The following is a 288,358-nucleotide window of genomic DNA, read 5'->3' on the forward strand; positions in this document are numbered from 1 at the left end:
TTCATCAGAGACTGAATTATATAGAGGCATAATAATTGAAATTGATTCCTGATTCTGTGAGCTGAAATTATTTGAAGCAGATTGTCCATTGAAACTCCCATCTCCATCTTTGTCTATTGAATATCTCAAGCTCTTGTTTCTCAATAAGTCTGAGCATTATATTGACCTCAGAGCTCACTGTTTTAATATCACAAGTGGCTACCCAGAGTGTACATTTCCCCTCAGAAAATAGAAAGGAATCAATGTACAATTTTGTGTTGTCATGGCTCAATAGCAAACTTAGAAGCACCATTACTTGAGAAGATCGATATTTTCTTTGGGTATATGTGATATTTATCTTCAGATTAGGAGGCTCTACCAGTTTCTTCTCTTCAAGTTGTGATCCTAGGTCTAAAGCTTCACCAATAGCACTAATAGCTAAAGACCTTGACATAGGACATAAACCTCTTGTGACAGATCCTTGAAGATTTTTTGATGCTGTAAGAGTAACACTGATTGCATGACATTGACTTATGAGTGACTGTAACAATGATAGCAATGAGCATCATATTGATTGGTTGTATATCAGTGAGAAAATAACTTGTAATTAGATATGCCAATCAAGAACAAAGAACTGGCTAAAGGTTGAACACTTTCCCTGAGTGTGGACAACCAAAGAAGAACCTCGTGAGTAAGCCCCAACTGAATCATGGAATTCGAAAATGATGAATAAAAAATAGCTGCCAGTTTTCCTCTTCTACCAAATCCCCCGTTCTTATTATAGATGTCTCCACAACTCCAATTTTTGGCAGGACTTTGCAATTTCTTGAACTTACAACAAGTCTTGAGTTAGAGTGGTGGGTTAGCAGCAACAAACCAAATTCTTCCATCAACTGGGAACCATCTCTCCAAACTTCATCCAGAAATAAAGCAAACCTTTGAGTTTGCAATCTCTGACTCAACCACATCTTTGCATATTCATCACCATCATTTCTATCTAATTCTATATTTGTAAGTGTGGCTATTTGCATACACAGTTCATTTCTAAGATTGTAAAAGATGGATTATTGGAAACAATGAGCCAAACAAATAAGTCATCTTTGAAGAGATTTCTCACCTTTGGACTGTGGAAGATTGATATGTTTGTTGAGGGTTCTTGTGGAAGAGTATTGAAATTACTTACGGTTATATGAATCTTTTGGTAGATCTGACGAGAAGACAAGGGTTTCTGGTATTTTTGGTTTCTTCATAAAGGGTGTCATTGGGTTTCAATTTGCAAGATTATTTTCCCTGGAAAAATGCTGGTAGCATGGATCTGTAGTTATTCTCCATATTACTCAATTATCGCGATGATTTTCCTCTGAAATACTCTTTGGTGAATTTGAATTTTCAGTGTTAGATTTTGCTGGTGATAAATCTAACAACACTGATGGTTATAGGTGTTTGATTTGTCATTTCTGAAATCTAATCATCTTTGCCAAAATCTGAGGAACGAGATTTTTTTCATGTTCCTTCTACCACGAATCCTTCATCAAATAATGAATTATATAGATGGATAATAATTGAAATCGATTCCTGATTCCGTCTGCTGAAATTGTTTGAAACAGATTGTCCATTGAAACTCCCATCTCTATCTTTGTCTATTGAATATCTCCAGCTCTTGTTTCTCAATAAGTCTGAGCATTGTATTGACCTCAGAGCTCACTGTTTTAATATCACAAGTGGCTACTCAGAGTGTACATTGCCCCTCAGAAAATAGAAAGGAAGCAATGTACAATTTTGTGTTGTCATGCCTCAGTAGCAAACTTAGAAGCGCCATTACTTGAGAAGACCGAGCTTTTCTTTGGGTATCTGTAATATTTATCTTCAGATTAGGAGGCTCTACCAGTTTCCTCTCTTCAAGTTGTGATCCTAGGTCTGAAGCTTCATGAATAGCACTAATAGCTAAAGTCCTTGACACAGGACAGAAACCTTGTGTGATAGATCCTTGACGATTTGTTGATGTTGTAAGAGTAACACTAATTACATGACATTGACTTATGCATGACTGTAACAATGATAGAAATGAGCATCCTATTGATTGGTTGTATATCAGTGAGAAAATAACTTGTAATCAGATATGCCAATTAAGAACAAAGAACTGGCTGAAGGTTGAACACTTTCCCTGATTGTGGACAACCAAAGAAGAACCTCGTGAGTAAGCCCCAACTGAATCACGGAATTCGAAAGGGATGAATAAAAAATAGCTGCCATTTTTCCTCTTCTACCAAATCCCCCATTCTTATTATAGATATCCTCGCAACTCCAATTTCTGACAAGACTTTGCGATTTCTTGAACTTACAACAAGTCTCGAGTTGGAGTGGTGGGTTAGCACCAACAAACCAAATTCTTCCATCAACTAAGAACCATCTCTCCAAACTTCATCCAGAAATAAAGCAAACCTCTGAGTCTGCTATCTCTGACTCAACCACATCTTTGCATATTCATCACCGTCATTTTTATCTAATTCTATCTTTGTAAGCGTGGTTATTTTCATACACAGTTCATTTCTAAGATTGTAAAAGATGGATTATTGGAAACAGTAAGCCAAAGAAATAAGTCATCTCTGAAGAGATTTCTCACCTTTGGACTGTGGAAGACTGATATGTTTGTTGAGGGTTCTTGTGGAAGAGTATTGAAATTACTTACGGTTATATGAATCTTTTGGTAGATCTGACGAGAAGACAAGGGTTTCTAGTATTTTTGGTTTCTGCATAAAGCGTATCGTTGGGTTTCAATTTGCAAAATTATTTTCCCTGGAAAAATGATGGTAGCACAGATCTGTAGTTTTTCTCCATATTACTCAATTATCACAATGATTTTCCTCTAAAATACTCTTTGGTGAATTTGAATTTTCAGTGTTAGATTTTGCTGGTGATAAATCTAACAACACTGATGGTCACAGGTGTTTGATTTGTCATTTCTAAAATCTAATCATCTTTGCCAAAGTCTGAGGAACGAGGTTTTTTTCAAGGTCCTTCTACCACGAATCCTTCATCATAGAATGAATTATATAGAGGCATAATAATTGAAATCGATTCCTGATTTCGTCAGCTGAAATCGTTTGAAGCAGATTGTCCATTGAAACTCCCATCTCCATCTTTGTCTATTGAATATCTCTAGCTCTTGTTTCTCAGAAATTCTGAGCATTATATTGACCTCAGAGCTCACTCTTTTAATATCACAAGTGGCTACTCAGAGTGTATATTTCCCCTCAGAAAATAGAAAGGAAGCAATGTACAATTTTGTGTTGTCATGCCTCAGTAGCAAACTTAGAAGCACCATTACTTGAGAAGACTAAGATTTTCTTTGGGTATCTATGATATTTATCTTCAGATTAGGAGGCTCTAGCAGTTTCTTCTCTTCAATTTGTGATCCTAGGTCTAAAACTTCACCAATAGCACTAATAGCTAAAGACCTTGACACAGGACAGAAACCTTGTGTGACAGAGCCTTGACGATTTGTTGATGTTGTAAGAGTAACACTGATTGCGTGACATTGACTTATGCGTGACTATAACAATGATAGAAATGAGTATCCTATTGATTGGTTGTATATTGCATATTCATCACCCTCATTTCTATCTAATTCTATCTTTGTGAGCATGGCTATTTGCATACACAGTTCATTTCTAAGATTGTGAAAGATGGATTATTGGAAACAGTGAGCCAAAGCAATAAGTCATCTCTGAAGATATTTCTCACCTTTGGACTGTTGAAGACTGATATTTTTGCTGAGGATTCTTGTGGAAGAGTATTGAAATTACTTATGGTTATATGAATCTTTTGGTAGATCTGATGAGAAGACAAGGGTTTTTGGTATTTTTGGTTTCTTCATAGAGGGTGTCATTGGGTTTCAATTTGCAAGGTTATTTTCCCTGGAAAAATGCTAGTAGCACGGATCTATAGTTGTTCTCCATATTACTCAATTATCATAATGATTTTCCTCAGAAATACTCTTTGGTGAATTTGAATTTTCAGTGTTAGATTTTGCTGGTGATAAATCTAACAACACTGATGGTTACAGGTGTTTGATTTGTCATTTCTGAAATCTAATCATCTTTGCCAAAATCTGAGGAACGAGGTTTTTTTCAAGGTCCTTCTACCACGAATCCTTCATCAGAGAATGAATTATATAGAGGCATAATAATTGAAATCGATTCCTGATTCTGTGAGTTGAAATTGTTTGAAGCAGATTGTCCATTGAAACTCCCATCTCCATCTTTTTCTATTGAATATCTCCAGCTCTTGTTTCTCAATAAGTCTGAGCATTATATTGACCTCAGAGATCACTGTTTTAATATCACAAGTGGCTACTCAGAGTGTACATTTCCCCTCAGAAAATAGAAAGGAAGCAGTGTGCAATTTTGTGTTGAATATTTCGTAGTTAATATTTTTGCACAGATTTTGGATTTGAAACATACGTAATATCTCTATAAAACCGATGAAGAAACATATGTAATATCTCTATAAAATAGATGAAAAAGAGAACAAAGGGTTCGGTTTCAGAGAGAAGAAATTACTGTGTAAATTTGAGATTAATTAAATCTGATTGGACCAAAAATTCCTGATTTTGTGGTCCAAAGATTCTTGAGATGCTACTTTCCTATCTGTTTCTTTATGTTGAATTTTTTTCTTTCTAGGTGATTTTATTTTATATTTAATCTTCAATCTTTTATTGAAAGTAAATATTTTGAAATTTATCATTGATGTCTTATTTTCCTACAATCAAATACTTTCATTTCTGGAAAGTAAATATTTTAGAATTTCTCATTGATGCTTTATTTTCTTACAATCAAATACTTTCATTTCCTTCTAAAGCTACTTTAGAATCCATCCTCGTTGGATGCTCTACTATAGTGGACTATCATCCCCATTAAACTTTCAACTACACCGATAATCTAAGAAAGTTTCATCTATCCTGCTTTTAATATCTATAGCTAGGTAATGGAGGATCTATCAGATTTCTTGCTAATTATCATGACACCATGCTCAATGGATATTTCACTCTGTCCTACAACATTTTAACCCTTAATATCCCTAATATCCATACCGAGGTAATGGAGGATCCATCAGATTTCAGGCTAATTATCATGACTCCATGCCTAATGGATATTTCACTCTATCCTACAACATTTTGAATGGATCCATCAGATTTCTTGCTAATTATCATAACTCCATGTCCAATGGATATTTCACTTTGTCTTACAACATTTTAAATCTTATCATACATAATATCTAGCCATTATACTGATTAAATAACGAGTTATTGAGGTGACACAGGGTGACTGAGTTATGAGAGATAACTCTCTCTAAGCTGGAAAGGTCCACTTCCAATCTAAAAACTAATTCAATGTTACCTTGGGATTTTCCTTTACACAGCCCGGTAAGATTCCCAGTGATAACATGTACTTTAAACCATTAATAATAAATTCTACTAATTACCACAATTAAAATGATGTACTTTAAACCATTAATGTAAATGTAAGTACAAATTCTATTAATTACCACCATTAAAATGACCTAATAATAGATAGTGGGAATATTGGGTGGAACCCACTTGTTATAATTCTATTAACTCCACCCATTTAAAAATTCAATCACCATTATTGATATTCATTGTTAGATTCACTGGAATGTAACTTATGGTTAAAAACTCTGCAAGTTACAACCTAATATGAATATTCACCATCAATCTCAACTCACTCTAACCCTTCAATATATAAAAAGTGTAAGTTGACTTTAAGTTCTATGTATGTTACGATATGGTATGAATATAGACCTTCAATCATGGATCATGAGAGCTGTAAGATCCAGTGAAAGTGTAACTTGCTTTTAAACTTTACTTAATTTCTGATGTCTTGTGGAATTTGGATATTTCTTCACCTTTCACCATTGGATTATTAGATCAAGAGCTTTGGTTTAATGTGCTCACATCTTCTATTCCAATATGGAATAAAAACCATCAAATTTATTTCAATTTTCACTATTTCATCCATTAGATCAGCAATTCATTGTTATGAAGCATTTAGTATAACTTTCGATATGATATTATGGAAATTGATCGCAACTTTGTCATCGCTATTGGAACTATTAGATTGACTGGTTTGTCATAAAATAACCTCTATTTTACATTATAATATATGATTTTAGTTATATACATAGTTCATTTCTAAGATTGTAAAAGATGGATTATTGGAAACAGTGAGCCAAAGCAATAAGTCATATCTGAAGAGATTTCTCACCTTTGGACTGTTGAAGACTGATATTTTTGATAAGGGTTCTTATGGAAGAGTATTGAAATTACTTACGGTTATATGAATCTTTTGGTAGATCTGACGAGAAGACAAGGGTTTCTGGTATTTTTTGTTTCTTCATAAAGGGTGTCATTGGGTTTCAATTTGCAAGATTATTTTCCCTAGAAAAATGATGGTAGCACGGATCTGTAGTTGTTCTCCATATTACTGAATTATCACGATGATTTTCCTCTGAAATACTCTTTGGTGAATTTGAATTTTCAGTGTTAGATTTTGCTGGTGATAAATCTAACAACACTGATGGTTACAGGTGTTTGATTTGTCATTTCTGAAATCTAATCATCTTTGCCAAAATCTGAGGAACGAGGTTTTTTTCAAGTTCCTTCTACCACAAATCCTTCATCAAAGAATGAATTATATAGAGGCATAATAATTGAAATCGATTCCTGATTCCGTCAGCTGAAATTGTTTGAAGTAGATTGTCCATTGAAACTCCCATCTCCATCTTTTTCTATTGAATATCTCCAGCTCTTGTTTCTCAATAAGTCTGAGCATTATAGTGACCTCAGTGCTCACTGTTTTAATATCACAAGTGGCTACTCAGAGTGTACATTGCCCCTCAGAAAATAGAAAGGAAGCAATGTACAATTTTATGTTGTCATGCCTCAGTAGAAAACTTAGAAGCACCATTACTTGAGAAGACCGAGCTTTTCTTTGGGTATCTGTGATATTTATCTTCAGATTATGAGGCTCTACCAGTTTCTTCTCTTCAAGTTGTGATCCTAGGTCTAAAGCTTCACCAATAGCACTAATAGCTAAAGACCTTGACACAGGACAGAAACCTTGTGTGACAAATCCTTGATGATTTGTTGATGTTGTAAGAGTAACACTGATTGCATGACATTGACTTATGCGTGACTGTAACAATGATAGCAATGAGCATCCTATTGATTGCTTGTATATTACATATTCATCACCCTCATTTCTATCTAATTCTATCTTTGTAAGCATGGCTATTTGCATACACAGTTCATTTCTAAGATTGTGAAAGATGGATTATTGGAAACAGTGAGTCAAAGCAATAAGTCATCTTTGAAGAGATGTCTCACCTTTGGACTATTGAAGACTGATATGTTTGCTGAGGATTCTTGTGGAAGAGTATTGAAATTACTTACGGTTATATGAATATTTTGGTAGATCTGACGAGAAGACAAGGGCTTCTGGTATTTTTGGTTTCTTCATAGAGGGTGTCGTTGGGTTTCAATTTGCAAGGTTATTTTCCCTGGAAAAATGTTGGTAGCACGGATCTGTAGTTGTTCTCCATATTACTCAATTATCACAATGGTTTTACTCTGAAATACTCTTTGGTGAATTTGAATTTTCAGTGTTAGATTTTGCTGGTGATAAATCTAACAACACTGATGGTTACAGGTATTTGATTTGTCATTTCTGAAATCTAATCATCTTTGCCAAAATCTGAGGAACGAGGTTTTTTTCAAGGTCCTTCTACCACGAATCCTTCATCAGAGAATATATTGGTAAGTCTCAAAGATGCCGACTTGAACAACGTTTCATGAAGTACAACATAAAACCAATATCCCAACTCATTCATTCCATTATCCCCACTGTTTCATCACATGATAAAATGAGAAAATCTTAACATCTTTTAACAAATATAACACCTCAATTGGAAGACTATATCCAGGAATACTCCAGGAATACTGAAACCATGATCAAAGACACAAAAGAATGATCAAACAGAACACATGCCAACTTATAAGACAAAACACATCATAGACTCTCTAGCTCATGATGTTGAAGGCAGATGGAAATCAGTGCAGAAGGCCACCCCAAATGGTCATGATTGAAGCCAAGAAGTAGAAAAACCCATTCATAGATACAATGATAACATGCACGCCAGGAGCTATGACAGTCCAATGATCTGACAGGTTTAAAGCATGGGAAAATCAACCCTAAGGAAGCCACAAATAACTTTGCAATAAAATATAAAATATAAAAGCCTGCATGCCGCCTTCTTCATTACCAAGAATTGACCAGCGTACATCGATAATCAACAAATTACAAGGACTCACCATGCAATGTAAAATAGTCCACAACTAAAGGATCAGCGGAAACAAATTAGCTACATGTATGCCTTTCATCAAGTTTCCTTCAACAGGAATCATTCCAGGCAGAGATGTTCCAGGCCAAGTAGCCGCTGCTGGTCCAAAATACCTGCTGAACAAATCCTTGTTTCAGCTCAGAAAATGATTGCTTATTACAAGCAACAACAAAACAACATGATCAACATAACAGGGTAGAGAGATGTTCATACCCAAGAGCAGATAAGGCTCCAGGCCACCTTGCTACAGCCATAGATATGGGTGAAGGTCTAGCAGCTCCATTGGTTGAGCAACTAATAGCACATGAAGCTGAAATGGTGAGAGATGGAACATCTGATGGAGCCCGGCAATTATAAATATGATGATGTACATTAGTATGAAAACGTGACCATGACTAATGGAAGAGGTTTTTTAGATGGAAAACAAGCAAGAAAACAAAATCCATAAATTGAATTTTCAGATTAATCTCTTGTCACTAAAAGAGCAAGTTCACTAACTAGGTTTCTCTTGTTTCTGCATTCTTGAATCAGTGTTGGTGATTACCTCCTGCTTCTGTGGCAATAATTTGCTTGAATCATTATCGTTTCCTTGCATACTGTCTACCTGACTTTCTTCCTTAATGTTTTCCACCTTTATATGTCTTTCAACACTTCCCTCTATGAGGTCTCCCTTACAAGAGCTCTTCTCCCCATCTTTGTACTCTGAACTATCTTCCCTTTTCTCCTGATCTCTTACTTTATCTACTGATATAGATTTGCCTTCAAATGCACTGCTGACTCCCATCTATTACAATCAAAAAGTAGAATTTACACGAAATACTTCAGCAATGACATGCATTCTTACCTAAGTGTCTGCAATAAACTTTTATACACTAACATACTTCATCCTTGTTATAGGCAATTTATCCCATATTTCAAAAACTACTACACAACATGGGATGCAGAAAGTGAAGCACTCTTATAGTTCCTTCTGCTGCCAATTCAGTAGTGGCTTTGTCTGCCACAACAACGATATTGTCAATCTCTGAAATGTTAGCTTCTTTCTCTAGAGGTACCTGAACCAAAACCCATAATATAGTTATTTAGACCACCTCCCTATCTATCGGGAAAATCATAAATTAAAAGTTGATTGAATTGACAAAAAAACATACCATCAGGTCTATCTCCATTTTCTCTAAAGAAGTAGTCTTAGCATCCACAATTGAAGGAGAGCTGTCCAGAAAGAAATCCAAAAAAGTAGCTTAAGGAACTGGAGGAAAAAAAAAAAATCCTAACTATAGGAAATTGCATGCATGTGCATCTATGTTCTGAAATACTTACATCACTGGATATTCAAATTTTCCTAATGAATTTTCAGATGACAATACATCAGTCTGCCTATCAATCTTCTCTGCTTCTATATGTTTTCTTTCAAATTCAGAAACGTCTTCCACCTTTACAGGAATATCCGCCTTTTTTGCCTCTGGTAGGGGGGCAACAACATCTGAATCCTCAAAATTAACACTAATCTTTTCGCTTACTGTAATTGTTTCCCTAGTTAGCTCTCCATATCTCTGACCAAAGGATGAAGATGTAGTATGATTCCGAGTTGCAGAAGTTGTAGGAGGAAACACATTTGTAATTTCATTAGTAAACCCACCAACACCATCTGCATTGTCAGAAGAACCAATCTCCATCCCTGTGGATTGACAATAAGCGAGTGCCGTTGCAGGAGTAGTAGGGGATCCAATTTCATCAATCTTAGTGGGGCGAGGCGTTTTCTTCTTGGGACCTGCAAAGATATTTCAGTACATTTCAATTAAAAAATTCAATGAGGAAAAAATAAGATCAAGCATGAGACTACAGCCAATCAAAAGAAAGGAAAATATACCCTTGGTTGGTTGAGCCAATCGAGACGGAGAAGCAGAAATGGGAGATGATACATGCATAGGAGATTAAACATTTGGAGGCAAAGAAGGAGAAGATGACGAGTCCGCCTTCAAATCATTTAAATTTTCTTCTGCACTAGTAATTTGGCTTGCAAATCCAAACAACACCCCCGCAACTTCGACCTCTTACTCTGAAAATGCTGCCAACACCTGCATAATTTAAATCCCAACAAATTATCAATCAAACAGAATACATTTTTTGGGTGGCTTGCAAATCCAAACAACACCTTTGCAACTTCGACCTCTTGCTCTGAAAATGTTGCCGACACCTGCATAATTTAAATCCCAAAAAATTATCAATCAAATAGAATCCATTTTTTGGGTATCTGTAGAATTTTGAAAAACCCAGTGGCTTATAATAAATCTCCTTTGGAAATAGACACAATAGAATAAGCCACAATAGTTGGCTGATACTATTGATATATCTTTAGAAATTTTGCAGGATGGGGTTTCATTCCAATGGGTTTTTGCAATAAATCCAAACATGGTCAAGCAAAAAAAAAAATACCAACTCCCCAAAAAACTCTGAATCCCAACTCAAAGAAACCAAGTAGATTCACAAATAAAAGAAACAGACCATTCTTTTGGCTGATTTAGCCGCCGATGGGGAGGGTGAAATGCTTCGAATCCTTCCATTACAATTAGAAGGAGATGACACCTTTGCTCTAGAAAAGAAATGCAGAGCTGTGGCGGTAGCATCTGGAATGGGCGGCACTGACGATGTCCCTTCATGAGCTCTCTTCACATATGTTGTATGTATAAGACAAGTCAATAAAGAAAAGAAAAAACAATTCCAACGAATTTGTAACTATTTTGATCGACGGTTCAAGTCTTTGTAATCATCTAACATGTAATCGTACGGTGTCCAAGGATGACAGGTAGGCAAAAAGGGGGATGGATTTCAGAGGGAAACAGTTAGGATATTCCGACACATAGGAAATAGTTAAGTACAACTTGGTCTAGTATAGAGTTAGGTATAGAGTTAGGTAAAGTGTGTTTCTTTACCTTGTACATTTTGTAACTTACAATCCGACGGTCACGATATGTAGTGATCCGACGGTTCATTCTCTCCTCGGTATTACCGACACTTGATCCGTGGCTTGACACCCGATTGGTCCATGATTTCTATTTAAAGCGCATGGAGGGTCATTTGTAGGGTAATCCGTCTATGAGAGAAGCTTATGTAAATTTTCATTCTTTTATTAATAAATTGCCTGAAGTGGCCGCGTTGGCTCAGGCCGTGGACTGTTTCCCTCTTTGAGGGTTTTAACCACGTCAAAAATACTGGTGTATTGATCAGCGATCTAGTTGTGAGTGGTGTCCTTTGGTGTTCTGTCTGAGGAACTTACCTTGTAAATTCCTACATGGTATCAGAGCTATTTGAGGGCCGCATCCATTGGTGATCCAAATCTGAAGCCGGTAGAACTGCATCCGACTGCCGTTTCCTAGATCTACTGTTTCTGACTACTTTCGAGCCGACAGGACTGCTCTGTTGTGTTGGGATCATCTGTTTCAGTGAGGAACCCCTTTCGTTTCACGCGAAAAGGTTTCCGGTAGCCCTAGCTACGTCATTTTTAAGATCTGGAGGTATACAGTGTTCATTTGCAATTTATAGTTATTTTCTCTCTGTTTATTTCGGTTTCGGTTTATTTAGCCTTTTTTATTACCGGATCTATACCTTTCATTTCTGCGTATGCTCTTTTCCCTGCGACTCTGTGCGATCTGGGCAAATCAGAAACAGAAAGGAAGGATTTTTCTCATGCGTATGCTCTTTTCCGCTGCGCCTTAGTGTGATCTCGGAAAATCAGAAACATTGAGAAAAATATTTAGTTTCCGGCTAAAGATAACTTTGAGCCACAAGGTTCATTTTTGAAAATATTTAGTTTTTCGGCTAAATCTAACTTCGAGCCGTAAGGTTCGTTTTCTTTGCATGTCCGTGTTGGGTTTTGTGTTTTTTGTTTTGTAGGGAAAAAGAGCTTTCTCAAAGCAAGCACGCAACCCAAAGCACCCCCCCCCCCCCCCCCCTCTCTCTCTCTCAAATTTTTTGTATAGCTCAATTGGTTCAAAGATATTTTAAGAGAGTAGAGGTCTTGGGTTCAAGTCTCCATTCTGTGGGGGCGGACTTTTTCATTTCCGCACATTCCCGCACTTCGTCGGCAACTTCATCAACTTTTTTTTCAAAAAGCCATAACTTCTTCATCCGGAAGCCGTTTTCAGAGCCGTTTTTTTTTAAACCAGCCTATTTTTTCGAGATATATCCATTGGAACACTTAGTTTCAGCATCTTTAGCTTTAGTTTCCATTGAAATGGAAAGTCAATACCAAGTTACCCTTGACAGCACCAACTACTTCCAATGGTTGTCCTACATTGAGGATTTACTTAGAAGTAAAGGTCTCTACAGAATAGCCTTAGGCCAAGAAAAGAAACCGAAGGATGAAGATAATGCTACCAAATTGGAAAATAGGCAAGATCAGGCACGTGGATTGATAGGGATGTATATTTCTCCAGATCTTAGATTCCATATTGCAGAACTTGATACTCCTGATGAAGCAATGAAACAAATCAATAAAGTTTTTGGGATTAAAAATGAACTAAGAGCCCATCAACTTGAAAATGAGTTGCTTACATTAGACCCTAATAATTTTTCTTGCATTGAAGATTTCTTGTCCAAGTTCAAGACCCTCAGATATCTCTTGGAAGGTGTTAAAGTCAAGAAAGAAGATAGTAACCTTATCTATTCCATTCTTACTAAGTTGGGACCAGCCTACTCTGTGTTTGTTTCCACCTTCCATTCTACGAGAGAAGCCTTCATTTCTCAAGGAATAGACTACAAGTCCCCTTCCTTTGACTCTTTTTGTGATTCTTTAATAAGAGAACAAGAAAAACTCTTACACCTTGGTCTTCTTAATCTTGGAAACTCTTCCAAGAAAGCGTTAGCCGCCCAGCAGCAACCAAATTCAAAGAATCCTAAGAAGTCATATCCTAAAAACAATGGTCCTAATGATCCAGATTTAAACAGGAACGCAACAAATTACAGAGATAACCATATACACAAAGATGCAGCGGAAATAATACTTCATTTCATTAATGGAAAATACTGAAATATGCTTACAACCAGAAATGGAAATAAACCAGCTAGGGCGATGGTAGCTTATCTCTGAGAACAGATGTGATGGCTACATGCCTCTAAACTGTGTTACAATGAGGCTCGAAGGCCTATTTATTGTTGAGAAACAATGAAAAACCCTTAACATTCCAAAACCTAACCCTAGGAGATGAAACGCCAAACTGTGGGCCCCGTTTGGGGTAAATTGGTACATCAACTTCCTGGGGTCGTAACTTTGGCATATGATCTCCGTTTGACGCATACAATAGCTCGTTAGAAAGATCTATCCGAGCACTACCATTGTTGGAACAAGCAACATCGGTCCATTCCATGGACCCATGTTGCCCCCGGATTCCCCAAAAAAACGTCGTTTAGGGCCTCAAAACGGCTCCGTAAGTTCAGGACCCGAAAAACTGCCAAAAATAGTAAGTTGTGCTACAATTAAGGAAACTGAAAATGCTGAGAAGGACAATGGTGGGTGTCCAGGTGGACTTGGCAGGTGGCCACCAATATCCACCTGGATCATTCCCCCCCCCTTAGGAAGCAATGGTTCCCATTGCGTTGAGCTCCTCCATGAGATGAGGAAACTTTTGCTGAACTTGTTCCCTGGTGAGCCATTTGCCCTGCTGAAGGAGTTGGCCTGCTTTGACAGCTCGATACAGTTGGATATTCTGTTGGCGAGTGTTCTTGATCTGTGTGTCCATGATTCGATCAGTTGCAGCTTGTTCCATGCAATCTGGATTTAATTCTGTGGGTTTGAGTTGTTCTGCAATGTCAGATGTGTCTAGCAATGGTGGAAAGTATGGCCGAAGGCGGTCCACATTGAACACTGGGTGCAGGCCAAGGAATGGGGGAATGCTGAGCTCAAAAGCATTGTCTCCCATAACCTTAGTAATGGTGTAAGGACCATATCGGAGTGGTCTCAATTTCCGATAGGCTCCAGTAAGGCGTTCCTTTTGCAAATGCAACCAGACTTTGTCGCCCACCTGAAACTTGTGTGGCACCCGATGTTGATCATGTCGCTGCTTGTACTTGGCATTTGATTTCTCAAGAATGTCATGGACCTACTGGCGAATATGTTGGATGCACTCAATGAAGCGGTGGCCTTATCTGTTTCGGACTGGACATGAGCTGAATTCATGTGAGTAGCTGCAAGTGGCATGGCCACATCAATGGGGCATAGTGGCTGGAATCCCAAACCCACCTGAAAAGGGCTATGGCCAGTGGAGCTGTGAAGAGCTCATTTGTAGCTGTGCTGAACATAGGGAAGGCTCTCGTCCCATGTGCATGGATGCTTTGAGTTATACATGCGCAGAATGTGCACGATCATCCTATTGACAACCTCTGTCTGGCCATCAGTTTGAGGATGGAAAGCTGTGGACTTCGTGAGTTTGGTGTCCAGCATTGACTAGAGACTGGACCAAAATGTGCTGAGAAACTGACTGTCCCGATTTGAGATGATAGACTGTGGGATCCCAAAGTGCACCCACACTCGTTCAAAGAAGAGTTTAGCAGTGGCTTCTGCTGTAATATTCTTCTTGCAGGCCATCATAATGGCCATCTTCGAGAACCTGTTGACGACCACAAAAACACAGTCATTTCCATGCTTGGTGGAAGGAAGGCCTGACATGTAATTCATGGAGATGGATTCCCAAGGTCGACTAGGGGTAGGCAACGGGGTATAGAGGCCGTGCTTCTTAATGGTCGGTTTGGCAATGGCACAGGCAGTACATGATCTGATGTACTTCCCAACATCCTGTCGAAGATTCGGCCAATAGAAATAATTTTGCAGTACTGCCATTGTTTTCTTCTTTCCTTGAGGGCGTATCATCAGGAAAACAAATTTCCTGGTTTTGGAAATGATCTTACTGCATTGTTTTGCAGTAATCAAAGAGATGGCGGTAGGTGGTGCTACCTCTGGTATCCTGAACAACTTATTTCCCAATGTAATAATAACAGCACGGGGTCTTGATTCATACACAGCATGTCGCTTCCACAAGTATGGTTGTCCTAGTAATACATCACAAACTTCAAGGGGAGCAATGTCATACAATACCTCATCCATGAAGGGCTTGATGTTGTATGGAAGGCGACACTGCTGGCTCACGCGAAGATCTCGTCCTTGGTGCAGCCACCCAATGGTGTATGGTTGTGGATGTGCTGTGGTCGGTAAGCCTAACCGCTTCACAACCTCTGCCGAAATGAGGTTCTTTTGACTCCCGCTATCAACAATGAACTGTATCGGGGAGCCCTTTACCCACATCTGAGAGTGGAAGAGACGCTCCTCCTCCTCTGGATCTTCGGGTTCATTTTTCTGGATCTTTGCGGTAGCAACAGTGGCGCTGGGATCCGCATCAATGATCTGCTTCCCTTTTTCATACCCCTTATCGGGTTCTGACTCAAAGTCGGAACATGCATCTGATTCTGAAACCTTTAGCTCAGCCACCAGTGACTGCTTGGCCCAACACTCACTTGCGTTGTGAGTGGAGCTCTTATGGAACTCGCACCATTTTCCAGTGTCCTTTCTCGGCTTCGCGGCGCTGTTCTTTGCTTGCAGCTTTGGCTGGTTGTCTTGGGCTGTCCCGCCTTGGCTTTGTCCTTTGTTCTGTGGTTTCGGGGCACCTTTCCCCTGCTTTGGATTCGCAGATCCAAAATCTCGCTTATTTTGTTTCAACTTCTGCTCGACCTTGACGGCATATCGGTATGTTGCGCCGAGCGAGGGGATGTTTAGGAATTGTATTTCTTCCTAGATGTACTTGTGCAAGCAGCCATGGTATTTGAGTATCAAATGTTGCTCCGAATCCTTGATACCCAACTTTGTGCGAAGGGTATGGAAAAGATTGGTGAACTCCGGCACGTCTTGGTCCCTTCCCTGCTGCAGCGTGGTCCACTTTATGTATTCGTCCCCATAGCTTCCAACAGGGTAGTACTGCTCCTTGACGGCATCCCGGAATAAATCCCAGGTGGGTGCGGCTGAAAATAGTGAGCCAGTACTCTCATCCTTCTGCTCGCAGTAGGTTTCCCACTAGTCCTTGACGTGGGGGGCTGCTTTGAGAAGAGCAAAAACAATCTTTTCCCGACTCGAAAAATCATGAACAAAAAAATAACCCTCTAGCAGATTTAACCATTTATCTATGGCATCTGCGTCTATCTGACCCTCGAATATGGGGATTTCAAAATTAACTTGTACCTTAAAGGGTGTGGTGTTTCCAGAGTAGCTGCTGGAAGCCGATGCGTCGCTTCTGGGTAGCCGCTGAAGGATCTGGGCAAAGCTGTCCATCATCGCGTTCTGTTGTCGCTCGAGGGCTTCTTCGAGCAAGATTTTGATGGGATCTCCTGTCCCCTCGTCTTTCTTCTCGTCTGCCATGGGAGGCCGTCAGGATTTGCGAGGTTGGTCTTGCAAAGGTTTAACCAGTTCAAGCCCTAACTCCTTATATCCCGACCTTCTTGGGGACATGCAAAGAAAAACAGAGAAAAAGCAGACCGCTCTGATACCACTGATCCGGATTTAAACAGTAACGCAACAAATTACAGAGATAACCATATACACAAAGATGCAGCGGAAATAATACTTCATTTCATTAATGGAAAATACTGAAATATGCTTACAACCAGAAATGGAAATAAACCAGCTAGGGCGATGGTAGCTTATCTCTGAGAAGAGATGTGATGGCTACATGCCTCTGAACTGTGTTACAATGAGGCTCGAAGGCCTATTTATTGTTGAGAAACAATGAAAAACCCTTAACATTCCAAAACCTAACCCTAGGAGATGAAACGCCAAACTGTGGGCCCCGTTTGGGGTAAATTGGTACATCAACTTCCTGGGGTCGTAACTTTGGCATATGATCTCTATTTGACGCATACAATAGCTCGTTAGAAAGATCTATCCGAGCACTACCATTGTTGGAATGGGCAACATCGGTCCATTCCATGGACCCAAGTTGCCCCCGGATTCCCCAAAAAAATGTCGTTTAGGGCCTCAAAACGGCTCCGGAAGTTCAAGACCCGAAAAACTGCTAAAATAGTAAGTTGTGCTACAATTAAGGAAACTAAAAATGCTGAGAAGGACAATGGTGGGGGTCCAGGTGGACTTGGCAGGTGGCCACCAATATCCACCTGGATCACCTAAACCAAACAAGAGTCCTAAGCAATCTCAACCTCAAAATGAAAAATCATTTCAACAAAATGATAAGACAAATAAAAACAAATGGAAGAAGACTGATAGACATTGCAACTTTTGTAATCGAGATGGCCACTTAGAATCCAAATGCTTTAAGAAGATGGAAGCCTTGGAAGTAGCGATGAAGAAACATAACATCCATTTGGAGCAATCTTCAACTTCAACTTCATCTTCAGGAATGGCACTTTCTGCATGTGGTTGTCAAGCATCTCGGTCTGGCTATGCACTAAATGTATCTTCTTCTTCTCATTCTCATGAGTGGCTCATTGATTCTGGAGCTTCTTATCACATGGCCAAAAACAAAGCCATGTTTTCTTCTTTAAATGATTGTAACACCAAAAATATATATGTTGGTGATGATAGATCTCTTAGTGTTGTAGGGACTGGAACTGTTCATCTAGACAATGGTCAGTTTAATGATGTATTATGTGTTCCAACCTTATCCTGCAACCTTCTATTTGTATATCAGATAACTCATTCAGGTGAAGGTAAAATTGTTGAATTTTCACCTCATGATGTTGTAATCAAGGACCTAAGAGATCCTAAAAAGATTTTAGCTACTCGCATTGCTGATGATTCTACAAGGTTGTATAAGTTTCACAACTTTGGGTCATCAAATCTTCCCTCAGTATTTGTTGCTCATAACGATGAAGTGAGCAAACTTTGGCATGAGCGATTTGGTCACTTAAACTATCGCTCCCTTCAGCACCTATGTAAAGAAAATATGGTGACAGGTCTTCCTATGGTATCTTGCAGAGATGGTGTTTGTTCCGAATGTGTACTCGGAAAACATCATCGGGACAGTTTTGAAAAACGTGCCTCTTGGCACGCCTCAGCCCCTTTACAGCTTGTGCATAGTGATTTATGTGGTCCACTTCCAGTTGTGTCATTCTCTGGCTGCAAGTATTTCTTAACTTTCATTGATGATTTCTCCAGATGCACTTGGGTATACTTCTTAAAACTCAAGAGTGAAGTATTTAACACATTTTTGGCCTTCAAGGCCTTTGTTGAAAAACAATCTGGACATCAAATTCTTAAGCTAAGATCTAATAATGGCGGAGAATATGTTAAAAACACATTCATCAACTTTTGCACTGAGAATGGAATTCAAATGCAACATATTGTTCCATATACTCCACAACAAAATGGTGTAGCTGAAAGGAAGAATTGCACCTTAAAGGAAATGGCTAATTGTATGCTACAATCTAAAGGACTTGGTCTTAGTTTTTGGGCAGAAGCAATTAACTGTGCAAATTACATAATAAATCGCACTCCTACTAAGGCTTCAAAGAATATCACTCCAGAAGAAGCATGGAGCTCAATCAAACCAGATGTAAGTCACTTTCGTGTTTTTGTAAGTGAAGCGTGGGCCCATATTCCAGATGAAAAGCATAAAGCTTTAGAACCTAAGAGTGAAAAATGTACTTTTTTTAGATATTCTGAAGATGTCAAAGGCTATAGACTTATTCCATTTAAGTCCAAAAATGTTATCATTAGAAGAGATGTAAAATTTGATGAAAATATATCGGCCTGTGAGCCTAGTCCGGCGGATGTGCCACCTCTCCCTATCTCTTCTACTTTTGAAAACATTTCTTCTTCAGATGATGAAAGTGAGGATGACAATCCTCCCCCACCATCTCAGGATCCTCCTTCAGCTCCTCAACTTCCAAAATGGGTTCGTGCTACTTGAGATGCAGCAAGTGATCTTGCCGGTGATCCTACAGATTAGCAATGCACATGTTCTCAGTTTGACAGAGCCTCTTCTTTACTGGCTCAAGCTCCAGTAAATTATGATCTTGACACCTTTGCAGAAGCTTCAGGCCATCCAGATTGGGAAGCAGCTATGAATGAAGAATATCATTCATTATTGGCAAATGATACATGGGATCTTGTTCCTCTACCAAAGGGATGAAAACTTGTTAGATGCAAATGGGTTTACAGAACCAAGTATGGACCAGATGGGAAAGTTGATAAACATAAAGCTCGTCTTGCTGCTAAAGGTTTTTCACAGGTTGAAGGCATTGACTACACTGAAACCTTCTCCCCTGTTGCCAAAATGAACTCTATCCGCCTTGTTCTTTCCCTTGCTGCCTCGTTCAAATGGGAAGTCCATCAGATGGATGTTAAATCCGCCTTCTTGCATGGGGACTTGCATGAAGAAATCTACATGGAACAACCCATTGGCTTCATAAAAACAGACTCCAGCCTTATATGTCGGCTTAAGAAATCCCTTTATGGTCTCAAGCAAGCTCCTCGAGCTTGGTATGCCAAAATGGATAGCTTTCTTTTAGAATCTGGCTTTTCTAGGTGTCATTCTGAAAATACTGTCTACACCAAGAAAGTGGGCAAGTCTCTTATCATTCGTTTTCTTTATGTTGATGACCTTATCCTTACCGGTAGTGATCCCAACCTTATAAACAATGTGAAGTCCAGCCTTAAAAAGAAATTTGAAATGACAGACTTAGGACACTTACATTATTTTCTCGGTCTTCAAGTCTTGCAATCCAAGGAGGGTATTTCCCTTTCCCAGTCCAAGTATGCCTGTGATATTCTACACCATTTTCACATGGAAGACTGTAAGCCAGCCCCTTCTCCCTTCCAGTCTGGAGTCAAACTTTCAGTCACTTGTACTTCTCCTGAAGTTGATGCTACCTTATACCGTCAACTTGTAGGAAAACTTCCGTATCTAACCCATACTCGACCTGACCTTTCCTTTGCCATTGGCCTTGTTGCTCGGTTTATGCAAAACCCACGTGAAAGTCACTGGAAAGAAGCTAGAAGAATACTTCGTTATGTTCGAGGTATAGTTCAGTTTGGGATTCATTACAGTGCCGAAGCATCTCCTCTATTGGTTGGTTTCACTGATTCCGATTGGGCTGGTGACCCTGATGATCGGAAGTCTACTGCCGGTTATGTGTTCACTCTTGGTTTAGGACCTATTACATGGGCTTGCAAGAAACAAGGTGCCATTTCTCTTTCATCAGTAGAAGCAAAGTATCGTGGTGCCGTAGAAGCTAGTAAGGAAGCCTTGTGGCTTCGTCAGATCCTGTCAGAGTTTGGCTTTCAGCAGCAGCATCCAACTACACTTTGGTGTGATAATCAAAGTGCCATTCAACTATGCAAAGATCCAGTCCAACATCAATGCAACAAACACATTGAACTTCACATGCACTTCATCAGAAAGCTCATTCACGACCATGTTCTTGAAGTGCAATATTGTTCAACAGATGATCAAGTTGCAGACATCTTCACAAAGGCTCTCACAGAGGCAAAGTTCACTAAACTTCGATTTATGGTTGGAGTTCAGGAAGTTGTCACTAAGGGGCGATAGGCTCTAGTGCCTCCTTCCTTCTCCTATTATGTCATATTTGTAAATCCTTCAATCCTATCCCAAGTTGTTCTTAAGGGGGGATGTTAGGATATTCCGACACATAGGAAATAGTTAAGTACAACTTGGTCTAGTATAGAGTTAGGTAAAGTGTGTTTCTTTACCTTGTACATTTTGTAACTTACAATCCGACGGTCACGATATGTAGTGATCCGACGGTTCATTCTCTCCTCGGTATTACCGACACTTGATTCGTGGCTTGACACCCGATTGGTCCATGATTTCTATTTAAAGCGCATGGAGGGTCATTTGTAGGGTAATCCGTCTATGAGAGAAGCTTATGTAAATTTTCATTCTTTTATTAATAAATTTCCTAAAGTGGCCGCGTTGGCTCAGGCCGTGGACTGTTTCCCTCTTTGAGGGTTTTAACCACGTCAAAAATACTGGTGTATTGATCTGCGATCTGGTTGTGAGCGGTGTCCTTTGGTGTTCTGTCTGAGGAACTTACCCTGTAAATTCCTACAGTATGTATAAGACCAGTCAATAAAGAAAAGAAAAAACAATTCCAACGAATTTGTAACTATTTTGATCGACGGTTCAAGTCTTTGTAATCATCTAACATCTAACCGTACGGTGTCCAAGGATGATAGGTAGGCAAAAAGGGGGATGGATTTCAGAGGGAAACACCTTATGGTGTAATTATGATATGTTTATAAATGATATTAATAATTATGAGATGTTCAAAAGATATTACTTTTTTTTGTTTTTTTTTAATAATCAGTAAAAAAAAAATAAACAAAAACTATGGGGAAAAAATCTTTTAAAAGTGAATATCATTTTTTTTAGTTAAATGTAAACCTGAAAAATAATAAGATAAAAAAAATTCTTAAATAAAAAAATATTAGGTGTGGATTGCAGTAAATCCTGAGAGAGTGGTGTCTCAGTTTAGGGCCTAATGATCCGATGTGGATTGCGGTAAATCTTGAGAGACAAGGAGATGAAAAATTCGTCAAGGATAGTGATGAAGTACAGAGGCATTCCAAGTTCGGTTTGGTTTTGTGATCTCAGTGCCAGTTTTGGTGAAATTATGGTTTGGTGAGGGTGGAGGTAGTTTAACCTATGGATTCCCTTGGTTGTTTTTGGATTGGTTTCTCTATGAGATACCACATTCAATGCTCAGAATATGGCATGGGGGTGACTGGCTGAAAGAAAGAATTGGTTCAACTATGTCTACGGTCAGGTGGTATGTGGAAGTCCTGAACCTGGTCGGCTTTGCCTATGTTTACTAAAAGTTAAGTTCTCTTGCTTTGGTACTTGTTATTATGTGGCTTTAATGGTTGTTATCTCATTGTTATTTACATGGTTTAATTTTGGTTATAATCATGTTTATATGTTATGTTCATGGTTATTTCATGTATTTACTTATAACTGAAAGGATAATGGATGCATGACCTAATTAATTTCAAAACAATTAAGGAAATAGGTTGTTGACCCTTCTTGTCAAGTCCTATATGAGTTATCAGTCATTTATGCTCTATCTTTTATTCATTTCCTATAGATTGCATTGATGTCAAGTGTTTGATAGAATGTTAGTCCCAGTTGGGGATGGTCAGGCATAGTCCTAGATTCAGTTTTTGATTTGTAAGTCTTGTCATTATTTAATTTATGGATTTTGAAAGCTACAGGGGTTTCTGGGAAGTGACCTAGATTCTAGTCTTGAAAAGTGGCACAAATCCTGGAGTTGTAGGCACAGGACTGAGGAGAAAAGTCCCTGGACACATGCATACCCATGTTGTGTGTGTGTCCAAAGCTTCTCAGATACACCATTGTCCACACCAAGGGAGCCTCTAGGGGTGTGGTGGTCTAAAAGCTCAGTGGAACCTAGGGGATGGTCAGGGGAATGACTGGGATGCATTCTAGGATTCCTGTAGTAGGTGCAGAAGGTTTGTGTTGTGAGTTTCTGTCGATTCCACTTCCTTAACTGACACATCTCGAATCATGTCATAGTAAATTCTCATCGCATGTTTACCCTGGTTGGTTGGTTACTTGGGTAGATGTGGGAGGTCAGTGTTATAGTGTAATTTAGCAGGTTTCAGTATGATGAATTTCCCTATTTTCTTCATCAAAGTATGCTAAAAATGTCCAACAAAGATAGAACTAGACCTGAGTAGTTACCTCATGAAATATGTCATCATGGCATGATAAAGATATTGTATACTCATGATTTGAACAAGAAAGTGGAACAACTGAGACAAATAAATATGAGAAACCTTGCACCCAGAAGGCAAAGGATAGGCCAAACTAAAATTCCTGTCAAAACTCTAGCTCAGGAGGCAGAGGATGAGTCTAGTCATATCCCTATTGAAGAAAATATTAAAACCTTATAAAATAAATAGAGGTTAGGGTCTATGAGAGGAGAACAATAAGACATCAAAAGAAAATGTTAGAAGAAGAGGAGGCAAAATAGAAAAAAACAAAATTTGAAAAATGGAAACAAAGCACGGAAATAAGGGATGAAGAAATAGAAGCAAAGCCTAGGGTTTATTATAGAAAACCCCATACTCATATTTCAATAAGCTAAGACTTATTTTGAAGGAAAATATCACCCCTAAGCTAAATGATGTTGATTGTTGATGAAGAATAAGAAATTGTGAAGGTTTCAAAGAGAAAAAAGAAGGCCAACAAACAGAGGAAAATAAAATATGCAAACAGAAAAGCGAAAGAAACCCTGAAAGCTATTAAAACCATATAGAAAGGTACCAAAAGGATGAAAATAATCCAAGACAAGTTAAACCTCTTTTCTCAAGATGCAGAAGCTATGTAAGAGTGATTAGTTTACCTCATTGGCAGAGAAATATACAAAACCCTAATTTTGTTGAAAATACCCTAATTTTATCTCAACATTTTGACATGCTCCATTTCAATCTTTTTTATAGTCAATTTATTTTCGATATGTTAGGGTACTATGTCACAAATGTTTTGGATCTAAGGGAGGGTAGAAAATACTATTCAACATAAGAAAAAAGAGCCTTCAAAGAAGTAAATAGTTACATAGGACAGTTGCAAAATTTCAGCAAATTTTATAGGTTCATGTATCAATTCTTTTACCAAAGAGGAATGCGAGTCACAATTCCAGATATGAAGCCTACAAGGGTGTGAACAATTTCATTCCTACACCTTCACTATGACTCATCCTTTTCCCAAAATAATAACAGAGGAGGATGCATACAATAGTTTTTAGATGCTTTGAACAATGTTTAAATGGAAAATAGAGATCCAAATAGCTAGAAAGATAGGATTTTAATTATGTTTTGTAAATTAAACTCTCAGATATTGTAAATATTTTATATTTATGCTACCATACTTCGTGGATATGAAAAATTATGTACTTTTCCTATATAATACATCAGAAATGAGGAAAAAGGTTGGATTTTCAAGTTTTGGAGAAGAAACTATCACTTTGTTTTGCAATATTTTCTTAGTATTAATTATAAGAAGTGAATAAGTATAGAATGCTTTCATACCAGATATTCATGATGATGATGTTTCAAAGTTTGTCTCCTTTCTCATGTGTATGTGATTCCCTTCTTAGTTGTTCATTTATGGGTAAATCTTCTAAGTATTTAAACTGAAAGTAAATGTTGTGGAACTCATCCTTTGTTAGATGCTCCATTTCATAAAGTTAAATACTCACAATTTTCCTCTAAAGTTACATTTGAAATTCATCCATTGTTAGATGCTTCAATGTGATAGACCATTAATCCCTTTTTCCACTTTCATATTGCAACGATAATATTCATAGATAGACATCATTTACCTTCCCTCTGTTTTGTGGAGAGTTTTATCATTCACTGATAATATTTATAAACCCTTAGATTTGACTCCATTTCCCAATAGTTGATATTTCTTCAACCCTACCCAACCACCACATTCAAAATCCAAACACCCTACTGAAGATCTAGCCATTTTTTAAAGATACATCCAGTGGCTCAGCTTAGTGATTAGGCTATCAGAGAGGGGCCTCTTTGGATTGAAGGGGCTAGCCTTCAATCTAGAAGCTTGGTTTGAAAGAGTTACCTTAGGAACTTCTCTTTTATAGCTAAGAGGACGTTTTGATGTAACACCCTCCTCCCATATCTACCCAAGTAACTGACCAACCAAGATAAACATGTGACGAAGAGTTACTATGATATGATTCAACTCCCTATGTGTCATTTAAGGAAGTGGAACTGATGGAACACAACAACACAGACCTTCCATACCTACTATATAACCCCCAGGAGCCATCCAAACCTTCCAAGTGACTAGCCCCTGAGATAAAATTACCTTTTACTGCATTAATTCCCTAGTCTCTCCCATGACATGGGCATGCATGTGACTAGGACCCTCCATTCGCTCCCAGTGTATTGGTATGCATGTGGTTGGGGACTTTCCCAAGCATTTTTGTGCCTATGACTCCAAATTTTGTGCCACTTTTTCAGGCCCAGGGCTTAGGTCACTACCGAGAACTCCATGACACTTCTAGAAATGAAAGATAATAATGGAATAATGATACAAATGTAATTACTTGAATAAGGACTTGACTAGACCCCTACCAACCATGACAAACATTTCATTAAACATGTCACAAATATGCATTCTACAGGTTTAAACAACATATCTGAACATAGGGGTCTCATACTTATTTGAGAATCACATAGACACATTGATGCCTCATCGAAATAAATACATTGTCCTCTTCATTCATAACCATCATATAACCAACAGTAATATCAGGGATATAATAGCCATATAACCCATATCTACACAATTATATTTACCCATAAAATACCAAATAGAAAGAGAGCTCTTATTGATTATTGTATAAGTCGACCAGGTATGGGACTTCTACGAACCATCCGACTGTAGACTAGGCTGAACCAAATATTTCTTTCAGGCAGTCACCCTCATGCCATATTCTAAGCATGAATATAGGATCTCATAAAAAAGTCAATCAAAACCATCTAGGGATTCCATAGGCCAAACCACCTCAACCCTCAACCAATGATTCCACCTCACGGTCGTCCACCACTAACCATCACCAGATTGGTCTCTACCCAAGTCATCTAGGGCTCTAGAGCGTTTGTTCCAACCAGGCCTTCCAGGACTAGCAAGTCGACCAGGTATGGGAATTCTATGAACTGCCCGACCATAGACTAGGTTGAACCAAATCTATCTTTCAGGCAGTCACCCTCATGCCATATTCTAAGCATGAATAAATGATCTCATAAAAAATCAATCAAAACCATCTAGGGATTCCATAGGCCAAACCACCTCAACCCTTAACCAGTGATTCCACCTCACAGTCGTCCACCACTAATCATCAGCAGATTGGTCTCTACCCAAGTTATCTAGGGCTCTAGAGTATTTATTCCAACTAGGGCTTCCAGGACTAGTAACTCAACCCACAGTTGTTGTCAGACTTCCAAAGTATTTGTCCAACTAGGGCTTCTAGGACTAGTACTCAACCCACCAAGGCCTTCTAGAGCATTTGTCCAACCAAGGCTACCAGGAATTATTTTCATAAATGAAATGCCAATTAATGCCACTTTTCCTTTCCAATGCCCGTTCCATTTCCTTTCTCAATTTCCATAGCCATAGTAAATCAAATGAACACCCACACTAGGATGTTTTCCCCACCATTCATCTTGAAATGTGTGTCCTGTGACCAAGGTCTTATTTTACCTTTATTAATTTTTACATGGAATTTAGACCAGGGCTGTTACAAAACCCTTCCCCTTGAGGGAACACTGTCCACATCCTCGATGTTCAACGACACCTACAACCACAAAATTGTTGTGAACAAAGCATGTTGCCCATGGAGTTTATAACTTAGCTCATTGCAGTCTTTACAATAATCAACCTACTGAGAAGAAACCAACATGAAAACATGAAAAATATAACATCATAATGACATGATAGCCATACCGCTTATTGGAACTTTATAACACATCTTGTGGAAATATTTACATCCATATACATATGTACATATACCAAAACATATACCAAAGACACATACCAAAAACATTTTCTCAACCAGCGAATAGAGAAGGATACATAGCTCGCATCTAAGCCACCATCTCCCATGTAGCTTCATCGGCACCAAAGTGCATCCACTGCAATTTAACTTGCCCAATTGCTTGGTTCCAAAGCATGAGAATCTTTCTCTGTGAACTTCACTGAGGTTCCGACTAGAATTCCTCTTCTGGCTTAACCTGCAATACAGACCAATCAATCATGTGATCAACATATTTAACATATTTTTTAATAAATGACACATGGAAAACATCATGGACATTCACTGTCAGAGGTAGTGTAAGTCGATAGGCTACTGGCACAATCCTCTCAAGAATCCTGAAAGGTCCACAAAACCGAGGTGCCAGCTTGGCACATGATCCAATCCTCAGGGAGCTCTTCTTCTATTTGATGCACAAGTAAACCTACTCCCCAACTTGAAACTCCTTAAACAACCTGTTCTAATTTTCATATCTCTTCTTCCTATCTTGCTTTCATATTCTTCTTGATTGCCTGCATTTCCTGTTCCATTTCTACTACCATGCCCAGTCCAATCAACACATGGTTCACTGTATCACTCCAACTGACGGGAGTATTGTAACTCCAACCATACAATGCCTCAAATGAACTCATCCTCAAAGATTCCTGATACCCATTATTGTCAGCAAACTCTACCAGTGGAAAATACTCTTCCCACTTTTGTTGTTAGTGCATCACATACATCCTCAACATGTCCTTTAATATCCTATTGACCCTCTTTGTCTGTCCATATGTTTGTAGATGATAAGCCATATTGTAGGCCAACTTTCTACCTAAACCTGCAAACAACTCCTTTCAAAACTTGGAAGTGAACTCTGCATCCATGTCTGACACAATATTTTTTGGAACACCATGCAATCTAACCACATCTATGATGATGAACTATGCTATATCATTCGGTGAGTATGTAGACTTCACTAGAATGAAGTGCACAACCTTTGTAAACTTGCCCACCATAACCATGATGGAATCATGCTACCTATATTTCCTTGGAAAACTTGTGATAAATTCTATGGAAATGACCTCCCATTTCTATGCTGGGATCAAAATTGGCTATAGCAGTCCACCTGGATTCTTACACTTTGTTTTTACCTCTTGAAAATGCAAGCACCTAGCCACAAACTTTGCTATGTCTTTCTTCAAATTCGACCAATAGTAAAACTTCTTCACTGTTATCAGTGTCTTTTGATAGCCTGGGTGACCTGAATATGGTTATGCATGAAACATCCTTAAGATCACCTTCTTGATCTCATTGTTTAACTGGCACATATATCATATTTCTAAACCTGAGCAATCCATCTATCGTGAGACAATAGTCCACATCTTGTGCACCTATACATGCACCTGTACCACTACTTGTACTTGTACCTATACTCTACTGCAATTTGTGCCTAATCTCCATATACATGACATCCCGTTGACCTACCTGCAAGATCCTATCCTATAGATCTGTCCCATGGGAACTCATAGTTGTTATATGATTCAGCTGTATTCGCCTGCTAAGAGAATATGCAACCATGTTCTCTTTACCTTTAATATACCTAATCTCAAAATCGAACTCACTAATCATGACCAACCATCTAGCTTGCCTAGCATTCAGATTTGGTTGGTCAAATAGACACTAGAATCCACTGTGATCACTCATCAATAAAAATCGTCTACCAATAATATAATTCCTCCACATACTCAATGCATAGTGCCTCCACATATTCAATGCATGAATGATCACTACCAACTCAATAATATATGTCAAATAGTTCTTCTCGTGCTCATTTAGTTTACATGACTCATAACATAATACCTATCATTTCTGCATAAGCACTCCACCCAATCCTCTCTTGCAAGCATCTCTACATACCAAAAACTCCTTGTCCAGATCTGTTATCTTTAACACTGGAGCATTTTTCAACAATAGTTTCAACTGTGCAAATCTTGTTGTACATTATTATGTCCATTCAAACATCTTACCTTTTAGTTGTAATGACGTAAAAGGATATGCAATGCGAGAGAAGTTCCTGATGAACCTCATGTAGTAACTGGATAACCCCATAAATTATCTTACCTCATCCACATTCCTAGGAGATTCCAATTCCATGATAGCCCTTATCATTTTTGGATCTACTGTTATGCCTTCCTTAGAAACAACATGTCCCAAGTAATGTACCTCAATATGAAAGAAACTGCACTTGCTAAGCTTAGCATACAACTGATGCTCTCTCAACAATCTTAGTATTGTTGCTAAGTGTTTGACATGCTCTTGTTAATTTTTAGAATATACCAATATATCATCAATGACCATAATTAAAATCTTGTCCAAATAAGGGTACAACACACTATTCATCAAGCACATAAAAGTAGCTGGAATATTAGTTAAACCAAATGAAACTAAAACAAAATCATAATGTTTGTACCTAGTTTGGAAAGTTGTCTTGTGAATGTCATCTTCTTTAATGCATACCTAATGATATCTAGATCTCAAGTCAATCTTTGAGAACATCTCCACTCCCTTCAGCTGATCAAACAAATCATCAATCCTCGACAACATATACCTATTCTTGATGGTCACTTTGTTCAACTGTTTGTAATCAATGCACAACCTGAGAGTACCATCCTTCGTCTTCACAAATATAACTGATGTGCCCCATGCTCATACACTTGGCCTAATTTATCCCTTGCCAATAATTTCCTTCAACTGCAACTTCAACTCTACCAGCTCTCATGTGCTCATCCTGTAAGGTGCCTTAGATGTTAGTGTTGCCCCGAATACCAACTCAACAGAAAAGTTCGCTTCCCTGTGAGCTAGAAACTCTGAAATATCTATGGGAAATACATCCTGAAACTGTTGTGGAACTAAGTACCTTCTTAAAACATCTGCATCATCAACTTCCTTACCTTTTTCACTAGAAATAAACACTTCAAATAACATACACCCTTTCCTATGACTACGCTTTGCCTGCATAGTTTTCCATCTTAACTGATGTTTCTTTGTTCTTACCCTGCAAGATTCTCTATTCTCCATTATCATCCAAACACTCAATAGATTTTTCATAACAGTCCACCTGAGTCCTATGAAGATACAACCAGTCCATGCCCAACAACATATTGTATGATCCCAATAGTAATACATTCGAATGTGTTGATGTTGGCATACCATTCAACTCAAATGCACAAGCTCTTACCCAATTATGAACTCGATTTTTTGTGCTCATAGCCAACTACACTAACCAAGACTCTTCACGTACTTATTTATTCAAACCACACATAGCCACCATGTTAGGATTAACATAACAATAATTAGATCTAGGGTCAATCAAAACAAAAACAACTTTATCACAAAGCTTACCATCCATGTCGATAATAGACGCCTGGTGATTTTCCTGCTCGTTATCCAGCACTTCATAGATCCTAAGAATAATCTGTCCAACATCCCCAAATGTCTGTGCCTCCTAGACACTGTAAATATGCGGTCTACTACCCTGATGTTGTGGACAATCTCTCCTGAGATTCTCTCTTCCACAAGTCCAACACTGCAAAGGCTTCCAACCTTCATCCTTATTTTTCTCCTCAGATAGAAGTCCCTCTTCTCTATCAAATGCTTTGAACTTCTTAGATGGTGTTGCATTCTCTTTATTATACCCTGAGGTCTTGCTTTCTTTTTCCCATTTTCCTTTTTTCTTTGCATTACCTTTCTAGTCTGGCTTAGCCTCATATCTGTGCTTTGATTTCTCATAATATTTCTTTAGCTTCCGAATGGCCTCCTCCAATGATCTAGGCTCGTCAAACTCAATCTTATCTTTGAATGCTATCAGAAACCCACTGATGAATATCTGAATCTTGGCCTTCTCCTTCTTAAGGTAAGGAACATACCTCAACAACTCCAGAAATCTACTAATGTACTCCTCATCACTCATAGATCCAATCTTCACCTCATAAAATTCCTTTTCCATGTCATCATAATATCTCTTTGATAGATACTTCTTTTAAAATATCCTCTAGAACTCACTCCAAGTGAAATCCTCCTCATAAATATCTCTGGCGTTCTTCACATCTTCCCACCAAATATTTTCTTTACCTTTAAGATTGAATGTAGCTATTTTGGCCTTCATTTTCTCTGAATAATCATGCAATATGAAGAACTTATTCATTCCTAGAAACCATGATTCTACATCATGTGACTTCTTTATCTCTCCATCAAATGTAGGTGGCTTTTCTTTCTTAAGCTCATCTAGAAAATATCCCCTATCACTCTTCCAGTAAGGATGATAATGATGATTATCATGGTGCCTATTAGAGCCAAAACTAGAATAGTACTTGTGTTTATCACCTCTCCTATCTGGAATGTTCAAGAACCTGCCATCTCTAATCATGTCATCTCTATCTGACTTGTACCCACCATGAGACCTACTACCATATGACCCATTATTTATGTCCTCCTATCCATGACTGATCTGAAGTGATCCCTGTCACTACAATTTTGAAAAAATATAAAGGATTACTGCATTAACCTTTACTTTTTTCTCCTGTTTCTGTATTATTTTGTCATTATCTGCATTGCAACTCCTTATTTTTGCCTCCAAAATTCTCCACACACACTACTCATCTAATCCATGAGGAGAATCTCGTGAACTGTAATCTACCATCTTGCTAGTCATCTTGATATCTTTCTTTCAAGGCATCTTATATCAGCTAAACCAAACCATAAATAAACCAACATATCTTCACATCATTCAGGGAGGATATCTCATCTGTAAGATCAATTGATCAGCGTAATACATGTATAAACATAATTAGAACACCATGTAAATATGTAGAATATAGATAAAACAACATGTAAACATCATTCCAACTATAGTCTAGTCATCAATTGATCTAGACTTAAACAGGAACGCAACAAATTATAGAGATAACCATAAACACATATATGCAATGGAAATAATACTTCATTTCATTAATTTAAAATACTAAAATATGCTTACAAACAGTAATGGAAATACACTAGCTAGGGCGATGGTAGCTTATCTCTGAGAAGAGATGTGTGGTGGCTACATGCCTCTGAACTGTGTTACAATGAGGCTTGAAGGCCTATTTATTGTTGAGAAACAATGGAAAACCCTTAACATTCCAAAACCTAACCCTAGAAGATGAAACGCCAAACTGTGGGCCCCGTTTGGGTAAATTGGTACATCAACTTCCCAGGGTTGTAACTTTGGCATATGATCTCGTTTGACACTTACAATAGCTCGTTAGAAAGATCTATTCGAGCACTACCACTTTGGGAAGGGAGACATTGGTCCTTTCCCAAAAAACATCATTTAGGGCCTCAAAATGGCTCCGGAAGTTCAAGACCCGAAAACTGCTAAAAATAGTAAGTTGTGCTACAATTAAGGAAACTGAAATGCTGAGAGAAACAATGGTGGGGGTTCAGGTGGACTTGGCAGGTGGCCACCAATATCCACTTGGACCATTCCTCCCCCCTTAGGAAGCAATGGTCCCCATTGCATTGAGTTCCTCCATGAGATGAGGAAACTTTTGCCGAACTTGGTCCCTCGTGAGCCACTTGCCCTAGTGAAGGAGTTGGCCTGCTTTGACAACTCTATACAGTTGGATATTCTGTGGGCAAGTGTTCTTGATCTATGTGTCCATGATCCAATCAGTTGCAGCTTGTTCCATTCAATCTGGATTTAATTCTGTGGGTGTGAGCTGTTTTGCAATGTCGGATGTGTCTAGCAATGGTGCAAAGTATGGCCGAAGGCAGTCCACATTGAACACTAGGTGCAGGCCAACGAATGGAGGAATGCTGAGCTCAAATGCATTGTCTCCCACAGCCTTAGTAATGGTGTAAGGACCATAGCGGATTAGTCTCAGTTTCTGATAGGTTCCAGTAAGGCGTTCCTTTTGCAAATGCAACCAGACTTTGTCGCCCACCTGAAACTTGTGTGGCACCTGATGTTGATCATGTCGCTGCTTGTACTTGGCATTTGATTTCTCCAAAATTTCATCGACCTACTAGCGAATATGTTGGATGTGCTTAATGAAGCTGGTTGCCTTGTCTGTTTCAGATTGGACATGAGCCGAATCTGTGTGAGTAGTTGCAAGTGGCATGGCCACATCAATGGGGCATAGTGGCTGGAATCCCAAGCCCACCTGAAAAGGGCTGTGGCCAGTCAAGCTGTGAAGAGCTCGGTTGTAGTTGTGCTGAACATAGGGGAGGCTCTCGTCCCATGTGCGTGGATGCTTTGAGTTGTACATGCGCAGAATGTGTACAATCATCCTATTGACAACCTCTATCTGGCCATTAGTTTGAGGATGGAAGGCTGTGGACTTAGTGAGTTTGGTGTCCATCATTGACCAGAGACTAGACCAAAATGTACTGAGGAACCGACTATCCCAATCTGAGATGATAGACTGTGGGATCCCAAAGTGCACCCACACTCGTTCAAAGAAGAGTTTAGCAGTGGCCTCTACTGTGATATTCTTCTTGCAGGCCGCCATAATGGCCATCTTTGAGAACCTGTCGAAGACCACAAAAACACAGTCATTTTCATGCTTAGTGGGGTATAGAGGCCTTGCTTCTTGATGGTCATTTTGGCAATGGCACAGGCAGTACATGATATAATGTACTTCCCAACATCCTATTGAAGATTCGGCCAATAGAAATACTTTTACAGTACTGCCACCTTTTTCTCGACCCCGAAATGCCCAGCAGACCCACTGTAGTGTGCTTCCCAAATCATCCTGGCATGCTCGCTTGAAGGAACATAAAGTTGACCCAGGGGCATAACAGGGCATCTTGGAGATGAAAATCTAGAACATGCCGACCCTCCAAGAGTGTTTGGTATGTGTGGCTGAATTATGGGTCGCTTTTGTAGAGAAGTGGCCAATCAGAAGTCTCGTGCCCACAAGAGTTGAGCACAGTGGTTAATGCCATGATCGGTGGTCGACTGAGGCAATCTACAACATTATTGGTGCTTCCCTTCTTATACTTGATATTCAAATGGAACTGTTGCAGGTATGTAGACCACTTCTGATGGCGATCATTCTGCAATTTCCTTAGGGTCTGTATGAACTACAGGGGTCAGTGGTCTGTGTGGATGACCATTTCCTTCCCCAAAATGTAATGCTTCCATTGTTGGCAAGCCTGCACAATGGAATACATCTCTTTATCATAAGTGGGATACTTCTAGACTGTGTCTGAAAGTGTTTCACTGTGATATGCCACTGGATGCCCATGTTGAGTAAGGACTGCCCCAATAGCATAGTCAGAGGCATATGTCTCGACCTCAAATGGTTTTTGTAAATCTGGTAAGACGAGAACTGGTGCCGTGCAGAGGCGACCTTTCAACTCTATGAATGCCTTCTGTTTAGATTTAGACCAAAAGAATTTTGCTTTCGCTCCTCCCTTGGTGACTTGACTCAAGGGCCAAGTGATATGAGAAAACCCCAACACGAACTTGTGGTAGAAGTTGGTAAGACCTAGAAATTTGCAGAGCTCTGTTAGAGTGGTTGGAGATGGCCAATCTTGAATGACTTAGATCTTGGCTGGATCCACATGCACCCCCTGTTCATCAATAATGTATCCCAGATACTGAACCTGGGTCATGCCAAAAGTGCATTTCTCCAAATTGGCACATAGCTTGTGTTGCCGTAGTGTTTGGAGAACCTGTCGGATGTGGTGGAGGTGCTCTTCCCAACTCTGGCTGAAGATCAGAATGTCATCCAAGTATACCACTACAAATGAGTTGGTGAATGGCCGCAAGATTTCATCCATTAGCCTCATGAAGGTGGCAGGAGCATTCGTCAATCTGAAAGGCATAACCAACCATTCGACAAGGCCCTCCTTGGCTTTGAAGGCAGTCTTCCACACATCAGAGGGTTCGATTGGTACCTGGTGATATCCTGACTTCAGATCGATCTTGCTGAAATATTTTCCCCCCTTTAGTTGGTCCAGGAGGTCATCAATCCGCGGGATCGGGTACCTATTACGGACAGTGATCTTGTTCAATGCCCGATAGTCAATACAGAGTCTCCAAGTCCCATCCTTCTTCTTTACCAACACGATCGGGCTCCCACAAGGTGATGAACTTGGACGGATGTGACCTTTCTGCAGCAGCTCCTGAATCTGCCTCTTGATTTCATCGTTCTCCAGAACGGAGCACCGATAAATTGGTCCATTGGGTAGTGGCACACCTGGGGTCAGATCGATGGAGTGCTTGACCTGACAGTGCAGAGGAAACCCTGCGGGGGAGGTGAAGATGTCCTCGTACTCCTCCACGACCTTGTCCATCTGTAGTTGTCGTGCAGAGGAGCCCTGTCTAGAGGTTGTGGCCACTGTCTTCTTCTTTCCTTGAGGGCGTATCATCAAGAAAACAAATTTCCCGATTTTGGAAATGAGCTTATTGCATTGTTTTGCAGTAATCAAAGAGATGGTGGTAGGCGGTGCTACCTCTGGTATCTTGTACAACTTATTTCCCAATGTAATAAGAACAGCACGGGGCCTTGATTCATACACAGCATGTCACTTCCACAAGTATGGTTGTCCTAATAATACATCACAAACTTCAAGGGGAGCAATGTCACACAATACCTCATCCTTGAAGGGCTTGACATTGTATGGAAGGTGACACTACTGGCTCACACAAAGATCCCGTCCTTGGTGAAGCCACCTGATGGTGTATGGTTGTGGATGTGCTGGGGTCGGTAAGCCCAACCGCTTCACGACCTTTGCCGAAATGAGGTTCTTTTGGCTCCCGCTATCGACAATGAACTATAGTGGGGAGCCCTTTACCCATGTCTAGGAGTGGAAGAGATGCTCCTCCTCCTCTGGATCTTCGGGTTCATTTTTCTGGATCTTCGCAGTAGCAACAGTGGTGTTGGGATCCGCATCAATGATCTGCTTCCCTTTGTCATTCCCCTTGTCGAGTTCTAACTCAGAGTCAGAACATGCATCTAATTCTAAAACCTTTAGCTCAACCACCAGTGACTGCTTGGCCCGACACTCACTTATGTTGTGAGTGGAGCTCTTATGGAACTCACACCATTTTCCCGTGTCCTTTTTCGGCTTCATGGCGCTGTTCTTTGCTTGCATCTTTGGCGGGTTGTCTTGGGCTGCCCCGCCTTAGATTTGTCCTTTATTCTGTGGTTTAGGGGCACCTTTCCCTTGCTTCAGATTCACAGATCCAAAGTCTTGCTTCTTTTGTTTAAACTTCTGCTTGACCTTGACGGCATATCGATATGCTGTGCCGAGCGAGGAGATGTACAGGAATTCTATTTCTTCCTGGATATACTTGTGCAGGCAGCCATGGTACTTGAGTATCAAATGCTATTCTGAATCCTTGATACCCAACTTTGTGCGAAGGGTATGGAAAAGATTGGTGAACTCCAGCATGTCTTGGTCCCTTCCCTGCCGCAACGTGGTCCATTTTATGTATTCATCCTCATAGCTTCCGACAGGGTAGTACTACTCCTTGATGGCATCTCGAAATGAATTCCAGGTGGGTGCGACTGAAAATAGTGAGCCGGTAATTTCATCCTTCTACTCGCAGTAGGTTTCCCACCAGTCCTTGACGTGGGGGGTTGCTTTGAGAAGAGGGAAAACAATCTTTTCCCAACTCGAAAATTCATGAATAGAAAAATAACCCTCTAGCAGATTTAACCATTTATCTACGGCATCTGCGTCTATCTGACCCTCGAATAAGGAGATTTCAAAATTAACTAGGACCTTAAAGGGTGTGGCGTTTCCAGAGTAGCTGTTGGAAGCCGATGTGTCACTTCTGGGTAGCCGCTGAAGGATCTGGGGAAAGCTGTCCATCATCATGTTCCGTTGTCACTCGAGGGCTTCTTCGAGCAAGATTTTGATAGGATCTCCTACCCCCTTGTCTTTCTTCTCATCTGCCATGGGAGGTCGTCAAGATTTGCGAGGCTAGTCTTGCAAAGGTTCGACTAGTTCAAGCCCTAACTCCTTATATCCTGACCTCGTTGGGGACATGCAAAGAAAAACAAAGAAAAAGCAGACCGCTCTGATACCACTAATCTGGAATTAAACAGGAATGCAACAAATTACAGAGATAACCATAAACACATATATGCAATGGAAATAATACTTCATTTCATTAATGTAAAATACTAAAATATGCTTACAAATAGTAATGGAAATACACCAGCTAGGGCGATGGTAGCTTATCTCTGAGAAGAGATGTGTGGTGGCTACATGCCTCTTAACTATGTTACAATGAGGCTCGAAGGCCTATTTATTGTTGAGAAACAATGGAAAACCCATAACATTCCAAAACCTGACCCTAGAAGATGAAACGCCAAACTGTGGGCCCCGTTTGGGTAAATTAGTACATCAACTTCCCGGGGTCGTAACTTTGGCATATGATCTTCGTTTGACGCGTAAAATAGCACGTTAGAAAGATCTATCCAAGCACTATCACTTTGGAAAGGGCAACATCAGTCCATCGACCCATGTTGCCCCCATATTTCCGAAAAAAACGTCATTTAGGGCCTCAAAACGGCTCCAGAAGTTCAGGACCCGAAAACTGCTAAAAATAGTAAGTTGTGCTACAATTAAGGAAACTAAAAATGCTGAGAGAAACAATGGTGGGGGTCTAGGTGGACTTGGCAGGTGGCCACCAATATCCACCTAGATCATCAATGCACGACCATATCAATCACATACCATGACCTCATGCATGACAACAACAACCATAACAATGTACACTTGACAACACGTAAGCACTTGACATGCATAAACAATTCATACCTGATCGTACACATGATGAAACATTCCACAAAAACACCATCAGCATTCACATGGTGACATCACTACAACCATGATCAACACCATGAATATGCAACAAGCACATTGACCACACGTATGAATATCACATAAGCAACTGACATGAATGCATCACCAACACACCACCCATTCAGTCTGAGTGGTGAACCATGCTCTAATACCACTCTGCAACACCCCCCTCCCACATCTACCCAAGTAATAAGCCAACCGGGGTTAACATGTGATGAAGAGTTACTACGATATGATTCAACTCCCTATGTGTCATTTAAGGAAGTGGAACGGGCGGAACACAACAACACATACCTTCTAGACCTACTGCAGAACCCCCAAGAGCCATCCAAACCTTCCAGGTGACTAGTCCTTGAGACAAAATAACCTTTTACTGCATTAATTCGCCAGTCACTCCCATTTCATGGGTATTAGTGTGACTCGGATATTCCAGTTGCTCCCATGGCATGGGTATGCCCATGACTGGGGACTTTACCAAGTAGTTATGTGCCTACGACTCTGAATTTTGTGCCACTTTTTCAGGACAAGGGCTCACATCACTACCCAAAACTTCATGACACTTACATAAATGAAAGCTAACAATGGAAGAATGATACAAATGGAATTACTTGAACAAGGAATTGACTGGACCCCTACTAGCCATGTCAGGAATTTCGTCAAACATGTCACAAATATGCATTCTATAGGTTTAAACAATAAATATGAGCATAGGGATCTCATACTTATCTGAGAATCACTAAGAAGCATTGATGCCTCATCACAATAACTGCATTTCGATCTCTTAAGTCACATATTCATTGTACATTCAGTGATTAACCAAAACATGATGAGAACCATACCTTTTCACTGTCAAAATCTCATTCATAACTAGCATATAACCAACAGTGATATCAAGGATATAACAGCCATATAAGCCACATACAAACAGGTATATTTACCCATAAAATATGAAGGAGAAAGAGAGCTCTTATTGATGATTACATAAGCTGACTAGGTATGGGACTTCCACGAACCACTCAATCATAGACTAGATTGAACCAAATATTTCTTTCAGCAAGTCACCCCTGTGCCATATTCCAAGCATGAATGTGGGATCTCATAAAACAAATAAATCAAAACCATCCAGGGATTTCAGAGGCCAAACCACCTTAACCCTCAACCATTAATTCCACGTCACAGTCAAACATCATTATCCATTGCCAGATTGGTCTCTACCTAAGCTTTCTAGGGCTCTAGAGTGTTTGTCCCAACCAAGGCTTCTAGGACTAGTAACTCAACCCACAGCTAATGTAGGGATTCCAGAGTTTTGTCCAACCAGTTCTTCTTGGGCTAGTAACTAAATCCATCAAGGGCTTCTGGAGAATTTTTCCAACCAAGGCTTCCAGGACTAGTAACTCAACCCAATTTCTTACAAGGCTTCTAGACCATTCTTTCAACCAAGGCTTCTTGGAACTAGTAACTCAACCCACGGCCAAAGGAACAAGAAAACCAACCAGAAAACAAAAGTAAACCCACAACGCCATGGCTATCTAGGAAATGGAAAGGCTAGGCAAATCCACTATCAATCTAGGCAATCCTCCATGTCAATTACAGATCATAATCAAGAAACCACATGCATATTCCATACATACCAAAACTAGTGAGGAAAACATACATGCAACTTAGTTTCTGCAAACAAAACCCAATGTAGTTGATGATCCCAATCTCCTCTTGCACTTTCCTACTCTTCCTTTTCCTTCTTTCTCTAAAACTCCAAATATGCCACACTCCTCCAAGAGTTCTCCAAGAAAACTCTTAGTCTCCAAGAGCATGAGAGGGAGAGAATAGAGAGAGAGCTCCAACGCTTAACTCGCAAAAAACCATGAACTGATCCTTAGAAGCCTTTTTATTAATGAGGCCTCTATTTTCTTCAATTTTCCATTAATTTCCTTCATTTTCCTCCTCACATGTAACTTGTGACCTTTCACCTTCCTTTTCTCCTAATTTCCATAATTTTCATAAATAAAATGTGAATTAATTCCACTTTGCCTTGCCAATTCCTTTGTCATTGCCTTTGCCAATTTCCATAGCCATAATAAAAGAAATGAACACCCAAACTAGGATGTTTTTCCCACTATTCAACTTGGAATAGGTGTGCCATGACCAAGGTCTTATTTTACCTTTATTAATTTTTACATGGAATTTTGACCAGGTTTGTTGCATCTGAGTGCTAATAGATATTATGCCAAACAAATCAGGCTCTCTAAACATAGTGGATTAAATCAGAAAGGGAGACGGTCACATTCTTCTAGGCAAAGGAAAGACAATGTGAAATGCTTATGGTTCGAACCTCCCCGGGGAAGGATTTCAGATTTGTAAGAGAAATGGTCTTCCAGGAAAGAAAAATGGATGAAGAACCAGTTCAATCATGTGCCTATATTCCATAGGCCTAGCCTACAATTGTTCCAAGTAAAATTCCATTTCAAAGGATCAATATTAGTTAAATCTAGTTGGAGATAAAATATTGCATTTTCTCATGAAATAGATATCTAACTAGGCTTCCTCCTTTATTTTCCCGTTAGTGAAGAGTGGAATTGAAATCCCTCATAAAAATACCATTTGTGCTTAGATCCAATTCTTGAATACTATTCATTGAATTCTAACAAAATATCTTTTCATGGTAACTAAGGGAATATAAACATTAATAAGATGATAAATCTTAGCAAAAGGGATAGGGAAAAAACTAGTAGCCATCCAATGCTAAGTGTTGTGAAATTGATTCAAGGAAAAGATGAAAGGTGACCACCAAAAGCACCTCTAGAGATAATAGCCTTGGATTCACATTTTTTCCACATAACCTTGCTTCTTCGGAGGACTTCTCGTTCCTCCAATTTTGTCTCCTAGAATAGATGAATATGGGGTTTCTTTGAATTAATCAATTCTTACATAGTGGAGGTTCTCCCTTCACTACCTAGACTCTATAATTCTAAGAGATCACCTTTGTTACTTACTTGTATATTTTGAGGTGCCCCCCTTGGAGGGAGCATGAGCAACATGAGTCTTGGTAGTTTGAGTGCCCTAAATGTACATGCTTCGATCATCTATTGGGTGCCCAAATCCTTATCCTTATCTGCTTACTCTTCTCGTTGTTCCTTGTTAGATCTTTTGTCAAGCTTCTTAGGAAGCCTACTTGCCAGATCTCACTCTATCTCCCTTTCTAAGTGTCATCCATAGAGGAAATGTAATAGCCCTAGTGAAAAGTTCATGTAATAAAAGTTAATAAAGGAAAAATAAGATCACGGTTAAGGGACACTTATTCCAAGCTGAATGTTGGGCAAAGATATCCTAGTGGGCATCACTGGATGTGTTTATGGTTGAAGAAAATTGGCAAAGGCAAAGGAAATTAAAAAAGAAAAAAGGCATTTATGACACACTTATTTATGAAAATAAAAGAAAATAGGAGAAAAGGGAGGTGAAAGGTCACGGTTGTATGTGAGGAGGAAAATAAAGGAAAATAATGGAAGTTGAAGAAAATAGAGGCCTCATTGATAAAAAGGCTTCTAAGGATCAGTTGGCAGGCTTGGTAAGTTTAGTTTTGGAGCTTTCTCATTATTCTCTCTCTGTCTCTTACTCACTCTTGGACACTTAGAGTTTTCTTGGAGCACTCTAGCTTTGGAGCAAGGAAGGAAAAGCAAGCAAAAGGGAAGGAAGGAAAGCAAACAAAAGGGAAGGAATGAAAGCAAGGAAGACTAGGATCAAGCAGCTTCAACAGGAATACTTGCAGGTAACATATTGCATTTGTGATTTCCTAGCTGATTTTGACATGCATGGATTTTCATGTTGATGTATGGTTCTCTTGCTATTCGTGGCATGGTTTGGTTGGGTTATGACAGTGGTTTTCAGCCTAGCCTTTCCTTTTTCCGGATGCCATGGTGTGTTGGGATGTTGATCTTGGTTTTGAGCTTTAGAATTGTTGGATGGATTTTGAAATCCAGGGTGGAGGTGGTCTTAAGGTTCATTCCCAAAGGCATAGGAATCCCTTGACCGATTTTGGCGGGATACATGGTAAAGCCTGAGGGAGGTGTCCCAGTTTAGGTCCTAGTAATCCGGGATTGGATTGTGGTAAATCCTAAGAGATAATGAGACAGAAAATTCCTCAAGGATAGTGATGGATTCTGGATGGCATTCCAAGTTCAGTTTGGTTTTGTGATTGGAGCACCGGTTTTGGTGTGATCACGATTTGGTGAGGGTGGAGGTGGTTTAACCTCTGTATTCCCTTGGTTGTTTTTGGATTGGTTTATCCATGAGATCCCACATTCATGCTTGGAATATGGCATGGGGGTGACTGGATGAAAGAAAGATTTGGTTTAGCCATGTCTACAGTCAAGTGGTACGTGGAAGTTCCAAACTTGATAGGATTTTCCTATGTTTAATAAAAGCTAAGTTCTCTTGCTTTTGTACTTGCTTATATGTGGATTTAGTGGATGATATATCACTATTATTTTCATGGTTTAATGTTGGTTATATGACTGGTTATTGTCATGATTATTTCTTGTATTTACTTGTAACTGAAAGGATAATGGATGCAAGACCTAATTGATGTCATAATAGTTCAATGGAGAAGGTGGTGATCCTTCTTGTCATGTCTCGTAAGAGTTTTCAGTCATTCATGCTCTATCTTGTATCCTAGACCTGTATATTGTGTTGATGCCAAGTGTTTGACAAAATGTCAGTCCCGATTGGGGATGGTTAGGCCTAGTCTTGGAGTTAGTTTTGGTTTATTAGTCTTGTCATCATGTGTTTAAAGGATTCCAGAAGTTACAACAAGTTCTTGGTAGTGGCTAAATTATGGGCTTGAAAAGTACCTTAAACCCCACAAACTCTGGCACAGGTCTACTGGAAATAGTAGGCACAAGCATGTAGGCTTGTGGGAGCATGTAGAGCTCACTGGACACTGACATGCCCATAGCATGGGAGCATCCATAGGTTTAATAGTTTAAATCCTTAGTGGGACCCAGGGGCATGATACCTATGTGGTTTGGGATGGCTCCTCGGAGTCTTGTTGCTGATGTCGAAGGTATGTTTGATGGGTTTCTATTGATACCTAGGAAGTTGAATCATATGATAGTAGCCTCTCATCACATGTTTACCCCAGTTGACTGGTTACCTGGGTAGATATGGGAGGAGGGCGTTACAGGAAAGGGTGAAAAAGGGGAGACCAAGAGGGATGTTTCCATGAGTGGGGGAGTGGTATACCTCTTCTTATAGATTTAGATCCATTAGGGCTTGTTGGTGGTTAAAGCATCATGTATCAGGGGCATTTCCTCATATTAACTCCTTCAACCATATGCTTACTATTAACCAAAGGATTTTCTATATTTTCTATATAAGAGAGAATGGTGTACTTATTTCTTGATATGGTTTTCTCTTATGCTTTAGTACTTGTTTGAGAAGGATTCTAAAGGGATGCTTGCAAGAGGAAGGGCATTGAGGAGTAAAGGAACTAGGGTTAGGGATACAAGGATTAGGGCCTTGGTGAGCTAGGGTTTTTCTCCTATTTGATTGTTTCTATTTCTCACCTTGATATACCTAGTGGGAAACTACTTTAGCTTTGGGGCAATTCTTGGCAAAGTAACCATACACATGACAAAGTTTTCCCTTGAAAGAGAGCTAATTATCATAGTCCACTAGCTAAATGAAATTCCAACTTTCTAAGGTGAACTCAATCCCTTCCAATAACCTCTTTTCCAACTCTACCTCTACACACATCTGGGCATAAGATAACATACCTCTAGATATACTCTACCTTTTACTTTTACACCCTTATCATCTTGCAAGTATTTTTTTTTGTTAATTTATTCTGTTCAAAGATTATTTAATTTTTCATTTAAAATAATCAATAATTATGATATGTTAATAATTATGAGAGGTTAAGAAGATATTAATTTTTTTTTTAATTTATAATAATCCGTAAACAAAAAAAGTTGAATTATAAGATGAATTTTATTTTTCAAAAAACTATAAAAATATGGGGAAAAAAACTTTTAAAAGTGACCTGAAAAATAATAAGATAAAAATCATCTTTAAACCATATTTTATTCAATTTTATTAAACAATGTTTTGTTCAATTTTAATGATAGAATTTTTATATAGATTTTTGTGCAATTTTAATGACAGCATCTTAATAGATGCCGTATTAGGACTCAACGTAATTAAGAAAAAGATTAACTCAAGCAAACGTAATTAGGGAATAAAAATAATTAGTAACGATAAACATTTTAGCCAAGAGCACAGTTTAACTGAGAAGGTATCCGAGAATCTTCCGTCATGTAATAAAGAAATAGGAGCGGAGAGCGGAGACGCCATTTGCATGTAATGATGATGGAAGAATGCCAACAGTCACCCAATTACTATCCTCACTACTTATGCATTCTGTAGCGCCTGCATTCGGAATTCTCTCCGTCCTCAATTCTATTTCATGCGCCCACTCAGCAGTCCGAAATAGCTATACCATACCTCCACTTCCAGGTCTGTAACGATTCTCCGGCACCTAAATGCATGCATGAATACATTTTCTTTCTTTAATTTCTTGAAAATCTGATTACAAATAATGCCTGTGATATAGCAATTTTCCATTCCGATTAGCAGAGAAAATGCCACCAAAGAAGAGGAAAGAAGCAGCAGCAGCAGGAGGAAAGAGGACAGCCAAGAAATCACCGCAGGCGTCAATGCAAAAGGAGGCCACTGTTGAAGAAGCTCCTGAAAATGACGAGCAATCAGTTGCAGGAAAAGAAGATACAGCGGACGCCCAACCAGTACAAGATCAAGATCAAGAACAAGAAGATAATAAAGAAAATGAAGTGCTCGCAAAGGTTCCATCGATATCTGGTAATAAGAGAAAGAGCAGGGGCAAGGGCAAGGGCAAGGGCAAGGGCAAGAATCCCCTGCCATTGCAAGAGGTATTAACGGGCGGCTCGCCTTCTGATACTAATAAGAAGAAGCGGAAGAGGAAAAGGGGGAAAAAGAGTGCGGATTCTTACAAGGTTTATATATACAGAGTACTGAAACAAATCCATCCCACTACTGGCATTTCTTCGAAAGCAATGGGGATCATGAACAATTTCATACACGATATCTTTGAGCGCCTGGCTCAAGAGTCCGGTAACCTGTCGAACTACAGTAAGAAGCACACCATTTCGTCTCGCGAAATTCAGAATGCTGTAAAATTGGTTCTTCCGGGGGAGTTGGCCAGGCATGCAATGTCTGAAGGAACCAAAGCTGTTACAATGTTCATGCAGGCAGTACAGGAACAGGGATAGACTTAATTTTGCAACTAGCCATGATCAGAATTGCTTTACTGAACGAGAAAAAACTGGCCATGGATTTTCTCGTCTCTTTTTCCCCATTTTACTAAACGGTATTGTTTTCTTTTAGTTTTGTTTCCCTGTCATATTTCTAAGTATTGCTACTTTCTCGGCTTATAATAAGGATTGTAACCAGGGATGGGATAATCCATTTTACTCTCCCATCCATGGAACATGCTTCTCTGTTCTACGTATTGCTACTTTCTCGGCTTATAATAAGGATTGTAACCAGGGATGGGATAATCCATTTTACTCTCTCATCCATGGAACATGCTTCTCTGGCAATCCTGTTAGTTTCCTAATTTAATATCACTGCTTCTTATGAATTCAGAAAGTGACAGTATGTGCCATACGAGCCCTACTTTAATATGATGTATATTCATCAGATTCCAGTTTCAAGTTTTAAAAGTTTTTATTAGCATTAAAATCATATTTATTTAATTAAGTATGTTTTTCGTATTAATCACATTAATTTTATTGATAAGTTTATAGCCCGTTAATATATTTTATTTTAAAATCTAAAACCATATTTATTATTAAAAATATTCATTTCATTTATTTTTATTAATATAAATTCTTAATCCATTATGAAATGGTTTTATATTTCTTAATTTTAATATATAATCTATATCCGATTAAATGTAATAAAAAAATTATAATTACATCTCAGATGGGATTTTTTAATCCTAGATATTTATGATTATATTTATGGATTGTTAATCATCATGTTTGATGTTTTTGGATGCAAGGCTGCTTATGACACTGCAATGCAATTAAAAGTGTGAGATGTCACAGTACATGTGATATATTAGCAAAATTTTTATTTCTATTAACTAATTTAAAATTTAGGTTTTATGTGATGGATGATGGGTTTTTTAGTGTTATTTAGTTTTTAATTGTTATCTTATTTTATGTGATGGATGATGGGTTTTTCTAAGTGTTATTGGGTTGGGTGTTTTAGTTTTAATTAAATGTTTTTGGTTGAATACTTAGATTTAGATGAGATGTTTCATTTTTGGATAATTTTTTTGTTTTTCCAATGTGAATATGATATTAGAGTTTATGTTTTTAACATTATCGATTATGGTTATTATGGTCATTTTAGAGATGATGCATATTTAAGTGTTATTTATTTTGAATGTTTATGTCATTTTTATTTGATATGTTGAATTTTAAATTTCAATTATTTGTTTTAATTAGGCATTTGATTGGGTGATCAACTTTGGAGACAAGTTTTATTTTTTATTGTGAATATGAAGCAATATTTTATCTTTCAACAAGATTAATTATGGTTATATATGTGCAATGCTCCTTTTACTATTTTGAACCTCGTGTTTAGTTTCTCTAATATAGGTTATCTCCCAAGAACATGAGATAGAGCAAACTCCTTTTTCTTAACATCAAACAAATACCTCAATATCTGTGGTGAATCCAACATACCTTTGAAGGTGTTGTAAGGGGGAAAATGAACCTCTATATTCTTCTTCCTTAGGATATTAGAAGGTTTTTAAGTAATTCCCTTAATATAAGGAAAAATGACTATTGGGCCAATTGTATAATGTCATTGGAAACCTTAATACCTTGAGTTGCAAAAGTATTAGTGATGCCAATATTTTATGGATAATGATGGTGAGAGTTAGCATGTAGATATATATTAATATGTTAATTTTACTAGTAGACCCGATGGGATACAAAGCCACCATTTTTCTTAGAAACCAACACATCTAAAAAGGTAGTCAGCCATTCTCTTCTCTTTCCTTATGAAATTTGATATGTTAGAATTAATTGTTGAGATGGTTTAGGAATTCATAAAACTTATCTCTTCTATGTCGCAAAATTATGTTAGCATCATCAACATATCTCTTCCAAATAGTTTCAAGGGAGAAGTGTTTATACTAAGTCTTTCAAAAAAAAATCATGTGTAAGTTAGCAACAATAGGGAATGAGGATGATCCCATGGACACACCTTTGACTTGCTCACATATATTTTAAACATATTCATACCAAGCTTGTTTCCTGGAGATTACTAATGTTTTTCACAAATTGAATAACTTCATCCAATATGAACTTAGTGAGCATAAACACTACATCAAAACTCACCAGGAATTCATGCTCTTCTAACTTTATATCGTTGATGTAAGTAATAAAATATGCCAAGTCCTTAATGAATGAAAAGGTATGTCTAGCCAAAGGAGTAACAGTTGTGACGTGTTTTGTAAGAGTGTAATTAATGAGCCAATGATGTTCAAAATAGGTTCTAGTAGGGCTCCTTCATTATGGATCTTAAGCATACCAAAAATTTGAGGCATGGTGAATCTGCTAGATATTAGCTTATTTTTCCACTAGTCATCCAAAGATAAGACATTAATTACATTTTCTACTTCCTTCAAGATTTATTATTGGGATCCTTTACAATTTTTTTTAGCTACCACTAGTTGTAATATATTTCCTCATGTTCATATGGTATTTCATTGCATTTAAAATTATTGTTTTAGTATCCTTTACCTACTTTAGGATTGTATTATCCCTATGTGTTTGAGAATTTTCAATACTTTTATTTCTTCATGATCGATGTTACTTCTTGGATGTTTGTCCTTCCTTAAAGAAAGATAGTTTTTTTCTCTTATTTCCTCAATGTTGTTGAAGGAGAGAGTTCTAATTGAGACCTTTACATAGCATATAATATCCTTGTTTCGAATATGTTTTGAACAAAATTATTTCCCTTTTCCAGTTGATCTAGATGATCATCATATCAATTTTCATCTATCTTGATACTTTCTTGGAGAAAAAATTATAGGAATTAGCATGTGGGACCATTTAGTAATAGGTTCTAGTTTGGAAACTTGGTGGTGAAAATTACATGAAATATTTTGGGTCTATTTTGAGGCATAAAATGAAACTTTTTGTTCCAATCCAATTATAATACCAAAACAGGATATTCCACAAACCAAGGCCTTTACAACAGTACAAGATTCTCCTTAATCAAAGATCATATGAAAAAGTTATGTCCCTTGCAAATTGGCCTACTTGGTTGATCACCATGGTATAAATGGATGGAATGTCATCCCCCTACTACTAATGCATGTGGGGCTAGCCTCATGTGGACTTTCAAAGATACTAGAAGGTCCAAAAGCTTATCACAATCAAGGTTTTAGGAAGTCAAAAGCACTACTGCTAGATGGATATCAAGCTATGATAAATATCAAGAAGCTGGGAGGAGAGGGCATTCCATTCTTTAGCATTGTATCATATACCATACCTGAGAAAACTTTGAGAGTGCTTTTTTCCTAAGCATTGTAGAGGAGGATTTTGTAGCAACCATTCATGCTATAGATTCAAGAGGTAACTCCATAGTAAGTGTCCATTCCTTTGTGTGTGCATTTTGATAATTGAAACAAAGAGAGAAAACTACAAGCCTCACCTTCTGGTTTGGTTTTCTACCATCATGAGTTTCCCAAAATAAATCTTGTGTCCATTTGTTTGGATGGTGTGTATTTGATGCACGTTCTTTCATTTTTCACATTTTAGTTAGGATGGTGTTTATTTTTTGCATGTTCCTTAGTTTTCATATTTCAATTATTTCTTAAATTTAATATTACACATAACAAATTTTAGATTTAAGAAAATAAACCGTCATAATCTAAGTTTTTCATAATATTATAATATTTGTTACGATGAATTGTTCTAGTGGAATGTACACAACAGTTTAAAGATCACCAATACTCTAATGGAATTGTTATCCAATGTGTTCCTCAATAAATTAACTACGCTTATTCCTTTTGTATTACCATAATCTTTTGGTTATCAACACTTCCATATTCCCACCTACTAGCTTTGTCTCCTTTTTAGCTCCATGTATTTTTTGATATGTTTCTTCATAGATTTTCTAAGAGCCTTTTCCTCCTTGATGGAAATGATAGCTTTAGATCTCATACATAGTTGAGTGTCTAACATTATAGAGAGATTTAGATATTTGAGTAGAAATATAGTCTAAAATTGATCAATTCTTATTGATCTCAATTTTAACCAATTCCATACTAAAGTTCTTGAATATTGTTGAATTTCTTTAATTATTCTAGTGTTGTTTTATCCATGTGAATTTAGGAATAATATTATTTTCAAACCATCACTTAGTAAAGGTCTAGTCCACCCTTCTTCAATTCAATCCCTTCTCAGTCCTAGTTATAAGTGAGACCCCATTAACATTTACCTTCCACTGAGCAAATTAATAGTGTTATTAATTTTGTTTACAAGAAGGTATTAAAGGAGTTTCAAAAAGGCTATAACTTTATTGTCTTGACTTTGATGCATGTCCCATCATTAGAACTCACCAAACAACTAATATGTTTTAGGAGGTTGGATATGAGAAAACGAACCATGTGATATATATATATATATATATATATATATATATATATATATATATATATATATATATATATATATATTGTTGATAAATGTTGATGTGCATCAAATTGTAAGGTAAAACACTTACCTTATCATATATCTCACATTGCCAAAATTAAAAAAATTAGAAAAATAACTAAATTATAACCTTACTATTATTATTATCTAAAACAATTACTATATTACTTAACCAAATATTCATTTAAAAAACATGTAGCAAAAAAAATAAATTATATCCATATAAATTAAATTGTTGATAAATGTTGATGTGCATTAAATTGTAAGGTAAGACACTTACCTTATTATATATATCACATTGCCAAAATATTAATATTAATATTAATATTAATATTAATATTAATATTAATATTAATATTAATATTAATATTAATATTAATATTAATATTATTAATATTATGAATAATATTAATGATAATAACAACTTAAATTAATTTTAGAAATTAATAATAGCACATATAAGCAACTATTATAAAAAAATAATTGAACACAATTTAGTAAAACAAAGCATGAAATTAAATAAAACATATTAATAGAAATTAACAACCTAAATATATAACATTATTTATGATAGAAAATTATGATAAAATAAACAATCAAATTAGCAGTGGAATGTTAATAATAAAATTTAATAACTCAAATAGAAATAGAAAACCATATCATTAACCAATGTGAAAAGTTGTTAAAATAATGTTGGTAATTAGAAATATGAAATAATGTTGTTAATTAAAAATCTAAAATAATGTACACTATTAATAATAATACCATTTCTTAAAACGAAAATTATTATTATTTAGAATACTATTAATATAATAAATGATAAAACAAGATAAATAAAATTAATATAATGAATGATAAAACAATATAAATTAAAAAAATAAAAGTTTAATATAATTACACGAAAATAATCTTAGAAAATATATATATATATATATATATATATATATATATATATATATATATATATATATATATATATATATACATATACATATATACATATACATATACATATACATATACATATACATATACATATATATATATATATACATATACATATATACCAACACTGAGAGTAAGCATAAGCATAGGAAAAAGTAAATGCATTGAAGAAAACATAAATTTCCACATCAACAACAACTGTTGTGAATCATTAATAAGCATTGACGATAGTTAAGAAAGGACGATTCTGACAATCTCGGTCGCAATGCGACAAAAACATGAGATGAAATTTTAAACATTACAGGACCAATGACAACAATGCAAATTTTAGTAACATTGAAAGAAATAACAATAACAATAATAACACATTCCACAACAAAATTCAAGTCTCAACACTCGACTAGAACATAATTATTTGATAGCAGCCTCTTCCAAACACACACCCAGAGCGGTGACAAAATCAACACCAATTCAAATCCAAAGGATAATGATCACAATACTTCACTCTTTCAAGCTAGTCCCTTCCCTTCTTCCTCCGTGATTCTCTTTGGTGCAAAAGATATAAAGTTTGAGCAACTGATTTCATTCCACTCAAAACACGGATATGCTCAACAACAAAATCAAGATGGAAGATATGTTTTCTACCAAACCTTGCACAACTAAAGGTAACAAAATTAATGGTTTTCATAATAGAATTAATCACTTTGATGTAATAATTACCATCATTGTTCTCCATATCTGTGAATCATTGACAAAAAAATACAATTAAAATCAGTACATTGAACGAAAACAAATTAACAGAAACAAAACTATCGATTTATGATTTTTGTTATTTCATATTCAAACATAAAAATAAAAGGATTCAAAATAACGAGAGAAAAAAACACAAACAGCTACAATTCAAGCAATCAAACGACAACTACTCTGAAATAGTTAATTTAATTACTTCAGTAATTAATAATTCTATTGAAATCAACAAAAATGAAACCAAAGAAGTTATGAAGGTGGATACAAATAATTGCAAAAAAATAACAACAACTAAAGAGAAGTAATCTTTCCCTTGATCCAGGTGTGACGGGAGGAGAGACCTGCACGAGGATCGAAATAATGATTAAACGGTTGTGGGCAGGGCATGTGGACAGCCAACCCAGCACCTCCACATGCTCAAGGAATTAAAGGACCTGATGACTCGTAACCAAGTGGCGGATCAAACCTTGGGCGCAGTAACATTGGTTTTACAAGTGGTAAGTCTAGATTTTTGCATGCAAACGTTATTGTGGTTTCACCTCTGGAGTTGTTGCATGTTGGTAAAGGTTTCTCACTGGATTGGAGACCTGCGATATAGTTTGAGCACCCAAGGCGACTTCAATGACGTGACAACAAGGCAGGGATACTAGTATGTATCTCAAGCCTTCTTAGTTCATGAAATGGCAGTCTTGTTGCAAGGAATGAAGCCACAATGGCAGGGTTTGGTGATGTTATTGCATAGGTTAATTGGGATTAAGTTAAGTCTATCACTGTTAGCATTTGGTATGCCGATTTTAGTCTTTTATGGAAATCTGCTAGCCCAGATGGGCATGTATGGGGAGTCGGGATTTGTATCTAGTACTCTGCCTATAAATTTTGTTAGTGAATCATTTAACTCTAGGCATCTGAGCCCTGGATGGGTCTGGGGTCAGTTAGAGAGTCTGATGTTTTCTGGAAATCATCTGGCCCAAAGGGGCATATATGGGGAGTTGGGGTCAACAACTAGTGTCCTGTCTATTAATTTTATAAATGCTTCATTTAATTCTTGGAATCTGAGGCTTGGATGGGCCTGGGGTCAGTTAGAGAGTTTGGGTGGCATAATGTATCCATGCCATTTGAATGATATAGTGAAAGTTGGCTCTTCAGCCATCCCAAAGGAAAAGGCCAAGGGTGTCGGGGTTCTCTATGTTTTCATTCCTCAGAACAGGAAATGTGGAACCAAAATTTTCACCCACAGAAAAGAGATGGATGGTAAAGTCTGAATTTGGCTAAAATATTTTAATCAACCATCTGTGTGCACCACCCTTTCACGTCTTCCTAAACTTCAAACTCCTACAGCTCCTACACTATTGGTTCTCGCTACAGTTGGGCTCACAGGAGGTATTGTAGTCGTTGGGAGACCCAGTCTATGACAACATGGTGAACGCAGAGGTTAGCGCAGGCGAGTGTGGGCATTGTCGCGACAACAATCAGAACAATGAGAAAGTGTAAGGTCCCACCTTACAAACCATCAATAATATAGAGAAGTAGAAGTCACATTAATCACTAATACTCTTTTTTTTGTTTGTAACATTACTAACTTAGTTATCATGTAATCATGTTCCTTCACCTATTTCAATATAACAATATCACATAAGAAGCCGGGAATAACTTTCCCTTAAAATCAATTCCAAACACATTTCTCCTCTAGTTTAAAAGAAGCACGTGCTCTTTTCATACTTATATGTGAGCTCTAAGTAAGACTAGAAATAAATTCCATCGTAATGTCATGTGCGAGCATTAATCTATATCAACCTATTTGATCTCCTAGATAATGCTAAATAAGTTCTACTTATTCGCTCTTGACATCATAACCATAAAAGTATTCCACAATAGCCTAAAATACCATGCTTCTATCACATATAAAGGTATGAATATAAACCTACTTGTAAAAAGATACCTAAATGAGGAATATGTCTCTCTTCATCAGTAAATATAATAAATATGATATGTTTATTGATCCATCAATTAAAAACTCCCAATAGCATTGCTTCATTAATGAGACTCATATAATGAATGTTGCACCAAGAGAAACCATTCTTACAAGTTAATAAGAATATTATTCTTCAAAAGTTTCAAATAAAACAATGGACTTGCCAAAATCAGGCACACTAGTTTTTTGCTACAGCCTTTAAAACATAAGGTTGCACCCATGAATACATGCAAGTCATATGAAACTTATTATGCTTATTTGCACAAAATCCCACAGAATTAGTCACTGTAAAATTGTTTCGAACAACAACCTTTTTTATAAATGAAAGCTTTAGATAATAAAAGTAAAAAATATCACATTCTCTATTCACACTCCAAAAAATTATTAAATTCATTTTCACATTCATACAAAAACTTGCAGAAAAAGGAAGCTACATCCATTAAATAATCTATTCATAGATTTTCTAGTATATAAAAGCTACAGCAAGTAGGCAATTTACTCTAACAATTATATGCACAAAAACTACATCCATTGAAGTTTTAAAAAACACTTTGCAAGGATGCAATCTACAACCATTGAGGCATTTTGTCAAACAGTTGGAAGCCATAATCTCTTAAGGTAATTTGACATGAATCTAAGATTCTTCCTCAACCTATTTAGCTCATAAAATTGATAAATTAATTCTTCAAATAACAAAATATTAAAACAGGGGCTAGATCACCCAAAACTTGACAAAAGACGCACATAGTTGGTAGCAACAATCTGCAAAGTCACCTAGATTTACGATCTGGGTTTGAAAAAGTATTTTTTTGGAATAAAGTCAGGGGTTACGAGTTCTAATGGTACAAATTCATCCTAATGTTGTATTGAATCATTTTGAAAATTCCCATGGATGCAATTGTTTAAACTAGAAAATCTTCTAATTCCTAGAATCTCATTTACATATTTTGTCAAACAGACGGCATGCAAATTTGAATCTACAGCCATGAATAAAAAATAGTAACACTAATTAAGTTATAATTACTTATTTATTTCCCAAATACTTTTCTAAATCATTTCATCCACTGTAAGTGAGTTGAATGGTCTTGAAATTCATCAAGCATTATTTTCATTCAACCATTCCATTAAACACATGACAAACATCCTCAGTTGTTAAGAATCACTCCAAAATAAGAGTTAACCAGTGATGATTATTTTAATGCATTATGTATCATTACTTGTAATCTACATTTGCATGGATTGTAAGCACATAATGATAGGAAATTACCTCAATTACTTTCCTTGAAACTCTTGGCTGTCATTATTTTACATTTTTGTTCTAAGGGTTGATCTAGTGATTCCTCCAGGTATATGTCAGGTATATGTCACTTTCCTTAATTCAACTGTAGGCTACAAGTTAGAACTTATTCATGCATAATCATTTGCATATATAATAAAAATAACAGAATTTCCCATTTACATTTTTTTCTAAACACTTTGCAACATATCTTGAAACCATTTCTAAAACATGTATCTAGTTACCTATCTTAATTAAAATGAAACAAAACCATAATTCATGAAACTCTTACCCAAGTACTTTTTAAATTATTTATAGGGAATTACCTTAAAAAATATTTGGGTTTCCTTTCTCAAATTCTACAATACCAAGGTTAGTACCATAAACTACAATAATATTCCAAATGACACAAGCTTAAACCAAATTAGATGCTTACAACACTAAAAATTCAAGACAATTAAATTTATACCTGATCAAATGTGCAACTACAATCACCGAGAATATGATCCATCTCTGATTCCTTAACCAGCTCATATCAACCATCCAATTTTCCACCCAACCATATCCAGGGAGTACTTCTCCCCCTAGAACCCTCAAGTTGTAAGAGCTCACAAGCAATACCAAAATATAGCAATAGAGAGATATACAAGGCATGTTGAGGAAGATAATATTTACTTCCTCTCAATACCACTCATTTTCAACTCCATTAGGTAGATATACTTAGTAATTTATATTAGCATTTTGCTACTCTCCAAATCTCTCCCTCTCACAAACTTCTTCAAAACTTTCAAACTCTTTGTGTCACCATGCACCTCCCCCAAGTGAGGATACATGAGACACATATATAGGAGCATCAACAAATTATTTCCATAAAATATGAGTAATATGCATGCCTTGTATGCCATTTAGAGGATTTTAACTCATGCCATTAAGGAGAGGTGTGCATGCCTTAGTTAAGGAGAGTGGAACATATGCATTAAAGAGAGTGTCAGAGGAATCTTTTATGACATGTGTTTAATGACTGTAAGAGGAATATGACATTCTTTTATGAGTGCATAAAAGAGAGTGTAATGTATTATTAAATAGAAAAAAGAGATTCACATAGAGCCATGAGTGTCATCAAGGAAAGAGGTGTGAAGTGATTAAGAAGATGAAGGTGACTTGTAATTCCCTTTTAATAAAAATATCATAGTCTCATAAAATATAATAATATTAATATTAATATTAATAATATTGAGGATTAAGTCGAGATTGAACTATTAGGCTTGAGTAATGATAAGCAAAGTGAGTTTCCTTCAACTATACTTGATTACCCATTGATTGAAGATGACTTACTATATTTGGAAAGTCATATTTGAGATGCTAGACATGACTTTCTATTTTTAGAAAGTCACCCTAGAATTGTCAGAAATGAGATTTGATTAAAGAAATTCATCCCTAAGCTTCCCATAAGTGGTATTTTTCTTCCGAAGAATACAGATTTTGCATCCCTATTGCATACATCTTCGTACCTTAGTAGATTGAGCACTTAGCACCCTGATCTACTCCAAGGATCCAAGATTCCACACCTTGATCTTTTAAATATCTAGGACTTCGTGTCCCAATACTTTTATTATAGATCCAAGACTTCACATCTTTATATTTCATGGATTTAGGACTCTGCACCCTAATCCTTTTATTATAGGTCCAAGACTCCATGTCTTTATCTTTCATGGATTTAGGACTCCACACCCTAATTTCCATGGATTATCATCTACTCTACTTTGAAACTTCGTGTATCACCTTAAAGTACTGATTGTGAGGTCATAACCATCTGATGGTTCATTGGTAAGGCCTTGTTCCAAGACCTACACACATCAAAATCTCATAGATCAAAGGAATCAAATGAATTTCATAATTAATTTATTCAAATTTTACTAAAGATTATGGATTAATTTCACAATCATTTTGGTTCTAGAGAAATTACTTCCACAACCATTTATAATATTAACATCCTTGTTTTCAAACAATCACGTCCCCTGTCATTTCCTACTCAATATGAGATTAAGCATATATAATCATAAAAATCATGTATCTTGTCTTCCACAATAATTTATAATTTGAGCATCCTTGTTTGCAAATAACCATGTCCCTTGCCACATCTTGCTCAATACAATATTAAGCATATATAATCATACAAATCATGTATCATGACTTCCACGATCATTTATAATGTGAGCATCCTAGTTTACAAATAGCCAGGCCCCTTGCCACATCATGTTTAGTACAAGATTATTCATATATAATCATACAAATCATATGTCATCCATTAATAATAATTAACCATATGTTCCACATAACCATGATCATTCATGGATCTATGTGTATAAATCTTATATCACCATCCATGTCATACACATATGTCCAAACTAGGATACCAAAAGAGAAAACATCGATAATATGCTCTTAACCAAAATCAGTTCTTATACACAAAACCATAGATATTATCATAAGAAAATAGCAACCTGGTGACCCAAACTAGGTCTATAGCATATAAAAATGTACATAAGTATTTCATGCATAATATTATATCATTACATCAAAAGCACCCTCTCTAATTGTCAGAAAAATAACCTTGCCAAGGTGGAACGCTACATACTCCCCCTCTTGGGCTAAACTTGGCCCAAAGTTCTTCCAACAGTCATAAGATACTTAGTAACTCTTTTCAATTCTCCTATCAATAAGGTTTTAACCTTATGTATATTTATTTGATTTATTTTCCTTCATGCCAATCCATATTTTAATGTTTGCTAAATTAGAAGAAACTCCATGAAAACCAAAACATACCATTCTTAATTAGGTAGAGAATATATCCATGCCATATTAGGCATGTTTTGATATAAAATGCCAAATATTTCTATATCAAAACCAGCCATACAATTTATAATACCATATCAAAATACTATTTTATGTAATCTATTTAATTTATCTATAATAATTTGATATTCTACATGTTTTTCTTTCTCATAGTCTGCATGAATCTTACATGTGTCATTTCTTGGTTCTATAGTATGTTGAACTTGACAAGCTATAAATAGTTCACACGTTGGTTGTATAAACAACAGTTATGGTTCATCCCATCTCACAATCAAATTTACATACAAGAAGCATAAAATCATCCACATACAATTGCCAATGAAACTACACAACAAAACCCGATGTCATATATAAAACCCACTCTTACATCCCACTTGATTTATGTCTTCTCAATCGATGTTTCCCCTTCTAATTCCATAAGACATCTTTGCAATCAAAATATTTAGGATCTACCTATAGTTTTTACTAAATGTTTACTCTTTAGGAAAAATCACAATTTTAGATTGAAGGCACCATTTTTTTTTAACTAACAAGCTAAGGTTCAATACAATCCTCATTGACCCACTTATGTATTATAGACCATTCCTTTGTTCCCATAATATTCATTATTATTGAGAATCAACTATGAATGACTCTGTTAGAATATCTTCATTCTGAAAGGAAATTAATGATATATTTTCAAAACCAGATTTTACTAATCTACAACTCTCATAATTATGCAATTACAATATCTATATTATTGAATCTACCCTGATAACTATAAGTCAATTTGTTTTCCAACTATAAAATTTCTCATGATTTCTATTCAGTAATTAATCAATTCATTTGGCTTCAGGTCTTATTCCTTAGTATTAATACATATGCAAAACAAGCTATGAAAACCATACATTTCTCAAAATATGAAGGATCTTGTTGTATTTAAATAAGATTTAGATTATCAAAAGGGATTTTTTGTTGGGTTGTGTTATAATCTTTCCATGACTACCACACGCATGGGGTGGGGTGGTGGTAGCTCCCCTTGTATGTTGTGCAGGGCTCTGCTGGGGGGTGGCTACCCTCCCTATCAGGGGGAATAGAGGGGGGTGGTAGCCCCCCTGCATGGGTCTGGGGCAGTGCCCTGAGAAAAAAAATAAATTAACCCTATATTAGGTGGGCGAACCTACCTACAGTTTTGTGCATGGATTTCGTACATGATTTTGGGCATGATGGTTTTCTGTTCATGGTATTTTGTAGATCTGGTCAAGGGAACTATGATTATGTTATAATCCAGGGTTAATGGATTGGGTTTTATGGATGCTTCGGCATGTATATATATGTATTGTAACATTGAAAAGAATATAATGAAAAATCCATCTGGTAGTCCTAGTTTTGGTATCCAGGGGAAAATCTCTGTGTATATTTGTTTTATGTCTTATGCTCTCGCCATTTTTTATTTCCTTGTTTCTAGAATTTGTATGCAAGTAATTTTTGTACAGGGTTAAAACCTACAATTTCTAGCCTAAAGCTAAGCCCTTTTTCTTTTAAGTAGAATTACCACCCTCTCAAAATATTACAACCTTTTGTAGGACTAATAACTACTCATACAACTATACATCCAAGCACAAATTACTAATTCCAACAATCTCTTCCATTCCACATACAATACAATCATCGTAGGCTTCTAAATCATGCAAGAATTCTAATTCATCAAAATTTGATCTTACTCTCCTTCAAAAACATATCACAAGCACATATTCTTGTAAAAAAGAACTCTAATAAGTTTTTCTTTAATCACATGCCTTTTCAAATAAAACAAAGTTCTCACCATAGAAAATGTTTATCTTCTAGACATGTTATTCTCTTAACAATTTACACGTTAATCAAATTCCAAGAAAGAAGTTCATTGAGTCGACAAACAATATGAATTTTGACTCGATCGTCTAACTAACAATAGTTTAGAGTAGTTCATGAGTTCAATCCTCATAATTTCTCTAATTAATTTAGCTCAATATAATTCTACCAATAATAATGCAATTGATAAATCATTAAGGAGACTATTATGGCATTTCTTAGACCTAATTTTCCTTAAGCCAATAGAAAAGATATTTCATCAACTTATCACAATAATATTTTTCTACATTTCAAGAATTTGAAAATCAATTTAATTCTACCTAAATCCAACATATACAAAAGAATTACAATATGAGAGGATAGATACCTAGTTCACACATGACTCCATATATGAAAATCAGTTATTCCAAACATTCTAAACCACATAATGGTGTTCATTATACCAATATTAGTATCTTCATTTGTAATAAAATGCAAATAATGGATTTAAATCTCAAGCAAATTCATGTTACAAACCTCTATCCATTTAACTTTAAATACACATAATTAATCCTCCTTAATCATGTCTATGAGATTTCATCAAAATAATTTGTTCATTCTAACCAAAATAACTACTTATCTCATAGATATATGTTAGTATGGATTCCACACCCATCCCTTACCTGATAGTTATATGCTAGTATGGATTTCTCACCCATACATTAGCTCATAGATATATGCTAGTATGGGTTCCACACCCATACATAACTTGAGGAAAACATAATCTTCAAGTGTTCCTTGAAATGGCTTCCACAACCATTCATGCACAAGTAATTTAAGCCTCTTGTTTATTAGGAAGGTCATGCCATAAACTGGTATCTGAGTAATTTCAAGTTATATAAATTTCAACCCAAACTACACAAAATCATGTCAAAGAAATCATAGGAATTTCATTCTTACTCATTAAGAATGTATTCCCAAATCATATTTTAGCACATCAAGTTAATTCACATACATTACTCGTGAATCTACATTCACAGTTAAAAGTGACATCCTTCAAGTTAGCATATATTAAGTTTCCATTAGTGTAGATAAGAAAAGAGTCAAAATTAACATGATGAACTCAATCATCATGTTAATTGAATCTTAGTCTTACACTTGTTACAAATTCCCAAAGCATACACACCAAGGTCGTCATACTATAGTCCAAATTAAGCCAATACTTTTCTTCGTAGATACGATTTAAGCTAGTAAAGATGGCTACTATTGATAATGATGCATTAAACATATATACAACCATGCATGCACTCCACATCTCTCACTCACCCATTGATAATAAATCCATTCACGTGCTTGGGTTTAAACCCAAATTTCCCAAGCACGTCCTTTCTGAGCATGTATTTACGTCTTTTAAAATATTTCTAATAGTTTGTCTTAACAAAAATATAAAGGAATATAAGAAAACATTATTTTTCTTTCATGAGTTTCTAAATGACATAATAACAATAATACCCCCATACAACCAATATGCTTTCAAGTCAACATACACAACAATTGAATATGCATGCAAAATCAACATTTGTACATCATCAACCTATAAGAAAGCATGTTGCCCCATTAGGCCCTAGTGTTGTAGCTAACTCTGATACCATATGTAAGGTCCCACCTTACCAATTATCAATAATATAGAGAAGTAGAGGTCACATTAATCGCTAATACTCAATTTTTTTTGTAACATTACTAACTTAGTTATCATGTAATCATGTTCCTTCATCTATTTCAATATAACAGTATCACATAAGAAGTTGGGGATAACTTTCCCTTAAAACCAATTCCAAAACACATTTCTCCTCAAGTTTAAAAGAAGCATGTTCTCTTTTCATACTTATATGTGAGCTCTAAGTAAGACTAGAAATAAATTCCACCATAATGCCATGTGCAAGCATTAAGCTAGATCAACCTATTTGATCTCCTAGGTTATGCTAAATAAGTTCTACTTATTGACTCTTGAAATCATAAACCTAAAAGTATGCCACAAGAACCTAAAATATTATGCTTATATCACATATAAGGGTGTGAATATTAACCTACTTGTAACAAGATACCTAAAGTAGGAATACATTTCTCTTCATCGGTAAATCTAATAAATATGATATGTTTATTGATTCATCAATTAAAAACTCCCAATAGCACTGCTTCATTAATGAGACTCGTATAATGAATGTTGCAACAAGAGCAACCATTATTACAAATTCATAGCTTATTATTCGTCAAAAGTGCCAAATAAAACAATGGACTTGCCAAAATCGGACACACTAGTTGTTTTCTACAACCATTAAAACTTAATATTGCACCCATGAATACATGTAGCTCAGACGAAACTTATTATGCTTATTTGCACAAAATCCTACAGAATTAGTCACTGTAAAATTGTTTCCAACAATAACCCTTTTTTTAAATGAAACCTTTAGATAATACAAGTAACAACTATCATATTCTCTATTCACACTCCAAAAAATTATTAAAATCATTTTCACATTCATACAAAAACTTGCAGACATAGGAAGCTACATCTATTAAATAATCTATTTATAGATTTTCTAGTACATAAAATCTACAATAAGTAGGGCATTTACTCTAACAATTATATGCAGAAAAACTACATCCATTGAAGTTTGAAAAACACTTTGCAAGCATGCAATCTAAAAACTACAACCATTGAGGCCTTTTGGCGAACACTTGGAAGCATGCAATCTATAGCCATTGAGGCATTTTGTCAAACAGTTGGAAGCCATAATCTCTTAAGGCAATTTGACATCAATCTAAGATTCTTCCTCAACCTATTTAGCTCATAAAATTTATAAATTAATTCTTCAAATGAAATAATATTAAAATGGGGACTAGATCATCTTATTCTTTCAACCAAAACTTGACAATAGGCACACATAGTTGGTAGCAGCAATCTGTAAAATAACCCAGATTTACGATCTGGGTTTGGAAAAGTATTTTTTTGGAATCAAGTCGGGGTTTACAGGTTTTAATGGTATGGATACCCCCTGCTATTGTCCTGAATCAAATCAAAAACTCCCATGGATTCAATTGTTTAAACTAGAAAATATTCTAACTCCTAGAATCTCATTTACAAATTTTGTCAACTGATGGCATGCAAATTTGAATCTACAGACATGAAAAAACAGTACCACAAAATTAAGTTATAATTACTTATTTATTTCCCAAATACTTTTCTAAATATTTTCATCTACTGTAAGTTAGTTGAAGGGTTTTGAGATTCATCAAGCATTATTTTCATTCAACCATTCCATCAAACACATGACAAGCATCCTCAATTGTTAAGAATCACTGAAAAATAAGAGTTAACCAGTGATGATTATTTTAATGCATTATGTATCCTTACTTTCCACCTAAATTTGCAAGGATTGTAAGCACATAATGACAAGAAATTACCTCAATTACTTTTCTTGAAACTCTTGGCTGTCATTATTTTACATTTTTATTCTAAGAATTGATCTAGTGATTCCTCCAAGTATATGTTGGATATGTGTCACTTTCTTTACTTCTCCCTTAGGCTGCAAGTTACCACTTATTCATACATAATAATTTTCATATATAATAAAAATAATATCATTTCCCATTTATGGATTTTTCCAAACACTTTGCAACATATCTTGAAACCATTTCTAAAACATGTATCTAGTTACCTATTTTAATTAAAATGAAACAAAACCATAACTCATGAAACTCTTACCCAAATACTTTGTAAATTCTTGATTGGAATTACCTTCAACAATATTTGGATTTCCTTTCTCAAATGCTATAATACCAAGGTTAGTACCATAAACTACACCAATAATATTCTAAATAACATAATATTAAACCAAATTAGATGCTTACAACACTAAAATTTCAGGACAATTAAATGTATACCTGATTAGATGTGCAACTCCCATTGTTGAGAATATGATCCATCTTTGATTCCTTAACCAACTCATTTGAACCATCTGGTTTTCCACCCAACCATATCCAGGGAGAAATTCTCCGCCTAGCACCCCCGAGTTGTAAGAGCTCACAAGCAGTACCAAAATATATCAGTAAAGAGATATACAAGGCAAGTTGACGAAGATAACATTTACTTCCTCTCAATACCACTCATTTTCAACTCCACTGGGCAGAGATACTTAGTAATTTAGATTAGAATTTGGCTACTCTCCAAATCTCCCCCTCTCACAAACTTCTTCAAAACTCTCAAACTCTTCGTATCACCATGCACCTCCCCAAGTGAGAATACATGAGACACATATATAGGAGGAGCAACAAATTATTTTCATAAAGGATGAGTAATATGCATGCCTTGTATTCCATTTAGAGGAGTGTAACTCATGCCAGCAAGGAGAGGTATGTATTACTTAGTTAAGGAGAGTGTAACATATGCATTAAAGAGAGCATAAGAGGAATCTTTTATGACATGTCTTTAATGTGTAAGAGGAATATGGCATTCTTTGATGAGTGCATAAAAGAGAGTGTAATGCATTATTAAAAAAATATGATTTACATAGAGCCATGCGAGTCATCAAGGAGAGAGGAGTGAAGTGATTGAGGAGATGAAGGTGACTTGTAATTCCCTTTTAATAATAATATCATAGGCTCATAGAAGATAATAATATCAATATTAACATTAATAATATCGAGGATTAAGTCGAGATTTAACTATTAGGATTGAGTAATGACTAAGTTAAGTGATTTTCATTCATCTATACTTGATTACCCATTGATTGAAGGTGATTTACTATTTTTGGAAAGTTGTACTTGAGATGCTAGAGATGACTTTCTATTTTTAGAAAGTCACTCAAGAATTGTCAAAAATGAGATTTTATTAAGGAAATTCATCCCTGAGCTACCCATGACTGGTATTTTTCTTCTGCGGAATAGGGATTCTACATCCCTATTGCATACATCTTCGTGCCTTAGTAGATTGAGGACTTTGTGACCTGATATACTCCAAGGATCCAAGATTCCACACCTTGATCTTTTAATATTTAGGACTTCACATCCCAATCCTTTTATTATAGATCCAGGATTCCAGGTCTTTATATTTCATGGATTTAGGACTTCGCACCCTAATCCTTTTATTAGAGATCCAAGAATCCACGTCTTTATCTTACATGGATTTAGTACTCTGCTCCCTAATTTCCATGGCTTATCATCTACTCTACTTTGAAACTCCACGCTTCACCTTAAGGTACTGATTGTGAGCTCATACCCATCTAATGGTTCGTTAGTAAGGCCTTGTTCCAAGACCTGCAAACATCAAAATCTCATAGATCAAAGGAATCAAATGAATTTCATAATTAACTTATTCACATTTTACGAAAGATTGTGCATGAATTCCACAATCATTTTGGTTCTGGAGAAATGAATTCCATAACCATTTATAATTTCAAGATCCTTGTTTACAAACAACTGTGTCCCTTGTCATGTCCTGTTCAATACAATATTAATCATATATAATCATAAAAATCATGTATCATGAATTCCACAATCATTTATAATTTGAGCATCCTCGTTTGCAAATAACCATGTCCCCTGCCACATCTTTCTCAATACAATAATAAGCATATATAATCATACAAATCATGTATCATGACTTCCACAATCATTTATAATGTGAGCATCCTGGTTTACAAATAACCTGATCCCCTGCCACATCATGCTTAGTACAAGATTATTCATATATAATCATACAAATCATATGTCATCCATTAATAATAATTAACCATATGTTCCACATAACCATGGTCATTCATTGATCTATGGGTATCAATCTTCGATCACCATCCATGTCATGCACATATGTCCAAACTAGGATACCAAAAGAGAAAACATTGATAATATGCTCTTAACTAAAATCAGTTCTTATACACACAACCATAGATATTATCATAAGCACATAGCAACGAGGTGGCCCAAACTAGTTCTATAGTATATAGGCATGCACATAAGTATTTCATGCATAATATTATATCATTACATCAAAATCACCCCCTCTTAGTGTCACAAAACTAACCTTGTCAAGGTGGGACACTACAGAAGGGGAAAGCATCATTGGCTTCATCAGGTAAGCCCCAACATAGAAGAGGCAGGAAAACAGGGGAGGAGAACATGCAAAATATCTTGCATGGTTACAGCATTTGATCGCTGGCACAAGTGAATCTTGAAATTTCGAAATGGGAGACAGAATTGAATTCTAAGGTGGCAGTAGAACTGATTCCAACAAAGGACTAGGCACCTTTGGTAATGGACCCTAGACACGCCTGCAAAAGGCTAACTCTGCTAAAATAGTCAGTCCAACTATTTTAGGTAATGAATAGCTTACTTGCGAGAGTCATGTTGGAAACCCAGAACTTGGAAGCCCCCCAGCAAACCAAACAAGTTGAGTCGAGTCTCAAGGACATTCAACGGTAAATACGGTTAGCACAGGTCTAGTTGTACCATCAGAATGTCCACCTTATCCGTATGGAAAAACAACTATAAAGTCTACAACAAAATGAAACACCAGGGTTGAGTGCAAAGGACCCTGCCCCGGTAGCATCGTCTGATGATTGACTACTGTGAAGTCATGATATTTTTGAAAGTTTATGATGTTTTTTTCTTTTATTATTTGGTCAAATAGCATTTACATTGTTAGTCGTAAATATAGATGGGTGATAGATATGCTAGCCTATAAATCTTGGATGGACATACTCAAACTGTTTATGTTTTGGATGGCTTATGATCTTGATCGGTGGCCAACGGACCTGGTTTCCTTTAGGCAGGTTGAGGCCATTAGACATATATTCTATAAACTTCTTTACATATGATTAATAGAAAGGTAATGCCAAGCTTACAAAAGAGAGAGAGAGAGAGAAGTAGTGTTCTTTTTTCTTAAACACATGGATACGAATAATTGGAACCAAGAAGAAAAAATACAAAATAGGAATTTATGAATAGTAAATTGTATTCAAGATGAATACCCCAAAAATGATATTGACTTTAATCACTCCTCCTCTTTCTTTCTAAGTGTAACATATGCACTATCTTTCATTTTTGCATAACATTGAAAAGAAAAAGGCAGTGAAATCCGCAAACCATATATTGATTTCACTCTTGATATAGCTGTAAATGTCAGACCTTACCTCTCTCTATCTCCAATATCTACAGTGGCTCGTTGCAAAGTCATCCCATGTGATTTGTGTATTTTCAATGCCCATGCCATTTTCAAAGGCATTTGCCTCATATTCCCCCTAAGAACAGGTAGAATTGATACAAGAATTGGAGAATCCTTATCAAATGGAACACCACAATACTTTTCAAACATAACTGTAAAAAATTGTGGAAGTTGTGGCAACTTTGAACGAGGCGAAAAGAAAATATTTTCAATATATCCAAGTGCGCCGTTAACCAAAACAACTTCAACCCACAAATTACACATTAACCTCATGCACTCTCCATGATATAACAATACTTCACACTCCAATATATCATCATCACTATCACTTATTTTTGTTCTTCTACTACTTTCTGCAACACATCTCGCAATAGGAGAATTTAATGCTTTAAGCATTTTTTGATTGTGCAAATTGATGATATTATTCGTCGCAAATAAGTGAACAAAAGAATCAAACAAAATCATTACCTTTTGATCCAAGAAACTATTAACACGGGTCATAAGAAAATGCCAATCAACGAGATAAGGCTCTACATTTCTAATATTGGTTAAAATATTGCGAAAATATGCTTGTCTCAGATCATCTCCTTACTGCCTATAAATTTTGTCCAGAGCCACTACAATGTTGAATCTTTCCCACAAAACTTTCCCAGTTTTTCTACCTACATACAAGGGTTTATCCTTAATAGGAGGCAACTGGGCAAGGTTACCCACAAGAATGATGGAACTATCACCAAAAGGACATTCCATGTTTTCAAGAAAGGCTTCTTGTAAATGAGAATATATTTGTATGAATAGCCTTGGACCTATAATTCTCATCTCATCAATCAATATATATTGTATGTGCCTCATTTATTCTTGGAACAATGTGAAAGCCTACCAACACAGTGGCTTCATATCTTTTATAGGAATTTTTAAAGAAGAATGTATTGTTTTCCCACGTATGTTTAAAGAAGCAATACCAGTTGGAGCAAGCAATAACAAAGGACTTTTTCCATTCGTTTTTTTCACTAGAAAGAGAATGAGAAATACACCCAATGAGAGAAGACATTCTTGTTCTAACATTACCTAGAATAATCATTTTTCAAAGCACGATCATTTTCACCATTAGCAAAGTGTTGAAAAATAATTTCAAAAGCAACAAGTTTTTCTGATAGAGAGGAAGGGAACAATTATGTGTCCCTAAGGAACCCACGATTTAAAACACCTGCAAACTGCGCATATTTTACAAAATTGACCCCTTCTTCTAAAAAATCATTTGATACCATCATTTCTTGCCAATTATAATCAACATCAAAGTCCCTTCTACAAAAATTATCAAGGTCTGAAATGTTTATATAGCTTGGAGGAACTAACCACAAAAGAACCTACCACTCTTCAAATTTCGATCAACATTTTCTTCATGTATAAGTGGTTCCACACCCTCTTCATCACCTTCATTTGGAAAAGGGCCTCTATCAACATGTCACGCATGATATCTCCAATTCCTCCAACTCTCAACAATACTTTCAGTATAAAACCTAATATCTGAAATAACGTCATGAAACAACTTGTATAAAAGAAACTCACTCCAATAAAACATTTCAAACTCTTCTGACCCCTCATCAGGAAAAACATAAAACTGTGGCCAAACATGAATGATAGTATTATTATCACATGGCCTCCATTTATCTTGCCTATGCTTCTCCTCAAAACTCCATGATCTTGTTATTTCTATCAAGCATAAATGTTCCAAAAAAATAGGTCACCTTTGATAAACCTAAATGAAATTGTTTCCACACAAAACTTCATCATAATGCAGTGAAACATTTTGGTACACTTTCTTGCCAAAATTCAACGAGAATAATTTCTTACTATAGACAACAAGAGGTATCTTTAGCAACAAATGACACGTCTCTTGAGCTCCAATGTCATTCTCAACAAGCATCTCAGCAAGGAACCTTCTATATGCAGATAATACAGGAGCCTCAGACACACTCCCACCAACAACTTTGGTCAACATTTGGTGATAACTTTCAGATCTTCTCTCCGCCTTTGAAGCATATTTTGCAATATACTTCAAAACCTGATGCTGAGAAAGAATTGACTGACAATCAAAATTTTCTCGCCACATTGTTAAAACATCAACATTGTGAATAATTAAACGGTCATCATTTTATGTTGGTTCATACCTTTTTCTCCCTTTTTCATCTATAAACAATGTTGACTCCACATGAACCTCCCATGCAACATGATAGATACATGAAAGAAAATACCCCTTTTATGTAAACAATAATAAACACTGCATTTTATATGCCCTTGCACATGGTTAACTAAATGCTCATAATCTTCTTTGGGATTGCAAGAAAAAAAAATTTCAGCATTCAAAAGACACGGATCATCATGTAAAGTTCAAGGGATCATGAAATTTCAATGATGTAAGTCATGTGGATTCCATGCTATAACATATTTGTCAATGTATCTCTTTTCTACACCAACAACAGTCGCATTGGACCAATCCAATGTTTCTATGTTTGGTGCTTTAGGCAAGCACAAAAAAATGTGGATGTGGGCAGAACCTCTATGTTGCCACTCGTACGTAAAAATATTCAAAACATGAAGTTAACATATAATAAGAAATCATAACAACATAAATTTTTCTTCAAATAATTATAAAATTGTCGAAAGGAACAACAACAAACCTATACCAAAAGTCGCTAGCACAAAAATATCTCTGCAAGACTATGTCAAGGAAGATATTGAATCTTTGGTGCATGTACATAACAACTATATGCATGTATTGAATTACATTTTTAATCTTTTGGAATTCTTAATTTGTCGATGAAAATCTCTGGTTGAAGACATAACACTATGCAAATTAGGCCACTTTGTTTCAGCCACACTCAATGTAAAAAATAATGTAGGGCATCCCAACTAGTTGATCATATCAGTTAATTTAGAATGACACTTTGTCTAATAATCTCTCATACCCCTAAGACAATATCCAAAATACATTAATTTCTCATTCAACTTATTATTGGAAAATCATAAAGTTGTTGACGCAACTCTTGAACCGTTGCAGGAACATTTTCATGAATATTTTTCTTCAAAAAAAAAGAATTTGTTCCTTTACTATGATGCTACATAATCATATTCAACAAGAAATATTGAAACCGAGGATGGCTTCCAAATATTTGATCATAAAATTTCAATAGATGCATACCATATTCATGCATTTGAACATTTCAAATTCGAGGATGCAACCAATCAAAATCACCTATAGGAAATAAAGTGGGGAACTCCATATCTAGCAGTCCTTTAGTATTATATTCATTAATGGGAGATGTACCGATATCTAGCCAATCTATTAGTTCAACGGATGTGTTATTTTCATTCTCAATAAATCTTCTCATTCGATAAACTTCCTGGGATTCATTAGGCAAGCGAGAAATAAAGGATGATGGGTGACAGTAAAAACGATTAGCCCTATTTGTTTCAATCTCTACATCCATCCTAGGTATATCATCAACATGACTATCAGCATATTATAAACTACTAGAAACATCAGTAGGTCTTTCCGGGAAAGAAATAAATCCATGTCAATTTCCACATCCATGTAGTACTTGTTCATTTCAATTTTATAACGCAATACATTCATCACATAGCATTCATAGTATTTATATTGAACACGTCACCTTCTTACAATAAAAGAATCAAGTTCTTCAACTCGCTGTGGAATATCTTTTTGAATTGAAGAAATATCTTGTGGGAAACATATCGTGTGGATGCTATATTTACATTGACCACCATGAGCATGTGTCACTTGCAATATTGGATTTACTTGTGCTATTAGAATCTCTTCAACTTGTGTCAAAACTCTTAAAACCTTGGGTTTCTCACCTGGATCCATGTTGTTAAAGTGAGAAAAGTGACGAACACCTTTCTTAGACTTACATCTTTTGCAAATCGGCGCCTCTTGAAATCTCACAACTTGTATACTAGGATAAAATTCATTACATACATGGCACATATGCACAACAAATAAACTATCAATCCTCAAACGAAATTTTTTATGCACATAAACCATTTGTTCGCTAAAATGATAGGGAACACTTTCATTTTCTCTAAGAAACACCACTCTAACTTGGCAATGATGTGAAACAACTCATGTAACTAGAGTATTGGTTTTATCATTTCTTTCCATAACAAAATGGGAAACCATTCTTCTACATTCAGTACACCTGACCAAATTATGCTTGGAAGAAAGAAAATAACCTTTGTAAGAACGAAATATCTACAAAACAAATCAAATTTGTTAATGCAACCAAAAACAATTTACATTTTCTTCATTGTTGCATCATCCATGTGCAAGTCGTGGAACTAATATTTCTTGTGTTTCTTGAAAATTTGTTTCTCGACTACTATTGACTTCAATAGAATTATGTGAAAAAAAATCAAGAAAGAAATCCGTAAAACAATATAAATTTAACATTGACAACCACTAAACCTTTCAAAATAAATATGCATTAAGCTCATGTGCTCCAAGAGGAAAATTATTCTCACATTCTTTAGCTTCAATAATATTCTTTGTAGAGCTACATCGACAAATATTAGTTCCAACAACCCAACCAAATCATCAACCATTCTAGCAAGCATATTACTATCACCAAAAAGATTGTGCGCAATAACTTCTTCCCTAGAATCAGATACCCTATCTTCCCTTATAACATCTCTTGCACCATTTCCACAGCCCGCAAGGTTATCATCTCTATCAAGGGTCCCTATGTAAACAAAATATTCCAAATCATACAACATCTCATAAGATATATGGAATAACACCAAAATTTGGAGAGAATCAACAACAAAGCAAACAAACATGCAAACAAAATGTTCTCCTACATACAGACGAAAGTTTCTAAACTTACAATTAGTCAAACCATATGTTTCATCATTTTGTGAAGTTTGACAAGTTGGTCATCGACCCTCACATTTAGGAAGAAATAAAGGTTTGATTGCTTCTAAATCTATTTGGAACTTAGTAATCATTTTGATATTGTTCTGAAAAAAACAATACGGGAAAAAATAGAATAGTAAAAAGTTCAGATGGACAAGAAAAAAAATAGAAAATAATAAAAAAGTGAACTCCCTACATTGTTGCAATGAACACATTACATACAGATTTAGCAGGGGTAGCTATATTAACAATATAGTTTCTACCAAGAAACGCCTGACCCTCTTCTCCAACACAGTCTCCCAAATTTTCAACCATTTGAGGAAATTCTTCATTCCTATAGTTCTCATCAACTCCAAAAACTACATTTCTTTCCTTTTTTTCATAGAAAATACCATTGTTGTTCATATGAAGATTCTCTTTCAAAACACAATATTCCAAAAAAAGACAAAAGTTAGTAAACCTTCAAAAAATATAAGTTCTTTTAGATGATAAACATCCAACGAAACAACCATCAAAATAAAATTTTCACTACAGAAAAGCACTGCTCTTTTCATACTTACGATTTATCGCTCCTACTTCTTCATCATTTTCTAAACCTCTTTTCTTTCTTTTATACGCAACTCTTCTCCATTCTCTAATGACTTCCTTATTCTATTGATACCACTATTCTTGGTATTCATTTGATCGTTGTCATGTACTAGCAGAGCAAGGTCATTTTGCACCACTCTTGCTTCTTATTTCACTAAACATCTTTATGATAAAGTTAAATTTAGTTCAAAAGTCATTTCACAATTTTTTTTTACACTAATACATACTCTTCAATCTTGAAATAACTAAAAACTAACAAAAGTGCACAAAAGAAATATTTGAGAAATTATGTTTCCCACGACAAACTTGGAACACATGGAAAAATGTTCCCCTTACACATAATCGATACAACAACAAGTTCCAGAAATTAAAAACAAAGAAATATGAACCACATTCCAAATTTACCATACATATGTCATCAATATAACTTCAAAATGTGAATTACAATGATGTTAAAAAAATATTTAAAAACATACACAAGGTCTTCTACATTACAAAAAAAAAAATGTTCAAGCCTGAAACGCTAATTCAATACATCCACATGTAGTGCATCTATGTGAAGAATACAATCTACATTTTGAATAACCAAAAATACATTTCCATTTTGAATGACATCATCAAAATCCTCAACCATTTGTAGATAGAAGCATGAGGCTATGTCCTTAATATAACTTCAAAATGTGAATTACAATGATGTTCAAAAAAATATTTAAAAACATTAAACATACATATGGTCTTCAATAATATACATAAAAAGCATGTTCAGGCCTCAAATTCTAATTGAATACATCCACAGGTAATGGAGGTATCTCAACAATAGAATCTGAATTAGGAATCAAGGAAAAAATATTTCCATTTTCAGTCACATCATCAAAATCTTCAACTATTTGTGGATAGAATGTTATGAAACCAGCTCACAAAAAGATAGAAAAGATAGATCAATGCCTTATAATTCAGCCTCTTCGAGGGGGCAACCTCCTTTGCATTACACAAATGAACAATTCTTGGAGGATTCAAATGAAAAAACCTCCCTTCTATATTTAGGAGTCTAAGGGGTCACAATATAACCAAGCCAACCTAACAATAATCATTAAAGGCACAAAAATAACAATAGAGGGATTCTATGGGGCACAATAATAACAATACGGGGACAATAGGGGCACAACAATATTAATAATGGATATAATGACAATAGTAATGGGGGAATCACTAGTATTATAGGGACCTAACATAGAAGCATGACGCTTCAAGCACAAACAATCCATCAACAATTGTTGTTTTGCACAATCCACTCAATAAATCATATAACTTTAACTACACTCCAGACCAATCAATCATAAGGACTTTTTCTCCAACTATGTGCAAAGGTAGGTAACTTGCACATTTACTATTTATATCCAAAGAGATAGATTCAAGCAATGACCATCTATGTCACTAATCATCTTCAAAATATTCCAAACTTTTCTCTTTCGACATTTGAACAAATTGAAAATTCTCTATCTCTTCAAGTGACCAAACAGACGTGCAACCATTACTAAACAAAAACAAGTTGATTCTTGTATAACCCTAAAGACATACATTGTATGTAAACAATAGGAATAGATGAATAACCCCAATTGTTTCTGCTCAATTCCAATGAGTAGATAGTGTAACCATAAGTAGGGTAATCTTCATAATCTCTCTCTAGATATACCCAATAAACCTTTTCTTTAAAGTAGATAGCCTCCTTTGGTGGAGTTACAACAATGTATGGAAGCTCTGTCCTCTTCCAAACATTGTCAATTCTACTGCAAATGAGAAAATGTGAGTCCATGTTTTTAAAAACATGTTTCAAAAACACCCATTCATAATTTCCTGCAATGCATTTTTGAAATGAAGAGAAGAATCCTCTCTCCGCAACACTAAGAACTCATTTCTAAATGTCTTCATGAAAGGATTGACAATGAAATAATTTTTTGTATGCAAATAACTTCCAAGTGTGTTAAACAGAATCATTGATCCCACTGTACATTCAATTATGTATGCAGAATGAAGAAAAGGAAACACCATAGTAGACAAGCGACCACTATTGTTAAGGTATGATGCTAGGAAGAAATCATTTGGAAAACAAGTGGAGAAAGAAATAAATCCTAACTCTTTCTCACGATAGTGACCAAAAGTCACAAGGAAAAGAAGGTTTTCCAAAACAAGACACCATTGTCTACAAACCAACTTAAATTTCATCAAGACCAACAAAGGAAGCTAATGAAACATAAACTCAATAATCTCAGAGGGGAGAAATTCCCAAATATCAGGATCCATACCAAAAGTGACAACCTTTTCTGGCAACAAAGGAAAACTTCCCTCGTGTACTACAAAGAAAAAGAGAAAAACCTCTCAATCACATTAACAACAATATTCATTTCCTCAAAGATGGGCAAGTTAAAAGTTTTCAAAATTAGAGAAATTTCATCCCCTATACACTTAATAAATATATTTGTTAAATAAATTCAAACTTATATTCAATAGATACAAAATTAAGATAGCTATATACATATAGTTCCTCATAAATTACTAACCAATTATTTTATATGTTTTTTTTAATAATAATAAAATGTTAATTCACGTTAACGGATAAAAAACAATAATCACTCTCTTTATTATTCATTAAAAAATAAATTATGATATTATTTTTCACCTTCCAAATATATGATAATTACCTTCATTGTTAATTCAATTATTATGATAGGTTCCTCTGAACAAAAACAATTATATAAAGAAATTTCATAGATATGGAGTGATTCTATATTTCTAAAAAGTTATCTTTTGATTTGGTGTAGAGTGGTTCACCTCCTCTAATTACACATGATTATCCTCCTCTATCAACAAGAAATTTTAACTTTACAAAAAAATTATTAGAGAAAGGTATGAACATGGTTTTTCATTAAAGGCATGTATCCTTAGATCAACATAGAACACAATGGATTAGCGAGATAGGCCTTTGGTGGTGTATGTAAATGAATAATTAGTGACCCATACACTGCATTTATTCCATAATATTGCATATCACTTGGCTTAAAATTTTTGTTGAATTGACATTGATCCATGTAATATGTCCTATCAAATCCAATTTCCACATTAATAAACTTTTGGCTAAAAGCAATTTCTTTTTATTATCCTTTCCCAAACAGATACATCAGGTTTGACTTGAAAATTTACAAATAAATTTAATGTTGTGGAGATACCATTCCATGTTAATATATTACCGATATTTTAAATGATGGGAAGGCTTGTGATTTGAAGGGGAACCGTGAAAACCAATAGACCTTAACTTTCTTGAAATTCAACTTGTACTTTCACCCTCTATTTTCCATGTTACAATGGAATTGTTTAAAATACGAAAAGTGAACAAAATAGAAATTTTATTTCCTTAAATTCAACATGTACTTTCAACTATTATTTTCATGTTATAATGGAATTTTTTAAATATAAAAAGAGAAAAAAATAAATATTTCATTGCAACCAATAGTAATCTATTAAAAAAGAATATCTGCTAAAAAATGAATATTTCAAAATAATAGGTATAAAATGATAATACACATGGCAATATAAATAAAAATAATATTATTCCGTCAATATTTTATCATATAAATAATGGCTCTTTTCAATACAAGATATCATATAAATAATGGCTCTTTTCAATACAAGATATAATATAAATAATGGTTTATTCGCATACAAGATACATAAGCATGCATGTTTCAGATATTTTTGAATTTAATAAACCACATCCAAAATTTCATTCACCACTTTATTCATTTATTTTAATTTATAATTCCTCATTGTTTAATTTGTTTATTTACAATGACATTTTATCAAATTTATGATATTTAATTATATTAACGTAAAACAATAAATGATATTTAATGTCGATATCATGGTTATTTGGAATTGACTTAAGGCAGTGGGTAAGTTTATGAAGGCTCAACATTGTCAACATTTAGATTTAAATGTCCTCCTCGTGCCTTAACTTACCATAAACAGTAAACCTGCACCCTATGTTCACTGAACATTCTCGAATCGAAATTTTCACCTACGAGATGTTGGTTTCTTGGTTGAGGGTCAACATTCACCATTGTGTCGTAGGGCGAGGCATCGCACGGTCACGGTTCGCTTGAGGGTTTATTAAGGTAATGAAAGCCTACCCCCTCCACACTCCTGGCAGTTCACTCCACACTCCCAGAAGCTCATTTCCTCCAGCTTCTCGCAGTGTCGAGCTCTACAATTTTAGAAAACTTCGCTCGCTAGTTCCTTCGGCCATGGATAAGCCTCTGCTACAACTTACCATAGACAGTAAACCCGCACCCTATGTTCATGGAACATTCTCTAATAGAAATTTTCAACTACTAGATGTCAGTTTCTTGGTTGAGGGTTAACATTCACCATTGGATTGCAGGGTTGGGCATTGCATGATAAAGATTCACCCAGGTTTTGTTAGGGTAATGAAACCCTACCCCCTCCACACTCCCAACAACTTACTCCATACACCTGGCAGATCATTTTCTCTAGCTTCCTGTAGTGCAGAGCTCTGTAGTTTTAGCAAACTTCACTCGCTAGCACCTTTGACCATGGATAAGCCCTTTTTGTAGGTAAGCTTAACTCTCACAAATTATGGCATCATTCATTTTTTTTGTTGTTGTATAGATTTATAGTTTTCTTACCTAGGATAACAATTTGTAATGCAACCCACGTTGAGGTTCAACATTTATCTCTTGCTGGAGAGCTCACCTGCTTGGTACCCCTCGCAGTTTGAAGTAATGGTTTACTGTGTTCTTGATTCTCTCATTCAAAGTTAACGAGGTCGAGCACCTCCCATTTTGCAAAGTCTCACATCGGGTATTGTCTCTAATATGTTTTGAAATGTAACTTGGTATAGTTTCACAGATATTTTACCTATCACATCTAGTTTCTTATCATCTTATAGAGGTTTTCCTTTTTGCATTCAATATCTTAACATTTTATAGAGGTTTTCCCTTTCACATTCAATTTCTTAACATTTTATAGTGTCGTTCTATTTGTAATTGATGGTAGGGATGACAGTAACTCAACTAGGGAAAGTAATTAGATAACATTCCTTCCATTCTAAAAGCTCCTGAGTGAAACCTCTTTGTCAGGTTACTTCTAGTCATTGTCCCAACAAGCCTTTGGTTACAATTTTGGCATTTCCAGGGTAATAATTGATACTCACACTATGTTTAGATTTGACACTGTATTAAATTTTAGGTTGGTTACTACCAAGCTTAGGGTTCAACTCTCCTAGTTGATAATGTTATTTTTCTTATACACCATGTCCACAAATGGATGGACTTCCTCCCTACAGGGCCTAACTTGTTGATTTTGTTTGTAATTTATGTTTCTAGGTTGCTACACCGCAAACCCTTATATGGTTTTGAATCTACTACAGTTCTTGTGTCTGCAAGAATTTCGTTGATATTAAAATTTAGTTATGTATCTCCTTAGGAACTAATACATATGGAAATACCTGTATTCAGAGGTTTCTTCTTAATTTCAACACATTGTCTTTGGAAAAATATTGTATGTTTCTGTTTATGAAATGTTCTACTCGTACAACTTGGATTGCAATCTATCTGTTTACCTATGGAAATATCACCTCATAGTTAATACTATCATTTGGATTTAGTTTACTGTTATTATTTACAGTACTTGTTATAATGAGTATCGTCTTGATTTTTCTTGTATTCAATTCAGAATTACAGTAACAATATTATGGCCAGGTTCTAGTACTCATTCTGCTAGAAAATGAATATTTCTAAACAATAGGTATAAAATGGTAATACACATGGAAATATAAATATAAATTATATTATTCTATCAATATTTTATCATATAAATGGCTCTTCTACATACAAGATATCATATAAATAATGTTTCTTTCACATACAATATACATACACATGCATGTTTCAGATATTTTTGAATTTAATAAATCACATCCAAAAATTCATGCAGCGCTTTATTAATTTATTTTAATTTATAACTCCTCATTGTTTAATTTTTTTATTTAAAATGACATTTCATCAAATGTATGATATCTTAGACTAATATTAGATCTTAGACTAATATTAAGGTATTACAGACTCATGTGTAGGATTTGCCAATATTACTTAGTGCAATGAATCGAAAATATTGCGAATAATATAGGCAATGAAGCAGTTAAAGAAACATAATAGAAAAAAACACATAACACAAAATATAATCAAGGAGTTCACCCAAAACTCTTGGGCTACATCTCTTGGTACAGCTTTCAGTGGTGACCTCTCTATTATGTCATCAAGAGTAGATTTTTTACAAATGTGAGCTCAAATTGGGTCTCAACACAATAGGAATAAAACAACAGGGCTTTACTTGGGTCCCCCAAGACTTTTTGAGTACACAGACTCTCCCTCTCGCTCTCTGTATCTGTTTTCTCTTATCTCCCAGCACTGCCTGCTCTTGTCTCTGTCATTCAGTGGCTTTAAAGCCAATCAGCGTTTTTCTGTTCATTTTCCCCTTTGGGCTCTCTGGCTCCTGGCCTCTGTCTGCTCAAATCCCCTCGGAGCATTAAACAATCATTGTTAAACATCTTGAGGGATGGTGGCCACTTGTTTTGTAATGGAAGGGGCCATCGGCGCATTAGAAATCCAAAAACAATCGTTCTCTGTTTACACAGAGAAATACACAGCAACACTATAAAAATCTACCAAAACACCTTTTTCCGGACTTAAAATATTATTAACTCTATCCTAAACTCCATCGGGTCTGCCTTTAGATCACTATCGCAGTCGCTTAGTCACAGGTTCCTTTGTATTTGGGTTTATTATGAAAAATCCCAAATACAAAGGAAAACCCGTAAAATGGTCATTTATCGGACTTGAAATATTATCACATCTACCCTATAACTTCATTGGGTCCGCTTTTATATCACTATTGCATATCATTCTGGACCTCCGATCGCCGATTGTGCCGATCAACCTTATCGGCTATCAGTGCATCGCATGGTCGATGGCCTCCTTAGCATCACCCCTTATGTAGTTGTGATGCGATATTGCAATATCGCAATCACATATACCTGATCCTCTAGGCCGCCGGTTAAGTCCCTTTGTACATGCATATGAGCGATGCGATATAGCATGGGTAGATCTAGACTGCCAGATCTGCACACTTGATCGACGGTCCTTGTCTAATTGCACTTGATCACCGTCGTGATTTCCATAAGGCCGCACCTGATTAACTCTACCTACCACCGCCAATTGTGATATGCCGATCACATCTGGACCATTGATCGGCCAGATCCGATGGCTCCTGTACATTGTTTTTTTGGCCTCCGATAGGCTCTGCCTTCACCATTTCCACATGTTTTTTTCTTATCCGATAGTGTAATCTGCCTTTTGTAAAGGTTTTTCTCATGCAATATTTTTTTATTTTTGAAGACTAAGAGGGTTTCTAGGATCCATTTTGGATCACGCCTTCCCACTAAAAAGCTTTTGGACCACCAAAAGTTGGTTTTTAAGCATTGATCAAGTGAGGATACAACTTCCTCACTTGTCCAATCTCTATCCATCATGCACTACTTGGTTTTGAACCTTTGTTATGAAACCAGCTCACAAAAAGATAGAAAAGATAGATCAACACCTTATAATTCAGCCTCTTCGAAGGGGAAATATCCTTTACATTACACAAATGAATGATTCTTTTATGATTCAAATGAAAAAACCTCCTTTCTATATATAGGAGTCTAAGGAGTTACAATATAACCCAACCAACCTAACAATAATAATATGAAGGCACAAAAATAACAATAGAGGGACTCTATGGGGCACAGTAATAACAATATGGGGACAATAGGGGCACAACAATATTAATAAGGGATACACCTACAATAGTAATGGAGTAAGCACTAGTATTATAGGGACCTAACATGCCCCTCTCCTTCAAAAAGGTGTTGTCCTCAATGCTTGAGTAGTTTTGGATGTTTAAGCATAAAATTCTCATCCTCCTATGTGGAATCTTCAGTGGATAAGTTCTTCCACTTGATGAGATATTCCAAAATTGATTGATTTCGTAGCTGTCAAGTTCTTGTTTTTGTGACTGCTTCTGGTTCCAATATAATTTTTCCTTCCTCATCAAGTTCTGGAAATATTGTTTGAACTGGGAGCTTGTCGCCTATAACCTTCTTTAAACATGAAACATGGAAAACTGAGTGCACTCGAGAAGCTGCAGGAAGCTCCAATTTGTATGCCATAGTACCAATCTTTTGCAACACCTTGTATAGACCATAATACTTTGGTGATAATTTATTATCCTTCTTAGCCTGCTTGAGGGACATTTTTTTATATGGTTGTAGCCATAGGAATACCTAATCACCTACATCAAAACTTCTTTTGCTGCGATGTTGATCTGTCTGTTGTTTCATTCTATTCTGCGCCAACACGAGGTTATCCTTTAAGAGTTGGAGGACTTGTTCTTGCTGCTCAATGTGATCTTCCACTTCTTGAACCTTAGAATTTTCTCTTAAATATGATGTGATGGATGGTGGCTGATAAGTCATTTTTGTTTCTGTATGGAATGAAGTGTTATACCACCATTCAGCCAGAGGCAAACATTTGACCCATTGTGTTTGTTTATCAGATACAAAGAAACGAAGATATCCTTCCAAACATTTGTTTAATATCTTAGTTTTCCCATCAGATTGAGGATGATAAGATGAGCTATGAGCTAACTAAGTACCGAGACAAGAAAATAATTATGTCCAAAAATTTCCAGTGAAAATGGGATCCCTGTCACTTACAATAATCTTTGGGTTTCCATGTAGCTTTTGAATTGTTTTCTTAAATGCAGTAGACACTGTACTGGCTTTAAATGGATGTGATAATGCTCAAAAGCATGCATACTTGGTAAGTTTATCAACTACCACCATGATGACACTCTTTCCCTTAGAGTTGGGTAAACCTGTGATAAAATCCATTGAAACCTCCTCCCAATGTTGGTTTGGAATGGATAAAGGTTGTAATAGATCCGGGGTATTAATTGTTTCAACTTTATTTTGTTGGAAAACCAAACTTTTTGCCATAATTCTCCCATAATTCTCCCATAATTCTTAACAAACTTAGCTTCCACACCATTCATCTTAGCTTCCATGCCCTTTATCTTAGATTCCACGCCATCTATCTTAACTTCTGTTAGCTTTTTTGATGGTGAAATTTGTTGCACTTGGTCTTGTAATTTTGATATATCATGTAGCATTTCTTCCTCTTCTTCATGAGTCATTCTAGAGCTTTCAGGTTCCTTACTAGGTGTTTGCATTTTCTTTCCTCGGGGCATCAGTTACCGATAATAATTCTCTACTATGCCCTTTGAATTCCTTCAAAATAATTTTTCAAACCAAGCTTAAGAAAAAATTAAAAAAAAATCTACACACCTTTTTTGACTTTGTAGGAGCTCGATATTGCCTCTGATGTATCTCTGTAATTTCAGATCATCTAGTTCTGAAATTGCGTTCTACAGTAGCCCTCTATGTCCTCTTTCCACTTCCACCAGTCTGATCCCAATTGGATTCTCCAAGGAAGAGTTATGCCAAATCTCCCACAGTGACCTGATTATACACTAGTTCAGTAGATCGAACTTGTACAATGTGCCACATGTCCCTGCTTCAACCTTTGGCTTTGAAAAATATATACAAGTTTTGTTCTCTTTCTGCACCTTCTTACAAAATTTCAATCTGATGCTCAGAGAGAAAGTTATGACGATTTTCCCAAGGTCACCTGTTTGGAATGTAATTCAGGAGTCTGTAAAAAGACCAACTTCCTCAAATCATATCTCCGCAACTATAGCACAAAAAGCTCTGAAATTCGGATTCAAGCTTCAGTGCGATTTCATCTCAAATGGTTTTTTTTTCACTTCTGAAACGTCGCAGAAAAAATTCATAGTGAAAATGCCACGATGACCTATTTGGAGCAGCGAAACCCTAGAATCCAAACCTCTGATACCAAATTTTATGAAACCAGCTCATAAAAAGATAGAAAAGATAGATCAAGGCCTTATAATTCAGCCTCTTCGAGGGGGAAACCTCCTTTACATTACACAAATGAATGATTCTTTTATGATTCAAATGAAAAAACCTCCTTTATATATATAGGAGTCTAAGGAGTCACAATATAACCTAGCTAACCTAACAATAATAATATAAAGGCACAAAAATAGCAATAGAGGGATTCTATGGGGCCTAGTAATAACAATATGGGGACAATAGGGGCACAACAATATTAATAAGGGATACAACTACAATAGTAATGGGGTAAGCACTAGTATTATAGGGACCTAACAACCTTTGAGTCTGATTCTGAGGTACTCAACATCCCCTCTGTGCGTAGTTCTCACCTTTCTGTCCAGAACAGTGTCTTCCTGCAACTCATTGAGATATTTAGGCCACATATCATCAATAGAAGGCAACTGACTTTGCTATTCGGGATCTTCAATGAATGAAGGTTCAAACAATCTCAAGTTCTCTGCATTAACGACTGAATAAATGTGCATATAAGCTGGAAAATCAGGGTGAAAATCATTTTCACCAATTTTCTCAAGTATCTTGAAAGGCCCATACCTTATTGATTTCAGCTTCTTACCTTCACCTTTCATTTTGTCTTTATTGATGTACAGCCATACTTGATCACCAACTTGGAAGCTATGCTAAATTCAATGCTTGTCATGCCTTGCCTTGTACTTGGCCTAGCTTCTTTCTAGTTGTTCCTGCACTGCCTGGTGAATTTCTTAGATCTGTTCAATGAACTTGGTTGATTTGTCCACATCACTATGTCCATGAAATATTGTCTTTACCAAAGACAAAATCCAAGGGAGAATTTGGTGTAAAACCAAAACAAGTCTCAAAAGGAGATATTTGAGTAGAAGAGTGCTTGGCACGGTTGTAAGCATGTTGAACATAACACAAATGTTCATCTCAAAGCTTGGGATGCTTGCTATAATAGCCCTTGAGCAACTGGATCATTGTCCTGTTGACCACCTCTATTTGGCCATCTGTTTGTGGATGAAATGTTGTGCTCTTCTTCAATCTGGTGTCCATCAATTCCCATAGACTTGACCAAAACTTCCCAACAAATCAAGAATCTTGATCATATACAATGGAAGTAGGTAACCCAAAATTAACCCGTACATGCTGAAAGAACAACTTCGTTGTTTGTTCAGCTGTAATCTACTTGTTACAACGTATTAAAATACACATTTTACTAAACCTATCCACAATAGCATATAAATAATCATGACCTTTTCTAGATTTTGGCAATCCTCCAACAAAGTCCATGGAAACACTTTCCCAAGGACTAGAAGGAACTGGAAGTGGAGTGTACAAGCCTATTTTCTATTACTTGGCTTGCTTTTAGCACACATAGTACAACCTTTAATATATCTAGAAACTGTTTCATGCATTCTTGGCCAATAACAGAACCTTTGCAGCTATGCAACTATTTTACTTACACTAAAATGACCTGATATAAGAGAAGTATGTACTTCTCAGATTATGTTAACTCTTTCAGTTTGTGGGATGCATAACTTTCCCAAATGATACAAGAGTTGGTCCTTAACATAATAATCCAATTCTTCTACTTGTTTTCCATGATTTAAAGTTGCATAAACATCTTTAAAATCTATATCTTGAGCATATTGTTCAATGTTACTTTCATGCATTACTGAGTTATGCTTAAGTATAGTAGATGCATTTATGATTGGTCTGGATAACATATCTGCAACCTTATTGTGTATGCCTTTCTTATATCTGAAACAAGCTGAAATTGTTGTAGGAAACCCATCCACCTATAATGTCTTGATTGTTGCAATTTAGTTTGTGAGTGCAAATATTGAAGTGGTTGATGATTTGTATGGATAATTGTTTCTTTACCCATTAGGTAATGTTTCCACTTTTTCACACTCTGTACTAATGCATACAATTCTTTATCATATGTGGGATAATTAACTACTGCAGAATTAAATGTCTCAGAATGATAACATATGGGTTTATCGTGTTGCATCAACAATGCTCCCATGGCATAGTCACTGGCATTTATTTCAATCTCAAATGGACATTGAAGATCTGGCAATCCAAGTACTGGTGTTGTACTAATTTTTTCTTTCAAGGTGTCGAAGGCTTTTTGCTATTTGCCTCCCCACTAAAACACCTTGTTCAATACTCTTAAAGCATGTAAGGGAGCTGCAATCAAGGAAAAGTTAGCAATAAACTTTCTCCAATATTGTGCTACCCCTAGGAAACTCCTAACTTCTGTAGCAGATTTGGGTTTTGGCTAGTTCACAATGATGTCAACCTTAGAGGGATCTATCTTCAATTCACCACCCCCTACAATATGACCCAAAATATTTAAAGATGTTTTGCCAAATTCACATTTTGATAACTTAACATAGATATTTTCTCTTTTCAAAACATCTAAAGTCTGCTTTACATGCCTCAAATGTTCTTCCCATATTTTACTGAAAACAAGAATGTCATTTAAATATACAACTACAAAATCATCACTAAAAGGTCTGAGTACATCATTCATAACTCTCATGAAAGTGGTAGGAGCATTAGTTAAGCCAAAAGGCATAACCAACCATTCATACAACCCTTGCTTTGTTTTGAAATCAATCTTCCATGCATCTTGTTCTGCTACTCTCACTTGATGATAGCCACTACACAAGTCTAACTTGGAGAAGTAAACTACTCCTTTTAGCTAATCTAATAGATCATCAATGCGAGGAAGAGGATAATGATTCTTGATCATTATTTTATTCAGTTCTCTATAATCAATGCACATCCTCCATGAACCATCTTTCTTTCTCACCAGTACAATTGGAGATCCACATGGTGATGTGCTTGGTCTTATGAACCCTTTATCGAGTAGCTCCTATACCTGCTTCTTGATCTCTACATTCTCTAAAGTGGATAACCTTTTATACCTATGGCTGTGACTATTGTTTCATCACCTGAGTATGACCCTAAGTCTTTCTGAATAGCAGTAGAAATCTTCTTCTTCTTACCACCGAACTTCTTAGGTTTCAGCTCCGGATGTAAAGACCAGCAGTGTTCATCATTGTGTCCATCCTTCTTGCAGTGAGTGCATGAAGGTTTTTCCTTCTGTACAACGTTTGTCTTCCTCTCCTTCCATTTCAACTTCTTCTTTTCCTTATTCTTGCTTGCAGAGGATTTTGATGATCCCCTAATCTCTGGGTTCACATTCTTACCTCTAGCTTCTAGATGTGTAGCCTGAACTGATACATCATCTAGGCTAGTGGGATTAAACATGAAAATGGTGTGCTTCAAATAGCTATGCAGACCACCTATGAAAATGGTGTGCTTCAAATAGCTATGAAAATGGTGTGCTTCAAATAGCTATGATAAATATCAAGAAGCTAGGAGGAGAGGGCATTCCATTCTTTAGCATTGTATCATATACCATACCTGAGAAAACTTTGAGAGTGCTTTTTTCCTAAGCATTGTAGAGGAGGATTTTGTAGCAACCATTCATGCTATAGATTCAAGAGGTAACTCCATAGTAAGTGTCCATTCCTTTGTGTGTGCATTTTGATAATTGAAACAAAGAGAGAAAACTACAAGCCTCACCTTCTGGTTTGGTTTTCTACCATCATGAGTTTCCCAAAATAAATCTTGTGTCCATTTGTTTGGATGGTGTGTATTTGATGCACGTTCTTTCATTTTTCACATTTTAGTTAGGATGGTGTTTATTTTTTGCATGTTCCTTAGTTTTCATATTTCAATTATTTCTTAAATTTAATATTACACATAACAAATTTTAGATTTAAGAAAATAAACCATCATAATCTAAGTTTTTCATAATATTATAATATTTGTTACGATGAATTGTTCTAGTGGAATGTACACAACAGTTTAAAGATCACCAATACTCTAATGGAATTGTTATCCAATGTGTTCCTCAATAAATTAACTACGCTTATTCCTTTTGTATTACCATAATCTTTTGGTTATCAACACTTCCATATTCCCACCTACTAGCTTTGTCTCCTTTTTAGCTCCATGTATTTTTTGATATGTTTCTTCATAGATTTTCTAAGAGCCTTTTCCTCCTTGATGGAAATGATAGCTTTAGATCTCATACATAGTTGAGTGTCTAACATTATAGAGAGATTTAGATATTTGAGTAGAAATATAGTCTAAAATTGATCAATTCTTATTGATCTCAATTTTAACCAATTCCATACTAAAGTTCTTGAATATTGTTGAATTTCTTTAATTATTCTAGTGTTGTTTTATCCATGTGAATTTAGGAATAATATTATTTTCAAACCATCACTTAGTAAAGGTCTAGTCCACCCTTCTTCAATTCAATCCCTTCTCAGTCCTAGTTATTTAAACAAGTGAGACCCCATTAACATTTACCTTCCACTGAGCAAATTAATAGTGTTATTAATTTTGTTTACAAGAAGGTATTAAAGGAGTTTCAAAAAGGCTATAACTTTATTGTCTTGACTTTGATGCATGTCCCATCATTAGAACTCACCAAACAACTAATATGTTTTAGGAGGTTGGATATGAGAAAACGAACCATGTGATATATATATATATATATATATATATATATATATATATATATATATATATATATATATATATATATATATATATATATATATATATATATATATATAAATTGTTGATAAATGTTGATGTGCATCAAATTGTAAGGTAAAACACTTACCTTATCATATATCTCACATTGCCAAAATTAAAAAAATTAGAAAAATAACTAAATTATAACCTTATTATTATTATTATCTAAAACAATTACTATATTACTTAAACAAATATTCATTTAAAAAACATGTAGCAAAAAAAATAAATTATATCCATATAAATTAAATTGTTGATAAATGTTGATGTGCATTAAATTGTAAGGTAAGACACTTACCTTATTATATATATCACATTGCAAAAATATTAATATTAATATTAATATTAATATTAATATTATTAATATTATGAATAATATTAATAATAATAACAACTTAAATTAATTTTTGAAATTAATAATAGCACATATAAGAAACTATTATAAAAAAATAATTGAACACAATTTAATAAAACAAAGCATGAAATTAAATAAAACATATTAATAAAAATTAATAACCTAAATATATAACATTATTTATGATAGAAAATTATGATAAAATAAACAATCAAATTCACAGTGGAATGTTAATAATAAAATTTAGTAACTCAAATAGAAATAGAAAACCATATCATTAACCAATGTTAAAAGTTGTTAAAATAATGTTGGTAATTAGAAATATGAAATAATGTTGTTAATTAAAAATCTAAAATAATGTACACTATTAATAATAATACCATTTCTTAAAAGGAAAAATATTATTATTTAGAATACTATTAATATAATAAATGATAAAACAAGATAAATAAAATTAATATAATGAATGATAAAACAATATAAATTAAAAAAATAAAAGTTTAATATAATTACACGAAAATAATCTTATATAGATATATAGATAGATACACCAACACTGAGAGTAAGCATAAGCATAGGAAAAAGTAAATGCATTGAAGAAAACATAAATTTCCACATCAACAACAATTGTTGTGAATCATTAACAAGCGTTGACGATAGTTAAGGAAGGACGATTCTGACAATCTCGGTCACAATGCGACAAAAACATGAGATGAAATTTTAAACATTACAGGACCAATGACAACAATGCAAATTTTAGTAACATTGAAAGAAATAACAATAACAATAATAACACATTCCACAACAAAATTCAAGTCTCAACACTCGACTAGAACATAATTATTTGATAGCAGCCTCTTCCAAACACACACCCAAAGCGGTGACAAAATCAACACCAATTCAAATCCAAAGGATAATGATCACAATACTTCACGCTTTCAAGCCAGTCCCTTCCCTTCTTCCTCCATGATTCTCTTTGGTGCAAAAGATATAAAGTTTGAGCAACTAATTTCATTCCATTCAAAACACGGATATGCTCAACAACAAAATCAAGATGGAAGATATGTTTTCTACCAAACCTTGCACAACTAAAGGTAACAAAATTAATGGTTTTCATAATAGAATTCATCACTCTGATGTAATAATTACCATCATTGTTCTCCATATCAATTAAAATCAGTACATTGTACGAAAACAAATTAACAAAAACAAAACTATCGATTTATGTTTTTTGTTATTTCATATTCAAACATAAAAATAAAAGGATTCAAAATAATGAGAGAAAAAACACAAACAGCTACAATTCAAGCAATCAAATGACAACTGCTCTGAAATAGTCAATTTACTTACTTCAGTAATCAATAATTCTATTGAAATCAACAAAAATGCAACCAAAGAACTTATGAAGGTGCATACAAATAATTGCAAAAAATGACAACAACTAAAGAGAAGTAATCTTTCCCCTGATCTAGGTGTGACGGGAGGGGAGACCTGCGCGAGGATCAAAGTAACGATTGAACGATTGTGGGTAGGGCATGTGGGTGGCCAACCCAACACCTCCACATGCTCAAGGAATTAAAGGACCTGATGACTCGTAACCAAGTGGCAGATCAAACCTTGGGCACAGTAACATTGGTTTTACAAGTGGTAAGTCTGGATTTTTGCATGCAAACATTATTGTGGTTTCACCTCTGGAGTTGTTGCATGGTGGTAAAGGTTGCTCGCTGGATTGGAGACCTGTGATACAGGTTGCACCCAAGGCAACTTCAATGACACGACAACAAGGCAGGGATACTAGTATGTATCTCAAGCCTTCTTAGTTCATGAAATGGCAGTCTTGTTGCAAGGAATGAAGCCAGAATGGCAGGGTTTGGTGATGTTATTGCATACGTTAATTGGGATTATGTTAAGTCTATCACTGTTAGCATTTGGTATGCCGATTTTAGTCTTTTATGGAAATCTACTAGCCCAGATGGGCATCTATGGGGAGTCGGGATTTGTATCTAGTACTCTGCCTGTAAATTTTGTTAGTGAACCATTTAACTCTAGGCATCTGAGCCCTGGATGGGTCTGGGGTCAATTAGAGAGTCTGATGTTTTCTGGAAATCATCTGGCCCAAAGGGGAATGTATGGGGAGTTGGGGTCAGCAACTAGTGTCCGGTCTATTAATTTTATAAATGATTCATTTAATTCTTGGAATCTGAGGCTTGGATGGGCCTGGGTCAGTTAGAGAGTTTGGGTGGCATAATGTATCCATGCCATTTGAATGATATAATGAAAGTTGGCTCTTCAGCCATCCCAAAGGAAAAGGCCAAGGGTGTCGGGGTTCTCTGTGTTTTCATTCCTCAGAACAGGAAATATGGAACCAAAATTTTCACCCATAGAAAAGAGATGGATGGTAAAGTCTAAATTTGGCTAAAATATTTTAATCAACCATCTGTGTGCACCACCCTTTCACGTCTTCCTAAACTTCAAACTCCTCCGGCTCCTACACTATTAGTTCTCACTACAGTTGGGATCACAGGAGGTATTGTAGTCGTTGGGAGACCCAGTCTATTACAACATGGTGAACGCAGAGGTTAGCGTAGGGAAGTGTGGGCATTGTCGCGACAAAAATCAGAACAGTGGGAAAGTGTAAGGTCCCACCTTACCAACCATCAATAATATAGAGAAGTATAAGTCACATTAATCACTAATATTCTTTTTTTTTTATTTGTAAAATTACTAACTTAGTTATCATGTAATCATTTTCCTTCACCTATTTCAATATAACAATATCATATAAGAAGTCGGGGATAATTTTCCCTTAAAATCAATTCCAAAGACATTTCTCCTCAAGTTTGAAAGAAGCACATGCTCTTCATATACTTATATGTGAGCTCTAAGTAAGACTAGAAATAAATTCCATCGTAATGTCATGTGAGAGCATTAATCTATATCAACCTATTTGATCTCCTAGATAATGCTAAATAAGTTCTACTTATTCACTCTTGACATCATAACCATAAAAGTATTCCATAATAGCCTAAAATACCATGCTTCTATCACATATAAAGGTATGAATATAAACCTACTTGTAAAAAGATACCTAAATGAGGAATATGTCTCTCTTCAACAGTAAATATAATAAATATGATATGTTTATTGATCCATCAATTAAAAACTCCCAATAGCATTGCTTCATTAATGAGACTCATATAATGAATGTTGCACCAAGAGAAACCATTCTTACAAATTAATAAGAATATTATTCTTCAAAAGTTCCAAATAAAACAATGGACTTGCCAAAATCAGGCACACTAGTTTTTTGCTACATCCTTTAAAACATAAGGTTGCACCCATGAATACATGCAAGTCAGATGAAACGTATTATGCTTATTTGCACAAAATCCCACAGAATTAGTCACTGTAAAAATGTTTCCAACAACAACCTTTTTTATAAATGAAAGTTTTGTATAATAAAAGTAAAAAATATCACATTCTCTATTCACACACCAAAAAATTATTAAATTCATTTTCACATTCATACAAAAACTTTCAGGAAAAGGAAGCTACATCCATTAAATAATCTATTCATTGATTTTCTAGTATATAAAAGCTACAGTAAGTAGGGCATTTACTCTAACAATTATATGCACAAAAACTACATCCATTGAAGTTTTGAAAAACACTTTACAAGGATGCAATCTACAACCATTGAGGCATTTTGTCAAACAGTTGGAAGCCATAATCTCTTAAGGTAATTTGACATGAATCTAAGATTCTTCCTCAACCTATTTAGCTCATAAAATTGATAAATTAATTCTTCAAATGACAAAATATTAAAACAGGGGCTAAATCATCTTACTCTTTCACCCAAAACTTGGCAATAGACACACATAGTTGGTAGCAACAATCTGCAAAGTCACCTAGATTTATGATCTGGGTTTGGAAAAGTATTTTTTTGGAATCAAGTCAGGGGTTATGGTTTCTAATGGTAAAAATTCATCCTAATGTTGTATTGAATCATTATGAAAATTCCCATGGATGCAATTGTTTAAACTAGAAAATCTTCTAACTCATAGAATCTCATTTACATATTTTGTCAAACAGACGGCATGCAAATTTGAATCTACAACCACGAATAAAAAATAGTAACACTGAATTAAGTTATAATTACTTATTTATTACCCAAATACTTTTCTAAATCATTTCATCCAATGTAAGTGAGTTGAATGGTATTGAAATTTATCAAGCATTATTTTCATTCGACCATTCCATTAAACACATGACAAGCATCCTCAGTTGTTAAGAATCACTCCAAAATAGTTAACCAGTGATGATTATTTTAACGCATTATGTATCATTACTTGTAATCTACATTTGCATGGATTGTAAGCACATAATGATAGGAAATTACCTCAATTGCTTTCCTTGAAACTCTTGGCTGTTATTATTTTACATTTTTGTTCTAAGAGTTGATCTAGTGATTCCTCCAGGTATATGTCGGGTATATGTCACTTTCCTTAATTCAACTGTAGGCTACAAGTTAGAACTTATTCATGCATAATCATTTTCATATATAATAAAAATAATAGAATTTCCCATTTACAATTTTTTCTAAACACTTTGCAACATATCTTGAAACCATTTCTAAAACATGTATCTAGTTACCTATTTTAATTAAAATGAAACAAAACCATAACTTATGAAACTCTTACCCAAGTACTTTTTAAATTCTTTATTGGAATTACCTTAAAAAATATTTGGCTTTCCTTTCTCAAATTCTACAATACCAAGGTTAGTACCATAAACTACACCAATAATATTCCAAATAACACAAGATTAAACCAAATTAGATGCTTACAACACTAAAAATTCAAGACAATTAATTTTATACCTGATCAAATGTGCAACTACAATCATCGAGAATATGATCCATCTCTGATTCCTTAACCAGCTCATATCAACCATCCAGTTTTCCACCCAACCATATCCAGGGAGTACTTCTCCCCCTAGAACCCTCAGGTTGTAAGAGCTCACAAGCAATACCAAAATATAGCAATAGAGAGATATACAAGGCAAGTTGAGGAAGATAATATTCACTTCCTCTCAATACTACTCATTTTCAACTCCATTGGGTAGATATACTTAGTAATTTATATTAGCATTTGGATACTCTCCAATCCCTCCCTCTCACAAACTTCTTCAAAACTTTCAAACTCTTTGTGTCACCATGCACCTTCCCCAAGTGAGGATACATGAGACACATATATAGGAGCATCAACAAATTAATGCCATAAAATATTAGTAATATGCATGCCTTGTATTCCATTTAGAGGATTTTAACTCATGCCATTAAGGATAGGTGTGCATGCCTTAGTTAAGGAGAGGGGAACATATGCATTAAAGAGACTGTCAGAGGAATCTTTTATGACATGTCTTTAATGACTGTAAGAGGAATATGACATTATTTTATGAGTGCATAAAAGAGAGTGTAATGTATTATTAAACAAAAAAAAAGAGATTCACATAGAGCCATGAGTGTCATCAAGGAAAGAGGTGTGAAGTGATTAACAAGATGAAGGTGACTTGTAATTCCTTTTTAATAATAATATCATAGTCTCATAAAATATAATAATATTAATAATATTGAGAATTAAGTCGAGATTGAACTATTAGGCTTGAGTAATGATAATTTAAGTGAGTTTCCTTCATCTATACTTGATTACCCATTGATTGAAGATGACTTACTATATTTGGAAAGTCATATTTGAGATGCTAGACATGACTTTTTATTTTTAGAAAGTCACTCTATAATTGTCAGAAATGAGATTTTATTAAGGAAACTCATCCCTAAGCTTCCCATGATTGATATTTTTCTTCCGAAGAATAAAGATTTTGCATCCCTATTGCATACATCTTCGTACCTTAGTAGATTGAGCACTTAGCACCCTGATCTACTCCAAGGATCCAAGATTCCACACCTTGATCTTTTACATATCTAGGACTTCGTGTACCAATCCTTTTATTATAGATCAAAGAATCCACATCTTTATATTTCATGGATTTAGGACTCTGCGCCCTAATCCTTTTATTATAGGTCCAAGACTCCATGTCTTTATCTTTGATGGATTTAGGACTCTGCACCCTAATTTCCATGGATTATCATCTACTCTACTTTGAAACTTCGTGCATCACCTTAAAGTACTGATTGTGAGGTCATACCCCATCTGATGGTTCATTGGTAAGGCCTTGTTCCAAGACCTACACACATCAAAATCTCATAGATCAAAGGAATCAAATGAATTTCATAATTAATTTATTCAAATTTTACTAAAGATTATGGATTAATTCCACAATCATTTTGGTTCTAGAGAAATTACTTCCACAACCATTTATAATATGAACATCCTTGTTTGCAAAAAATCACGTCCCCCGTCATTTCCTACTCAATATGAGCTTAAGCATATATAATCATAAAAATCATATATCGTGACTTCCACGGTAATTTATAATTTGAGCATCCTTGTTTGCAAATAACCATGTCCCTTGCCACATCTTTCTCAATACAATATTAAGCATATATAATCATACAAATCATGTATCATGACTTCCACAATAATTTATAATGTGAGCATCCTAGTTTACAAATAGCCAGGTCCCTTGCCACATCATGTTCAGTACAAGATTACTCATATATAATCATACAAATCATATGTCATCCATTAATAATAATTAAGCATATGTTCCACATAACCATGATCATTCATGGATCTATGTGTATAAATCTTAGATCACCATCCACGTCATACACATATGTCCAAACTAGGATACCAAAAGAGAAAACATTGATAATACGCTCTTAACCAAAATCATTTCTTATACACAAAACCATAGATATTATCATAAGAAAATAGCAACCTGGTGACCCAAACTAGGTCTATAGCATATAAAAATGTACATAAGTATTTCATGCATAATATTATATCATTACATCAAAAGCACCCTCTCTAAGTGTCACAAAACTAACCTTGCCAAGGTGGAACACTACATACTCCCCCTCTTGGGCTAAACTTGGCCCAAAGTTTTTCCTATAGTCATAAGATACTTAGTAACTCTTTTCAATTCTCCTATCAATAAGGTTTTAACCTTATGTATATTTATTTGATTTATTTTCCTTCATGCCAATCCATATTTTAATGTTTGCTAAATTGGAAGGAACTCCATGAAAGCCAAAACATACCATTCTTAATTAGGTAGAGAATATATCCATGCCATATTAGGCATGTTTTGATATAAAATGCCAAATATTTCTATATCAAAACCAACCATACTATTTATAATACCATATCAAAATACTATTTTATGTAATCTATTTAATTTATCTATAATAATTTGATATTCTACATGTTTTTCTTTCTCATAGTCTGCATGAATCAAGTACATGTGTCATTTCTTGGTTCTATAGTATGTTGAACTTCACAAGCTATAAATAGTTCACACATTGGTTGTATAAACAACAGTTATGGTTCATCCCATCTCACAATCAAATTTACATACAAGAAGCATAAAATCATCCACATACAATTGCCAATGAAACTACACAACAAAACCTGATGTCATATATAAAACCCACTCTTACATCCCACTTGATTTATGTCTTCTCAATCGATGTTTCCCCTTCTAATTCCATAAGACATCTTTGAAATCAAAATATTTAGGATCTACCTATAGCTTTTACTAAATGTTTACTCTTTAGGAAAAATCACAATTTTAGATTGAAGGCATCATTTTTTTTAACTAACAAGCTAAGGTTCAACACAATCCTCATTGACCCATTTATGTATTATAGACCATTCCTTTGTTCCAATAATGTCCATTATTATTGAGAATCAACTGTGAATGACTCTGTTAGAATATCTTCATTCTGAAAGGAAATTAATGATATATTTTCAAAAGAAGATTTTAATAATCTACAACTCTCATAATTATGCAATTACAATATCTATATTATTGAATCTACCCTGATAACTATAAGTCAATTTGTTTTCCAAATATAAAATTTCTCATGATTTCTATTCAGTAATTAATCAATTCATTTGGCTTCAGGTCTTATTGCTTAGTATTAATACATATGCAAACAAGCTATGAAAACCATACATTTCTCAAAATATGAAGGATATTGTTGAATTTAAATAATATTTAGACTATCAAAAGGGATTTTTTGTTGGGTTGTGTTATAATCTTTCCATGACTACCACACGCACGGGGTGGGGTGGTGGTAGCTCCCCTTGTATGTTGTGTAGGGCTCTGCTAGGGGGTGGCTACCCTCCCTATCAGGGGGAATAGAGGGGGATGGTAGCCCCCCTGCACGGGTCCGGGGCAGTGCCCGGAGAAAAAAAAGAAATTAACCCTATATTAGGTGGGCGAACCTACCTACGGTTTTGTGCATGGATTTTGTACATGATTTTGGGCATGATGGTTTTCTATTTATGTTATTTTGTAGATCTAGTCGAGGGAACTACGATTATGTTATAATCTAGGGTTAATGGATTAGGGTTTATTGATGCTTCAACATGTATATATATGTATTGTAACATTAAAAGGAATGTAATGAAAAATCCATCTGGTAGTCCTAGTTTTGGGATCCAAGGGAAAATCTCTGTGTATATTTGTTTTATGTCTTATGCTCTCACCATTTTTTATTTCCATGTTTCTAGAATTTTTATGCAAGTAATTTTTGTACAGGGTTAAAACCTACAATTTCTAGCCTAAAGCTAAGAGCTTTTTCTTTTAAGTAGAATTACCACCCTCTCAAAAGATTACAACCTTTTGTAGGACTAATAACTACTCATACAACTATACATCCAAGCATAAATTACTAATTCCAACAATCTCTTCCATTCCACATATAATACAATCATCGTAGGCTTCTAAATCATGCAAGAATTCTAATTCATCAAAATTTGATCTCACTCTCCTTCAAAAACATATCACAAGCACATATTCTTGTAAAAAAGAACTCTAATAAGTTTTTCTTTAATCACATGCCTTTTCAAATAAAACAAAGTTCTCACCATAGAAAATGTTTATCTTCTAGACATGTTATTCTCTTAACAATTTACACGTTAATCAAATTCCAAGAAAGAAGTTCATTAAGTCGACAAACAATATGAATTTTGACTCGATCGTCTAACTAACAATAGTTTAGAGTAGTTCATGAGTTCAATCCTCATAATTTCTATAATTAATTTAGTTCAATATAATTCTACCAATAATAATGCAATTGATAAATCATTAAGGACACTATTATGGAATTTCTTAGACCTAATTTTCCTTAAGCCAATAGAAAAGATATTTCATCAACTTATCACAATAATATTTTTCTACATTTCAAGAATTCGAAAATCAATTTAATTCTACCTAAATCCAACTTATACAAAAGAATTACAATACGAGAGGATAGATACCTAGTTCACACATGACTCCATATATCAAAATCAGTTATTCCAAAAATTCTAAACCACCTAATGGTGTTCAGTATACCAATCTTAGTATCTTCATTTGTAATAAAATGCAAATAATGGATTTAAATCTCAAGCAAATTCATGTTACAAACCTCTATCCATTTAACTTTAAATACACATAATTAATCCTCCTTAATCATGTCTATGAAATTTCATCAAAATAATTTTTTCATTCTAACCAAAATAACTACTTATCTCATAGATATATGTTAGTATGGATTCCACACCCATCCCTTACCTGATAGTTATATGCTAGTATGGATTTCGCACCCATACATTAGCTCATAGATATATGCTAGTATGGGTTCCACACCCATACATAACTTGAGGAAAACATAATCTTCAAGTGTTCCTTGAAATGGCTTCCACAACCATTCATGCACAAGTAATTTAAGCCTCTTGTTTATTAGGAAGGTCATACCATAACCTGGTATCTGAGTAATTTCAAGTTATATAATTTCAACCCAAAATACACAAAATCATGTCAAATAAATCATAGGAATTTCATTCTTACTCATTAAGAATGTATTCCCAAATCATATTTTAACACATCAAGTTAATTCACATGCATTACTCATGAATCTACATTCATAGTTAAAAGTGACATCCTTCAAGTTAGCATATATTAAGTTTCCATTAGTGTAGATAAGAAAAGAGTCAAAATTAACATGATGAACTCAATCATCATGTTGATTGAATCTTAGTCTTACACTTGTTACAAATTCCCAAAGCATACACACCAAGGTCGTCATACTATAGTCCAAATTAAGCCAATATTTTTCTTCGTAGATACGATTTAAGCTAGTAGAGATGGCTACTATTGATAATGATGCATTAAACATATATACAACCATGCATGCACTCCACATCTCTCACTCACCCATTGACAATAAAGCCATTCACGTGCTTGGGTTTAAACCCAAATTTCCCAAGCACGTCCTTTCTGAGCATGTATTTACGTCTTTTAAAATATTTCTAATAGTTTGTCTTAACAAAAATATAAAGGAATATAAGAAAACATTATTTTTCTTTCATGAGTTTCTAAATGACATAATAATAATACCCCCATACAACCAATATGCTTTCAAGTCAGCATACAAAACAATTCAATAGGCCCTAGTGTTGTAGCTGATTCTGATACCATATGTAAGGTCCCACCTTACCAATTATCAATAATATAGAGAAGTAGAGGTCACATTAATCGCTAATACTCAATTCTTTTTGTAACATTAGTAACTTAGTTACATGTAATCATGTTCGTTCATCTATTTCAATATAATAGTATCACATAAGAAGTTGGGGATAACTTTCCCTTAAAACCAATTCCAAAACACATTTCTCCTCAAGTTTAAAAGAAACATGTTCTCTTTTCATACTTATATGTGAGCTCTAAGTAAGACTGGAAATAAATTCCACCATAATGCCATGTGAAAGCATTAAGCTAGATCAACCTATTTGATCTCATAGATTATGCTAAATAAGTTCTACTTATTGACTCTTGAAATCATAAACCTAAAAGTATGCCACAAGAACCTAAAATATTATGCTTATATCACATATAAGGGTGTGAATATCAACCTACTTGTAACAAGATACCTAAAGCAGGAGTATGTTTCTCTTCATCAGTAAATCTAATAAATATGATATGTTTATTGATTCATCAATTAAAAACTCCCAATAGCATCGCTTCATTAATGAGACTCATATAATGAATGTTGCAACAAGAGCAACCATTATTACAAATTCATAAGCATATTATTCGTCAAAAGTGCCAAATAAAACAATGGACTTGCCAAAATCGGACACACTAGTTGTTTTCTACAACCATTAAAACATAATATTGCACCCATGAATACATGTAGCTCAGACGAAACTTATTATGCTTATTTGCACAAAATCCTACAAACTTAGTCAATGTAAAATTGCTTCCAACAACAACCCTTTTTTCTAAATGAAACCTTTAGATAATACAAGTAACAACTATCATATTCTCTATTCACACTCCAAAAAATTATTAAAATCATTTTCACATTCATACAAAAACTTGCAGAAATAGGAAGCTACATCTATTAAATAATCTATTTATAGATTTTCTAGTACATAAAATCTACAATAAGTAGGGCATTTACTCTAACAATTATATGCAGAAAAACTACATCCATTGAAGTTTTGAAAAACACTTTGCAAGCATGCAATCTACAAACTACAACCATTGAGGCCTTTTGGCAAGCACTTGCAAGCATGCAATCTATAGCCATTGAGGCATTTTTTCAAACAGTTGGAAGCCATAATCTCCTAAGGCAATTTGACATCAATCTAAGATTCTTCCTCAACCTATTTAGCTCATAAAATTTATAAATTAATTCTTCAAATGAAATAATATTAAAATGGGGACTAGATCATCTTATTATTTCAACCAAAACTTGACAATAGGCACACATAGTTGGTAGCAGCAATCTGTAAAATAAACCAGATTTACGATTTGGGTTTGGAAAAGTATTTTTTTGGAATCAAGTCGGGGTTTACATGTTTTAATGGTATGGATACCCCCTGCTATTGTCCTGAATCAATACAAAAACTCCCATGGATTCAATTGTTTAAACTAGAAAATATTCTAACTCCTAGAATCTCATTTACAAATTTTGTCAAACTGATGGCATGCAAATTTGAATCTACAGCCATGAAAAAAAGTAACACAAAATTAAGTTATAATTACTTATTTATTTCCCAATTACTTTTCTAAATATTTTCATCTACTGTAAGTTAGTTGAAGGGTTTTGAGATTCATCAAGAATTATTTTCATTCAACCATTCCATCAAACACATGACAAGAATCATCAATTGTTAAGAATCACTGAAAAATAAGAGTTAACCAGTGATGATTATTTTAATGCATTATGTATCCTTAATTTCCACCTAAATTTGCAAGGATTGTAAGCACATAATGACAAGAAATTACCTCAATTACTTTCCTTGAAACTCTTGGCTGTTATTATTTTACATTTTTATTCTAAGAATTGATCTAGTGATTCCTCCAGGTATATGTTGGATATGTGTCACTTTCTTTACTTCTCCCTTAGGCTGCAAGTTACCACTTATTCATACATAATCATTTTCATATATAATAAAAATAATAGCATTTCCAATTTATGGATTTTTCCAAACACTTTGCAACATATCTTGAAACCATTTCTAAAACATGTATCTAGTTACCTATTCTAATTAAAATGAAACAAAACCATAAATCATGAAACTCTTACCCAAATACTTTTTAAATTCTTGATTGGAATTACCTTCAACAATATTTGGCTTTCCTTTCTCAAATGCTACAATACCAAGGTTAGTACCATAAACTACACCAATAATATTCTAAATAACATAATATTAAACCAAATTAGATGCTTACAACACTAAAATTTCAAGACAATTAAATGTATACCTGATTAGATGTGCAACTCCAATTGTTGAGAATATGATCCTTCTTTGATTCCTTAACCAACTCATTTGAACCATCTGGTTTTCCACCCAACCATATCCAGGGAGAAATTCTCCTCCTAGCACCCCCGAGTTGTAAGAGCTCACAAGCAGTACCAAAATATATCAGTAAAGAGATATGCAAGGCAAGTTGAGGAAGATAACATTTACTTCCTCTCAATACCACTCATTTTCAACTCCACTGGGCAGAGATACTTAGTAATTTAGATTAGAATTTGGCTACTCTCCAAATCTCCCCCTCTCACAAACTTCTTCAAAACTCTCAAACTCTTCGTGTTACCATGCACCTCCCCCGAGTGAGAATACATGAGACATATATATACGAGGAGCAACAAATTATTTTCATAAAAGGTGAGTAATATACATTCCTTGTATTCCATGTAGAGGAGTGTAACTCATGCCATCAAGGAGAGGTATGTATTACTTAGTTAAGGAGAGTGTAAGATATGCATTAAAGAGAGCATAAGAGGAATATTTTATGACATGTCTTTAATGTGTAAGAGGAATATGGCATTCTTTGATGAGTGCATAAAAGAGAGTGTAATGCATTATTAAAAAAAATATGATTTACATAGAGCCATGCGAGTCATCAAGGATAGAGGAGTGAAGTGATTGAGGAGATGAAGGTGACTTGTAATTCCCTTTTAATAATAATATCATAGGCCCATAGAAGATAATAATATCAATATTAACATTAAGAATATTGAGGATTAAGTCGAGATTGAACTATTAGGATTGAGTAATGACTAAGTTAAGTGATTTTCCTTCATCTATACTTGATTACCCATTGATTGAAGGTGACTTACTATTTTTGGAAAGTTGTACTTGAGATGCTAGAGATGACTTTCTATTTTTAGAAAGTCACTCAAGAATTGTCAAAAATGAGATTTTATTAAGGAAATTCATCCCTGAGCTAACCATGAGTGGTATTTTTCTTCTGCGGAAAAGGGATTCTGCATCCCTATTGCATACATCTTCGTGCCTTAGTAGATTGAGGACTTTGTGACCTGATCTACTCCAAGGATCCAAGATTCCACACCTTGATATTTTAATATTTAGGACTTCACATCCCAATCCTTTTATTATAGATCTAGGACTCCAGGTCTTTATATTTCATGGATTTAGGACTTCACGCCCTAATCCTTTTATTAGAGATCCAAGAATCCGCGTCTTTATCTTTCATGGATTTAGTACTCTGCTCCCTAATTTCCATGGCTTATCATCTACTCTACTTTGAAACTCCACGCTTCACGTTAAGGTACTGATTGTGAGCTCATACCCATCTAATGGTTCATTAGTAAGGCCTTGTTCCAAGACCTGCAAACATTAAAATCTCATAGATCAAAGGAATCAAATGAATTTCATAATTAACTTATTCACATTTTACCAAAGATTGTGCATGAATTCCACAATCATTTTGGTTCTGGAGAAATGAATTCCATAACCATTTATAATTTCAACATCCTTGTTTACAAAAAACTGTGTCCCTTGTCATGTCCTGTTCAATACAAGATTAATCATATATAATCATAAAAATCATGTAGCATGACTTCCACAATCATTTATAATTTGAGCATCCTTGTTTGCAAATAACCATGTCCCCTGCCACATCTTTCTCAATACAATAATAAGCATATATAATCATACAAACCATGTATCATGACTTCCACAGTCATTTATAATGTGAGCATCCTAGTTTACAAATAACCTGATCCTCTGCCACATCATTCTTAGTACAAGATTATTCATATATAATCATACAAATCATATGTCATCCATTAATAATAATTAACCATATGTTCCACATAACCATGGTCATTCATTGATCTATTGGTATCAATCTTCGATCACCATCCATGTCATGCACATATGTCCAAACTAGGATACCAAAAGAGAAAACATTGATAATATACTCTTAACTAAAATAAGTTCTTATACACACAACCATAGATATGATCATAAGCACATAGCAACCAGGTGGCCCAAACTAGTTCTATAGTATATAGGCATGCACATAAGTATTTCATGCATAATATTATATCATTACATCAAAATCACCCCCTCTAAGTGTCACAAAACTAACCTTGTCAAGGTGGGACACTACAGAAGGGGAAAGCATCATTGGCTTCATCAGGTAAGCCCCAACATAGAAGAGGTGGGAAAACAGGGAGGAGAACATGCAAAATATCTTGCATGGTTACAGTATTTGATCGCTGGCACAAGTGAATCTTGAATTTCGAAATGGTAGGCAGAATTGAATTCTAAGGTGGCAGTAGAACTGATTCCAACAAAGGACTGGGAACCTTTGGTAATGGACCCTAGACACACCTGCGAAAGGCTAACTATGTTAAAATAGTCAGTCCAACTATTTTAGGTAATGAATAGCTTACTGGCGAGAGTCATGTTGGAAACCCAGAACTTGGAAGCCCCCCAGCAAACCAAACAAGTTGAGTCGAGTCTCAAGGACATTCAATGAGAAATACGGTCAGCACAAGTCTAGTTGTACCATCAGAATGTCCACCTTATCCGTATGGAAAAACAACTATAAAGTCTACAACAAAATGAAACACCAGGGTTGAGTGCAAAGGACCCTGCCCCGGTAGCATTGTCTGATGATTGACTACTGCGAAGTCATGATATTTTTGAAAGTTTATGATGTTTTTTTTCTTTTATTATTTGGCTGAATAGCATTTACATTGTTAGTCGTAAATATAGATGGGTGATAGATATGCTATCATATAAATCTTGGATGGACATACTCAAACTTTTTATGTTTTGGATGGCTTATGATGTTGATCGGTGGCCAACGGAGCTGGTTTCCTTTAGGCAGGTTGAGGCCATCAGACATATATTCTATAAACTTCTTTACATATGATTAATAGAAAGGTAATGCCAAGCTTACAAAAGAGAGAGAGAGAGAGAGAGAGAGAGAGAGAGAAGTAGTGTTATTTTTTCTTAAACACATGCATACAAATAATTGGAACCAAGAAGAAAAAATACAAAATAGGAATTTATGAATAGTAAACTGTATTCAAGATAAATACCCCAAAAATGATATTGACTTTAATCACTCCTCCTCTTTCTTTCTAAGTGTAGCATATGCACTATCTTTCATTTTTGCATAACATTGAGAAGAAAAAGGCAGTGAAATCTGCAAACCATATATTGATTTCACTCTCGATATAGCTATAAATGTGAGATATTTCCTCTCTCTATCTCCAATATCTACAGTGGCTCGTTGCAAAGTCATCCCATGTGATTTGTGTATTTTCAATGCCCATGCCATTTTCAAAGGCATTTGCCTCATATTACCCCTAAGAAAGATAAAATTGATACAATAATTGGAGAATACTTATCAAATGGAACATCCACAATACTTTTCAAACATAATTGTAAAAATTGTGGAAGTTGTGGCAACTTTGAACGAGGTGAAAAGAAAATATTTTCAATATATCCAAGTGCACCGTTAACGAAAACAACTTCAACCCACAAATTACACATTAACATCATGCACTCTCCATGATATAACAATACTTCGCACTCCAATGGATCATCATCACTATCAATTAATTTTGTTCTTCTACTACTTTCTGCAAAACATCTCGCAATAGGAGAATTTAATGCTTTAAGCATTTTTTTATTGTTCAAATTGATGATATTATTCATCACAAATAAGTGTAAAAAAGAATTAAAAAAAATCATTTCCTTTCGATCCAAGAAACTATCAACACGGGTCATAAGAAAATGCCAATCAACAAGAGAAGGCTCTACATTTCTAATATTGGTACAAATATTGTGAAAATATGCTTGTCTCGGATCATCTCCTTACTGCCTATAAATTTTGTCCAGAGCCACTAGAATGTTGAATCTTTCCCACAAAACTTTCCCAGTTTTTCTACCTACATACAAGGGTTTATCCTTAATAGGAGGCAACTCGACAAGGTTACCCACAAGAATGATGGACCTATCACCGAAAGGACATTCCATGTTTTCAAGAAAGGCTTCTTGTAAATAAGAATATATTTGTATGAATAGCCTTGGACCTATAATGCTCATCTCATCAATCAATATATATTGCATGTGCCTCATTTATTCTTGGAACAATGTGAAAGCCTACCAACACAGTGGCGTCATATCTTTTATAGGAGTTTTTAAAGAAGAATTCATTGTTTTCCCACGTATGTTTAAAGAAGCAATACCAGTTGGAGCAAGCAATAACAAAGGACTTTTTCCATTCGTTTTTTTCACTAGAAAGAGCATGAGAAATGCACCCAATGAGAGAAGACTTTCTTGTTCTAACATTACCTAGAATAATCATTTTTCAAAGCACCATCATTTTCACCATTAGCAAAGTGTTGAAAAATAATTTCAAAAGCAACAATTTTTTCTAATAGAGAGGAAGGGAACAATTATGTGTCCCTAAGGAACCCACGATTCAAAACACCTACAAACTGCGCATATTTTACAAAATTGACCCCTTCTTCTAAAAATCCATTTGATACCATCATTTCCTGCCAATTATAATCAACATCAAAGTCCCTTCTACCAAAATTATCAAGGTCTGAAATGTTTACATAGCTTGGAGGAACTAACCACAAAAAAACCTACCACTCTTCAAATTTCGATCAACATTTTCTTCATGTATAAGTGGCTCCACACCCTCTTCATCACCTTGATTTGGAAAAGGGCCTCGATCAACATGTCACGCATGATATCTCCAATTCCTCCAACTCTCAACAATACTTTCAGTATAAAACCTAATATCTGAACTAACGTCATGAAACAGCTTGTATAAAAGAAACTCACTCCAACGAAACAATTCAAACTCTTCTGACCCCTCATCAGGAAAAACATAAAACTGTGGCCAAACATGAATGATAGTATTATTATCACATGGTCTCCATTTCTCCTGCCTACGCTTCTCCTCAAAACTCCATGATCTTGTTAGTTCTATCAAGCATAAATGTTCCAAAAAAATAGGTCACCTTTGATAAACCTAAATGAGATTGTTTCCCCACAAAACTTCATCATAATGCAGTGAAATATTTTGGTACACTTTCTTGCCAACATTCAAGGAGAATAATTTCTTACTATAGACAACCAGAGGTATCTTTAGCAACAAATGGCACGTCTCTTGAGCTCTAGTGTCATTCTCAACAAGCATCTCAGCAAGGAACCTTCTATATTCAGATAATACCGGAGCCTCAGACACACTCCCACCAATAACTTTGGTCAACATTTAGTGATAAGTTTCAGATCTTCTCTCCGCCTTTGAAGCATATTTTGCAATATACTTCAAAACCTGATGCTGAGAAAGAATTGGCTGACAATCAAAATTTTCTCGCCACATTGTTAAAACATCAACATTGTGAATAATTAAACGATCATCATTTTATGTTGGTTCATACCTTTTTCTCCCTTTTTCATCTATAAACAATGTTGACTCCACATGAACCTCCCATGTAGCATGATAGAGACATGAAAGAAAATACCCTTTTTATGTAAACAATAATAAACACTGCATTTTATATGCCCTTGCACATGGTTAACTAAATGCTCATAATCTTCTTTGGGTTTACAAGAAAAAAAATTGTTCAGCATTCAAAAGACACGGATCATCACTTAAAGTTCAAGGGATCATGAAATTTCAATGATGTAAGTCATGTGGATTCCATGCTATAACATATTTGCCAATGTATCTCTTTTCTACACCAACAACAGTCGCATTGGACCAATCCAATGTTTCTATGTTTGGTGCTTCAGGCAAGCACAAAAAAATGTGGATGTGGGCAGAACCTCTTTGCTACCACTCGTACCTAAAAATATTCAAAACATGTAGTTAAATTATAATAAGCAATCATAAAAACATAAATTTTTCTTCAAATAATTATAAAATTGTCGAAAGGAACAACAACAAACCTATACCAAAAGTCGCTAGCACAAAAATATCTCTACAAGACTATGTCAAGGAAGATATTGAATCTTTGGTGCATGTACACAACAACTATATGCAGGTATCGAATTACATTTTTAATCTTTTGGCATTCTCAATTTGTCGATGACAATCTCTGGTTGAAGACATAACATTATGCAAATTAGGCCACTTTGTGTCAGCCGCACTCAATGTAAAAAATAATGTAGGGCATCCCAACTAGTTGATCATATCAGTTAATTTAGAATGACACTTTGTCCAATAAGCTCTCATACCCCTAAGATAATATCCAAAATACATTAATTTCTCATTCAACTTATTATTGGAAAATCATAAAGTTGTTGACGCAACTCTTGAAAAGTTGCAAGCACGTTTTCATGAATATTTTTCTTCACAAAAAAAATTTGTTCCTTGACTATGATGCTACAAAATCATATTCAACAAGAAATATTGAAACCGAGGATGGCTTCGAAATATTTGATCATAAAATTTCAATAGATGCAAACCATATTCATGCATTTAAACATTGCAAATTCGAGGATGCAACCAATCAGCATCACCTATAGGAAATAAAGTGGCGAACTCCATATCTAGTAGTCCTTTAGTATTATATTCATTAATGGGAGATGTACCGATATCTAGCTGATCTATTAGTTCAACGGATATGTTATTTTCATTCTCAATAAATCTTCTGATTCGATAAACTTCCTGGGATTTATTAGGCAAGTGAGAAATAAAGGATGATGGGTGACAGTGAAAACGATTAGCCCTGTTTGTTTCAATCTCTACATCCATCCTAGGTATATCATCAACATGACTATCAACGTATTAAAAACTACTAGAAACATCAGTAGGTCTTTCCGGGAAAGAACTAAATCCCTGTCAATTTCCACATCCATGTAGTACTTGTCCATTTCAATTTTATAACACAATGCATTCATCACATAGCATTCATAGTATTTAGATTGAACACCTTGCCTTCTTACAATAAAAAAATCTAGTTCTTCAACTCGCCGTGGAATATCTTTTTGAATTGAAGAAATATCTTGTGTGAAACATATCGTGTGGATGCTATATTTATATTGACCACCATGAGCATGTGTCACTTGCAATATTGGATTTACTTGTGTTATTAGAATCATTTCAACTTGTGTTATTAGAATCATTTCAACTTGTGTCAAAACTCTTAAAACCTTGGGTTTCTCACTTGGATTCATGTTGTTAAAGTGAAAAAAGTGATGAACACCTTTCTTAGACTTACATCTTTTACAAATTAGCCCCTCGTGAAATCTCACAACTTGTATACTAGGATAACATTCATTACATACATGGCACATATGCACAACAAACAAACTATCAATCCTCGACCGAAATTTTTTATGCACATCAACCATTTGTTCGCTAAAATGATAGGGAACACTTTCATTTTCTCTACGAAACACCATTCTAGCTTGGCGATGATGTGAAACAACTCATGGAACTAGAGTATTGGTTTTATCATTTCTTTCCATAACATAATGGGAAATCATTCTTCTACATTCATTACACCTGACCAAATTCTGCTTGGAAGAAAGAAAATAACCTTTGTAAGAACGAAATATCTACAAAACAAATCAAATTTGTTAATGAAACAAAAAACAATTTACATTTTCTTCATTGTTGCATCGTCCATGTGCAAGTCGTGGAACTAATATTGCTTGTGTTTCTTGCAAATTTTTTTCTCGACTACTATTGACTTCAATAGAATTATGTGAAAAAAAATCAAGAAAGAAATCCGTAAAACAATATAAATTTAACATTGACAACCACTAAACCTTTCAAAATAAATATGCATTAAGCTCATGTGCTCCCCCAAGAGGAAAATTATTCTCACATTCTTTAGCTTCAATAATATTCTTTGTAGAGCTACATCGACAAATATTAGTTCCAACAACCCAACCAAATCATCAACCATTCTAGCAAGCATATTACTATCACCAAAAAAATTATACGCAATAACTTCTTCCCTGGAATCAGATACCCTATCTTCCCTTATAACATCTCTTGCACCATTTCCACAGCCTGCAAGGTTATCATCTCTATCAAGGGTCCCTATGTAAAAAAAATATTCCAAAGCATACAACATCTCATAAGATATATGGAATAACACCAAAATTTGGAGATAATCAACAACAAAGCAAACAAACATGCAAACAAAATGTTCTCCTACGTACAGACGAAAGTTTCTAAACTTACAATTAGTCAAACCATATGTTTCATCATTTTGTGAAGTTTGACAAGTTGGTCATCGACCCTCACATTCAGGAAGAAATAAAGGTTCAATTTCTTCTAAATCTATTTGGAAGTTAGTAATGATTTTGATATTGTTCTGAAAAAACAATACGGGAGAAAATAGAATAGTAAAAAGTTCAGATGGACAAGAAAAAAAATAGAAAATAATAAAAAAGTGAACTCCCTACATTGTTGCAACAAACAAATTACATATAGATTTAGCAGGGGTAGCTATATTAACAATATAGTTTCTACCAAGAAATGCCTGACCCTCTTCGCCAACACAGTCTCCCAAATTTTCAACCATTTGAGGAAATTCTTCATTCCTATAGTTCTCATCAACTCCAAAAACTGCATTTCTTTCATTTTTTTCATAGAAAATACCATTGTTGTTCATATGAAGACTCTCTTTCAAAACACAATATTCCAAAAAAAGACAAAAGTTAGTAAACCTTCAAAAAATATAAGTTCTTTTAGATGATAAACATCCAACGAAACGACCATCAAAACAAAATTTTCACTACATAAAACCACTGCTCTTTTCATACTTATGATTTACAGCTCCTCCTTCTTCATCATTTTCTAAAGCTCTTTTCTTTCATTTATACGCAACTCTTCTCCATGCTTTAATGACTTCCTTATTCTATTGATACCACTGTCGTTGGTATTCATTTGATCGTTGTCATGTACTAGCAGAGCGAGGTCATTTTGCACCACTCTTACTTCTTATTTCACTCAACATCTTTATGATAAAGTTAAAGTTAGTTCAAAAGTCATTTCAAAATTTTGTTTTACACTAATACATACTCTTCAATCTTGAAACAACTAAAAGCTAACAAAAGTGCATAGAAGAAATATTTTAGAAATTATGTTTCCCACGAAAAACTTGGAACACAAGGAAAATTGTTCCCCTTACACATATTAGATACAACAACAAGTTCCAGAAATTAAAAACAAAGAAATATGAGCCACATTCCAAATTTACCATACATATGTCGTCTGTATAACTTCAAATGTGAATTACAATGATGTTAAGAAAATATTTAAAAACATACACAAGGTCTTCTACATTATAAAAAAAAGATGTGTTCAAGCTTGAAAAGCTAATTCAATACATCCACATGTAGTACATCTATGTGAAGAATAGAATCTGCATTTTGAATAACCAAAAATACATTTCCATTTTGAATGACATCATCAAAATCCTCAACCATTTATGGATAGAAGCATGAGGCTATGTCCTTAATATAACTTCAAAATGTGTATTACAATGATGTTCAAAAAAATATTTAAAAACATTAAGCATACATATGCTCTTCAGTAATATACATAAAAAACATGTTCATGCCTCAAATTCTAATTGAATACATCCACAGGTAGTGGAGGTATCTCAACAATAGAATCTGAATTAGGAATCAACAAAAAAATATTTCCATTTTCAGTCACATCATCAAAATCTTAAACTATTTGTGGATACAATGTTATGAAACCAGCTCACAAAAAGATAGAAAAGATAGATCAATGCCTTATAATTCAGCCTCTTTGAGGGGGAAACCTCCTTTACATTACACAAATGAACAATTCTTGGATGATTCAAATGACAAAACCTCCCTTCTATATTTAGGAGTCTAAGGGGTCACAATATAACCAAGCCAACCTAACAATAATAATATAAAGGCACAAAAATAACAATAGAGGGATTCTATGGGGCACAATAATAACAATATGGGGACAATAGGGGCACAACAATATTAATAATGGATACAATGAAAATAGTAATGAGGGAATCACTAGTATTATAGGGACCTAACATAGAAGCATGACGCTTCAAGCACAAACAATCCATCAACAATTTTTGTTTTGCACAATCCACTCAGTAAATCATATAACTTTAACTGCACTCCATACCAATTGACCATAAGGACTTTTTCTCCAACTATGTGCAAAGGTAGGTAACTTGCACATTTACTATCTATATCCAAAGAGATAGATTCAAGCAATGACCATCTATGTCACTAATCATCTTCAAAATATTCCAAACTTTGCTCTTTCGACATTCGAACAAATTGAAAATTCTCTATCTCTTCAAGTGACCAAACAGACGTGCAACCATTATTAAACAAAAACAAGTTGATTCTTGTATAACCCTAAAGACATACATTGTATGTAAACAATAGGAACAGATGAATAACCCCAATTGTTTATGCTCAATTCCAATGAGTAGATAGTGTAACCATAAGTAGGGTAATCTTCATAATCTCTCTCTAGATATACCCAATAAACCTTTTCTTTAAAGTAGATAGCCTCCTTTGGTGGAGTTACAACAATGTATGGAAGCTCCGTCCTCTTCCAAACATTGTCAATTCTACTACAAATGAGAAAATGTGAGTCCATGCTTTTAAAAACATGTTTCAAAAACACCCATTCATAATTTCCTGCACTGCATTTTTGAAATAAAGAGAAGAATCCTCGCTCCGCAACACTAAGAACTCATTTCTAAATGTCTTTATAAAAGGGTTGACAACGAAATAATTTTTTGTATGCAAATAAATTCCAGGTGTGTTAAACAAAATGATTGATCCCACTGTACATTCAATTATGTATGCAGAATGAAGAAAAGGAAACACCAAAGTAGACAAGCGACCACTATTGTTAAGGTATGATGCTAGGAAGAAATCATTTGGAAAGCGAGTGGAGAAAGAAATAAATCCTAACTCTTTCTCACGATAGTGACCAAAAGTCATAAGGAAAAGAAGGTTTTCCAAAACAAGACACCATTGTCTACAAACCAACTTAAATTTCATCAAGACCAACAAAGGAAGCTAATGAAACAGAAACTCAATAATCTCAAAGGGGAGAAATTCCCAAATATCAGGATCCATACCAAAAGTGACCACCTTTTCTGGCAACAAAGGAAAACTTCCCTCATGTACTACAAAGAAAAAGAGAAAAACCTCTCAATCACATTAACAACAATATTCATTTCCTCAAAGATGGGCAAGTTAAATGTTTTCAAAATTAGAGAAATTTCATCCCCTAAACACTTAGTAAATATATTTGTTAAATAAATTCAAACTTATATTCAATAGATACAAAATTAAGATAGCTTTATACATATAGTTCGTCATAAATTACTAACCAATTATTTTATATGTTTTTTTTAATAATAATAAAATGTTAATTCACAAAACGGATAAAAACCAATAATCTCTCTCTTTATTATTCATTAAAAACTAAATTATGATATGATTTTTCACCTTCCAAATATATGATAATTACCCTCATTGTTAATTCAATTATTATGATAGGCTCCTCTTAACAAAAACAATTATATAAAGCAATTTCATAGATATGGAGTGATTCTATATTGCTAAAAAGTTAGCTTTTGATTTGGTGTAGAGTGGTTAACCTACTCTAATTACACATGATTATCCTCCTCTATCAACCAGAAATTTTAACTTTACAAAAAAGTTATTAGACAAAGGTATGAACATGGTTTTTCATTAAAGGTATGTATCCTTAGGTCAACATAGAGCACAATGGATTAGCGAGATAGGCCTTTGGTGGTGTATGTAAATGAATAATTAGCAACCCATACACTGCATTTATTCCATAATATTGCATATCAATTCGCTTAAAACTTTTGTTGAATTGACATTGATCCATGTAATATGTCCTATAAAATCCAATTGTCACATGACAAAACTTTTGGCTAAAGCAATTTGTCTTTATTATCCTTTCCCCAAACATATACATCAGGTTTGACTTGAAAATTTATAAATAAATTTATGTTTTGCAGATCCCTTTCTATTTTAATATATCACCGATATTTTAAATGATGGGAAGGTTTTTCCTTTGAAGGGGAACCATGAAAACCAATAAACCTTAACTTTATTTAAATTCAACTTGTACTCTCCCCCTCTATTTTTCATGTTACAATGGAATTGTTTAAAATATGAAAAGTGAACAAAATAAAAATTTCTTTCCTTAAATTCAACTTGTACTTTCACTTATTCTTTTCATGGTATAATGGAATTTTTTAAATATGAAAAGAGAAAAAAATAAATATTTCATTGCAATTGATAGTAATATATTAAAAAGGAATATCTACTAAAAATGAATATTTCTAAATAATAGGTATAAAATGATAATACACATGGAAATATAAGTAAAAATAATATTATTCTGTCAATGTTTTATCATATAAATAATGGCTCTTTTCAATACAAGATATCATATAAATAATTGTTTGTTCGCATACAAGATACATAAGCATGCATGTTTCAGATATTTTTGAATTTAATAAACCACATCCAAAATTTCATTCACCACTTTATTCATTTATTTTAATTTATAATTCCTCATTGTTTAATTTGTTTATTTACAATGACATTTCATCAAATTTATGATATTTAATTATATTAACGTAAAACAATAAATGATATTTAATGTCGATATCATGGTTATTTGGAATTGACTTAAGGTAGTGGGTAAGTTTATGAAGGCTCGACATTGTCAACATTTAGATTTAAATGTCCTCCTCGTGCCTTAACTTACCATAAACGGTAAACCTACACCCTATGTTCACTGAATATTCTCGAATCGAAATTTTCACCTACCAGATGTCGGTTTCTTGGTTGAGGGTCAACATTCACCGTTGCATCGTAGGGCAGGGCATCGCACAGTCACGGTTCGCCTGAGGATTTATTAAGGTAATGAAAGCCTACCACCTCCACACTCCTGGCAGTTCACTCCACACTCCCAGAAGCTCATTTCCTCCAGCTTCTCGCAGTGTCGTGCTCTACAATTTTAGCAAACTTCGCTCACTAGTTCCTTCGGCCATGGATAAGCCTCTGCTGAAACTTACCATAGACAATAAACCTGCACCCTGTGTTCATGGAACATTCTCTAATCGAAATTTTCACCTACTAGATGTCAGTTTCTTGTTGAGGGTTAACATTCACCATTGGATTGCAAGGTTGGGCATTGCACGATAAATATTCACCCAGGTAATGAAACCCTACCCCCTCCACACTCCCAACAACTCACTCCATACTCCTGGAAGATCATTTTATCTAGCTTCCCGTAGTGCAGAGCTCTGCAGTTTTAGCAAACTTCACTCGCTAACACCTTTGACCATGGATAAGCCTTTGTTGTAGGTAAGCTTCACTCTCACAAATTATGGCATCATTCATTTTTTTGTGTTGTATAGATTTATAGTTTTCTTACCTAGGGTAACAATTGGTAATGCAACCCTCCTTGAGGTTCAACATTTACCTCTTGCTGGAGAGCTCACCTGCTTGGTACCCCTCGCAGTTTGAAGTAATGGTTTACTATGCTCTTGATTCTCTCATTCTAAATTAACGAGGTCGAGCACCTCCCATTTTGCATAGTCTCACATCAGGTATTGTCTCTAATATGTTTTGAAATGTAACTTGGTATACTTTCACAGAGATTTTACCTCTCACATCTAGTTTCTTATCATCTTATAGAGGTTTTCCTTTTTGCATTCAATATCTTAACATTTTACAGAGGTTTTCCCTTTCGCATTCAATTTCTTAACATTTTACAGTGTCGTTCTATTTGTAATTGATGGCAGGGATGACGGTAACTCAACTGGGGAAAGTAATTAGATAACATTCCTTCCATTCTAAAAGCTTAACATTTTACAGTGTCGTTCTATTTGTAATTGATGGCAGGGATGACGGTAACTCAACTGGGGAAAGTAATTAGATAACATTCCTTCCATTCTAAAAGCTCCTGAGTGAAACCTCTTTGTCAGGTTACTTCTAGTCATTGTCCCAACAAGCCTTTGGTTACAATTCTGGCACTTCCAGGGTAATAATTGATACTGACACTATGTTTAGGTTTGACACTGTATTAAATTTCAGTTTGGTTACTACCAAGCTTAGGGTTCAACTCTCCTCGTCGATAATGTTATTTTTCTTATACACCATGTCCACAAAGGGATGGACTTCCTCCCTACAGGGCCTAACTTGTTGATTTTGTTTGTAATTTATGTTTCTAGGTTGCTACACCGCAAACCCTTATATGGTTTTGAATCTGCTACAGTTCTTGTGTCTTCAAGAATTTCGTTGATATTAAAATTTAGTTATGTATCTCCTTAGGAACTAATACATATGGAAATAGCTATATTCAGAGGTTTCTTCTTAATTTCAACACATTATCTTTGGAAAAATATTGTATGTTTCTGTTTATGAAATGTTTTACTCGTACAACTTGGATTGCAGTCTATCTATTTACCTATGACAATATCACCTCATAATTAATACTATCATTTGGATTTAATTTACTGTTATTATTTACAGTACTTGTTATAATGAGTATCGTCTTGATATTTCTTGTATTCAATTCAGAATTACAGTAACAATATTATGGCCAGGTTCTAGTACTCATTCTGCTAGAAAATGAATATTTCTAAATAATAGGTATAAAATGGTAATACACATGGAAATATAAATATAAATAATATTATTGTATCAATATTTTATCATATAAATAATGGCTCTTCTGCATACAAGATATCATATAAATAATGTTTCTTTCACATACAATATACATACACATGCATGTTTCAGATATTTTTGAATTTAATAAACCATATCCAAAAATTCATGCAGCGCTTTATTAATTTATTTTAGTTTATAACTCCTAATTGTTTAATTTGTTTATTTACAATGACATTTCATCAAATGTATGATATTGATATGAAGATGAGATCTTAAACTAATATTAAGGTATTACAGACTCATGTGTAGGATTTGCCAATATTACTTAGTGCAATGGATCAAAAAGATTGTGAATAATATAGAAACTGAAGAAGTTAAAGAAACAAAATAGACAAACACACATAACACAAAATATAATCAAGGAGTTCACCCAAAACTCTTGGGCTACATCTCCTGGTACAACTTTCAGTGGTGACCTCTCTATTATGTCATCAAGGGCAGATTTTTTACAAATGTGAGCTAAAATTAAGTCTCAACACAATAGGAATAAAACAACAGGGCTTTACTTGGACCCCCCAAGACTTTTTGAGTACACAGACTCTCCCTCTCACTCTCTGTATCTGTTTTCTCTTTGTCCCAGCACTGCCTGCTCTTGTCCCTGTCATTCAGTGGCTTTAAAGCCAATCGGCGTTTTTATGTTCATTTTCCCAATCGGCGTTTTTATGTTCATTTTCCCCTTCGGGCTCTCTAGCTCCTGGCCTCTGTCTGCTCAAATCCCGTCTGAGCATTAAACAATCATTGTTAAACATCTTGAGGGATGGTAGCCACTTGTTTTGTAATGGAAGGCACCATCAGCGCATTAGAAATCCAAAAACAATCGTTCTTTGTTTAGACAGAGAAATACACAGCAACACTATAAAAATCTACCAAAACACCTTTTTCTGGACTTAAAATATTATTAACTCTATCCTAAACTCCATCGGGTCTGCCTTTAGATCTTTATCACAGTCGCTTAGTCATAGGTTCCTTTGTATTTGGGTTTATTATGAAAAATCCCAAATACAAAGGAAAACCCGTAAAATGGTCATTTATCGGACTTGAAATATTATCGCATCTACCCTATAACTTCATCGGGTTCGCTTTTATATCACTATTGCATATCATTCTGGACCTCCAATCGCCAATTGTGCCGATCAACTTTATCGGCTATCAATGCATCGCATGGTCGGCGGCCTCCTTAGCATCACCCCTTATGTAGTTGCGATGCAATATTGCAATATCGCAATCGCATATCTCTGATCCTCTAGGCCGCCGATTAAGTCCCTTTGTACATGCAAATGAGTGATGCAATATAGCATGGGTAGATCTAGACTGTCAGATCTGCACACTTGATCGACGGTCCTTGTCTAATCGCGCTTGATCGCCGTCATGATTTCTAGAAGGCCGCGCCTGATTAACTCTACCTGCCACCGCCAATTGTGATATGCGGATCACATCTAGACCGTTGATCAGGCAGATCCAATGGCTCCTGCATATTGTTGTTTTGGCCTCCGATAGGCTCTGTCTTCACCATTTCCACATTTTTTTTCTTGTCCGATAGTGTAAGCTGCCTTTTGTAAAGGTTTTTCTCATGCAATAATTTTTTATTTTTGAAGACTTAGAGGGTTTTTAGGATCCATTTTGGATCACACCTTCCCACTGAAAAGATTTTGGACCACCAAAAGTTGGTTTTTAAGCATTGATCAAGTGAGGATACAACTTCCTCACTTGTCCAATCTCTATCCATCATGCACTACTTGGTTTTGAACCTTTGTTATGAAACCATCTCACAAAAAGATAGAAAAGATAGATCACATCTCCTTTACATTACACAAATGAATGATTATTTTATGATTCAAATGAAAAAACCTCCTTTCTATATATAGGAGTCTAAGGAGTTACTATATAACCCAACCGACCTAACAATAATAATATAAAGGCACAAAAATAACAATAGAGGGACTCTATGGGGAACAATAATAACAATATGGAGACAATAGGGGCACAACAATATTAATAAGGGATACACCTACAATAGTAATGGAGTAAGCACTAGTATTATAGGGACCTAACATGCCCCTCTCCTTCAAAAAAGTGTTGCCCTCAATGCTTGAGTATTTCTGGATGTTTATGCATAAAATTATCATCCTCCTATGTGGAATCTTCAGCGGATAAGTTCTTCCACTTGATGAGATACTCCAAAATTGATTGATTTCGTAGCTGTCGAATTCTTGTTTCTGTGACTGCTTCTGATTCCAATATAATTTTTCCTTCCTCATCAAGTTCTGTAAATATTGTTTGAACTAGGAGCTTGTCGCCTAAACCTTCTTTAAACATGAAACATGGAAAACTGAGTGCACTCGAGAAGCTGCTGGAAGCTCCAATTTGTATGCCACAATACCAATCTTTTGCAACACCTTGTATAGACCATAATACTTTGGTGATAATTTATTATCCTTCTTAGCTTGCTTGAGGGACATTTGTTTATATGGTTGTAGCCGTAGGAATACCCAATCACCTACATCAAAACTTCTTTTGCTACGATGTTGATTTGCCTGTTGTTTCATTCTATTCTGCGCCAACACGAGGTTATCCTTTAAGAGTTGGAGGACTTGTTGTTGCTGCTCAATGTGATGTTCCACTGCTTGAACCTTAGAATTTTCTCTTAAATATGATGTGATGGATGGTGGCTGATATCCACAAAATGCCATAAATGGGGTCATTCTTGTTTCTGTATGGAAGGAAGTGTTATACCACCATTCAGCCAGAGGCAACCATTTGACCCATTGTGTTTGTTTATCAGATACAAAGCAACAAAGATATCCTTCCAAACATTTGTTTACTATCTTAGTTTGCCCATCAGATTGAGGATGACAAGATGAGCTATGAGCTAATTGAGTACCGAGATAAGAAAATAATTCTATCCAAAAATTTCCAGTGAAAATGGGATCCCTGTCATTTACAATAATCCTTGGGTTTCCATGTAGCTTTTGAATTGTTTCCATAAATGCAGTAGACACTGTACTGGCTTTAAATGGATGTGATAATGCACAAAATTGTGCATACTTGGTAAGTCTATCAACTACCACCATGATGACACTCTTTCCCTTAGACTTGGGTAAACCTGTGATAAAATCCATTGAAACCTCCTCCCAATGTTGGTTTGGAATGGATAAAGGTTGTAATAGACCAGGGGTATTAATTGTTTCAACTTTATTTTGTTAGCAAACCAAACTTTTTGCCATAATTCTCCCATAATTCTTAAGAAACTTAGCTTCCACACCATTCATCTTAGCTTCCATGTCCTTTATCTTAGATTCCACGCCATCTATCTTAACTTCTGTTAGCTTTTGTGACAGTGAAATTTGTTGCACTTGGTCTTGTAATTTTGATATATCATGTAGCATTTCTTCCTCTTCTTCATGAGTCATGCTAGAGATTTCAGGTTGCTTACTAGGTATTTGCATTTTCTTTCCTCGGGGCATCAGTTACCGATAATAATTCTCTACTATGCCCTTTGAATTCCTTGAAAATAATTTTTCAAACTAAGCTTAAGCAAAAATTAAAAAAAAATCTACACACCTTTTTTCACTTTGTAGGAGCTCGATATTGGCTCTGATGTATCTCTGTAATTTCAGATCATCCAGTTCTTAAATTGCGACCTACAGTAGCCCTCCATGTCCTCTTTCCACTTCCACCAGTTTGATCCCAACTGGATTCTCCAAGGAAGAGTTATGCCAAATCTCCCACAGTGACCTGATTATACACTAGTTGAGTAGATCGAACTTGTACAATGTGCCACATGTCCCTGTTTCAACCTTTGGCTCTGAAAAATATATACAAGAAACTATAGTTTGTTCTCTTTCTACAGCTTCTTACAAAATTTCAATCCGATGCTCAGAGAGAAAGTTATGACAATTTTCCCAAGGTCACCTAATTGGAATGTAATTCAGGAGTCTGCAAAAAGACCAACTTCCTCAGATCATATCTCCAAAACTATAGTGCGAAAAGCTCTGAAATTCGGACTCAAGCTTCAGTGCGATTTCGTCTCAAATGGTCTTTTTCACTTCTAAAACATCACAGAAAAAATTCATAGTGAAAATGCCACGATGACCTATTTGAAGCAGCGAAACCCTAGAATCCAAACCTCTGATACCAAATGTTATAAAACCAGCTCACAAAAAGATAGAAAAGATAGATCAAGGCCTTATAATTCAGCCTCTTCGAGGGGGCAACCTCCTTTACATTACACAAATGAATGATTCTTTTATGATTCAAATGAAAAAACCTCCTTTCTATATATAGGAGTCTAAGGAGTCACAATATAACCCAGCTGACTTAACAATAATAATATAAAGTCACAAAAATAACAATAGAGGGATTCTATGAGGCACAATAATAACAATATGGGGACAATAGGGGCACAACAATATTAATAAGGGATACAACTACAATAGTAATGGGGTAAGCACTGGTATTATAGGGACCTAACAACCTTTGAGTCCAATTCTGAGGTACTCAACATCCCCTCTATGCATAGTTCTCACCTTTCTGTCCAGAACTGTGTCTTCCTGCAACTCATTGAGATATTTAGGCAACAGATCATCAATAGAAGGCAAGTCAATTTGCTATTCAGGATCTTAAATGAATGAAGGTACAAACAATCTCAAGTTTTCTGCATTAACGACTGAATAGATGTGCATATAAGCTGGAAAATCAAGGTGAAAAGCATTTTCACAAATTTTCTCAAGTATCTTGAAAGGCCCATACCTTATTGGTTTCAGCTTCTTACCTTCACCTTGCATTTTGTCTTTATGATGTACAGCCAGACTTGATCACCAACTTGGAAGCTATGCTCAATTCAATGCTTGTCATGCCTTGCCTTATACTTGGCCTAGCTTCTTTCCAGTTGTTCCTGCACTGCCTGGTGAATTTCATAGATCTGTTCAATGAACTTGGTTGATTTGTCCACATCACTATGTCCATCAACTATTGTCTTTACCAAAGACAAAATCCAAGGGAGAATTTGGTGTAAAACCAAAACAAGTCTCAAAAGGAGATCTTTGAGTAGAAGAGTGCTTGGCACAGTTGTAAGAAAGTTGCACATAACACAAATGTTCATCTCAAAGCTTGGGATGCTTGCTGCAATAGCCCTTGAGCAACTGGATCACTGTCCTATTGACCACCTCTGTTTGGCCATCTATTTGTGGATGAAATGTTGTGCTATTCTTCAATCCGGTGTCCATCAATTCCCACAGACTTGACCAAAACTTCCCAACAAATCGGGAATCTCGATCATATAAAATGGAAGTGGGTAACCCAAAATTAACCCATACATGCTGAAAGAACAACTTCGATGTTTGTTCAGCTGTAATCTTCTTGTTACAAGGTATTAAAATACACATTTTACTAAACCTGTCCACAATAACATATAAATAATCATGACTTTTTCTAGATTTTGGCAATCCCCCAACAAAGTCCATGGAAACACTTTCCTAAGGACGAGAAGGAACTGGAAGTGGAGTGTACAAGCCTATTTTCTATTACTGGGCTTGCTTTTAGCACACATAGTACACCCTTTAATATATCTAGAAATTGTTTCATGCATTCTTGGCCAATAACAGAACCTTTGCAGTTGTGCAACTGTTTTACTTACACCAAAATGACCTGATATAAGAGAAGTATGTGCTTCTTGGATTATGTTAACTCTTTCAGTTTGTGGAATGCATAACTTTCCCAAATGATACAAGAGTTGGTCCTTAACATAATAATCCAATTCTTCTACTTGTTTTCCATGACTTAAAGTTTCATATACATCTTTAAAATCTATATCTTGAGCATATTGTCTAATGTTACTTTCATGCATTACTGAGTTATGCTTAAGTATAGTAGATGCATTTATGATTGGTCTAGATAACATATCTGCAACCTTATTGTGTATGCCTTTCTTATATATGAAACAAGATGAAATTGTTGTAGGAAACCCATCCACCTATAATGTTTTGATTGTTGCATTTTAGTTTGTGAGTGCAAGTATTGAAGTGGTTGATGATTTGTATGGATAATTGTTTCTTTACCCATTAGGTAATGTTTCCACTTTTTCACACTCTGTACTAATGCATACAATTCTTTATCATATGTGGGATAATTAACTAATGCATAATTAAATGTCTCAGAATGATAGCATATGGGTTTATCGTGTTGCGTCAACACTGCTCCCATGGCATAGTCACTGGCATTTATTTCAATCTCAAATGGACATTGAAGATCTGGCAATCCCAGTACTGGTGTTGTACTAATTTTTTCTTTCAAGGTGTCGAAGGATTTTTGCTATTTGCCTCCCCACTGAAACACCTTGTTCAATCCTCTTAAAGCATGTAAGGGGGTTGCAATCAAGGAAAAGTTAACAATAAACTTTCTCCAATATTGTGCTACCCCTAGGAAACTCCTAACTTCTATAGCAGATTTGGGTTTTGGCCAGTTCACAATGATGTCAACCTTAGAGGGATTTATCTTCAATTCACCACCCCCTACAATATGACCCAAAATATTTTAAATATGTTTTGCCAAATTCACATTTTGATAACTTAACATAGAGATTTTCTCTTTTCAAAACATCTAAAGTCTGCTTTACATGCCTCAAATGTTCTTCCCATGTTTTTCTGAAAACAAGAATGTCATCTAAATATACAACTACAAAATCATCACTAAAAGGTCTGAGTACATCATTCATAACTCTCATGAAAGTGGTAGGAGCATTAGTTAAGCCAAAAGGCATAACCAACCATTCATACAGCCCTTGCTTTGTTTTGAAAGCAATCTTCCATGCATCTTGTTCTACTACTCTGACCTGATGATAGCCACTACACAAGTCTAACTTGGAGAAGTAAATTGCTCCTTTTAGCTGATCTAATAGATCATCAATGCGAGGAAGAGGATAATGATTCTTGATCATTATTTTATTCAGTTATCTATAATCAATGCACATCCTCCACAAACCATCTTTCTTTCTCACCAGTACAATTGGAGATCCACATGGTGATGTGCTTGGTCTTATGAGCCCTTTATCAAGTAGCTCCTATACCTGCTTCTTGATCTCTACATTCTCTAAAGTGGATAACCTTTTATACCTATGGGTGTGAGTATTGTTTCATCACCTGAGTATGACCCTAATTCTTTCTAAATAGCATCAACAGTCTTCTTCTTCTTACCACCGAACTTCTTAGGTTTCAGCTCCGGATGCAAAGACCAGTAGTGTTCATCATTGTGTCCATCCTTCTTGCAGTGAGTGCATGAAGGTTTGTCCTTCTGTATAGCATTTGTCTTCCTCTCCTTCCATTTCAACTTCTTATTTTCCTTGTTCGTGCTTGCAGAGGGTTTTGATGATCCCCTAATCTCTGGGCTCACATTCTTACCTCTAGCTTCTATATTTGTAGCCTGAACTAATACATCATCTAAGCTAGCGGGATTAAACATGAAAATGGTGTGCTTCAAATAGCTATGCAGACTACCTATATACTTCCACAATGTTTCAGGTGAGTCTAGAGATATTCCTAGAGTTAAAGCTCTTTTTCTAAATTCCTAAGTATAGCTTTTTACACTTTGACCCTTTAATTGGCGAAGAGTTTGCTAACTCATCATTACTTTCTGCATATAAGCTAGAGGATAAAATTGTTTTTTGATGGCAGAAACAAATTCATTCCAGGTAGAAATAATTTTACCATGTCTCTTCATATCAGCTTGTGTCTTGCCTTCGCACCACATTAGTGCAGTGCCTCCAAGGTGAAGGCTAGCCAGCTGAATCTTTCTCCTTTCTGAATCAATGTTTTGCACCCTACAATATACATCAATCTGTCTAATCCAGTTATCTAAATTTTCTGCATTTAATTCTCCATCATAAATTGGCAAATCAAATTTCACAACTAATTTAATCACATAAGTTTTCCTCTTTTTATTTTCAGGGCAAGTTTTATGGGAAGAAGATGATGAGGATGTAAGGTGATGATGGAGTAGATGGTGGAGAAGGCCTCTCTTCTTTTCCTTTGCCTTTTGGATGGGCATCTAGAAGAGGTTCCTCTGCTCCTTTATTTGGTTGAGATGTTGAAGTGCTTTCACCTTAGCCTTTCTTAAATTCCTGATACATCTCTTCCACCATGGCCTGAAGTGCCCTAAACCTTCCATAAATAGAGATTATGCTCCCAAGGGAGTTTCTTCTACCATTTTCCTCCGAGGATAGACTCTTCCAATTTTTGGATTGGCCTCATGTTATAGACAATTTTGTGCCTTACAGCAACAAGCATGAATTGTCAATAATCCAAGGGATCCAAAGTTCCCTAAACATGATGTTCCTACCCCTAGAGGAACAAGGTCAGCAAACCAACAGCTCTCAGATCAGTTCTCCACCTGAAAACACTAAAAAACAAGCAATCCTGAAATCAAAGCAGGTGCTCCACTAGGCTTCTGCGCTGAAACACAACTGCTCCATGGTGTACCTGCGTTGCAAAGCAGGTAGAACAAAGCCCACCTGCGTTGGGTGAGTTTGGACATGTGGCACAGTGAGTCATTGCTTTGGAATCTTCCAAAAATGACACTTGGATCAGGTATTTCGCCTTGTGATGAGTCAGAGGCTTTGTTTCTCCAAGTGGAAGCAAGGTTCACCAAGTGGACTCAAGAACTGAAGATCAACTGAAGATTAACTGAAGAGAGAGAGGACACAAGGCAGCTACACATCAGTTGCAAGCTGACTCATCCTTTCTCAATTCATCTATATATTGAGCTCTCTCCTATGATCTCAGGAGGCTGGAATTTGGTGCAAAGTAATGATATGCTGTTGGTTTCATTCTTGAGTTATTGGGTGATTGTTTGAGAGAGGTGAAGAAGAGCAATTCTTTCTGCTGGGAGGTGTTGCTGGGTTGGAGCCTGCAATGGTTGTAATCCTCTCAGAACCTTTATTTCTTCATTAATAAAAGCTATTGAGGTTCTTCTATGTGCTCTTGTTTCAGTTATATATTGTGATGATTGCATGTTTGGTTTACACTAATCCATGAAACAGTTATGATTGCATGCCTCTTGTAGTTTCCTTCTTTGTCATTGTGCAGGATCTCATTGCAGCTGGGCGAGCAGAAGGACAAAGAGCTAGGAGCAAGCGGCCAAAGAGGAGAGTTTGGATTCGACATTAAGCGCAAGGCAACGGTTAGTGCTTTCTCCATCCTCTTTTGCTTTCATAAAGAAGTAAACCTTCAGTAGTTTGTTTTACAGTTGTTGCTAAGGAACTGTCACCCTTAGAGTGGGTTAGGGTCATCCAAGTCGGATACTTTTCCCTACAACAAACTGGCGACTCCACTGGGGATCGTATCCATTTGATTGTGTTTGTAGTATCTTTGCTATTCATTTCCTGAAGAAAAGAGTACCAAATCGAAAAGCTTTTGACTATATCAAAAGCGAAGTAGAGGGCAGCTACTCTTGCTCATTTTCTGAGCAGATTCATGATTTGAAGAGCTGATCTACAAAGATCCTTGTAAGCTCTTAGTGATAGCTTTGTACCTTCTAAATCATCCCTTTGAGTATGCTTGACTGAATGCTTCTGATTTGAGCAAAAACCGTGCATTTTTTAGAAAATTATGACCCGGAAACTGTGAAAACGCAACTCTCGTTTTCCAAAGCAGGTAGTACACAGGCTACCTGCTTTGCAACGCAGGTCCCGAACTAGCTACCTGCGCTGAGAGCCAGTTTGACTGTGCAGAGCCTGCGTTGACCCAAATTTGCTTAGTGCATTTGGGGTTTCCTCCTTTCTCTTGCCTGTTTTCACTTAGTTTTGCTGCTAGGTGTCAGTCTTGTGCCTGTTTTGAAACCAATATTACTTGCCATCATTCCGCCTCTGTTATATAACGAAATTGTACTTGTTCTTTGTATTTCTTACTCATTTACAATTTCCCATAACGAAAAGTAAACTAGTCATGCTTTAGGCCTCTTAGATCTGAACCTGTGTTGGCCGTTTTGCTAGTCTAAAGAGTTAGCTTGTTTGCTGTCCATAGCTGGTTAGTCGTTTTACTTTCGTTCGTATGGTTTGATTTCATGTATTTCCAGTGATTAAGCAAGTGAATCTTAAGGTGTCTTTTGATTTTGGACAAGCTTGTTTACTTTCGCTTTAAATCGAAATCAAAGTTATATAACCACTTTCTTTTTGTATCCATCCACATTAAGAAAGGGAAAAGAAAATACATGCATTGTGCATTTTGCATTTGAAAAAAGTTTGCATGATGATTTAGGAGAAAGTGCATTAGTTTGTGCTGTATGAACTGTGTGAAAAGAATTTGCCTTCTTTCTCTCTCAGTAGTTAAGATTTTCATCAGTCAAAAAGATTTGAAAAAGCTTGCTTCTCATCTTAGGCTGCATTTAGGAATTTGTCATATACATCTCGTGGTGAACCTTGAAAGGCAAACTTTAAAAAGATCAACTTAAAATATACTGAATGAACCTAACAACGCATTTGAAACATAACACAAACATCTAGAGGTCTAGGTAGAGACGTGTTCCGGCGTCGTTAAACATAGTGACTGTCGATCTCTACGAAGGTGGGTGATTCCTCCTGAGAGTCGGTGGCACTAATACGGACTTGTGCTCCCACGTACCGTCGCGTATATATTGGGAGACCCCTATAGGCAATTATCCTTTATCCATAGGAAGCCATGTCGACCGCCCTACTGATCGCGATGCAGTGAACACAGCATTCACGAAGATCGACCACCCGTACCGTAAAACGTATTCTGTGGTTTCGCGAAAGGTTTGGCACACCCTCTGCCTAGATCTCCAGAGCAGTTTCTTTTGGCCCTTTTCAAACTCTATAACTGAAAAGGTCCAACCGAGCATTTGTCACTTCGGGCTCGTTAATACATCGAAGGCGACTAGAGTCATCTTTAGCTTTTTCTCGACTCTTAAAACATGAAAAAGCAAAGTTATGTTTAAAAGCGTCTAATAAAATTCATTCAAATCGGAAACACAAATTTTCCCCTTCATATTTTAGTTGATCGAGTAATCCGCAATCGTGGAAGAAAGTCAATTGAATATCCGTCGTTCTCGGAGGCTTGCGAGTCAACCGTCTTTGTCTCCGGAATCGAAAACAATCCGGAAAAAGCGAGCTCGTCAAACCAGTTCAAAATCTCCTTTAAAAGTTAGAACAAGCGTTCCAACAACATCTAAGATTCTGGTCACTCCAAACATTTCTGGAAACCCTGCCTCAATAGAAGAAGTTCAATCGCCACAGAGGGACAGTAATACTGATCCTAGTCTGGGGGCAAATACTCGTATGACTGAACCAGTTCCATCTGTAACCGGTCCAGAGAGTTTTGTTCCTCAAACATCCGTCGCGGTCGATACAACCCCTTCTTTGGCACCGGAAATCTTTTACGGACCTGACGGTCTTCCTCTTCCACCTGGTCTGATTGCGATAGAGGAAATTATAGAGGAACCGCAAGTATCCACTCCAATTCAATTTGGAGTAGGGGTCACTCTATTTCTTGCTACAACAGAAGTTTGTCCATCACCAGTGGAAGTTCCTGTAGAATCACTAGGTGATCAATTGGATAGACTAAAAATGACTGAACAACCGTCGACATCTAGGACTGTGTCGAATGACACGGCGACGGCATAATTACCTGCTGCAAATCCAACAATGTTCGCCGGCATACCATCTGTCCCAATTGGCTCGCAGTCGCTAGAAGGAGTCCATCAAGAGACTATCTCGACAGTATGGTCTGTTCCTGTTTGTTCCGGAGTAATGTCTGGTAACTCTCATGGTGAGGCTCATCAAATTGACCCTTTTGGGAATCTAATTAGGCCATCCAGTCCTCCAAGGCAGGCAGTTGCCTTGAGTTCTGGGTTGCTACCGTATGGGGGGCAGTACCCATACGGGAGCTCTCAACCTTATTCAAGTTATGGCGGAATTACAACGAGTAGTTGGGTACCTGTGCTATCCCAGCCACCGAGAGTTGTATATTCTATGCAACAGTGTGTACCTGTGACAAACATCCCAACTACACCGGCTATTGTGACCGTGTCGCAAGTTCAAACAATGCCTGTTGTGTGTCAACCTCAGATTGCTCAGGTTCTCATGCAACAGCCACTTGACCCTGCGACCCAACCACAATCACCTACTGGTAGGACAACACAAGTACAGTTGGGTACGACTACCCCACATCTTGGTCCAATGGTTAGTGTAGCGCAACAACCCATGGTGTCGCAACCGTGGATAATGCAATACCAACAGCCGCAATTCCAACAAGTGTACCAAGGTTCTGAACAGCAAATATTTGCGAATACTGGACAACCATATATTCAAAATGGTCAAAATCAACCACTTTATAGTGGCCAAGTCCATCAACCGTATTCATCATACCAACATCAACTCCATTATGCTGGTATGCAAAGACCAACTGTTCAGGCGATTCCATCGTATCCTGGTTACGCTTCACCTAACTTGAACCAACAGTTACCATTCGTGGCGACTTTAGAGTTACCTGATTTACATCGGTTAACAAACGATCCAATTGCTTACGCCCCTTGGTGGCCAGTGATTCCGCACAAACTCCCCTCCGACATTCCTAAATTCAATGGAAATCCAGGTGAAGACCCGTCGAATCATGTGATGACTTTTCATCTATGGTGTTCGTCGAACACTTTGAATGATGATTCGATAAGGCTTCGCCTCTTTCAGAGGACATTGACAGGTCCAGCGGCAAAATGGTATATAGAATTGCCTAGAGCTTCGTTCGACAATTTTGGCTCCCTTGCCACAACATTCTTGACCCACTTTCAATTACCAATAAGGTATGAAACAGGAACAGAGATATTGACTAACTTCAAACAGACAACCGCGACTCATATATCAGATCATATACATGAGTGGCGACGTCGACGAAGAATGGTTAAAACATACGTTCCTGATCAGCTTTTAGCTGAGTGGTTTATAAAGTCATTACTTCCGGCTATAACGGAAGATGTAGCAAAGGGAGGAGTCGTAACAGAAGAGCAGGTTATCGCTCGTGCACAATACTTGGATTTAGTATATACTCAGTCCGGCACGCTCTATGACAAAATACCAGACGCCCCTAGACCAGAGTTTTCAATCCCTCCTCCTCCTAAATCAAACAGTGACTCTCATGCCAGCGATGGCGTGATTGGCACGGCAAACACGAATCCGAAAAGGACCCATCAAAAGAAGGCCCGTAAGGATTCGAATCAAAATGCGCATGAAGAAGTTCTTGCTTCGGAAGTAAATGCCGTATCGACAGATAGGGGCAAAGAAACCAATCAACCAGGAAGCAAGAAGAATCAAAACAAAGGGAGGAAGAATAAACAAGGTGGGTCATCCCCTAAGAAAAATTCTTCAAACCCTCCTGGGAATAGGAAACGGTTTCCGTGTCACATATGTGACGATGATCATCGGACGGCAGATTGTCCGTACAAAGCTGAGTTTAAGAGATTCGTAAAGAATCCGCACACTCCAGCCGTATTAACTGATCCGTTTCCCGACCCAAGTCAGAATCTGGTTGACAGTGGAAATGCTTCCCCATCACAAGTCATGATGTTGTCAAGTTTTAAGCGCCAAGATGATGCTTTAATTTCAACATTAAACAAAAGCCGTGGGAATCCACAGCCGTTGAATGGCGAAAGAAAAGGTCGACCAGGCAGTTCGACAACAACTTCGACAGAAGTTGAGCCGCCATCCAACACAAGAAGCATTCCATCGATCCATGGAAGCAATCATTCTATCCAATATATCGGAGTAATTTTCCCAAAAGGCCCTTCTTTAATGGGCACTTTTACCCCACCACCGCCAAGTAATCTCGCGGAGTTGGATGCAACGGGATATGAAGCCTTCTATTTTTAACGGATCTAAAAGTTTCGAGGATAGTTCCTTTTTCAAGTCAACCTCGTTTAAAAAATGAAATAAGGAGTAAATGAGGATAGTTCTTTTACGATGTCAACCTCATTAAAAAATGAAATGTCCTCTTAAGGTTTAGAGGATATGTGCCTCGTCTGCATTATTATGCTGGGGGCATCATCGAGCAGTTTTAGCAATGTTCATGCTCGTTAAAAAATAAAAGCAATCATCGAGCAGTTTTTGTGCAGAAGTTCATGCTCGTTAAAAAATAAACGTAAATTGTGAGCAATCTTTCCCTAGCAGTTCAAGCTCATCCAGAAAAATGAACTGGTAAACAACCTCGAGAAATGTAACCTTTGAAAGCCATATTAAAAGCCCTTGGTCGTGTTTATATGCCATCACCTCCATCTGTTCATTTGGCCAATCGTTCACCTCCATATGTTTGTTTACCCATTTTGAGGAACAGCTGCAAAGAGTGATTTTGCTTAGCCATCCTTGTGACACTGCCGTGATTGGAAAATTCCAACCTGTACCTGGAATCTGCTGCTATCCCTGTTCATCACTCGTTCCTCAAAAGGGGAGTCTTCTTTGAGCTCTTTTCACTGACTCGTAAAATATGAAAAGTTTGCCGAGTTTTGGCCTTCCAGCTCGTTAAAGCGACCGGAAAGCTATCCCTCCTCTAGATTTTAATCTTTTTGGACCTGAGGGATTATTGCACAAAAAGATCGAGCGCTTGTTTGTTCGGCTCGTTAAAGCAACCGAAAATTCATCCCTTCTGTATTGTTTTAAACTTTTTCGGACTTAAGGGATTAGATGACGAAAAAGGAATTTTGGAGTTAACTTTTCGTACCTTTTCAGACTCTCTAAAAATGAAAAGGACCGAGTTTTCCTTGTCGTTAGACTCGTTAAAATGATTAAATAGCGACAAACTTGTCTTTAGACGAGAATGAGTTTCCCTATCACTAGGCTCGTTAAAACATAGCGATGGGCTTGCCCGAAGGGCAGGTTATAGAACAAGCATATGTTATCCTCCTCAAGCTTGACAAAAATAAAGAGGTACTGGTCAGCAATGACTGGGGAAAAATTGGGAGAACCTCACAGTATTAATGGTAGCAAGTCGCTCTTGAACATGACACTTTGTCCTCCGTACCGCATCGGGTTGGGTTGTTTCATTCACCGGTCGCAGAACCATGGTCCTCGCCACACCGTCCACAATTGGGGTAATGCTACCAATCCATCACATTAGTGTCGTTATATGTTCAAGAGATGTGGTTCTGTAAAGAGTCAACCGTGTTCCACCCACTGCCATACATTATCCTTCATCCACTTCATGACCGCCACCCTGAATCATACATCACAGTTTGTTTTCACCTCATCATAATCACTAGCTCCGTTCCGTGTCACTGATGTGGGATTCATTAAGGCCCTCCTTTGACGGATCGCTCCTTGTCGACATCAGCTCATTATCCAAGGAGTTGATCTAGGAACACCCCCCTCAGTACTTTGAAGCTTGCATGCCTCAATGGCAAGTTTCTCACTTCCGGCGATAGGTATACATCAATGACCTTCGACCAGAAGATTTTGCATGGTGGTCGACGCCAAGTCCTTTATTCCCACCATGTAGATTGTACTGCCGTACCTTGAGGGTCATCATCCTTATCGGTGATTCCTCTCGTGCTTGTTAACGGTTTACATCATTGACCGGTAATCAAGCGATGTCTTTCCATGTTCGACTTCAAGAAATACTCACATGGATCGACTTGTACATCGAGTGAAGATCGGAAGAGACTGAAGACCCTGGATCTAGTTTCATCCATCCGGGCTGCGATATATATTCAGGACATAAAGACATTTGATATGTACATCATTGCAACAGATGATCATCCTTTTCAAAGGATGATAAATTCGGCAGAGAATTATCAGTCTAGCATCAGACGATCGTCTGTTCTATGTACCAAAATGTATTTATAAAGCTGAGCATGGCAATGCCCGCCTCAGCTAGATCATGAAAAATGTATGAAAAATAATGTATTGTATTGTATCTTATTACAGGACACTTCTCAGCAGATTGAATGAACTTCAGATCCTCTCAATAAAGCATTTCACCCGATAAACGACCTCATACTTTAGGGGGCATCTGTTATAGACAATTTTGTGCCTTACAGCAACAAGCATGAATTGTCAATAATCCAAGGGATCCAAAGTTCCCTAAACAAGATGTTCCTACCCCTAGAGGAACAAGGTCAGCAAACCAACAGCTCTCAGATCAGTTCTCCACCTGAAAACACTCAAAAACAAGCAATCCTGAAATCAAAGCAGGTGCTCCACTAGGCTTCTGCGCTGAAACACAACTGCTCCATGGTGTACCTGCGTTGCAAAGCAGGTAGAACAAAGCCCACCTGCGTTGGGCGAGTTTGGACATGTGGCACAGTGAGTCATTGCTTTGGAATCTTCCAAAAATGACACTTGGATCAGGTATTTCGCCTTGTGATGAGTCAGAGGCTTTGTTTCTCCAAGTGGAACCAAGGTTCACCAAGTGGACTCAAGAACTGAAGATCAACTGAAGATTAACTGAAGAGAGAGAGGACACAAGGCAGCTACACATCAGTTGCAAGCTGACTCATCCTTTCTCAATTCATCTATATATTGAGCTCTCTCCTATGAGCTCAGGAGGCTGGAATTTGGTGCAAAGTAATGATATGTTGTTGGTTTCATTCTTGAGTTATTGGGTGATTGTTTGAGAGAGGTGAAGAAGAGCAATTCTTTCTGCTGGGAGGTGTTGCTGGGTTGGAGCCTGCAATGGTTGTAATCCTCTCAGAACCTTTATTTCTTCATTAATAAAAGCTATTGAGGTTCTTCTATGTGCTCTTGTTTCAGTTATATATTGTGATGATTGCATGTTTGGTTTACACTAATCCATGAACCAGTTATGATTGCATGCCTCTTGTAGTTTCCTTCTTTGTCATTGTACAGGATCTCATTGCAGCTGGGCGAGCAGAAGGACAAAGAGCTAGGAGCAAGCGGCCAAAGAGGAGAGTTTGGATTCGACATTAAGCGCAAGGCAACGGTTAGTGCTTTCTCCATCCTCTTTTGCTTTCATAAAGAAGTAAACCTTCAGTAGTTTGTTTTACAGTTGTTGCTAAGGAACTGTCACCCTTAGAGTGGGTTAGGGTCATCCGAGTCGGATACTTTTCCCTACAACACCTCAACAAGTTCTCCTTTTCCTAGTTTAAGCTTTGACCTAGTTAGCATTCAAAAATCCATCACAATCTTGTCTAACCTTAGCAAACCTAAAGCTCTGATACCACTTGATCTGAAGATGAGATCATAGACTAATATTAAGGTATTACAGACTCATGTGCAGGATTTTCCTATATTATTTAGTGCAACGGATCAAAAAGCTTGTGAATAATATAGGCAATGAAGCAGTTAAAGAAACATAATAGACAAACACACATAACACAGCAAATAATCAAGGAGCTCACCCAAAACTCTTGGGCTACGTCTCCTAGTCCAGCTTTTAGTGGTGACCTCTCTATTATGTCTTCAAGAGCAGAGTTTTTACAAATGTGAGCTCAAATTGAGTCTCAACACAACAAGAATAAAACAATAGGGCTTTACTTGGATCCCCCAAGTCTTTTTGAGTACACAGACTCTCCCTCTCGCTCTCTGTCTCTGTTTTCTCTCTATCCCAGCACTGCCTACTCCTGTCTCTATCATTCAGTGGATTTTAAGGCAATAGGTGTTATATGTTAATTAGATTAACATATAACAATAAATGATCCAAAAATGTTTTGAATTATATTTTTATATTTTAAAATGATATAACAATTATCATTTCAATATCTTATGAGATTAAGACAAAGAATAAAGCATATTAATATAAGAAAGGGTTGTTGAAACGATATATGTTGAATAAAGAAAATATAATTTGAACATGGTCAATATATTTAAACATTCTCATTCTCGAAATTTTCAATTATTTTGCACCCGTAACAAATTTAGTTAAAGTTCCTAAGTTTCCTGATGGCATAATGTTGATACCATAGTTATTCGGAATTTACTTAAGGTAGTGGGTAATTTTATGAAGGCTCAACATTTTTCGCATTTAAATTTAAATGTCATCCTGGTGCCTTAACTTACCATAGACAGTAAACCCACACCCTGTGTTCACGGAACATTGTCAAATTGAAATTTTCACCTACCAAATGTCGACTGCTTAGTTAAGGGTCAACATTCACCATTGGAATGCAAGGCTCGACATCACACGGTCATGGTTCACTGATGGTTTGTTATGGTAATGAAATCCTATCCCCTCCACACTCCCGGAAGATCACTCCACACTCTCGACAGCTCATTTTCTCCAGCTTCCCGCAGTTCTGAGCTCTGCAGTTTTGGAAAACTTTTCTCATTGGCACCTTCAACCATGGATAAGCCTCTACTACAACTTAACATAGATGGTAAACCTGCACCCTATGTTCACAAAACATTCTTGAATTGAAATTTTCACCTGCCAAATGTTGGTTTCTTAGTTGAGGGTCAACATTCATCGTTCGATTACAAGGCTAGAAATCGCATGGTCACAATTCACAAAGGGTTTGTTAGGGTAACAAAACCCTACCCCCTCCACACTCATGGAAGCTCACTCCACACTCCTAGTGACTCATTTTCTCTAGTTTCTTGCAGTTCTGAGCTCTCTAGTTTTGGAAACTTTGCTTGTTGGCACCTTCAACCATGGATAAGCCTCGACCATAGGTAAGCTTGGCTCTAGGACATATAGCACGATTCATTTTTTATTTTTTTAATTTGTGTTGTAGAGGTTTATAGTTTTCTTACCCAGGGTAACAATTCATAACACAACCATCCTTGAGGTTCAACATTTACCTCTTGTTAGAGAGCTCACGTGCTCGGTACCCCTCATAATCCATAGTAATGGGTTTACTGTGTTCTCGATTCTCTCATTCGGAGTTAATGGGGTCAAGGGCCTCCCATTTTACATGGTTGCACATCAGGTATTGTCTCTAATACATTTTGACATGTAACTTGGTATACTTTCATAGATATTTTCCCTCTCGCATCTAGTTTCTTATAATGTTACAAAGGTTTTCCTTTTTGTATTGAATATCTTAACATTTTACAGAGGTTTTCCCTTTCTCATTCAATTTCATAACATTTTACATCATCGTTATGTTTGTAATTGATGGCAGGGATGGTGGTAACTCAACTGGGGAAAGTAAGTGGATAGTGTTCCTTCCATTCTGGAAGCTCCTAAGAGAAACACCTTTGTCGGGTTACTTCCAGTCATTGTCCCAATAAGTCTTTCATTGCAGTTATGGCATTTCTCGGGTAATAGTTCATGCCCATGCTCAGTTTAGCTTCGAAACTGTATTAAGTTTCAATTTGGTAACTACCAAGCTTAGGGTTCAATTCTCCTAGTCAAGAATGTTATTTTTCTTGTACTCCATGTCCACAAAGGGATGGACTCCCTCCCTACAGGGCCCAACTTATTGATTTTGTTTGTAATTTAAGTTTATGGGTTGCTACACCACAAACCCTTACATGGTTTTGAATCTACTACAATTCTGCGTGGCTGCAAGAATTTCGTTGATGTTAAAATTTAGTTTTGTATTTAAATTTTTGTCGACACGTTTAAAAGAATGTTCTTTTAAGAAATAAATATATTATACATGTGAGTCTTTTTCATCATCTTTTATCTGTTCAGCTTGTTAAAAATATTACAATATTTTCAACTTCCCGACAAGATAGCGACCTTGCATCTGTGGGGTTTCTCTTTGCCCATGCGGTGTTACCTACCTATCCATAATTAAACTTAGATCATTCCTAGACAATTTTTGGAATTTCCCTCATGGAATTAACCATAGTTTGCCTAAAACTTCATTATGAAGTCTTGATCTTCCTCACTAACTTACTTCCCAGCCCACGACATAAGAATTCTCTCTTTACTTTCTACACATGCATGCAGCTTTCCCTACCCTAGGCCTAACCTAACACTGACCATCTTCCATAGTAACTTACTCGGTAGCCTAGCATGAAAGAATTATCTCTCTACTTTTTGTACGCATGCAGTCTAGCCTAGGCCGGACTTAACCCAAGACTGACTGTCTTCATCCAAAACATTCCCTATTTCTTAATGACAAAACACAACAATTCTCATATTCTATATCTTTTTTAGGAAAAAACAAGAATTTTTCTAAAAAATTCAAGCATTCAACTATTTCTGGATCTAATCTTCTATAGTTTCACCAAGTCATGTTATATCTTCAATTAAAAATTTATATAGGAATTACATGGAAATTCATACATTCAATACAAAATGTCGTTAAGTTGTCTTACTCATTTCAAGAGAGAGGATCACTCTAGTATTCCTCTACAACTCTAGTATTCCTCTGCAACACCAAGGTTACGAAGCACACCCCACCCACATAATTCTATTGTAGCAACAAAGTCCAAGAAACAACAACACAACAAGGCAAGCTTCCATAAAATTTGAAATTCTGCAAGCATGCAAGTGGTCTTAGCATCTAGGATGATGGCAACTGTTTTGGAATCCATCCCCAACCCACCCATTTTAGCATCCACTTCTAGAAACAATAATCACTAACGACTACTACAAGTAGTTATCTCAGTCGAGAAACACAAACGAGTGGAACACAATATTTTTTTTCAAATTCTATATTCTATAAATAACCTTTCCTTTCATTAACCTTTAGGATTTTTTTTAACTTTTAATAACTTTTACCGACTATAATTATTTTGGTGATTTTATAATTAGTTTTTCCATACAATTAAACAAATTAAAATATCTAAAAATAAAGAATATTTTTTATTCATTCTAAATTAACATTTAATTTTCAATTCTCTGGTGTTCATTACAAATTATAAAGTGAAATTTATGTGATATTGTGACCATGGTGAATTCTAATGAAATTTATAGACTATTGTAATATGCATAATTTATTTTATTTCGTACTATGTTTGTGTTTTTTTTTGTGTAACTCAGCGTTTGTATTAATTCATAGCATACATATGGTACAAAAAGGTCTGCTCGCACAGACTAAAGAGAGACTGCCTTGCCTATTTACAACGCTTAAGAGCCGCAAAAATTCTGTCTAAACGACCCCAAGGCATACCACGCAGGGTAGCATAAAGAAAGGTTGGGGCCTGCAAAATAGAGTGCCCTTTCTGGCGACTAGATAACTTATAGAAAATAGACCAGATGGACATCCAAGACAGTAAAAAATAAAAACAGAAAGGTGACCAGTAAACTTAAGAACCAGAAACAAAAACAAGTTCTGAGCATCAATAGCAAACTGAAGCAGTCAAAACAAGCCATTACAACTTGAGGATGACATAATCTTTGGTGGTGGTACCCTGGTTGGCTGAAGCAGTGGAATTGCCAGGCAGAGTAGAGCGCTGAGGTGTGCGCTTCCCCTGGCTGGTTCCTGTGGCCTCCTCCGCCCCTTCCCCTGCAGCAAAATGATCCTTGCTAATGGTGTGCCTGAGAAGGCTGATTAAAACAGTCATTTTTTGAGAGAGAGTGTCGACTTGCTACACCAGAGCACTGAGCTTGAAATCCAAGGCTTCCAGTCTCGCTGTGTGATCAGTGGAAATAGCAGAGATAGCTTCGTGAGCCTGATCAATGTAATCCCCTTGCATACTCATTGCCTTTGCTAACATAGTTTTCATTCTCCAAGTCTCTGCCTGAGTACGCACGAATTGGGTAGCCCGAGTGGTTGTCGTTCCAGGATCCTGAATCCACTCCACCTCCTTCTCCATGTCCTGTTCCTCCAGGTGCTCCTCTTCCTCTGCAACAATCGCTTCAAGTTCCTCAATCTTGCATTTTTCCTTAAGAGAGGTTCATGTTTCATAAGCGTCCCGAGCACTCTGTAGGTCTCTATTAGCTGATGCATTACGACTACCCTCATGCACCATGCTTCTATGGTAGAGAATAGAATTACTGAGCTTTTTGAGAACACAAACGAATGCTATGCTGAGTCCTTGGGAAGGCAGTGCATTACTTTTGCGCTGGGATCCCTTAGTTATAGTAGATGGAAACCTCGACCAGCCTAAGGCTTCCCACTTCTCCATTTGATGATCGTCTGTCCTGTCATAATAACTGCTGCTCCGATCCCCATATTTTTGTTGATGATACGAATCCTTATTATAACCTTTGCCACGCTTGAACCAATTTGCAGATTGCCAAGTGTCTCCTTTTGTGTTTTGATTCTGGCGCTGCCCATCTTTTTTGTTCGTTGTGCTCCTTGGTACCAACTCTACATTCTTGTGAATTAATTGCCACTTCCTTTCTTGTACTACCTAAGCCTGCCATCCACTTATCCTAATGTCTCTTCTAATGGTTGAATTCATTCTTCTCACAAGTGGAAATTCTTCGTACCCTTCCCCACTTCTTTCGTTAAATGATATCCTACCTCGAAAGAAGAGTGCACATGTTCCTTAGCTCCGAGCATGTAATCTCCTGCCAACAGGTGTCCCAGTGGGCTGAGGGATTATCGACACCGTAATTTGCCAAATGATCTGCCACTACATTCGCCTTACGTCTGACTGCATGAAGGATTAATCCGTCCAGGCATGATAGATGTTCTGCGATAAGTTTTGTTACCTTGGCAAGCCTCTAGTGCCTTGTGACTTTACTTGGTTTAGCTCCTGTATATAGTTTTCTTGCTGCCGTGACTGCTAGTTGAGAGTCCCCTTCCACCACTGTGGCTCCAGCTTTCAATCTTCTGAGAATTCTCAAACCTTGTTCAAGCACTACAAATTCCATTTTGTTATTAGTTCCTTCGCCCAGTGATTGACTATAAATATGTTGAATTTCACCTTTGCTATCCCTGATAACACCTCCAATGCCTGTAGGTCCCGGATTTCCCCTGGAGGCTCCGTCAAAATTGAGTTTGAGGAAGCCTGTCAGCGGAGGAATCCAGAAATTCCCATTGGAGTTCAGTTCCTATTGGTGAATCGAAGAGGGCGCGAAGGTTCCCATGTTAATGCCAAAAGCTTTCAGAATCTGTAAGTCTGAATCAAAGATGTTCTTGTCCTGTTCCATTCTCCCTTTGGAGAGAACTGTCTGCTTGATATTTTGAAGAATTGTGTTTTTTGTGTGATTTATATCTCTTGTTTCATTTAGGAATACTCACCTGTTTCTTTCTTTCCAAATTGTCCATGCTATAAACCCTGGAATGAGTTTCCATATTGTGTTAACCGATTGGGTACTGGAGAAGTTACCTCTCCAATTCTCTATAGTTTCTTGAATTGAATTCCTTATCCTGTCTGTCCTTTTAAGAGTGGCTTCTGCCCAATTCCATATGTTGTCTACCCATTCACAGGTATTGAGGAGATGATTCATGGTTTCCTCCTCATTTCCACACATGGGGCAGCGAGAAGGACCTATGAATCCTTTTTTCCAGAGATTTTCCCAAGTGAGCATTCTCCTATGCATCAGAAGCCAGAGGAACATTTTAATCTTCGGCCAAAGTTGGGCATCCCATACTTTGTTGTGCCACTTGACTGTCTCTTCATGCTCATTACCTTCTATATGTGTTCTTGCTTCTTTAAGTGTGAAGTTTCCCCCTTCAAGCTTTCCCCAGTGTAATTGGTCATTATCCCCTGCTTGCCTTATCCTTCTTTTGGCCAGTTGTGTTCGCAGGTTCCTTAAACTATTGTTTTCTTCTGCCAGAGATTCTGTCTCATGGAATAGCCATGTTCTCCATGCCTGGTCATTTTCTTTATGCTTCCAGTAATGATTCACTGTGGTTCTACCTTGTTCCTGGTTTCTTCTTTGGATATCTACGAATTCAGGGCTTTCCAGCTTAGGGAGTTGTTGCCATGCATCCTCCCAGAAAAGGGCCATCTTTCCGTTTCAAATTTCCCAAAAACTTTTCTCCTGAATAATATGCCGGTTAGTTCTCGCCAGGTTCCAAATTGGAGAGCCTTCCAGAGTTTCTTGCATTCAGATTAAGTTCTGCAGTCTGTAATTTTGGGCATACTTCTCTTTCCAATGTTTGGCCCATGGTAATTTGGGTTCTTTAATCCACCTCCACCATAATTTTTCCCCACAAGCACGGTTAACCGTGAATGGGTCCTGCAAGTTCAGCCCTCCTAGATGTTTGGGTTTGCAAAGCTTATTCCACGCCATCAACAACCATTTCTTCTTCTCTGAATTACCCGACCAGAGAAAAGCCCTTTGTATGACCCTTATCTTCTGTAGAACTCCTTTGGGAGCTGGAAGAATGGAAAGCATGTACTGTGGTATGGCCTGGAGGACTGCTTTGGAGAGGACTAGTCGACCTGCGAAGTTCAGGGCTCTGTGTGTCCAATGATGACATCTTTTTTCCAGGCTAGCTAAAAGCTTTTCCCAGTGCAATTTTTGCCAGGGCTTGTTGGTCAGAGGAACGCCGAGATATCTCGAGGGGAGGTTACATTTTTTGAAGCCTAGAATGGAAGAGAGATTTTTTTGAATAGCTAGGTGCATATTAAAAAAGAAGATAGAGGATTTTGAAAGATTAAGCTCCATACCTGAGGCTCTGCTGAAAAGATTGAGAATGCTTTTGAAGCCCAGAGCTTCTTTAATGGAGGGTTTGCCATGCAGCATTGTATCATCTACAAACTATTGATGAGTCGTTGTTGGAATTGAGGGCAAGGGCTGAAGTCCTTCAATGTTTCCTTCCTCTTTGGCCTTTCTGATTAGTCTACTTAAACCTTCCATCAAAATCATGAAAAGGAAGGGGGATAAGGGATCACCCTGCCTCAAACCACGTGAAGGAGAGAACTGGGTAGTTGGGGCTCCATTAACCAGTATTGAAAATCTTGTGGATTTGACCAAAGCTAGGATCCAAATTATCCATTGCTTAGCAAAACCAAAGGATTCCAAAATGGTTTCCAGATAGTGCCAGTTTACCTTATCATATGCCTTTGACAGGTCTAATTGCATCAACATTCCTGCTTTCTTCTGCATTTTAAGTGTGTGAATCATCTCTTGTGCTAGTAAGATATTGTCCAAAATCTGCCTTCCCTCTACATAGCCTGACTGCTCTTCCGAAATAATACCAGGAAGAATGGGTTTCATTCTATTGGCTATGATTTTGGAAATAATCTTGTACAGGACATTGCAGAGAGCAATTGGACGAAACTTTGAGGGCGTGTTAGCTTCCTCCTCCTTCGGAATAAGGGCAAGGAAAGTAGAGTTGAGGGACTTGAGGATTGAAGAGGAGCATCGTGAATCCTCCACTACTTCCCAAACTTCTGTCTTGACTATCTCCCAACAAGCTTTGTAAAATTCGATGGTAAATCCATCCGGCCCAGGTGCCTTACCATTTGGCATCTCTTTTATGGCCTCTTCCACCTCTTCTAGGGAGATTTCTCGAAATAAAGTTGTGTTTTGCTCCTCCGTAATTAGTTTGGGGATGGAGGATGTAAGTTCCTTAATGGCCTCCTCTCTATTGATCCCAGGTTCCTGAGCAATTCTGCTGAAGTGGGTCATAAGTAGGTTGGAGATTTCTTGGTGTGTCTATACTGTGGCTCCCTGTTCATCATTAAGGCTTAGAATTTTGTTAGCCCCTCTATGGTCAATGGCTGATCTATGGAAGAATTTCGTGTTCTGTTCACCTTCTTTAAGCCATTGGATTCGAGATTTTTGCTTCCAAAGTGTTTCCTCCTATTGGCATCGAAGTTGCCAGTCCATAGTGTCTTGGTCTATGATACCTTGAATCCATCCTTCGTGAATATGTTCCATTTTCTCTTCCAGTTTCTTTTTTTCCTTGAATATATTCCCAAAGACTTCATGATTCTAGATTTTGATTTTGGCTTTGATGTTTTTCAGCTTAGCCTACAGAAGATACATTTTGGTCCCCCATATGCCCAATGGTTCTTTCCACCATTGTCCAATTTTTTGAATGAACTCAGGATGAGTAAGCCAGAAATTTTCAAATCTGAAAGGTTTATTTCTAGGAGTGCCTTGGATTGCAGCAGTAATTGTGATGGGCCAGTGGTCTGACCCTCCACTGGGAAGAATATCTGACTCAACACTAATACCATCTAGAAGAATGCTTTCTGTTACTAAAAATCTATCCAGACGAGAGGCTATTTTCCTTTCACCTCCCCTTTTGTTGTTCCACGTGAAAGTGTCACTTTTGGGGGGAACATCAACCAGATTGGCAATCTAATGAAGTCTAGGAAAGCTTCAGAGTCTCTGTTAAGTTTTCTAATACCTCCTCTCTTTTCCGTGAGTGAAGTGATCATGTTGAAATCACCTCCAAAGATCACCTTAGCTTGAGGATATCTTTGCTTCAGGTTGAAAAGAGTTCTTAGAAAATTAAGTTTCACCTCTAGATTCTGGGGACCATAGACATTGGTACATAGATAAGTCTCTGAGTTCCCTACTACCTGGACTTCTAAAGCTATGTAGGATCTGGCTGCTTCAGAGGAAAGGAGTTGGATAACCTGTGGATTCCACAAAATGACCAAGCCTCCCTCCCATCCATTGCTAGCTGTCTCCAAGTATTCCATGCGTTTGCCTAGTTTTTTGTTGATATTAACTACCGTGTTGCTTGAGCACTTAGTTTCCTGCAAAAACACTATGTCTGGTTGTTCCTTTTGGACCTTCTTCTTTAATAGACATTGTTTTGATTGGCTATTAAGCCCTCTAGCATTCCAAGAAAGAACTTTCATTTTAAATAGAGTTTAGGAGGTTAGTGAAAAAGCCTCAAGGGCTTTCATCTTACCTGAATTTAAAAGCATTTGTCCTAGTTCTTGTAATGCTTCATTGTTAGTTCTTCTTCCTCTCTTTTTCCGGTGCTTGGAGTTTAAGGAGGTTTGATGCAATCCCTGTGTGCAGATCCCTAGCCCCTTAGTTGTTCCTAAGCACTTACTCTGCAGCTCCATCTCTGCCCATTGCCGTGCTATGAATATGTCATTGATTCTCTTTACCTCCTCTTCTGATATATGTTCCATTCCTTTCTTTTTCTAGTTCTCAACCATGTTTGGTAGATCCATACCTTCTTGCTCTAGTATGTCGCTTAATTCCATATCTTCGAGCCCTATTTCACTAGTGAACATCTCCGAATATTCTTCTACTCCTTCCGTAGTTTCTTGAACCTGATGGAAGATACTTGAAGGGTTCTCCTTCGGTTCCTTCATTTCTGGTGTTGCTATAGATCTACTTGTTTTCATGGTTTCTTTTACGTTATTGTTGTCCTCTGATTTTGTTTATGTTTCTAATACTTCAAATGCATTTCTTATGTTGTCATGTGAAGTAATCGCCTTAGTGTTATAGACATATTTGGGCACTGCAACCCAATCAAATATGTCCATAAACCAAGGGCTTCTAAGTCCCTAAAAGTGTTGTTTCATACCCTAAAGGAGCAAGGTCAGCTGATTACATCACCTCCTAGAAGTTTTCCATGAAAATCTACTCAGAACTGGTCAAAGCAAGACCATACAGACTACCCAGTGCTAAAGGTACGATGCATCTCACCTGCCACATGAAAACTGTGTGATGCATACTGGAAATCCCTTTCATAGGGTGCGATGAGCGAGAGCAGACAAATGGCACAAGCAGTTTGCTAGGTGGAAACCCAGAGAATCTTCTAGAAACTGCTCATTTGACACTTGCCTCTCTGAGTTCACCCAGGGATGAGTAAGAGATCTAAAATCTCCATGTGGAACCAGGAACTATCAGAGAGATGACACTAATCAAAATCCCAGAAGCTGACTCACCCCCTACAAATATCTATAAATGGATCCCTCATCCAAAAGATCCAAAGGTTGGAATTTGGTAATTTGCAAAGAGGTGCTGTTGGTTTCTCTTTGAAGACATTGTTGGGTGATCTTGCTTTGTGTGAGGTGAAGAGGGCTTTCAAGCTGGGAGGATGGCATTGGGTCAGACCAAGTGGTTGTAATCCTCTCTTCTATGACTTTTACTAATAAAGCTATTTGAGTTTTCCTCCATATTCTTGTGTATCTCTGAATATTATGTTTGTTATATGAATTTGTATGGCCAATATATATTTGATCCTATATTGTTTATAGTGAAAGATCTCTATGCTTTGATGGTATTATGCTTTTTTGAATCTACAGGTGCTCTTTGAAGCTGGACAAGTAAGGAAGCAATGGCGAGATTCTGTCAAAGGGGAAAGGAAACAAGAAAGGAGCCAAGTGGAAGATTGAGGTTGGTACTCTCTGCTTCTTTCCCATCTCTCTCTCGTAAAGGAAGAACAAGTGACTTTAATCTGTTTGTTTCTAAGATAGCTACCCATGTTAGTGGGACTAGAAGCTTTGCATAGACACTATATTTCCCGATAACAAAATGGCCACTCCATTGGGGAGCGATTAGTTTGATTGCTTGTCTCTATTTGTTTGATTCATAAACCACAGACGGAGCTTGAAGTCAAGCCAGCTAGCCTTCGAACTGCATTTGCTATGCAAGTGCAAAGTAGATCAATTCTGCTTCAGTCAATCTCTGGGTTTTTTTATGAAATGAAAAATTGACTTGCAAACATCCTAAGTGCCCGAAAGGTAGCTTGAGTAACCTCATTAGATCACCCCTATACTTTGTAGTTACTGACTATCATTTTCTCGACCTAAATCCCTGGACTAAACTACAAACTGTGACCAAAATCCAAGTTAAAGTATCGTTCCCTGACCATCGCACCCTCTCCTTTAGGAAATCTGGATGCATCGCACCTCCCATGTGCAGTAGGTGGAATACATCCCTATTTTCCTGTGTTGCAGGTGCGATGATCAGACAAGACTATATCTGCCTCTAGATTTTGGTTTTTTCTTCACTGTCTTTAGTTTTATTCAGGAGTTTTTCTATCTGTGATCAGTACACCACTGTTGAAACCCCCTTCTTTGCATCATCCAACCTCTATTTCACAAAGAATTGTGAATGTTTTTATGTATTGTGTGCCATTTACAGTTCTCTTTTACAAAGAAGTAGCTTAATCAAACTGTCGTCTCTTGATTTGGAAGTGTCACAAGTGTCGTTTTCAGTCAAGGAAAAGAATACTTCTCTTGTTGATAGTCGATTACACTGTTACTCTTGTATTTGATCTGAATTAGTAGTATTTCAAGTGTCGAAAGCAGTTTTCAATTCAAAATCGCAAAGTGTCATCTTGCCTTCTTGTCGTTTTTTGAAAAGAAAATCGTTAGTACTGTCGCTTTGAAAGAAGAAATAATTCAGATTTTTATTTAGCACTCTTTTGTCATTCACACATTAAGAAAGCAGAAAAAAAAATACATGCACAAGCATTTGCATTTAGACTGCTTGTTGATTTTTATTTAGGATAGTGCATCTAGTGTGTGCTCTCTGCTCTATGTTGAAAGGATTTCATTTCTCTTTCCTTAGTAGCTAGGATTTTCATTGCACAAAGAAGATTAAACGACTGTTTATCATCTTAGGTTGCATTTTAGGAATTGTATATCTACATCACGCGGTGAACCTAAAAGGAAAATTTCTTAAGAAAGATCAACTAGAAAATACATTTAATGAACATAAAAACGTTTTGGAACCTAACACACAACATCTAGAAGTCTAGGCTAGAGACGTATTCCGGCGTCGTAAAGCCTGGTAACTGTGGCTTTCATCATAGGTTGGGTGATTCCTCCTCTTTAAGACGATAAGTGCCAATATGGACTTGTGCTCCCACGTACCATCGAGTATATATTGGGAGACCACAATAGGCTATATCCTTTATCCTTAGGAAGCTGTGTCTGCCACCCTATTGATTGCAATGCACTGAACACAACATTCAGGAAGATTGAATGCCGTACCATAAAAAGTATTCTGTAGTTTTGTGATTGGTTTGGTAATCCCTCTGTCTAGATTTCTAGAGCAGTCTCTTTCGTTCCTTTTTAGAATCCTTAAAGGTAAAGGTCCATTTGAGCACTTGTCACTTCAGGCTCATTAAAAATTGAAGGCGACTAGAATCATCTTTAGCTTTTTCTTGACTCTTAAAAAGTGAAAAAGAAAGTTGTGTCAAAGCGTCTAAAATTCATTTAATACGGAATAACATTTTCCCCTCTTATTTTTAGTTGATCAAATACATCTGCAATCATCGAAGAAATTCAATCAAAACCCCGTCATTCACGGAGATTGACGAGTCAACCATTTTTGACTCCGAAAACCAAACCATTCCGGGTCAAGAGAACTCAAGTATGGGGGATTTACGCAGTGCATTATATTATCATTTTTGGGATTCAACTGCGTTAAGTAAGTCATTCAAACGTATGACCATTTCCATGAGAGGTAGTCGTAACTGACTAATTTCTCATGATTTTTGAATAGTTCACTTAGCACTCATTGCATCGGGTGATGCTCACAGGGGTGAAGAAGTGGGATTGAAACTAGTGAAATGTGGAGAACGAATCACATAGCATCAATCATCACTTCCGGGGCTTGCACCCGATAACCAGGAGGTCACCCATCCCAGAACTCCTCTGGCTCAAGCGCGCTTAACTGTGGAGTTTTTCCCCACAATCAAGCCCACTTAGCTTGCTACCCCATTTACTCGTTTAACTCGGTCAAAGTATGCTGGTTTACTTGAAACTGGTGTTTCAACAACCTTTGAGACTCTAGTTACTCCAACCATTTCTGGTATCCCTGCCTCTATAGAAGAAGTTCCACAGTTACAAGAGGACATTAAAACTGATCCTAGTGTAACAGTAAACACTTCTGTTCCTGATCTAGCTCCATCCAGGGTTGATTCTGATCCAGGTGGATATTGGTGGCCACCTGCCAAGTCCACCTGGACCCCCACCATTGTCTTTCTCAGCATTTTCAGTTTCCTTCATTGTAGCACAACTTACTATTTTTAGCAGCTTTTCGGGTCCTGAACTTCCGGAGCCGTTTTGAGGCCCTAAACGACGTTTTTTTGGGGAATCCAGGGGCAACATGGGTCCATGGAATGGACCAATGTTTCCCGTTCCAACAATGATAGTGCTCGGATAGATCTTTCTAATGAGCTATTGTACACGTCAAACGGAGATCATGTGCCAAAGTTACGACCCCGGGAAGTTGATGTACCAACTTACCCCCAAACGGGGCCCATAGTTTGGCGTTTCATCTCCTAGGGTTAGGTTTTGGAATGTTAAGGGTTTTCCATTGTTTCTCAACAATAAATAGGCCTTCGAGCCTCATTGTAACACAGTTCAGAGGCATGTAGCCATCACATCTCTTCTCAGAGATAAGCTACCATCGCCCTAGCTGGTTTATTTCCATTTCTGATTGTAAGCATATTTCAGTATTTTCCATTAATGAAATGAAGTATTATTTCCGCTGCATCTTTGTGTATATGGTTATCTCTGTAATTTGTTGCATTCCTGTTTAAATCCGGATCAGTGGTATCAGAGCGGTCTGTTTTTTCTCTGTTTTTCTTTGCATGTCCCCAACAAGGTCGGGATATAAGGAGTTATGGCTTGAACTGGTTGAACCTTTGCAAGACCAGCCTCGCAAATCCCGACAGCCTCCCATGGCAGACGAGAAGAAAGACGAGGGGGCAGGAGATCCCATCAAAATCTTGCTCGAAGAAGCCCTCGAGCGACAACGGAACGCGATGATGGACAGCTTTGCTCAGATCCTTCAGCGGCTACCCAGAAGCAACGCATCGGCTTCCAGCAGCTACTCTGGAAACGCCACACCCTTTAAGGTACAAGTTAATTTTGAAATCCCATATTTGAGGGTCAGATAGATGCGGATGCCGTAGATAAATGATTAAATCTGCTAGAGGGTTATTTTTTTGTTCATGAATTTTCGAGTCGGGAAAAGATTGTTTTTGCTCTCCTCAAAGCAGCCCCCCACGTCAAGGACTGGTGGGAAACCTACTGCGAGCAGAAGGATGAAAGTAATGGCTCACTATTTTCAGCCGCACCCACCTGGGATTCGTTCCGGGATGCCATCAAGGAGCAGTACTACCCTATCGGGAGCTATGAGGATGAATACATAAAGTGGACCACGCTGTGGCAGGGAAGGGACCAAGACGTGCCGGAGTTCACCAATCTTTTCCATACCCTTCGCACAAAGTTGGGTATCAAGGATTCGGAGCAACATTTGATACTCAAATACCGTGGCTGCCTACACAAGTACATCCAGGAAGAAATACAATTCCTAAACATCCCCTCGCTCGGCGCAGCATACTGGTATGCCGTCAAGGTCGAGCAGAAGTTTAAACAAAAGAAGCGAGACTTTGGATTTGCGAATCCAAAGCAGGGGAAAGGTGCCCCTAAACCACAGAACAAAGGACAAAGCCAAGGCGGGACAGTCCAAGACAACCAGCCGAAGCTGCAGGCAAAGAACAGCGTCGCGAAGCCGAGAAAGGACACTAGAAAATGGTGCGAGTTCCATAAGAGCTCCACTCACAACACAAGTGAGTGTCGAGCCAAGCAGTCACTGGTGGCTGAGCGAAAGGTTTCAGAATCAGACGCATGTTCCGACTCTGAGTCAGAACCCGATAAGGGGTATGAAAAAGGGAAGCAGATCATTGATGTGGACCCCAGCGCCACTGTTGCTACCGCAAAGATCCAGAAAAATGAACCCGAAGATCCAGAGGAGGAGGAGCGTCTCTTCCACTCCCAGATGTGGGTAAAGGGCTCCCCGATACAGTTCATTGTTGATAGTGGGAGTCAAAAGAACCTCATTTCGGCAGAGGTCGTGAAGCGGTTGGGCTTACCAACCACAGCACATCCACAACCATACACCATTGGGTGGCTTCACCAAGGACGAGATCTTCGCGTAAGCCAGCAGTGTCGCCTTCCATACAACATCAAGCCCTTCACGGATGAGGTATTGTGTGACATTGCTCCCCTTGAAGTTTGTGATGTATTACTAGGACGACTATACTTGTGGAAGCGACATGTTGTGTATGAATCAAGGCCCCGTGCTGTTATTATTACCTTGGGAAATAAGTTGTTCAGGATACCAGAGGTAGCACCACCTGCCGCCCTCTCTTTGATTACTGCAAAACAATGCAGTAAGATCATTTCCAAAACCAGGAAATTTGTTTTCCTGATGATACGCCCTCAAGGAAAGAAGAAGACAGTGGCCGCGGCTTCCAAACGGGGCCCCTCTGCACGACAACTACAGATGGACAAGATTGTGGAGGAGTACGAGGACATCTTCACCTCCCCGGCAGGGGTTCCTCTACACTATCAAGTCAAGCACTCCATCGATCTGACCCCAGGTGCGCCGCTACCCAATGGACCAATTTATCGGCGCTCCGTTCTGGAGAACGATGAAATCAAGAGGCAGATTCAGGAGCTCCTATAGAAAGGTCACATCCGTCCGAGTTCATCACCCTGTGGGAGCCTGATCGTGTTAGTACAGAAGAAGGATGGGACGTGGAGACTCCGTATTGACTATCGGGCGCTGAACAAGATCACTGTCCGTCATAGGTACCCGATCCCGCGGATTGATGACCTCCTAAACCAACTAAAGGGGGCGAAATATTTCAGCAAGATCGACCTAAAGTCGGGATATCACCAGGTACCAATCGAACCCTCCGATGTGTGGAAGACTGCCTTCAAATCCAAGGAGGGCCTCTTCGAATGGTTGGTCATGCCTTTCGGATTGACGAATGCTCTTGCAACCTTTATGAGGTTAATGGATGACATCTTGCGGCCATTCACCAACTCCTTTGTAGTAGTATACTTGGATGACATTCTGATCTTCAGCCAGAGTTGGGAAGAGCACCTCCACCACATCCGACAGGTTCTCCAAACACTGCGGCAACACAAGCTATGTGCCAATTTGGAGAAATGCACTTTTGGCATGACCCAGGTTCAGTATCTGGGATACATCATTGATGAACAGGGGGTGCATGTCGATCCAGCCAAGATCCAAGTCATTCGGGATTGGCCCTCTCCAACCACTCTAACAGAGCTCCGCAGCTTTCTAGGTCTTGCCAACTTCTACCGCAGGTTTGTGTTGGGGTTTTCTCATATTTCTTGGCCCTTGAGTCAAGTCACCAAGGGCGGGGCGAAAGCAAAATTCTTTTGGTCTGAATCTCAACAGAAGGCATTCAGGGAGTTGAAGGATCGCCTCTGCACGGCACCAGTGCTCGTGTTACCAGATTTACAACAACCATTTGAGGTCGAGACAGATGCCTCTGACTATGCTATTGGGGCAGTCCTTACTCAACATGGACATCCAGTGGCTTATCACAGTGAACACTTTCAGACACAATCCGGAAGTACCCCACTTATGATAAAGAGATGTATTCCATTGTACAGGCCTGTCGACAATGGAAGCATTATATATTGGGGAAGGAAACGGTCATCCACACAGACCACCGACCTCTGCAGTTCATACAGACCCAAGGGAAATTGCAGAATGATCGCCATCAGAAGTGGTCTACATACCTGCAACAGTTTCACTTGAATATCAAGTATAAAAAGGGCAGCACCAATAATGTTGCAGATTGCCTCAGTCGACCACCGATCATGGCGCTAACCACCGTGCTCAACTCTTGTGGGCACGAGACTTCTGATTGGCCACTTCTCTACAAAAGCGACCTAGAATTCGGTCACACATACCAGACACTCTTGGAGGGTCGGCATGTTGCAGATTTTCACGTCCTGGATGCCCTATTATGCCACCTCGGTCACCTTTGTGTTCCTTCAAGCAAGCGTGCCAAGATGATTTGGGAAGCACACTACAGTCGAGCTGCTGGGCATTTCGGGGTCGAGAAAACAGTGGCAGTACTGAAAAATTATTTATATTGGCCGAATCTTCGACAGGATGTTGGGAAGTACATCCGATCATGTACTGCCTATGCCATTGCCAAACCGGCCATTAAGAAGCACGGCCTCTAGACCCCGTTGCCTACCCCTAGTCGACCTTGGGAATCCATCTCCATGGATTACATGTCAGGCCTTCCTTCCACTAAGCATGGAAATGACTGTGTTTTTGTGGTCGTTGACAGGTTCTCGAAGATGGCCATTATGGTGGCCTACAAGAAGATTATCATAGCAGAAGCCACTGCTAAACTCTTCTTTGAACGAGTGTGGGTGCACTTTGGGATCCCACAGTCTATCATCTCAGATCGGGACAGTCGGTTTCTCAGCACATTTTGGTCCAGTCTCTGGTCAATGCTGGACACCAAATTCACGAAGTCCACAGCCTTCCATCCTCAAACTGATGGCCAAACAGAGGTTGTCAATAGGATGATTGTGCACATTCTGCGCATGTATAACTCAAAGCATCCACGCACATGGGACGAGAGCCTCCCCTATGTTCAGCACAGCTACAACCGAGCTCTTCACAGCTCCACTGGCCATAGCCCTTTTCAGGTGGGTTTGGGATTCTAGCCACTATGCCCCATTGATGTGGCCATGCCACTTGCAGCTACTCACATGAATTCAGCTCATGTCCAGTCCAAAATAGATAAGGCCACCAGCTTCATTGAGCGCATCCAACATATTCGCCAGCGGGTCCATGACATTCTTGAGAAATCAAATGCCAAGTACAAGCAGCGACATGATCAACATCGGGTACCACACAAGTTTCAGGTGGGCGACAAAGTCTGGCTGCATTTGCAAAAGGAACGCCTTACTGGAGCCTATCGGAAATTGAGACCACTCCGATATGGTCCTTACACCATTACCAAGGCTATGGGAGACAATGCATTTGAGCTCAACATTCCCCCATTCCTTGGCCTGCACCCAGTGTTCAATGTGGACCGCCTTCGGCCATACTTTCCACCATTGCTAGACACATCCGACATTGCAGAACAGCTCAAACCCACAGAATTAAATCCAGATTGCATGGAACAAGCTGCAACTGATCGGATCATGGACACACAGATCAAGAACACTCGCCAACAGAATATCCAACTGTATCGAGTTGTCAAAGCAGGCCAACTCCTTCAGCAGGGCAAGTGGCTCACCAGGGAACAAGTTCAGCAGAAGTTTCCTCATCTCATGGAGGAACTCAACGCAATGGGGACCATTGCTTCCTAAGGGGGGAGGAATGATCCAGGTGGATATTGGTGGCCACCTGCCAAGTCCACCTGGACCCCCACCATTGTCTTTCTCAGCATTTTCAGTTTCCTTCATTGTAGCACAACTTACTATTTTTAGCAGTTTTTCGGGTCCTGAACTTCCGGAGCCGTTTTGAGGCCCTAAACGACGTTTTTTTGGGGAATCCGGGGGCAACATGGGTCCATGGAATGGACCGATGTTGCCCATTCCGACAATGATAGTGCTCAGATAGATCTTTCTAATGAGCTATTGTACGTGTCAAACGGAGATCATGTGCCAAAGTTACGACCCTGGGAAGTTGATGTACCAACTTACCCCCAAACGGGGCCCATAGTTTGGTGTTTCATCTCCTAGGTTTAGGTTTTGGAATGTTAAGGGTTTTCCATTGTTTCTCAACAATAAATAGGCCTTCGAGCCTCATTGTAACACAGTTCAGAGGCATGTAGCCATCACATCTCTTCTCAGAGATAAGCTACCATCGCCCTAGCTGGTTTATTTCCATTTCTGATTGTAAGCATATTTCAGTATTTTCCATTAATGAAATGAAGTATTATTTCCGCTGCATCTTTGTGTATATGGTTATCTCTGTAATTTGTTGCGTTCCTGTTTAAATCCGGATCAGATTCAGAAGGTTTTACCCCTCCAACATCTGTCGCTGCAGAATCTATACCTTCTTCGGCACCAGAAATATTTTACAGACCTGACAGTCTGGCTCTTCCACCTAGATTGATTGCTATAGAAGAGATTACAGAGGATCTTCCATCCAGTACTCTGCCACATTTTTGGACTGAGATCCACCTATATCCTTCTACTTCAGAAGTTAATACCCCTTCATCGCAAGTTCCTCTAGAAGCACTGGGAAGTCTTTTGGATAGACTCAATATGTCTGGACATCAACATATAGGACTGTCTCATCTGATACAGCGGTAGCAGAACCTCCTGCCACCACTCTGACGATGTTCGCTAGTGTACCATCTATCCCAACTAGCTCTCAACCGCTAGAAGGAGTCCACCTAGGGACTATTTTGACAGTATGGTCTATTCCCGTTTGTTCATCCGGAATAGTATCTGGAATCTCTTATGTTGAATCTCAACAAATTGATCTTTCACAACATCAATTTGGGTAGTTTAGTATCCAAAGGCCAATCATTTCCTTGAGCATTGGATTGCTGCCATATGAGAGTTCACAATCGAATACAGGTCAAATTGGAATCACATCTAGCAGTTGGATGCCAATACTACCTCGACAACCAAGAGTTTTATTCTCAATGAAACCGAGTCTCTCTGTGTTGAACATCCCCACTACACCAGCTATTGTGACGGTGTCGCAAGTACAAGAATTGCCTGTTATATGCCAACCTCAAGTTTCTCAGGTTGTTGTACAACAACCTCTTGTCTTCGCGACACAACTGCAATCGCCAATTAGTGGCTCTTTAATTGGAGCGACTCAGGCTCAAACGGGTACTATTACCCCTCATCTTGGTCAAATGTCTAATATTGGGCAATAGCAAATGGCTTCACAACCGTGGCTGGTGCAATATCAACAACCGCAATTCCAACAAGCTTACCAAGGACTTGAGCAGAAAAACTTTTCAGGTAATGGGCAGCTGTATATTCAAAACGGTTATAACCAATGGTCTCAAATTGGTTATGACCAACCACCTTATCAAAGTTATCAACATCAAATGCATTATGCTGGTATGCAAAGACCCACTGCTCAGGTGATCCCATCTTATCCTGGGTATGCTTCGCTGAACCTGAACCAACAGTTTCCCTTCGTGGCGACCCTAAAGTTACCAGATCTAAATCAGCTAACGAACGATCCAATTGCTTATACCCCTTGGTGGCCACCGATTCCTCATAAACTTCTGTCAGATAATCCTAAATTTAATGGAAATCTGGGTGAAGACCCGTCGAATCATGTTATGACCTTCCATCTGTGGTGTTCATCCAACACTTTCAATGATGATTCGATTCAGCTTTGCCTTTTTCAGTGAACGTTAACTGGTCCAGCAACAAAATGGTATATCGAGTTGCCTAGAGCTTCATTCAATAGCTTCAGCGCTCTTTCCATAACCTTTTTAACCCATTTTCAATTACCAATAAGGTATGAAACAAGAACAGAGCTTCTTACCAATTTCAAGCAAACAACGGCCACTCACATATTCGATCATATTCATGAATGGAAACGTCATTGTAGAATGGTGAAAATATATGTTCCTGATCAGCTGCTAGCTAAATGGTTTATTAAGTCATTGTTACCTTCCATTACAGAAGATGTGGCAAAGGGAGGGATCGTCACTGAAGAGCAAGTTATTGCTCGTGTACAATATCTAGACTTGATCTATACTCAGTCTGGAACACTCTACGACAAAATCCCCGATGCTCCCAGACTGGAGTTTTCCATTCCTCCTCCTCCTAAATCAAACAAAGACTCTCATGTTGGCGATGGCGTGATACGTATGACGAGCACAAAATTGACAAAGGCTACATCTAAGAAAGCCTGTAAGATTTCTGATCAAAATGAAAATGAAGAAATTTTAGCCTCAGAGGTTAATGTCGTGTCCACTGACAAAGGCAAAGAACCAAAGCAACCAGGGGGCAAGAAGAAAGGGAAGAGAAAAAAGAAGAAACATGATGATTCATCTCATGAAAAATCTTCTGCAAACTCTTCTGGGCAAAAGAAACCCACTTAGCCATGCCTCATATGCAATGAGGATCATTAGACAAAAGATTGTCCATATAAAGCTGAAGTTAAGAAATTCTTTAAGAATTCAAAAACCTCAGCGGTATTGACTGATCCGTTTCCAAACCCAGGAACCAATCTGGTTGCTAGTGACAATGCTTCCCCATCCCAAGTCCTTATGCTGTCCATTTTAAAATAGCAAAATGATGCTTTGATATCGACAAGGAATAAGGATTATGGGAATCCACAGTTGTCGAACAACAAGGCTACTGATCAACCTAGTAGTTCGACAACAACTTTGACCGAAGTTGTGCCACCCATCATTCCTAAGCTAACGATAAAGCTGCCAAAGGGAGTAGTACACAAATTGACATTTAATCCTTGTGCTAGAGTGGCACAAAATTATAATATAGTAGAGGACCTGGCCCAATTGTCGTCCGCTATGTCGACACTTGAGGTACTGCAAAATTGCCCCTCCAAAAAGCAAGCTTTATTATCAGCAATAGGTGGGATTGACCCAGCGGATTCCAATCTTGTGTCATTTAATCATAAAGGATATGACTCGTAGTTACTAGATCAGCTTGCTTTCCTCCTTCAAGTGAAAGCCCTCAACAAAACTATTCATCGAACAATTTTTGATGAGGGGGCATCTACATGCATTATGTCAATGAGCTGCTGGAAAAATTTAGGCTCACCACCCTTGTCATGATCGTCGATGACGTTAAAAGCATTTGATGGATGAACATACACTCCATACGGGATTTTAAGTAATTTGCAAGTCAAACTGGGGGGAAAAATAGTAGAAATTGATGTGGAAGTTATTGATGGAAACCTCGATTACAACATCCTATTGGGAAGGCCCTGGATTTATGCTATGGCTAGCGTTGTGTCAACATACTTCAGAAAGATTTCATTTCCCTTCCAAGGGGGAATTACAATCATCGATCAACAGACATTCCTCACCAACAGTTCGCAAGTTACAGGAAGCATTCGAATGATCCACGGAAGCTCTCAGTCGCTTCAAAATATCGAAGTAGGCCTACTAAAAGACCCTACTTTGATGGGTACTTTTTCCCTACCGCCTCCAAATGACATGGTAGAAGTGGCAATGGTGGGAACCTGCAATATTGTATCTTCCGTTAAGAAGATGCCCGAAAACGATATTAGCATGGATCGTCACTAGGTGTTGCCTCCAAGACCAATAGAAATATTGTAGCAATCAATGTTCTTGGCATGGGAGGCAAACCCTAATGAACGCTCGTCAAGAATTTGGGTAGATAGGTCTAAGGAGTATCGTACCTCTTCAAATCCTTGGTCGCATGTACATTCTACAGACGAAGGAATTGTTCAGTCAATGAACATACAAGGGGCACCATGGGAAGATTACCACCATCGTTCCCATCTTCCAGATTACAACGAAGATTACTCCAGCGACCTTAATCATCCATTAGTTTTTGATTTTCTATCAAATACTGTAAATACGATGGATTCCGAGCGAAATCTATCCAATATTGAAGAAACTATTGCCATAAATATCTCACAAAAACCAAATATTGTAGAAAATATTTATGTTGGAAAATCTTGTTCTTCTTCACAACGGGAAATATATTATGCTCTCTTTCGCGAGTTTAGAGATGTCTTTGCATGGTCATATGAAGAAATTCCAAGCATTGAATCGAGCATAGTTGAACACGAAATTAAGATATATCCAGATGTCAAACGAGTAAGACAACGGCTTCGGCAGATGCACCCAAAGAAAGCCACTGCCATTAAAGCAAAAGTTGAAAAACTTCTCCATGCTGGTTTCATTTACCCAGTTCCACTAACTGGTTGGGTATTGAACATTGTTCTTATGATGGAAAAGCAAGGAACAATTAGAGTGTGAGTCGATTACAGGGATGTAAACCAAGCTTGTCCAAAGGACAACTACCCTACACCCTTCATCGACCAGATAATTGATGAATGCGTCAAATGTGAAATCTTTTTGTTTATGGATGGATTTTTCGGGTATAATCAAATAAATATCCACCCACAGGACCAGTCAAAGACTGCATTTATCTATCCATGGGGCACATTCACATACCGTAAGCTCCCTTTTGGTTTAAAGAATGCAGGGGCAACATTTCAGAGGGCAATGAATTATGCCTTCCATGACTTCAAGAACATCGTTCAACCACACCTCGACGATCTTTCATCTCACTCACAAAAGCGGACCGATCATCTGCAGCATTTGAGAGCAATATTTCTACGTTGCTGACACTACAAAATAAGACTCAATCCGCACAAGTGTGTGTTTTGTGTCGGTTCTAGTCATTTACTTGGCTTTGTAGTTTCAAAGGATGGAGTTCGTCTTGACCCATGCAAGGTTCAAGCAATCATCGATTTGCTTCCACCTTCAAATTTTCTTTAGATTCAGAAACTCCAAGGGAAAGCAAACTTTCTGAGGAGGTTCATTCCAAATTATTGCTAAAGGTTATTCGCGTCTCTTGAAAAAAGAAGTACCCTTCAACTGGGATCAGGTCACCCAAGCTTCCTTTGATGCTCTAAAGGAATCCCTAATAAAAGCATCATTAATGTATGCTCATGATTATCAAAGAGACTTTAACCTGTATCTAGCTGCAGCAGATACAACCATCGCAATGGTTTTAATTGAAGAAGACAATGGAATCGAACATCCTATCTATTATTTAAGTCAAAACTTAAATGATACAGAAAGAAAATGCTCATATGTTGAAAAGCTAGCTCTCGCAGCTATTCAAGCAATACAAAAATTTCGACACTATGTTCTCTTTCGAAAAACTAACATTTTGTCAGATTGCAGCCCCATGACTTACATCTTGTCGTGACAGTTGCTTGGGGGAAAATATTCAAACTGGATAGCAATTTTGCAAGAGTTTGATCTAGAATTTTTAAAATCAAAATCAAACAAAGCTTTAGTATTTGCAGAGTTACTATGTGATTTCCCATCGTCATCCAATGATTCAACATCCAAAGCAACAATCATGGATGAATATTTTTTTCTGATATCTTCAAGTGATCCATGGTATGGAGATATAATCATTTATCTCCAAACCCAAACATATAGGTCTAATACCTCTCGCTCAGAACAACAACGTACTCAATACCAAGCAAAAGACTACATGGTCGTCGGTGATACACTATACCTTCATGGTGTCGATACTATTCTGCAAAGGAGCCTCACCCATGAGGAGGCCGAAAAACTCCTGAATGATTGTCATTCAAGCGCATGTTGGGGGCACCAATATGGTTATGTTACAACACAAAATATTTTACGAGCAGGATACTTCTGGCTAACAATGTTCCAATATTGCATAACCGCAGTCAGAAGTTGCCATGCTTGTCAAATCTTCGACCGCAAAACTAGAATACCACCCACACCTCTCCAGCTAGTAGTTGCTATTGGGACATTCACCAAATGGGGCATATATTTCATACAATGTAACCCCACCTCAGCTGGGGGGCATGGGTATATCGTAGTCGCAGTTGACTATTTTACGAAATAGGCTGAGGCGCTGCCTACATTAAACAATAGCAGCGAAACGGCTGCTCTTTTCTTTTTCAATCATGTAGTCGCCAGGTTCGGCGTCTTGCAAGATATAGTCACAGATCATGGATTACATTTTCGCAATCACATGATGGTTGAATTGGCCACCAAATTAGGACTGTCCCACGACAGCTCTACTCCGTATTATCTGCAAGCAAATGGGCAAGTTGAAGCGATCAACAAAGTCCTGAAACGCATGCTACAAAGGATGATTGGAGTCCATAAACGGAGTTGGCACCTAATCCTATACTCATCCTTGTGGGCATACCGGATATCAGTGAGAAATGCGACCAGGTTTACACCCTTTCAACTGGTGTATGGGTTGGAAGCGATCTTACTAGTTCAGTGTGAGATTTCATCTCTCAAGCTCACAGTTGACCTCCTCCCCAGAACTTCAGAGGAAGAAGCTCATTTCTTAGAATTAATCCAACTGGATGAAACTTGTCGTGATGCCACCTTGGATAACGAAGCGCATAAGAAATGAGTCAAAGCACAATTTGACAAGAATGTCAAACCTTGAGCTTTCTTAGAAGGTGACCTGGCCTTGCTCTATGATTAGGAATCCGATAAATTGGGAGCAGGTAAGTTCCAGTCTTTATGGATAGGTCCCTATATTGTTAAGCATGTATTAGCAAAAGGAGCCAACGAGCTAGTAGATTATGATGGGATTCCACTGTCGCAACCTCGAAACGGGTTGTACCTTAAGCATTACTATGCTTGACTCAGCATGGTAACCTCTTCATATGCTTTTGTTACATTTTTGTTTTCGTTAAGAGTGATCGTTTTGGTTAGGTAATCCACTTTTGCATTTTGTTACAAATGTCGAACCCATTGGAATCATTTGTTGGATATGCCGACAGGGCAAGTCGTAGTACGCGGAACCTATCTTCTGCAGCTTGGGCCATCTTTGATCCAAGCGGCGAGTTAGTGAGTTTCAAAGGGGTGTGTATTGGTCAATCAACGAACAACATCGATGAATATAGCGCATTGATAGAACTCCTCTCTGATGCCATCGTGCATGGCATACGCTGACTTGTCGTCAGGCTAGACTCACAGCTCACCATTGTAAAACTTACAGGCATCTATTCCGTTCGAAATCCAACCATCTATCATATGTTCCTAAGGGTCAAGATTTTGGAAAGGAAGTTCGATTCTATTCAATATCAACATATTTCCATAAACTTAAACACATTAACCGATTCATTATCAAATTATGTGTTAGATATACATTTACAACATTTGTAAAAGAAAAACATTTTATCAATAAATTGTATCAGGATAATATAACTTAACCAAAATAAAACTCCGAAAATCAAAAATATATATAATTGTTTATAGTTTGTACATAGTGTTCTGTGTCCAGGACAAAATCGGTCATATGACCCAAAAAATCAAAATGCAAGGGGGCACCCTAGTCTAATGGTGCTCGTGATAACTAGTCACCACCTGTGCAATCATGCGTAAGAGCCTGGTCCATCGGCTCGGTATGCCAGTGGTATGGCACTGTAATCTCAGAGGAAGCTCATCGGTCCTCACATCTGGAATACCAAGAGTGAGACCCTCGATCTACACCTGCAACACTGCAAGGGTATCGGATACATCTAGGTCGCGAAGAATGGCCCTCCCTACAACCTCTCCTGCTGGAATGGTAGCTGCTCCTCTCAGACGTGCTGTTGGTCGCACTGGCCCAATATCTGCATAATCACATGAGTTTTGATTAGTCTTGATAAACATTTAAAAAACACGAGAACATTATGAAAACAATAAATAGAGATGTGGTCAGATATTTTTACCTATGACACCCCACCGCTCGCCAACCGGCAGTACCAAATCCAGGTCACCCCAGAAATCCATCCCAGCATATGAATACTAGGCATAAACCATTTGCTAACGGTTGAACCACTCAAAGAAGGCATCAGAGAATGAAACCTGCGGTTGACCAGCATGTCTAGCCATAAGGTCGACCCATCTCTGCATCCGTGGTTCAATTGGTGGTGGTAGGCCAAGTGAAATGTACTGTGGTTGCATCAGTGCGATCTTCTCCAAGGCGAAAGAAGTTAGAATAGAACCATAGCCAAATTTCTTGGATCTTCTGTTTTTCACGTTGGTGATTTTTTCTTTGATAACTAGAAGTACTGCATCACACCAGTTGAATACCTTGGGTTCAAGGCATTCCAAGGTGTTCTACATATAGGACCTGTTGGCCAAGTGAAGGGTTGTGCTACCAGCCAATCTAGCAAAGGTGAATAAAATAGTCCTCAGAGGCCGATCGGTGACATCTCGGATGCTGATCTTACCATCCCCGCTTGGCTGAGATCCTTCCCTATAGTATCGGTGAATATAATCCCTCACAAATTCACCCCCACGGGAAGAACCTGAAAGTGAGAGAGGGGCACCACGCCTCAATAAACTGGTCAAAAAGTAGATGTCCTCAACAGTCATGGGGATGGATTTGCCTCTTATCTAGAACACTTGGTTGGTATGATCCCATGCATCGAGGAAATATTGCAACAAATTGATTTGTTACCTCATTCTAGAAATGTAGAAGAACTTTAGCAAGCCACAGTTCTGCAATGCAGCTACCATACTCGGATCGTGTAGGAAAACCATGTCCTCTTCATCATGCCCATGTTCACACCATGTAACAACCATTTTTCTCCGATGAATCTCTGAAAAAAAAACAAGAGAAGAGTCAGGATCCTGATTTGGCAAAAAGGCACAATTTCCATGAAAAATCAGTGCAAAATTTTTCTTCCTTGCGCCCGTCGCACCCTGGCTTGGTACACAGTACGATGCATACATTTTGGCTAGTGGATAGCTTAAGATATATCGCACCTTTCGATATACACTAGGTGCAATGGGGGCAGAACGAAATGTTCAAAACCCAGGGGCCCAGAAAAGCAGGAAAACATGCTCAGAATTCAAAAATGAAAGAATGCAATTGAAGAGCTCAGGATTAGCTCCTACCTAATCCAGACGGCGCTGAAAATTGTCCACAGAATCTCTTGGAATCAGCTGGTGAAAAACAAAGGGGAAAGCACCTCCAAAGCTCCAACAGTCACAACTCCAAATGAAATGGTAAAATGAGGGATAAAAAATTATTTTTAAATTACTTTTCACGTAACTTAAGTAGGGTATTAGATTTTTAACTCATTTTTCAAGTGTATGCCCTCATTTCTAATTAGTTTCATGGAGAAATTGAATAGGTAGTACGACCGTCAAAAGAACATAGTGTCAAGGGTGAATCAAATATCAATGACCATTATCACGAGTAGTTTTACGCGAAGTTCAAGCTCGTTAAAAAATAAACATAGCAATGAGCATATTTTCCACCAAAGTTTAAGCTCATTAAAAAATGAACCCGTCTCTGGTAAATAACCATTGTGAATGCATCAGCTTTTGAGCCTTGGTTGTGTTCTTACCATCACCTCCACTCTGTTGTTGCTTATCATCCGCCTCCATTTGATTGTTTACCCCTTTTGAGGAACATCTATGACGAGTGATCCTATTAGCCACCTTTTTACACTACCATGATTGGAAAGCTCCAAACTTTACCTGGAACCAACTGCTATCTCAAAACATCACTCGTTCCTCAAAAAACAAGTCTCCTTTAAGCTCTTTTCATCTGACTCGTAAAATATTAAAAGATTGCCGAGCGATTGGCATCTCCAGCTCATTAAAGTGATTGGAAGTGCTATCCCTCCTCTAGATTTTAATATTTTTGGACCTTAGGGATTATTACACAAAAAGATCGAGCATTTGTCTTGTTTGGCTCGTTAAAACTATTGAAAAGTCATCCCTTTCGCATTGTTTTATAATTTTTCAGACTTAAGGGATTATGTTATGAAAAAGGAATATTGGAGTCTTCTTTCTGTCTCTTTTTGGACTCTCTAAAATTGAAAATTACTGAGTTATCCTTGTCGTTAAACTCATTAAAATAATAGCGACAAACTTTTCCATTCAGACAAGAGCGAGTTTCACTGTCGCTAGGCTCATTAAAACATGGCAATGGGTTTGCCCGAAGGGAAAATTATAGAAAAAGCATATGTTATCCTCCTCAAGCTTGACAAAAATAAAGAGGTATTGGTTAGAAATGACTGGGGAAAATTGGGAAGAAAACGTGAAGAAACTTTATTGGTAGTAGGTCACTCTTGAACATGACACTTTCACTCCCTCACCATGATTGAGTCAGGTTGGGTTATTCTGTTCGCCGGTGATATCGCCATTGGTCCACCGTACCATCCACTTTTGGGATTAACGCTACCAATCCATTTCAGTGTCACCGATATGTTCAAGAGAAGTCACTTAGATAATTCACCTACCCAGCTTGTGTCTCATCCGCTACAATACCTTCACGATTCATTCTTTCATGACTGCCACCCTGAACCTTGTATCATCAGATTGTTTTCACCTCTACAAAATCATTTGCTCCATTCCGTGTCATAGATGTGGGATCCATTAATGCCCTCCTATGATGGGTCACTTCTTGTCGACATCAGCTCATTATCCAAGAAGCCGACCTAGGGACAACCCTTCCAGTACTTTGAAGCTTGCATGCCTCAATGGTAAGTTTCTCACTTCCAGCGACAGGTTTACACTAATGGCCTTCGATCGAAAGATTTTTCATGGTGTTCGACATCAACTTATGTATTCACACCACGTGAATTGTACTGTAGTACCTTGACGGTCATCATAATTATCGGTGATTCCTCTCACGTCTATTAACAACTTACATCATTGGCTGGTAATCAGGTGATGTCTTTCCATGTTCGACATCAGGACACCTATTCACGTGGATCGACTTGTACTTTGGGCGAAGATTGAATGAGTTTTAAAGACCTTGGATCTAGTTTCATCCATCCGAGCTGCGATATATTCAGGAAAATAAATACATCAAATGTACATCATTGCTGCACAGATAATCATCCAAATTAAGGGATGATGGCTCTACCAGAATCATTAGTCTGCACGCAGACAATTGTTTGTCCTATGTACATGAAAATGAATTTATCAAGCTGAGCATGGGAGTGCCCACCTCAGCCAGATCATGAAAATATTATGAAGATAATGTATTGTATTGTATCTTATTACAGGTCACCTTCCAGTGTGAAAAACCTCAGATCCTCACTATAAAGCATTTCACCCAATATCAAAGGATTTACAACCTCATGCTTTAGGGGGCAACTGTTATAGACATATTTGGGCACTGCAACCCCAATCACATAAGTCCATAAACCAAGGGCTTCTAAGTCCCTAAAAGTTTTGTTTCATACCATAAAGGAGCAAGCTCAGTTGATTACATCACCTCCTAGAAGTTTTCCATGAAAATCTACTCAGAACTGGTCAAAGCAGGACCATACAGACTACCCAGTGCTAAAGGTGCGATGCATCTCACCTGCCACATGCAAAAAGTGTGATGCATACTGTAAATCCCTTTCCTAGGGTGCGATGAGTGAGAGCAGACAAATGGTACAAGCAGTTTGCTAGGTGGAAACCCAGAGAATCTTCTAGAAACTGCTCATTTGACACTTGCCTCTCTGAGTTCACCTAGGGATGAGTAAGAGATCTAAAATCTCCGTGTGGAATCAGGAACTATCAGAGAGGTGACACTAATCAAAATCCCAGAAGCTGACTCACTCCCCTGCAAATATCTATAAATGGATCCCTCATCCAAGAGATCCAAAGGTTGGAATTTGGTAATTTGCAATGAGGTGCTACTAGTTTCTCTTTGAAGACATTGTTGGGTGATCTTGCTTTGTGTGAGGTGAAGACGGCTTTCAAGCTGGGAGGATGGCGTTGGGTCAGAACAAGTGGTTGTAATCCTCTCTTCTATGACTTTTACTAATAAAGCTATTTGAGTTTTCCTCCATATTCTTGTGTATCTCTAAATATTATGTTTGTTATATGCATTTATATGGCCAATATATATCTGATCATATATTGTTTATAGTGAAAGATCTCTATGCTTTGATGGTATTATGCTGCTGTGAATCTATAGGTGCCCTTTGAAACTGGAAAAGTAAGGAAGCAGTGGCGAGATTCTGTCAAAGGGGAAAGGAAACAAGCAAGGAGCCAAGCGGAAGATTGAGGTTGGTACTCTCTGCTTCTTTCCCATCTCTCTCTCGTAAAGGAAGAACAAGTGACTTTAATCTGTTTGTTTCTAAGATAGCTACCCATCTTAGTGGGACTAGCAGCTCTGCATAGACACTATATTTCTCAATAACACTTGGTTTGGTATTTTTTATTTGCTCTCTGTTTTGCTTTTGGTCTGATGAAGGCATCCTTGTTTTTTTCTCCCTTGTTTTCCTTGTTTTCCCCTACTTCTTTGTTCAATGGGCATTCTCTGATTAAATGACCATGCTCATGACATTTCTTGCATCAGAATGGGATTTGCTCATAGTCAATGGCTTGGAAATAATCTTCGTCTTTGTATTCTAGCCATAGGCCGTCATGCAATGCTCTCGAAACATCCATCTCCACGCAGATTCTAGCACAAGATGTATACCTTTTTTGTAATGTCGCTTTTGAGGCCTTGATGAAGGTCCCTAGCTTGTTACCTATCTATTCTAGAGCTACGTGTCCCCAATAATCAATTGGAAGAGAAAAAAGGCGTATCCAAACTGGTACCTGCTTGAAGGTTTCCTTCTTTGGTACAAAGTTGGGTTTCCAAGGCCTTATGTAAAGACCTACGGAGGCAAAGAAATATGGCCCTCCATCGAATATCTGATCCTTGTCTTCCAAATTGGAGAAGACAACAGTAAAGAAACCCTTGGCTCCTAAGTGCAGCCTAACATCTCCTCTGGGTTTCCATTGTTGCTTTATCCACTGGCACAGTGCTTGCTCTGTTGGCCAAAACCCCATGAACCTGTAGACCACTGCATGTTTGACCATGTTATCTCGGTACGAATGAATTTCAGGATCATAAATCACAACCCTTAGGGTTTTTGTGGCTTTGGGCTTGCACAGACCTTGATTTTTTTTTCCAATTGGGTGTTGATGTTGTTCTCCCATTTTCCTCTTTATCTTGATTTAGAACCTCTTCCAAAGTCAATCTTGCCACGTGTGCCTCATTTTCTTTTCCCATTTCGTAGCCATCGATTAAACACTAAGACGAAGAATATGTTTTGCATATTCACTCTTCATGAAATATGTTTGTCGATTATCAATAAAAAACAAATTTCAACCAACCCTCTTCCACTGAAAGTTCACATATATATGCCTTTTGGCGAATTATTATTATTTAAAAAAATTAATATATTATTTAAACAAATATACATTTAAAAACCATGTAGCAAGAAAAATATAGTAAAGTGACAATAAGTAAAAATAGTGTCACCACCTTTGAAATAAATGTCAACTCTCTAGCTAACTACTACTAAAATATTCCTTAGATATTCCATGGAGGTTAAATCCCTAGCACCCACTAAATAATTATTGACAATTAAATTAATATTATGGAAGTCATATTCCAAAATAGACACACCTATTGAAATAATTAAAAAAAAAAAAACCCGAGAAAATGGTTAACTTGGAAAACAAACCCTAACCAAAAGTTTAACCAATGTAAAGGGTTAAGGAATAAAACTAAAAACATCAACATCATTGATGATTTAAAAGGAAAAGAAATAAGATTTCGTTGTACATATGGAAAGTTTCCAAGATTTAATTAATTTCCAATCATCTTATTTGTATAACATATTGCTAAATTTTCCAACACCAACCACTTTTCTTATTTGGTACTCGATTAGGTGATCAACTTTGGTTATACATTTTGTATCTTCAATTTGACTATGGTGCATAGTGTTTGATGAGTGTTCTACTAGAGTTGATATTTAGACATGATTATGATTTATATTGACAAATTCTCTTTTAATCTAGCTCAAGCCATGCATCAAGTTTTTCAAATGTGAAGAATTCCATAAGAACATAGAATACACTCAACTTGTTTTCTTTGCATAAATCAATTGAATCCTTGGCAGTATCTAATATACTTCTCAAGGTGTTAATAGGGAAAATGAAACTTTCATATTTTATTTTATTTTTAATTGGGCCTTAATAAGTTATTATTATTATTATTATTATTATTATTATTGTTATTTTAATATGAGGCAAAGTGACTCTTGGACCAACTATATATTCTTCATTTTGATTATCACATCTTCATTTTCATTTTTTATATAATTTTCAAATCTCATCCACAATTGGGTCTCCAATGTGCTAGATATATCTATGCATTAGAATTATCTATAAATATATCCAAATTTAAGGAGCCCTCTTTATCTCATTTTTAACCAATTTTGTATTGGTGTTTCTAAATATAGCAAAAATTCTTAGATTATGCAAGTTCTTTATCCATATGAATTTATTATAGATATTATTTCATGTCAATGTCAAGTTCATGATTCCTTGGCTTTTAAATAGGAAAGTCTCCACTAATATTCCCCTTCCATGGAGGGAATTATAGTTCTATTAATTTTGTTACTAAGAGAAATTAGAAGTAATTTGGAAAACCTATGTGCTTAACATTTACTCCAATGTGTTTCGCAAGTTGATGCAAGCCCTATCATTAAGAAGAAACCAACAAACAAAGGTTAAAAAACCAGAGCCCAACCATGTGATATAAATAACAAAACTTGTACTTTTATTAATTAACCCAAAACCTAGGAAATATTAATCTTGAAAACAAACCATAACCAAAGCTTTAACCAACAAAGATGGTTGCAAAATAAAATAAAAACATAAATACCATTGACAAAATAAGAAAAAATCAAGGACTTATTTTATAGATGAAGGGTTCCAAGTGTTACTTAGTTTCCAATTGTCATATATGTTTAAGGTGTTGTTGAATTTTTCAATTTTAGTCACTTCTCTTAGTTAATGCTTGATTGGGTGATCAACATTAAATACAAATTTTGATTATTCAATATGAATATCATGTGTAGTATTTGACGTGTCCTACAAGAGATGATATGTGGACATGATTATGATTGTTATTTGTATAATGCTCCTTTAACCTATCTTTTTCAAAGCATATGTAACACACCTATATCCCAATATGAGCCATGTCACTACCAAAAATGAATGTGATACCAATTTTTCTCTAATTGTACATGCACAACATAATAGAAATGTTCATGCAACTAGTAGTAAATCTTAAATATGGGAATTCAAATGAATTAAACACACACAACAACATTTAAGACACAAGTAGAAATCCAACATAGTATTCAACATGGAATTTACATAATAAACAACACAACACACAAATCGCTTATCTTTTCAAATTATTTACAAAATTAATTGTGAATGTTGGATTTTTCACCCAACCATAGACTCTATTGCCAAACTAGGTGGCCAAACTTTTTCACCCAACCAAATACCTTAGTAGAAATTCATCCCCAAACTAGGTGGCCAAACTTTCTCTCCCACATCTTAAATGAGTGTACTTACCCACATGCTTCAATAGCTAACTAATATGACTCTTTTACCAACCTCACACATGCATTAAATTATTGCCTTCAACAAGTCAAATGGGGATTACATAGTAACAAAAATTAATTTAGGAAAATATTATGGGGTTGTGTGCATATGGATTCCCCTGATAAGCCCCACTTTATTCCCCCTCTTGTGGAATCATAACCCCCGTATGACTCTATCCACATCTATCTTGCAACCAACATTGTGTTCTATTTTATTATTTGCAGTATACAATATTTACATATTACGTCGCTTGACTCTCATACATTTATAATATATACTGTCATACATTTCTATACCAAGGATCAAAGCTAGGGTGTTACATTCTCATCTCCCTTGATTTTACATTGTTCTTAGTGCAAAACACTATACTAGTGTACACACAAACAAAATTTAACATCATAATACACAATAATTTCACATGTTAATGACTCCTACAACAATTCCAACCATCAATCTCCCATTCCCCTCAACTTACACAATCTAAGGAATTGTATCCCCTTTTGCATCATGGTCCCTTAGGCTATCTCACTTTGCTTCTAGGGATCTACAGAAGCCAAATAAGAAGTCTCACAGTTATCGGTTGAAGAAATTTGCCTACACCCAAAATGGAGTGTTATGCTTCTATATGCAATTGTACATTCAGATTTCCACAAAATCTACTAAACATTATGGCTACTCTTCCTACATGGCCTCTTCATTCTCCCAACTGGCATCATTAGGATCATATCGATTCCAATCAATTTTTACTAGATTGATGGTTTTATTCCTAGGCACTTTCATTTCCTAATTTAGGATGCACATTGGCTCCACCCAAAAGTCCCCTTTGTACTCCACCTAGATCATGGTCCAATCAATTGCATGGTTCAGATCAAGCACTTAATTCTTCAATAAAGAAACATGAAAAACATTATGAATTCTCATGAATGCATGAAATTAAAGCATGTATGTGGTGGAGTGTATCCTCTCTAGGACTTAAAATGGCCCACAAACCCACTACCAACTTTATGAAACTTACCACTTTTAGTGAGATTGTTTTAACCTTTACTTACATAAATATATGCTTTCCCATTTTAAAAGATGGACCTTCCCTACCTTTGGCTATATACATTTCTATCTATTATGTGCAACCTTTAAATTTTACTTAATCTTTACCATCTTCTCTTCCATTTCTCTTAGCAATTTTGGCCCAATAATGGCTCTTTCTATTAAGTTATCCCAATACTAGTGTGTTACATTTCTTCCCATACAAGGCTTCAAGAGGTAGTCTCATCTTCAATGATATATGAAACAAATTTTCTAATGAAAACTCAACCAATTGAAGATATGCTTTCCACTTAGAAGGTTTGTCCATTACATGCATCCTTACCATGTCTTCAATACTTTGATTGATTCTTTCTATCTACCTATCTAACTCTAGATGATATGTTGTACTAAAATTCATATTTGTTCCTAATCCTTTAAAGAATCCCAGATTGGAAGTGAACCTTGGATACCTATATACTAATATTTCCTTATGCACACCATGTATTCAAGCAATCTCTTTCATATAAATATTTGCAATGTTGGTTTTCTTATAAATCATCTTAACTAGAATAAAAAGTGCATCCTTTGTGAGCTTATCAACACTACCATGACAGAACCATGTTGCCATGTTGTCCTTGGTAATTTCCTAATGAAACATATAGTAACTTCTTTTGATTCCATTTAGGTATGGGTAATTAATGTAGAAATCTCACAATATGTTTGTGCTCATCATTTACTTTATGACATTCCATACATTTGGTTATATAATAAGTTGTATATTTCTTCATTTCATGCCAAAAATATTAACCCTTTATTTGTACAATAGTTTTATGGTACCTTGAATGTCTAACATATGACACATTATGCATTTCTTTCCACACTAGATTTCTAAACCATAGAATTAGTACCATAAAATGTACTATTTTACAATAGGATTCCATCCTATTCTGACCTGTAATATTTAAATTAGCATGTACGGGTCCTCTTTAACTCTTAAATAGTCTTGATATGATTTTACAGCTTCTAAATTATTCTTCTTAAAACTATTTTGTACATGCTAATGGTTATAATGTCACACTTATGCACCCTCTTGTTGAGTGTGGCATCCACCTTGCTTTATTTCCTCTTAATACACTTGATGTAAAATTCATATTCACCGAGGAATTTTAACCATCTAGTTTGTCTTGCATTTAGCATTAATTGTTCAAATAAATGTTTCAGATCACTATGGTTTGTCCTCAACTCAAATTTTGTTCGAAAAAAATTCCTCCACATTTTTTGCACATGGACAATAGCTGCAAAATCCAAGTCATGAATAGCGTAAGTTAATTCATTCTCTTTAAGATTCCTTGATTCATAATAGATAACATGTCCATTGTGTTTAAGGATTCCCCCAAGTCCCTTTTTACATGCATTTGTGCACTCACTGAAATTCTCATTTGGATTTGTAACATTTAAAACAAGTTCTCTAGTTACTTAATATTTTAATTATTGAGATTTATTTTCACACTCGATGGTCCATTCAAATTTTATTCCTCTGTTTTATAGTGGAATAGTTAGACTTACAATATTGGAGAAATCTACAATGAATTTCTTATAGTAGATAGCTAGACCCATAAATGATCTTACTTATAAAGTATTCTTCAATGCTAGCCATTATTTGATTTCTTTAATATTTTATAGGTCCACCTTCATACCCTCCTTTAAGATAATGTGGACTAAGTTATGGAATTGCTTCTAATATAAAATGTACTTATTCAACATAGCATACAGTTGGTGTTTTCTCAACACCTATAGCACCATCATCAAATGCTGGTCATGTTCTTCATCTATCTTGGAATAGATATGGATGTCATCCAAGAAGACGATAACAAATATTTCTATGAAATCTATAAACACTGCATTCATTAGGCACATAAAATTAATTGGTGCATTTTTCAACCCAAAAGGCACTACCACAAATTCATAATCACCATACCTTATATGAAATGTTGTCTTGCTAGTATATTCTTCTTTGATTCTCACTTTATGGTAACCCAATCTAAGGTCAATATTAGAAAATATCTTTTCTCCCTTCGATTTATCAAAGAGATCATTTATTCTTGGAAAACAATACTTCTTATTTATGATCAATTTTTTAGTCGTTTGAGATCGGTAAACAACCTAAAAGTTCCATATTTTTTATTCACAAAAAGCATGAAGGCACCCCAAGGTGAAACACATTAGGGTGTATTTGACCCTTCTTTTAACTCTTCTAACTACATATAAAACTCTTTCACCTCACTATATGGAGGCTTGGATATTGCGGAAGTAAGTAGAGAAATCAATGCCTTTCCTAAGGGTAATCTTGACAATTCTTTTGATTATTTCAAGACTAGATGGTCCTCAAAATTTGTCTTGAACTCCTCAGTTATCTCATACTTCGCTTTGAGCGAATAACTCTAGAGACCATTAAGTTGTCTGAAATCAAGAATTTTATAAAACTAGTTCTTTCAGGGGAGCAGGTTAGGCATGCAATGTCTGAAGGAACCAAATTTGTTACAATGTTCATGCAGGGAGTACAGGAACATGGATAGACTCAATTTTGCAACTAGCCATGATCAGTATTTATTTTCGAAATGAGAAAATACTTGCGAGGATTTTCTTGTCTCTTTTTCCCCCAATTTTACTGAACGATATTGTTTTCTTTTAGTTTTGTTTCCCTGTCATATTTATATGTATTACTACTTTCTCAGCTTATAACAAGTGTTTTGTGTAGCGGGTAGTCTTTGTCAGTGTTTATTTGAAGAAACATCCTTTATAATGGTTTGTTGTTGTTTATAAAGATCATTTGTGGTAGTTACATATTTATGAATCACATGATAGCATATAATATATCTTGCTATTAAGGATGTTTATATCAAATGAATAATTAAATAACATATAATATATCATAATATTAACACCATAAAGGATATTCATTAACGAAGGATATTAAAGATGCTTATGTCAAGCGAATAATTAAACTATACATAAACGACAACGCATGCTAAACGAAGTTTGAAACCTATGGCCAACTATTTTTAATTCCATAAAAAAATTGAAAGGAAAATTTGGCCCTTACTAGTGTAACATTTTTTTTAACCCACATCTTTAAAATGCACTGTGCCTATCAATGAATACAATGGTACACCGACACCTCCTAAAGCACCAAGACAAAGATGTGAGGTTGATGGTCTTCAACTGCGTAAGCCAAGTCATGAAAGTAAAAACACCCATGAGCTATATGATGATGAGGTGATGAAATAAATATTAGAGCTTATTGTAGAAACCATCTAGGACCTAAGAGAGATGAATAGTCCCTCATTTTGCAAGGAGGCTTTGCCTTAAGAATGTTGAACCTGAGCCTTAGATTGGAGAAATGAAATTGTTTTTTTGTGGTTGTTTGAATAGTCCCTTCTTTTGCAAGGAGGCTTTGCCTTAAGAATGTTGAACCTGAACCTCAGATTGGAGATGTGAAAATGTTTTTTTGTGGTTGTTTCTCACCATGCTATACTGAATAGAATAACCACTAAAAATACATTTGTATTAAATACAGTTAATAAATTTGGTATCCAAACTTAAGGCAACTACCTTCATTTTTTAGTAGAAGGTAGTATGAAGCATTCAAAACCTTGGTATTGAGATTCTTAGAGTTGTGACAAACCAATATAATGATCATAGCAAATGTACATGCTTGTAATTATAATCTATCATTCTTCAGTTTTGTTAGGTCATGTTATGTTATTTGAACGTCTCAAACATACAAACAATGTGAAATATTATTGTACTATGATAGATAGAGTTAACTATAAAATATTATAAAATTATGAGTTATACAATTAAAAAACATATATATAAGACATTGGAATTATTGAATCATGGTATATAGTGACTTGTCAACTAAATTGTTCTTTTCTCATTAATCTGAGAAGAGAAATGAGGAACTCTTCACTGGTTGCACACTTGAGCCCTCAGACCATATTTGAAAAAAAAATTCCACCTGAGCAAGGAAATCATTGTAACTGTCTACACCATGAAATTGTTCATGTCATGGTAGCCAAGATATTAATGTTAATAAATATAAAAGTGATTCTCAAGAAGTTGTGATAACAGATAAGGGTATAGTAGAACCAAGTGCATCGCTTCGGAATGATCCAACCTCTCAAGTTTTAAGTTGTTAGTATTTCTTGATGGTCGTCATAATGAATAAATTAATGAAAAGAAGATGCCTTATACGAAGAAGACTTAGGCTAATCTTACGTTGGTAAACTTATTGTCACATGTAACAAATTTGGTCATTACTAGTGTAACAATTATTAGTCTTGAAGTGCATTCAATCATAAATTCAATTAACCCATTTTAAATTGGTGACATGATGAAGTTTCATAAGTTTAAAATTTGTGTCATTGGCCTTGTCCTCTCAACCTATTGGTTTGCATCACTATTGAATTCGTTGAAATATCTTAAATATTTGGTTTCACCACTAACATTTCCCACCAGACCAACGTGAAATTGACCTCTGGCCCTTGTTGAAAGAAATCAAATCTCGTGCCTACTTTTTAACAAGGATTCATATCCATGGAAATAGGAAAAGGAAAGAGAAAACCTCCCAATATTTTATTTCTTTTATTGATTAATAAAAAATGATGTGGCACATACAACGATTGCACTTGTTTTACAAGGTGAATTGTTCCATTATATTTCATTAAAAAATACGTTCAAACTTGACACACCTGCTTGTCCCATGCTCCACTCAACCTAGCAGCAACCAGTGTTAAACACAAGGTGGCAGATACAGTTATCAATCTTGGATTACATGGCGAATCGGTCCAATCGGTCCATTATGTGGCAGGGTAGAAAAATGGGTAGACCTGATGCACCCACTTGTCCCATGCTCCACTCAACCATGCATGCAACGAGCATCTTATTCCATAGCTAAGAGAGTACAATGACAACGAGATTTGGGATCTATGGCATGCTTAAACTGTATCGTTACGGCCATGGCGCTTTGGCGTTTAAGGCATATAATAATTCTAAATCTGGCCACTGCATGGGTACGACCATGGTGCTATGGGTTTACTTTAGACAACAAACTAGAATTTGTTCACTTTTATTGCAATAAATATAAAATCAAACAGAAGGCATTCTCAAAGTATCAGAGTATCAGTAGGCTACATGTTTTTATCTGCCTGGGAAGAATGCAAAGAATGATTCCTTGTACATTTCCATTTTTTTTTGGTTTGCCCAACTATGGCATCAATGTTAGTGAATTTTTTGAGTTGAATCTGCATGATCAAAGGGGAGAAGGGAAAAAACATGGTTCATAGCTATTTGGACTTAGTATTTGAGATTATGGTAAGTTATTTACTATATATTATTTCATTTTGAATTATCTCACTTGGAATTTATATAACAAAAAAAAATCCACTAAGATATTTTATAATCATAGTTAATACAGAACAAGAGATGAACCAAAGTGCTTCTTACATAACCTCAAATATCCCTCACATATTTCATAGCTTTTCGTGGGAGATGAACCAAAGTATCTCTCACAAAACCTCAAATATCCTAGGACTTTCCTCATAAGTCTTATAGGGATGGTGTACAATTAGTTTTTTGTCATAATTATTTGATAAAAATCATTCTTGTATTTATAAAAATTTATTTAAAAAAATGCAGCCACAACAGGCATAGATAAGATGGAATTGGATTATACTTAACACCTATTATTATTATTATTATTATTATTATTATTATTACATATTAAACATCTATTTACAAATATGGGATGGAAAAGCCAAATCTTATAATTGCATAGGTAACGAAATTCGAGTAAGCATCATAGATGGAAGAGGTGTTGGCAGCTAAGGTGCTAATTAATTGGTGAATAAACCCATACTGCAACATAAAATGATTCAAGTAAAAAAATAGCAATGGTATTATTGTTGGGGCCTGGTCTTTTTCCATCATATTTATTTTCACCTGCGATAATGACAAAGAATATTTGCAAGCCAAAAAAAAGAATATAAGAAATACTTAGTAGAAGCAATAATCCAGACACGGTAGCAATTTTCTGGGCTTTAACGCTAGTATTAAAACTAATATAGGCAGGTATCAAAGGAGTTACCAGTTAAGAAATAGATGGTAGTGTAAAGTTATAACACTTGGTGTGAAACTAAAATATTTGAAAGATTTATGTCTACAAGTTAGAAGTTATAAATTAGAATTTATAGGTTTGATTTTCACTTCTTGCAATTCTATAACTCTAGCAACTCTAGAAAATTACATTTTATACATTTTTGTAAGCTAGAAGATTACATTTTTTACATTTCTGTAAAGGAAACGAGTGATGTTTTTATTTTAAATTTGAAATAAAATTTGCAATCCTCCTTACCAACTAGTTTTTTGAGATAGGTCCTGCTTCGAAACATGTCTTCTAAAACATATTAAACATATCCTGACTAAAGTTATATACTTCATATACTTTCTAGTGCGGGCAGAAGGACTCTGCAACTGAATAGATATACTTTCTTGTGTAGAATATCGCTGCAACGGAATAGATATACTTTCTTGTGTAAAAGGTCTTTGCAACTGAATAGATATACTTTTTGGTCTCTGCAACTGAATATATATATTATATACTTTATGGTGTAGAAGGTATGTACAAGTGAAGAATCAAAATATATATACTTTCTAGTGCAGAAGGTCTCAGAATATATATACTTTCTGGTGCAAAAGGTATTTAAAAGTGAAGGATCAGATGTTAATGTTACTATCACCCAGACCTCATGGTGCAGGCTATTCACCCCCTTCACCAAGAGAGTGAAAACAAATCATACATTCACGTAGTAAGCCTTGAAGGGGCTAAAGGCACTGAGCTTTGAAGGGGCTGAAGGGCGACTTAGGAAATAACCCAATAAGGTCATTATACTAGTAAGTGGGTGAAGGCATTAAAGTGGTCATTATACTAGCAGGTGGGTGAAGTCATTGAAGTGGTTGTAGAGGCGGTCAAGGAGGTGTCAAGCAATGTCTAGCAGCGTTGACACCACTAACACCTAAACTTAAGTGTATTTTTGGTTTAAAAAGACTTTGATAGAATAATTTTTCCCCTCTTTCAAACTTTTTCTCAAACTTTGCTTAATATGGCTAAAATAACATTGGGTGAAGTGGAGTTTGCAATAAGAGGTGGAAATTAAAACTTTGTTTAAAATTGTAGTGTAGCTAAATTGCCAACTTGAAACTTTGGTTAAACTTTGATTAGGCAATGAATTTTAATTATCAGTCAATGCTCTATCAATTGATAGAGTCCCTACATGCCAAAGGCAGGAACTAATCAGGATTGTATCCAAGGATAGGATAATCATGAAACTTCCTTTTCTGACAATATTGTTAGTTTCATAATTTGATATGATTGCTTCTCATGAATTTAGAAAGTGACAGTGTGTTGCTAAAGAATCGTATGTGTCATACGAACCATACTTTGATATGATGTATATTCATAGAATTCTAGTGTTAAGTTTTAAAAGTGTTTATTAGCATTAAAATCATATTTATTATTAAAAATATTTTTTTCATTTATTTTTATTAATATGAATTCTTTATTCATAGTGAAATGGTTTTATATTTTTTTAATTTTAATATATAATTTATATCCTTGAATAAAAAATGTTTAAATGAAATTAAAAAATGATAATTATATCTCAGATTTTCTCATTATAGATATTTATGATTAGTTTTATTGATTGTTTATAATCTTATTTTTGGATGCAGTGTTGGTTATGAGGTTGCAATGCAATTAGATGTGCGAGAGGTTACACTGAACTATTTTTATTTTTATTAACTAATCCAAAATTTTAGGTTTTATTTGTTGGATGATGGGTTTTTAAGTGTTATTTAATTTTCAATTTCATCTATTTAAACATGTTGGGTTTTCCAATTTTAATTAAAATTTTTCTATTAAATACTTATATTAGATGATCAATTTTGGATACAAATTTTTTTCAATGTGAATATGATACAAGATTTGGTGTTTCAGCATTATTGATTATGATTATTCTAGTTATTCTATGGATGATGTGTGTTTAAGTATTATTTATTTGCAGTTGTCATGTCATCTTTATTTAACACATTTTTTCAATTTCATTTATTTTTTTAATTAAACACTTGATTAGGTGATCAACTTTTGATATAATTTTTGTTTTTTCAATGTGAATATGATGCAAGAGTTGATCTTTCAACATGATCAATTATGGTTCTATATGTACAATGTTCCTTTAACCAGCTTGAACCTAGTATCTAATTTCTCTATGGGGGCCTCACTGGGTATCAATATCATAACACGTGGGTTCATATTGGGGATAGATATTGAGCAAAAAATGACATAATATATTGACCATATAATAGGGGATAAAGGGTTTTTATATTGGCACATATAAAAAATGAAGCTCAAAGTTAATGAAAAAATATAAAAGGGTATAAAAAATGTTAATGAAAAAGAGGATACCTACAATATCTAGTGAAAGTAGGGGTTTTCTAAATTGGGAAGGTGTATTGGGTTCCTATTGGTAAGGAGTTAAATAATGTGGATTTTAGAGGTGTTTTCCAATATGTAGTCAAATTAAGGGTATTGTTTAATGTTCCACGAACACACATTATATGTCAGAGGTTCATTGAGTAAAACCTTGTGAGTTTCTCCAATATAGGTCATCCCACAAGAGCATGGGATAAAACAAACTCTTTTTCTCAACATCAAACAAATACCAATATATTTGTTAATATCCAACTTACCTTTGAAGTGTTGTAAGGGGAAAAATAACCTTTATATTCTTTTTCCTTAGGATATTGGAAGGTTTTTAAGTAGTTCTCTTAATATAAGTCAAATTGACTCTTAATCCAATTGTATAATATCATTGGAAACCTTAATAGATTGATTTGAAAGAGTATTAATGATGCCAATCTTCCATGCATAATGACGGTGCGAGCTAGAATGCAAATATATATATATATATATATATATATATATATATATATATATATATATATATATATATATATATATATATATATATATATATATATATATATATATATAGATATCAATATGTTTCTTTTTGTTGGGAAAAATACTAAGATGGGGGGGTGAATCAGTATTTTAAACTCACTTTAAATTTTCATTTCCTATTATTATTTTTGTATGCAATTTTCATTCACGAAACCCGCATATGCACGTGGCTATGGTAAATGCAAACCACATATATCCATATAACTAATTTTTTATATGATTCATTAGATGTTCATCTTTAATAGTACTTCATTGTTTCACTATCCAGTAATTAAACAGTAACCATGAGTAATAAGAGAAAAATAAACTATCACGCATAAGCAACACAACAACACATGAGAACACTGAGAGTTTTAGGTGGAAACCCAATGTGGGAGAAAATCGTCGTTGATGTCATCTTTGTCTTATTTCTTACTATATAAATATAATATTCTTCCAATCCTATATTAGCGTAGACTCTTACTAGCATGCAAACACCCACCTACAAAATACTACAACCTTCTCTCGTTCTCCAACACCCACTAGAAGGGAGCTACAACCCCTTGATCTCATTTACCAGCTCCTACCAGAAGGGAGCACCTACCCACAACAAAAATTTACCAGCTACCACTAGAAGGAAGCTTTGACTCCATCACTGAAGGATCCAACCCTCAACACCTCTTCATGGAACACATTTCATAATATTTCATACTAGATCCAACATCAAAACCTGTAGGCCACCTTTCATCATATTTTCACATTAGACCCACTTCCATCATTAAGCCCAATACCAAGTAACAATTCTGAAACCAAATACCCAATCATTGAACCAAGAAAATCAATCACCGAATTTCAATCAACCATTGCAACTATATCAAACCAATCCATAAAACATATTAACCATCAAATCATACTAATGCACAACCACTCATCATTATGCCAAATCATACATTGTTCATCATCACATAAACATAGTGTTATTCCTTTAAACCCTATTCAAACATATATCAGAATTTATATGTTATTGTTATGAATCATACCTGCATATGTACATGATTCCTCTATATAGGACTTGCATATAGATCTCAAAATAGTGAACATTGAATCATGAATCACTGAATCATACATAGACCATTTCACAGTTATAGATCACTGAACTAGTCACATATTTCTAAACTAATTACGGACCATAGATCATTGAATCACACTCAACCAAAATTTTGCGCCATTAAAACAGTTAATCAATACAACCAAATCATCTCAATCCTCATGGTCATGCACAAATCATCATGATAAATACATCATCGATAGGCAACAATGAATAAACTAGACATCATCAACTATAAACATCAATCATCAGTTCAAACCCTAGTTTGTATACGTGACTTCCACAAGGAATATATGCATATGTTTGTACTTACCATACACAACACCCACGTACTAATCTCAACATATTGTATAAATTTGCAGAATTTATACACAACCCTGCAAAATTAGATTCACTTTATACGTGACTATTCCCAAACACGTCTAGGTACAAATTTGAAAACTTCACTACAACCACAACACATATTGCGCAAACTTTGTTGTCACACATTCATATCATAGTTTCATTATCACCACAGATCTATCATTGTTATCTACAATAAAAAAACATATCAAGCAAGCGTATTTATTAGTATTCACTATATTTTTCAGATCTATCAGATATAAACCATCTCCTTACTTCTTGGTGAAATCTTGTTTCATATTTGATTACAAATTAATAACCCATTACATGCACACATAACACCTTGATCTCCATCTCCTTAGATAGCTTTATCCTTAGCCAATACCTTAGGCCAATCACTTAGTAATGTCGTTGGCATTATTTGACAGGATCAAATAACCATTCTCGCACCCATTAATATGGGCCAAAACCATGGTAAAGACTCCTGGAATTCAAATTACCATGGTTTGGATTTGGTACGTGACCTTGCTTCTAAGGATGTGCGTATACTTTCTTGAACTTAATCTTTACAACCCATTTCTCTCTGAACTAATATTCCTTTTTTCATACAACCTGTAGCATCTACATAACCATCATGTTGACATATTTATAAATTAAGTTTCCATCAAGGACAACACATTAACCATAATGCTAATGATATCCCCCTTTGGAATTGATGGCAACCACTTTGGTGTTTGGTCATCACCTATAAATACCTACAAACACACCTGCAAATACCAAGTCTTCTCACAAGTCATTCTTCTTCAAACTGCATGCTTCTCTCTCACTTTGACATGAAGGGTGAAGGGTTGACTAATTTTAAATTAAAGCTTCTCTCCCCATTTGGAAAGAGAATCACTATAGGTCAGATGTGTTGAGTATGAAGACTGCATACTAACCATGCTCCCCCTAAGTCTATGTTGAACCCTCTAAATATATACAATAAAAGTACAAGGCTTTATGACTCGACCAAATATGACCTTTCCTATCACTATGACTCGTGATTACATCAATCACCCAACATAGTGGGGTTACATATTTCACTCAACTCTACGTCAATGTCCCAAAATAATGGGATTATATACATGAACGATTTGACCCCAATAGCTAATATGATAGAATTTGAAAATGGTTTACAACATGGATCTTTACATTACCTTTACATCAAGAGACAGATATGAAATTTATAACCAAAACCAGATACCTCATTAGTGAGGTAGCAAGGCCATGATATTTGTTAGAAACCATCATACACCATATAGTAACCTGTCACATGAAAAATTGATCTCACAACATAGACAACAACATGAAAATCCTCATCATCATCATGTAAGATAGTGTATTCATCAATATGTGACCAAATGTGCAGTGTTTCCAAACATCACCAAACAGTTGCAGTAGCAACATATCAATAAACATCCTCTTAACTTCATGTAACATGTTTTTTTCCACGTACAGGAAGAGCTATAATCCATATGCAGTAATATCAATCTCTTGAACCACAATACCATCATTTTATCTCCATCCATATGTCAAAGACAAGGAGAACCTTCAAAATCAAACATATCCTTCATCAAGTGTATCAAGTAGAATAAACAACTTCAAAAAATGGAACTCAAGTAATAATACATAAGATCACTATTTGCAATTCATCCATCATATATATATATATATATATATATATATGTGTATGTACGTATATATGTATATATGTATATATGTATATACATATATACATATATACATACATATATATATATATATATATATATATATATATATATATATATATATATATATATATATATGTATATATATATATCCTCATCAATGAGAAATGCCAACAACATGAACTCATTATCATCAACCAATCGTAGCATGAGGTTGTGAAATCAAGTTCTGTTAGTGTTGTCTTCACACATAAGGAGGGCCACAATCCTCAAGTAGCAATATCAAACATCATAGGCAGCATGTAAATGCATCAATAACATATGTGTAAACAAATAGAACCTTCAACATAAAATCATAACAAGCACCTTCAATGGACATAGCATATATATCATTCCTGTAAATATTAAGCAGGATTAAAAATTTCACCAAGTGCAAGTCATCATTCATAACTTCATCTCAAGAAAATTGTGCATCAGTAGCATATGTAGCTTTAGTAGCAACAACCAAACATCAGTAATGATATGTACTTATCATAAACCACATGCAATAAGAAATGATCAAGAAATCATAATGCCAACAATGCATCATTAGAAGCATAGAAGATGCTCCCCCAGAACATGTGCCAACTTTTCATCATCAAATCTGATCATATCCACCTCATCAATAAAACATCCATCAAAGAACCTTAGAAGCAATAAAAGTTTGCAACAACTTATGAACCATCATGAACCAACATCATTCTAAGAAACATATGAGCACCATTAACAGAGTGTAACAAATTAATTCTAGAACCAGAAAGCCAATAATAATTGATGGAATCATATAAGAATCCCCCCTAAATTTATGCCATTCATTTATCACCATAAGGAACCATACACTACTGTCTAAATAAAAACTCATGTATATACATGATTTTCCTTCATGAGATACACGTAAAAAAAGGAAACTATTGATTCTTTACAGTTACAACTCCCCCTTAACCTGTTGTGGAAATTCCTTGTGGATTCAAACTGCGGATTGTAATATGCTAAAACAATTTACTTTAATCTACTCTACTCACAAGTGGAAACAATAAATGATCAATGAAATCATGAAGCATAAAAGAGAAAGAATTCAATCACGCATAACACAATAATTTCCTAGGGAAATCCACAGCTAAAAACCCCTGCACTATGTATATTAAATTAATTAGAAAATATTAGAAGATTACAACTCTTTTCTCAAGCCTGAGAAACCTCTGCACTATCTCTATCTATCTCACTTCGTCCTAGACAAGCCTAAGCCAATACTTAGCCAATTTTTCTTCCTTCTAAGCTCCTATTTCCTTGAATAGTTTCCTAGGGAATTAACCCATGTTTAATTGGGAAATTCCTCAATTATGAATTGCAAAATTCTCATAGGCATTCCTCTGATTGCATGCACCACATGTACAATTCAGATGATTATACAACTAATGATACATTGTCCCTGAACTCCAATATCAATTGTGTCTCTCTTTGATCTAACATGCATGAGTTAATTATGAGTGAATCCTCAATTTAATATTTGATCAGTGTTGGTTACACCCCACTACTACAGGTTACACCCCGCTACTAATTACTTCATCAAATGGAACTAGTTTAACTGAATTTAACTCAACTAAACCAAATTAAATAATTACAACTCAAAAATAAACTCAACCAGGACTCCTAAAAAGTAGGAGACACACTTCATGGCTCCGGCTATACCCTCAACTCGAATTAACTAAGCCAACCAAGTCAAATTAACTTAGTTAACTATTACAAGTTGTCATGAGATGTGGAATTACAATTTAATTCCTAATTTAATTCAAGGAAAAAATTAAATTCGGATTTTCTTGTAGCATTTTCAACACTCCCTCTCAATAAGAAAGGGATTATCTACTATTCTAATCTTGCCTCTATGAAACTCAAATTTTCATCTTGACAATGCCTTTGTTAAAATATCTGCATCCTAATCCTCTGTAGGAATGTACTCCAACAACATGATTCTCCTTTGCACACAATCTCGTAGATGGTGATACTGAATGTTGATATGCTTGGGCCAATCATGAAAAAATGGATTCTTAGAGAGTTTTATACAACTCTTATTGTCATAGTAAATCACTATAGGATCCATCTCCTGACCAAATAATGCAACAAGGATCTTGCTCATCCAAATAGCGTTACAAGTTGCTTGACTAGAAACCATGTACTCTACTTCTACTAAACTGAGTGCAACTAATATATTCTTCCTATTGTACCAAGAAATTGTTTCTAACCCAATGATAAAGATTCCCCTAATGTGCACTTCTTGTCGGATGGACTCCCTACCCAATTTGCATCTGTGAAGCCTTGAAGCTTCACTCCCTCTTTTCACGTGTACCAAGGACTAAACTGAGTGGTGCCTCTGAGGTATCTCAACACATGTTAAGTTGCCTTCTAATAAATTTTGGTTAGCTTAACCATGGCTTGACTAAGTTGGTTAGCCGCAAAACACATGTTGGTTCATGTGCACCAAATACATAAGTGAACCCACAAGATGTCTATAAATAGTTACCTACACTACTTCACCTGAAGTAGCATCTTCCTTCCTCCAACTACCTTCTAGAGGAGTCTACATGGGTTTGTTTCTCTCCATGTGGAACTTCTTCAGTATCTTGTTGGCATACTTTCCCTAAGAGAAAAATAGTTCCCCCTTTCCATACTTCCATACCAAGAAAGTCATGCATGAGCCCCAGGTCCTTCATCTCGAATTCTCTTACAAGATCCTCTTTACAAGATTTTATCAGCTTCTCATCACCTATTAGAATCAAATCATTGACATATAATACTATAATCAACAATTTACCTTCAACCACAATATGGTAAAGTTTTGCATCTGCTTCAATTTTGGTAAATCCCAACCCAGTAAAATAACTATCAATCCTGGTGTACCAAGCATGGGGTTCTTATTTTATTCCATACAGCACTCGCTTGAGTCTGCACAAATGTGACTCTTTGTGGAAGGTCTCAAATCCTTCCATTGCTTAATATACACCTCTACCTCAATCATATCGTTGAGGAATCTTGTCTTCACATCCATATGATGTATCTTCCATCCCATCTATGCTGACAGTGCTAGAATAGATCTGATTGAAGAGTACCTTACTACTGGAGCAAAGGTCTCCTCATAATTAATTCCCTCCACCTGAGAGAACCCTATGGAAAAAAATTTGGCCTTGTGTTTCTCCACATTCCCATCTATTACTTGCTTTACCTTGTAAAGCCATCTGGAACTCACCATTGACTTGTCTGCTAGCCCTGGGACAACTTCCCAAACATTGTTTCTAATAATGGAGTCGTAATCCTCAAACATGGCATCAACCCATACTAGTTGTTGCACTACTTCCTCAAATGAGGTTGGATCAACCACTACACTCTCGCTCATCAGAGCCATGTAGCCAGTGTATTTCTTTGGTTACCTCCTCTGCATGTGTTGTGATGTGGGTGTTCCCACATTATCTCTAGCATCATGCATCAATTTGTGAGCCTCCTAGTGCACTTCCTTCCATCTCTGGAATTCTTTGCATGAGTGGGTTCTTCCAGTGTATGCTCATCTATATGTGGTTGCTCCACATCTTCCTAAGGTTCCTCCTTTGGAGCTAAAATCTTCTCATATTCATGTAATTGAATCTCCCTCTCAAGGGAACATCTAATAGCCTTTTGTTCATTGAATTTCACATCTCTATGAACTACTATCATCCTGTTGGATTGAAGGTACACCTAATAGTTCTGAGGTATATCATTGTACCCCACAAATATGCCAAACTCAGTTGTTGGCTCTAGCTTTTTTTGTGCAACCATGGTAACATGACGGTAGACTGATGAACCAAAGATCCTAAAATGTGCCACATTTGATTTCTTACCTATAAAATCTTCTTCTGGTGTACTCATCCCAAGAATTTAATGAGGTACTTTGTTCTAAAAATAAAGAGTTGTGTTGCATGCTTCATCCCACAAGTGCAATGGTAGGCCCTCATCATGTAACATCACCCATGCCACTCCCACAATACTTTCATTCTTCCTTTCAGCCACCAAATTCTGTTGTGGGTTATGAGGTGTTATTAACTCCTGTAGAATTCCTTTTCATGAAGAAACATTCTTGAATTCATTCGACACATATTATCCATCATTATAGTTTCTGAGAGTTTTACTTTCCTGCCAATATATTTCTCGACAAGAACTTTAAATTCACAAAATTTATCAAACGTCTGATCTTTCTTCTGCATGAAGAAAATTCAACACTTATGATAAAAATCATCAACAAATAGTACATAATACCAGTTCTTGAACATGGAGGCTATCGAGAATGGTCCACACACATTTGAGTGAACTTGATCAAGGATCTCTTGTGCTTGACTATATTTATCATGAAAATAAATAGTGGTGTACTTCACCAATGTGTAGCCTTTGCATATGTCTCTCTACTCTAGTGTACCCTTGGGAAGTCCTGTACAAATTTGTTACATGACCTTCAAAGATATGTGGTGGAAGTGACCCAGTATTCTGTGCCACAACTCACATATGTCTCGACTCTGCACCTTCTCTAATTTTTTGCTTGAAGCAGCGTAGTCTTCTACATCCAATTTGTAGAGGTTCTTCACTTGAACCCCGATCCACTTCACTTGTCCTGAGACTATGTGATGAAGGAAATTCTTTCCCTTGCTAAATATCACATGATAGCCATGGTCCTCCAACATGGAAACTGAAACCAAATTCTTCTTCAAACTTGGAACATACATGACACATTTTAACGTGAGAGGAGAACCAAAGTCCCTCTAAAAGATAATAATACTAATGTCAGTCGTGCTATACCTCCCATCATCTCCCATATCGATGTAAATCTGAAGGTCCTTCTCCTCCAAGTCAGTGAAGAACTCTTTGTTGTCAGTCATATTGAATGAGGCTCCACTACCTAGGTACCAAACACTAATCATTGTTGATGTCACCATGCAAGCGATGAGGGCAAAATCCAATTCGAATTGTGAAGCAAGAGCTTTCTTTGCCACTCCTCCTAAGGGCTTCTTATTGGCCTTCTTGTGCAGACACTGTGTACCATAGTGTCCCAGCTCGTGATAGTGAAAACATTTAATCTTCAATATGCCCTTCTTCTTTTTGCCCTGACTAGAATATGATTTATAATGGGATTATTTACACTTCCCTTTCTTCGCCTTTCTAGCTCAGGCACAATTCTCCTCATCACCATTCTTAGATTAGGATCCAACTCTTGTGTTTCACCCAGTCTCTTCTTGTACTAAGTCAGACCACAATCGCTCCCACTCTAGTAGCTTCTCCCTCCCATTAACTGAGTCCTAGTAGTTGTGCTAGCTCTTGGGAAGGCCTAGAAGTGCTAGGCTCACTGGATCGTCTTCAGCAACTATAACACTAACACTTCCAAACTAATACCGACATTGGGTGAACTTGGTCAAGTACTTCGGTATTGTGTCACCCTTCTCCATCTTGATTTTTCTGAGCTTATCCTTCAGTTCCAACTTCCTTTGGTCACTGTTGCTTTGAAATAGGTCTATCAAAGCCTTCAACATTGCAAATGGAGTTTCCTTACCATGGAGGTTTGAGACAATATGATCTCCTACTCCTTCTAGGATAATCCTTCTCACCTTTTCCACACATTTTCTCCATTCTGTCATATCTTGAGCATCAACTAGCTTAGGAATATCTTTTTCTATGAATTCCTTAAGCTTGTTGTCTTCCAACATTGTCTCCATATTATCCTTCTAACAAATATAGTTTGACCTACCCTCAAGTGAATATTCGAGTCTCAATCCATAGAACAACATCTTGTTGGCTCTGAAGTATGATACTACAAATTCAATTTCTCCTGCAAAAGACAAACTCAAGTTCTCCTTTTCTATAGTGATTTCAGCATTGATATCATGTAGAAATTCCTTGTATATTCAAACTATAGATTGTAATATGTTAAAACAACTGACTTTAATCTACTCTAATCATCAACAGAAACAAGAAACAAATGATGAAATCATGAAGCATAAAAGTGAAAGAATTCAATCACACATAGCACAATAATTTTCTGGGGAAATCCTCAGCTAAAAATGATATTTGTATATTGCATTAATAAAACAAATATGAGAATATTACAATTCTTTTCTCAAGCCCGAGCAACCTCTACACTATCACTCTCTATCTCACTTCTTCCCAAACCAGCTCAAGCCAATACTTAGCCAATTTTGTTGCTTGCGAAGTTCCTATTTCCTTGCATAGTTTCCTATGGAATTAGCCCATACTTAAATGGGAAATTCCTCAATTATAAATTTTGCAATCCTCATAGGCCTTCATTTGATTGCATGCATCACCTATACAATTCGTATTATTATAGAACTGGTAGTACACTTTCCCTTAAATATAATCTCAATTGGGTATTTCTCTTATCGGACATGCATGAGTTAATTATGAGTGAATCTTTAGTTTACTGGTTGATCAGTGTTGGTTACACCCCACTACTAGATCTCCCACTAATTCCTCCCTTAGTTGGAACTAGTTTAACTGAATTTAACTCAGTTAAACTGAATTAAATAATTACAACTTAAAGTAAACTCAACCAGGGCTCCTAAAAAGTAGGATGCACTCTACATGACTCTAGTTAGACCCTCAACTTGAATTAATGGATCCAAATAAGTTAAATTAACTTAAATAACTATTACAAGTCATGAGATGTGGAATTACAATTTAATTCCTAGTTTAATTCAAGGAAAAAATAAATTAGGATTTTCTTGTTGCATTTTTAACACCTGTATCATCTGGTATTGTTCACTCTTACTTCATGAGATGTAATGTCAGTAATAGAAAAACATCATAAAAAGAATATCAAGCAAAAATAGAGAAAAGTCACCAAGATACTCATGCATAGCTCCCCCTGAGATCATACATTAGTGATCACGTGGACCTGATAATCATCACTTGCATATTATGAGGTCATGCACCTTTCATTCACTTATACAGTCAAACTTAGAAGTATGCTTTAAGAGAAATGGATTGTAGTATGGTCTATCTTCTTTTACTATGAATCTAAGAATAAGAGGAACCATACCTCTTTTTTCTGTCTGAATTCTTCTCTGCTAACACATATAATTTATCTGGATTTTTGTATCCTCTTTCTATAATATTTCCAATTTCTTCACCTATAATTTTGCATTTAGTTGATGTAAATACAATTATACATCCTTTGTAAGCAATTTGACCTACACTTAGAATATTATACTTTAACCCTTGAATGAATAATGCATCAACTATTTTTTCATACTTCTCAAGTTTGATTCTACCTTTTCCCATAACTTTTGCTCGAGCACTATTTCCAAGAATCACCTTACCATATTTGTTTTTCTTGAGAGAATCAAACGTGTCCTTATATCCAATCATGTGATGATAGCATCTACTATCTATGTACCATTCATCTTCATCTTCAAATGAACAAAGAGAAGGACCACATCTTGTCTATTCTTCTTCTTTTGTCTTATTATGAGAAGTGTTGGTAAATCCATCTTTCTCAGACATTTTGGTAACAACATTCTTATATGGTTGCTTACCTTGTTGTCCATGGAGATCCATTGACTTGTTCTTTCATTCTTTTACTACATTCCAAAATCTGTTATATGTATAACATCTTATATGAATAGAAAAGGGAGCAAAGGAATTATAATATTTCTATCTCATATTATTCCTATTGCAATCAATATCTTTGTGACCAAATACGTTGCAAGCAAAGAAATATCCATTAAAGAAACTTGAGTACCTGGTAGCTTATGATCTTCCTGTGAAGTGGCCATTTTCTTAAGATCAAAATCTGCTTCTACAATTTGTTGCAATGTGTTCATAGTTATGACATGTAAAACATTCAACATCCTTGATTATAGGAGAGAATTGATTAATATTTCTATTATTGGGAGAAAATTATTTCCTTTGAAAATTCATTTTCCTTGGATGTTGATCTCGTTTACTTCTTATCTCTATATCCTTCAAGTCCCTTGCATGAGCTTGTGAACTAGATTCTCCTTTTACAGTTTCATGAAAGCCTCTAATTGCTAAGAATATTGTCCAATATATTTGAGTTATCTTGAAATCTCAATTGCTTATCTTTTTCTACTAACTTACCTTCTAGAATACTTACCTCGACCTCTTTTTCACCTCTAGTATTTTCCAATTGAGTTCTCCACTCAATGATTTCCTTATTAATCTCGTTTTCATGTTTTTCAAAGACTTGAAGAATCTCCTCATATTGTTTGTTTGGCTTTTCAAGATCGGATTTTTAGAGAGATGATTTCCACTTCAAGTCCTTCACAATAAATGGTTCTTTATTTAAGCTGTTCGGTTGTTGTATCCTCTTCATTCACTTTATTTCTTAATGGTGTTGCTTCATCTTTTGGTCTTTGACATTGATCTTCCTTTTCCTTATATTGCTTCCTCATTACTTCTTCAATTTTTCTTCCTTCTTCCAGTTAATTATTTAACCTAATAATCTCTTATTTGTAGGTATAATCCCTTTCATCGAATAGTTGTAGTAACTTTTGATTATCTCTAATCTCATATGTGATCCTTTTAATTTCTACTTCTAGGGCCATCATTTTTTAATATGATTTTTTTTTCATAATGACTATCTTCACTTTTACCCAAGAGATAAATATCAATTGATTCCTTACCATCATCACTACATAAGATGTGAAATGTGTAATCAATAACTGGAGATTCTTCATCGTTATCTTCACTAGCTTCTTTATTCTTGATCACCAAAAAGTGGGGTATTCCTGTAGCTCATGAATATTTGCTTACATCAATAACCGTCACTTCATTTGATGTATCACTTTCACAATTTTCTTGCACTAACTTATTCCTTTGAGTTTCCTTCTTCTTTTGCTTCTTTCCCATCGTCCCTAATCTGGACTAAAGTGCCTAAGCTTGTATTGTAATGACCTTCTTTGATACTAATTGTTGGGAAAAATACCAAGGGGGGTGGGAGGGTGAATTAGTATTTTAAACTCACTTTAACTTTTCATTTCCTATCATGATTTTTGTATGCTACTGCCATTCATGAAACCCACGTATGCACACGTCTATGGTAAATAAAAGCTGCATATATCCTGATAGCTAATTTTTTATATAATTCATAAGATGTTCATATTTAACGAGTAATTCATTGTTTTATCATCCATTAATTAAACAATAGCCATGAGATGTAAGAGTAGATTAAACCGTCACACATAGAAAACAAAAAAACACATGAGAACACCAAGATTTTTAGGTGGAAACCTAATGTCGAAGAAAACCACTGTTGTCATCGTCTTTGTCTTATTTCTTATTATATAAATAAAATCTTCTTACAATCTTGTATTAGCATAGACTCTTACCAATACATAGGCACCCACCTGCAGAAGGCTACAACCTTCTCTCATTCTCTATCACCCACAATAAGGGAGATACAACCCCCTGATATCATTTACCGACTCCTACCAGAATGGATGATCTAGGTGGATATTGGTGGCCACCCACCTTTTCCACCTAGATCTCCAATTAGTTTCATATGTTTCCTTGTTTATTGCATAATTTACTATTTTTAGTAGTTTTTTGGGTCCTTAACTTCTGGAGCAGTTTTGACCCCCTAAATTACATTTTTTGAGATTCATAGCAGGCCCATATCCATTGGTAGGGGCCTGCAATAAATCTTGTAGTACTCAGAGAGATATTTACAACAAGGTATTGTACATGCCAAATGGAGATAATATGACCAAGTTATGACCCCAGGAAGTTGGCTGCCCAACTAACCCCAACGGGGCCCATAAACCCTTGGCATTCCATCTCCTGGGGTTAGGGTTTTCCCCTATTGTTCAATAATAAATAGGCCCTTAAACCTCATTGTAACATAGGTTAGAGGCATGTATCCACCACATCTCTTCTTAGAGATAATCTACCATCACCCAAGCTAGTTTATTTCCATTCTATTTGTAATCATATTTCAGTCTTTGATATTAATGAAATGAATTGTTATTTCTATTGCATCTTTGTATTTATGGTTATATCTGTAATTTTTTGCATTTATTTTTAATTTTGGATCAGTGGTAGTAGATCGGTCTTCTCTTTCTCTGTTTTTCTTTGCATGTCCCCAACGAGGCCAGGATATAAGGAGTTAGGGCTCAAACTGGTCGAACCTTTGCAAGATCAACCTCGCAAACCCCAACCACCTCCCATGGTGGAAGAGAATAAATACGAGGGGGTAGGATATCCTTTCAAAATATTGCTCAAAGAAGCCCTCGAGTGACAGAGGAAAGCAATGATGGACAACTTTTCCTATATCCTTCGACGGCTACCCAAAGGTGATGCATCTCCTTCCAACAGCCACTTTGAAAGTGCCACACCCTTTAAGGTACAAGTTAACTTTGACATCCCCATATTTTAAATTCAGATAGATGCGGACATCGTAGATAAATGGTTAAATTTGATAGAAGGATATTTTTTTGTTCATGATTTTTCCAGCTAGAAAAATATTACTTTTGCACTTTTCAAAGCTACCCCCCACGTCAAGGATTGGTGGGAAACCTACTATGAGAAGAAGGATGAAAGTACGCCCTCACTATTTTTGTAACACCCTCCTCCCACATCTACCCAAGCAACCGGGTAGTCAGGGTAAACATGCGATGAGAGTCCACTATGATATGATTCAACCTCCTAAGTTACATTAAGGAAGTGGAACTAACGGAAACACGCCATATAGACATCCAACATTATCAACAAAACCCTCAAAAGACAAGTCAACCACTCATACAACTTGTCCCTGGGTCCCACTATTGTTTTAGGTCTCTTGGGCCATAGTCATTCTCATGCTATGGGCAAGGGAGCGACCAACAACCTACAGTCGCTCTCACAGGCCTGCCTACCAGCGACTGTGGACCAAAATTGTTAGTGTTGTGCTAGCGACCCTCAGATTTAATCCACTTTCTTTGGCTCATACCCCACGACATTGCCCATAACTAATCCATCTCTTCAAATCAGTAATGTATCATGGAAATGAAAGTACTAAAACAAATACTTGTCAAAGACCTTGACTGGATCCCTACTAGCAATGACAGGCATTTCGTCAAACAAATCATCGACATGTAATCTATAGGTGTAAACAAAAGAATTAAGTGCAGGGATCTCATACTTATCTGAGAATCGCTATGAACCATTTTTCCCTCATGGCATTTGCTACAATATCATCTATTATGTCATAAGCACATTATCCATTCACATACAAGTAAAAACATGTTGAGCGTCATACATAGTTGTTGTCATAAAATGTGCATATAACTAGCATAATAGGAAGAGAAATACAATAAACATATCATCCATCAAATCCATAAGTACATCAATACCTATACACATGAAAATCAAGGGAATTGATTTCTCATTACTTAATGCAATGAACAAACCGACTATGGGACTATCACATTCCACCTAACTGAAGAATGGTTGATCCAAATCTCTCTTCAGCCATTCACCCCTATGCCATATTCCAAGCATGAATGTGGGATCTTATAGAAAACATTAATCAGAACCCATCCATGGCTTCCAAAGGCCATCCACCTCAACCCATCAAATAGTGATTCCACCTCATAGTCATACAACACCAAAACCATCACCAGATTAGTCTCTATCCTAGACTTCTGGGGCTCCAGAGCATTTGTTCCAACCAAGGGTCTAGGACTAGTAACTCAATCCACAGTAGTCATCGGGCTCCAAAGTGTTTGTCCAACCAAGGCTCTAGGGCCAGTAACTCAACCCACTAAGGGCTCCAAAGAGTTTTTCCAACCAAGGCTCCAAGACTAGTAACTCAACCTAAGCTTTTACAAGGCTCTAGAGCGTTTGTCCAACCAAGGCTCCAGGACTAGTAACTCAAGCCAAGTTGCTATAAGGCTCCAGAGCATTCGTCCAACCAAGGCTCCAGGAACTAATAACTCAACCCAAGCTAAGGAAACATGAGAACCAACCAAAACAAAACAATGAAAATAAACCCATAATCACCATGGTTATCTAGGAAATGGAAATGTTAGGCAATCCACTATCAATCCAGGCAATCCTCCATGATAATGACAAATCATGACCAAGAATCCACATGCATATGCCATGCTTGTCCAAACTAGTGAAGAAATCATACATGCAACTCAGTGCTTACAAGCAAATCTTATGTAGTTGTTGATATCAATGCCTTTTTGTGCTTTCCTACTCTTCCATCGCCTTCTTTCTCCAAAAATCCAAGTATGCCACACCTTCCAAGAGTGCTCCAAGAAACATCTAAGTATCCAAGAGTATAAGAGAGAGAGAATAATGAGAGAGAGCTCCAACACTAAACTGACAAAAGGCTACCAATTGATCCTTAGAAGCCTTTTCATGAATGAGGCCTCTATTTTCTTCATTTTCCATTATTTTCCTTCATGTTCCTCCTCACATGCAACTGGTGAGATTTCACCTCCCTTTTCTCCTAATTTCCATTATTTTCATAAATAAATTTGTCAAAAATGCTTTTTAGTGCCTTATCCTTTCCCTTTGCCAATTTCCTTAGCCATAAACAATGAAATGAACACCCCCATGATGTCTTACCCAACATTCAACTTGGAATAAGTGTCTCATTCATCCGTGGTTATTTTTTTTAACTTTATTACATGGAATTTTCACCAGTGTTGTTACAGAACACTCCCCCTTGGATGACACCATCCTCAATGTTCAATCACACCTATACCTCAGCAACCTGCTGAAATAAGACATTCTTCTTGTGGAGCTTTATAACACAACTTGATGCAATATTTACAATGAAATATATGCTCAAGACATAACATCATGCCAACATGACAACATACCGCATAGTGGAGCTTTATGAAACAGCTTGTTACGGTATTTAAAAAGATCATCCTACTAAGTGCCAACTCATATGACATCATAACATCATGATAACATCACAAGATAGCATAATAACATAACACCCATACCACATAGTGGAGCTTTATAACACAACTCATTATGGTATTTACATCCATACGCAGGTGTACATATAACAACATCATCAAAATATAAATACCAAAACATATGCCAAATCATATATGAAGACATATATCAAACATATACTAACATCATATTTAAGCATATATATCAAAACATCATATAGCATATACCAACCATCATAATGCATATATCGATCAGCATAAAGCATATACTAAACCAACATAAATAAAACACTGAATCGCCATGTAGCATATACCAATCCATCACAAGAAAATATTAAACCACTACAAAGAAACTACCAAACCACCATATCAAGATGCTTTGCCTCAACTGAAAAACAAGAAAGGATACATAGCCCACATTTGACCTGTCATCTCCCATGTAGCTTCATCTGGCCCAAAGTACTTCCATTTCACTTTAACTTTCACTATTGGTTGGTTCCAAAGCATGAGCACCTTTTTCTACAATATACACTGAGGTTCTGGCTGGAATTCTCCATCTGGTTCCACCTACAATATAGACCAGTCAATCACATGATCAGCATCCTTAACATACTTCTTAAGAAAATATACATGAAAACCATCATGGACTTTCACTATCAGAGGTAGTGAAATTTGATAGGCTACTGGCCCAACCCGCTCAATAACACTGAAGGGTCCACAAAACCGTGGTTCCATCTTCACACATGAGCCAATCCACAAGGATCTCTTCTTCAATTTGATGTGCAAGTACACCTGTTCCTCAACCTAGAACTCCTTGAACAACTTGGTCATGTCTACATAACGCTTCTGCCTACAATGTGTTGCCTTGAGATTCTTCTTGATCACCTAAATCGCATATTCCATGTCTGCCAACATATCTAGTCCAATCATTACTCTATTAACTGGCTCACTCCAACTAATGGTAGTGTTACAACTTCGTCTATATAATGCCTCAAAAGGACTCATCCTCCGTGACTCCTAATAACGGTTGTTGTATGAAAACTCAACCAAAGGGAGATACTCTTCCCATTTGTGATGTTGATGCATCACATACATCCTCAACATGTCCTTTAATATCATGTTGACCCTCTCTCCCTGTCCATATGTCTGCGGGTGATAAGTTTCACTAAAGGCCAACTCTATGCCCAAACCTACAAATAAGTCCTTCCAAAACATGGAAGTGAACTTCGCATCCTTGTTTGACATAATTTTCTTTGGAACACCATGTATTCTAACCACATCTATGATGAATACCTGTGCCACATCATTAGTTGAGAATGTAGAATTTACCCAAACAAAGTGTGCAACCTTTGTTAACTTGTCAGTAATGACCATGATGGAATCATTCTGCTTCACTATCTTTGGCAACCTTGTTATGAAATCCATGGAAATGGCCTCCCATTTCCATTCCAGAATTGCAATCGGTTGTAGCAGTCCACCTAGATGTTTACACTCTACCTTCACTCACTGAGAATCAAAGAATCTAGCCACAAACTCTGCTACATCCCTCTTCAGGTTCAGTCAATAATAAGATCTCTTCATGGCTGTCAGTGTCTTCTGGTAACCTGGGTGACATGAATATGGTTTTGCATGAAACTCCCTCAAGATCACCTTCTTGAGCTCACTTCTATCCGACACGTTTATCCTGTCTCAAAACCTAACCAATCCATCTGTCGTAAGACAATAATCCAAGTCCCATGAACCTCCACCTATACCTGTGCATGTACTTGTACTTCCACCTGTACCTATACCACTCCATGTACATGTACCGGCACCTACACTTGCACTTGTACCTATACCATGACTTGTACCTATATTATCACCTTGTTGTAGCCTATGCACAATCTCCATCTATATTACATCCTGCTATTCTACCTGCAAGATCCTATCCTACAAATTTTTCCCATAGGATCTCATAGATTCCAAGTGATTCACTTGTACCCATCTACTAAGAGAATTTACCACTCAATTATCATTTCCTTTGTTATATCTGATATCAAAGTCAAACTCATTGATCGTAGCCAACCATCTAGCCTGCATGGAATTCAGATTCGGTTGGTCAAACAAATACCTCAACCCAATGTAATCACTCATAAGAATAAAACACCTACCAAGAACGTAGTGTCTCCACATATTCAATGCATTTATAATTGCTACCAACTCAAGATCATGTGTGGGATAGTTCTGCTAGTGCTCGTTTAGTTTCTGAGACTCATAATAGACCATCTATCCATCTTGCATAAGGACTCGACCAAGCCCTCTCTTGCTAGAATTTGTACATACTAAAAACTCTTTGTTTAAATCTACAATATATAACACTGGTGCAAGTGTCAACAATTCCTTAAGCTACTCAAATATAGCCTCACACACGGTCCATTCGAACTTCTTACCTTTCCTCTGGAATGATTTTATAGGATAAGAAATCTTCGAGAACTTCCTGATGAACCTCCTATAGTAGCCTTCTAGACCCATGAAATGTCTCACCTCATCCACACTCTTAGGAGCTACCCACTCCATGATGGCCCTTATCTTCTCTAGGTCTACAACAATTCCATCCTTGGAGACAACACGTCCGAAGTAGTGTACCTCAATCTAAAAGAAGCTACATTTGTTGAGCTTAGCATATAACTAATTCTCTCTAAGTAAACCTCAATATTGTTCCTAAGTGCTTGGCATGCTCTTCCTCATTTTTAGAATATACCAGTATATCATCAATGAACGCAATAAAAAACTTATCCAAAAATGGAACCACAACAAACTCATAATGCCCATACCTAGTCCTAAATGCAATCTTGTATATGTCATCCTCTTTGATGTGTACCTAATGGTATCTATATCTCAAGTCAATCTTTGAGAACACTGTGTCTCCCTTCAAATGATCAAACAAGTCATCAATCATCGGAAAAGGGTACATGTTCTTGATTGTCACTTTGTTCAACTGCATGTAATCAATTCATAATCTGAGCGTACCATATTTCTTCCTCGTAAACAAGACTAGTGTGCCCCAAGGTAATACACTTGGCCTAATGTATCCCTTGTCTAGTATCTCCTTCAGCTGCAATTTTAACTCAACCAACTCAGGTGTGCTCATCCTGTAAGGTGCTTTCAATGCTGGAGCTACCTTTGGCACTAACTCAATAGAAACGTCTACCTCCCTATGACTTGGAAACTTTATAATTCCCTCAAGAAGGACATCCCTGAACTGATATAAAACCGGTACTTATTCAACACATCTGCATTCTCAACCTCCTTAATCTTGTCACTAGAAATATGTACTACAAATAGCTTGCACCCTTTCCTATGGCTATGTTTTGCTTGCATAGTTGTCACCATCCTAACAGGAGTGGCTTTCTTCTTACCTTGCAAGACTCTTGGTTCTCTATTGTCATCCACACATTCAATGGATTTGTCATAGCAGTCAACCTTGGTTCTATGTAGATACAAAAATCTGTGCTCAATAACATACTATATGAACGCAACGGTAAAATGTTCAAATGTGATGTGGTAGGCATACCATTTAAGTCAAATTCGCAAGATTTTACCCAATGATGAACTCACTTCTTTGTACCTGTAGTCAACTCCACTAACCAAGACTCTACATGAAAATCCTTATTTAAACCACACTTATCCACCAAGTCAGGACTAACATAGCTATAATTAGATCCAGGGTAAATCAAAATAGAAATAACTTGATCACAGATCTTACCATCCATCTCAATGATAGATGCCTGATGCTCAACCTGCCTGCTGTACACGTATGCATAGATACGAGGAATGCTCTGGCCTACATCTCCAATAGTTTGTGCCTCCTATGCACTGTATATCTAAGGTTTACCACTCTGATGTTGCATACAATCTCTCCTAAGGTGATCTTTTCCACAAGCCCTTCAACGCATGGGCTCCTTACTCTACTCCTGAGGTCGATGTCCCTGTCCTTTATCTAATGCATTGAACTTCTTAGGTGGTTAAACATTCTCCTTGTTATATGTACTACGTGGCCTTGCTCATTGTTTATCCCATTTTCCTTTTTTCTTTACATCACCTCTCCAGTCTAACTTAGTGTCAGTTATGCACTTCGATTGTTCGTAGCAATGTCTTAGCTTTTGAATGGCTCCTCCAATGATCTAGGTTCATCAAACTTGAACATGTCTTTGAATGCAACTAGTAATCCACTAATGAACCCCCAAATCTTGGCCTTTTCCTTAGTAATAGAAGGCACATACCTCATCATTCCAAGAATCTACTAGTGTACTCATCATCTATCATGGAACCCAAAGTTAGTTCACAACTTTTGCCATGTCATCAAAGTACCTTTCTGACAAGTACTTCTTCTTAAATATTTTCTCAAAATCACTCCAAGAAAAATATTCCTCATGAATACACTTGACATTCTTCACATCTTCCCACCAAATGTCCACTTTACCTTTGAGATGAAGGTAGCTACTCTAGCTTTCATGTTCTCTAAATATTCATGCAACCTAAAGAACTTCCTCATGCCAAGCAACCATGCCTTTGCATCTTATGGTTTCTTCATTTCCCCATAAAAATTAGGTGTCTTTGCTTTCTTAAATTCATCCAACAAATACCCCATATCACTTCCCTTGTAAGGATGATACTAATAGTGCCTATATGAATTAGAACTAGAATCATACTTGTGTCTATCCCTTCTCCTCTCCAGAGTGACCAACAATCTACCATCTCAGATGGTGTCAAATCGATCCAACCTATGTATACTATGAGACCTGCTGCCATATGCCCCATTAGTTTTTTCATCCATCTCATGATTGATCTGGAGCAGTCATTGTTGTTGCAAATCCCATAACTTCTGAAGTATGACTGCGTGATTCTATCATTGTCCACCTTACAACTCCTGATCTCATCCTTTAAACTTCTTAGTGTCACTTCCAAGTCAGAAGAGTTCCCAACAACATAATGCTCTTCAGATTTGTAGGGAGAGTCTCTGTAGTCAACCATCTTGCTAGACATTTGATATTTCTTCCTATAAGGCATAGTATGTTAGATAAACCAATCATAATAAATCATGTACCTTAGCATAAACTGGGGAGGATACCTTGTCTGCAAGATTACCAAATCAACGTGATACATGTATAACATAATCATAATAGCATATAGACATACACTAATAAATCTATCAACACATAAACATCACTCTAACTAGGATACAGTCTTCAATGCAAGGCCATATCAACAATGCATGTTATGACCTCATGCATGACAACAACCATTACTCTGTTAGGCCCCTATAATACTAGTGATTCCCCCATTACTTGTCATTGTAGCCCTTATTGTTATTGTTGTGCCCCTATTGTCCCCATATTGTTATTATTGTGCCCCATAGAAACCCACTATTGTTATTGTTGTGCCCTTATATTATTATTGTTATGTCAGCTTTGATTATATTATGACCCGTTAGACTCCTATACATAGAAAGGAGGTTTTTTCATTTGTATCATCCAATAATTGTTCATTTGTGTAATGTAAAGGAGGTTTCCCCCTCTAAGAGGCTGATTTTGAAGGCGTTGATCTATCTTTTCTTCTATTTTGTGAGCTGGTTCCATAACATTTGGTATCATAGCTTTGGATTTTAGGGTTTCACTGCTCTAAACAGGTCATCATCATATTTTTTCTATAACATTTTTTCTGTGACATTTCAGATGCTAAACAGAAAACCCATTTTAGCTGACATCTCTCTGAACCTCATGTCTAAATATAAGACCATTTCTCTCTATATTTTTAGAGATATGATCTAAGGAATTTAGGATTATCGCAGGATCCCTAATTATATCTCAAACAGGTGACCTGGGGAAAATTGTCATAACTTGTTTTCTAAGGGTCATATTGAAAATTCGTAAGAAGTTATAGAAATAAGATGGTCTGTAGTGTTCTTTATATCAGGTTTAGGTCCTAAGGTTGAAGTAGTGACCCGTGGCACTTCATACAAGTTCGCTCTACTAAGCTAGTCTATAATCAAGTCATTGTGGGAGATTTGGCATAACTCTTCCTTGGAGAATCCAATCTTGATCAGATTTGTGGGGTTAGAAATAGGACTCAGAGGGATATCATAGGATGTAATTTCATACCTTGGAGATCCAAAAGTACAAAGATATAGTAGATTCAATATCGAGATCCTACAAAGTGAAAAAATGTGTGTATTTTTTTTTTTTTTTTTTCATAAGTTTGGTTTGAAAAATTAGTTTGAAGGGATTCAAAGGGCATAGTGAAGCATTATTATCATTAATTTATGCCCCAAAGAAAGAAAATGGAAACACCTAGTAAGTGTCCTAAAGGATCTAGCATGACTCATGATGAAGAGGAAGAAATGCAACATGATATATCTAAATTACGAGACCAAGTGCAACAAATTTCACTCTCACAAAAAGTAACAGAAGCTAAGATGGATGGTATAAAGAAAGTCATGGAAGCTAAGATGAATGGAATGGAAGCTAATATGGATGGTATGAAAGACAACATTCAAGATTGGAAGAAAGGCATGGAAGGTTCGAAGGAAGGTTTGACAAAGTTGCTACAAGAAAGGCTTCCTAATGGAGAAAAGGTAGTAGAGGAAACTCATAATGAGAACAAAAGAAATGTTAATCATGATTCTAAGAATGACAAAATTGAAGACTTGAATAAATACGTGGAAGTTTTTAAGGAAGGTTTGAAAAAAACGCTACAAGAAATGCTTCCTAATGGAGAAAAGGTAGTAGAGGAAACTCATGATGAGAACAAAAGAAATATAATCATGATTTCATAGACTCTAACATTGGAACAAAGACACACCATGTTCCAATGATTGATATGAGGAAGTTTGATGGCAAGGATCTCGTAACATGAATACTACAGATGGAACAATATTTTGATCTCCATAATGTGCAAAACACACAAAAGGTAAGAATTGCAACTTTATATTTGGAACCAAATCAGTTTGTATGGTATCAATGGCTTTGCTCTCGTAAAAAAAATTTCACTTGGGGAATTTTTACGGAAGAAATGATAGCACATTATGAGGATACAAAAAGCAACACCTTTTTTACCAATTGATAAATCTCAGACAAAAGGGTTCAATGATGAAGCACATTGAGGACTTCCAAAAATTGAATATAAGGGTAAAATATATTCCAAAGGAACATAAGGTTGATGTGTTCATAGGGACTTTAAAGGATAACATCCAACATGAAGTTAGCCTTTGGTAACCTGATTCATTAGAGAAGCCATTAAGGTTAGCAAGAAAAATGGAAAGCAAAATGTTGGCAACAAGGAAGCCTACCATTGACAATTATAAAGATGGAAGTTTTGTTACTCCTAGCCTTCCACAACCTACAAGGTTAACACCATGACAATTGGAATAAAAAGGAGAAAAAGGGATTTGTTACAGTTATGATTGCAAATACACTGAAGGTCATAAGTGTGCTGAGAGGAAATTAGTTTACATAGATTGTGAAAATTTTTGTGTAAAGATTTTTATGTCAAGTGAATAATTAAACTATACATACATGAAAACGCATTCTAGACGGGGTTTGAAACCCACGACCAACTATTTTTAATTCCATAAAATAATTTCAAGAAAATTTGGTCGTTACTAGTGTAACATATTTTTTAACCCACATCTTAAAAATGCACTGCACCTATCACTTAATACAATGGTACACTGGCACCTCTTGAAGCACCAAGACAAAGATGATAGGTTGATGGTCTTCAATTGCGTCAGCCAAATCAAAAAAATAACAGCACCCATGTGCCATACAATGATGAGGTCATGAAAGAAATATTAGATATTGTTGTAGAAAGAATCTAGGACCTAGGAGAGATGAACAGTCCCTCCTTTTGCAAGGAGGCTTTGCCTAAATATTGTTGAACCTAAACCTCAGATTGGAGATGTTCAAATATTTTGTTGTTTTTGTTTCTCACCATGCTATACTGAATAGAATAACCACTAAAAATACATTTGTATTAAATATGGTTAATAAATTTGGTATCCAAACTTAAGCTAGCTACTTTCATTCTTGAGTAGAAGGTAGTATCAAGCATTCAAAACCTTGGTATTGAGATTCTTAGAGTTGTGACAAACCAATATAAAGATCATAGTAAATGTACATGCTTGTAAGTATAATCTATCAAGGTTTTATTAAGTCAGGTTATGTTATTTGAACTTCTCAAGCATACAAATGACGTTAAATATTATTGTACTGTGATGAATAGAGTTAATTATACAATATTATAAAATTATGAGTTATAAAATTAGAAAACACATATATAACACATTGGAATTATTGAATCATGGTATATAATGTGTTGTCAACTAAATTTTCTTTTCTCATTAATCTGAGAAGAGAAATGAGGAACTCTTCACCAGCTACACACTTGAGCCCTCAGACCATATTTGAAAGAAAAATTTCCACCTGAGCAAGAAAATCATTGTAACTGTCTACACCATCAAATTGTTCATGACATGGTAGCCAAGAGGTTAATGTTAATAAATATAAAAGTAATTATCAAGAAGTTGTGATAACAAATTAGGGTATAGTAGAACCAAGTGCATCACTTCCGAATGATCCAACCTCTCAATTTTTAAGGGAGTTGTCTTTAGTGTGACTTTTTGGAATTTTCGGTGCCGAAATCCATCGAAACATTTGAGCTCAAATCTTGATTTGTGTTATTTAAACTGGTTTTTTCACTGTATTTAGCACCCTAAAAAACCTTTAGGGCACTTCTATTGTACATGAGTTACCCATCAAATTTGTGATTTCAAGAATTCCTACCAAATTTTAGAGAAATTACATCGTAAAAACTTATCAGAAAAACTTTCAAAAAGTCACACTAAAAAAAAATCCATTTTTAAGTTGTCTAGTGTTTCTTGATGGTCGTTCTAATGAATCGATTAATGACAAGAAGATACCTTATACGAAGAAGATTTAGGCTAATATTAGGTTGGTAAACTTATCTTCATATATAACAAATTTGGTCGTTACTAGTGTAACGATTTTTAATCTTGAAGTGAATTCAATCATAAATTCAATTAACCCATTTTAAATTGGTGACATGATGAAGTTTCATAACTTTAAAATGTTGTCATTGGCCTTGTCCTCTCAACCTATTGGTTTGCCTCAGTATTGAATTCATTGAAATTGTTGACACCTAATCCGAAACGGATGGGTGAACTGGACAGTCATCAGGAAGATGAACTGATCCGTTTTATTTATGTATATAAATATGAGTTAGCTAATGAATAATAGTACTCAGTTTTCTCTCCCGCTCATTCTGGAGTTACCCTGGCCTGACATGGTATCAGAGCTCAGGTCCCAGTCCCTAAAATAGTTGTAACTCCTCTGCTCTCTGGCGCACTAGCGCTGCATCTGCCTGAGCGTTTGCCTGACATAACGCTCTCTGCTCTTTGTCGCACCAACGCTGCCTTTGTCTCTGAGAACGTTGAAGATTCTTCCGTTGAGGAGATTTGACACCGATTATGCAGCACGTTTCAGGTACATTCCGCTGGTATCATCGAAATTCCGCTTGAATTGTTTTTAAAACGCTATATGCGCATACCAAACGACTTTTCTCTGAACCTATCCACACATTCATTGGTCGTTTCTGCTGAGTTTCATGGTAGCTAACCGCAGGCTTCTCAATAGGAATTGCAGTCGTTGTTTCTCCTCACTTTCATAGCAAGCCAGCACTCAAGTCAAGGGTGATACCACAAAATTAGTCTCCTCTGGACCAAATCCTAGAAAGGCATTTGTGTATCTTTCTTCAGGAATGTCTCACTTTCGAAGAAGCTTCATTCCCAAGCATTCAGTATAAAATTTTATAGTTTTGTCTAAATCCCCAACACGATAGACAACATGCAGTAGCCTGCGTTTATCCTTTTTAGACCACTCTTGAAGACTTTCCTCACTAACCGCGGCATCTGCTTGTGCCATATTTCCGTCAGCCCTCACATTATTTGATGCTTTGACTCCAAAGAATCTTGCCTGCTGAAAACCAGCTCCAATATGCACCAGGGTAAGCCTGCGAGATAGAGCACCAGGCCTTAATGCGGTTCGAACACGCGCACTGTTTGTTTCTCTGAAATCGAATGCCGGCAGGAGGGCTGTGGAAGAACGCAAAGCCAACGGCTGAATTGAAGATGATGCCATCATCACCATCCTCGTCATTTGCATGCTCTGCTCTGCTATGCTGCTATTTGGAAAGAGTATTTTTTTAAGTCTAAGGTAAACTTCGCTAAGAAAAAGGGTGATTCAATATTGCTGATACCATCTGTACACGTTCCACAGAATCGCAGACTAAGCTATGTGAAAACTATGCTAAGGGTACATGCACTTTTGGGGATAGATGCAACTTTGCACATGGTGCGAATGAGCTGCGGGAGCAGCCTGCCGGGTCCTAATCCACTCAGAAACTCACGAGTGCAGAAAGCTTAATTGAATACTTTATTATGTTTTGTTTTAGAGGCATAGTCACCATTAAAGTATGAAGACTTGTTAGAAGAGAAGTGCAGTGTATTTGCGCAGTTTGTTTATGCATATATTTGCGCAGTTTGTTTATGTATTTATGATGGCAGTTCTAAGTATTGAGTTGTAAGCGTTTTCAATGAAATTCTGATGCCTTCTGTCACACATTAGAGGGATTTGTAGAAAATATAGTGCATAAGGTTGTAAGGAAGTTCTCTTTTTTCAAGCGGAAGTATTTTTTTTTACATAATGCATTCAATCATTTCTATGGTAGGAATAGTTCTCACTGGCAAGGAGAACTATTCTGAATGGTCTCGGATGGTAAAACACACCCTCATCTACAATGAGCTGTGGAAAGGAGTGTGTGTCGGAGAAGAAGACAAAGACCCTATGCAGCCTACATCAGATAAAGAACTTGTCATTTGGGAAAACAAGAACAGCAAAGCCTATGCATTGATCGCAGCATCTGTAAATGAAGAAGTAAGTCGTCATATTTCATCCTATTCCACTGCCTTTGAAGCTTTACAAAAGCTGAAAGAACTCTATGATTCACATTCTGCACTTGAAGTTGTTCAGCTCATGATTAAACTCTTCACTCTTGAACTGAAAAATAATGATCCCCTTGCTCTTGCATCTGAAATAAAGTCTATAATGCATGATATTAAATCCACTAAGGTTGAGCTGGATATCTCTCTTATTGCCTTTCTCAAAGCACTCTATCCTACCTACTCCAATTATCTTGAGTCTTTACAAGCAAATGGAAATCTTAAAGACATAACCTTTGAGTCTCTTGTGAAAAAGTTTGCTGAAAGAGAGAAAGCCTTTGGAAAGAAAACAGTCCCTGAATCTTCTGAAGAGACTGTTTGCCTTGCTCATAAAGAAAAGCATCCTGCTCAAGATTCTACAAGAGGAAGAGGTGGACGAAGAGGAAGAGGAAGATACTTCAGAGGCAGGGGGGACAGACATTCTCAAGCAGAAAAGGCAGATCTGCATTGCATTCGCTGCAAACGAAATGGATCACATGATGCTTCTACATGCAAGCTACCATGGGACAAGATTGAGCAGAGAAGAAATCAGCAGAAAGGTAAAACTGATGACACAGACAAAGGTAAAGCACCTGAATCCGCTCACTATATTGAGGCACAATGTAACATTGGAGTAAATGAAGATTTGTTTAATGCTTCACTTGCTTCTTCGAAAAATGACTGGTTGCTTGATTCAGGAGCAACCTGTCATATGACTCATAGGAAAGATTTTTTTGAAGAGTTCACTGACAATGTTGATGGAGCAATATACTTTGCAGATCAGTCAAAAATCAAGCCATCAGGGCTTGGCACAATCAGGCTTAAACTGCCTGGTCTTCCAGACTTTCTTCTGGATCATGTTCTATATCTCCCACAGCTCAAGAGAAACTTGATGTCCCTGGTCCACATCCGCTAGCAAGGTCACTCCATTCATATGTTTGATGGAAAGCTTGAGGTAAGAAAGGCATCTGACCATTCACTTGTCATGAGGGGTATAGAAGAAGAAAGACTTCTTAAACTGCAAGGAACCTCTGCTCATGCACAACATTTTTCATATATTTCTCATCATGAAGAAGGTACACTTCCATCAAGTTTATTATGGCATGCTATATTTGGACATTTAAACTATGATAGTCTCCACTTGTTGAAGAAAAATGGTGTTGCTGGTTTGCCTACAATTCCTAGAAAACATAAGCAATGTGATGCTTGCATTCTAGGAAAGCATAGCAAACAGTCTTTTCATGATTCACATTCAAGAGCACATAGGAAGCTTGAACTTATTCATTCAGATTTATGTGGTCCAATGCCTGTTCCTTTTGCAAATGGAAATAAATATATCATGACATTTATTGATGATTACACCAGAATGTGTTGGGTTTATTTATTGAAGAACAAATCTGATGCTTTTCAAACATTCAAGAATTTTCATAAATGGATTGAAAGTGATGCACAATCTCATATTGGGTCTATTCGCACTGATAATGGAAAAGAATATACATCAAATGAATTTGAACACTATCTTCGCCAACATGGGATTAAACATCAAACGATTGTGCCTTATAATCCTCAATAGAATGGTGTAGCTGAAAGAATGAACAGAACAATTTTGAATATGGTACGATCCATACTTTTCTTCACAAATGTAAAGACAATGTTTTGGGCTGATGCTGTTCTATGTGCTGCATATATAAAGAATAGATGTCCATCTAGTGCTATAAGAAACAAGACTCCTTATGAATTGTGGTATGGACATGTTCCTTCGGTAAAACATCTCAGGATTTTTGGTTCCACCTGTTATGCTCTAATACCAAAGGTACATAGAAACAAACTTGGTGCTAGAAATCGTAAGTGTATCTTCCTGGGGTATTCAAACACATCTAAAGCATACCGCCTCTATGATGAAGTAAATAAAAAGTTTGTTTTATCTAGAGATGTCATTTTTCTTGAATCATCCAAATCTGACAGTGTTGTTGAGCGGCAACTTGATCGCTTGGATAGATTCACAAAACCGAAATCATTTCAAGAGTTTGATCATCAGATTCCACATCTTGAAGGGGGGATTCCTATACTAGATCAACATGTGGAATCTTCTTCTGAAGAACAATCTCCCCTGCATGACACTCCAACAACGGATGATGCTTTAAGTGATGTAATTGATAGAATTGGGAGACTTAATCTTGATTCAGTCCCAACTCAATCAACAGAACAACCTGGACCATCTCAGAAAGGTCCCCCAAAGTGGCTGACAAAGACACTTGAAAGTGTTCATCCTGATGAAATTGGAAAAACAGGAACCAGAAATACAAACCGACAAGATGGAGGTGATGTAGATAACTCTAATTCACCTGTTGATATGGATGTTACTTATGATTGTGAATTGAACTTGTCTACAGATTTTGAACCAACTTCCTTCAATGAAGCTGCTTCTCATGATGAATGGAAAGAAGCGATGCAGAAGGAGTATGATGCCCTCATAAAGAATGGCACTTGGAAGCTGGTTGATCCTCCATTTGGAACCAAACCAATTGGCTGCAAGTGGGTCTACAAGAACAAGTACAAAGCTGATGGCTCACTTGACAAGCACAAAGCTAGGCTTGTGGCAAAAGGTTTTGCACAGAAGGAAGGGGTCGATTATGAGGAAACTTTTTCCCCCACAGCAAAATGGGCAACCATCTGGACACTCTTTGCACTAGCTACTCAGAACGGTTGGAAAGTCCATCAAATGGATGTAAAAACTGCATTCTTGAATGGAGATCTAAAAGAGAATTTTTTTATGTCCCAGCCTGAAGGATTTTCTATGAAAGGACATGAACACAAAGTATGCAAACTTGTGAAGTCCTTGTATGGCCTCAAACAAGCACCACGAGCCTGGTATGAAAAACTAACTGAGCATCTTCTGAAACTCAACTTCAATCATTTTGATCTTGATGATGCAACTTTATTTTTCAAGAAAGTTGGAAAAACAGTTGTATATCTTGTGGTATATGTAGATGATCTTTTAATGACAGGGAACAATGAAAGCTATATTGCATCCATAAAGAAAGAATTAGGAAAAAATTTTGAAATGACTGATTTGGGCTATGTTCATTACTATCTTGGCATTGAAGTAACCCAACATCCAAAGTCCATATTTCTTTCTCAAAAGAAATACATTGGAGATTTGTTAAACAGATTTTGCATGACAGAGTGCAATCCTCTTTCTACTCCAATGGAACAAAACTTGAAGCTCACATCTATTGAAGGAAAGGAATTTGAGGATGCAACAAAGTATAGACAGCTTGTAGGAAGTCTCATCTACCTCACTACTACCAGACCAGACATTTCATTTGCTGTTGGAATCCTCTCCAGGTTTATGCAAAAGCCTTGTGAGGGACATTGGTCTGCTGCAAAAAGAGTTCTAAGGTACTTGAAGGGAACTCAAGACCTTGGAATCAAGTATACACAGGTGGACGACTTCAACTTGAATGGATACTCTGATTCAGACTTCGATGGAGACAAAGAAACTGGGGTATGTACTTCAGGATATGCTATGAGTCTTGGATCAGGAGCTGTGTCCTGGAGATCACGCAAACAATTAGTACCAGCAGATTCCACAACAGAAGCAGAATATGTGGTAGCAGCTGAAGCAACGAAAGAAATTGTGTGGCTCAGGAAAATTCTTGAAGATTTGCAGGTAAAACAAATACAATCAACTCCACTCATGATTGATAACACATCTGCAATAAAGTTGGCCAAGAACCCAAAGTTCCATGATCGTACTAAGCACATCAATACTAAATATCATCTGATCCGACATCATGTTGAGGCCAAAACAATCCATCTCCGTCATTGTTCCACAAACGAGAAAATTGCAGACATCTTCACCAAAGCGCTTGGAAGAGAAAAGCTTGAAAGATTCAGAACGATGCTTGGACTCACCAACATCCCTTCAGATTAAGGGGGGGAATGTTGACACCTAATCCGAAACGGATGGGTGAACTGGACAGTCATCAGGAAGATGAATTGATCCGTTTTATTTATGTATATAAATATGAGTTAGCTAATGAATAATAGTACTCAGTTTTCTCTCCCGCTCATTCTGGAGTTACCCTGGCCTGACAGAAATAACTTAAATATTTGGTTTCACCATTAAAATTGCCCACCAGACCAACGTGAAATCGAACTTTGGCCCTTGTTGAAAGAAATAAATCTCATGGCTACTTTTTAACAATGATTCATATCAACGGAAATACAAAAAGGAAAGAGAAAACCTCCCAATATTTTCTTTCTTGTCTTAATTAATAAAAAATGATGTGGCACATACAACGATTGCACTTGTTTTACAAGGTGAATCGTTCCATTATGTTGCATTGAAAAAGACGAGCAGACCTGACACACCCACTTGTCCCATGCTCCACTCAACCGTGCATGCAATGAGCATCTTATTCCATAGCTGAGAGAGTACAATGACGAGATTTGGGATCTATGGCATGCTTAAACTGTATCATTACCACCATGGCGCTTTGGCGTTTAAGGCATATAATAATTCTAGATCTGGCCACTGTATGGTTACAACCATGGTGCTATGGGTTTACTGTAGACAACAAACTAGAATTTGTTCACTTTTATTGCAATAAATATAAAATTAAACAGAAGGAATTCTCAAAGTATCAGAGTATTAGTAGGCTACATGTTTTTATCTGCATGGAAAGAATGAAAAGAATAATTCCTTGTATATTTCTGTTTTTTTAGTTTGCAGAACTATGGCATCAATGTCAGTGAATTTTTTTATTTGAATTTGCATAATCATAGGGGAGAAGGGAAAAAACAAGGTTCATAGCCATTTGGACTTGGTATGTGAGATTATGGTAAGTTATTTAGTATTTACTATTTCATTTTGGATTACCTCACTTGGAATTTATATAACAACAAACAAACAATCCACTAAGATATTTAATAATCATAGTTAATATAGGACATGAGATGAACCAAAGTGCTTCTTACATAACCTCAGATATCCCTCACATATCTCATAGCTTTTCGTGGGAGATGAACCAAAGTGCCTCTCACAAAACCTCAAATATTCCAGGACTTTCCCCATAAGTCTTACAGGGATGGTGTACAATTAATTTTTTGTCATAATTATTTGATAAAAATCATTCTTGTATTTATAAAAATCTATTTAAAAAATGTAGCCACAACAAGCATAGATAATATGTAATTGGATTATACTTAACACCTACTTCTTCTTCTTTTTTATTACATAAACATCTATTTGCAAATATGTGATGGCAAAGCCAAATCTTTTAATTGCATAGGTAGCGAAATTTGAGTAAGAATCATAGATGGAAGAGGTGCTAGTAGCTAAGGTGCTAATTAGTTGGTGAATAAACTCATACTACGACATAAAATGATTCAAGTAAAAAAATAGCAATGGTATTATTGTCAGGGCTGGGTATTTTAGCATCATATTTATTTTCACCTACGATAATTACAAAGAATATCTGCAAGCCAAAAAATAGAATATAAGAAAGACTTAGTAGAAGCAATAATCCAGATACGGTAGCAATTTTTTGGGCTTTAACACTAGTATTAAAACCAATATAGGCAGGTATCAAAGGAGTTACCAGATAAGAAATAGATGGTAGTATAAAGTGATAACATTTGGTGAGAAACTAAAATATTTGAATGATCTATGTCTACAAGTTAGAAGTTATAAATTAGAATTTATAGGTTTGATTTTCACTTCTTGCAATTCTATAACTCAAGCAACTCTAGCAAATTACATTTTATACATTTCTGTAAAGGAAACGAGTGATGTTTTTTATTTTAAATTTGAAATAAAATCTGCAATCCTCCTTACCAACTAGTTTTTTGAAATAGGTCCTTCTCTGAAACACGTCTTCTAAAACATATTAAACATATTCTAACTAAATTTATATACTTCATATACTTTCTAGTGCGGACAGAAAGACTCTGCAACTTAATAGATATACTTTCTTGTGTAGAATGTCACTGCAACTGAATAGATATACTTTCTTGTGTAAAATATCTTTGCAACTGAATAGATATACTTTTTGGTCTTTGCAACTGAATATATATACTATATACTTTATGGTGCAGAAGGTCTCTACAAGTGAAGAATCAAAATATATATACTTTCTAGTGCAAAAGGTCTCAGAATATATATACTTTCGGGTGCAGAAGGTATTTACAAGTGAAGGATCAGATGTTAATGTTACTATCACCCGGATCTCATGGTGCAGTCTCTTCACCCCCTTCACCAAGAGAGTGAAAACAACTCAGGCCTTCACGCAATAAGCCTTGAAGGGGCTGAAGGTAGTGAGCTTTGAAGGGGCCGAAAGGCGACTTAGGAAATAACCCAATAAGGTCATTATACTGGTGGGTGGGCATAGGCATTGAAGTGGTCATTATACTGGCAGGTGGGTGAAGGCATTGAAGTGGTAGTAGAGGCGGTCAAGGAGGTTTCAGGCAATGTCTAGCAATGTTGACACCACTAACACCTAAACTTAAGTGCATTTTTGGTTTAAAAAGACTTTGATAGAGAAAATTTTCGCCTCTTTCAAACTTTGTCTCAAACTTTGGTTAAAATGGCTAAACTCAAGTGTATTTTTGGTTTAAAAAGACTTTGATAGAATAAATTTTCCCCTCTTTCAAACTTTGGTTAAAATGGCTAAAATAACATTGGGTGAAGTGAAGTTTGCACTAAGAGGTGGAAATTAAAAGTTTGGTTAAAATTGTAGTGTTGCCAACTTGAAACTTTGGATAAACTTTGATTAGGCAATGAAATTTATAGTCAAGGAAGGGATTAATTATTGGTCAATGCTCTATCAATCGATAGAGTCCCTGCATGCCAAAGGTAGAGACTAATAAGGATTGTAGCCAAGGATAGGATAATCCATTTTACATTCCCATCCATGGAACTTGCTTTTCTGACAATATTGTTAGTTTCATTATTTGATATGACTGCTTCTCATGAATTTAGAAAGTGACAGTATGTTGCTAAAGAATCATATGTGTCATACGAACCATACTTTGATATGATGTATATTCATCGAATTCCAGTCTTAAGTTTTAAAAGTGTTTATTAGCATTAAAATCATATTTATTATTAAAAATATTTGTTTCATCTATTTTTATTAATATGAATTCTTTATCCATAGTGAAATGGTTTTATATTTCTTAATTTTAATATATAATTTATATCCTTGAATAAAAAATGATTAAATAAAATTAAATAAAAATGATTAAATAAAATTTAAAAATGATAATTATATCTCAGATGGGATTTTTTTCATTATAGATATTTATGATTAATTTTATTGATTGTTTATAATCCTATTTTTGGATGCAATGTCGGTTATGAGGTTGCAATGCAATTAGAAGTGCGAGAGGTTACACTGAATGTTTTTATTTTTATTAACTAATCCAAAATTTAATGTTTTATTTATTGGATGATGGGTTTTTAAGTGTTATTTAATTTTCAATTTTCATCTTTATTTAACATGTTGGGTTTTTAAATTTTAATTAAATTTTTGTTATTAAATACTTATAGTAGATGATCAATTTTGGATATAATTTTTTTTTCAATGTGAATATGATACAAGATTTGATGTTTCAATATTATTGATTATGATTATTCTCATTATTTTATGGATGATGGGTGTTTAAGTATTATTTATTTTCAATTGTCATGTCATTTTTATTTAACATGTGTTTTTGAAAACTTGATTAGGTAATCAACTTTTGATATCAGTTTTGATTTTTCAATGTGAATATGATGCAAGAGTTGAGCTTTCAACAAGAGAAATTATGGTTATATATTTACAATGTTTCTTTAACAAGCTTGAACCTAGTGTCTAGTTTCTCTACGGGGGCTTCACCGGGGGAGCAAAACCATACCATGTGTGTTCATACTGGGGATAGATATTGAACAAACAATGACATAAAATATTGAGCATATAATAGAGGGTAAAGGGTTTTTATATTAGCATGTATAAAAATGGAGCTCAAAGTTAATGAAAAAGTATAAAAGGGTATAAAAAATGTTAATGAAAAAATGGGTACCTACAATATCTAGTGAAAGTAGGGGTTTTCTAAATTTGGAAGGTGTATTGGGTTTGTATTGGTAAGCAATTAAATAATGTGATTTTTAGAGGTATTTTCCAATATGTAGTCAAATTAAGGGTATTATTTAGTGTTAGAGGTTCATTGAGTAAAACCCTGTGAGTTTCTCCAATATAGGTCATCCCACAAGAACATGGGATAAAGAAAATTATTTTTCTCAACATCAAACAAATACCAATATCTGTGTTAATATCCAACTTACCTTTGAAAGTGTTGTAAGGGGAAAAAATAACCTTTATATTATTTTTCCTTAGGATATTGGAAGGTTTTTAAGTAGTTCTCTTAATATAAGTCAAAGTGACGCTTAAGCCAATTGTATAATATCAGTGGAAACCTTAATAGATTTATTTTCTAGAGAATTAATGATGTCAATCTTACATGCATAATGATGTTGTGAGCTAGCATGAAAATATATATCAATATGTTTCTTTTTGTTGGGAAAAACACTGAGACAGGATGGGTGGGAGGAGAGGCAAGGTGAATCAGTATTTTAAGCTCACTTTAACTTTTCATTTCTTATTATGATTTTTGTGCGCAATTTTCATTCATTAAACCTGCGCATGCATGTGGCTATGGTAAATGCAAACCGCATATATCCAAATAACTAATTTTTTATATGATTCACTGGATGTTCATCTTTAAGAGTACTTCATTGTTTCATTATCCATTACTTAAATAGTAACCATGAGCGTAAGAGAAAAATAAACCATCACACATAAGCAACACAACAACACATGAGAACACCAAGAGTTTTAGGTGGAAACCCAATGTGGGAGAAAATTGTTGTTGTTGTCATCTATGTCTTCATTCTTACTATATAAATCAAATATTCGTACAATATTGTATTAGTGTATACTCTTACCAGTATGTAGACACCCACATGTAAAATACTACAACCTTCTCTCATTCTCCAACACCCACTAGAAGGGAGTACAACCCCTTGATCTTGTTTACCAGCCCCTACTAGAAGGGAGCACCTACCCCCTACACAAATTTACCATCTACCACTAGAAGGAAGCTTTGACTCCATCACTGAAGGATCCAACCCTCAACACCTCTTCATGGACCACATTTCATAATATTTCATACCAGATCCAACATCAAAACCTGTAGGCCACCTTTCATCATATTTTCACATCAGACCCACTTTCATCATTAAACCCAATACCAAGTAACAACTTTGAAACCAAATACCCAATAATTGAACCAAGAAAATCAATCACTGAATCTCAATCAATCATTGCAACTAGATCAAACCAATCCCTAACACATATGAACCATCAAATCATACTAATGCACAACCCCTCATAATTATACCAAATCATACATTGTTCATCATCACATAAACATGGCATTGTTCCTGCAAACCCTATTTAGACATATATCAGAATTTATATGTTATTGTTCTAAAGCATACCTGTGTATGTATGTGCTTCCTCTATATAGGGCCTACATATAGATCTTAGAATAGTGAATATTGAATCCTCAATCACTTGATCATAGATGGACCATTTCACAGTTACAGATCACTAAACTAGTCACATATTTCTGTTCTAATTACAGACCATAGATCATTGAATCATACCCAATCAAACATCTACACCACTAAAACTAATCAATACAACCAAATCATCTCAATCCTCACGATCATACACAAATCATCATGATAAATACATTATCGATAGACAACAACAAATAAACCAAATATCATCAACTATAGACATCAATCATCAGTTCAAACCCTAGTTTGTATACGTGACTTCCATAAGGAATATCTGTATATGCTTTTACTTAACATACACAACACCTACATGCAAATCTCAACATACTGTATAAATTCATAGAATTTATACACAACCCTGTAGAGATAGATTTGCGTATGTACACAACTATTCCCAAACACATCTGTGTACAAATATGAAAACTTTTGTTGCAACCACAACACATACTACGCAAACTTCATTGTCACACATTCATATCATAGTTTAATTATGACCACAGATCTATCATTGTTAGCCACAATAAAAAACACATCAAGAAAGTGTATTCATTAGTATTCACTATACTTTTTAGATCTATCAGATCTAAGCCATCTCCTTCCTTTTTGGTGCACTGTTGTTTCAGATTATATTATAAATGAATAACCCATTACATGCACACCTAACAACTTGATCTCCATCTCCTTATATAGCTTTAGCCTTAGCCAATACCTTAGGCCAATCACTTAGTAATTTCATTGGTATTATTTGATGGGATCAAATAACCATTCTCGCACCCATTACTATGGGCCAAAACCATGGTAAAGACCCTTGGAATTAAAATTACCATGGTTTGGATTTTGCACGCCACTTTTTTTCACAATACCTACATATGTACACGACCTTGCTTCCCAAGACGTGCGTATACTTTCTCAAACTTAACCTTTACAACCCATCTCTCTCTGAACTAGCATTCCTTTGTTCATACAATCCATAGCATCTACATAACCATCATGTTAACATCTTTATAAATTAGGTTTCAATCAAGGACAACACATTAGCCATAATGCTGACAATGTCCCCCTTTAGACTTGATGGCAAACACTTTCATTCTTTTCCATCACCTATAAATACTTGCAAACACACCTGCAAATACTAAGTCTTGTCACCAAGCATTCTTCTTCAAACTGGATGCGCCTCTCTCCCTTTGACATCAAGGGAAAAGGGTTGACCAATTTTGAATTAAGACTTCTCTCCCCATTTGGAGAGAGGATCACTATAGGCCAGATCTGCTGAGTATGAAGATTGCATACTAACCATGCTCCCCCTAAGCCTATGTTGAGCCCTCTAAATATATACAATAAAAGTACAAGGCTTTATGACTCAACCAAATATGACCTTTCCTATCACCAATGACTCGTGATTACATGAATCACCCAACATAGTGGGGTTACATATTTGACTCAACTCTACATCAATGTCCCAACATAATGGGATTACATACATGAATGATTTGACCACAATATCCCATATATGATAGAATTTTACAATGTTTTACAACATGGATATTTACATGACCTTTACATCAAGAAACATATATGACATTTATAACCAAAACCAGAGACCTCAATAGTGAGGTAGCAATGCCATGATATTCTTCAGCAAACCATCATACACCATATAAGACCCTGTAACATGAAAATTTGATCATAGCAACATAGACAACAACATGAAAATCCTCATTATCATCATGTAGGATAGTGTAGTCATCAATATGTGACCAAATGTGAAATGTTTCCAAGCATCACCAAGTAGTTGTAGTAGCAACATATCGATAAACATCCTCTTGACTTCATGTAACGTGTTTTTTTTCCACATATAAGAAGAGTTATAATCCAAAGGTAGTAATATCAATCTCTTCGACCACAATACCATCATTTTATCTCCATGCATATGTCAAAGACAAGGAGAACCTTCAACATCAAACATATCCTTCATTAAGTGTATCAAATAGAATAAACAACTTCACCAAAATGCAACTCAAGTAATCATCCATAGGATCACTATCTACAATTCATCCATCAACAATATATATATATATATATATATATATATATATATATATATATATATATATATATATATATATATATATATATATATATATATATATATATATATATATATATATATATATATATATATATATCCTCATCAATGAGAAATGCCAACAACATGAACTCATTATCATTGACCAATCATAGCATAAGATTGGGCAACCAAGCTCTGTTAGTGTTGTCTTCACACATAAGAGGGGACACAATCCTCAAGTAGCAATATCAAACATCATAGGAATCATGTCAATGCATCAATGACATATGTGTAAACAAAGAGAACCTTCAACATAAAATCATAACAAGAATCCTCAATGGACATAACATATATATCATTCTTGTAAATATTAAGTAGGGTTAACTAATTTCACCGAGTGCAAGTCATCATCCATAACTTCATCTCATGAAAACTATGCATCAGCAACATATGTATCTTCAATAGCAACAACTAAACATCAGTAATGATATTTACTCATCATAAACCACATGCAACAAGAAATGCTCAATAAACCATAATGCCAACAATGCATCATTAGAAGCATAAAAGATGCTCCCCCTGAACTTGTGCCAACTCTTCATCATCAAATATGATCATATCCACCTCATCAATAAACAAATCCATCAAAGAACCATAGCAGCAATAAAATTTTGTAACAACTTATGAACCATCATGAACCAACATCATTCTAAGAAACATATGAGCACCATCAATAGACTGCAACAAATTAATGCCAGAACCAAAAAGCCAATAATAATTGTGGAATCATATAAGAAGCTCCCCCTAAATTTGTGTCATTCATTTATCACCATAAGGAATCATACACAAATGTCTAAATCAAAACTCACGTATATATGTGATTGTCCTTCATGAGATACACATACAAAAAGTAAACTATTGATTATTTATAATCATAACTCCCCCTTAACATGTTGTAGAAATTCCGTGTGGATTCAAACTACAGATTATAATATGCTAAAACAATTGACTTTAATCTACTCTCCTCATCAGCCGAAATAATAAACAATTGATGAAATCGTGAAGCATTACATAGAATAATTCAGTCACACATAACACAATAATTTTTTGGGGAAATCCATAGCTAAAAACCCCTACTATCTGTATATTGCATTAATTATAAAATATGAGAAGATTACAATGCTTTTCTCAAGCCCGAGCAACCTCTGCACTATCTCTATCTATCTCACTGCTTCCCAGACAAGCTCAAGCCAATACTTAGCCAATTTTGTTGCCTGCCAAGCTCCTATTTCCTTGCGTATTTTCCTAGGGAGTTAGCCCATATTTAATTTGGAAATTCATTAATTATGAATTTCACAATCCTCATAGGCCTTCCTTTGATTTCATGCACCACCTGTACAATTCAAATGATTATACAACTGATAGTACACTATCCTTGAACTCCAATATCAACTGGGTCTCTCTATGATCTCACATGCATGAGTTAATTATGAGTGAATCTTCATTTTACTGGTTGATTAGTGTTGGTTACACCCCACTACTGGATCTCCCACTAATTCCTCCATCAATTGGAACTAGTTTAACTGAATTTAACTTAGTTAAACTAAATTAAATAATTACAACTCAAAATAAACTCAACTAGCATTCCTAAAAAATAGGAAACACTCTACATGACTCTAGTTAGACCCTCAACTCGAACTAATTAAGCCATCTAAGTCAAACTAACTTAGTTAACTATTACAAGTTGTCGTGAGATGTGGAAGTACAATTTAATTCCTAATTTAATTCAAGGACAAAGTTAAATTAGGATTTTCTTGTAGCATTTTTAACACTCCGTCTCAACAATAAAGGGATTATTTTCTACCTTGATCCTGCCTCTGTGAAACTTGAATTTTCATCTTGACAATGCCTTTGTCAAAATATCTACATCCTGGTCCTCTGTAGGAATGTACTCCGACAACATGATTCTTCTCTGCACACAATCTCATAGATGGTGATACCAGATGTTGATATGCTTAGAACGGTCATGAAAAATTAGGTTCTCGGAGAGTTTTATACAACTCTGATTGTCACAATAAATCACTGTAGGATCCATCTGTTGACCAAATAACCCAACAAGGATCTTCTGCATCCAGATAGCCTCACAAGTTTCTTGACTAGCAGCCATGTACTCTACTTCTACTAAACTGAGTGCAACTAATATCTTCTCCATATTGTACCAAGAAACTTTCTCTAACCCAATACTAGATATTCCCCTAATGTGCTCTTCTTCTTGAATAGACTCCCTGCCGAATATGCATCTATGAAGCCTTGAAGCTTCACTCCCTCTTTAAATTTGTACCAGAACTAAACTAGGTGGTTCCTCTAAAGTATCTCACCACATGTTAATTTTCCTTCCAATAAAGTTTGGTTGGATTAACCATGCCTTGACTAAGTTGGTTAACTACAAAAAACATTTCCGGTCATGTGTTTACCAAATACATAAGTGACCCACAAAATGTCTATAAATAGTATCCTCCACTACTTCACCTGAAGTAGCATCTTCCTTCCTCCAATTACCTGCTAGAGGATTCTCCATGGGTTTGTTTCTCTCCATGTGGAACTTCTTCAGTATCTCCTTGGCATACTTTCCCTGAGAGACAAATAGTTCCCAATCTCCTTTCCATACTTCCATACCAAGAAATTTATGCATGAGGCCGAGATCCTTCATCTCAAATTCTCTTGCAAGATCCTCTTTACAATATTTTGCATGATTGGGTTCTTCCATTCTCTTCTCCTCTATATGTGGTTGCTCCACATCATCCTGAGGTTCCTCCTTTGGAGTTAAAATCTCCTCATATGCATGTAATTGAAGCTCCCTCTCAAGGGAACATCTAATATCATTCTCTTCATTGAAATTCACATCTCTACGAACTACTGTCATCCTGTTGGATGGAAGGTACACCTGATAGTTGTGAGGCGTATCTGTGTACCGCACAAATATGCCCAACTAAGTTGTTGGCTCTATCTTTTTCCATGAATCCTTGGTAACATGATAGTAGACTAATGAATGAAAGATCCTAAAGTGTGCCACATATGATTTCTTAACTCAAATCTTCTTCTGGTGTACTCATCCCAAGAATTCGATGAGGGTTTCTATCCTAAAAATAAATAGTTGTGTTTCATGCTTCATCCACAAGTGCAATGTTAGGCCCTGATTATGTAACATCGCTCGTTCCACTCCCACAATACTTTTGTTCTTCCTTTCAGCCACCCGATTGATCCAGATCTTAGGGGGAGGCCCTCAAGATCTAAAATATTGAAATGGATCTTGGGGGGGAGGCGCCAAAGATCTGAAAAGTTGAAATTCCATAAGAAAAAGAAGAGAATGCACAATAAACAACCACAAATAATTTTTCTTATTAAAACAGAGAATAACTATAAAGGCTACATTGTGGCGGACAATCTGTCCTTCTACAAAATGCGACTTGTTACTTATAGTCTTTTTCAGTTATAATACCACAGGTCAATTCTCTGGGTGAATGAATACCATGGGTAGATGTCACAATACCACGGTCAATTCCATGGGTGAATGAATACCATGGGTGGATGTCATAATGCCATGGGCGAATATCATGGGTGAATAAATACGATGGGTGGATGTTACTTACAATACCATGGGTGGATGCCACTTACAATACCATGGGTAAATTCCATGGGTGGATGAATACCATGGGTCGATGCCATTTTACATTCAGATCATTCCTCCCTCCTTAAGAAGCAATGGTCCCCATTGCGTGAAGTTCCCTTCTATGAAGTCTTTGCTGAATATGAAGAGCCACTTAAGAGAAGGTTTTTATGTGGTTAACCTATAACCATGATGAACGAAGATCCGAGGATAGAGATACCCTGTAATGCTTGTGACCAACTGTGATACTGACAGTGTGCGGCCTAGAAAATGGACTTCGATGAAGTGTGAGTTTGTGGATGACCAATAACCATGAAAAACGAAGATCTGAGGATAGAGATACCCTGTAATGCTTATGACCAATTGTGATCCTAATAGTGTGCGACCTAGCAAATGGACTTCGATGACAAGGATTTTGTGCGATTGACCCATAACCATGATGTTGGTTGTTGATGAAGTAGTAGGTGCCTACATAACCTCGGGTGGGAAGGCACGTCTCCAAATAACCCAAGCCGAATGCTGCTATGCTGAAATTGATGAATGTGAAGCAAGTGCCTACTAAAGTGGGGTGGGAGGGCACATCTCCAACAAGAACCCACTCTGAATGTTGCTCCAGAATTAAAATGGACATAACTCAGCCAATATAAGTCAGAATATTTATTATAACCTGTTTTTGGAAGTAGAAGGACCATTTTACATCTTCCCATGTGTTGGAAATCCTTATATGGACACTCTAGAATCTCCGATTCGCGTTGCAATTTTTCCGTCGTCACAAAAGTTTTGAAAAAGTAGTTGATTTTAAATCAGCGATATCTCCCACATCCGAACTCCAATCGAACCATTTTTTCTTTCAAATTGGGTGATTTTTCAAGGGGAGCTTAGACCTACAATCTTTTTTCTAAAATTCTACACAAAAACTTTAAAAAATGATAGGAGAGTCATCCTCCACCAAATGTCATCACAAAAAAATTCTACAACATAGCTGATTTTAAATCAGCGATATCTCCCTCATCCAAACTTTGATTCGACCGATTGTTTTTTTGAATTTTGGTATTTTTTCGCAAGGAATCCAGATATGTTATTTTTTTTTGTAAATATTTTACCAAATGTTTCATATCTAATCTGCAAACTCACTACCCAAAAAAATATTCCTGCAAAAAAATGAAAAAAGAACAATTATTCCTATTTGGCCCAAGAAAGTGCTCTATGGAGGTCGTAGTGCATACCTGAAGTTTTTTTAATATTGCTGCAAAAATTTGAAACTGAAATTTGCATGAAATCCTCAATCCCATGGAATCTTAACCTACTCTGATACCACTGATCCGGATCTTGGGGGAAGCCCTCAAGATCTAAAAGATTGAAATGGATCTTGGGGGGGAGGCGCCCAAGATCTGAAAAAATGAAATGCCATAAGAAAAAGAGGAGAATGCCCAATAAACAACCATAAAGAATTTTTTTTATTAAAATAGAGAATAACTGTAAAGGCTACATTGTGGCAGTCAATCTGTCATTTTACAAAATGCGACTTGTTAAGTCTTTTTTAGTTACAATACCATGGATCAATTCCATGGGTGAGTGAATACCATGGGTGGATGTCACAATACCATGGGTCAATTCCATGGGTGAATGAATACCATGGGTGGATGTTACTTACAATAACATGGGTGGATGTCACAATGCCATGGGTAAATACCATGGGTGAACGAATACCATGGGTGGATGTTACTTACAATACCATGGGCAGATGCCACTTACAATACCATGGGCAAATTCCGTGTGTGGATGAATACCATGGGTTGATGCCATTTTTCATTTGGATCACCGATTCTGCTATGGGTTATAAGATGTTATTAACTCCCATCAAATTCCTTCTTATGCATAGAAGTTCTTGAATTCATTCGACACATATTCTCCATCATTATAGTTTCAGAGAGCTTTAAGTTTCTGCCAGTATCTTTCTCGACAAGAAATTTAAATTGACAAAATTTAGCGAATGTCTAATCTTTCTTCTTCATGAAGAAAATTTATCACTTACAAGAAAAATCATCAACCAATAGTACATAATACATGTGCTTGGATGTGGAGGCTATGGAGAATAGTCCACACACATTTGAGTGAGCTTGATTAAGGATTGCTTGTGCTTGATTGTCTTTATCATGAAAGGAAACTTTGGTGTACTTCACTAATGTACACCCTTTGCATGTGTCTCTCTACTCTAGTGTACCATCGGGAAGTCCTGTAGAAATTTGTTGCACGACCTTCAAAGCTCTATGGTGCAAGTGACCCAATATTTTATGCCACAACTCAGCGATGTCTTGGATCTGCACCTTCTCTGATTTTTTGCTCAAAACAACATAGTCTTCTACATCAAATTTGTAGAGGTTCTTCACCCGAACCCCAATATGCTTCACCTATCCTAAGGCTATGTGACAAAGGAAAGGCTTTCCCTTGCTAAATATCACATCATAGTCGTGGTCCTCCAACATGGAAACAGAAACTAAATTCTTCTTCAAACTTGAAACATACATGTTTTAATGTGAGAGGAGAACTAAAGTCCCTCTGAAAGGTAATAGTACTGATGTAGGTCATGCTATACTTCCCATCATCTCCCATATTGATGTGAATCTGGAGGTCCTTCTCCTCCAAATCACTAAAGAACTCTTTGTTTTCGGTAATATTGAATGAGGCTCCACTACCTAGGTACCCGAGGATGAAATCTAGTTTGAATTTTGAAGCAAGAGCTTCACCTATTGCTCATCCTGATGGCTTCTTATTGTCCTTCTTTTCTAGACACTTTGTAGCATATTGTCCCAGCTTGTGAGAGTGAAAACATTTAATCATCAATATGTCCTTCTTCTTTTTTCCATGACTGGAATATGATTTGGAATGGGATTACTTACCCTTCCCTTTCTTTTCCTTTCCAGCTAAGGCATAATTCTCCTCATCATCATGCTTAGATGAGGATCCAACTATGGCGTTTCGTTGAGTCTCTTCTTGTACCAAGTCAGACCACAACTGCTCCCACTCTGGTAGCTTCTCCCTCCCATTAACTGAGTCTTGGTAGTTTTGCTAGCTCTTGGGAAGTCCTAGAAGTGTTAGGCTCATCATATCATGTTCAGCAACTATAACGCTAACACATCCAAGCTCATACCAACATTGGGTGAAATTGTTCAAGTACTTCGGTATTGTGTCGCCCTTCTCCATATTGACTTTTCTGAGCTTGTCCTTCAGTGCCAGCTTCCTGTGGTCAATGTTGTTTTGAAATAGGTATGTCAATGCCTTCCACATTGTAAATGGAGTTTCCTTACCATGGAGGTTCGAGACAATATGATCTCGAACTCCTTCTAGGATAATCCTTCTTGCCTTTGCCACACATTTTCTCCACTCTACCAGATCTTGACCACCAGCTGGCATAGGAATATTTTTTTCTATAAATTCCTTAAGCCCATTATCTTCCAACACTGCCTCCATATTATCCTTCCAAGAAATATAATTTTAACTACCCTCAAGGTAATATTTGAGTCTCAATCCGTAGAAAAACTTCTTACTCGCTTTGAAGCATGATACTACAAATTCGATTTCTCCTGCAAAAGACAAACTCAAGTTCTCCTCTTCTATAGTGATTTCAGCTTTAATACCATGTATAAATTCCTTGTAGATTCAAACTATAGATTGTAATATGCTAAAATAATTGACTTTAATCTACTCTACTCATCAACGAAAACAATAAACGATCGATGAAATCATCAAGCAAGAAAGAGAAATAATTCAATCACACATAGCACAATATTTTTTTGGGGAAAGCCATAGCTAAAAACCCCTGCTATTTGTATATTGCATTATTCAGAAAATATGAGAATATTACAATTCTTTTCTCAAGCCTGACCAACCTCTGCACTATCTCTATCTATCTCACTTCTTCCCAGACAAGCTCAAGCCAATACTTAGCCAATTTTGTTCCCTGCAAAGCTCCTATTTCCTTGCGCAGTTTCCTAGGGAATTAGCCCATATTTAATTGGGAAATTCATCAATTATAAATTTTGCAATCCTCATAGGCCTTCATTTGATTGCATGAACCACTTGTACAATTCAGATGATTATACAACTAATAGTACACTTTCCCTGAAATCCAATCTCAACTGGGTATTTCTCCAATCTGACATGCATGAGTTAATTATGAGTGAATCTTTAGTTTACTACTTGATCAGTGTTGTTTACACCCCACTACTGCAAGTTACACCCCACTACTGGATCTCCCACTAATTCCTCCATCGGTTGGAACTAGTTTAACTAAATTTAACTCAGTTAAACTGAATTAAATAATTACAACTCAAAATAAACTCAACTAGGGATCCTAAAAAGTAGGAGATGCTCTACATGAATCTAGTTAGATCCTCAACTCAAAATAACTAAGCAAACTAAGTCAAATTAACTTAGTTAACTATTACAAGTTGTCATGAGATGTGGAATTACAATTTAATTCCTAATTTAATTCAAGGAAAAAATTAAATTAGGATTTTCTTGTTGCATTCTCAACAACTGTATTGTCTTTTCTTGTTCATTGTTACTTCATGAGATGTAATGTCAATGATATCAAAACATCATAAAAGATAATATCAAACCAAAATAGAGAACCATCACCAATAAACTCATTCATAGCTTCCCCTAAGATCATACATCAATGATCCTATGGACCTAATAATCATCACTTGCACATTATGAGGTCATATACCTCTCACTTATGCAGTCATAGTTAGAAGTATGCTTTAAGAGAATTGGATTATAGTAGGGTCTATCTTCTTTTACTCTGAATCTGAAGAAGAAGAGGAACCATACCTCTTTTTTCTCCCTTAATTCTTCTCTGCTAGCACATATAATTTATCTAGAATTTTGTATCATCTTGCTATAATGTTTCCAGTTTCTTAATCTATAAATTTGCATTTAATTGATGCAAATACAATTATATGTCCTTTGTCAGCTATTTGACCTACACTTAGAATATTATACTTTAGCCCTTGAACTAATAATGCATCAACTATTTTTTCATACTTCTCAAGTTTGATTCTAATTTTTCCCTTAACTTTTTCTTGAGCACTATTTCCAAGAATCACCTTACCATCTTGGTTTTTCTTGAGAGACTCAAACTTGTCCTTATCTACAGTCATGTGATGAGAGAATCTACTATCTATGCACCATTCATCTTCATCTTCAAATAAACAAAGAGAAATACCACACCTTATATGTCCTTCTTCTTTTTTCTTATTATGAGAAGTGTTGGTGGAACCAACTTTCTCAGGTCTTTTGGTAACAATATTATTTTATGGTTGTTTGCCTTGTTGTCTATGGAGATCCATTGATTTTTTCTTCCATTCTTTTCCTACATTGCAAAACTTGTTACAAATATAATATCTTATATGAACAGAAAAGGGAGCAAAGGAATTATAATATAGACCAAATATGTTGCAAATAAAGAAATATCCCTTAAAGAAACCTGAGTACTTGGGAGCCTATGATATTCCTATGAAGTGATCATTTTCTTGAGATCAAATTCTACTTCTACAATTTGCTGCAATGTGTCCATAGTTATAACATGTAAAACATTCAACATCATTAATTAGAGGAGAGAATTGATTAATATTTTTATTATTGGGAGCAAATTATTTCTTTTGAAAATTCATTTTCCTTGGATGTTGATCTGTTTTACTTCTTATCTTTGTATCCTTCAAGTCCCTTATATGAGCTTGTGAACTAGATTCTCCTTTTACAGTTTCATGAAATCCAAGATGAAATTTAATGGAGGGAGACCTCTGATTGCTAAGAATATTGTCCAATATCTTTGAGCTATCTTGAAATGTCAATTGCGTATCTTTTTCTACTAACTTACCTTCTATAATACTTACCTCATCCTCTTTTTCACCTCTAGTATTTTCCAGTTGAGTTCTCCACTCAATGATTTCCTTCTTAATCTCGTTTTCTTGTTCTTAAAATACTTGAAGAATCTCCTCATATCATTTGTTTGACTTTTCAATATCGGATTTTTAGAGAGCTTATTTCTACTTCAAGTCCTTCACAATAACTGGTTCTTTCTTTAAGCTATTTGGTTGTTGTATCCTCTTCATTCACTTTATTTCTTAATGGCGCTTCTTCATATTCTCGTCTTTGACATTGATCTTCCTTTTCCTTATACCGCTTCCTCATTACTTCTTCAATTTTACTTCCTTCTTTCAGCTAATGTTTTAACCTGGTAATCTCTTCTTTGTAGGTACAGTCCCTTTCATTGAATAGTTGTAGTAAATTTTGATTATCTCTAATCTCATATGTGAGCCTTTTAATTTCTATTTCTAGGGCCATCATTTTTTAATCTGATTTTTATACATAATGACTATCTTCACTTTTACCCAAGATGGAAATATCAATTGATTCCTTATCATCATCACTACATAAGATGTAAAATGTGTAATAAATAATTGGTGATTCTTCATCACTATCTTCACTAGATTCTTCATTCTTGATACCAGAAAGTGGGGTGTTCATGTAGATAAATATTTGTTGGCATCAATAACCGTCACTTCATCTAACATATCACTTTCACAATTTTCTTTCACTGACTTCTTCCTTTGAGCTGCCTTCTTCTTTTTCTTCTTTCTCATTGTCCCTGATCCACCCTCAAGTGGTTAAGCTTATGTTGGAGCAACCTTCTCTGATACTAATTGTTGGTAAAAATACTGAGGGGCGTGGGAGGGTGAATCAATATTTTAAACTCACTTTAACTTTTCATTTCCTATTATGATTTTTTGTGTTACTGTCATTCATGAAACCGATGTATGCACGCGAATTTGGTAAATGAAAATAGCATATATCCAGATAGCTAATTTTTTATATGATTCATCAGATGTTCATCTTTAACCAATACTTCATTGTTTCATCATCCATTAATTAAACAGTAGCCATAAGCAGTAAGAGCAGATTAAACCATCACACATAAGCAACATAAAAACACATGAGAACACCAAGATTTTTAGGTGGAAAACCATTGTCATAGAAAACCACCATTGTCGTCATCTTTTTATTATGTAAATAAAATATTCTTACAATCTTATTATGGCACAAACTCTTACCAGTACAAAGGCACCTACTTGCAGAAGGCTACAACCTTCTCTCATTCTCTAGAACCCACTATAAGGGAGCTACAACACCCTAATATTGTTTACCGACTCCTACTAGAATAGATTATCTAGGTGGATATTGGTGGCCACCTAACTATTCCACCTAGACCTCTAGATAGTTTCATATGTTTCCCTTTTTAGTGTAACATTTACTATTTTTAGCAGTTTTTTGGGTCCTTAACTTTTGGAGCAGTTTTGACCCCCTAAACATTGTTTTGTTGAGGTTTGTAGTAGTCCCATATCAATTGGTAGGGGCCTTCCACAAATCTTATAGTACTCAGAGAGATATTTCCAACAATGTATTATACATGCCAAACAGAGATAATATGACCAAGTTACGACCCCAGGAAGTTGGCTTCCCAACTAACCCCAACGGGGCCTACAAACCCTTGTCGTTCCATCTCCTAGGGTTAGGGTTTTGGTTGTTTAGGGTTTTCACTTGTTGTTCAATAATAAATAGGCCCTTGAGCCTCATTGTAACATAGGTTAGAGGCATGTATCTACCACATCTCTTCTCAGAGATAAGCTACCATCACACAAACTAGTTTATTTCCATTTTGTTTGTAAGCATATTTCAGTATTTGATATTAATGAAATGAAGTGTTATTACTATTGCATCTCTATATTTATCATTATATCTGTAATTTTTTGTGTTCCTGTTTAATTTCATATTAGTGGTATTATAGCGGTCTACTCTTTCTTTCTTTTTGTTTGCATGTCCCCAATGAGGTCGAGATATGGGGAGTTAGGGCTCAAACTGGTCAAACCTTTACAAGACCAACCTTGCAAACCCCGATGAACTCTCATGGTGAAAGAGAAGAAATACGAGGGGGTAGGATATCCTTTCAAAATATTTCTCGAAGAAGCCCTCAAGCGACAAAGGAAAGCAATGATGGATAGCTTTTCCCACATCCTTCAATGACTACCCAAAGGTGACACATCTCCTTCCAACGGCCACTATTGAAGTGCCACACCCTTTAAGGTACAACTTAACTTTGACATCCCCATATTTGAAGTTCATATGGACGCAGACACCATAGATAAATGGTTAAATATGATAGAAGGATATTTTTTTGTTCATTATTTTTCTAGCTAGGAAAAGATTACCTGTTCACTTCCCAAAGCCGCCCCCCACATCAAGGACTAGTGGCAAACCTAGTGTGAGAAGAAGGATGAAAGTACACCCTCACTACTTTTGTAACACCCTCCTCCCACATCTACCCAAGCAGCCGGTCAGATGGGGTAAACATGTGATGAGAGGCCATTATGATATGATTTAACCTCCTAAGTTACATTAAGGAAGTGGAATCGATGGAAACACACCATACTGACATCCAATGTCATCAACAGAACCCTTAGAAGACAAGTTAGCCACTCAGACAACTTGTCCTTGGGTCCCACTATTGTTTTAGGTCTCTTAGGCCATAGTCTCTCTCATTCTATGGGTAAGAGAGTGACCAAAAACCTAAAATCGCTCTCATAGGCCTGCCTTCCAGTGATTGTGGACCAAAATTGTCAGTGTTATGCTAGTGACCCAGGGATTTAAGCCATGACATTGCCCAGAACTGATCCATCTCTTCAAATCAGTAAAGTAACATGGAAATGAAAGTATTAAAGCAAATACATGTTCAAGAACTTTACTGGATCCCTACTAGAAATGATAGCCATTTCGTCAAACATATCATCGACATGTAATCTATAGGTGTAAAGAACAGAATTAAGTGTAGGGATCTCATACATATATGAGAATCTCTATGAATCATTGTTCCCTAATGTCATTTGCTATAATATCATCTATTAGGTCATACGCACATTATCCATTCACATATAAGTAAAAACATGCTAAGGGCCATTCATATTTGTTTTCATAAAATGTGCATATAAACAACATAATAGGAACAGAAATACAATAAACCTATCAGCCATCAAATCCATAAGTACATCAATACCTTTAAAAATGAAAATCAAGGTAATGGATTTCTCATTAGTTAATGAAATGAACCAACCGGAGATGGGAATACCACATTCCACTCGACTGTAGAATGGTTGAGCCAAATATCTCTTCAGTCATTCACCCCCATCCCATATTCCAAGCATGAATGTGGAATCTCATAGAACACATTAATCAAAACCCATCCAGGGCTTCCAAAGGCCATCCACCTCAACCCATCAAATAGTGATTCCACCTCATGATTAGACATAACCAAAACCATTACCAAATCAGTATCCATCCTAGCCATCTAGGGTTAATAGTGTTTGTTCCAACAAGGGCTCCAGGACTAGTACCTCATCCCACAACTACCCCCAGGGTCCCGAGCGTTTGTCCAACCAAGGCTCCAGGACAAGTAGCTCAACCCACCAAGGGCTCTACAACATTTTTCCAACCAAGGCTCTAGGACTAGTAGCTCAACCCAAGTTGTTACAGGGATCTAGAGTGTTTGTCCAACCAAGGCTCCAAGAACTAATAACTCGACCCAAGCTAAGGAAACATGAGAACCAACCAAAATAAAACAATGAAAATAAACCCACAATCACCATGCTATCCTGGAAATGGTAAGGCTAGGTAATCCATTGTTAATCCAAGCAATCCTCCATGACAATGACAAATCATGACCAAGAACCCATATGCATATGCCATGCATGTCCAAACTAGTGAATAAATCATACATGCAACTCTGTACCTGCAAGAAAATCTGATGTGGTTATTGGTGTCGATGCCTTATTACGCTTTCATGCTCTTCATTTGCCTTCTTTCTCCAAGAATCCAAGTATGCCACACTCTCCAAGAGAGCTCCAAGAAAACTCTAAGTATTCAAGAGTATAAGAGAGAGAGAATAATGAGAGAGAGCTCCAACACTAAACTAACAAAAAGTTACCAACTGGTCCTCAAAAGCCTTTTTGTGAACGAGGCCTCTATTTTCTTCATTTTCCATTATTTTCCTTCATTTTCCTCCTCACATGAAACCTAAGACCTTTCACCTCCCTTTTCTCCTAATTTCTGTTATTTTCATAAATAAATGTGCCAAAAATGCCTTTTAATGCCCTTGCCTTTGCCTTTGCCAATTTCCTTAGCCATAAACAACGAAATGAACACCCCCTAGGATGTCTTGCCCAAAATTCAGCGTGGGATAAGTGTCCCATTCATCCATGGTTATTGTTTTTAACTTTATTTCATGGAATTTTTACCAAGGCTATTACAGAACCCTCCCCCTTGGGGGACACATCCTCGTTGTTCAATCACACCTATACGTTAGCAACCTGCTCAAAGAAGACATACTACTTATGGAGCTTTATAACATAGCTTGATGCAGTATTTGCAATGAAAGATCTTCTCAAGACATAACATCATGACAACATGATAACCTACCGCATAGTGGAGCTTTATGAAACAACTCGTTATGGTATTTACAAAGATCATCCTCCTGAGTGCCAACTCATTTGACATCATAACATCATGATAACATAACCACAAGATAGCATAATAACAGAGCACCCATACCGCATAGTGGAGCTTTATAACACAACTCGTTACAGTATTTACATCCATACATGGGTGTACATATAACAACATCATAAAAATATATATACCAAAACATATGCCAAATCATATATCAAAACATATATCAAACATATACTAACATCATATTTAAGCATATATATCATAACATCATATAGCATATATCAACCATCATAAAGCTTATATCGATCATCATAAAGCATATACTAAACCAACATAAAGAAAATACTAAATCACCAGGAAGCATATGCCAAGCCATCATAAGAAAATACTAAACCACCACAAAGAAACTACCAAACCACCATAAGTAATCACTAAACCACCATATCAAGCTACTTCACCTCAACTAGCAACCAAGGAAGGATAAATAGCCCACATTTGATCTATCATCTCCCATGTAGCTTCATCGAGCCCAAAGTGCTTCCATTTCACTTTAACTTTCTCTATTGCTCGGTTCTGTAGCATGAGCACATTTTTCTATGATATACACTGAGGCTCTGGCTAGAATTCTCCATCTAGTTCCACCTGCAATACAAACCAATCAATCACATGATCAACATCCTTAACATACTTCTTAAGCAAAGATACATGGAAAACATTGTGGACTTTCATTGTCAGAGGCAGTGAAATTCGATAAGCTATTGGCCCAATCCACTCAATAATATTGAAGGGTCCACAAAACCCTAGTGCCAGCTTGGCACATGAGCCAATACACAAGAATCTCTTCTTCAGTTTGATGCACAAGTACACCTGTTCCTCAACCTAGAACTCCTTGAACAACCTGTTCCTATCTATATAACTCTTCTACCTATCCTGTGTTGCGTTGAGATTCTTCTCTATCACCTACATCTCTTGTTTTGTATCTACCAACATATCTAGTCCAATCAATACTCTGCTAAATGGATCACTCCAACTAATGGGAGTATTACAACTTTGCCCATGCATCAAAAGGACTTATCCACATTGAATCCTAATAACCACTGTTGTATGCAAACTCAACCAAAGGGAGATACTCTTCCCATTTGTACTTCTGATGCATCACATACATCCTCAACATGTCCTCTAATATCTTATTGACCCTCTCTATTTGTCCAGTTATTTATGGGTGATAAGTTGTGTTGAAGGTCGAATTTGTGCCCAAAACTTCAAATAAGTCCTTCCAAAACTTGGAAGTGAACTTGGTATCCCTATGTGACACAATCTTCTTCGGGACACCATGTAGTTTAACCACATCTATGATGAATAATTGTGCCACATCACTAGCTGATAATGTAGACTTTACCAGAACAAAGCGTGCAACCTTTGTTAACCTGTCCACAATGACCATGATGGAATCACGTTGCCTCACTGTCTTTGGAAACCCTGTTATGAAATCCATGGAAATGACCTCCCATTTCCATTCCAGAATCGCAATCAGTTGTAGTAGTCTGACAGGATGTTTACACTCTGCCTTCACTCACTAACAATAAGAGCATCTAGCCACAACTTTTGCTACATCCCTCTTTAGATTTGGCCAATAGTAAGTTCTCTTCATGGCTGTCAATGTCTTATGGTAACCTGGGTGACCTAGATATGGTTTCACATGAAACTCCCTCAAGATCACCTTCTTGAGCTTACTACTATCCAACACATATATCATGTCTCAAAACCTGACCAATCCATCTGTCATAAGACAATAATCCAAGTCCTGTGCACCTGCACCTGCACCTGTACCTGTGCATGTACCTGTACTACCACCTGTACCTGTACCACTACATGTACCTATACCTACACCTGCACCTATACTTGTACCTGTACCATAACATGTAACTATACTATCATCCTACTGCAACCTATGCATAATCTCCATCTATTTGACATCCTTTTTTCATGCCTACAAGATCCTATCCTACAAATTTGTCCCATAAGAGCTCATAGCTGCCAAGTGATTCACCTGTACCTGCTTTCTAGGAGAATCTGCTACTCAGTTTTCCTTACCTTTGTTGTATCTAGCCTGCCTAGAATTTAGATTTGGTTGGTTAAACAAATACCTCAATGCAATGTTATCACTCATAAGAAGGTAGTGTCTCCACATCTTCAATGAATGTATAATTGTTTCCAACTCGAGATCATGTGTGGGATAGTTCTGCTCATGCTCGTTTAGTTTCGAGACTCATAATAGACCACTTGTCCATCCTGCATAAGGAATCCACGAAGCCATCTCTTGCAAGCATCTATACATACTACAAACTCTTTGTCCAGATTTGCAATCTATAGTACTAGTGCATGTATCAAAAATTGCTTAAGTTGCTCAAAGCTAGCCTCACACTCCTCAGTCCATTCGAACTTCTTACCTTTCCTCTTCAATGATGTGATAGGATAAATCTGTGAGAAGTTCCTAACGAACCTCCTATAGTAGCCTGCCAGACCAATGAAAGATCTCACCTCATCCACACTCTTAGGAGCTACCCACTACATGATGGCCCTTATCTTCTCTAGATCTATTGTAATGCCCTCCTTGGAGACAACATGCCCCAAGTAGTGTATGTCAGTCTGAAAGAAGCTACATTTGTTGATCTTAGAATACAACTAATGCTCTCTCAACAACCTCAATACTGTTGCTAAGTGATCGACATGCTCTTCCTCATTTTTAGAATATACTAGTATATCATCAATGAATGCAATATAAAACTTATCCAAATATGAATGCAAAAAACAATTCATCAATTGCATGAATGTAGCTAGAGCATTAGTTAAGCCAAATGGAACCACAACAAACTCTCAATGCCTATACCTGGTCCTAAACATAGTCTTGTATATGTCGTCCTATTTGATGTGTACCTGATGGTACCTAGATCTCAAGTCAATCTTCAAGAACATCGTTTTTCCCTTCAATTGATCGAACAAGTCATCAATCCTCGACAAAGGGTACTTGTTCTTGATTATCACTTTGTTCAAATTCCTATAATCAATGCATAATCCGAGGGTACAATCTTTCTTCCTCACAAACAAGACTAGTGTGCCCCAAGGTGATACACTTAGCCTAATGTATTCCTTATCCAACATCTCCTTCAACTACAATTTTAACTCAACCAACTCAAGTGTGCTCATCCTGTAAGGTGCTTTCGATGCTGGAGCTACCACTGTCACTAACTCAATAGAAAATTATACCTCACTATGAGGTGGAAACGCTATAATGTCCTCAGGAAGCACATCCATCCTCAACCTCCTTATCCTTATCACCAGAAATATGTATTGCAAATAGCTTGCACCCTTTCTTGTGGCTACACTTTGTTTGCATAGTTGTCACCATCCTAACTGATGTGGCTTTCTTCTTACACTACAAGACTCTTGGTTCTCCATTGTCATCCACACATTCAATGGCTTTTTCATAGAAGTCAACCTTGGTTCTATGTAGATACAAACAATCCATGCCTAATAACATACTATATGAACCCAACAATAAAACATTCAAATGTGCTGTGGTAGGCATACCATTAAAGTCAAATGCGCAAGCTCTTACCAAATGATGAACTTGATTATTTGTACCTGTAAACTACACTAACCAATACTCTACATGCAACTCCTTATTCAAACCACACTTATCCACCAAGCCAGGACTAACATAGCTATAATTAGAACCAAATTCAATCAAAATAGAAATAACTTGATCCCAGAGCTTACCGTCCATCTCAACGATAGATGTATGATGTTTGGCATGCCTATTGTGCATGGAATTGTAGATACGAGGAATACTCTGGCCTACATTTCTAGCATATTGTGCCTCTTGTGCATTGTATATCTAAGGTCTACCACTCTGACGCTATGGATAATCTCTCCTAAGGTGGTCCTTACCATAAGTCCAACAATGCACGGGTTCCTTACTCTACTCCAGAGGCCAGTGTCCCTATCCTCTATTTGATGCATTGAACTTCTTAGGTGGTGCAACATTCTCCTTGTTATCTATACTATGTGGCCTTTCTCACTTTTTATCCCATTTTCCTTTGTTCTTTACATCACCTCTCCAGTCTGACTTAGTCTCAGTTATGTGCTTCGATTTTTCATAGCAATGTCTTAGCTTTTGAATGGCCTCCTCCAATGATCTAGGCTCATCGAACTCGATCATGTATTTGAATGCAACTGGTAATCCACTAATGAACCTATGAATCTTGGCCTTTTCCTCAGTAAGATAAGGCACATACCTCAGCAACTCCAAGGATCTGCTAATGTACTCATCATCTATCATGGAACCCATATTTAGTTCATAAAATTATTTTTCCTTGTCATCAAAGTACCTTTATGACAAGTACTTCTTCTTAAATAGCCGCTCAAACTCACTCCAAGACAAATCTTCCTCATGAATACACCTGACATTCTTCACATCTTCCCACCAAATGTCTACTTTACCTTTGAGACTGAAGGTAGCTACTCTAGCTTTCATGTTCTCTAAGTATTCATGCAACCTGAAGAACTTCCTCATGCCAAGAAACCATGCCTCTACATCTTGTGGTTTCTTCATTTCCCCATCAAAAGTAGGTGCCTTTTCTTTCTTAAATTCATCTGGTAAATATCCCCTATCACTTCTCCTGTAAGGATGATACCGATAACAGTCATAGTGCCTATCTGAATCAGAACTAGAATCACACCTGTGTATATCCCTTCTCTTCTCCGGAATGTCCAATAATCTGCCATCTCATATGGCGTGAGATTTATATGACCTGTGTCTACTGTTGTATCTTTGAGATGATAATGGTCAACTATCATGCCAGAGCATCTAAGATAATTGTTTTGGGGGTTTTGTTTTAATTTGGAGGACCAATGTATGAAGCAGATTTAACACTATAATGCCTAACCTTGTGAATAATATTAATATCAAAGAAGAGGGCTGCTATAAAATTTCACATAGCGATATAGCTTGTATGGTGGCAAGCATAAACAAAGAAATAATATGATTATCATAGTTTTCAAATTGAAAATTAAATAATCATAAGTGTGAAAACCTTTAAACTATGTTCAAAAGGTTTAAGAGAATATGCTTAAGCTTACAAAAGATGTTGATGATTTATTGATTCAAAAGGAATTAATTAAACAAGCAGTCCATTAATTCATTCTCTTTATAGATTATCACTTCAGAGCTTATAGGAATAGATTGAAACCCAATTATTCCTACCTATTTATCTCTGTAAGACATAAGAATATGAAGAAAAACATAATGAGTAATAATGGAAAAACTTACAGGAAACACAAACTGTGTAAAATAGAATTCAGAATCCTTTGCCTTGTATTAATGATCTAGAAAAGTCAAGTACATCAAATGTTTAGAAATGCTTCTTCAAGGTTGCAACCCTTTAATAACTCATGATTAGATTTATTTTTACAACAATAGAACTAAGAAAATATCCTAAATTTCTTTTACAAAAATAGATTATTATAAAATCAAAATAAAGCCTGCTAGTTGATCTGACACTATTTTGATGCTGCGATGTTGGTGACTATCGTTGAAAAAATTTGAAAATTGTTGGAGCTGGCTGACTATTCTTCTGAAAGCTGAATGATGTTCAATTTTCAACCTATATGTCATATTTACTTATGACCTTTCATCTGATACACTTTGACTTGTATTTCTTTATTTGTCTCCTCTGTTTAGTCTTTTACCTTTGTCATCTGCTTTTACTTTTACTAGTCATAGTAAATCACATCATCTGGTATCTTTTACTCTTATCTTCGATTTATGTCTTTAGTAAAAGTGAATTTCACTAAAGACCTGTTTGACTTCATGTGAAAATGTGATATGTTGTTGCCGATTTATCTCTATTTTAATAGTTACCGCCTCTGTGTAAATGATTTCTTCTGCTTTGTGTATAATTGTCTTTTCCTTCTGAATAAATCCTTTTGAGTATATTTCTTTGCGAATTTTAGAGTAAACAAGTTTTGGAACTAGTACCAAAATTGTTTATCCAAGCTTCCGGCCTACTAATCACCTGCAAAATAAAATAATTTATTAATAAAAACACAGGTTGGTAGGGAGGTGATAATGGTTTCAGGGAACAGGAAAGTCTGTGGACGGAGTCCAGAGTGTGTTCAAGAGGTAAATAGTGGTGAAATTGGGTTGCATATGCTCAAGGTGGCGCGAGAAGGCTTAGGCAGGTTAACTATGCAAACAGGCGAAAAGAGCGAAAATGAGGGTCTTTGGCTTTTTAACGGGTGACGTTCAAAATTTGGCTCGGAATTCGATAATTGAATAGTGGATGGTTTTAACCTATGTGGGAAGGCGATATTAAGGTTCATCACATTTATTTTGGCACTCGGTCGATTTTTTTATGAGAGCACACTAGTTAACCTAAAGTTGCCATGTAACCAAAAGGGGCCCAAGCAAACCCACAAATCTCGCATTCTCTCGGGCTTTTAACTGTCAGACATCGGGAGCGTGCTATACAGATGTGGGTCATTGTATTTTGAAGTGGGTGATCGAGGGCTATCATGTGGTCGAGATGCATGAAGGGAAATTGACAAAGATTAGCAGGGCCTGGGAGATAATTACAAATGATTTGTAATTATTTAATGATATAAAGTTGGGTTTTAAATATAAATGGGTTTAATAAAGTGGGACCAGGGTTTAATGCGACAAGGGTTTGTTAACCACACCAAGGGGGTGGGTTAAAAGGTTTTATATCAGAAAAATTTGATTTTGTGGAGTTAAATTAAATAAAGCGGAGGGTGGAATAAAACTTAGGATAAGGGGTTTCTTAGGAAAAATAGGGAAATTAATAAGGAGAAAATGATTTTTTCAAAGGGGAATGGGTTTCACACTAGGGAAAAGGGGTTTTGTGTTGGGAAATGACCTTTGGAGGGTAATTTGCTAGGAAAATGTGTGAAACCAAAGGGCAAGGGTGAAAATGAAGGGAAAAGGGTATTTTAACAAGAAATGATGGGATAATGGGGAAATTAGTAAGTATGTACTGCGAGATGAAATGAAATGGGGAGAAGTTAATCAAAACAACTAGTGAACATCTTTTCACTTTCATAACTTCTCCTGCACACTAAAACATTGGATCAAGCATTATAAATGTGCTTATGCTTCACCAACCTTGTACTTTTGCAACCTTTCTTCTACCTAACCTTTACTTACCCTAACATTTTTTCTTCACTTAGTTGGGTGCACTTAAGCTAGCAACCCAATATTTATTTTCATGAATAATCTACCTCTATACCTTATTCTCTCCATTGGCTCAGATTAAACTCTTGAGCCAGTTTTATTTTTTACCTATGACAATCAATTTAAAACAAATCCAATTATGATTAAACTATATAATTGGATTAAATAAACTAGTGTGGCATTTAAACAAACTGCACACAACTATTATTTTCAAAAGTGAATTAGAGTAAAAGTAGTGGCATTTAGATTTGCAACACTTTCAGAGCTTATTGATTTTTTCTTTTCTCTCTAACCTTACATTTTATTTTTGCCTTCATTTTTTAGGGCATCGACTATAACATTTTCTTTGATATGGACGTATTTATCAAAATATTTCCTAACATTTTTATTCAGTATTCTTTTTGTCCATATCCTAGCTTAACATTTTTTGAAAAATATTTTCATTTTTTGGACTAATTTGTTTTAACTTACCAAAACAAAAAAACGCTACAACACTGGCTCCATCTGAGGATTGCTTTCTCCTTTAGAATGTAGAGAACCTACAGATCCATGTGCTTTCTCCTTGGGCTATGGAGTCTTTTGCTGTAAAAAATCACATTGACAGCTTGAAAGGTAAAAGAAACCGAAGTTTTTACAATGGTAGTAATGAAATCTACTTCAGCTTCTCAGTACTGAATGTAATGTTTGAGAAACCTTCCATTTACAGGATAAGCAGAATATAGCCCCTCAAGATTTTGTAGTACAAAAATGCTATTTCCCTTCAATTCAGCAATTGCTAAAGGTCCAAACCACAGGTTGTCAAACTTGCAATGTTTTCCATTTTCTTCTCTCCTGGAATCCCATCTTAGAACTAGATCACCTTCCTTGAAGTCCCTTTCCTTGGCTCTTCTGTAAAACAGGCTCTTCATCGTATTCTGATACTTTTTCAATTCGTATTGAACTTCATCTCTATTTTCATTTAGTTCAATAATCTGATTTATTCTCCTTGAAAAATCATCAGGTTCATCATTGAATCTTGCAGGAATTTTAAAATAGGGAAGGCCAAATTGGTAGGGAATATTGCATCTTCCCCATAAACTAACTGGAAAGGATATTTTCTAGTAGATCTCTTTGGAGTAATTATGTTTGCCCATACTGCATAAATTAATGAGAGTCCCAGCTCTTTTTATGATCTGCTAGTCTTTTTTATTACCTTTACCAGACTTTGATTTGAGGATTTTGCAAGGCCATTACCTTATGGGTAATATGGAGTTGAATGATGTAATAGAATCTAATATTTCTGGAAAAAATCAATCATTTTAACACTAGAAAAAGTTGTTGAATTATCAGTGACAATTTGAGTTGGGCAACCAAATCTAGATAATATGTTATCTTCAATAAATTTGATTACTACTGAATCAGTAGCATTTCTCACTAGAATTGCTTCCACCCATTTAGTAAAGTAATATGTTGCAGTGAGGATCCATCTATGTTGATTACTTGAAGTGGGATGAATCTCTCCAACAAAATCTAATCCCCATTGGAGAAAAGGTTCTGAGACTATTGATGGAACCAATGGAAGAGCTGCTAATTTTTGCTTACCAGCAAACATTTGACAAGGAACACAACCTCTAACCTTTTCTCCTACTTGTAAGAACATTTTTTGCCAATAAAATCCTCCCCTTAATATCTTATATGTTGTTTCTCTCCAAGCATAATGTCCTCCTCAAAATCTTGTATGAAACTAGTCAATGATTCCTTCAGTTTCTGATTTTGTTTGTAGTATACCTAGGGGGATAATATGGGGTATAGAGGGAGGTACCCAAGGGAATAATGTAATAATGGGATGGGCCATAGTAATAAATAAGGTGGTTAACCCGTATCATGTAAGGGACCACAAGTAGTTAGCAATAATGTAATAAGCCCATGGTATTAGATAGATGGTATTGAGGGAACCATGGTAATGACCCATGGTATTGTATGTATGAGGCCTATATAGAGGCTAGACACTCCCCATTGAGAGATGTGAAGGAATATTGTATGGACAAGCCTATGGCATGTGGAGTGTTCTCCTTCCTTAAGGAGTGAATGTATGGTGTTGCCCTACCTTAAGGGTTTAGCTAATAAAGTGAAACATTTCTATATTCAGATCTTGTTATTTCCAGTGATTATTTATAGTTACTGGGTTTATTTCTATTATCATATGTTTTCAGATCAAATCTATAACAAGTGGTATTAGAGCACTTTCTTGGGCAGAGCGGAGAATTTGTTTTTCTTTTTGCAGGAAATTGTTGGGGCGACGAGTTTGAAATTAGATATGTACATTTTGGTGCAAAAATTGCAAAATCTCATTGCAGATCTGAGTTGTTGGTGAAAAAATACCCAATTTGAAAAAAAAAATTGCTAAATCGGAGGCCGGATGAGGGAGATATCGTTGATTTAAAAATCAGTTGTGTTGTAGGCATTTTTCGGGGCGATGAGTTTGTAGATCAGATCTATACGTTCTGGTGCAAAATTTTCAAAATCTAATTATAGATTTGGGTTTTTTGCAAAAAAAATAGACAATTTAAAAAAAAAAAATCAGCCAAATCGAAGTCCGAATGAGGAAGATATCGCTGATTTAAAAATCAGTGGCATTGCAAACATTTCTCGGGGCGGCGAGCTTGCAGATCAGATATGTATGTTCCGGTGCAAAATTTTCAGAATCTAATTACAGATCTGGGTTCTCTGCAAACAATACCCAATTTCAAAAAAAAATCAGTTGAACCAGAGTCCGCGTGAGGGAGATATCGCTGATTTAAAATCAACTACTTTTTCAGAAATTTTTGTGACGGTGGGATAGTTGCAGCGCGAATCTGAAATGCTAGTGCCTAGATCAGGATTTCTATCACGTGAGAAGATATAGGATGGTTGTTCCATTTCCGAAAATAGGTCATAATAGGGATTTTGAGCAATATTGACTAAATTGTGACATTTTGAAATTTTTGCCAAGTAAGTTATTTTTTTCTTTCCAAACCCTCTTCATGGTGGTTCTATATTTTATAGGAAAAGATAATAGTCCTACTATTGAAGAATACATAAAATAAAAAAAGTCATTATGGGAAAAACAATGGAAATGTTGGGTAGTGGCTAGTTTTACAGATGAGGCAGCCACATGGTGGGAATTACTCACTGGGGCTTCACTTGGGGAGCAATACCATACCACATGGGTTCATATTGGGGGATATTTATTGAGGAGAAGCTGACATAATATATTTGGGGATATATAGGGGGTAGAGGGGTTTTATATTGGTAGGTATAAAAAATGGAGTCCAAAGTTAATGGAAAAATATAAAGGGGTGTAAAAAATGTTAATGAAAAAATGGATACCTACAATATCTAGTGAAAGTAGGGGTTTTTAAATTGGGAAGGTGTATTGGGTTTGTATTGGTAGGGGGTTAAATAATGTGATTTTTACAGGTATTTTCCAATATGTAGTCAAATTAAGGGTATTGTTGAATATACCACAAATGCACATGATATGTCATAGGCTCATTGAGTGAAGCCCCCGTTGAATTACTTAACAAAAAGAAGTGTTCCAACCTAACTGATGGAGAATTTGAAAAATTCCTTTTGGACATATGGTCTCATGCTAGAAAACCAAATAATGAGAAAGATGTGGGGTTATTTTCTACTGGTATCTGCTTATTATAGGTTCATGGATATATTCAAGGGAGAAGATCATTGTGTCTATAAATCCTAGTTGCAATCAAAATCTTATAAATGTCAATTTGGAAAAAAAATTGGAAGTTCCAACGAAACAAATGGAGCACACACATGTTAATAATGAGGAGGTGCAAGTTTATAAAGATTTGAATCTTCATTCTTTTGTAGTAGAACAACATAAAGGGTTGTTTCTGAGGCAAAGGAAAAGACACTGAATGGTTTAGTGTAATCAAGGCTGGTCAAGGTGGGAGCCTCAAAGATAGCTTTCTTGATCTGATCAAATTCATGCCTGCAAGAGACAGTCCATTTAACTTCATGATCTTTTCAGAGCATGTCAGTTATATCTTTTACAATCTCAGCATAATTTGGGATGAATCTCCTTAAAAATTTAATCTTGCCTAGAAAAGCTTGAATCTCCTTCTTGTTTCTAGGTAAGGTCAATGTTTTAATGGCAGACACATGCTTGGGATCAATCAACACTCCTTTTTTTGAAATTATATGGCCCAAAATTTTTCCTTCTTTGATAGAAAATAGATACTTTTTAGGATTCAATGATATTCCAAATTTTCTACACCTGTTCATCAAGTGCTTTAGATGTTTCTGATCAGATTTAGAAAAATTAGTTATGTCATCAAGATAGATGACCACAAATTTATTTACCTGACCCACAAAATATACGTCCATAGCTCTTTGAAATGTTGCTCCAACATTGGATAAGCCAAATGGAATTCTAGCATACATGAATGTACCCCAGGGTGTAGTAAAGGTTGTCTTCTCTCTGTCCACTGAATCAACATTTACTTGATTATAACCTGAAAAACCATCAAGCATAGAAATTCTTTGTGCTCCTGAAACCATTTGAAGTAACTAATCAATATTGGGCAAAGGATAGTTATCCTTTAATGATTATTTGTTCAAATTTCTAAAGTCCACACAAAGTCTGATTTCTCCATTCTTCTTTCTAACAGGAACTAAATTTGCAACGCAATTAGAATATCTAAGAGGGAGAATGATCTGGGAACCTAGCATTTTTTTAATTTCCTTTTCTACAGTTGGTAGAAGAGTTGGATTGATCCACCTAAGTTTATGTTGATAAGGAATTGCTTCTGGATTTAAAGGAACCTTATGTTATATTAATGAAGTATCATAGGTTTTTAGATCAGCATAGGTCCATGAAAAAACATCCTTATAATTTTGAAGTAACATAAGATATTGAGCTTTGATCTCAGGATCTAGAGATGCACCGATTTTGATGTTTTTAATTTCATCATTTGTTCCAATATTAATTTCTTCTATGTCATCCTGTGAAGAAATGGATTAAGGGTTTCAAAGGACATCATTTTGATCAAACAATTTTTCTAAAGGAATGAGGCCTCCAGGAATAAAATTGTTAGGCAATTGAATAATGTCATGATCAACAATTTTTTAATTGAAATTTGAAGTATCATTTCCATTTGTATTTTCATTTATTTATGTTCTATCTTCATCAATTTGTAGAACTGAAAAATCATCTATAACCTGCAGAAAAGATTTCAAATGTTCATCATCTTCAAATATATACCAATGTTTTAGATTGTCTAGGATGGATGGTCTATACTTGACTTGTATTTGATAGAGTACATTGGTCTGATCAGGAATTTTAAATGAACTAGCAGAAACAGCTAAGGCATCTGCATGAATATTCTGATTTCTTGGAATATAAGTCAAATTAAAAGCATCAAATAAGTTTTCAACTGAATCCCAAACTTCATTTCGATAAGACCTAAGTCTAGGATGCTTAGTCTAGCAAATATTTCTCACTTGTTTGAAAATAAGTTTTGAATCAGTAAAAACACTTAAGTTTTGAACCTTTAAGCTTTTGGCTAATTGCAGTCCCAAAAGGAAAGCTTCATATTCAACCACATTATTTGTAACTTTGAAGTTGAGTTTGCATGATTGAGTGATATTTTCTTTTTCTGGTGAAATTAAAACTACCCCATCTCCTCCTCCATCTTTTGTACAAGAACCATCAAAAAATAGTTTCCATACATCATTTTGATTTTGTACAAGACTTTCAATTACATATTCTATTTTAACTTGAGTTTCATGTATTTGGTTTGAATAGAGTTGAAAGCAACCAAAATCCTGATCAATTGCATAAATGGGATGGTTCCTTGGCTGACCTATTTTTCAAACAGCGTACACAAATCTTACCTCTCTATATAACCTTAGTTGTTCTCCCCCATAAAATGGAATAGTGGCATAAGACATATCCATATGAAGTGTTCCCCCTAATTTGGCACAGCAAGGCCTAGAAAGGAGCATTCCAAATTTGGGAGGAATATCTGTGACAACTATATCAAGCACTACACCTTTCACTGGAATTTGGGCAAGGGTGACTACTAAATCCTTAATCAATCCTAAGCAGGGCACCCTTTTAGAATCAAAGGTGTACAAGTCATGATAGGATACGGTTATGTCAAGTTTCAAATGGTCCATGACAGTTTTTGGCATGAGGTTATGATATGCTCCAGAATCAAGCATACAACTATATAACATGGAATCATTTGTCTTAAGAGTTACATAGAAAGGAGGCACTATTTAATCTATCATATTTCAGCTAGGAACAAAGACAACTGCTGGTTTTTCATCTTGCAGACTAATGATATCACTTTCAGCATCAACCGAGGTGCTTTGTATCCATTTGGAGACTTGATTTTTATACCCAGGGTTTATGAAAAGTTCTGAAAGTGGAATTGGGATTTTAACTCTTTCTAACTCTTTTTCAACATTAAATGTAGTCAAAGAATTTTTATCATTTTGAGCAGTATCAGTTGACTAATTTAATGGTCAAATAACAGTTGTTTGAGTTTCAACATCTTTGGTATGAGGTTCAATTATTGGAGTCTCATTAGGAGGTCTTTCAGGGCTAGGTCTAGGCCTAAGATCATAGCTCTTGTTCAACTCTGTAATTAAAAATTCAGAGAAGGCATGGTATTTAGAAACTTGTTAGGATTCTTGATCTTCTTGAACCTGATTTTGATGTGAGAGAGGAGTAATAACTATTTCATTAGAAGAAGTATCCATGTTATTGATATCTTCAGTAATAGTCACAGTATTTTCATCATTTTGTTGGTCATCTATCAGTAAAGGAGTGGGAACCTACTAATAATTACTAGGTCTCTGAAGAATTTGTAATTGTGTATTCCTTTTATACTGACCTTGATTTTGATTTTGGGGTCTAGTAATTGTTTGTTGAACTGTCCTAGGTTGAGTCTCAATCTTGGAAATTCTATTAGATAGATTTCTAAGAAGAGAAGTTATTTCATCTATTTTAGAATCTTTTGTTTTAGTCTTAGAAGAACTAGAGGAACTAGAGGCCTCTTGAATAGATTTGAGTTTTCTTTGGGCCTTTTCCTCTTTAGCTTTCAAGGAAGTCGAAGCAACCCTATTTTCTTCCACCTCTATAGCATTTGTTTGCATATCTTCAAGATTTCTTGAAGTTATCTCTCTTAGCATTACAACAAAATCATCATCAAAGGCTTTAGAAAAACTATACTTAGTTACTGCTACAGGGGGTTTACAATCATGGGGCATCTTATGATAAATTTTATTGAACCTTTTGATAAAATCTGATACAAGTTCACCAAAGTTTCTTCTAAGTTATTCAAACTCAGTCAGAAAGTAAAGAGGATCTTTCTTTACACCACATTGATTTTTAAATATGTTTGTAAGCTCTTCCCAATTTCTAATGGAATTTATAGGTAACTTCCTAAACCAAATTCTTACATTTCCTTCAAGTGACTGTACAAACAATCTCATGTAAACATTTTCTTGTTTGATACTCATTTTCTCTACGAAGTCTAGAAAATCTTAAAGATGGTCCTCAACTGAGGGACCAGTTTCTCCATCATACTTGGGAAGGTATTTCAAGTACCTAGCTGGGAATGCATCGAGGTTAGCAGGTAAGACTAAAGCTGGATATCTAGCCTATACAATAGGTCAAAATGCCATAGTAGAAGGTGGTGTATGAGGTGTTTGTGTGGATGAAGAAGAAGAAGATGAAGAAGAGGTAGAATAAGGTAATTGAGGGGGTGTGTGACTATGTGGAGTTGAAGAAGGAGGGGATCTCCTGAAGAGATTTAAAGGAGTCTTAAGAACTAACTTTTGGACCTGTGAATGAATACCCTGTTTTATTTCAAGGAGTGGATTTGAATATACAGAGGGGTCTCTTCATGTTGTTCAAAAGTAAAAGCTTCAAGTCATTCAAAAGTGGAAGGAAATGAATAAGTGGTAGGGGATATGAAATATGTGGGTTTGTATTGAAGTAAATGAACACCCAAGCCAGATTCAGTTTTAGGTGATCCTAGTGGTAGTGGGGGTTCTTGATGCGCTTCAAAAGAATGAATAAGGAAAGATGAATCTAAATCAACTCCCTCATCTAATAGTTCAGAAACCCTAGGAGGTATTTGTGTCCAATTAGGATTGGATGGAATATTACTAAAAGGATCAAATGATACTAAATCTTCAGACTACAAGGCTAAAGAGGAAGAAGAAGATGGTTGATGTCTCCTTTTAGAACTGGATTTTCTCAGGATTTTTCAAGATCTGGTAGAGGATTAACTAAGTCAGATTCCGAATGAGATCTAGTGTGCTTAAAATGTGCCAGTTTGGGCTAGTGGAGTCGCCAGGTGAAGGATTTCAACCTTTCTAGACCTTTAATCACCTTAAAGGAATAGAATAAATATTGTTGCCCCATGAAAACTTAATGAAATTTGAATCCCCAGAAACGACACCAGATTGATGTTGTATCTCTGAGATGATAATGGTCAGCTATCATGCCAGAGCATCTAAGATAATTGTTTTGGGGGTTTTGTTTTAATTTGGAGGACCAATGTATGAAACAGATGTAACACTGTAATGCCTAACCTTGTGAATAATATTAATATCAAAGAAGAGGGCTGCTATAAAATTTCACACATTGATATAGCTTGTATGGTGGCGAGCAAACACAGAGAAACAATATGATTATCACAGTTTTCAAATTGAAAATTAAATAATCATAAGTATGAAAATCTTTAAACTATGTTCAGAAGGTTTAAGAGAATATGCTTGAGCTTACAAAAGATTTTTATGATTTATTTATTCAAAGGGAATTAATTAAACAAGCAGTCCATTAATTCATTCTCTTTATAGATTATCACTTCAGAAGCTTATAGGAATAGATTGAAACCCAATTATTCCTACCTAGTTATCTATGTAAGACATAATAATATGAAGAAAAACATAATGAGTAATACTGGAAAAACTTACAGGAAACACAAACTATGTAAAACATAATTCAAAATCCTTTGCTTTGTATTAATGATCCAGAAAAGTCAAGTACATTAAATGTTTAGAAATTCTTCTTCAAGGGTGAAACCCTTTAGTAACTCGTGAAGAGAGTTATTTATACAACAGTAGAACTAAGAAAATATCCTAAACTATTTTTACAAAAATAGATTATTATAAAATCAAAATAAAGATGGCTAGTTGATCTGGCACTATTTTGATGCTTTGTTGTTGGTGACTATCGCTGAAAAAAACTGAAAATTGTTGGAGCTGGCTAACTGTTCCTCCAAAATCTGAATGTTGTTCGATTTTCACATTGGATGTCATATTTACTTATGACCTTTCATCTAATAAACTTTGACTTGTATTTCTTTATCTGTCTCCTCTGTTTAGTCTTTTACCATGAATACTTTGTCATCTACTTTAATTTTACCAGTCACAGTAAATCTCATCATCTAGTGTCTTTTACTCTTATCATGTATTTATGTCTTTAGTAAAACAGAATTTCACTAAAGACCTGTTTGACTTCATGTGAAAATGTGATATGTTGTTGTTGATTTATCTCTGTTTTAATAGTTACTCCCTCTGTGTAAATGATTTCATCTGCTTTGCACATAATTGTCTTTTCCTTTTGAATAAAGCCTTTTGAGTAGATTTCTTTGTGAATCTTGGAGTAAACAGGTTTTGGAACTAGTATCAAAATTGTTTATCCAAGCTTCTGGCCTTCTAATCACCTGCAAAATAAAACAATTTATTAATAAAAGCATAGGTTTGCAGGGAGGTGATAATGGTTTCAGGGAACAGGAATGTCTGTGGACAGAGTCCAGAGCGTGTTCGGGAGGTAAACAGTATTGAAATTGGGTTTCATATTCTCAGGGTGTCACAAGAAGGCTTAGGCAGGTTTCACTGTGCAAACGGGAAAAAAGAGCGAAAATGAGGGTCTTTGGATTTTTAACGGGTAACGTTTAAAATTTGGTGCGGAATTCGATAAGTGAAAAGTGGATGGTTTCGGCCTATGTAGGAAGGCGATATTAAGGTTCATCACACCACTTTTGGCACTTGGTCAGTTTTTTTATGAGAGCAAGCGAGTTAACCTAAAGTTTCCATGTAACCAAAAGGGGCCCAAGCAAAACCACAAATCTCGCATGCTCTCAGGCTTTTAACTGTCAGACATCGGGAGCATGCTATATGGATGTGGGTCATTGGATTTTGAAGCGGGTGATCGGAGGGCTATCACACGGTCGAGATGCACAGAGGAAAATTAGTGGAGATTAGCAGGGCCCAGGGGATAATTACAAATGATTTGTAATTATTTAATGATATAAAGCGGGGTTTTAAATATAAATGGGTTTAATAAAGTCGAACTAGGGTTTAATGTGGCAGGGGTTTGTTAACCGCACCAAGGGGGTGGGTTAAAAGGTTCTATATCAGGAAAATGTGATTTTGCAGAGTTAAATTAAATAAAGCGGGGGGGGGGGGGATAAAAGTTAGGATAAGGGGTTTCTTAGGAAAAATAGGGAAATTAATAAGGGGAAAATGATTTTTTCAAAGGGGAATGGGTTTTACACTAGAGAAAAAGGGTTTTGGGTTGGGAAATGACCTTTAGAGGGTAATTTTCTAGGAAAATGTGTGAAACCAAAGGGCAACAGTGAAAATGAAGGGAAAAAGGATATTTTAACAAGAAATGATGGGACAATGGGGAAATTAGTAAGTATGTAGTGGGAGATGAAATGAAATGAGGGGAAGTTAATCAAATCATCTAGTGAAGATATTTTCACTTTCATAACTGCTCCTACACACTGAAACATTAGATCAAGCATGATAAATGTGCTTATGCTTCACCAACCTTGTACTTCTACAACATTTCTTCTACCTACCCTTTACTTACCCTAACATTTTTCTTCACTTAGTTGGGTGCACTTAAGCTAGCAACCCAATATTTATTTTCATGAATAATCTACCTCTATACCTTATTCTCGCCATTGGCTCAGATTAAACTCTTGAGCCAATTTTATTTTTTACCTATGACAATCAAATTAAAACAAATCCAATTATGATTAAACTGTATAATTGGATTAAATAAACTAGTGTGGCATCTAAACAAACTGCACACAACTATTATTTTCAAAAGTGAATTAGAGTAAAAGTAGTGGCATTTAGATTTGCAACACTTTCAGAGTTTATTGCTTTTTCTTTTCTCTCTAACCTAACATTTTATTTTTTCCTTCATTTTTAGGGCATCTATTCTAACATTTTCTTTGATATGGACATATTTATCAAAATATTTCCTAACATTTTTATTCAGTATTCTTTTTGTCCATATCCTAGCTTAACATTTTTTGAAAAATATTTTTATTTTTCAAACTAATTTATTTTAACTTACCAAAACCAAAAAATGCTACAACATCGACTATGAGACCTATTGCTGTATGCCCCATTAGTTTTGTCCTTTGTCTCATGACTGATCTGAAGAGGTCCTTGTCATTTCAAATATGAGAAGTTATGAAGTATGAATGCATTTTCCTCTATTAACTTTTCCTATGACTGCATGATTCTGTCATTATCTGCCTTACAACTCTTGATCTCATCCTTTAAACTTATCAGTGTCACTGCCAAGTTGGAAGAGTTCCCAACGACATACTTCTCTTCGAATTCGTAGGGAGAGTCTCTCTAGTCAACCATCTTTATAGCCATTTTATATTTCTTCTTCCAAGGCATAGTATGTCAAATAAAGCAATCACAATAAATCATATACCTTAGCATAACTTGGGGAGGATACCTTTTCTGCAAGATTACTAAATCAACGTGATACTGGTATAACATAATCATAGTAGCATATAAAAATACACCAATAAATGTATCAACACATAAACATCACTCTAACTAGGATCCAATCATCAATGCAAGGCCATATCAACAATGCATGATATGACCTCATTCATGACAATAACCATTACTCCATTGTACCCATTGCCACATGCAACCAACAGTATGCATAAGCAATGCCAAACCAAAGCATAACTACATGCAGTCAAACATAAGCAATCAAATCTTGTAATCAACCTACAAGACTGATACATGTAGTCAAAATATTGAAAAATGTAACTTAACATAGAAGGATGTAAGTAGGGACCATAAAATAATCATGTAAGCAACATAAAATCCATACACAGTCAGTCACATACTCATTTCAAATACATTTAATCAAATCAGTAAAAAAATATCCATAGTAACCATACTACAACTCTAATCCGACATAAAGAAATTTCAATAAGTATATAAGTGTAAGAGACACACATGCAATCGGCATGCATGCATGACCAACACATAGCCCAAACAGTCTGAGGGGTGAACCATGCTCTGATACCACTCTATGACACCCTCCTCCTACATCTACCCAAGTAATCGACCAGCTTAGGTAAACATGTGATGACAAGCCACTATGATATGATTCGACCTCCTAAGTCACATTAAGGAAGTAGAACCGATGGAAATAGACCATATAGACATCCAACATCATCAACAGAACCATCAGAAGACAAGTCAGCCACTCAGACAACTTGTCCCTGGGTCCCACTACTTGTTTAGGTCTCTTGGGCCATACTCGCTCTCATGGTATGGGCAAGGGAGTGACCAATAACCTAAAGTCACTCTCACAGGACTACCTACTAGTGATTATGGACCAAAATTGTCAGTGTTGTGCTAACAACCTTGGGATTTAAGCCATTTTCTCTGGCTCAAAGCCTAGGACATTGCCCATGAATGATACATATCTTCAAATCAGTAAAGTAACATGGAAATGAAAGTACTAAAGCAAATAATTGTTCTATATCTTGACTAGATCCCTACTAGCTATGACAGGCATTTCATCAAACGTATCACCGACATCTCATTTATAGGTGTAAACAATAGAATTAAGTGTAGGGATATCATACTTATCTAAGAATTGTTATGAACCATTTTACCTCGTGCCATTTTATGCATTATCATCTATTAGGTCATAGGCACATTATCCATTCACATACAAGTAAAAACATGTTGAGGGCCATACATAGTTGTTGTCATAAAATGTGCATATAACCAGCATAATAGGAACGTAAATACAATAAACATATCAGCCATCAAATCCATAAGTACATCAGTACCTTTACACACGAAAATCAAGGGAATGGAATTCTCATTACTTAATGTAATGAACCAATCCGAGATGGGACTACCATGTTCCACCTGACCATAGAATGGTTGAGCCAAATCTCTCTTCATCCATTCACCCCCATGCCATATTCCAACCATGAATGTGGGATCTCATAGAACACATCAATCAAAACCCATCCAGAGCTTCCAGAGGCCATCCACCTCAACCCATCAAAAATTTATTGCACCTCATGGTCAGAAATCCCGAAAACCATCACCATATCAGTCTCCATCCTAGCCATATAGGGCTCCAGAGAATTTGTTCGAATCAAGGCTCCAAGAGTAGTAACTCAACCCACAATTGTCGTTGGGCTCTAGAGTGTTTTTCCAACCAAGGCTCAAACACTAGTAACTCAACCCAAGATATTACAGGGCTCCAGAGCATTTGTCCAACCAAGGTTCCAAGAACTAATAACTTGACCCAAGCTAAGGAAACATGAGAACCAACCAAAACAAAACAATGAAAATAAACCCACAATCACCATGGCTATCCTAAAAAAGGCAAGGCTAGGAAATCCACTATCAATCCAGGAAATCATCCATGCCAATGACGAATCATGACCAAGAATCCACATGCATATGCCATGCATGTCCAAACTAATGAAGAAATCATACATGGAACTCGGTACCTATAAGAAAATCTGATGTAGCTGTTGATGTTTATGCCTTCTTTTGCTTTCCTGCTCTTCCTTTGCCTTCTTGCTCCAAGAATCCAAGTATGCCACACCCTCCAAGAGTGCTCCAATAAAACTCTAAGTATCTAAGAGTATAAGAGAGAGAGAATAATTAGAGAGAGATCCAACACTGAATTGGAAAAAGGTTACCAACTGATCCTTAGAATCCTTTTTATGAATGAGGCCTCTATTTTCTTAATTTTCCATTATTTCCCTTCATTTTCCTCCTCACACGCAACATGTGACCTTTCACCTCCCTTTTCTCCTAATTTCCATTATTTTCATAAATAAGTGTGCCAAAAATGCCTTATAATGCCTTAGCCTTTTCCTTTGCCAATTTCCTTAGCCATAAAAAACCAAATGAATACCCCGTAGGATGTCTTTCCCAACATTCATCTTGGAATAAGTGTACCCTTCATCCGTGGTTATTGTTTTTAACTTTATTACATGGAATTTTCACCAGGGATGTTACAATTTTCAGCCACATCCACTCTAAATCCATTCTAGGATGTCATCAAGGAGCAATACTACCCTATCGGGAGTTATGAGGATAAATACACAAAGTGGACCACGTTGCAGCAGGGAAGGGACCAAGATGTGCCGAATTTTACCAATGGTTTCCATACCCTTCGCACGGAGTTGGGTATCAAGGATTCTAAGCGAAGTTTGGTACTCAAGTACCATGACTGTCTACACCGGTATATCCAAGACGAGATGGAGTTCTTGGAAATATCCTCACTTGGCATGACATACCGATACACTGTCAAGATTGAGCTGAAATTTAAACATAAGAAGCAATATTTTGGATCTGCAGATCTGAAGCAACAAAAAGGCACCCCCAAACCATAGAGAAAAGGACAAAGCTAAGGTAGGGTGACCCAAGACAACCTGCCAAAGCTACAAGCAAAGAACAACACCATGAAGACAAAGAAGGACACGAGAAAATTTTGTGAGTTCCATAAGAGCTCCACTCACAACACAAGTGAGTGTCAGGCCAAGCAGTCACTAGTGGCTGAACTAAAGGCTTATGAATCAGGCACATGTTCCGAGTCTAAGTCAAGTCCCAATAAGGGGAATGACAATGTGAAGCAGATATTTAATGTGGAGCCCAGTGCCACCATGACCACCACCAAGATCCAAAAGAATGAACCTAAATATCCAAAGGAGGGGCAACGCCTATTCCACTAATGGTATGTAGGTGAAGGGATCTCCATTGCAGTTCATTGTGCACTGCAGGAGCCAAAAGAAACTCATTTTAGAAGAGGTCATGAAGCGACTGGGCCTATGAACTATAGCACATCCATAGTCATGTAACATACGGTGGCTTCACCAAGGATGTGATCTCTGCATCAGCCAATAGTGTCGCCTTCCCTACAACACCAAGCCCTTCACGAATGACATATTATGTTATGTTTCTCCTCTTGAATTTTGTGATGTATTATAAGGACAACCATACTTGTGGAAGTGACATGTTCTAGAGTCTAGATGCTCCTCTTTGATTATTACTTTAGGAAATAAGTTGTACAGGATATCAGTGGTAGTCCCACCTATCGCCATCACTTTGGTCACTACAAAGCAATGCAGTAAGATCATTTCACGGACCAGGAATATTTTTTTTCCTTATGATTCGTCGTCAAAGAAAGAAGAATATTGTGGCTAGGACTTCCAGACAGGGCTTCTCCACACAACAGCAGTAGATGGACAAGGTCATGGAGGAGTACAAGGATATTTTCTCCTCACCTACGGGGGTGCCTCTACACTGTCAAGTCAAGCACTCCATCGATCTGACCTAAGGTGAGTCGTTACCTAATGGAATGATCTATCAACGCTCTATTTTTCAGAAATATGAGATCAAGAGGAAAATTCAGGAGTTGTTGCAGAAAGGGCTCATCAGGCCAAGCTCATCACCTTGTGGGAGCCCAATTGTATTGGTACAGAATAAGGATGGGACCTGGAGACTCTGTATTGACTATCGGGTTTTGAAAAAGATCATTGTATGGAATAGGTACCCAATCCCACATAATGATGACCTTATGGACCAGCTCAAGGGGTGAAATATTTCAGCAAGATTTATTGGAAGTCTGGTTATCACCGGGTGCTTATCGAACCCTCCGTTGTGTGGAAGACTCACTTCAAATCCAAGGAGGGCCTTTTTGAATGGTTATTCATGCCTTTAAGGTTGATGAATGCCCCAACAACATTCATGAGATTGATGGATGACATCTTGCAACCTTTACCAATGAATTTGTGGTGGTGTATTTAGATGAAATCTTTATCTTTAGATAGAGATGGGAAGAGCACCTCCACCATATTTGATAGGCCCTCCAAACCCTGTGAAAACAAAAGCTATGTGCCAATTTGGAGAAATTCACTTTTGGCATGACCCAGGTTCAATATCTAGAGTACATCATTGATGAGCATGGTGTGCATGTGGACCCAACCAAGATATAATTCATTCGAGATTGACTAGCCCCAACCACTTTAACAAGGCTCTGCAGCTTTTTGGGTCTTGCCAATTTCTACTGCAGGTTCGTGTTGGGATTCTCTCATATCACTTCACCTTTTATTCAAGTCACCAAGGGTGGAGCGAAATCAAATTTCTTTTGGTTTGAAAAAACAGGAAGCATTTGATGAATTGAAGCATCGCCTCTACTCTGCACCAATTCTCACATCACGAGACCTGCAGTAACCATTTGAGATTGAGACATATGCCTTCAACTATGTTATTGGTGTAGTTCTTAGTTAGTAGGGGCATCCAGTGGCTTACCACAGTGAGACACTTTCACAAATAGTCCAAAAGTATCCAACACCTATGACAAAGAAATGTATTCCATTGTGCAGGCTTGTCGTCAATGGAAGCATTACATTTTAGGGAAGGAAACGATTATCCACACAAACCACCAACCCTTGCAGTTCATATAGACACAAGGGAAGCTATAGAATCATTGCCATCAGAAATGGTCTACATACCTACAACACTTTCATTTGAACATTAAGTACAAGAATGGAAGCACCAATAATGTTGTAGATTACCTCAACCGACCACCAATCATGGCGTTGATCACTGTGCTCGACTCTTGTGGGAACGAGACTTCACGGTGACCGTATCTTTACAAGAGAAATCTAGAATTTAACAACACATAACAAACACTCCCGGAAGGTAAGAAAGTTCCAAATTTTCACCTCCAGGATGCACTGTTATGTCAATTGGGACACATTTATGTTCCTTCAAGCGAGTGTGCCAAAATGATTTGGGAGGTGCACTATGTTAGAAAATTATATATTACAAAGAAATGGACCAAATAAAATATTTTAGAAATATAAACACATAAAACACACAAAATAAGAGAAAAACATATATACGTGGTCCACCCAATTTGGGCTAGGTCCACGGAGAAACAACTAGTCCTTCCTTTTATATTATCCAACAAAATTAAGAGATACAACCTACAGCAGATCCAATGTAATTCCCTCTTCACTCTCACACAATATCCTCTCTCTTTCTCACTCAGAATACACATCTACATAGTTGCAATACAATTCTCTCATATATAGTGAGGGCTTTCCTTCAAAGGAAAAAAACCCTAAATTAAACATAATTTCTACCATCATATTTCCGCCTAATGAACGGCCCAGATTGACTACGAAATTACAACATTTTACAAGGCAATTTTACATCTATTTTTAGCTTCAGGGGCACTACCCCTGATCCCTCACCGAGGTGGGGGGGGTTCCTAAAAATTCCCCTTACAGCACAAATAACGGGCAATGTTTCCCACCCATTACAAATTGGGGTCCAATGCAGCAATACCTTTGAATAAACAAGATAATCAAATTCCACACAATAATCTCCCACTTGGAGACTTATTATAGCAACTCCACCACTGCCTCATTTTCTAGATAATGACTCCACTTTGGACCTAGTTGTTTCTCATCTTCATCATCATACTTGAAGACCAATTGAAACTGAGCAGAATCTTTGTTTCTCCCTGGTTACAACTTTTGTTAACATATCTGTAGGATTCTGGCTAGTGTGTATCTTTTCCAGCTTCAAATGTCCATCTTCCAACACTGACCATATGAAATGGTACTTGAGTTGTATATGTTTAGTCTTGGAATGAAATGCAGAGTTCTTTGCAAGATGTATGGCACTTTGGCTGTCACTGTATAACCTACCCAACTCCTGCTTCTTACCCAATTCATCCAAAAACCTCTGTAACCAAATAATTTCTTTAATAGCCTTTGTAGCAACAACATACTCTGCATCCGTCATTGAGAGTGCAACAACACTTGCAGTTTTGATACCCAGCTGACAGTTGTTCCACCTAGAGTAAACACATACCCTGCGGTGCTCCTCCTGTTACCTCTATCACCCACCGTATCTGCATTAACATATCCTTGTAGAGAAATTTTTGAACCACCAAAGCATAATGCTTGTTTTATGGTACCTCTCAAATACTTTAGAATCCACTTCACCACCATCCAATGTCCTTTTCCTGGATTGTTCATGTACCTACTTACAACTCCCACTGCATAAGCAGTATCAGGCCTTGTGTAGACCATTGCATACATTAAGCTTCAAACCGCTGATGCATATGGAAATTTAGACATATAATCCATTTCTTCCTGAGTCTTGGGACACACCTCCTTACTTAGTATGAAATGGATAGCCAAAGGCATACTAACTAGTTTTTCATTCTGCATATTAAATCTTTTCAACACCTTTCGTATGTACTCACTCCGAGACAATGTTAATTTGCGAATCTTCCTGTCTCTAGTTATTATCATATCAAGGATTTGTTTTGAAGCACCCAAATCCTTCATTGCAAATGAGTTTTCCAATTTTATTTTGAGCACATTTATTTCCTGCATGTTAGAACCTACAACAAGCATGTCATCTACATACAATAACAATATAATATAGTTTCCATCATTTTTCCTTTTTGAGATAAGCACAATGATGAGAGTGACATCTAGTATAACCTTGTTTAGACATAAACGTGTCAAATTTTAGATACCACTTCCTTGGAGCCTGTTTTAAACCATACAAGATCTTCTTCAACCTGCACAATGGTTTCTCATTTCCTTTTACCTCATATCCTTGTGGTTGCTGCATATATATTTCTTCCTCCAAATCCCCATGGTGAAATGTTACCTTTACATCTAAATGCTCAAGATGCAAATCTTCAGCTGCTACTAGACTTAAAATAGTTCTGATTGAATTCATTTTAACAACACAAGAAAATATCTCATCAAAGTCTATACCCTTTTTCTGTTCAAACCCCTTCACCACAAGTCTAGATTTATACCTTTTTCTACCTCCATCTTCTTCCTTCAACCTGTAAACCCATTTATTCTAAAATGTTATTTTACCTGTAGGCAACCTGACTAAGTCCCAAGTCTAGTTATGTACTAGGGAGTCCATCTCATATTTCATGGCTTGCTCCCACTTCTTCCTAGTTTCTACATGCATTTCTTCTTCATAACATTCTAGTTCACCAGAATCATTCAAAACTACATAATATAATGAAGGAGAGTATCATTCAGGGGATCTACTTATTCTGGTAGATATTCTAACACCACTTTCAGGTGTTTGAGGTGATTTTTGATGTTGTGGTTGTTGTTTTTGTTGTTTTGGATGTTGATCATTATGATTTTCTGGCACCTTCACTTTCCCTGTGATCTCAATAACCATTCTACATTCTATGTTTTCTTTTTCATGTTTCTTTTCCTACATCTGTGTTATGAAACCAGCTCATAGAAAGATAGAAAAGATAGATCAATGCCTTAGAAATAAGCCTCTTCGAGGGGGCAACCTCCTTTACATTACACAAATGAACAATTCTTAGATGATACAAATGACAAGGCCTCTTTTCTATATATAGGAGTCTAAGGGGTCATAATATAATCAGAGCTTACAAAAAAATAATAATATAAGGGCCCAATAATAACAATAGCGGGCTTCTATGGGGCACAATAAAAACAATATTGGGACTACATGGGTACAACAATATAATAAGTGGGTTGTACTAATAACAATAAGGGGTTACACTAGTAGTATAGGGGCCTAAAATGGCCCTCTCCTTCAAAAAGTTTTGTCCTCAATGCTTGAGTAGTTCTTGATGCTTCTGTATAAAATTATTGTCCTCCCACATGGAATATTCAGTGGGTAAGTTCTTCCACTTGATAAGATACTTTGAAATTGATCGATTTTGTAGTTTTCAGGTTCTTGTTTCTGTGACTGCTCTAGGTTCCAATATGATTTTTCCTTCCTCTTCAAGTTCTGGCAATATTGTTTGAATTAGGATATTCTGCAACTTTTCAATGAGTTGCCACACTTCTTTGTCCTTCTTCCATTCATCCCTTGCTTCGTTTATCCAATCTGGTTGGATAATAGAAATAACACAAAACAATGGTTCCACATCCTCATCCTTTCTTGAGAGTGCATCATAACCCAACATATTTGTGACCCATTTTTTCTGTTCTTCTAAAGATAATATTTGTTCTAAAAAGTATTTAAGACTATCATGATCCATTTTTACCTTGAAGTGTCTCCCCATTGGATAAGGTCACCATTTCTTAAGTGCATGTAGTATTGCCAACATTTCTTCTCATAAATAGCTTTCTTGAGATGTAGCCGTAAAAAGACCCAATCACCTACATCAAATTTCTTTTCACTATGATGTTGATCTACCTATTGTTTCATTCAATTTTGCACTACAGTGGCGTTATCCTTTAAAAGTTGGAGAACTTGTTGTTGATGCTCGATGTGATCTTTCACTGCTTGAACCTTTTTCTTCTTGATATGTCCTTCTATCTTGAGAGTTTGAGGAGTGGTAATTTCTTCTAATGCTTTACAAGATATGGTCGAATTCATTTCTTGATGCTCGATGTGATCTTTCACTTCTTGAACATTTTTCTTCTTGATATGTCCTTCTATCTTGATAGTTTGAGGAGTGGTAATTCTAGCCAATGCATTACAAGATATGTTTGGATTCATTTCTTCTTTCTCGATGTGATATTTCACTTCTTGAACCTTTTTCTTCTTGATATTTCCTTCTATCTTGAGAGTTTTAGGAGTGGTAATTCTTTCCAATGCTTTACAAGATATGGTCAGATTCATTTCTTCTTTCTTTGGGGTTGGGTCCTAGCGTATATCCTCTTCTTTTGATGTTTCTTGATCCTTTTCTTCCCCCTTTTCATAATCTATGTAAAATAATTTATTCTCAGCACACTTATGACCTTTAGTACATTTACTATCACAATTGTAACAAAACCCTTTTTCTCTTTTTTCTTCCAATTGTTGTGGTGTAAACTTTGTAGGTTGTGGAAGGCTAGGAGAAGAAACACTTCCATAATTATAGTCATGAGTGGTGGGATTCCTTTTTTCTATAATTTCGCTTTCAATTTTTCTTGCCCACCTGAATGTCTTCTCTAATGAATTAGGTTCCCAAAGATGAACCTCATGTTGAATGTTATCCTTTAAAGTACCTATGAAGACATCAATCCTTTGCTTCTCTGGAATATCATTTACTCCTATATTCAATTTTTGAAAGTCCTCAATGTGCTCTGCCATTGAACACTTTTTTTTAGATTTATTAATTGGCTAAAGAAGGTGTTTCTCTTTGTATCCTCATAATGTATTATCATTTCCTCCATGAAAATTGACCACGTAACAAGTTGTTTAAAAGAACAAATCCCTTTATACCATAAAAATTGATCCGGTTCTAAATATGAAAATGCAATACGTACCTTCTGCAATACTTGCACCTCATTTTGATCAAAATATTGATCCATCTATCGTATCCAATTTACCAGATCCTTGCCATCAAACTTCCTCATATCACCTTTTCTTGATTTTAGGAGCTCGATCTTGAAACAACTATAAATTTGTAATTTTGACTCTTCCAATTCTGAAATTTCGACCTGAAGTAGCCCTCTGTGTCCTCTTTCCAATGCCACCAGTCTAATCAAAATTGGATTCTCCAAGAAAGAATTATCCACAATCTCCCAAGATGACCTGATTATATACCTTTTCAGAAGAGTGAACTTGTATGAAGTACCACGTGTCACTGTTTTGACCTTTGGATTGAAAAAATATAGAAAATAAAATAAAATCCATCTTCTTTCTACAACTTCTTATGAAATTTCAATCTGATGCTCAGAGAGATAGTTATGATGATTTTCCCAAGGTGATTTATTTGGAATGTAATTTGCGGGTCTGTAAAAACCCTAAATTTCTCAGACTATATCTCTGAAACTGTAGTGAGATAGGATCTGAAATTTGGAGCCAAGGTTTAGATCGATTTTTTCTCAAATTGGTTTTGTTTTAGCTTCTGAAACTTCGTAAAGAAGAGTTATAGCGAAAATCCCACGATGACCTATTTTAGTTGAAATTTTGGAGCTTACAAAAACCCTAACTTCCTCAGATCATATCTCCAAAAATATAGTGAGACAAGCTCTGAAATTCGTACCTAAGGTTTACCACAAGTCTGTCTCAATATTTTTTTTTCTTCTGAAACATCGTAAAAATAAAGTTATAGTGAAAATTCCATGATGACCTATTTAGAGCAGCGGAACCCTAGAATCCAAAGCTCTGATAGCAAATGTTATGAAATCGGCTCAGAAAGATAAAAAAGATAGATCAACGCCTTAGACGTAAGCCTCTTCGAGGGGGAAACCTCCTTTACATTACATAAATGAACAATTCTTAGATGATACAAATGATAAGACCTCCTTTCTATATATAGGAGTCTAAGGGGTCATAATATAATCAGAGCCAACAAAACAATAATAATGTAAGGGCACAATAATAACAATAGTGGGCTTCTATGGGGCATAATAATAACAATATTGGGACTACATGGGTACAAAAATATAATAAGTGCGTTGTACTAATAACGATAATGGGTTACACTAGTAGTATAGGGGCCTAACAATCCGATCCTTATACAAAACCTTTTGATTGAATATGACATCTCTGCTCCTAATAATTTTGTGTTTTTCATAATCATAAAAGCGATAACCAAAATCATTAACACCATATCCAATAAAGGTACATTTCTTTGATTTTTCCTCAAGCTTTGTTCTATTTTCTTTATTAATGTGGGCAAAGGCTTCACAATCAAAAGTCTTTAAAAATGAGTGGTTCACATTTTTACATTTCCATACCTCCTCTAGAATACCACCTTCTAAGGAACTTGAAGGCCCTCTGTTTATTATATAAACAACAGTGCCTACAACATCTGCCCAAAATTGTAAAGGCAATCTTGCATGCAATCTCATGCACCTTGCACACTCCATGATTGTCATGTTCATCCTTTCTAACACACCATTTTCTTGTGGTGTTCCTAGAACTGTCTTCTCTTTGTGAATTCCATTCTCTGAACAGTACCTATCAAACTCTTTGCTACAATATTCATCTCCATTTTCTGATCTAAGATACTTCAAACTTTTTCTTGTCTCATTTTCAGCCAAAGATTTCCATTTCTTGAAAGTATCAAATACACCAAATTTATTTTGAATACAATAAATCTAGGTTTTTCTGGTTGCATCATCAATTAAAATAACATAATAATGAGAGCCATCAATAGATTATACCTAAGTAGGTCCCCATACATATGTATGCACAAGCTCTAGTATTTCTCTCTTCTTTTCTTTCCCAACTCTGAGGAATCTAACTCTCTTATGTTTTCCATAAACACAATTCTCACAGAATTCCAAATCAACATGCTTCAAACCTAGCAACAAGTTTCTTGAGTGAAGAATCTGCATCCCCTTCTCACTCATGTGCCCGAGCCTATGGTGCCACAATGTTGTATTTTCTCCTATATAGGTTAAAGAATTAACATATTTAGAAATACCATTGCATAAATACAATTTACTAACCTTTTCTCCTTTTTCTATTACCAAGGTTCCTTTAGCGACCTTCCTGGTTTTATCTTTAAAAGTAGTTACACAACCTTCACCTCCCAACTGCCCTGTTGAAATTAGATTTTTCTTACGATCTGGAACATGCCTTACCTCCTTCAACAACCATTGATTTCTATTCTATTGTTTTATGAAAACTATAGCCATTCCAATGATCTTACAGGGTTTATCATCACCCAATCAAACCTGTCCAAAATCTCCTTGAAAACAATCATGAAATTGTTTCCTATCAGGTATGGTATGGAATGAGGCCCCTAAATCTACCACCCAGGCATCAATAATATTTTCTAATGAAAGAATCAAAGCATCTTGCAACACATCACCTATCACATTGGCTTCATGATTGTTTTCTTGTTGCGCATCTCCTTATTTTCACTTCTGATACTTGCAGTCTTTCTTTAGGTGTCCTTTCTCCCTGCATTTCTAGCACGCTATCCCCAATTTGAACTTGGATCTATCTTTCCTTGACTTACTTTGATATCCTAGGCTCCTTCCTCTTTCCATTTTTATTCCCCTAGTCTCTGTAGTCAAAGCATTATTTGATGTCTCACCAGAGCTTTTCCGTCACATTTCCTCGCTAAGGATTACACTGACAACATCATCAAACTTTAAAGTATTAGACCTAGAGATAGAGTTACTAATGGTCATAACTAAACCATTCCAACTTTCTAGAAATGAGCACATAAATAACAGATCCCTAACTTCATCATCAAAAGTTACCCCTATAGAACTTAACTCACTAGTAATTGTATTTCTCCCTTCGCTATCACACTATCTACTCTCTCTTTCTCGCTTAGAATACACATCTACATAGCCGCAATACAATTCCCTCATATATAGCAAGGGTTTGCCTTCTAGGGAAAAAAACCCAAAATTAAACATAACTTCTACCGTCATATTTCTACCTAATGGATGGCCTAGATTGAGTACTAAATTACAACATTTTACAAGGAAATTTTACATCTACTTTTAGCTTTAGGAGCATTGCCCCTTATCCCCTGCTAGGGGGGCTCCTAATCATCGATGTCTCCCCCCCGGACCCCCCTTGCAGTGCAAATAATGGGTGGCGTTGCTGGCCCATTACAAACTGGGGTCCAATGCGGCGATACCTTTGAATAAAGAATATAATCATGCTCCACACCCAACACACTACAGTCATGTCACTAGACATTTCAATGTAACAAAAATAGTGGTAGTATTGCAGAAGTGTTTTTATTGGTCAAACCTTTGTCAGGATTTTGATAAGTATATCCGAACCTGCACTTCCTACACCATTTCCAAACCAACAATCCAGAAGTAAGGCATATATTCTCCTCTTCCTAATCCTATTTGACCTTGGGAATCCATCTCCATGTATTACATGTCAAGCCTTCCTTCTACTAAGCACGACAATGACTACATTTTCATGTTCATTGACAAGTTCTCTAAGATGGCCATTATGGTGGCCAAAGAGTATCAAAATAGAGGACACTGCTAAGCTCTTCTTTAAGAAAGTATGGGTACACTTTGGGATCCCACAGTCCATTATCTCAGATTGGGATAGTAGATTTATAGTGCATTTTGGTCAAGTCTCTAGTTGATGTTGGATACCAAACTTACTAATTCCATGACTTTCCACCCCTAGACTGATGGCCAAACAAAGGTTGTTAATAGGACAATTGTACACATTTTGTGAATGTGCAACTTGAAGCATCCATGCACATGGGATGAAAACTTCCCATATATCCAACACAACTGCAACATAGCACTCCATAGCTCAACATGCCACAACCCCTTTCAAGTAGTGTTGGGATTTCATCCATTATGTCCCATTGATGTGGTCATACCATTTGCAGCTACTTAGGCACATTCGACTCATGTCCAGTCTGAAGCCAAAAGGGCTAAAAAATTCATTGAGCTCATTCAACACATCCGCCAGTAGGTCCATGACATATTGTAAAGAGCTAATGCTAAGTACAAGCAACACCATCATCAACATCGGGTGTCACACAAGTTCCAGGTGGGCGACAAAGTTGGCTACATTTGCAAAAGGAGCACCTCACTGGACCCCACCGCAAGTTTCACCCACTCTAATATAAGCCATACACCATCACCAAGGCTATAGGGGACAATACCTTCGATCTCATCATTCTAGCATTCATTGATCTGCACCCAGTGTTCAATGTAAACCGCCTTCGGCCATACTTTCCACCATTGTTGGACACATTTGACATTGTAGAACAACTTACACAAACAAAGCTGAACCTAGACTACATGGAGCAGGCCACAATTGATCAGATCATGGACACACATATCAAGAACGCTCACCAATAGAGGATCTATCTATATCGAGTTGTCAAAGCAAGCTAACTCCTTCACCAGGGCAAGTGGTTCACTAGGGACTAGGTTCAACAGAAATTTCCTCACGTCATGGAGGCTTTGCCCGAAATGGGGACCATTGATTCCTAAGGAGGGAGGATTGATCTAGGTGGATATTGGTTGCCACCCACCTATTCCACCTAGACCTCCAGTTGGTTTTGTCAATTTCCTTGTTTATTGCAGCATTTACTATTTTTAACAGTTTTTTGGGTCCTTAAATTTTGGAGTAGTTTTGACCCCCTAAATGGATTTTTTTAGTTTTGCAGCAGGATAATAGACATTAGTAGTGTATTTCCACAAATCCTTTAGTGCTTGGAGATGTGTTTCCAAAAATGTATCATATGCGCCAAACAGAGATAATATGACCAAGTTACGACCTGGGGAAGTTGGCTGCCCAACTAACCCATACAGGGCCCACAAACTCTTGGTATTCCATCTCTTCGGGTTAGGGTTTTGGTTGTTTAGGTTTTTCACTTGTTGTTCAATAATAAATAGGCCCTTCAACCTCATTGTAACAGAGTTCAAAATCATGTAGCTACCACATCTCTTCTCAGAAATAAGCCACCATCGCCCGAGCTAGTTTATTTCCATTTTGTTTGTAAGCATGTTTTAGTATTTGATATTAATGAATCAAAGTATTATTTCTAATACATCCCTGTATTTATGGTTATATCTATTAATTTTTGTGTTCTTGTTTATGTTCGAATCAAGGGAGCACCTACCCCATGCATAAATTTACCAACTATCACTAGAAGGAATCGTTGACTCCCTCACTGAAGGCACTAACCCTCAGCACCTCTTCATGGACCACGTTTCATAATATTTCATATTGGATCCAACATAAAAACATGTATCCCACCTTTCATCATATTTCACACTGGACCCACTTCCATCATTAAGCCCAATACTAATTAACAACTCTAAAACCAAATACCCAATCACTAAACCAGGTAAATATATCATTAAATCTCAGTCAACCATTGCAACTAGATCAAACCAATCCATAACACATATCAACCATCAAATCATATTAATACACAACCACTCATCATTATACTAAACCATACATTATTCACCATCATATAATCACAGTGTTGTTCTTGCACACCTTGATAAGACATATATCATAATGTATACGTTATTGTTCGAAAGCATACTCATTTATGTACACACTTTTTCTCTATAGGACCTATGTATATATATCATAATACTGAACATTGAATCATACATAGATAATTTCACTAATTACAATTCATTAAACCAGTGACAGATTTATTAACTCATTACAGACCATAGATTATTGAATCACGCCCAGTCAAACTTATGTACCATTAAATTTATCAATACAACCAAATCACCTCAATCCTCACTGCTAGACATAGATCATCATGATAGAGACATCATCGACAGATTGTATAAAATAAACCAAACATCATCAACTGTAAACATCAATCATCAGTTAAAACCCTAGTTTGTATACGTAACTTCCACAGGGAATATATGCGTATGTACGCGCTTCCATACACAACACTTGCATAGATATCTCAACATATTGTAGAAATTCACATAACTTATACACGACCCTACAAAGATATATCCACGTATGTATGTGACTATTCCCAAACACATCTACATGCATATCTGAAAATTTTCACTATAACCACTACATATACTACACAAACTTCATTGTCACACATTCATATCACCACATATCTATCATTGTTAATCATAATCAAAAACATATCAAGAATGTGTATTCATTAGTCTTCATTATATTTTTTAGATTTATCATATATGAGTCATCTCCTTTCTTCCCCATGCATTCCTATTTCATATTAGATTACACATCAATAACCCATTACATGCACACCTAATACCTTGATCTCCATCTCCTTATATATGTTTAGCCTTAGCTAATACCTTAGGTCAATCCCTTAGTAATGTTGTTGGTATTATTTGACAGGATCAAATAATTGTTGTTGCACACATTACTATGGATCAATACCAAGGTAAAGACCCCTCGTATTCAAAATACGATGGTTCTAATTCTATACATCACTTTTCTTCACAATACATGCATATTTACGCGATCCTGTTCTCACCCACCTATACTTTCTCAAACTTGACATTTACCACTCATTTGTATTTGGACTAATATTCATTTGTCTGTACCGTCTGTAGCATTTGCATAACCATCATGTTGACATATTTATCAAGTAGGCTTCCATCTAGGACAACACATTGGCCATAATGCCAACACTTTTATTAGTTGACCTTCAGATGGGATACAAATCCATCCTTCTTTATAGAAACCAACACATCTAAAATGGTACTTGGCCATTCTCTTCTCTTTCTGTAGTAAATTTGATATGTTAAAATTAATTGTTGAGATTGTTTTGGGTAGCGTAGGCCCTGCGTAAGGGTTTCGGGGCTCAAAGCCCGCAATTTTAGGGAAAGAGTAAGGTGAAGACTCCGCGAAGTGCGCGGAGCACGAATTATAAGAAGCCAAGTCAAAGGGTTGTCCACCTGAAAAAAGGTAAAAAAAAATAAGAAGTGAGTCGGCCTACCCATGGTCCACGGACCATGGGAATGTATAAATAGAGCGAGGCTCTATGGTTAGAAGTTAGTTTTTTGGAGTGTAATTTGGATCTCGAATGTAATGCATTTATAAATAAAGAAGTCTTGAAGCGTCTGTAAGTCCGAGTCAAGGGTGTTGGTAGAGAGATAGAGGCTCTGCAGCTGTGTGCACAGAGGCCTGGTAAAGTCCGCAGTTGTGTGCGTAGACCCCTGCAGCTAAGTGCGCAGGGCAAATCTTGTTGTATTAGAAAAGAGTTGAATAAAGATAAGTTGATATTGAAATATTGTGTTGCTTTTGAACTATTATGGATCTAGTTAATTTCTGGTTTAAATATTTGTTTAATCTGTGCACTTATGCTTATGTTCTGAGTTTATGCAAATCTATGACATTTCTGGGTGCGCGCATTGGTTATCTCTATTAAATGTTTGCTTAAAGACTGTAAGAAGTAGATCTGGTTTGTAACAAACTCAATATTAATAAGTAGTAAGGATTAGCCTTGTTCTGGATCTTTGCAGAAGTAGAGTAGTGCAGGGCCCCAGAGCGGTGTGCAACTCCTCCAAACTGCATCAAGACATCCCAAGGGTGCGGAAACCTGGTTCCAACGCCCTCCCCTGCAACCTCGGGTGAGACCTCAGTTCGCTCTCCATGGATTGTTGCCGAAAGCGCCAGTAGCTACGGGATTTGTTTGGCTAATAACTCTTCCAAACCTAGGTTAGGCCCCAATAAGCCAACAAATGGTTCCATTGCCAAGACCGAGATCTACCTAAGGGATGTCTAATGTTGGAACACTAGAACCCTACAAAGAAAGAGCTTGAAGATTGCCTGGATAAGAAGCTTCACAAGTTCGTGGTTCAGGAAAACAGGAATCTACGGGTATTAGAGGAAAGGTGGCTGGATTAGTATATATACACGAAGATCCACGAGATATTCTTTGTTGGCATTATGATGCATGTGTTGTAATTGATGGCAAACAACTCATAGAAGATCAACTCACTTATATATATCTAGATGAATCTACGGAAGAGATATGAAATGACAATTCTCAGTATGACAAGTCCAAAGGGGGAGATTGTTGGCATTATGAGACAAGTGTTGTCCTTGATGGCAAATCACACAAATGATAAATTATGGTGCAGCAAATTTATTTGATAAATTATAGTGCAACAAAGTTTCCTTCATGTAGAGAAAAGTTCACGCACTTTTATGTAGAGAAAAGTTTATTCCATGTAGAGAAAAGTTCACGCACTTTTATGCAGAGAAAAGTTTATTCCATGTAGAGAAAAGTTCACGCACTTTTATGCAGAGAAAAGTTTATTCCATGTAGAGAAAAGTTCACGCACTTTTATGCAGAGAAAAGTTTATTCCATGTAGAAAAAAGTTCACGCACTTTTATGCAGAGAAAAGTTTATTTCATGTAGAGAAAAGTTCACGCACTTTTATGCAGAGAAGAGTTTATTTCATGTAGAGAAATGTTCACGCACTTTTATGCAGAGAAAAGTTTATTTCATGTAGAGAAAATTTTACGCACTTTCATGCAGAGAAAAGTTCCCTTCATGCAAGAGAAAAGTTCACGCACTTTCATGGTTGGTTCATGGTATTAGTCCGACAGTTTTTGATCCTATGGTTTTGGCCCGTGGTATTGCATCCAAAAGTGTTGATCTCACGCACTTTCATGGTTGGTTCATGGTATTAGTCCGACAGTTTTTGATCCTATGGTTGTGGTCCGTGGTATTGCATCCAAAAGTGTTGATCTCACGCACTTTCATGGTTGGTTCATGGTATTAGTCCAACAGTTTTTTGATCCTATGGTTTTGGACCATGGTATTAAGAAAGGACTAAGGCTATAAAAGAGGAAGGAGATCATTTGGCAAAGCACCGTCTGAATTATTGAATATCTAGATCTGGAATACTGTGATTGGGTTATGGTGCAGATCTGGATCTGAGCTAAAGAGGGATCTCACCGATTGATGGAGAACAAGATCTAAGGATAGATCGGGATCAAATGGTTTGAAATGAACTATCTCTATATAGTTGATTATGCTTATTCTAGATCTGTATACTGACGGTTGTAATGATCTGAACTGGGTATAACTTAATTTTGAAATCGCTGCAAGTCATGATTGAATATTTATAGATCTGTACGCGGGTTGGCTTTGGTGAAAGCACGTATGTACGCAGGTTTGGTTCATTGTAGTAGCATATACCATTTGAGCTATGATGTTTAAAGTTACAGGTGGTTCAGGTTGTTGATGTGTTCTGATGACTGTTTAATGGTGTTAGTATTCTACATATTCAGTTTGATTGATTGTGTTGATGGATGAGATCTAGTAATGGATCTAATGGACTAGATCGGGTTGCTAACACTCATATTATCCTTGTATATGTATTGATCTGGTGATTGGGTGATTCAGAAGATTGATTGATTATGTGCTTCAATGATATTTATGGGTCCAGTATGAAAATTGGATGAAACGTGGCCTTTCAGATTATGTGTTGTGCTTCAGGTGTATCCAGTCTGAAAATTGATGAAACGTGGTACCTGGAGGAGAGAAGATTGTAGGCCGGCACCTACGTACTAGTATCTTAGCTAGTACAAGAGCTAAGGGGGTGGCAGCTCCCTTCCAGTAGCAGTTGAAAACTTTGGAGCATTGTAGCAGGTAGCAGCCTGCGTACTAGTAAATGGATCGGCTAGTACAAGAACTATGGGGGTTGTAGCTCTTTGCAGGTAGAAGCCTACGTACTGGTATAAGACTGCACCAGTACAGAAATATTTTAAAAGGATTTTCTTATTAAGAAGAAGATTGAGATGACTTGCAGCAGGTGGTTTTATCCCACATTGGGTTTCCACCTTATATCATGGTGTTCATGTGTGTGGCTTATGTGTGATGATCTGTTCTATTTTACTACACCTGTTTGCTGTTAATATGGTTGATAATGTTCTAATGCACTCATTAAGGATCAACTAACTGAATCATAAGAAGTTGTGGAAGTAGCATATATGAATCTGAATATGGAAATGAAAAAGTTTTATTGATGTGATAATACTGATTCACCCCCCCTCTCAGTATTATTTCCAACATTCTTTGCATCATTCTCGATAGAGTTGTACGAGTGGATCACAAGGCTAGTTGATAGTGTGGGAAGGTGCAGACTAGATCAACCCATTGTGTGGACTCCAGAACTAGTGCGCAGGCTAGAAGCATATGAAGATAAAATCACACGCGTAATGGATCACTGGTTTGATCGGATAATAGGAGGGTTTATCATTGAGTTCACGACAGACACAACTGTGAGTTATAGTGAAGCAGAGAGGCGATTTCTCCAAGGACTGTGGGGTAAGTATATCAAATCATCGAATACTTGGATTAAAATGTTGTTCTGTGAAAAAAGGATTATGCGCATTCATTAATGTCCGTCGTAACACGGAGCGGAAGAGGTTACCAAGGAACTGAAGGGCTAGAGAATAGTCTTCTGATTTCTATTTCGCAGGAAAGCAAGGAAGAACTCGCAGGGTTCTCTCCAAGAAGCGTGGTTCGGTTGATAAATCAGAGCATTCCATTGATACCAGCACAGTCCATGCCACCACCTATTTCACCTGCATCAAACCCATCGTCACTTACCCCACCACCGCCAACAAGGGGTGGGATGGCAGGTGTGATCAAGTTGCCAGTACTTAGGGGTGTAGGAAATGAGTAACCGGAGTAGTTCTGGTTTGTGGTAAAGGCTGTGTGGGAAGCCCAAGGGGTAACAGATGAAAACATCAAGAAGGCTTCTTTGGTTAGTGCACTGCAAGACCATGCATTGACATGGTATATAAAGTACTCGAGTGATCATCTGAATGCGGAAATAGTGGCGATCTAGGATGCGTTGAATAAGGAATTTAGTTGGCCTAAATCAGAAACACAGTCAGTCATTGGGTTCAAGGAAATCGAGATTTTACCTAGAAAAACCCCGTGGGATCTGGATCAAAGATTGAAAAGCACAATTTGTGAGGCTAACATGACCTTGACGAATGCGCAACACTGCGCGTGGTTTGTGGCATCTTTGACACCACATCTAAGGACAATGCTATCATAGCAAAAGATCTCAACCCAAGCCATGTTAGGTTGTGTTATATTCTTTCCACGTAGTTAACAAGGGGTTTGAGGGGCACCTGTAACCCCACTTTATGGGGTCTGGGGCAGCGCCCCAAAAAATTTTGGTTTTGGCACCTATGTTAGGTTGGGCAGACCCACCTATGGTTTTATGCATGATTTTCGCACATGTCTTTTGGACGCGATGGTTTTTCGTCCATGGTATTTGACACGATGGTTTTCGGTCCATGGTATTGGATGCGATGGTATTCGGTCTATGGTATTAGACATGATGGTTTTCGGTCCATGGTATTGGATGCTTCAGCATGTATAAATATGTATTGTAACATTGAAAGGAACATAATGAAAAAAATCAAGCTGGTAGTCCTAGTTTTGGGATCCAGTGGGAAAATCTCTGTGTACATGTGTTTTATGTGTTATTCTCTCACATTGTTTATTTTTCTATATTTTAGAAATCGTATGCAGGTAATTTCTATACGGGGTTAAAACCTACATTTGGTATTAGAGTTGTTTTTGGCTTCAAGTGGATGCCTTTGCTGCTGAGGGGTTTCATTCGAGCCTGTGGTAGACCCTGTTCAGCGGGAGATCTGCGAGATCGATTCTGGTGGTGAAAGAAGATGGCAAGTGGTGGAAAGATAGAGATTGAGAAATTTAATGATCACAATTTTGAGTTGTGGAAACTCAAGATGGAGGATCTATTGGTGGATAAAGATCAGTGGATCGCGGTAGATCCAGGTACTAAACCAACGGGAGTGTCCGATGAAGAATGGAAGAAGTTTGATCGCAAGGCAAAGAGCACAATACGATTGTGTGTCTCAAATTCGGTATTGTTGAATGTATCAGGGGAAGCTACGGCGAAAGCTTTGTGGGACAAGTTAGGGACTTTATACCAATCTAAGTCTCTAGTGAATAAACTATTCATGCGGAAAAAGTTGTATAACCTGAGGATGAAAGATGGAGACTCGGTGACAAAGAATCTAAATGCATTTAATACTGTGGTAAGTCAGTTAGCATCTGTCGATATTAAAATTTTAGATGAAGATAAGTGCATCAGTTTGTTGTGTTCTCTACCAGATTCGTGGGATAGTCTACTTATTGCAATAGGTAGCAATGCAACTGCCTTGTAGTTTGATGAAATAGTCTCAGCCTTACTGACGGAGGAGATGAGATGGAAAAATATGGAGAGCCAAAATGGTTATGCCTTGTCTATACGAGGACGGTCCCAGAATAGAAATAAAGATAAGTCATCGAGTGGGAGATCTAAATCTAGAGGGAGATCTAAATCTTTAGGAAAACCTGTAAAGGTGGTGTGCTGGAAATGCGAAAAGGAATGCCACTTCAAAAGGGACTGTAAATCTAAAGCTCGTGACAAAGGAAAGGGATTTGATGAGGCTCCTTCTGCAGAGGTGAAAACCACCTCAGATGAAGGTGGGGATGTGTACTTGGCTTCTTCAAGTACACATGTAGATCATGAGGCATGGTTGATTGACTCAGATGCATCCTTTCACTTCACTCCCCATAGAGAGTGGTTCTACGAGTATGAGAAATATGATGGTGGTGATATCTTCTTGGGGATGAAAGGAAGGCTAAAATCATTGGTCGCAAAAAGGTAAAGTTGAAGTTGCAAGGTGGAAGAGTTAGAACACTTCCAGGTGTTCTACATATTCTTGCATTGGCTAGAAATCTAATTTTTGTAAGCAAGATGGATGATGCAGGTGAAAAAATAGTGTTCGAGAAGGATACCTGCAAGATGGTTTGGGAGCATTGGTATTGATGCGGGGAGTTCAGATTGGAACTCTGTACAAGCTGCAAGGTAGCACGGTTGTTGATGGGTGCAACAGTTATGTGGTTCTTGAAAGTGGAGCAGAAAATTTAGTGGTCTCTAGAGAGAAGACCATGCTATGGCATCAAAGGCTTGGACATATTGGAGAGAAAGGCCTTTGAATACTTCATGGTAAAGGTATGGTAGAAGGTATGAGTAATAGCTCTTTGGATTTTGATTTCTATGAAAATTGTGCATATGGGAAGTAGAATCAGGTGAGTTTCCCCTCTGGCGGTAAGAGGGTGAAAAATATATTAGAGCTTGTGCACAGTGATGTGTTTGGACCTGTGAAGGTTCCATCACTAGGTAAGTCAGTGTACTATGTATCATTTATAGATGAATTCTCAAGGAATACATGGATATATTTCCTTAAGAAGAAATCTGAAGTCTTTGACATGTTTAAAGAATTTAAGGCTCTTGTGGAAAATCAGACAGAGAAGAAGATAAAGGTTATGAGGATAGATAATGGTGGAGAGTTTTGCAGCAAGGAATTTGAAGAATCTTGTAAGAAGTGTGGTATAGCACGGTAGAAGACTACTCCATATACACCTTAGCAAAATGGAGTTACAGAAAGAATGAACAAGACATTGATGGAAAGGGCAAGAAGCATGCTCAGTGGTGCCAGGTTAAGACAAGAATTCTGGGCAGAGGCGGTGGACACTGCATGTTACCTGGTCAACAGGTCAACTTCATCAGCGTTGGAGGATAAGACTCCACATGAAGTATGGACTGGTAAGAAACCCTCTCTTTCACATATAAGGGTATTTGGATGTGATGCATATGTACATGTTCCAAAGGAGAAATGAACCAAGTTAGATAGCTGAAAAGTGCATCTTTATTGGGTATAAGGATGGTTTAAAGGGTTATAAACTTTGGAACCCAGTAATAAGGAAGGTTGTGTACAGTCAAGATGTGGTGTTTAGAGAGGTGAAATATGTTATTAAACATGAATTCCAACCAAAGGAACCTGAGAAGATAGAGTTTGAGCTAAAGGAGGAATAATTAGACTCTATAGCAGAGGAGGAATCAGAAGATGAAGAGCCACAAACTCCGGATGTGAGAAGATCAGTTCGAGAAAGAAAGCAGCCAGAGAGGTATAGTCCATCTACTTTCTATTCAAATTTTTCTTTGTCTATTACTGATGATGATCCCAGAAATGTGAAGGAAGCAGTGGATTCAGAGGATGGAAAACTCTAGAAAGAGGCCATGGTTGATGAAATGGCATCTTTGCACAAAAATGAGGCTTGGGATCTAGTGGAGTTGCCAACTGGGAGGAAACCCATTGGCAACAAATGGGTGTTCAAAAATAAGACAAATGTAGAAGGAAAAGTGGAGAAATACAAAGCTTGATTGGTAGCAAAAAGTTATTCCCAGGTGCCGAGAATTGATTTTGGTGATATTTTTTCTTCTGTTGCCAAGGTAACTTCTATTAGATTACTTTTATCTGTTGCTGCTGCATTTTGATTTTGAGGTAGAACAGATGGATGTGAAGACAACATTTCTTCATGGGGATTTGGAAGAGGAGATCTACATGAAGCAACCTGAAGGCTTTGCGGTGAAGGGTAAGAAAGAACTAGCATGCAAGTTAAAGAAGTCTCTGTATGGGTTAAAACAGTCACCAAGGATGTGGTATCATAAATTTGATACATTTATACGGGGACTTGGCTTCACCAGAAGTAGAGTAGATCACTGTGTGTATTTTAAATTCATTGGTGACCATGTTATTTATCTGGTCTTGTATGTGGATGATATGTTGCTAGTTGGAAATGACAAAGAAATTATCCAGGATTTGAAGACCCAATTGTCCTCCAAATTTGACATGAAAGATCTTGGTGCTGCAAACTATATTTTGGGCATGGAAATTAAAAGAGATCAGGAAAAGAGGAAGCTCTGGTTAAACTAGATGAAGTATGTCGAGACAATACTGCATAGATTTAATTTGCAGGATAGTAAACCGGTGTAGGTTCCTATTCCTGTAGGTGTGAGGTTATCTGCTGAACAGTGTCCCAAGACACAAGAAGAGGAAGAGGACATGTCCCATGTTCCATATGCAAGTGCAGTTGGTAGCTTGATGTATGCAATGGTCTGTACTAGACCAGACATTGCACATGCAGTGGGAGTATTGAGCAGGTTTATGTCAAAACCAGGGAAGGAGCATTGGACAGCAGTGAAGCGGGTTTTCAGGTATTTGTGTGGCATTGGTGATTATGGTTTATGCTACCAAGAAAGACTAATATTGGACAGAGTGTTGGATATTCATGGCTTTTTTGATGCAGACTGGGCTGGAGATCTGGATCAGAGAAGATCTACAAGTGGGTATGTGTTTAACCGATTTGGAGGTGCAGTCAGTTGGATGAGTAAGAAACAATCTGTAGTGGCACTATCAACTACAGAGGCAGAATACATGGCAGCCACTCATGCAAGCAAGGAAGTAGTTTGGTGCAGAAATTGTGTTCAAGTATGGGGTTAGTACATGAAGCTATAAGGATAGACTGTGACAGCCAAAGTGCAATTTTCTTGGCAAAGAACCCTGCATATCATTCAAAGACAAAGCACATTGATGTTCAGTATCACTTTTTGAGGGATATGATAGAATACAAAAAGGTGTTGCTAGTAAACATGGACACTTTGAAGAATACTGCAGATGCATTGACAAAATCTATGAGCTCTGAGAAGTTCTCTTGGTGTAGAGAGACAATGGACATTTCAGGGCTGGAAAAATGACTAAGCTCTCTTGTGGCCCCTTGTGGAAAGAACACAACAAGTGGGAGAATGTTGGGTTCTATTATATTCTTTCCACGTAGTTAACAGGGGGTTTGAGGGGCACCCGTAACCCCACTTTATGGGGTCCGGGGCGGTGCCCTAGAAAATTTTGGTTTTGGAACCTATGTTAGGTTGGGCGGACCCACCTATGGTTTTGTGCACGATTTTTGCACATGTTTTTTGGACACGATGGTTTTCGGTCCATGGTATTGGACGTGATGGTTTTCTTTCCATGGTATTGGATGCTTCTACATGTATAAATATGTATTGTAACATTCAAATTAACATAATGAAAAAAATCAAGCTGGTAGTCTTAGTTTTGGGATCCAGTTGGAAAATCTTTGTGTATATGTGTTTTATGTATTATGCTCTCGCATTTTTTATTTTTCTGTTTTTTAGAATTCATATGCAGGTAATTTCTATGTGGGTTAAAACCTACAAGCCAAAGCATTAGAAACTGTAATGAGGTTGCACAATACCCCAATACAAGATCCAGGGTTGGGAGTTCAGCAAATCCACACGCAAATACAAAACCTATGTTTAGAGATGCAAAGTTTGAAACAAGGACAGGCGACTGAGTCAGAAGGGTACGAAGAGGTGTGGTGTATCAAATGTAAGGGCCAGGGCCACGATAAGGATCACTATCCGATCTTCGTGAACTATGTGGAACTGGGGGGACCAATACCATTGTGACCAGAAGTACCAGCAGGGCCAAGTGCTATGGCCACCCTCTAGTGTGCAATCTGTCAGGTGGGAGGAAAGCATGCTACGGACAACTGTCATCTAGTATAGAACCCAAGACAACCCTCCCCTAGTAGTTATTTTTCAACTTTTGTAGGATAGTGGGCCACAATGAAATAAATTGTTGAAGTTATGAGTTGTTAATGGATCAAACACCTGCTTATAGGATGCATATGGAGGCACACGGGAAGGATCCCACTGCAGCAATAGCACGGGGAGGATTCCAAGGATGTGGACGGGGCTGAGGGGGAATGGGACCAGGACGCAGGCAGGGACAATTAATCTACTATAATTGTGGAGGACTGGGGCACTATGCACGGGATTACATGAACCTGACCAGAGCTTGTTGCCCATATTACTACTAATTTGACCACGAAGCAGTCGATTGCCCCATGCTAATTGCTTAGATGCGGGAGAAATGGGTGATTCCGGCTACTCCCACTCAAAACGTCCAAATGATGAAGGTTGAATCGCGTGAAGAAGACCCTAACATGAATATGATGCTCAGAAGTGGAGAAAATACAAGGGAAGATAAGGGGAAGCAACCAGAGGAAGATGCATGGGTTCATAAGGCCCCTACAAAACAACCAGAATTTGATTTGGAGCGCATGAAGGACATTTATGGAAGCTAAGAAGAGCTTCGCAGAAGCTTCTACTTCAGGCAGTAAGGATCAAATGGAGTCATATACTTCTATGCTAACTACCTTCCTAGAGACATGCATGAAGTTACTACGGGATACTAAAGCAGTGAAGGGATTGCAAGAATTGATAACTAGGTGTGTAGGATTAGATGAACCTCAAATGGTCTGAAAGCTAGGCAAGCATGCATTAGTAATTACTCACTAGGCAGGAAATGCGATTGACTGCCCAGATTGGGGACTATGAGATGGATCAGATCGTTCTGGACTTGGGATCAAATGCAAATGTCCTACCTAAATAGACTTGGGAGCACATGGGCAGGCCCACACTACAATGTTCTCCTATCCAATTACGGATAGCTAACCAATAGAAGATCTTTCCTATGGGAAGATTGCAAGGAGTTACAATAGACATTGATGGTGCAAGCACACAAACCAATTTTGAGGTCATAGAAATCATGGATGACAGTAACCCATATCCTGCATTGTTAGGGATAGACTGGGAAATGGATATGAATGGAGTCATCAACCTAAAGAAACGAAAAATTATATTTGAAAAACTATCTCTCTGTGTAGTGATCCTGCTGGATCTAGCCGAAGGAGCGTGCTATACGAAGCCAGTGCGTGACGAGGATAATGACGATGAACTAGACTGTATCTACCAAATCACAATGCAAGATCAGGACCGAGTGAATCTGACAACGGACGGACAAATCTCATGGGACCGTGGCAGTTCCTGCATATCAGACTCAAATGGAGTGATTAAGCAATGGCAGCACAGATTGCATGAGTTACCAACACTAAATTGTAATAGGATGGTTAGATCACTACAACATGTAACAATAAAGGCTAGGGAGTAGCCAGCTGAAGAGGATGCCACGAAGGCGGAGGATCCAGTCGGCCAATTCGAAATGACAAATCTGAGGCAAAAGCCACAGGTTTCCCCTGCGGAGGCACCGCGCACGACAATTGCTCACCAAGGGAGTACATGCCCGAATATTTGACGAAAGTAGCATGGATATCAAAGGTAGGTGCGCGTACAGGTTGGAGGGCTAGACAAGTGTTGTGGCCAGCAACAACCCCCCTTCTTATTTAGTTCTCTCACTAATACTAAATAAGTGGGTACCCTTATCCATAAAAAATTTAAAAATAAATTAAGACTTGTATTCCCTTTTTGAATAAATCTTACTATCATAAACTTAGGAGAATACCCGAAAATCTAAAAAGACTTAAGTTTTATGATAAGTTCGAACAAAACTGTTCACTCAATAAAAAGCATTGCATCGCAAAAAGATAATAGATGCTTTACTACAAACAGAATCCTAAGATTGCGAAAACATGATGCGAGATTACATATTAAAAAAATCCATCGCACCACAGTTTTCATGCGCTTCAAGTATCACTTAAAGTGAAATACCTCAAATCACCGATATGTGATGGCGCATCTCGAAAATCTCATTGTGCATAAAGCATATGGTAATACATGATTGCCACATGTAATGGATCTGCGATATTGCAATCTATGATATTGTGATCCGCGATATTGCAAAGAAAATCGCAAAATTTCTTTATTGCAGATCTGCAGGGCTCGTCGTTCGAAAAAGCTTTTCCATAAACCGATGCCCAGTTATTCACGTTAATGTTAATTTAATGAGTTAGTTAGTAATCATTAATGAAATATGGTTTTGATCTGATCGAAGAGCCATTTCACGTAAGGTGATATATTTTATATGATTTCAGCATTTAAAGCTTTCCCATCACCTTTTTCTTATCATTACTCTTTCCTCATTTGCAAATTGCAAGAGCGAAAAGCAGAGAGGTATACATAGCAGTGTTCAAAATATTATGGGAAAGAAAGGAAAGGCTCCGAGTTTTGAAGACAAAGAAATGACGCCCTTATACACGGACACCACCTGTAACAAAGATGTTGTCGTTACTACATGGGAAGGCATGCACAGTCTACTCGAGGAATAAAATCCCAGAGTAATGGAGGTTACAGCTACTACAGATTCACACGGGTCGTCTGAGGCATCAATTATAGAACTAGCATGCTCGTTCTTGCACCGGATAGCGGCGAGGCCCAAGATTCTTCCATACACAAACATGGTCAAATGGGTACTGGATAGTGCTGAGATAACAGACCGATAGTCTAAGACTCAGAGCTAAGAACTCATGGAGTCATTCTTTCCACAAAATTTAAGATTTAAATCCTCTAACAAAAAGCATGCAAGAGGCGAAAAATAGCACCAAGGAAACCCGGATCAAGAAACGGAGGTAGTTTTCGATGCACGATTAGCGCCATCGCCAGGCAAAACCTCTTGAAAAGGAAAGCCTATAATCACTCAGTCGCCTGTAAGCCTATAAAATTGTAGGAAAAAGTGCTAAAGGCGAAAGGCAAAACCTGAGCTCTAAAAACCAATGGTATTTATCACGGATATCTTCAAGTGGTATGTAAATTTCTACCAAATGTGCAGCATCTACAGACAAGGTTAACCAAGTTAAATTGGGATTCTTACTGGCAGTACTTGGTTAAACTACACAGTCAGTGCATGACTCTCAAGTGTCTCACTAACTCTGCCAAGAAGATGGAACCAACACTTGTCAATTCCATTTTCGCAGGATAGCTAAAGTCGGAGGTCGACCAGCCAACTCTCCTCAAGCCAATGCTGGATGCTTGCGACTACAAAGATCAGATACGTAGATAGTTAATTGCCAGTTTTACTTTTAGATTCAGTTTTAGTTTTAGTTTTTCTTTATTTTTGCCTGAAGTGAGGACGATCATTTAAACCGCCTCCTATATTTTTGTAATAAACTATTTTTAGATTTAGCTAGTAGTATTTAAACCCTTCTCATGCATTTAGAGAAGGGTCCTGAAATTTGTCAAAAAAAATTCCTCAAAACATGCACTTTTGCACCCTCCGAGGAGGTTTTGATGAATGAATGGAACAAGATTTATTGACATCTGTGTTTAATATCTACTACTGAAATTGCACTTTTGTACTCTTAGTAGATGTTGAATTAATAAGAGATAAATCATTATTTCTGGATCTCATGAGTAGAACTCATTATAAATGGTACTTTTATCTCTTAACAATTTTTGCTTATGTATTAAGGTGATATTCATGTTTAGTTATTTATATGTGAATGCCTGAATGCTTGAGTTATCATTTGGCACTTCTGTATTGTGATAGCCATTTATTTATGCTTAATATATGAGTGACTTATTATGCAATATGTTTTTCATGACTGTTCGGCTAACTTTTTATACAAAACAATTCATCTTTATTGAATTATTTTCTTATAGCAATTAAATAATCTTTATTACCAATTACTGTAGAAACTACTTTAGATTGCATAATTGAAAGATTAAATCCCGGGTTAGTTTTATAATTAGATATTTCTATTCATTAGAATACAATTGCATGTTGTTAAATTAGATTTAGAATAAAAGAATTTTACTTAGAAATTATTAGGAAGGAAATGTCAATTCTCAACACACACACACATAAATTGGGAAACTAGTCCCATATCCCCAGTTAGACCCACTATACCAAACAAAAAAGGAGCTGCTAACCAAGGTGTAGACTGGGTGGGTATCCTCCTTGTTGTAGACCTGAATTTTGGGGCTTCAACATGTTTGGCATTAGAAGGAGGGCCCCGAATTGTGAATGGCAAGTAAATCTAAATCTAAATACCATTCTGAGAGTAAATCGCCCTCACCATCTCCCCTGACTTCTCCATCGCATTTAGAATCTTTAAATCTTGAGCAAGAAGTCGATAAAACAACAACCACTGCCACAAACCCGAATATTTCAGAGAAATCTACTATTGAACCTCCTGAAGTTGAATCTTTGATCCATAAACTTCAGCGATTTTCTATATCACCCCAAAAATCTGAAAAATATCAAGGTAGTGTGACTTCGCAATATAACCCTTCTCATCCCCTTACCAGATTGCAGAGTGAAAAGTTTGGTATCGAACCAACTGAATTACCTCTACCTACAAGGAAGAGAGAAAGGAAATCACCTAAAGGGTCTGATAGCGAGACTCTTTCATCATCATCATCCATCTCAACCTCTCCACCGCGAAGTCAACCATCCACTCCTCCACTTCAAATTATTGTCCACCAGACCACTATAACTTCAACATCTCCTTCTCAATTATCTGGAACTATAATATCCTCATCTTCCCAACTGCAAGGATCATCTTCTGCACTTTCCTCTGTTAGTAGTTCAACAATGGCCCAAACTCCATGGAATAACCCAAGGGTAGTCTTAATGCCTGCACCCTTGAGTCAATTACCAGCCCATCCTGAAAAATGGCTGCCTAAGTTTAATCCTGAAGCAGGCATGCTAGCAAAAGAACACATAAACAACTTTATGTTATCTATAAATCTCAATGGGGTTACTAATGAAGATGTTGTCTTCCGGATCTTTCCTTACACTTTGCAAGGAGTAGCCAGATCATGGTATTTCGCATTACCATCCAGATCTATCACTTGTTGGGATATTTTCCAAGAACAATTTTTGACTAAATTCGGTGATGACAGGTCTACTGCGACACTGATCAATGATCTGTCTAACCTTAGGGCTGAATCAAGGGAACCTGTCAAAGATTTTAACTCGTGTTTCAATAAACTTTTGAAGAAAATTCCTACCGCCTCCAAGCCTAGCAAAGAAGTTCGAAGTGAATGGTACATATCTGCTCTACCATCAAACATAGCAATCTTCATTGATAGAGCTAACAAAACAACTTTAGCTGACAATATGAAGGAAGCAATAGCGGTAGAGAAACGTATCATAGCCTTAGAAAAGAAAAACGCTATCGACGAATGAAAATCTAAGAAGGTTACTTTTAAAGAAGATCCAAAGAAAAAATAGTTGAAAGACCCATTTGATTTAGAAGGATTGCAGAAAGTTTTGAAAACCATTTCTAACGAAATGGTTGACATTAAAAAACAAGTAGCAGAGACTTCTTCTAAAAAGCCTTACAAGCCTTATAGAAGAAATCCTTCAACTGATTCAAAACCTCCCAATGCTATCACAAATGCCGAATCAAAAGAAGAAGAAGAGGAAATTTCCAACGAGGAGCCTACTAATGAAGAAGAAGTTTTAGAAGTATAGGGAATGTGGGATTTCATCCTCCCATATGAAGAGGATCAAGAGGCATCTCCAGTCAGTACTAGAAGTAGAAATCAACTCGATCCTCCTCAACCTACTTCTAAGCCAAAGAGCGCAAGCTCAATGTCTAAGGATAAAGTCGCAGGTAAGAAAACGTCACCCAAAGTCACCCAAACAAGCCCAGTCCAAACAGATTCACCAACTCCATCTAAAACATTAATTGTTTCTGATGAGATGGAGTATAATATCATAGAAGACATGAAGAAGACTAGGGCTAACATTACTTTTTATGAATTTAGCAAGTTAAAACATCAACAAAAGGTACTTTTGAAAGAGTTACACACAATACCAGTTGCACCTATGCCTGCCACTATAATCTCGCAAGCTTCTCACGAGATGAGAAGACCTCCAACTAATGTGACTAGTAAAGTTGATCCAAATGATATCACTCTAATTGGAGGAAGGTCAAGATCTCATACTCCTCCATTTCTTCTTACTTATGAAGTTTTCAACAAAAATTTGCATAATTGTTTAGTTGATTCAGGAGCTTCATCTAATATCTTACCTAAATCAATATGTGCAAAGCTGAACATTCAACCTCAAAAATCTGTAGTATGCATAGTTCAGCTGGACCGATTGCAGGTTGAAGTGATCGGTGAACTAAATAAGGTTACCATAAGGTTGTCATTTAATCCAAAGGTATGTCAAGTTATTAATATTTTAGATGTAGACATTCCAGAATTTTATGGCTTAATTCTTAGCAGGGATTGGTCTTAAAAGCTTCATGGATATTTTGCAACCGACTGGTCACATATGCGGCTCCCTTACAATGGTAAACCAAATCAAATAAAGGTTGAGCGAGAAAGGCATAAAAAATACATAGTAACAAAATTGCAAGGAGAAAATGAACCTGTAGCATACAGCAATAATATAATTGGCAACTATTCTATTGACTCTTTCTTATGAAATTTCAATGCTCATACTTCGCCTTACTTGGAAAATTCTGTTTTATCTCAAGTAGAAAACTTTTCTCAAACAGATAGTTCTAAATGTGTTAATTTCATAAATAGTCCTGTAAATAAATATTTATTTTGGAAGTTATATTTTGACGGTTCTAAGTCTAACGATGGAGCAGGAGCAGGATGTGTATTAGTTAGCCCAAAAGGAAACAAAACTATGCTAACTTGTAGACCCGAGTTTGATTGCACCAACAATACTGCAAAATACGAGGTTTTAATCCAAGGATTATACAAAGCAATCGGACTAGATATCAAGTTTCTACAATTTTTTGGAGATTCTGAAATTGTAACTAGACAGGTACTAAATACTATACATTGTCTATCAGGGCATTTAAAGCATTATCAATCTTTAGTACAAGATCTGACTGAACATTTTATAGCATTCAATATTTCATCAATTCCTAGACTCCAAAATGCTAGTGCTGACCTCTTGGCAAATGTAGCTTCCAAGCTCATTCCCTCAGAAGACTATAGCCTAGATAGATTCTCAATTGAATTGATCTTTAGACCCTCGATTCCTGATAACATTACCAATTGGAGAATTTTCAATGATGATCTTGATATTGTAAGCTTCCTCACATCAGAGGGATCTTACACTAATCAGATTATAGATGAAGATCAACATGACAAACAGTTGCAACAAGATAGCACTAATAATGCTATGCCAAAATCAGTAGTCAAATTGGAAGACCTACATGATTTGAAAGACCAATTCAAAACTTCAAAGTTTAACTCTGAACTATGAATTAGTAAATCTAGGAACTGATACCAAACCGCAGAATATCAATCTAGGTCTCGGCCTAGCCCCTAAAGAAAAATTAGCGTACGTTCATCTCCTGAAACAATACAAAAGTGTCTTTGCCTGGAACTATGATGAACTTAAGACTTACGACACTTCTATCATTTAGCATACTATCCCAATGATAAATGATGAAAAACCTATCCAACAAAAGTTGAGAAAAATCCACCCTAATTTGGAAAATCAGATTAAGTCTGAGCTCAATAAATTATTGAAAGCCAAAATCATTTTTCCCGTTCAACATTCTAAATGGGTTTCCAATATGGTTCCCGTTAGAAAGAAAAACGAAGACATTAGAATTTGCATTGACTTTTGAAATCTTAACAAATCCTGCCAAAAGGATAATTTTCCTTTGCCTCCCATGGAGCAAATATTACAAGCAGTTGCAGGATCAGAATTAATGTCCTTTTTGGATGCTTTCTCCGGCTACAACCAAGTTTTGGTCCACCCTGATGATCAATTAAAGACCACGTTCAGAACCAAATGGGGTAATTACGCATATCAAAAGATGCCTTTTGGTCTAATTACCACTGGCACCACATTTCAAAGGGCCATGGACATCACATTTAAGGGATTAGTAAACAATTCAGTAGTAATTTACTTGGATGATATAACTGTATATTCCAAAAAACGAGGAAATAATCTCAGAGATTTGAAACAGATCTTCCAACGTTGCCAAAGGTATGGAATTTCACTTAATCGAAAAAAATCCTTTTTTACATTAAGTGAAGGAAAACTTTTTGGATTTATAGTGTCAAAATCTGGAATCCATATTGATCCCAACAGAATCAAGGAGATTTCCAAAATACCCTTGCCTCACAACAAGAAAGCTATGCAATCCTTCCTTGACCAGATTAATTTTGTGTTGGGTCCCTATAATACTAGTGATTACCCCATTACTATTGTAGTTATATCCCTTATTAATATTGTTGTGCCCCCATTGTCCCCATATTGTTATTACTGTGCCCCATAGAATCCCTCTATTGTTATTTTTGTGGCTTTATATTATTATTGTTAGGTTGGTTGGGTTATATTGTGACTCCTTAGACTCCTATATATAGAAAGGATGTTTTGTCATTTGAATCATACAAGAATTGTTCATTTGGGTAATGTAAAGGAGTTTTCCCCCTCAAAGAGGTTGGATTCTAAGGCGTTGATCTCTCTTTTCTATCTTTTTGTGAGTTGGTTTCATAACATTTGGTATCAGAGCTTTGGATTCTAGGGTTTCGCTGCTCCAAACAGGTCATCGTGGCATTTTTTCTATAACCTTTTTTCTGCGACGTTTCAGAAGATAAAAAAAACCCATTTGAGAAGAAATCGCGCTAAATCTCGGGTCAGAATTTCAGAGCTTTTCGCACTATATTTACGGAGATATTCTGAGAAAGTTGGTATTTTTGTAGACTCCTAAATTACCTTCCAAACAGGTGACCTAAGGAAAATCATCATAACTTTCTCTCTGAGCATCAGATTGAAATTTCGTAAGAAGGTAAAGAAATAGGACGGACTGTAGTTTCTTTTATATATTTTTTAGAGCCAAAGGTCAAAACAGTGACTCGCGGCACGTCTTACAAGTTTGCTCTACTGAACTAGTCTATAATCAGGTCATCTTGGGAGATTGTGCATAACTCTTCCTTGGAGAATTCAATTTGGATCAAATTATTGTCATTGAAAAGAGGACACAAAAGGATACTATAGGTCGCAATTTCAGAACTGGATGATCCAAAATTGCAGAGATACATCAGATTCAATATCAAGCTTCTACAAAATGAAAAAAGGTGTGTAGTTTTTTATTTTTATTTTTTCATAAGCTTGTTTTGAAAAAATTAGTTTGAATCAGTAATTGATGCCCCAAGGAAAGAAAATGCAAACACCTAGTAAGCAACCTGAAAGCTCTAGCATGACTCATGAAGAAGAGGAAGAAATGCAACATGATATATCAAAATTACGAGACCAAGTGCAATAAGTGTCACTTGCACAAAAAGCAACAGAATCTAAGATGGATGGTTTAAGGAAAGATGTAGAAGCTAAGATGGATTGTTTAAAGAAAGGCGTAGAAGTTAAGATGAATGGCATGGAAGCTAAGATGAATGGCATGGATGATAAGATGGAATAATTGAAGATAAATATGAATAAGTTGCTACAAGAAATGGTCACTAATGGTGAAAGGGTAGTAGAGAAAACTCATGATGAGAACAAAAGAAATGTTAATCATGATTCCATAGACTCTAATTTTGGATCGAAGACCCACCATATTCCAAAAATCGATATGAGGAAGTTTGATGGCAAGGATCCCGCAACATGGATATTATAGATGGAGCAATTTTTCGATCTCAATAATGTGCAAAACACACAAAAGGTACGCATTGCAACTTTATATTTGGAACCAAATCAGTTTGTATGGTATCAATGGCTTTGCTCTCATAAACAAATTATCACTTGGGCAATTTTTACGGAAGAATTGACAGCACATTATGATGATACAAAAAGCAACACTTTTTTTAGCCAATTGATAAATCTCAAACAAAAGGGTTCAATAATGGAGCACATTGAGGAGTTCCAAAAATTGAACATAAGGGTAAAAAATATTCCAGAGGAGCATAGGATTGATGTGTTCATAGGGAATTTAAAGGATAATATCCAACATGATGTTCACCTTTGGGAACCTGATTCATTAGAGAAGGCATTCAGGTTAGCAAGAAAAAAGGAAAGCAAAATTATGGCAACCAGGAAGCATACCACTCACAACTATAAAGATGGAAATGTTGTTGACCCCTAGTCTTCCACAACCTATAAGGTTGACACCACAACAATTGGAAGAGAAAAGAGCAAAAGGGCTTTTTTACAGTTGTGATAGCAAATACACTAAAGGCCATAAGTGTGCTGAGAAGAAATTATTCTACATAGATTGTGAAGAGGAAGAAGAAAAGGAGCAAGAAAGGTCAAAAGAAGAGGTTATACTCCAGGAACAAAGCCTAGATAAAGAATAAATGAATTTGACCATATCTTGTAATGCATTGGCGGGAATTACCACTCCTCAAACCATCAAGATAGAAGGACAAATCAAGAAGAAAAAGGTAATAGTGTTGATTGACTCAGGAAGTACCCACAATTTTATTCATTGTAAGGTAGCAAAAGAATTGAATTGCTTCTTATATCAGCACCAGAGTGTCAAGTGATGGTTGCAAATGGAGGAACAATAAATTGCTCTAAAAAGTGCCATAATATCAAGCTATCCATGGGAGAATATGTATTGGCTAGCCCAATGCTTTCCATTCCAATGGGAGGTGTTGATGTTGTACTAGGAGTCCAATGGCTACAATCCTTGGGTACAATAGCTTTTAATTTTCAAGAACTTTTCATGAAATTTTCTGTGGAAGGAAAGGAAGTTGAATTAAGGGGTGTTGTAGGGAAACCGGGATAGATAATCAGCTCTAACGGTATGAAAAAGCTTCTAAAAAAGGAACAAAGAGGTGAGATTGCACAATTATGTTCGCTAGATGTTTCCATGTTAGAATCATCTATTTCTCCAGATCTCCAAAAAGTCTTGGACAATCATTCCAAGGTATTTGAGACTCCCAAAGGTCTCCCACCTATTCGTGATCACGATCATGCTATTCATCTAATTCTAGGAAGTGTTCCTCCAAACATCAGGCCATACAGATATCCCTATGCCCAAAAGAGTGAAATTGAACGTATGGTTGCAGAAATGCTAGAGGCTGGTATAATTCAACCAATTCAAATTTCTTTCTCTGCTCCAGTAGCATTGGTGCACAAGAAGGATGGATCATGGTGCATGTGTCTGGATTATAGGGAGCTCAAAAAGCTCACTATTAAAGATAAGTTTCCCATTCCTGTCATTGATGAATTACTGGATGAGTTGCATGGATCAATTTACTTCACCAAGTTGGATCTTCATTTAGGATATCATCAAATCAGAATGAAGAATGAAGAAATTATGAAAACAACATTTAGAACTCATGAGGGCCATTATGAATTTGTATTCATGCCTTTTGGCCTTACCAATGCACCTTCAACATTTCAAGGTTTGATGAATTCCATTTTCAAACCATTCCTTAGAAAATTTGTGTTAGTATTTTTTTATGATATACTAATCTACAGCAAGTCTTGGAAGGATCATGTTGAACATGTTGACAGGGTGCTACAACTATTCGAGGAGAAACAATTATATGCAAAAAGATCCAAATGTTTCTTTCGAGTACAAGAGGTGGAATATCTGGGTCATATTGTATCTCATGAAGGAGTTAAGGTAGACCCTAGCAAAATTAAAGCCATTAAGGAATGGAAAATCCCCACATCCATAATGAATCTGTGAGGATTTCTTGGGTTGACATGGTATTATCGCAAGTTTGTTAAGAATTATGGGAGAATAGCAGAACCTCTAACAACATTATTGAAGAAAGATGCATTTTCATGGACTCCAGAAGCAACAAAGGCCTTCAAGCATCTTAAAGAGGCAATGTGCCAAGCACCGGTCTTAGCTACACCAGACCACAAAAACCTTTATTGTGGAATGTGATGCTTCAGGAAATGGAATTGATGTTGTTTTAATGCAAGATGAAAGACCCATTGCTTTTGAAAGTCATCCAATCAAGGAAAAGTTTTTACAAAAAGCTATTTATGAGAAGGAAATGTTGGCAATACTCCATGCACTTAAGAAATGGCAACCCTACCTAATGGGAAGACACTTCAAGGTAAAAACGGATCATGATAGCCTTAAATACTTTTTAGAACAAAGATTATCCTCTAAAGAGAAACAAAAATGGGTCCCAAAGATGTTGGGTTATGACTTTGAAATCATCTACAAAAAAGGGAAGCAAAATGTGGTGGCAGATGCACTCTCAAGAAAGGATGAGGATGTGGAAGCATTGTTGTGCGCCATTTCTATTATCCAACCAAATTGGATAAACAAAGCAAGGGAGGAATGGGATAATGACGAAGAAGTGTGGGCACTTATTCGAAAGTTACAACAAGACTCTAGTACGTCTGATACATTTAGCTGGAAAAATGATTCATTATGGTACAAAGATTGCTTATACCTCTGTAAGAATTCCCAGCTAAAACAAAAGATTCTTATGGAATTACACACTTCTCCCTTAGGAGGGCACTCGGGATTTTTAAAAACTTACCACAGGGTTAAGAAGGAATTTTTTTGGGAGGGCCTTAAATCAGATATTCAAAAGTTTGTGGCGGAATGTTTGGTTTGCCAACAAAATAAAGTTGAAACGATTAAGACACCAGGTCTATTACAACCTTTATCCATTCCAATCCAACATTGGGAGGAGGTTTCAATGGATTTTATCACAGGTTTACCCAAGTCTGAGGGAAAGAGTGTCATCATGGTGGTAGTTGACAGACTTACCAAGTATGCACACTTTTGTGCATTATCACATCCATTTAAATCCAATACAGTTTCTACTAAATTTATGGAAACAATTCAAAAGCTACATGGAAACCCAAAGATTATTGTAAGTGACAGAGAACCCATTTTCACTGGAAATTTTTGGACAGAATTATTTTCTTGTCTTGGTACTCAGTTGGCTCATAGATCATCTTATCATCCTCAATATGATGGAAAAACTAAGATAGTAAACAAATGTTTGGAGGGATATCTTCGTTGCTTTGTATCTAATAAATAGATACAATGGGTCAAATGGTTTCCTCTGGCTGAATGGTGGTATAACACTTCCTTCCATACAGCAACAAAAATTACCCCATTTATGGCACTTTATGGATATCAGCCACCATCCATCACATCATATTTAAGAGAAAATTCCAAGGTTAAAGTAGTGGAACATCACATCGAACATCAACAACAAGTCCTCCAACTCTTAAAGGATA

This window comes from Pinus tabuliformis, chromosome 3_1, assembly GCF_031772625.1.
Source record: "Pinus tabuliformis cultivar Carrire ecotype Pingquan chromosome 3_1, CPIR1, whole genome shotgun sequence".
NCBI classification, from domain to species: Eukaryota; Viridiplantae; Streptophyta; class Pinopsida; order Pinales; family Pinaceae; genus Pinus; species Pinus tabuliformis.